This window comes from Mustela putorius, unplaced genomic scaffold (assembly GCF_011764305.1).
Source record: "Mustela putorius furo isolate JIRA1106 unplaced genomic scaffold, ASM1176430v1.1 tig00003942_pilon_pilon_pilon, whole genome shotgun sequence".
Lineage (NCBI taxonomy): Eukaryota > Metazoa > Chordata > Mammalia > Carnivora > Mustelidae > Mustela > Mustela putorius.
The window spans coordinates 3,259,255-3,547,612 of record NW_025422087.1 but is presented as its reverse complement, the minus strand read 5'-3'; the positions used below and the strand labels follow the sequence as shown (position 1 = coordinate 3,547,612).

The following is a 288,358-nucleotide window of genomic DNA, read 5'->3' as shown; positions in this document are numbered from 1 at the left end:
GACCAGAAGGTGCTTCTCCATGTGTGAACATCATTGCCTAAGTTGAAATTGCCCGTGATTGTCAGTTTGTCAGATATGGATAATGCTGTGCAGAGTAGGTTCAGGTCCCAGTCAGACCCTCTGTCTGCCTTAGTACTCCTCACTGTAAGTAGACAGGCCTTGCTGGCGGTGACATAGTGCTTCACTGAAGGGAGATGTGTGAGGTCATTTGAGGGTCAGTAGTGTTCCTTTTTCAGCAAGTGGGAGGTAAATGATAGATGGTGGGTTGACACCTGACGTGGGGTTGAATCCACATCTAGTCAGGCCATTGTCAGGATTCACTCTTCTCATCAGACAGTCAACTGAGCAAGAGATGAGGATGCTCCTCCTCTGTTGACTAGGTGGCTGGGCTAGGCCTGAAAGTTATAATAGTGAACAAGACACAGGCCCTGCTTTTGTTTTTTTTTTAAATTAACATATAATGTATTATTAGCCCCAGGGGTACAGGTCTGTGAATCATCAGGCTTACACAATTCATAGCACTCACCATAGCACACACCCTCCCCAATGTCCATAATGCAACCACCCTATCCCTACCCCCTACCCCCCAGCAACCTTCAGTTTGTTTCCTGAGATTAAGAGTCTCTTATGGTTTTTCTCCCTCCCCGGTCCCATCTTGTTTCATTTTATTGCCTCCCTACCCCCATCGACCCCTGACCCTGCATCTCAAATTCCGCATATCAGAGAGATCATATGATAATTGTCTTTCTCTGATTGACTTATTTCACTTAGCATAACACCATCCAGTTCCATCCATGTTGTTGCAAATGGCAACATTTCATGGGGTTTTTGATGGCTGCATAGCATTCCATAGTGTGTGTGTGTGTGTGTGTGTGTGTGTGTACACACACACACACACACACACATACATACATACATACATATATATACCACATCTTTATCCATTCATCTGTTGATGGACATCTAGGTTCTTTCCATAGTTTGGCTATTGTGCCATTGCTGCTATAAACATTTGGGTACACGTCACAGGCCCTGCTCTTAGATAGCTCTCTATCTAGTGAGATAATAAAATGACAACTTACATTATCAATCCGTCTACAGTATGTTGGGCACTGTGCTAAGCACATTACGTAAATTAACTCATTTAGTGTTGTTCACCATTATTGACAGGAAAAGACTCTTCCATAAATTATTTCCCTTCTGTTTGTCTTTTAATTCCTATTATAATAACTAGTAAGACATGGGAAAATGGGGTTACTTCTTCCGAGTTGGCAATGTTAAGAACACATTCATTTCCCAAAGAATTTGAGGCAGTTCACAAAGAGTACAATAAATAATTCAGCAAATCTGAATGAAAGGAGAAAATGTGGTAAGGCTAGTACAGAGGTATGGCCCATATGTTTTTACTTTCTAGTTGTCGAGAGAGACACATGAAATAGACATTTGCGAGCTGAAAGGGGCACATCAGATAAAAACAAATCAAGATTTCAGGGAACTAAAATCCAAGAAAAATTATATCTCCTGTCATAATCCTTGGGATATAGCATATCCTATACACAAATTCCTGAACCACATTTCCACTATAGCAAGTGTCACAGGACAGGAAATCATCACATCCCTTAGAGTTGATCAGTGGCCTAACACCAAAGCCGAATTTACTAAAAGTGAAATGATCCAGGGTGCTTGGGTGGCTCAGTGAGTTAAGCGTCCAATTCTTGATTTTGGCTCAGGTCGTGATCTCAGGGTTGTGAGGTGGAGCCTGGCAGTGGGCTCCACACTTAGCACAGAGTCAACCTGAGAGCCCGTCCCTCCGTTCCTCCCCCGCTTGTGTGCACATACGTGCTCCCTCTCTCAAATAAATAAATCTTTAACCAAAGCTCTATTTCAGAACTACTCAAAGGATTGAAAAGACTGTAAGTCCTCTGAGCAATTTTCTGTGACTATGACTCTCACAGCTGGGCTTTTGCTTGTCCAGGCTTATAGAACTGTGAAGTTGTAAAACTATTATTTGAACACAGGTTAGGCTAGGTCTGTGTTCTTAATGCCAAACTGTGATCACCCACCCACTCCCCCTGAAGGCTCGCTGCACATTTCAGCCTTGACAGGAATATGTTCTCTTCCTTTCCATGACAACAAAATGTAGCCATAGCTTGAGATATCTAGAGTTAACACCCCAAGACTCCTTGAATGGGTTTAAGGATATTACTTGCAGCTCCTCTTGAGATTTCCCTGAAGAATTCTAGTTTATCAAATCACCCTTCCTCAGCTGATTAATCTTTCACTTAGAGGAAAAATGAATGAACAAAATAGGTGTTGGTGTGAAGACCCACATCTGGGTGTGGCCAAGTAAGTATCCATTCTCAGTCACCCCGGTGACAGGGTTGCAAGGATGCCTTGGCCCTTGGCTCAGATTCTGTACAGGGCACAGGGGCAGAGTCCTGGGTAGCTTGGGAGAGCGGAGGAAGGAAAGCAGAGGCTGGGAAGACAGGCCTTGTTCTGAGTGTGAATGGACCACGAGACCCTGGAGGGCAGGAAGCAGCACAGGCCAAGACACTCACGGAAAAGCTCTTATCGAAACAGAGGTGGCCAGGGCGCTGGATCACCTCCACCATTGTCCAAGGAGCTGACCCAGAGCCTTCAATCCCCGAAAAGCCTTCTCCACTCCCCGCTCTCCATTCAGACAAGAAGTAGTTTTCATTATGGGCTCTAAGGCGTCACAAGGTCTCTCCGTGCACAAGAGAGTCACTCATCCAGGATCCCCTCCTTGTGACCCTGTGACCAACCCGAAGGCCCAGGCCTTTTCCTGAGGCAGAAGGAGCAGGAACCATTCTGTCTAAACACTCCTTCCAACTCCACACCTTTTTCTGCCAGCGTCCCCTCCCCTATATGGTTTTATTTGTTTTGAGAGAACGTGAGAGGAGGGGAACAGAGAGTGTTTGCAGATTCTATTAATCTGATGGCTCAGGCCCACTGTCACTACTGTTTTGACACAACACCCGTGGTAGCAGGGGAAAGTTTCCATCAGGCCCTTCTACACGATGGCGCACCATCATGGGGAACCAGCCCCGCCGTGCCCTCTGGCAGGCTGCCAGGTGGCCCTTTTTTTTTTTTTTTTCCTTTCTAGTTTTTTAAAAGACATTTTACAGCCTTGATTTGCTTTTTATTATGGCTCTCCCTCTTTGTTTCCTAACTTGAAATGATTCAATATTCTGTACAAACAGATTCTAATCAGAGTTAGCACGTGCAGTCAAATCCCGTTAAACAGATAAGCAGAGTCCCCACCAGAAGTGCTCAGATTTCATCATCCAAAATAGAAAAAAAAAGGAGGGGGAGGTTAGTCTCTGTCGTGAGACTTTGTAGAGATTTCGAGAGCCTCTTTTCCAGGTAAATGTGCTTTCATTATAAATCGATATAGACCTTCATTCCCAGGCATGGCTCAGTCTCAAGTAGGTGGCTCTTGGGTATTGGGTGCTTGGCTCACTGCGGCCCACCACCAGCCACCCCCACCCCAGAGGTCCTCTTTGAAGTCTGCTGCCTGCTATCAGTGTATTGGGGTTCATAATAAAACAGGCGAGCTTCATCCCAGAACACATCCAGGGCTCGTGCAGATGCAAGGAAGTTACAGGGAAAGACAAAGATTGTGATAGAAGTTGGATTTGTTATTTCATTGCAAGATTTTTTAAAATGATAAAATTCCAAGGGTTCCTATAGTGTTAGCATCAAGACATCCTGATGATCCAAACAAACCAGAATTTATGTCAAAAATGTATTATAAAATATGCCCCTCCTTTTTCCCCTCCACCAAAGGACCAGGCGCCGCTTCTCCTCTTGAAAGCTAATTTTTCACTTTCTCTTGGTGTCTGACTTTGTACCAGTTTGATTCAGAAGACTCCCAGAGATTTCCTCTAACCTGTGACTCTGAACCAGACTCACTCTGTGAAGCATGACGATAAAGGTTTGGGACAGTTCCTTGGGAACAGAATTCATCCTGTGTGATGGGTTGAGTTCTGGTGTGGTAGAAAGAGTGGAGTGTATCTGGGTTCTGATCCCAGGTCTCCTGCTTTCTCTGTGAGTTTGAGCAAGGTATTTGTTTTTTTCTGAGTCTTGGTTTCCTTTACTGTAAAATAATTTTTGAAATGGGCATTATAATGCCTGCTTCACTGAAAGGGGACAGTGAGAATTAGTTGGACTGTGAGAATTAAATGTGTATGGCCCCTCCCCTCCCCACTCCAGCCCAGACCTGGCACATTACTAGTAGCTCAGAAACAGCCAGTTTCCTTTAAGCCAACCAAGAGTCAGGCTTTAGCAGAACAGAAATATTGAAAGAAAGATCAGTTTAATATAATTTATTTATTACAGGATGAAAGGCGAGCCAGAAAAAAGAAAAAAAAAAAAAAAAACTCTTTATCCTGAGATTCAGCCTATGGAGTAGACCATCTAGTATTTTCTAGAAATCATTTAAAAAAATGAGAAGTCTTACTGGATATCTCGAGGAAATGTGGGTATCCTAACAGGCACTAAACAGATAGATGGTCAGTTTCCAGAAAGGCTCAGTGAAGTGTTGAACCTTTCTAGAATGCAGCTTCAAAGAATACACAGACTAACCATCAACGGCTGAAGCTCACCCAGCTGGAAGCTTCCTTCTGATTCCACCAGAAGCAACCACCCACCCTCTAAAGAAAAGAAAGTGTGAGCTCTGCATTTGAGGTAGGGGGAGGGGAGAGGAAGGCAGGAGGACTGAACATAGTCTGAAAATCAGAATTGTTCAAAGCCAGCACTAAGTAAAAGCACAGGGAACACAAAAGATTACCTTTGGGTGCACTGTGCTCCTCATTTCCTGTAAAAGGGAGCCAAAGGATTTATGAAGGTGAGTGGGAACCAGGTTCAGAGATTAGGATGCAAAAGGGAGCTCTAATTTAAATGGTAATTGTGCAGCATGCACTTTGAGTGCTTAATACATTTTGGTGTGTGAGGAGAGTTGCTTGCCATATTTTGGAAGGAAGTTTTATTACAGAAAGGGCTAAAAACAAAACAAAACAAAACAAAGGCATTAACTCCCCAGTGCAATAATAGAATTGGTGTAGTGACTGTTTGAGAAACCTTTTTCTCCTATATGCAAAGAAGCACTGAATAGTAATAATCTCTCGTATGTGATGATAGTACATGGATATTATGTTGCATGTAGGGTAAGGGTTAATGCACAGATTCTGGAATGAGCCAGAACTGGTAACAAATTCTGCCTCTGCCATTTACTAGCTGTTTAACCTTGGGTAATTTACTCAACCTCTCTAATCTTTAATTTCCCTGTTCCTTAAAGGGAGGGGGGGTAATAGTACCTACTTTTTAGATGGTTATGTGGATTAGTGAGATAGAGAATTTAAATCACTTATTCTGGTGCTTAGCATGTAGGAAATACCATTATAGGAGAGTATAATATTGCATGGTGTAGATTACAATTATTCTAGCCCATGGCTGGTTAGCTTGTCTGTGAGGACCCCAGTCAAGATGGTAGCTTTGACCTCAGTGTTGGCTCTGCCTCTGTCTGTGGCCCCAGGCTGCCATTATCTGTCTTTCCTCACAGAGGAGACAAATATTTATGATTGTGAAGGAAATAGGGCAAATCCATCATGACTACAGGAAAAATCAACCCAAAGCGTTGTCCATCTATGGAGGGTGGCATTTTCCCATTACGTGTGGAAAGCAGCAGCCTGGCTGCTTAGACCAGAGTCCCACAGACAGCTCCCTACCTGGGGTTTAACTGACACATCACATGTAGGGTCTCAGTGTTGGATATACAATTGGCTGTTTTGTTTTAACGTGTTTATTATCAATTCTAGTCCAAAACTAATTTGTTTCAACTCCAGGGCAATTGACAAGATGACATGGAGTACACCCTAACCCCGGAAATTTTTTGCGTCTCAATGGTTATAAATACCGCCTTGCTATTGTATTTGTCGCGCTGTATGCAAATGGAGGTAGGAGTCTGAAAGCTCATTAGGCAAGGGACAGAGGCTTGGAGCATGGAGAGGACCGAGTGGAGCTAAAGCTGATAACGGTGGCCTTGTCCAGAATAGTGCCTGGGAGCTTTCTTATCTCCCTTTGGCAGGAGGTGCTGTGGGCTTCCTGTGCGAAATCAGGAGTGAACGCTGCTTTCCTCTTGTTGTTCGGCTTCCTCCCCCCTCAAGACGGTTCCCAGCACAGTGATTATCTTTGCATCTTCAAACATGGCACAATCTACTTCCTTAAGAGCTTGATGTATTCTTAAGGCTTAGGCAAATTCCCCTCCCCCTAAATCTCTTTTCAAGTGCTGTTATATAGTCAGGCTCCTAAATGACATTCTATTTTTATGGTTCCAATTACAAAGAGGGAAAAGAAAAAAAAACCACAAAAAACAAAAAACAGTCCCCAAATTAGAAAATGGCCACAGACTGTCCTTTGCACTGGGAGGACCTTGCCTTGAGGCTACCGTATAGCTTCCATACTAGGGCTTTTGCCACCAGCGGCCGCCCCTCGGGGCGGGGGGTGGGGATCAGAGGCAGACAGCCCCTCATGAACTTGGGCAGCGGACTGCACTTCCCTCAGAAAATGCCTAGACTCATTGTACTCCAACATATTTCTTTGCCTTTCCTGCAGACCAAGCATATGCAATTAAGATCTCTGAGGCATCCGTTTATCTTTTTCACTTCTGTGGGGGGGGAAAGAACACAATTAAAAGCATCTTTTCCAGATACGAGAGAACCTCGGCTGTTTGACAGCACAAGGCCAAGTACACACACATGTGTCCCATACAGGTGTGCACATGAGTAATAAATCCCATCTACATGTAAGGCATATGTGAGCTGATATATTCATATGTGTCCTGAGCGTGTGTGAAGGATGGGAGGTCAAACGGAGGTTCAAGGCATGGATGGAACAGTCCAGAGAGCAGACAACGAAAAACAGCAGAATGACTTAGGATTGCAATAACATTACAATGTTTCAAGTGAAGGAGACAATATAATTTCTCTCTGGTTCATTTTCCTCTACTAATCAATAACAGTTTAGACGTTCACTTATTTTACCTGATGACTGGAAAGAATATCTATAGAAATTGCATAAATTCCTTAAGGAATAGCCAGTCCTTATTATTTTTTCTTAGTTTAAATTTTATAATCTAACTGTAAAAGGGAGACATTTTGCCAACATTTGGGGAAATCTGATATATGGAGCGGGTACAATGAGGTGTCATAATGGCATTGTTGTCATCTTGGAAAATGTGCATTCTTTTAGAGATATGTGCTGACGTATGTAAGGGTGACATGACATCTGAGATTTGCTTCCTCGACTTACTTTATTTATTCTATTGCTATCATCTTATGCAAATCATGATAGCCATTGGCTGCCTAGGATCAACTGCTTGCTCTCTCTGGAAATTGGGCTGTGAAATCCCTCTTGGTTTGAAAATTCCCATAATCTTACCATGACAAATACTCATGAGAGCCCAGAAGGCTCTCTGCTCACCACAAATTCTACGGAGGAAATGGACTATGAATGGCCCTGAGTGTCAGACAAGCACGCCTGGGCTTTAAAAAAGTTCAGTACAGTTGCTGGAGCTTTGGGAGCAAAAAAGGATTCCACTAGAAACCAGAACATTCAGAGTTTGGTCTGGGAGCAACTTTGTAGGTGTTGAGATTAATAACTATTTCCACCAAAATTTGAGTCATAAACCATATGAAAACAGAAGCTTGCTGAAAAGAATGGGTATTTGAGAGAACATGCCAACTTCTCTCTTTAAAATGTATTCTACCAGCTGGTTTTATATAATAAGAGATCTAATGGACTTTTAGAAACAGAAAAGATCATTTTACAGTTAAACACTTAAGGTCTGAGCAGTTAAAGGGCTTCTCATGATATCCCAAAACTTGGAAAGAAACAGACAAAATGTAGTAACTGCTTCATGCTCTGTGTTTCCATATACACTTGATTAGCCCTGGAAAAAATTAGCTGTATAATGGAATATTCTGATTAAAAGCCAACTTTTTATAGATGTGAAATGCTATTATTGCCTCGAGATTTCCATTCATTAACATAACATCCCCCACCTCGTGTTTGCCTGTTTCCTCCACGAGGAACTAATTAAAATCTAGATATTAAATTTCCTAATTTTTACTTAGTATTTAACCTTTAGAACAGGAAGGATATATGGAGATACACTGGTGTGGGCTGCTTTCAGAGCAAGCAAAATATATTTTCTATTTCTAAGTTGTGGAGATGACTCTGCAGGGAAAAACCTAAGGAATACAAGAAAGCATGTCTTGCTATCTTTGTTATCTCAGGACTTACCAGTGACTTATTTCACCTGTCACCGTGGACCATCATGGTAAATTATTTTATCATAATAAATTATTTTTAAGCAACATCATGATAAATTATTTTTTTAAAAAGGTATGACTTTTGCTCCAATAATGATAACATCATGATAAATAATAACATCATGATAATTTTTTTTTTAAAGGTATGACTTTTGCTCCAATAATGAAGAGTCTCTAATCCTGGATCCTGACAGCAACCTAGGAAACAGGATCGAGAGCATCACTCAGCGGACGGCAGTAATAGAAGGAAAGAATAAGGTATTGTCTGCAAAAATAAAGTCCGGCATATTTATTCTATTTTTTCAAGATTTTATTTATTTGTGAGCGAGAGCATGAATAGGGGGAGAGGAAGGGAGAGAGAGAAGCAGACTCGATCCGAGAACCCCAAGATCATGACCTGAGCTTAGCCGACTAAGAGAGATGCTTCGCCGACTGAGCCACCCAGGTACCCCTGGGATATTTATTTTTAAAACACACACTTTGCTTCCAGTTCTGGGTTCACTAGAACCAGAAGTAATTGAAATGCTCAAACAAAAATTAGGGAGAAAAGACGAGATCTGAGAGGTTGTCTTTGTGGTCTTTTCCAATGGCCCACCAGTTCCCAAGGCTTGAGTACTAGGTCCTAATGGATTCAGCCCTGGCTGAATATCAGGATACTCCACCAATTATTATGATGCTTGAATCTCTGGAGTAGAGCTTGGGGTTCATGAAAGTTCCTGGGGAGGGAACTTTCTAGCATGAACCCAGGACTGAGAATCTCTGATATACTTAAAGTAGGGTGTCGATAAGCAAAAGCTAGTATAAGACTTAGGGTTAAACTGGAATGTTTTCCATCTCACAAAATAGCTTGTTTTCCCTCTGTCTTTGCAAGGGCAAAGCCTAAGTCAAGTAGGCAAAACCCATACAGTGTATCAGGTTTCTGTGACCTAAGGAATACAAATCAAAAGCACAATGAGATCTTGCCTGACACCTGTTGGAATGGCCATTGTCAAAAAGACAAGAAGTCATAAGTACGGGCGAGGGTGTGGAGGGAAACTTTGTGCACTGTTGGTGGGTTGTAAATTTATACAACTGTTATGAAAAACATGGAGGTTTTTAGAGGTTCCTCAAAAAACTAAAAGTAGAACTACCCTAGAACCCAGCAATTCTCCTTCTGAGTATATATCCAAAGAAAAGAAAAATACGAACTCAAAATTATCTGCACCTTTATGTTCATAGCAGCACTATTTATAATAGCCAAGTTATGGAAGCAACTTAAGTGCCCATTGAATGAATGAATGATGGATGAATGAATGAATGGAGAATGTATGCTATATAGACACACAATGTAATATGACTCAGTCACAAGAAAGAATGAAATCTTGCCATTTGTGACATGGATGGACTTTAAGGGCATTATGTTAAGTGAAAGAAAGACAAATACCATACGATCTCACTTATATGTGGTATCTAAAAGAAACAAACCCCCAAGCTTATAGGTTACAGAGCACAGATTTGTGGTTGCCAGAGGCAGGGGGTGTAAGGGTTGTGAAAAATAAGTGAAGGGGGTCGGAAAGTACAAAGTTTCAGTTATAAAATAACTAAGTCCTGGGGATTATTGTACAACATGATGAATATAGTTAATATTACTGAATGACATATATGAAAGTTTGCTAAGAAAATAGATCTTAATAGTTCTCATCATAGGAAAAAAATTTGCTTTACTATGTGTGATGACAGATGTTAAATGGACTTATTGTGGTAACTGTATTGTAATATGTACAAATACTGAATCATTTATGCTGTCTCTACATTTGAAACTAACACAATGTTATATGTCAATTACACCTCAATTCAAAAAGAAGAGACTTCTAATCAGAGGGAAAAAAAGGTTCTCTGACCTAATGGGGTCAAGCAAGCCTCTTTGCTAGTATTCCTTTCAGTGTTAAATAATTTTTATTGAGATATGATTGACATACAAAGAGCTGTACAAATTTAATGTGTACAGTTTAATAATGACTTTGGAAATAAATATACACTCATGAAACCATTGACACAGTCAATGCTACAGACTTATCTATCACCTCCAAAAATGTCCTCCCACTGAATGTAGGAATGTGAATGAATCCATGATAACACATAGCAAAGGTATACAATACAGCATTCTTCACTACAAGTACTATGCTGAACAGTGGATCTCTAGGACTTATTCATCTAGCATCACTGAATCTTTGTACCCTTTGACCAATTTTGGAAGATTCAACTTAGCTTCTAGAAAAAGGTGCCAAGAACTGCGAAGCTCTGAGATTATACCCTGCTTTCAGGCTAACAGCTAGCCCTGTCCCAATTGTAAGCTTGGTAGTTGAAGACCTGCTACTTACTGGTCAGATACAAGGACTTTATTACTCATAGCAAATCTCTCAGACTTCATGTTAGCCCTGGGCCCCTTGCCTCCGAGTGTCTGGGTAGAAACTGTGCAGGTATTGTATTTGCACAGCAGCTGGGGGACCCTGAACTTTGGGAACCCACTTTTTTTTTTACAATGGGTGGTCTTTGGTGCCCCTCTTGCCTGCCATGCGTTCTCTGTTTCCCTGACCTCCACTGAGCCTTAGCTAATAGCTGATGCCTTGTGAACTGGACATATCTCGTGGACCTCAGACTTTTCTTTGGTTGAATTTGGGGGAAATATACTTTAAAATCTCCTATTATCAGGCACAGGGGTAGTGCTGCTTTAAAAAGTAAAAGCCTTTCAACCCCTTGCCAAAATGTCTGTTTATATGTGCATATGTTGACTCTGAGTGGCTCGGCTCGTTAGTATGGGTGCTATCTACTGGAGTGTGGTTATACTCATATTATCTGTGTATTCAGCTGTATTTTTTGCATTTGGAGACAACAAAGTGGATGGCATCATTCCCCCACCCCCCATGTCGGATTGAACAATAATGACAGATAACATCTGAATTCCTCGTTCTGTAAAACTTTTTGACATATGCTCATATCAACATCATTCTGGCCAGCCAGAGTGGCTATCTACTTTTTAAAGATAAGAAAATCAGGGGTGATGAGAGGAATTCAAAGCCTCACAGCCTAAATGTGGCAGACGAAAAACTCAAAGCAAAGTCTTCCTAGTCTCAAAGCCACGGCTCTACCAACTAGGAGCAGAGATTAAAGTGGTAATGATTTGCCTGAAAATATAAACAATCGCTTGTCATGGATTTATGAAAAGTTTTTCTGACTACCGCAGTGGTTTATAGCTCTTGTTCTCTAATACAAATGAACAGTAGTTTGAAACGTCGCATGTTGGGTAACCACTGGCGAGAGCAGTTCAACGAAATCCTTAGGATAGAGGAAATTCTATGAACCTGAGAGTTTAATTTGAGTGACAGTACATGTTTTTCCAAGAAAGGAAATGCCTCGCAGTAGAAGGCAAGTTAGTTGTCACAGAACACTAGAAAACGTCAAGATGCCACTAAATGTCTCAGTTTGTTTTACCTTCTCCTGACCACATCAGGGAGATGTACTGTTTTTTGTTTGTTTGTTTGTTTGTTTGTTTGTTTAAAGATTTTATTTACTTATTTGACAGAGAGAGAGATCACAAGAAGGCAGAGAGGCAGGCAGAGAGAGAGGAGGAAGCAGGCTCCCTGCTGAGCAGAGAGTCTGATGCGGGGCTCGATCCCAGGACCCTGAGATCATGACCTGAGCTGAAGGCAGCGGCTTAACCCACTGAGCCACCCAGGTGCCCCCAGGGAGATGTACTGTTAATTGCTGTATATTAAAAAAGAATTTATGAACCTAATTCCAATGGTAAGTTTAGATTCCATTCTGGCTTCCTAGCCCCAGAAATTACAATAGAAAAGAAAGTGGAAAATGAAAAAGGCAGGGGAGTTTTCGGATTAGCCTGAAACAGAAAGTAGCAACCTGACTCCGTACAGAATTACCTGGAAAGCACAGAGGGAGTGAAGTCACACAGCCTGAGTGAGATAAGGAACTTCCTTGATTTTTTTTTTTCACACGGCTTGAAACAAGTTTATTGTCTTGTAATTTTGTAGTTATGCAAAGGTTTTAAACAGAGACCTCTAGACGTAGCGGGCACGTATGTCGGCCTGCAGCCAGGAGCCCTGGGGTCCAGCTCTGCCATTTCTGTCTTGTGAAACCACCTGCAGATGAGTCCCTCTCTCTGAACCTGTCCTTCCTCCAAATGATGGCGCTCATAATCCTTGTCCTCCCTCATTTGCCCATTCTTGTAAGCATGATTGTCATCTACGCCCTAATGCAGTTCCCAGACTGATTATGATCAAATGCAATGAAGACTATTTGTTTGGGGTGCCTGGGTGGCTCAGTGGTTTAAGGCCTCACATCAGGCTCTTTGCTCAGCGGGAGCCTGCTTCCTCCTCTCTCTCTGCCTATTTATGATCTCTCTGTCAAATAAATTAATTAATTAAATCTTAAAAAAAAAAGGACTTTGTTTGATAACTCTCTTCATTGAAAAGCTTTTAATACTGTTTCTCAACAAAGTTGATCTCTGTATATATCATGTATATGTGACATAGCCTCTTCGAAGCTAGAGCGGTAATAGATTCCCCTTATTCATTTCAAAGCCTAAATTTAGAAGCATTTACCACTTCTACAATTTGGACATCTATTAATTTATCTGTGTACATAGGGAAAAATCTATGAAGATGACAGATGGGAGTTTGGCTGTTGCAGAATTATTAACAGTGGTCATGCCTTTACAGTTACAATTTTTTTAAAAGAGTTTATTTATTTATTTGACAAGAGTGAGAGATCACAAGTAGGCAGAGAGGCAGACGGAGAGAGCCAGTGGGAAGCAGGCTTCCCACCGAGCAGAGAGCCTGATGCAGGGCTCGATCCCAGGACCCTGAGATCATGACCTGAGCAGAAGGCAGAGGCTTAACCCACTGAGCCACCCAGGTGCTCCATGCTTTTACAATTAAACTGCTTTTCTTTTCTGTCTAACTTTAGGAAGTATATTAAAGTCCCAGCTTAGACCCTAATGACTGTTTTAGCTACAGTCACATTGTTAGTCTGCACAGTGACGCCCCCACAGATCAGGGGAATAGAGATCCCACTAGAGCCCCCCATTAGATTCTAGGAATTTCCTTTTTTTTTTTTTTGGTTTTGTTGTTTTTGGTTTAACTCATAGAAGGGAGCAGAGGACAATAAAATTTAGTTTCCTCATTGGCAAGTTTTGGCCTCGATTTGTAAAAAATGAGTCATCAATTGGAGTTGCTAATAGCAAATGTGGAGTTTTAGTATTCTTTAATGGCGTTGCCAGACTATTGGGTTTGTAGCTATGGAGTAGGAAGTAGAAGGAACCCTGGGTTAGAAAAAACACTCAGGAAATACATATTACAGCATTCATTCTGTGAGGCGGGAGAATTGTGACAATTTTAATGCTTTAGCAGCGTTTCCATTGAAATCATTCTGATGTTCCCTTGAGGAGTGTTAACATACAAGACCAATCCATGACAGAGGCCTTAAATCTAATGACAGAATTACATCTTGTGTCTCATTTCCCGCACTCCTCAATTTTTTCAAATTCTCACGTTCTATTTTCCCATCACTTGGTTCAAAAATGTGCCACCCGAGGTTAATTTTAGTTTCTTCCATGACCTTTATAGATCTACTTTTATGTCTCCCTGACACACTTGAAAGGAAATGATATTAGAAACATCCCAAGATTAAAATCATGGGTCCATATTTAGACCTTTTAAGACTCGTTCTGGAAATTAGGCTGAATTACACATCATCCCCTCCATTCTGATCCGCGAGGTTGAAACCACATTGTGGTAGGAAGTTACTAATGCTTAGGGAAAGGGAAGGAAGGAAGGGGTATGAATAACTTCCCAACTTACAGTACCTGACAACAGATTTCATCAGCATCCCTGGATCATACTAAAGAACCCGGAGAATGACTTTCAGGGTCTATTTCTTTTTTTTTTTTTTTTAAAGATTTTATTTATTTATTTGTCAGAGAGAGAGAGAGAGAGCACAGGCAGAGTGGCAGGCAGAGTCAGAGGGAGAGACAGGCTCCCTGCAGGGCAAGGAGCCCGATGTGGGACTCGATCCCAGGACGCTGGGATCATGACCTGAGCCGAAGGCAGCTGCTTAACCAACTGAGCCACCCAGGCGTCCCTCAGGGTCTATTTCTAATATCTAAATCCCTGGGGTCCTGGCAGGGCAAGTCCAGGCACCCCCGAAGTGTAGGTTCAGAGCTAAAAAACAACTAGGGCAAATGAAAACTTCTAGAACGAAGACAAGCAGCCTGTACCAAAAGAAATCCTGGAGAATTTCTTTTGGTACACCTTCTAAATGATTATAATTTCAAACACACGTAACGACTCAAATTCTTGGCACTTCCTCTTTTAAAGTATGAAGTTAATATTTGGTGTTCCATCTGTAGGCTGTTTTCATTTTTTCACCCTTTGAAACGACAGTATTTGGTTACGAGCTCTGAGGAATGGATTTGTCCATTTTACTCAGCAGACTTCAGTGTTCAGCCTTGCTGTCCTACGAGAAGTTTTCTCCTGTCCTGAAAAACCACATTCACCTACAACTCACACTTGAGCTCCTTTCTCTGACCCTATAGTGTTTATACTTCAACTATCAAATAGATGTCTTTTGTTTTTCATGAAAATATGTTTTAGTTTCTAAGTTTAAAACATATGCTCTGGAAAAAGAAGAGCTCTAGAAATATTTAGCGAAGATCATAGATATTAATTTCCTCTTTTAAATTTCCTTCTTTAATTATGACTTTTTCATTCGTCCATCATATTCTCAAAACTTATAACAATGTATCAGTTGAAAAATAGCTTATGGCTTATGTGAAGTAAATTAGAAAGAAACTAGTATTTCTGTACATGCTAGCATTTTAGCTTATGTGACCCGTCTCTGCCAATTTCAGGATGATTCTTAAGAAAGAATTCAATGAGAAGAGTAGATGGAACTCTACCAATAGATGTGTGCTATCCAATCTGAAGAGTTTTAAAGCAAGAAGCAGTCTCATGTAGAGATCAAGGGTAATATACGTACCTCACAGGGCTATAGGAAGGAAGTAAAGTCCCAGCTTACACTATAATGACGCTTTTGCCTACAGTCACATAATTAACCTGCCCAGCAACAGGTTAGATAACGCCTCACACGCTGTCTGGTGCATAGCATAGCAAGGGCTACCTAAAGGCACCCAGAAACAAAGAAATAATGTAAACTCTGATCACTGTCATTTTCTCGTACAATTTTAGTAGAAACTTGGGAGAGGTGAGTTTTGGAGAAGGCTTGCCTCTGGGTAAGCTCTTGGTTTGGGAAGGGGCCATTCAAGCAAAATAAGAGAGATTTAAATGTATTCGTCTCTCCATGGCTCACCTGTGACCTGGACCCCTTTCAGGTCTAGGTATGTCAATTTCATTCTCCGATTATACAAAAGTTCTAAACTCTCCCAGCTGTTGGAATCATCCCAGGTCTCCTGCAGAATTCTTAGTTGTGGCAGTTGTTCATTTCTGAATTGACTTTCCCTTTCCATGGAGCCCAGCGCTGGTGCTTACTTGCTTTGAGTCCAGTGAAATCAAAGCAGTTTTAACAGAAATGCAGATGCCAGCCTTCATTCAGCACAGGTCATGATCTCAGGGTCCTGGGATCAAGTCCCACATCAGGCTCCCTAGGAGCCTGCTTCTCTCTCTTCCACTCTCCCTGTGTGTGCTCTCTCACTCTCTCCCTCTGTCAAATAAATAAATAAAATCTTTAAAAACAAAAAAGAAAGAAATGCAGATGCAACTTTCAGATTCAGGCAGTAGCTGTCCCTCATGTCAAAATCCTCCGGAGAAACAGAAATGCGTTTCTCCTTATTTACTGAGCAACAAAATGAAGAATGTAGATAAAACTCTGTTGAGACCCCTGAGGATAAACATGGGCGAGCTGATGTCATAAGAAAAGCAGTGCTTGAGCTGGGGGCCTTCATGGGTGTGCCTTGGGTCTGAGCTTGTTGCATACCACTTCCAAGCATGTGAACTCAAACTTGCAGAGACCAAATAAAGAAGTCAGAGTCTGACTTGATGGTCTGAATTGTCCCAGTGGTGACAAGCTAACACTTCCTTTCACATGGTTCCCTACAAGCTTCTCTTCTAACTACTACCACGGCTCTTAAGCGGTAGGTGCAATAATTGAAAGAAATATTCTGGCTAGCATTTCCTTGTATTTCCCACCTCTCATAAAAATGATTAATTAACATAGGGAAAGAGAGCCCCGAGGTCTTCTATGATCTCCTCTATTGGTCATTTGTCTCCACGTGTGTTTTTCTCTGCAAAAGAGAGAATAATACGTATTTGATCTTTAAGCGGGAAAGTCTCTGTCAGCTTAAAATAGTCCTCCAAGGACTATTCAAGGTTAAGAATAGGGATTGTGTCACACTCATCATCTCTGTTTCCCCTACAACCTCTGCTCAGTGCCTTGATATATGCTCAATAAATGTCTGCTAAGTTGAATGAAACTTGTCACATACTGCAGACATTTCATTTCCGGTAATTTCAATAACTCAGGACAAATGAGAAGATGCAATTAAACAGATCCAAGAAACACAAGAGGAAATAATCATGTAATGTGCATGATACCGTAGTGAAAATTACAGAGAATTTGAAGAAATAAGCTTGTTGGCTGAAAAAGTGAGGATTATATTTTTCAGTGTTCTTGATCTGCAGATTAAAGATAAATCATTTACTGGCTGGGATATGAGAACATAAGTAAAGAGCTTAATTAGCCCATTACTTTACAACTCAGAAAAATGCTGGGACCCTTTGTAGAATCCAGGTTCATCCCCTTGGGAAACCGACTGTCACATTTCCACCTATATATTTTGTTAGCCTGTAAGGCACTTGATCGAATTCGGCTTCAGTTAGGACTCCCTGTTGGTCTAGAAGCATCAGCAAGCCTCTCTAAGTTCAAAGCCAATGACCAGTTACTTGTGTTCTAGGAGATGAGCGGCAATAGTTTATAAGTAATGGGGTACACTTTACAAAATAAGAGAAACATAACTCCCCTTTTCATTCGTTTCATAGAAAGGATGCATTGCACTTTTGCAAGGCTGGACTAAGTTTTAAAACTCGCAGCAGCAACCTGTTTCATTTTACTGATTTTTATCTTTACAAGAAGACAGCAGAGCGAGTCTTCACACCATACAGATTTGTATGAGATATCCCAGTTTAGAAAGTGTTTTCCAGCTCACAAATGTGACCACTAGTGTTTCTTCAAGGGCTCATGTGTCAAATAGCAGCACGAAAATCCTGTGTCTCTGTTTTCTACATTGGGAATTGGCAGACTGAGAGATGAAGTCATTCACAAACACACAGGACAGCCTTAGAGAGCTTTCCAGAGCTTCAGCACCTTAGGAACTGCCGTGCCCTATTCTTTGAGTACATAAAAGAAATGGTCCGGCCAACCTTTCTCTTCTGTCCTTACTCGCTTAACACACCCATTACAGAAGCAAACAGCAAAGAAACCTGTTACCCAGTGGCATCCCTGATCTCAGGTCATCCAAACAAAAGGGAAGGCCTCAGCCTCACCTGTTCCTCTCATTGACGTGGAACCGACCACCTCACAGAGCAGGACGTGCAGTCCCGCATCTCAGCTTCAGGTCTGTAATTGTTACGCCAGCAGCACGAGATAAATAAGCCTGAAACCCTCATACGCGTCGGATGTCATAGCCCCCGGTCTCCTGAGGACCTGCTTTCCTGTTATTTTTCCATTCTTGCTGGGGCTCGGCAAAGGGAGCGCCTTCTGGTAACCTCCATGCGTGCAGCACTCCCCTTGTTAAATGAATGGAACAGCTGAATCACTCCGACCTTTAGAAGACTCTTCGGGGTGTTCCAGGAGCTCTTCGCTCCAGCTAAAGTTTCCTTTTCTTTTACAGACGGCTAGCACCTTGGTTGTGGCTGACTCTAGAATTTCTGGAATCTACAGTTGCATGGCTTCCAATAAAGTAGGGGCTGTGGAAAGAAACATAAGCTTTTATGTCACAGGTAAGCCGCATACCCTGTACTCCCCAAGAGAGCCTGGTGACCTCGCTGTCCTTTCAGTTCTGTTTGTCCTGAGTGCGCTTAGGGCCGGAGGGATTTTTTTTTTTTTTTTAATCCCACAAAATTGTTAAACTTTGAGCACCTTCATCCTTGCTCTCCAGAATAGTATTCTACAGTATTACCGGATCTCCGAACGAGTTCTTTCTCTGAGGTCCCCTTGAGAGCTAGGTGTGTACGTCCCCCTCCCAGGCTGGATCGTGAATTTAGGCTCTTATCATGTTCATTTTTGAGCTCCTTTCAGTACCTGGCACAGGGTCTGGGACGTAGCAGTTGTTCGGTAACAATTAAGGACACCAAACCTGTGGTGATATGTTTTTGGTCTTGAAGCTGAGAAGCTAATTGTCTCACAACTTAAGTCATTTCTACTTTTGAGGAATGAGGCTCTCCTATAGAAATCTGAAGCGGAGTTTGTTGACAGTAATTAATGTGCTGGGTTTTTGGGTATCATTTACCCATTTTTTTTTTTTAGCCTGAAATATGATGGTCTCTGCAAATCTTAAAACTTCCAAGGTACACAAATGGCACTCCCTAGGTCCCTCTGCGGGTACAGGAAGGAAGTAAGTAGCTCAAAGTATAAAAACAATTGCCTGGCTCCGCACTCCCCCAATTTTCTGAGGAAACCTGGGCAGTTTGCCAGCTTTCTGGAAACTTCGCACTGCATGGGGCAGGCTGCAGCAGTTGCCTAGAATTCTCCAGAAAGAAATAGGTAGGTCTGATTGTATGAGACATAGGGGTTGTCAGATCGCAGGGAGCCTTCCGGCAAGTTAGCCAATCCTCAGAGAAGCTGCGTCGTGGGAGATCTCCTGAAGTAGATTCTCACGGAATGTCAGAGCTGGAAGAGACTGGAGAGGCTATTCAACACGACAGCCCCCTCACTTTGCAAATGAGGAAAAGGGGTTTGGAGATGTGCAAAGGGACATGGCAGAGTCACCCGAGACCAAGTCAGCCCCTGTCCTCTTACATCCGAGGAGCGGAAGGGAGATCATCTCTGCATCCCTTCCAAGTAGGAAAAGTCCTTTATTTAGGGGAGGATTTCGAGAGCAATTTCACACATACTGGTTCTCTAACCCATCTCGGGTGATTTAGACTAATTAGGAACAAAGGCTTGGACAGTCCTTTTTATTTGGTTGCAAGCAAGTTCCTATCCAAATTCGTAGTCACTATATGTATGATTGCAAATATAAAAGACATGTTCAGAAGATTCCCGTTCTGAACATTCAGCAAGTTTCTACAAATTTAATGAGCACTAACTGTGAAGTTAGAACAGTTCATCTCTGCACTGAGCCCTTGAACGGATTACCATTGATGCCCTGTCTTTATAGGAAGACAGTTTTAACATGAAAAAGTAGTGTTATCTGTACCCTAATATCAAAAGGCATATGCAGAAGTAATGTGGCAGATGAATTTACCAACACTAAGCCAATGCTGTCCAATGGAAATAAAAGCCACAAATATGATATAAAAATTTTTAGCAAAAACTGTATTTAAAAAAATAAAAATTAATTTTATTTAACCCAGTATTTCCAAAATATCATTTCACCACGCAGTCAGGGTTTTTAAAGTATTACCCTGCATCTGTTTTTAAATTTTAAATTAATTGAAATAAAATTCATCAAATAAAATTCAGTTCTTTAGTCACACTAGCCACATCTTAAGTGCTCAGTAGCCATACGTGGCCAGTGGAGAGTATGTATAGAGCGGAGCTCCAAGTCTCTGAGAAGGAAGGGCTGAGGTGGTCCTGGGGGAGGAGTGCATAAAATTGGAAGAGGTCAAAAGAAGAGGACAGGCTTGCCTTGACATTTTCAGAGCCAAGGCAAGAGTATCGTTGGAGACCCACAAGCTCTACATCCAACCACCTCACAAATTCTAAATGAAGCAAACAAGCTGTGATGTTTTAGCTTCTCATGGGCAAAAACACCTCCATGATGACCTGAGGTGAGGTGCAAATTTAGAATTTGGGGACTACTCATAGCTCCACAACAGAAAGTAACAATGTCTGGAGGTACAGAAGGAACACCCCACCCCACCCCTGCCACCATCTTCTCCTTTGACTCCTAGCTCTGTCCCACTACTCCACCTGGGTGTATGGTCTCCACAGCCCACATATCCAAGTGCTGCCCACACCTCTGACTGATAGTCTTCCCCGAGATCTAGAAGTGTGCACATGGATGGGTGATCCGACCTCAGGAGGACAAACCTAGGGAAGAGGTCTTTTTTTTTTTTTTATAATTTATTTTCAGCATAACAGTATTCATTGGTTTTATACCACACCCAGTGCTCCATGCAATCCGTGCCCTCTCTAATACCCACCACCTGGTACCCTGACCTCCCACCCCCCGCCCTTTCAGAACCCTCAGATTGTTTTTTCAGAGTCCATAGTCTCTCATGGTTCACCTCCCCTTCCCATTTCCCCCAACTCCCTTCTCCTTTCTATCTCCCCTTGTCCTCCATGCTATTTGTTATGCTCCACAAATAAGTGAAACCATATGATAATTAACTCTCTGCTTGACTTATTTCACTCAGCATCATCTCTTCCAGTCCCGTCCATGTTGCTACAAAAGTTGGGTATTCGTCCTTTCTGATGGAGGCATAATACTCCATCGTGTATATGGACCATATGGGAAGAGGTCTTTGACAGTCTAGAAACAGACTGAGGATCACCTTTACAGGGAATTGTGGCATCCCAAGCATCTAAAGCAAGATATGGAAGTGGGGGTGGCATGCTTTCTTGACCCCACAGACTCTATGCTGTGAGGAGGGAGATAGCTAGAATAGAGCCTTTAGATGGGTCTGCTTGCTGCTCTGAAGGGAGTACTGGAAGTGGAGGTACCAAGAGTAGAGGGGGATGCTGTGCTCATTTCCTTATTATTCAGAGTCCTCAAGAAAGATGAATTGATGCCCAGCCTTAATTGCAACACCAATACCTAGCCTACTCCCACTGAGCTTTGCATTTGCTACGTGTCTGTCTGTGTGCGGCGGTATTACTGACAAAGCTGATCACCTGTTCAGACAGGGATGCCCTCCTACCACACTGTACAATGTATAACCATGGGATGGTTGAAACCGTTCCTAGATATCAAGACTTGTCCATAGAAAGGAGCTATGAGAATTCAATTCAAACATGCCTAATCGAGGCTTACAATGCTTTTCCTCTAGATATTCAAGAGCTTTAACCTTACACTGAAACAGAATGTAATTGCTCTGAATTCTTTTCTGCCACTCCTGAAAAGGTCAAGTTTTTGTTAATCATACATTAATTTGCTTACATGTATTACCTTTTTAATGAATGACTGCCTTTTTCTCACTTAAATTGTTGTCATGAGATTTATTCTCACTGGAGATAAAACTAGATAGTCTTAGGGATGTTGCTCCTTACGTGTGTGTTTTCTGCAAAGTGAATATTCACTCAGTGTTTATGCTTGACCTCGTGCAAGGACTGCTTTGAGAGATCTAAGATTCAACTGTTCTAAATCAAAAGATCTAGATTTGGATCCTTATTGATCTTCATGTCATGCATGTTGCCCCTTCCTTAAAATACAACAACAGCTCACATAGGTTGCCTTCCAAACTGATGTAACGGAGTTAGCGGTGGCCTTAAGAATTCTCCACTGCTTCTATTCTCAACTTTGGTATTCCCTTGTAAACAGTATCTACTTAAAACAAGCAAAACTTTCTAGTAATACTCACCTCTTTAGAGAATGTTATTTCTGTTCTTCCGTAGAAGGAAAGCCTTCTTTATTACCACCTGACAAATGAGCCCCCTCTCAGCCTGTTGATTTCTATGCTTGTCTGTTTCATGAACTTAATTCACATGGTTTGGTCTAACCAAGCCAATATGCCCCCACAGTATATGCACCTGTGTAAGTAGATTACTCCTCCCCCCAACCCTAAGTTGAATGTCTCTTCTAAGCAAAGAGGATTCTTCTCCACGATACCCCAGAAGATGCTGTGAATGTCTACGCGTTAAGAGGATGAGAGTTGGTAGGCGCCAGTGAGGATTGTGTTAAATCTGCCCAGACACTTAAGTGTGGGAAGATTTCTTACTTTCACTTTGTTAGAAGGCAATTCTTTGGGTCTGTTTTTGTACTCAGGCTGTTTAAAAAAAAAAAAAAAAAAAAATCCACATGAATTAGAAGGAAAACTCCCTCTGGATTCATTAACTAGTGTTAGGACATTTTATTTATCATCTTCTATGGCTCCAAAGAGAAGGCCAAAGGGATTATCCTGAGAAATGGACAAGCATCTCTAAGAGGCCGTCCAGGAACACGAACCAAGTCAACTTCACTGACAGTGTCCCCCATATGAGAAGCAGACCTCAAAATCCAGTTGGTTCTTTTCTTTTCCTGTGTGTGTGTGCGTGTGTGTGTGCGTGTGCGTGTGCGTGTGCGTGTGTGTGTGTGTGCTGTTCGCTAGCCCTCCACATGACCATGGGTGTGTTAGCAATTACCGACGGTGAAACAGGAACAGCACTGCCTTATCTCCCTGGTTTCCCAGTGTCACTAAATGCATTTTATTTTGAGATTCCTGGTGGTGCTTGGCAAAGATAAACAAAATCTTCCATCAGGAAACCTGTGAGCTATTTCCACAGGAAGTTTCAAATCACTAAAGTAAATAGAAACTCTACATGATCTCAATGGTGTTACTTGGGCTCGCTTGGGTTCTAATTACCAGGACGGGACCTCAAAACAAATGGAAAGCTTGTGGATGGTCTTTGAAGAAATGATTTGACCGCAGTCAGTGCACAATTCTTCGGGTATCTGTGTAAAAGTTGACGGCTGAGGTTTTACTCTGCAGGCTTGGAAAAGGTCCCAAATATAAAAAGATGCTGAATTAGAGGGGCTATTTCTGACACCTTATTGTTATGTTAAAAATGACTATCAGCGGCTTCTGCATCTTCTGGCACATTCTTAGATATTCATTTTAAAAGCAGGAAAACCTCTGCTGGTCCCCTCTCTCTCCAGCCACTCACAGCTTCATAAGCCGCTGCTACCCCCTGCTCCCAGGTTTCAAATGAATACTTTGGCATTTCTTCAGACGTGACACTTTATAATAAAGCCAAAGCCCAGAAAAATCAGAAAAACAAGCAAAGTCGGATTTAGGAAAGAGTTGATATGATATCTAATTTTGGACTATTGTCCCCTTAAGGTTTAAAGGTTTCTTTATAGCTTTGTGTGCAACGGATAATAATAATAATAGCAGAACATAGCGCTTTTCATCTTCAAAGTACTTTGTAAAATGTTGGCCCAAATTCTTTGCTCAAATACAGATACGCCACTAAGTAACAAGCAATGGGAGGGTTTTGGGAGCAGGTCAGTTCAGGGCCAGCAACCAATTTTTTTTTTTTTTTTTTTTAATCCTCTGGGGAAATGGTCCAAAATGAGACTAGGGAACTCTGAGTACAAAAGCTAAGTGACAAGTCCAGAGTAAGAAAGCTGAGGAGAAGAGCTCATGAGGTGTTGCTGGAGATGGTGATGAAGGTTAGCTGGGGATTGACAAGAGACAAATGGCTTTTTTTTTTTTTTTTTTTTTTTAAGACTTTGTTTATTTGTCAGAGAGAGAAAGAGCACAAGTAGAGAGAGTGGGAGGCAGAGGGAGAAGTAGGCTCCCCGCTGAGCAGGGAGCCCAATGTGGGACTCGATTCCAGGACCCTGAGATCATGACCTGAGCCGAAGGCAGATGCTTAACCGACAGAACCACCCGGGGGTCCCTACAAATGGCTTTTAATGGTATATTCACTTTCTGAAAACCTTTACTGTTTTTGAGAGGAAAAGTGATTTTTTAAAAAAATTGTTCCCTCCCTCCCCCATCACCTCCACTTCTGAAATCAGGCAACTCTTTCAGATTCGTTGGCTGCCTATTGTTCTTTGACATCTGAGTAGAATGATCTCCGTGAGGGGGACCTAAGCAAGTACTGTGGCTCGTTTCTACCCACTATGCCCACCAAGAGCAGGCAAGGTGATGGCACAGTAGCAGGCAGGGATACTGTCTGTCCAGTGGTTGGAAACTAGGGACATCAGGTTTTTTGTTTGTTTGTTTGTTTGTTTGTTTGTTTGTTTTCACTGGAGAAATTTAGGATTAAAGTGGTAGGGACTGACAGGACTGAAGTCTCCTGCCGTGTGCTTGGGACTTCCCCTTCTCTCCTGGTCACAGCGTATTTTGGATAAGTCTGACCATAACACCACCCTTGGTTTTTAGTACAGATCGCTCTCTTAGGACTTGCCTATTTCACCCGCTCACCCACCAGTAGAAGTTCTAGATGTATTACAGGAATGGGGAATGTTGCTGTCACCCCAAGATGTAAAACAAATTGTGCTCTGAAAAGGCACTGAGGGCAACCAGGGAAAAATGTGCCCTCCTAATAACCAGCCTGCTTAGTACCTGCTGCCTTGCTTCTGGCAGAATGGACTTCGTTGGTTCCTACCTGGGTTTGATCGGTTCCCCCAACATGAAAAGAGAAGTATTCACCCTTTTAATGCCGATACTGAGAGAATGTGTGTCAGAGCGGTTCTTAAGATCTGTGACAATCTCCAGAGGAGACACTGATTTTTCTATGAACTGAAGTTCTCTGTTCTTATTTTATAGACGTGCCAAACGGATTTCATGTTAACTTGGAAAAAATGCCTACAGAAGGAGAGGACCTGAAACTGTCTTGCACAGTTAACAAGTTCTTATATAGAGACATTACTTGGATCTTGCTGCGGACAGTTAAAAACCGAACAATGCACCACAGCATCAGCAAGCAGAAAATGGCCATCACGAAAGAGAACTCCATCACGCTCAATGTCACCATCAAGAACGTTTCCCTGGAAGATTCAGGCACCTATGCCTGCAGAGCCAGGAACATATACACAGGGGAAGAAATTCTTCAGAAGAAAGAAGTTACAATTAGAGGTGAGCACTGCAACAAAAAGGCTGTTTTCTCTCGGATCTCCAAATTTAAAAGCACAAGGAATGATTGTACCACACAAAATAATGTAAAACATTAAAGGACTCATTAAAAAGTAACAGTTGTCTCATATCATCTTGATTTATTGTCACTGTTGCTAACTTTCCGGCTCAGAGGAGATGCTCCTCCCAAAATGAATTTGGAGATGATAGGAGTGATAATGAGCTCCCGAGGTCCCAGCTCTGGGCTCCCCACCTCTGGGCTGAGGGCTCTGCTCTCTGGGGCCGACTTGGTGCGCCTTTGGATTTGGAGGATCCCTGCAGTGCATTCTCTGTTGTTCTGCTCTTTGCTGTCTTCTCCTGCCTGATAGACAACAACTTGGGACTGATCCTTTCCTCCCACTTTGATGCCAACCTCTCTGTGTTTTTAAGTTTCGAAGCTACGCAAACTGAATAATTTAAACCAATGCTGGTTTCTGCCAAAGATGGACATGAATAAGTTAATTTGCCAGCTCAGAACAAGTACAGTTGAATTTGAGACTCTTACCGGACCTCTGCCTGGTTTTATTTTGTACTATTTCATCCGCTCTCAATTTGTAAATAGCACCTGGAAGCAAGTGATAATGCTTATTTATTTGAAAATGCTTTTTTTTTGTTGTTTTTTTTACATTAAGCGCATTAATCTTAGACTGGAGCTTCTAAAATGGGCCCCAGGAGTGCAAGATGTCGGTGTAATCCAGTGGTAATTAAAGCTTTAGCACAGTATGAATTCAGAATGCCCACCTGGGTCAAGGTCACATCCTGGCTCTGTGCACTCTGGGTAGCCAGCCGACTAGCCAAGGCAGGCTCCCCCCTCACCGCCTCTGAGTGGACTATCTAGCTACTGACCGCATCCCCAAAAATGGACATCATGCCTTTATCTTACTTAGATATGTCCCCTGGTTGTTCTTTTAAAAAACCCTCTCCTATTTAATTGATGGCATTCAAAGACATACATACCACAATCAGGTCATCAAGGAAATCAAGGCTCTTGTGACCCGTGGTTGAATGCATTCTTCTAAATGTGAATCTAGGATTTGGCCATTTTAAAAAGAAATCCACTTTCTTAATGGGATTTTTATGGGAATTAAGAAATGGCAAAACCACAGAAGCAGAATTCAGAACCTTTGAAAAACCCACCTCATTTTCCAATCAGGAGAGATGGAAATCTCCTCTCCCGAGCTTGTGTTTGAGGGGAAAGTGACTTTTTCACCAATTTACTATGCATTGTTCTGTTGTTTTCATTTATGATTGATCATTATATGTACCTTGAGTGAACTATTGGAAAACAAGCCACAGTGACCGAAATAGCCACGGCTGAGAACACCGTGGCCGGGCAGCCCGATAGAAGGTGACAATATGACAACTTCTCAGGCTTGGGAACTCACCAGACTGTTTCCTCCTCTAGGTAACAGCCGCTGTCCCCAGCCGCTGTCCCACGGCTAAACTTGTCTTTCACGTGGGAATTGCTTTTGTCAAGTGTGAAAGAGTAAACAATAGCGTTTCCCCGGAATGCCAGTTTTATGGCGCCCCCAATGCTCTGAAAACAATTAGTAACCTGGAAGTTGTCAGCCCAGAGGAAAGAATAATCAATTGTATCTGGAAAAGTTACCTATGGCTCTTTTGCCTGGCGTCTTTGTTCATTCTAAGCCAGCGTGTTCCTTCAGGAAACAATGCCTTGGTGCTACAGATCGTGGGGACTCCATTTTCACTAAAGCCAAAATAGCAAATGGGATGGTTGAGGGGTTGCTTCTGCAAAGACGGTGACGCAGACACGCAGAAGCTATCGCTGCCTTCCCCCTTAAAACCGCGCCTGCAATTTTGCAGGGAGGGGAAGGGTGTTAGTATTCCCAGGGGAGGATTTTAAGGACTTCCAAGAGATGATTTTAAGAATTCCACAGAGTAATTGTTTGCTGTGTAATTCATCTCTCCAGAGAGTTTCAAAAAAGAAAAATCTTTTGGGTGGGTTCTGTTTTGTTTGGGTCATTCCTGGGGAGTTTGGAGGAAGGAGAGGATCGTGGGGAAAAAAAGAGAGGAAGAAGAGCCTAATATAGAGAATTACAGAATTGGAGTAGAGGGCATGAGGCTGGTTCCTCAGCTCCCAGTCCAAGTGAAGAAGAGAAACTCTGTATTTAGGAGACCTGGCAGATCCTTGGGGCCATAACACTAAAAGCTGAAAGAAGAACCCGGTAGGGAGCTATCTTTGGCTATTGATAACCCGCAGAAATATTCTGTTAATTTTTATTTTCTCCATTTGAAGGGATCAGCTCCACTTTGTTAAGTTTGGGAAAGTAGCTACCTTTTCCCATCAAATAACTTGGGGTTAATATTAATAATAAGGGTTCAATGTCCTTTTCTTACCTAAAATGTCAAAACAGGTTATAAAGTATAAAGGGGAATTGATACAATGATTTCTTGGTTGATCGGTCATTGAGAAACCAGTCAAAAATGAGAGAGTTCGCGTAGGAGAGCTTTTTTTTTTTTCTTCCAGAAATGGGTACAAGGAAAAATATAATACTGTGTGTTTCAGACATGTTTATATGAACTTTGTATTTAATTGAGAGTCCTATGTTTATTCTGCAGTCTTTTTGCTGCTTCTCTTGTCTGAAGTTTGTCTAAGACAGATAGGGCCTTTGGGAGTTCTCAGTATATTTCTGTTAAAATAAACCATTCTCCTTCATATAAGTGTTTGCTAGTACACCTGTCAGGGAGGTCAAATGCTGTCTTTGTTGATGATGCTGTAGTTTATAGCTATGAAAATAATTTTCAGTGTTGTAGGCCCTATATTCAGGCTTCCTTTTTATAATAAGGCCCGTGGGCAATGATTGATCATTTTATCATATTTAGTGCATGGGAAACAGTCACAGTGGTAGGGAAAGCTCTTAAAATATAACTCCATGAACTGTGTCTGAGTTTTAAACGAGATATGTCGAATTTGGCTCACCACTGTAATAGACATTACATTGGGAATATGACACTGTTCTTCATTATCTCGTCCTGTTGCACTGATTCTTTTGGAGTCTTTACTGTGTAAAAATGTCAAGATTGTAACAATCAAGCTTGTGAAAAGTTATCAGGATTCAAGATTTTGATACCTGGCTGCATTTATAATTAGGAAACACCATTTGACAGACTTAGCACAGACAGCAAACAGAAATGTTGAAATGGTTCTGCTTGGTCATGGGATGCGATGCAGGACAGACCAGAAAGATACACGGACAGAAGGCAAAAGAGCCGTCGTGATCACTCATTCCACGCTCTGAGAGTTTCTAAATCAGGGCCCTCCTTTCAACGCTCTTTTTAGCCTTCCGATTTCCTTTTGTATAAAACGAGGAAAGAGCTAGGGATGCGCTCTGGAAATCAAAATTTAATGAGAAAGCTGTTTCCCCTTGAAAGGTATAGGATACTATACTTTTTAACCTGAGATTTCGGAATTGCTCGAATGAATGCAAATCCTGAGAGTTTCCCCGCAGGAATAAAAAGAGAAAGGTTTGGAGCGTCGGGCAGCAACCCTGCGGGGACACAGGGTCAAGCCACTGCCCTTTGTCACCTCTCCTAGACTTGTAATCGCTCCTAAGCGGCTTTCACAGTGTTAGTACACTAAGATGAGGAAATCCGCAGTGGTCGGAGACCGCTCAGACTGTGTTATTGAAGCCAGGGGCACAGAATGTGTAAGTCATGCCAAACGCCTTTTGATTTCTGTTCCAGGATGCGCAACAGGAGGGGGTGAAGACGATGACACGGGAGGGTGTTAGGTGACGCGGGAGAGACGTTAGGAGTTGTCTTTATTCTTTTCCCTTGGAAGCTCCAGCTGCCAATCCAGCACTCGCCCAGCTAGAATGTATCCACATCAGCAGGACTGACTACTTCGTTAAATAGAGACACTGTACTCAACTGGGGCCTTTGGGGGTACTGCTGTTCCGATGTGGGATTTTCATGTTGTAATGTATTGCATCCTAATGTATGAAATTCATTTTGTTGTACTATATTGGTTGGCATTTTATTAAAATAAATTGTATTGTATCATATTTGTATGTTTTAAGAGAAAATAATATAAAATACAATATTTGTACTATTATATAGTGCAAAAACTACAAACCTATGCCTCTGCCTCTTGAATGAATCCTTTGGTTGCTCGCACTGGGGAAGGGAATGGAAGAAGGAAATAATCAATAAAGCTTGCAAAGTTCAAGAAATTCTCCTGTTTGGTCTCCTGCCTCATACCTCAGGTGACTACGGAGAGAGTCACACAGACACGGCCTCACAAACACATCAAGAAAAATACCTGCAAAATTACATGAAGCTCATCGCTCTAATAGGATATCTTTATGTAAAAATTCACTCTAAGCCTCCATCCAAAAATCGTGGTTGTCCTGTTTCGGTGCTCATAGAGGATGCAACATCCTTAGGTCTCAGAACAGCTGCTCTCACAGAAAGGAAGAGAACTCGTTGGCCAGGCGAAACCCGTGCTACCGAATCCTATAGCATTTTGTTCTCGATTTTACCGTGTGTTCTAACAAACGTCAGTACATTAGAACTTTCTAGAGATGACGCAGATTACACAGAGAAGAAACATTGAGGGGGCAAAATAGGAATGAAACCATACGGTGGAGTTTTGCTGTTTGTATCTGTGAAGCGTTTCCGTGCAGGGCTAAGAAGGGAACACAGGTGACGAGGATTAACCATCCCCTTTCTTTATTCACCAGATCAGGAAGCGCCACACCTTCTGCGAAACCTCAGTGACCACACGGTGGCCATCAGCAGCTCCACTACCCTAGACTGTCACGCTACCGGCGTCCCAGAGCCTCAGATAACCTGGTTTAAAAACAACCACAAAATCCAGCAAGAACCGGGTAAGAGAGCTTGTTTTCCTTCACTTCCTCTGTCTCATCATCCTCTCCCTCCCTCTCCCTTCCTCTCCCTGCCTCTCAGACCTCTAGAACCTCTGGGCAGTAGAGCACTGGTTCATGCTGAGAGCAACTTGAGCCTGTTCTTCTGCCCCTTGCGGGGGGGGGGGGGGGGGGGGGGGGGGGGGGGGGGGGGGGGGGGGTGGGGGGAGATCCTTGCGGAATGTGCTTTAAAGGGTGCCTTGGTAAAGAGATGCTAATAGCCCCTGAGACAATGTGTCTGTTCAACTTGACAACAGGCAAAGTGAGGAGTGCGCTCCTTGGTTTGAGGTGCGGCAGAACTTTGCACAGCTGGTATAGTCAGGAAGACCAGAGCTGTTTTAGAATCTTTTAAATGCACTTATTATCAATTTTCATGATTTGGTAAAAAGAAGAATATTTTAAATGAGAGAATACCGGCTTAAACACAAAACAAAACGAAACAAAACAACCAGTGAAACTAACGGTCGCGTGTTAATTTTCTTTCAAGAAAAAAATACATCTAAGAACAACTAGACTTAAATCAGTAAGGATCAACGCTGTCTGTTGCCTGCTTCATGATCTTGTCATGAAGATTAGAATGGACTTCTTTATAATCTTGCTGAATAGTCCCATGTACATGAAAAACTAAAGAGTACCACTTATTTGCAATATCCCAACAACCTAAATCAAGTGACGACCACTATGGCATGGTCCTTGCATGTGAATTCTCTACGCAAAACGAAATCCCCACTGGAGGGTGAGGCACAGGAAGGGCTGGTGGTAGACGAGCTCTGATTTTAAGACGTCTTAGAAACGCCTCACACTAAGCTGATGCCAGACTAACCACGTCAGGTCCCTTTTCTCCACCGAGCAGCGCCTTCTGTCGTACTGACGTCATTCACTCCATCACCCAAACCAGACGCTGCTGACCTCCCCTTCGTCCTTCTGTCATCTGTCACCAGGCTGAGCAGGTCGTGTCTACTGAATACGAAATACTTCTCAAGCCCTGCCTTTCCTCTACTACCTTGCTGTCCCTCTGTGGGTTCAGGAGCTCACGATCGGTCTCCGGAACGTCTCTGGACTCTCTACCTCTCTACCTCTTTTTTCCTCTCGGAATCTTCTCCGCACAGCTGGATAAGATCTTGGCAGCTGTGAGCACCTCACGTTCCTGTTTCAAGTCTTCCCCTGGTTCTCTATCCCAAGACCAAGTTCAAGCTCTCTCACAGACAAGGACCTCGATAACCGGCCTTCCCTCCTTCTCCAGCTCCATGCTTCCCCTCCCCTGCTTTGAACCTTATATTCTAGCACTTGCCAAACCCTTGTGGATCGCGGCACACATGCTTCTTCAACCTCTCTGCTGCTTTTGTTCCCGTGTCCCCTCTGCCTGGAGTACCTTCCCTTCATCTAATGCCTACCTGCCCTTTAACACCCAGACTGGGTGTTCTTCTTCTAGAAAGCCTTATTCAGCCCCAGCAAGGAAGGGGAAGAACCTCTAGTGGTCTTTATCATTTATAAATGTTCCTGTTCTGTCTTACTGAGTTATTTTACAATCATCAGTTCACCTGTGTATTATCGATGCGTACTTCTACTGCTCTCTTTCCGTACTGTATCCCTACATGTTTATCATCTTATCATGCCTCATCCTGAGGGCAGACTCTAGATCTTTTATCTTTTTTGTCTTATTTGTATCTAATTTCTCTTTTTATCCTCAGAACCTGGCATAGTGCTTGGCAATCAATCAATGTTTCATGAATGAATGAATGAGAGTTTTTCAGAAAATCTTACTCTAGTCTGAGCAAGTTCACCTGGGAGCATGAATGCCTACACTTAGGGATGGTTGGGGAAGCTGTATGGTAGAATTTTTAAAGCTGAAGGGATCTTTGGGATATCTTTGGTCCCATTTGTAGGATAGAAAGTTTAGGCCCAATGAGGCTAAGTGATTTGCCCAAGATGACACACTATTAAGATGGGCAGTTTCATAGAAAATGAATGCTTGAGGTATTATTCCTGAGGCATTCTATCTTGACGTATTCTACCAAAACCAAAAGATGAAGACAAGGATAAATAAATAGAACGGTTTGTGTAACAGTACCTGTAGCATCCTTCCTTTAGAGGTTCAGAGTTCACATTAGTATGTTAAAGATGCCAAGAAGCCCTATATTAAAGAAATCAGGTAAATTGCTTTAAAGTATTCCCACAAATAATTTGAACATAAAATACATTTTATGAGATATTAATGTAAGATGTTGGGTTCTTTGAAAGAAGTAAATTTGGCTTGTGTTCAGTTTTCATACTTTGGATGTGGGTTAAAGAATTAGGGTTGAGGGGCGTCTGGGTGGCTCAGTGGGTTAGGGCCTCTGCCTTCAGCTCAGGTCATGGTCCCAGGTCCTGGGATCAAGCCCCACATCAGGCTCTCTGCCTGCCAGGGAGCCTGCTTCCTCTTCTCTCTCTCTGCCTGCCTCTCTGCCTACTTGTGATCTCTGTCTGTTAAATAAATAAATAAAAGTTTTAATTTAAAAAAAAAAAAAAAAGAATCAGGGTTGAACCAGTTTCTAAAGCTCATGGCCATTCTGGGACTAGAGGGTAGACAAGGCAAGACGGAATGCTAAAGCAGTTACTACAAATGGAAAAAGATTATGAGGTGTGAGGGAAGGATTGAGTCCTACCATTGCCCTCATGGTTCAGGGAATTTGGGCAACTCACTTATCCCTCCTCTCTGAGCCTCAGTTTCCTTACATATACAATTGGGAGAATACTGACCACACAACCACGTGGTAAGGTTTAAATGAGTTAATATCACTAAACTTACCCCTAGTTACGGCTGAGTAAATGCTATCTTCTGACCCACCTCATTTACATAGAAACTGGCCATTGAGTTGTCCGAATTTGTTGGAAGGTATCAGATAAGTTAATTAATTCAGCTCAAAGTCAAACACTTCTAAATCCAATAAAGATCTCTTCCTTCTAGCTTTCTCTGATCTTCAGAAGGCCAAGAGAAGACTCTCTAAAACACGTCTTACATACATACTTGCATAAAATCTTTTATGAAAATCATATGATGCTACTGTTGGCATTTATGAAGTTCAACTGTACTAAGTCGTCCATTTTCTCTCCTTTTATTCACTCCTTAAAACTGCTATAGCCTTTTGGAAAAGAACTTTTTAATTCTCTGGAGATAATCTCTTACATGCATGTAGTATTTATAAAGTTTCATATATAAGATTTCCAATTTGAGGCATCAAATTCAGCAGCCAATGCAGTAGGCTCTATGACTATGACCTGCTGACTATGCATGTGGACATCTTCAAAATTCTTTTGCCAATTCATCTTTTACCAATTCTTTATTTCTTTTTTTTTACAAACCTACGGGCAAAGATTACAGGTAACCAGAGTGACAGTCCTTGACTCACTGGTTTTCCCAAAGCTGAACCGGGAAAACACCAAGATCGCAGCCTAGAAAAGACTGAAAACTAGTCCATTTTAAATTAAGCCTTTGGAAAGCCATATTGAGAATACATTTTAAATAAAGTTTAAATAATTAATAATTAAATATATATTTAATGCGATATCTTTACAATACCAAATATAGAATTAAATATATTTAATGAAGTATATCATTATAGATATATTTCATTTATGAATATAAAATATAGAATTATATATAAATAAATAATGGTTTAAAAGTAATTAAGCTAATTATTTAAAATTTAAAAATCCAGAGAAGACACTGCACGGCCTTGAGAGAGCTGTAACGCGTGGCAACTCAAATAAACTGATACCCTGAGAGGATTTCAGTGGCCTCGGGTCTGGGCTGGGATGGGGTTTGTTAAATGACAACTTAGCCTATTCCAAAGAAAATAGGAGAGAGGAAGCAGGGCACACGTGAGAGCTCATGCTCCGGACAAGTGGTTATAAAATGCCTCCCGAAAGACTATGGGAGAGCTTTTCTCCTCCCTCCTGATTTCCTTTCAGGAAGCTCTTCAGTGGGGCACAGCCATTCTAGAGAAGAAATGCAGTTTCAAGAAAACCTTATGAAAGCTGCTGAGTAGTGCTTTCTTGGGCCAAAGGGCATCCGCAGGAACCAAAGGGAGGCTACGCGCACAGGCCCAGGAAAGCATGTGCATGGGGGACACAAGGCAGTCCCCAGCAGGGCACCCTCTGTAAGCCATGCGGCCCCCGTGCCTGATGGGGGCCCTCCTGGCCCCCTCGAGCACCTGCCGGCTTTGGGGGCCTCCATGTAGCTGCGCTGTCCCACATGTTGCCATTTCCTCCTGTGACACTCCCCACCCCCCGCCCCCTGCAAACAAAAGAATCTTTGCTTCTCAGCCAGCGGACCCTAGAGGCTGCCTCCACTAGAAATCCTTCTTTCACAACCCAGTCCATAGAGACCCTTCCCTTCCCTTAATATCTGATTTATTTACCATTCATGCCATAGACTGTGTCACTTATTCCCTTGCTTTATGTGGGCTTGTTTGGAACACCTTTGAAGATAGAGATAGTATCTTAATAGGTCTTCTTTATTAAAAATAATAAAAATGTATTGAGCCCTCCCTAGGAACCAAGGCACTGTGTGAGATTTACAAATATCTCATTTACTTTTCACGACTATCATCAGGGTAGGTACTGGGCTTCGATGGAGTTTCGCAGAGCAAGTTTAATTCAACAAGCGCTGAACTAGGCACCTGGTCCTGTTCCAGGCATTTCACTTAACATGGCATGTCACATAACAATCCTAAGAGGTCTGATAAATTATGATGCCTGTTTTACAAAGGAAAGAATGAGGAAGTGTAGATGCAGGAGAACTAGCAGACTACGTCACGGAGCCTGTGCCAAGCTGTCCGAGGCCGGGACCAGAGGCTGGGATACCAAACTCTGCACACTGAGCATGGGGGCTGACCGCTGGTGCACATTGCTCCCAGGAATACACAAGCAGCACTTTTTTTTTTTTTTTTTTAAATGGGCTCCATGCTGAGCGTGGAGCCCAATGTGGGGCTTGAACTCAGGACCTGGAAATCAAGACCTGTGCTGAGATCGAGTCTGTGGCTTAACCCACTGAGCCACCCAGGTGCCCCTAAGCACATTTAAATGACCTCATGGGTGCTAATAAGCATATTTTTAAAACAATGGATATTTTCTCATTTCTAACCCTTAAAGCTTAAGCTTCCCAAAGTTATGGTTTATTTTTTAAAATGTTAAAAATTTACAGCATATTAAAAATATTTAAAGCACTTTTTTAAAGAAGGCTTGCCCATGGAACACCTGGCTGGGTGGGTGGAGAGGGGACTCTTAATCTTGGGTCTGTAGGGTTCAAGCCCCACCTTGGGCATAGAGATTACTCAGAAATAAAATCTTAAAATAAATAAAATACAATAAAAGCAGACATGCCCTGTATGAAGTTAAAAATTATTTTAAACCCAAATCCAGTTACTTTTAAGTTTTAAAAGGTTCAGAATTTATTCCATAGCAGCCCAACACTCTCTTAGTCACTCAACAAACATTTATAAGGCAGTACTTTGTGTCTGGTGCTATGTAGCCTCTGCCAATACAGTAGTGAATGAAAAAGCTAAAATCTGAATGATCAAATATCTAAAGTAATTAGTTTATGTAGGTGTTCAAATGAACATAACCTCTTCAAGCCACTACCGCGTGTGTCCTAACTTCTTTACAATCATCGAGTGAATAGTTGGGCACCAGAGTTAACGAGTCTAAACCTGGAAAAAGGTGAATAAATGGGACAAGTAGAAAATATGTCTCCATTACAGGTTTAAAATATCTTTGAATACATTAGCTAATTGAAAAAATACATCCCCTCTGCTTCAATTTTCCTACCTTCATGCGGCATATACAATACAACAACTATTCCTTGTTCACTAAATACGCAGAATGCAAATGAAATAAAGAGGAAATAAAGGCAGGAGAACTTCCAAATTAGACTGAGGGAAGAAGCCACTCGGAATTCTTAGGAGGGACTGATAGGGTGCAGTGCGTTGAAGAGAAAAGTAGTTTGAGGCGTGTTTACTTCGAAGAGACAGGTGAACCGAGAATTGATTAGCTAAAATGAGTGTAATTTCGAGGACCAGGTGGGGGAAAAAATGTCATATGGAAGGCCCAGTAGCAAGTTGGAGATGGATTCTATTGGCCAGTGGCTGCTTTGAGTATGATTTGATTCTTAGGGGTACAAAGCAAGCTCCTCTAAGAAACGTCCCTTTCTTTTGGGTTAGAAATGTAAAGGGTTTGTAGACTCCAGTCTTGGAGTCATGGTGCAAAGTCATCTTGGAGACCGCACGTATGACCTCCTGGGTGTCATCGTTACTTCTCCGGCCACCTGCCCAAGGGACCTGCAGTTCCTCCGAAATGATCAGAACGCTGCCTTTCGACCTCCCACACTTCCCAGATTCCCCACTGAGGTCCTAAAAGTGTCCAAAACTGCGACAGATCGGAGCAGGTGGGGCCGTCGGCAGCAGTGTGGGGACACTTTACGGACACGAGGGGTGTGCGGAGCAGATCTGCAAGGCCTACCTAGCCGCATGTTGTTTCCACAAAGGCCCAAACCGCCTCCCAAGTGATTGTGCAGAGTAAACGGGGTTTCTGAAAAAGTCATTAAAATGCCGGAAAAAGTAACAAACTTTCCTTTGAAAATATTTGAGAGGACAGAAAACAATGCCGCTCTGAGATGGTTTCTAGTAAAGATTGCCTAAACTGAGAACCCATCAGCAAACTTGCTTAAACTGAATTTCTATGCAAAGTCTTTCAGAATATTTTAAGATCCGAGCACGACGACGCTGAGGGGAACAGCAAAGACTTTAGAAGGAGTAAATTCCTTCTTAAATAGCCTGAAGCTGGAGCAGGGGAGAATTGCTCTGACCCCCTATTCATATTCCTTCCTAAATTGGATTTTGGTCACTAAGACCATTTATCTAATGCCCCGAAGGGGACAGCTTCCCTGTCACCACTAGATCACAGACACCAAATACATGTACCTATAGTGCATATTCAGACTGAGGGGACCAGCTGTCCTTGTACTGGGGGCTGGGGGTGGCAGAATGACATCGGAAGGGTAAAGTAGCTTTCAGAGATCTAGGAAAGACCTGACGGAGGGTAGAGGAGAGAACGAAAACGGATGTTAATGCCTAAGGATAATCAAGTGCCTCCCTGTCCCCTTCAGGCTGTTAGAATCGGCAGCTTCACTTGATCGCTACCTGGTACTAATAAACTTCAGAAATGTCAATTATCTTTTGTAAAACTTGAAGAGTAATTGCCTTCTCTTTCTTATGAAATCCACCCTTGTGGTGCATAATGAATGAAGACGTGTCCAAGATTCCTGATATACTTGGTGCATGGGAGGGCAAGCTGGCCGCTCTGTCCCCCCCACGGAGCCCCATCAGTCCCCTGATGAGACTGGCTAAGCAGCTGCTCTCACTGCTCCTTTCTCTCCAGCATGTCTTTAAGTAAGGGATGGGGGATCCACGTACCCAGACCAAGAACCCCCAAGATTCACGTGGCTATCCAGTATCTCCCCTCCCTGGCCAGAAGCTTCCAACAAATTCTCAAGGCTTAGTTGTGCCCCCAACAATATATGCATAGGGGACCTTCTGAACACGTTGCAGAACCAAGACTCTGTACCTTTCTAAGGATAAACATCCATTTAGAAGGTGAAGAGAAAGGAGCGGAGTTAAGAAAAGAGTGCAGTGAAGTAATAGCAGGGAAAACATTTCCTTGGTTGGCACTGCCAGAATTCAGAGCTACAAGCCCAACCCCAGATGAAAGAGGAGCCCTGACTTTGACCATGGCCTCGACACGGTGGAGAAATGGAGGCTGTCACTTTACGGACTTCTGCAATTACTTGTCCATGTCAGGCAGGTTCAGTGAGACTGACAAGCACAGCTATAGAGCTCTCTGGTTCACACCCAGAAAAGTGAAGTGACCCGTGGGTAGAGTCCCATTTTGTAATGAAAATCACTAGAAGTTATTTATGGAGAATCGGTCCTGACACCCCAATCTATCTCTGCACTGAGATAACATCCAGCTTATTTAGGTATTGTATGTTCTTAAGATGTAGCTAAGCCTATCCTAATGCTTTGCCCAAAGAAAATTTCTTGGATGTGCTTTCCACCAGCCCAGAAAAGCCTCCACAGCAAGACCCCACTGAGAGAATCAGACACACTAAGTTTGCATAAGCCCATGCATATAAATGGCAGGGCAGGTGGTTCAAGTTTGGTTTTGTGCCTTTTAAAAAATCCTCTTGAGGGGCACCTGGGTGGCTCAGTGGGTTAAGCCTCTGCCTTCGGCTCAGGTCATGATCCCAGGGTCCTGGGATCGAGCCCCACATCGGACGCTCTGCTCTGCAGGGAGCCTGCTTCCTCCTCTCTCTCTGCCCGCCTCTCTGCCTACTTGTGATCTCTGTCAGATAAATAAAGAAAAAATCTTTAAAAAAAAAAAATAAATAAAATAATAAAAAAAAAGTCCTCTTGATTTTCAAATGAAAAATTAGACCATAAGAGAGGGAAAAGAAATGGAGAATGTGAACATCATTTTCGAAAGCACCTCTCGCCCCCTTGTCTTTATTATGGAAAAATGCACATAACATAAATATTACCACTTAATCATCAACATGTACAGCTGGGTGACACTAAGTATCAACCAGCAGCACTCTCTAGTTTCCAAACTTTTTCATCACCTCAAAGAGAAACCTCGTACCCATTAAAGCTTTTGACTGTGAATGAAGCTCAACTTTTTATTCTTTTGTAACGTCTCATAACCCACGGAACTGTAGTTTGAGTATGGCCAAGGTCAGCAGCCTGCTTTGGCGGCTGAGCATCTAGGGCTTGAGGGACCAATAGCAGAGAAAAAGAAATGGGAAATGAAGAAGAACGAAGAGAAATAGAGGCATGTATGTCTATGGTGGGGGACGAGAGATGGGGTTCCTTCCCAGTGGTCACCCCCACAGATCTCAGGGCTGCACCTTGTCCAAAGTCACTAACCCCAAAAATAACAGCCACTGTCTGGGCGCTTAAAATGGGAGACGTCTCCATCCCCAGTCTCCAATTTTCTGCTTACACCAAAGACCGCCTGGCCAAAGAAGGAAAAATTACACTCTGCTTTAGATAATACTGTGCCTCCATCTCTTAGCAGAAGAATTAAATGAGGCTTTTCTACTCCATGTGTCCAGAACTTGCATTGCCTCCTCTTCCCCCCAAGTACAAACTTGAAACAGTTTAACCAGGACCTGAAGTGATAGACGTTAATGCAGCCGGCGACTCCCAATCCAATTAAGGACAACGCGCACACAAATAAATGTCTTCACGGATGACCTGGTCAGTGGACTTGGGCATGGCTTGCATGACTGCATCGATGCTGATAAAGTCAAACTGAGAAAGTCCATTCCTCCCCACCCCATGCTCAAGTGCTTCTCTTCTGCATTATCTCCGACTAGTAAGCAGCCTGAAGCAATTAGGTTACTTGTTTAGTTTAAGGAGTTATCTCATTCAACCCAGTCCTAAAATAAAGCAAACCAAACATATATTGTGTACCGCAACACACACACGTGTACACACACACGTGTACACACACACACACACACACTCTCTCTCTCTCTCTCTATAGGGGGCCAGTCTTCTGATGGAATGGATTTTGGTTTTGCCTTAATCCAAAATTATAAAATTTTAAATTATAAAATATTATAAATCAATAATTATAATTATTTAATTGTAAATATTAAATATAAATATATAATATATAAATAATATAAAATTTTAATTATAAATTGTTGTGAAGTACAACTTTCCTCCAAAAATATTTCATCATTGTATGGCCAAATATAATGAAATTTTGCAAATGTCTAAGTATTCGGAGATGTATATATCTTTTAAACTTTTATTCATTGGCTCTTTGCTGATAGTCTGGAGGTCCATCATTTTGTTTTTTAAACTACCCTTTTTTAAAATTAAATGGTACATGAATATATTTTCGTTGTAAAAGATCACACAGTTCAGAAATAGCAGAAGCTAAAAAAATTTCCTTGTGGACAATTAACATAGGCCAACTGTTTGATTTGTATTTTGTCAACAATTTAATCATTTTTTTTTACCTAGATATGTGCAGATATGCAAGTTGGGGCACACATAGATGTGGGGCAAATAATAAATGGGATTCAGTCATTCATTCATTCAACAGTTATTCACTGAAAGCTAGCTCTCCGTACCAGGAATATAGGAGGTGCTCTGAACCAGACAGGACCTTGAATTTACACTCTAATGGGAAAAGCCCAGGTGATAAATTTAACGAACAGAACTCTACACATATTGCCTACCATCAGATAGTAGTAACTCCTATGATGGACAAAACAAGGTCATAGTTCTTAGTGAGGGACCTGAAGAGGGGTCACATAGGACAGCCAGCCTCTCTGAGATAAATAGGAGTTGAGATCATGCTATGTGTTTTGTTTTAGGACTTGCTTTGATCACAGTGTACCTTGGAGCTCTTTCTCTGTCGGTGCATAACATTCTGCCTCGTTCTTTTTCGCCTCCATATACTATCATGTGGTACGCATGCTCATAATTTATTCTTCTGCTGAGGGAAAAACACATTCTTGACTTTAACCTCTATGCAATGCAGTACTAAAACTAGACCGGTTGTAAAAACACCTCTTCGCTAGACACAGAAAGGCCACTTCGGATGGATGGCTATGGTCTGCAGGATACGTGCACCCAGCCTCATGGAGCAAGTACTGCAAATCTGAATGGAGACAAGAATCTATGCAGCAGGAATGTGTGTGCCTGTGTGTGTGCACGCATGTGTGTGTGTTTACAATGTATAGATACGAACCATGAAACTTTAGCTATCGACTATGTGTAACTATAGACTTAACACCGCTGGACACGTTTTTTTAAGTGCCTGAATCATCTTGAAATACTTCATTAGAACAAAGGCAAAGTTCACAGTGAAAGGGCACAAGAATGCTTTTCATTCTTAAATGTTTAGAAATACATGTGTGTTTGGCACAGTTTCAAGGTGCTGACTTCAACTACAACCCCTTCAAGTCAGCCAGTTTACAATTTCTTGACAGCTTTTTGAAACCATTCTGTTCTCATAACCCAGTTTTGTAAGTCAGGCTTGTGAAGCAATAGATACTGTCCCAAATGAAAAGACCTTTGTTTATGGCTTTTCCCTTATTTTGTGGTTTCGTGAAGAGGAATATTATACAGCATTTTCCACCACTGGTCTCAATCTTATTATTACTTTTTTTTAGAAGGAAGGCGGAGGCAGGAAGGGCAGAGGGAGAGAGAGAGAGAGAGAATCCCAAGCAGGATCCACACCCAGTGCAGAGCCTGATACCAGCTCCATTGTACAACCCCGAGATCATGACCCGAGCCAAAATCAAGAGTCAGACGATCAACCAGCTGAGCCCCCCAGGCACCCATCCACCCTATTCTTTTCTGAGAGCTCCTCTTCTCTCTTTTTCATGGCTGAAGAGCCAACAGTCTCACAAGGGATCCCATTTCCCATCAGGTCTCCTTTAGGCCATGTGTTTTAAACATCTCATAATTCTCTTCCAACATAACACGTTATTATAAGGCTGCTTTTCACTATGTCTCAAATTATTCCACCGCTTGCCAACTTTTATTTTCTTTCATGTGCAAGTGCTCTGCCACGTGGCTTGACCTTAGGGTAAAATTCTCAGCAGAGAAAGCAGCAGCCCAGTGGCGATCCTTTGGAAACACTGGAATCATTTGCATTTTTAGGGCCATTGAATGAGTCCACCATTGCTTACTCCCCAAATTTGTCAGTCTTTGTAGCTTACCAAACTTGGATGTCTCTTCCCCATAGTTGTCCAAACCTCTGAAGTTTGACTGGATAAACACAGTCTCCTCTGTGTTCTTTGTGGAATGTTAATCCGACATCCTGCTTCCAGTTTTCTTGGGTAGCATTAGTCATCTTGAATCTATATTTGGCTCTTCTGGTCCCTTGTTCAGATACAGCTCTTAGCTTATCAATTCCTTTAAGAGGTATCAATCTGCAGGTACAATTTACCATGTACTTACAACTATAAACATCATCATCCTCATGGCTTCTGTTTATCAAAAATATATCATGTGCCAATTTTAAAGAATTTATCATTTCATTGTTATTCTCATAATAAAATGTACTTTTATTACCTAACAGCTACTAACTACCTAGTCTATGAGCCAGAGAGAAAATGAAAATGAGCAAAACTTAGCTCTTACCCTTGGAAAACTTAAACATAATAGATACAAGTCGGTTTTTAAATATGTAATGTGAATGCTATAAAATTCCATGAGCTACAAATTGGTGCCTCCACTTGGAGTGATCAGGGGACCTTCATGGAGGAGGTGTCATCTGAACTGGAATCTGATGGTTGAAGAAGAGGGTTTTTTTGTTTTGTTTTGTTTTTTAAGATTTTATTTATTTATTTGACAGAGAGAAATCACAAGTAGTCGGAGAGGCAGGCAGAGAGAGAGAGAGAGGAGGAAGCAGGCTCCCTGCTGAGCAGAGAGCCCGATGAGATCATGACCCTGGACCCTGAGATCATGACCTGAGCCGAAGGCAGCGGCTTAACCCACTGAGCCACCTAGGCGCCCCTGAAGAAGAGTTTTGATGCTGACAATTAATTTGGCCAAATTGCATGGATATGTTCTCTAAGTTAGGAGTACAGATGCTTGGCTGAGTCACGAAACAGGAATCCCTGGTCAGATTGACAGGCCAATTTAGGAAACAACAAGCAGATTTTTGTGGAAGGAACAGGAAGAAAACACATGGTGTGCATTAATTTAGTCAAACAGCTCAATTTAAAGATCGGCAGATTTATTTACTCAGTGGTAAATTGGATTAAAGTTCTGTTTCATGCCCTTCTCTGGACAATGTGGTATTTATGTATAAAATGCCAAGACTGTCTTTCAACTTATGGTATCATGAGAAGAAATAAAATTGTGAAAATCCCTTGAAAAGACTAAAAACTGAAGGAGGTGTTCATATGTGGAAAATGTAGACTGCACCCCATGGATAAATATGTAGACCAATGTTGTCACAAACTCTGATCTAAAACCTCCACCAGCAGCCAACACGATAGATGCTTCAAGTTCTTACGCTGGTACTGTCACCAGATTTCCTTGAAGTACTAGTTCCTACAAAAATAACTCCACATCAAATTTTACTTGAGCCTTTGAGGCTAATGGTTTAACATAGACGCATGAAACTACCTGAGTCTGCGTCTCTAAGCTCAAGGACCCAAACAAAGCTCTTGAAGCTTAAGATCATAAAATTAACTGACATAGAACTTGACAGACTGGGGAGAGCTGGGTATGTGGGGCATCCACGTGAGCTACCACCTTACTCAGCTTTGGATAGCAAATGCTACAGAGCTCCCTCCTTTCCTCACCCCCTAAATTCCATTTTCCATGGTCTTGGTTTCTTTGGCCATCTCCTCCGTTGCCAAGCATCTGCCCAATGCTAGACACTGGGGCTCAGTGATGAAAAGACAGTGGAAAACAAAAGTGAGAAAGTCAGCAAATTCACTACAAAACGTTAAGTGTTGGAGTAGAGGCAGGCATGAGGTGATGCAAGAATAACAAAGAAGGGGCAAAGAACATCAGATGCTTTCCAGAACATCTACATTTGCCTTGGCCTGAATATTAGGAAGTGAATGCGAGCTAAGTGACAGGTCAAGAGAGTCACAGGCAAAGTCATGGAGGCTTATGAACCGTCAATAGACAAGGATGTCTCCCACAAAAGATGCCCTTAGGGATGCAGCAGTGACAGAAACTGGGAAAAAAATAGGCAGGGGCCAGATCATAGAGGTCTTTTCTTCACGAATCATCCATGTACATCTTCTAAGTCAAAGTTATATTTACTCTACCCAGCATACATGCTTCTGTTGGCCCTCACAGCAAATTTACGTAGGTTGATTTGGTTGCCAACATTTGGAAATCATAAGCTTTAACATGAAAAATCCAGATTTCTGTTGATGGAACTAGAATATTATGCTAAGTGAAATACGTCAATCAGAGAAAGACAATTATGATTTCACTCACATGTGGAATTTAAGAAACAGAACAGAGGATCATAAGGGAAGAGAGGGAAAAAATGAAACAGGACAAAATCAGAGAGGGAGACAAACCGTAATGGACTCTTAATTGTAGGAAACAAACTGAGGGTTGCTGGAGGGGAAGAAGGTGAGGGGATGGGGTAACTGGGTGACAGGCATTAAGGAGGGCACATGATGGAATCAGCACTGGGTGTTCTAGGCAGCTGACGAATCACTGACCTCTACCTCTGAAAAGAATAATATGTTATATGTTAATTAATTGAATTTAAATTTTTTAAAACACTCAGAAGATGGGGCACCTGGGTGACTCAGTCAGTTAAGCGTCCAACTCTTGCTCTCAGCTCAGGTCTCAATCTCAGGGTAATGAGTTCAAGACATGTGTTGGGCTCCACGCTGGGCATGGAGCCTACATTAAAAACAAAACAAAACGAAACAAGAGAAAAAGCTACAACCCTCAGAAGACAGCAATGGACTCAAATTCCCCGACTCCAGTTGGTTGGAGCTAAGTTAATGCTTCCATGTTTAGATAGGAGACAGGCTTTCTGCACTCCACAGACACAGTCCCTCTCCCATGATCTCATCCCCAACTCATTTATGTTATGTGCCCGGCCCCTGAAGACATCGACACTTGCAAATCCTGCTCTGTGCCCTGTTGGTCCAATCTGATACAGCTTCTTTCAATAAAGGGAAATAAATCATGTTTTAACAGAAATTGTTATGTTTTTAGTGGTTGAAAATTACTTAGGGGATTCCTCTAGAAGCAAGCAGATCTACAATTAAATGGTTTCATCTCAACAACACAAAGTAGAGCATCATGTTTCTAAGTGAGTTCTACTTGTTAGTTTTAATGATTAACACCTACAGGGAAACAAAATTCATTTAGGGTGACTCTTCAAAGAACCCAATACCATTTTGCATAACAACAAAATTATAACCTATCTAGGAATAAATATAACTGAAAAGATATTTAAAGAGAAAATCATAAAGCTATCAAATGACATAAAATAATGCCAAAATAATTCAAAGATATTTGATATTCTTGGAAGGGAATATTTATTTTTAGAAGATTTTATTTATTTATGTGAGAAAGAGAGAGTGTGAATGAGTTTGGGGAGAGGCAGAGGGAGGAAAGAGAATCTCGAGCAGACTCTTCACTTAGTGTAGAACCCAACACGGGTCTCGATCTTACAACCCTGAGATTATGACCTGAGCCAAAATCAAGAATCAGCTGCTTAACTGCCCAGGTGCCCGGGGAATAATTATTAGTAGAACAATTTTTGAGCCATTTTTGCTCATTTTGCAAGTCAAAAATATTGGCAATTTTATTTGTTTCAACCTAAAAATAAATATGACAGTTTCCCCCAGATTAGTACATAAATTCAATAACATTCTCATCTATATCCCAACAGTGCTTCTCACAGAATTTGATAAGCTAAACCTGAAATCCTTATGGACATATAAAGGGCCAAGACAATTCTGAAGAAGAAGGGGTCATATCAGATCAAATACGATGAAGCATTGTTAAGCAATCATAACTTGTGGGGGGATAATAGGTTATTGGAAATAAATAGGAAACCTGAAAACAGAACCACAAGTATATGGGAACATAGTATCTGACAGAACTGACAGCATAACTCAGTGGGAGAAGAACAGATTATCAGTAAATGATGCTGGAATAACTGGCTATTTATAGGGTAAAAATTAGATTAAAAAAATTTTTTTAAGCTTTTATTTATTTATTTGACAGACAGAGATCACAAGTAGGCAGAGAGGCAGGCAGAGAGAGAGGAAGGGAAGCAGGCTCCCTGCTGAGCAGAGAGCCCAATGAAGGGCTCAATCCCAGGACCCTGGGATCATGACCCTCGCCAAAGGCAGAGGCTTTAACGCACTGAGCCACCCAGGTGCCCCTAAAAATTAGATTTTTAACTCACCCCTCACATACCTCTCCCTAAAGGAAAATCCAGGTGGATTAAAGACCTAAATGGAAAAAAACAGTCTCTAAATAAATCTTTTTAAGATATATATATTTTTAATTTTTAAAAGAAAGTATATAATTAGAGTAGGAAACCATCTTTTTAAAGCAAGCAACAGGTGCACCTGGGTGGCTCACTCATTTGAGAAGCTGATGTGATTTCAGCTCAGGTCATGATCTCAGGGTCCTAGGTTCGAGCCCCACATTGGGCTTCACACTCAGCTGAACTCTGCTGGTGGATTCTCTCTCTACCTCTGCCCCTTCCCCTGTTCATTCTCAATCTGTCTTTCAAATAAATAAATAAATCTTAAAAAAAAAAAAAAAATTAGCAAAAAGCACAAAGGATAATGGAAAACATGAATAAATTTGACTACATTTGAATTTTAAGAGCATTTGTATTGACAATTCACCATAAACATTTAAAAGACTAATTATAGAATAGGGGAGGAATTGCAGCATATTTAACTAACAAAGGATTGTTATCCAAAGCATTTAGAGAACCCAGGATCATCAAGGAAGACACAAATAGGTTAATAGAAAAATGGGCAAACAACATGAAGAAGTAATTCACAGGAAAAGCAGTCCAATGGCCAATAAAATTGGAAAAAGATGTTCCATCTAACTAGTAATCAGAGAAACATTTGTTAAACCCATAGAGAGATGCCATCTTACACCCACCATGTTGCCATCAATTACAATATTTGTAGTACCAGGTATTGGGAAGTATATGGAGGAAGGGGAGCTCTTCCTCAGTGCTGGTAAAAGTATAAATCAGTATATTTTTGGAAGACAATTTTGTAATCCTATGCCTAGAGCTGAAATCCGTGTACTGTATAACCCAGCACAGAGAGATCTTTGCAGAATCCTGTATACATAGCTGAGTCAGATGTGCATTGCAGCTTTCATGCATGAGAATGAAACACACCAACTTCAGGAAAGCTAGCTTATAGTAGAGAAGTAGACCTTTTTATACCATGAAGTGGTTTTTGGTGTTTTTTTTTTTTTTAAAGATTTTATTTATTTGAGGGTGCCTGGGTGGCTCAGTGGGTTAAAGCCTCTGCCTTCGGCTCAGGTCATGATCCCAGGGTCCTGGGATCGAGCCCCACATGGGGCTCTCTGCTCCGCAGTGAGCCTGCTTCCTCCTCTCTCTCTGCCTGCCTCTCTGCCTACTTGTGATCTCTGTCAAATAAAAAAATAAAATCTTTAAAAAAAAAAAAAGATTTTATTTATTTGACAGAGAGAGACACAGTGAGAGAGGGAACACCAGCAGGGGGAGTGGGAGAGGGAGAAGCAGGCTTCCTGCTGAGCAGGGAACCCAGGACCCTGAAACCATAACCTGAGCCAAAGACACGCTCAATGACTGAGCCACCCACGTGCCCCACCAAGAGTTCTTTTTAAAATGAGTTAAAAATGAACTCCATTGGGGCTCGTGGGTGGCTCAGTGGGTTAAAGCCTCTGCCTTCGGCTCAAGTCATGGTCCCTGGGTCCTGGGGTCAAGCCCTGCTTCGGGCTCTCTCTCTGCTCAGCAGGGAGCCTGCTTCCCTTCCTCTCTCTCTGCCAGCCTCTCTGCCTACTTGTGATCTCTGTCTGTCAAATAAATAAATAAAAATCTTTATAAAAAAATGAACTCCATCTACCTGTATCAACAAGGATACATATTAAAACATCATTGAATAGGAAAAGTTGAAAATAGGTATATACTGTATGGCACCATTTATTTAGAAATTTTAAAGCCACAAAGCAGTATTATACATTCTACAGAGGTACATATCTGTGTAGCAAAAGCACAAAAACATGCATGAGAATGAAACACACCAACTTCAGGATAGCAGTACCTCTGGGGAGAGAAGGAGAAAAAAGGGAGAAAGTATCTACACATTTTATTCATATAAAAGAGACAGGGGGTATTAGAGCAAATATGGCTAAATGTTGACATCTGATTATCTTCATGGTGGATACATGGGTTCTATTTTTCCTGCACTTTTAAATGTCTGAAATGAATCACAACGAAAAAGTTAAACTAAGAAGAGCGCCCTTTGTAGAAGATGAGCTCCTTAGAGAATAGCGCCTGTATCATACGTATAAAGTGAGTAGCAACAAGCTAAGGCATTAAAAAGAAACAAGAGCACACAACTTAGAATAAGTACGGCTGAGGGGAAGAAAAAGGGTAGTAACTGGTGAATGTCTGAGAGAAGGGAAATCGATAGCAAGAATAGACAATGAGCAAGTGCCCGATGAGGGCTCTGAGTGTCCTCCTGATGGGGATGCATTAACCTCTGTGCCACTGGTCAGAGTGTAGTGTGAGGGCAAGTTGGGAAGAAAGGTGTTGCTGGTGGCCCGGGACACCCTCTGACCCTGCCTCCTCCTCCACATGAAGGAGGAAGGACACTGATCCAGGTGACGTTAGCTCATGGCATCCTTGGCATGATCTGCTCACCTTCACAACTACAGCCCTGTCTCCTTAGGTGAAAGCCCAGGCCCTGGGCTTTATTTATTTGTTGTATCAACCTTAAACCAGGATTGGAGTGATAGAAAGTTGGCTGAGGGCCAGGTCTACTGCAACGAAGACGGTGGTGAGTAGCAGGATAGCTGCTGCTAGGAACGGTCACTGCCCTTGGCCACCTGCTCTCCAGCCAGCTTTTCCTTTTTGCAGTTGCCATGTTTGCCATATCTTGCACTTTCCAGAGCTTTCTTTGAAATTATCTCAATTGATCCTCATAGCAATCCCATAAAATAGACAAAGCAGGTACTATTCTCAGTTTACAGATGGGGAAACAGACCCAAAGACATTAAATGATTTAACCAAGTTACAGGGGAGAGTCTCCTGTTCCACCCCATTACCTGGACTTAGAATATCAGAATCGCCTTGCACCCATCTCTGTCCATTCTGCATTGAGTAGGGCAGCCCTTCCTGTAGATTGTTTCTACAAAGAGTCCATTTGCATTTTTTCCTCTCCACTTCCTTTCCCACCATCCAGATTTGGATCCTCAGCATTCCTTGCCTGAATTACAGCTAGTGAGCTGGACTTCCAGATGCCTCTTTTCCCTTATTCCAGTCTACCCTGCATTCTCATTCTAGACTAAACTTCCTTAGACATTGCTTTCATTATGTCATTTCCCTGCTCAAAAATTTTTGTGAGCCCCTCTTTTCCTCAGCTAGGATTTCAAACCTCTCCTTAAGCTGAACCCACCTTCTCCAGTCAACCACTCCAAATGCATGCTTTGAAAGTAAAAATGGCTAACAAGTCATCTATCAAATCAGCAAAAGTTTGTGTTTTCTATTTTTTTTAGATGATCCCATAAAATAGTGTCTCAGCCTTGCCGGTAGACATGTTCATGGGTATAATCCTTTTGGAAGCCATGTGGTTATAAGAATCAAGAGCTTTTGACCTAATAAATCTGCTTCTGGAAATCTCTTCTAAGGAAGTAATCTGAAATACAGAAAAACCTTTATGCTGAAAGATGTTAATTACACTGTGACTTAGAGTTAAGAGCAGTTAGGTACAACCCTCCTATGGCTTTCTTCTGTGCTTAGAATAAAACCGCAAATCCTTACCATGGCCTGTGGTCATACCTGATCGAGCCCAGCCAGTTCTCTCTCCTGCTTGCTAACCAAAGTCGACATGGTCTTTTTACTGTCCCTTAAACAATTCCATTCCTGCCCCAGGGACTTTATAGTCGCTACTCCCTGTGCCTTCAACGCCCTTTCAGATCTTCAAATAGTGCATTCTTCCTCATCTTTGAGGTCTCTACTCTGATGTCACCTTTTCAGAGAACCTTCCCTAAGCACCCTCCATGCCCTGTGGTCCCCTTACCCTGGTTTTGTTTCTTCACAGGTTTTGTTCCTTGAAATTACTTATTTATCATTCTCCCAAACTAGAATTTAAGCCCTTTGTAGGCAAGCATTCATTTGTCTTCCTTATTATCCTATCACCGGGTCTAGTATAGTGGCTAGTAAATGGTAAGAGCTCAAAAATATCATATGAATGAACAAAATGTGTTAAAAAGTCCACTTTAGAAAGAATAAAGGGAAAATAGCTGGGAGGAAAAACTGTAGGTTTGTTTTAAATGTTCTTTATGCTTTCCAGAACAAGAATTCAATGCCCATTCATGTCAGCGGCAGGCTCTCTTGCCTGCCCTTCTCCCTGCTCCTCTGATAATCCTTGGAACCTCAGCCCAAGGCCCACCTCCTCCACAATGCCTTCCTGAGTTTTCCTATTCCTTACCGATCTTCTTCCCCTCCCAGTTTTTGCATGTAATTGGGTATGCCATGCTACATTTATTAACTCTCATTCACAAAATACTTTCTGTTTGCTGGTGTGTGTGTGTGTGTGTGTGGTGTGTGCGTGAAACACACACACACAGAGAATATGTATGTATGTGTGTTTGGTAGGAATTCATTGTCCCTCCTTAGCAGATATTGGGGTCTTAGCCTTCCCCCTCCCCTAAGGTCTAACATAGACTACTATCAGAGTCAATACTTGATAAATATTTGGTGATAGTCCTTGGTGTTGAGGCCACTGGGTCTTCAAGCTGGGCTCTGAAAATTTTTGGTGCTCATTCTATTACATGATGCTTGGTAGTAACCCTTTAGCTCAAATTTACGGAGCACTTAACCCCTGTGTCCTGCACTAGCCATTCGTGTACCTGGCAGGACTTGTTTGCATTTTCATCTTAAGGTTGGAGAAACTGAAACAGAAAGGTGAAGTAGCTTGCCTAGAGAGACAAAGCTGGAAGGGCTAAGACCTGGACTAAAACACCGCCTGAGCTCTTCCCCTCTCCAGCCAGTGAAGCAGGACTTCCTTTGGCCCCGAGGCCACAGATGTGTGTCCGTGCAGCTGTGGGCTCTCGATCAAGTCACTTAACCTCCCCAGATGTTTCCACGTTTGTAAAACGGAGACCCTAAGACCTTAAGGGGTGGTTGTCAATGTCAAGATTCGAAGTGTCTGTAGCAGCCTCACACGCAGCAGGCGGCGAGTCGATGGTGTCATCATTAGGCACGCTGCCTCCTTGACATCTGCTCCCAAAAGCGGAGTCTGGCAGCCCCATCTCGTTGCCCTCCACACAGTGAAGGGCCTGGGTCTTGTCTGCATCTCCAGGGCTGGGGTCCGAGCTCGGCGGCGCGGACAGAGAGAAAACAAATAAGCAGCCCAGCCCAAGGTTACCTAGAGCTCGGATTTCCTCGTCTGAACGCATAATTATAGGAAGAGGGTTGGATTACAGAAGTAGCTGTTTTTGTGTGTCACCCAGGCCCACTAATGTAAACATCTCTCACCCCGCAGGAATTATTTTAGGACCAGGAAGCAGCACGCTGTTTATTGAAAGAGTCACAGAAGAGGATGAAGGGGTCTATCACTGCAAAGCCACCAACCAGAAGGGGTCCGTGGAAAGTTCCGCGTACCTCACTGTTCAAGGTAAACAGCTGCTGCAGAAAGCAACAAGAAACAGATCAGACGTCTATTTCCCTGTTTAACTTTCCACCTCCCGGTCTCCCGCTGCTTCCAGCCTGTTCCTTTCTCTGACCTCCTCGCCCCTTCCCCTGTGGCTGTGGGAAGTGACCCTCTGGGGGGAGAGGGGCTGGCAAGGCCTAAGGGGAAGACACTGGCGGTGCCACCCACCGCCCCCCCAGGGCCATCATCTGAACCCCATCCCTGCAGGGAAGTAGTTCCCGGAACAGACCCTGCCACTGACCCACAGAGAACGACCGCAGTGGCCACGCTTGTGACAAAGAAATCCAGGAAGGCAGAGGGGTGTAGAGAGAGGGGAACACCCACACGTTGGAAACTTGTTCGTTCTTTTTCCTTTTCCAGTTCCCAAGAGTTAGACATATGCTGCTCTCCTGAATGTTTTCACAAACTGTTTTCTGTGTGTGTGTGTGTGTGTTTTTAAAAACACGGAGCAGGCTGCAAAATATCATCAGGGAGAAGCCACACATAAAAAACAGACCACATTTGAGAAAACGATTCCAAGTGCTTCCTCTTTATAGACCTCAGACAGTTTGTTGAGCAGCAACATCCAAAGCAAATCCGAGCCAGCGCTGTGGCCCTGGGGCTCCCATTTGGAAAGTAGTTCAGACCTCAACTTCGGTCCTCGGGTGCCAGGAATCATCCAAACCTCCCATGTACAGTATCATAAAATATCAAATTGGCACCTCTTGAGATGTAAAGAGCTATGGCACATTGAGGTTTTACATAAAAAGACACAATTTGTTCGGTAGCCTGTTTCCAAGGGCTCCCCGGGAGACAACAGAATGAGCAAGTATGTGTTCCTGGCGGAGAAACAACATAGAAATCAGTTCTTCCGCCCTGGAAACTTGCACTGCTCGAAGGGTCTGACTCTGAGACTCCAGACTCCTTCAACACAGAGCATCAACCCCATTCTTTGCCAGGGAGATGATTTTAGAGAGCCTGCTGAAAAATCTAAAAAACTGTACCTCCACAAATGTATCCTTTCAGAGAAGGTCGAGGGTAGCATTCCCCCAGTATTTAGGGTGATGGTCCTGTTTCTCTCCCAAAAGGTCCTGTCTTTAAGAATTCTTTCAACTGGTCTGCTTACACACGGACAAAACAGATAGTCATGGAAAAAACAATTATGAACACCTCTCTTTAACACCTCCTTCTTCAAAGGATGGTTGGTTTACCTTCTAACAAGGATTCCAGATGTGGCCCTCAGGGAGTCACTGAATCAGGTCAGGGAGGCTGCAGATCTGAGAGAAGAGCAGGGAGGTTCCGGATCCTCAGTTCAGAAGGCATTTTCCCCCGTATACCCGAAAGGACGCACAGAATGGTTAGGAACCTCCGGACAGGAATGAGATGACTGATCTAAACCCGACAGCCAGGAAATGGCAGACATGCCTGAGAACTGGGTTCTTTAGACCCACTCCAGCCCCCATACCTGCCTTCCTTGTGGTCCATCCCCATGACCCTCATTCTTCTCTACCAGGGCATATAGGGCTGTGTCTGACCCAGTGACTAGGCAGCTTGGGACAGCTTGAGAGAAGCCCTTGCTTGAAGCAGGGATATTTCTGCAAGTTTGCAACTCTCCACAAAGACTTTACTTCCTTTCCCTTCACCTTTTCTGCCAGACTAGTCTGGGGTTCTCAGAAGCCAACTTGCTTCATGGCTTCTGCCCACAGTCATGACCACCACCATCCTTCTATTTGCCATAAGTCTAGCCTCCGGGAGTAGTCTCTCCTGCTGGGCTGTGTTTGTTGTCCAGGAGCAGAGCAGCAGCCCTGGGGAGACCCCCAGGCTGGACCAGACCCAGTGTGCTGGCCATCAGACCACCTGAGTCACCACTAACCCTCCTCCCACCATGGCCAGTTTAGCAGTGGTCCTCCAGTACGAACAGTGGACTCAGATACTCATTCTCCTGCCTGCCCTCCCACAGCATGACTTTTGGATCATCAGTCAGTACTTATTTTATCCTGCTTTTTATTATTATTTGGGAATTGACATGCCTCTCTTCCCTACTGAATTGTAGATGTTTTGAGACAGAACTGTGTCTGAACTGTCTGACTCCCTTAACCGTGCTGCATACTTAGCAAGAGGCTATTTATTTAGTACCTTTCCGTGCAGACACTGGTAGACAACTGGTATACCTAATCCCGTGAACTTGACAAGAACTCAAAGAAGTAACTAGTATTTATCTTCAGTCTACAGATGGGAAAATGGACGCTCCAGAAGGGTTAAATGATTTGCCCAAAGTCATACAATGAAGTCAGTGGGAAGGCTGGCCACAGTCCATGTCCTGTAACCTGGGGAGGGTCCCCTCTTCCTCCATCCGTCCCACTCCCTGAGGTGCCGTAGGAACTTGTCCTTGAGGCCTTAGTGTAAATTTGAGCCTACAGACTTTTTCAGTTATCCTGTCATTTGGTTTTCTCTCTACCTGCTTCTTATTTCGACAGTGATTCCTTTTCCCACTAAATGCTTTTCTGAAGTCAGACAGCATGAAGAATTTGGCTGCCACTGACCATTTCTACACGCTTCCATCAGCCTGTGTCATTTGTTTCTGAGGAAAGGGGAGACCATTCTCACCTCAGTTGCCCATGTCGGCTGCCACTGTGGACATCCTGACCCTGTCATCTCCTGACATCATCTCTCATCCTCCCGAACAGCCCACCTACTTCTCTCTCCTTCCATCCTCTTTCAGTTCTAGAGTGATTTTTTAAATGACTAATCTTATGACTCGTTACTTCCCTGCTTCAAATTGGCAGTGGTTCTGGATCGTGTCTCATCCTCATGCAGGCACACAACGTCCTCCCTGGGCTCCTCCTGCGGCCTGGTGGCTTATCCCTCCCATCACCCCTGAGCTCCCCAGCTGTGCAACTGCTCATGACCCCCTGAAGGCACGCTGCCTCTCCTCTCATCTTCTGCCTACACACAGCACCTTCCTTTGGTCTCCACGGCCTTCCTTCTTCCTACTTTGTTCTCCCCTTGGACAACCCTACTCATCCTGACCACTCGTCTTTGCTTGCTTCAGGTGTAGAGGAAAGGACCTCCTGCCTTCCCATCCCTGTCCCCTTGGTACTCCCAGAGTACTTGCCGTGAATGTTTAATGCAATGCTTACCACAGCTTACTCTTCACTCCTCTCTCCCTAAGCATTCGATAAATGTGTTTGCTGGATGGATCTACTTAGAAAACCACCGAATGTCTGAAAAAAGATGCATATTGATAGATTGTACAGGGCAATAGAGATAAGCTAAATTCATTTTTTTCTTAACTCGACAACTTAGTTAGGCACCCAGGACTGTGCAGCATGTGGAACCTCGGTGTGCTTTCAAAACGTGGTTGGAGCAGGTTAAGGTGCACATGAAACAATTAGAACCAGATCAATAAGAATTTTAAGCTCCTCAAGGCACCTGGTTGGCTTAGTCGGTTAAGCACCTGCCTTAGTTTCGGCTCAGGTCCTAATCTCATGGGTCATAGGATTGAGCCCCATGTCAGGCTCTGTGCTCAGCAGGAGTCTGCTTGGATATTCTCTCCCTCTGCCCCTTCCCATGCACCCCCCCCCCTTTTACTAAATCAATAAATCTTCAAAAACACAATTTAAGCTCCTCCTAAGGGTAAAGTAGAAACACGAGTTTGTATCAAGCAGACTACACAGTGCTGCTGACAAGAGCTCAAGGAGTTCAGAGAGATGAGAAAGGCCATGGGGGTGAGCTGAGGTATAAAGGAAGCCTCACAGGCTGCTGGGTTGGCAAGGCAGAGAGGCAGTGAACCACGAGACAACTGTGCGCCTTCTGTGTTGATATCTCCCTTGGCAACAATAACGTCAAGGTAATTTTAAATATTTCCTCTTGTCTAGCCACTGGCTCTTCTGAGAAACTGGTACTTTTGATTTATGACCTCTTTCCGCTCGTGTGGCACGAATCCGATAGCACTTGGAGAAATGCTATAGCTTGCAACGTGGTTCTTTCTTTTCGACTCATTATTGTCCCCAAGTGCCATGCTTTTTGAGTCCTTCTGTCTGCTTTTTCTAGATTTTCTGCCTTCTTCTTGGCTCACTTTTGTAAGTTCTCCTCCCCTTGCTCTGGCCATAACAGCTATATCCAACCTCTCCGCTTCAAAATTGTGGATAGCTGAGAAAACAGAGTCCCTGATCCGTTTTCGTCAAACTGCCCGAACTACTGTACCCATTCACACGTCCATGCAGCCGTATCCCAATACGGTCACGATGAAGTAGTGCAAGGAAATGAGGATGTTTAGTCTAAAAACCAAGGAGTGATATTATTGTTTTCCACAAATATTTGAGAAGCTTCAGACGGAGGGGAAGTTTTACTCCTCTGACACTCCAGAAGAGATACCCAGAACCAAGAAGGGAGATGGTGGTGACATTTCAAGGAGGCAGGTGTCAGCTCCATTTTTGTGTGGGATAAGGAGAATTTTAAAAGTGGATCTTATTAGTTGGACGCGCTATCTTGAATAGATGTATTTGAAGCTCACGGAAGAAAAACTGGGTCCTTAGATGCTCTTCCAAAGTGTTCAGTGCAGGATATGGCTAGTAATCTTATTACTAAAACTGGATCCTTGCTCTCTCTGGGGGCTCTCACTCTGGTGGCCATGGAACATTCCCTAGCTTTTGACTTGATTTCCCAATATATGCATATAGACCCTTCATGCCAACCTATCTTGTCAGGTTGAGTTTAGGAAACAAAACCAAGCAAATGAGCTGTGTCTGCGGCTATGTTTAACAGATTTAAAGAGGTTCGTGAATTAGCCAGGAAGGAAACTGTCTGCTCTTTTTATTTCCCTTGAAAAAGGATTCTTATACTCATAGATAAAACAATGTGTTATTTTTGTATCTGAAAAGGATGAGTGGACTGTGGAGTCAGAGTGGCTTCTTTAAATAGTCACAGGTCTTGTTTGGTTTGGACTGCACAGGAGCACACGTGGAACTCTCAAAGGGGAAGCTCTAACGTTAAAAACAACAACACAAAACTGTTCGTAACCAAAATAATTTCTGAAATTGACATGGCGCTCAATAGTCCCTGCGACTCAATGGAATGGTGTCCATGAAAGCTTGGCACATTCTCGACCAAGGACTTGAGATAAAGACCAAGGACCTTTAAGATGGCAAGTCAGAACCACAATTACATATAAACACATTCTTCTAACAGATTTAGGCCTTGCTATTGAAATACTATTTCAGTAGCCTTTATAATTACACAAGAGAAAATATGACATTAAACCTTCTTTTGGGGATGACTGATGGGTATGGGAATCCTGGAAAACACAGGACTGCCTTAGGGTCCCATAGTCTAAATGCTTAGAGTGGTAGTAGAGGTGACATTTGTAAAATTATGCCATTAATGCATTTCAGGAAAGGACCCATAGAGCAGGAAACTTACACTGTGTTCCTTCATCAATTTGGAGCGTAAAAAATAGGAAAAGCCCCAAATTGTCTTGGGTATGCAGCCACTCCCTTGTATCCCCCTTGGCCAGGCCAGCTTTTGAGTTCATTTCTCTCTGATGCTCCTTCAAGCCCAGAGGACCCTCCACATTAGCTCCTGTCTTCCTCGATTTTGCCCCAAATTCACTCCCCTGGCTCTCCTGGCACTGGGAAGGATGTGATAAACTAATTCACGTATAGATGTTGGTGACTGATGTCACTCTTCTCCTGGGTGTTGGCAACTCAGAAAAGTTCCCAAGGAGAGACCAGCGCTGCCAATAGTGAGGTGAACTTGTTACTCACTAATTTCATGCAAGAGGGCTGGGGAACGGGATATGCATGCCTTTGTACTTCAAGTCTAAACAATGACATAAAGCTGGACTTCATCAAGAATTCAAAAAATGGTGATGGAATTCAGTTCTAATAGCTTATGCTCACTAACATGCACTAGTCTACTCAACTTCTGTGACAACCCAATGGGGTTTTTTTCCTACATGCGAGTCAGAATCTAAAGCACAGAAAGATCTAGGACTTTGTTCAGGGTTACAAAGCTAGGAGTGGCAGAGTGGAGAACTGGATCCATGTTGAACCATTCTGCCCTGCTGCCTCTCTGCTCTAAGAGAGCAGAGGACCCCCCTCTGAAGCCAGGTGCATCACCGCCCCTGAGCTGTGGCCCCTGGGCCAATTATTTACCTTCTTGGTGCTTATCTGCCAAATAGACTAATGATGGTATGCCCACCTTACGGGGTCGTAAGGATTATTAACACATTAAAATCGTATCTGGTCTATAATAGAAACTTTTTAAGTATTAGCTAACATTTTTGTTTGTTAATATGATAAACCATATGAACTTCAACAAAACTTTCTGTATTTTAGTTTTCCTACACTTAATCAGGGAGTTGCCCAAATGGGGTTCCAAACCACGAAGTTCCTCTTTGTCCTAAGGACCTAGGTCAAAGGATTTAGCTTTACCAGCTTTAACCAAAAAGTGTCCTAGACCTGATGGTGCATAATTGCAATTTTAAGTATCTTCCCCTAAAATTATTCTTAAAAACTTACTTCCAACTTAAATGAATACAGTATTTCTCTGTCCTTAAGAGAGGTTCCAAACCTGTATACAAAGATTCCCAAAAGGCTTCAAAAATAGTAGAAGAGGTAATTTGAATATTCCTGTGAGTCTTAGAGAAACTATGTGATAAGGTTAGCTGGATTATTGGTTATTGGATTTTGGATAAAAGGAGATAGCTCTGATTGACTGGTTCATGTGGAAGATGAGGTCTAGGTGTATCTGACTCATTTGCTTTTCATCTATATATAAATATTTGTTGAGACTTCCACTGGACCAATGCTGGAGATGCCAAATGAACACGAAACACACCCATCTCCTGATGTCTTCAGAATTCACTGGACAAGTAGCCCACATAAACTGTTACCTCAAATTAAAATAATGATCGCACCAGAGAACACCACCTAAGCCACCCTGGCAGGTATGAGGCAAATTTCTCAGGGAAAGCAGTTCTGTAGAAAACAATCGGTACTTGGCCGAAGTCTGAATAGTTTTAGAAAGAAGAGACAAACTGTGATATTTGCAGTAGGTTTGGATGAGAACCAACTTATCTTGTACTTGAAGTCCAAAAACTAATAAGGATTTAAAAAAAAAAAAGGAAAGGGAGTGCTAGGGTTGGGAGGAAACTTCAAAAGAATCACTCCCCCTGGGGTCACACATTTCTCCTGTGAGCTGAGGTGCTGTTGTTACATCCACATGTGGAGGAAGATGGGGCACAGGGACCTTGGTCCAAGACATGGCTGCTTGCTTCCTGCCCTCTCCTGGTAAAACTTGGGCTCATCTCAAGTCAAGGCAAGTCCCAGAGCCAGAGGCCTTGGTCTTTTGCATGGGGGGTTGTTCCTAACCCCTGGGAAGAACCCCCAGTTCCATTGTGAGAGCTGAGTTTCTGGCTCCCCTGCTTGTTGATTCGGGCAGTCCGGGGCCACACAGTGCCACGTGTCAGGGTTGGCAGGATGCTGCCGCAACCCAGAGTCCAGCTCGGTGCCTACTGACCCATCACAAAACCTCAGAGCAGGGTAGCCGGTGCCTGCAGTTGCAAGGGCTCTAGAGTAGGCACGTCACCCCTCAGGACTCAGTGCCTCCCCTGGGGGACATCCGCCTTCCTGTCCCAGGAGGCGGGATCTGAAGCCTGAAAGGGTAGCTGACCTGGAAAGCTCTGTGCAACAGGGTTAGCAGTCAGTAACTAAAAAGTAGAGTCACCCTAACTCTTCAGAGGGGCCACCTTCTTGTCACTCGCCCATATAAAAATAACCTTGCCGCGTACCCCGAAGCAGGCTTGCACACACTGCCTAGGAGAGCAATGTCCTGGAGCCCCGGCGCTGGCGCCTAGTTAGTGTCAAGCCCCACCCACGCTTCCTCTGGCCTCCATTCCCCCTGCCACGGGCAGCTGGGCCATTTCACGGACTGAGCTCGTCAGCAGTCACCAGCCAGTTGAAGCTGGGTCTAGTCAGACCCGTGTGGGGAGGTTTGACCTCTGAGAAAATGTCCAAGAGCTGTGCAGGAGATGCTGCTGACCTGAGTCAGTCTCCTCAACTTAAGACTATCCTAATGGTTACTTTCCAAACAAAGCAAACAGGACAGAGAGTGAGCGAGTGAGCGAGTGAGCACAGAGACTACATGATATCCTGATAAATTCCTAGTCTAGTTTTCAGTAAGCAGGGATAGAACGCGCAGGAGATCTTTCCCCTGTCATAAATGTTCGTCTTGAAGATGTTTTTGCATAAGTTGATTCTTTTTTTTTTTTTTTTAAGTTGATTCTTTAAATGTATAAGTGCACACAAACCCATTTGGTCCCACCGAAAGGAATCTTGCCTGAGTAAGGGCTGTGGAATTACTTTGGGGGTCAACTTCCTGCCCCGTGGAATGCAGTGGGAACATTCCCACGATGGGAGGGGGCCTCTCCCAGGGCATTCCAGCCAGGAGGCCTCTGCAGAGGTTTAATGCAGACAGTATCGTGTCCCAAGATGCTATCAGCCTCTCCAACAGCCAAAGGCCAGGAAGGCCTGAGCAGGTCACAATAAGATTCCACAGAACTTATTTGCAGCATAAGCAGAGAAGACTGTGAGTGTGTGTGTGTGTGTGTGTGTGTGTGTGTGTGTGAATACAACAGGGAAGCCTCAGACCTTTCACCTGGGAGAGGAAAGCCAACCTCCTATTAACTCGAGCTTACCTTATTCCCATTAAGGGGAGGCATACTGAGAGAAAAACTTATCATCCTTTGAAACTTCAAGAAAGCTGTTCTCAGTCCCGTGAGGGGCAGGGAAACACCCACAAGCTAATAAAGCAGCAAATGAAGCCAAACTCATCCATTTCGTCACCCACTAAACTCAGGATGCCGACTCAGGGTCAGTCAGGCACGCTTCCAAACACCAGAGACAGAGCAGTGAACAGAACCACAATCCTGCCGTCCGCTGCTCCGCTCGGGACTTTGAACCTGTTCCCCTGGTCAGAGGTCAATGTCAGCCTGTGAACTCTAGACCATACCTTTCATCTGCCACCCTATGCCAGCATCGAGAACAGAGCCCGCAACACAGGTGGTGTTCCATGTGTTTATTGGATTAATGCCCATGCACAGAAATTTGACCCTGAACCCTTTAAAAGCTTTATGAGACTCTCCAGTGACCAAGCTCGTCCTACGTTACCTGCTCGCTCACCCAGACCGAGGAGCAGGGACATAAAGATGAGGGGGATGCAGCCGCAGCCCCTGGCAGCCTACGTTCTGGTAGAGAAACAGCAAGGGCCGAAGCGCGGACATGCAGAAGGGCTGGCCGATCTAAGAAACTCCAAGGATTTTGAGGTGATTGGAGCCCATGGGAGGAAGGCAGGAGACGAAGATGAAGAGACAGGCAGGGCTGGGCACAAAGGAACCAAAGATTTGGATTTTTCTTTTGCCAGCCACAGGGACAGAGGCGGGGAGGGATGACATCTAGACAGAGGCAAGGTCACGCTAGCTCAGCGAGGGGGAGAGCCCTGGGGGGAGTCAAGGCCAGTCAGGAAGGTAGTGCCCTGGTCCAGGTGACAGCTGGTGGGGACTCCAGGTAGGCGGTGAGAGCCCGGCAGGACAGGGCCATGGGAGGAGAAGGGGCGGGCCTTTGTGTTGCACTGGATGGAGAGAAAATGAGCTTTTCCCCTCTAGACGAAAAGGCCCACGGCGGCAGGGACCGCGGCCCGCAGGAAGCATGTGGGTGAGAGGGCAGGACGCCGCCGCTCCGCTTTCTAGCTTGTGCACTTGCTGCTCTTCAGAGAAACTTCCCTGGCTCCCGCTGCCAGCATGCAACTCGTGGTTTAAACCCTTCACACAGATGCTTGACCTCTCTGTGGTCAGGTCCCGGCCTGGCCTTAGACTGCCATGGGCACCCTGTCATTTCCCATCTCTGGGTCCCCACTCCTGCTGTCCCCTCTGCCTCCGTGCCCTCCCCTGCCTCATCTCTGTAGGCCACCATCCATTTCAAAGGTCGCCTCTTTCAAAAAGCACTAGGCTCCAGCAACCCTCCTTTCTTTGTATTTGCCTATGTCTCGGTTAGGCTGGGAGCGAGTCCCGGGAGTGTGACTACTTTCTCTCGCTCATCTTCCCATGGCCTCCGGACTGACAGTCACCTGCAGTAGGATTCAGCCACTCTTGCTGAGTTGAAACAAAGAACCCACAAGATGTAGCGCTTTGTGTAGGAGATGGGAATGTTCTTGCTACCTGCTTCGTAAGGGGGTTCTGAGGGCTGGCCGCATATTGAGGGCGCAAGGATGCCATTCATACCGTTTTTTAAAAAGATTTCATTTTTGAGAACGACAGAGACAGAGCATGAGCAGAGGGAGGCAGAGGGAGAAGGAGAAGCAAGACTCCCCGCTGAGCAAGGAACGCAACACAGGGCTCAATCCCAGAACTCCAGGATCATGACCTGAGCCGAAGGCAAAGGCTTAACCGACCAAGCCCCTCAGGTGCCCCCACATCATTATTTCTAAAAGAGAGTAAGTTCCATTTGTTCTTCCCTCGCTTAATACGAGGGCTCTGTCTCCTTATAATGAGGTTAAAGGATAAAACATTACTTTAGAATTCTCCAGAAATTGTCCCCTGGAGTCTGTAAGGAGGGAACCACTGTTCTGGCCCCCCTGGGGGTATACTCTCCCAAATCCCAAAGATCTTCCTCTCTGGAGGCTTCCTCCTGAATGCTTTGGGTGGTTTCTTCTTGGCGATGGAGGAACTGATCAGCTTTGGACTCTGGGAAATGAGGCGATTGGAAAGGACCCCCTTGGCATCCCAGCCCCTACTGGCCAACTGCCGCTGCGAAGGTCAGAAATGGAGCCAGAAGTGGGGAGCAGGAGGTGGGCAGTCTGGCCCGCCTGTTCAAAAAGAAGCGAGCAGGCAATTGTGACAGTCCTTGAGTTTTATTTTTATTTTTAAAATCAAAGTAGAAGAACTTTGGGAGTCCCAAAGGAGCGCTTTTATGTCATTTTTATTATTTTTTTTTTCCTTTTCTTTAGAATTTCCTCTAAAACCCACTAGGGAGATTTCACGTATTCCAGATTTAGCCCTTGAATGGGCTTTTTGTTCCTGCCTTGATTTTTTTCCTTTTTAAAAATTTCTCCTCTGATTCTTAATTAGCTATTTCTGGGATTATAGAGTCTGCAAACTCAACCGCAGAATTTCTGGAAAGCCTTTTCATTTCTGCATGAGTTTATGATGCTAAGATCATGTACCCTTCTTGATTCAGAAGGTAAGAGAAGACCTGTCCCAGACTAACTCTTACGCCAGCAGGCTGGGTTCACCATGACGAACCATTTAGGGGCACTAGTTCTGTTTTCTAACATCACAAAGACTCAAAGTTGGACGATGCCTTTTGAGGGCCATCCTGATGGTTTTCTCTCTCCAGGGACCTCAGACAAATCTAACCTGGAGCTCATCACTCTGACGTGTACCTGTGTGGCTGCAACCCTCTTCTGGCTCCTGTTAACGCTCTTCATCCGAAAACTGAAAAGGGTAAGAACATTTCAGATGAAGTCCTAGGCTTCTTTTTACATAATGTTCTTAAAATGCTAGCCTCACGTCTAGAGCTCGCACTAAGCCGGTGTCAGACTCCAGTCCCCTTCTCTCTGGCTTCTGATTCTGGTCTGGGGAACACCAAACATGAGTCATTAAAATGCCTCTCAACCATCAAGGGAGTGTATTCAAACCAAAACCTAGAGCAATGAACAGAGGACTATTTCCCAGAAACAGAAGCGATGTTTTTGATATAAACATAGGTCATAAAATCTTTAAAGTCAGCCTAAGACCTGCAAAGTGTTCTTATTCTCTGCCAAGAAATGAAAAAGCAAAAGCAAAATAGAGACCCACCTCTGACTTACATCTCATAACATTATGGGAAGGCAGACAGCCATGGCGGTTCCGGCGGTTCCCTGCGGAACCCTCCTCGGAGCCCCACCACACAGCTGCATTCTTTGCTGCAAGGTTCAGCCTGAACACAAGACATCAGCTTCCATCATTAGGCCTGCAGCCCCCGCTCGCTTCTCTGCGGTTCCAGGGAGGAGAGCCAGCACGCGCTCATCCATTCACTCATGCCTCCAACATGTACGCGCCTGCTCCATACGCAACGTCAGGGGGTCGCGCGACAGTGGAGAGGACATGCAGAGGGTACAGTCGGAGAGGAGCCTGGCTTTCACCAGTTACACACACAAACATGAACCTGCCACTGGAGGCAAGCTGGCTGAACGTTGTCCTGGAAGGGGGCAGTCGGGCGAGAAGGGAGGGAAAAGTGCTTCAGGCCCAGGGAGAGCCGGGGTGAGGCTGGGGCAGGACAGGGGCACTTCAGGAACCAGAGCCTGACGGAGGCCAGTGTGACTGCCGTGGAGAGAACAAGGTAGGAGGTGAGGTGGGCGAGGAGAGGCGGCAGAGGCTGGGCACACAGGGCATGGCAGGCTGAGGTAAGAAATTCAGTCTCTATTCCGGGAGTCAAAGAAAGCCTGGAGGTTTGGGGGCAGGGACCAGTATTGTTAAGCAAAGGGAGGCAATCATCAGTGAAAGAGAGCTGGGTCTGGAAGGAGAATTTTGGATTCAGCAAGAATGGATCAGAGGCAAGGGTAAGGTAGAAGAACCCACCAGAAGACTTTCTAGTAGCCCAAGTGAGAAATGGTGGTAGCTCTTAGTCTCAGTGATTAAAACAAGACATGTTTAGCAGGTAAAATCAACAGGACTTGAAAAGTGTCAAGAAGGCCTCCTCCATTTCTAGAGATTTCTTAGCCCTCATTATCATGTCAGGTCTTATGATGAGCTCTTCGTGTACTATGTCAATTAATCCTTCCAAAAATGCAAGGAAGTAGATGTGTTAGCATTCCTACTATAGGGAGAGGTTCAGAGAGGTAAAATAACCTGTCCAGCCATAAAGCTAGCTAGAGTTGGAGTGGAGCGTTGAACCCAGGTTGTGTGACTTTAGGCTTAGTAACCAAACCAATGAGGTGCCCTTTATGGGGTTGGTATGAGAGGCGAGGCTCTGCGGGCATCCCCTGTGAAAATACGTAACATCAGGCACGGGCTGTGTGGAACGACTGGTCTGCAGATGTGACAGTGAAGGCCACCGCTCTAGAATGGCACAGAGGCCACACCACCGGCATTTTCAAAGGGGAGACAGAGCATGGAGGGAAGTAGGTCTAACACAAGCGAAGCTTGCCAAATCTAGAAGGGAGGTCTAAAGCTTACAGAAGAGGGAGGGGGAGAAAAAACATTAGAGAAAATGAAGTTGAGAGAAAGAGTTTGAAGGCTGTGGCAGAAAGGAAAGGAACCGAAAAATGCAGCCCACCCTCCTCCCCATGGCCCAGAGGAGGGAAGGAACACCCAGGAGCAGAGCGGAAATAAGGCTGGAACAGTGAACCAGGACATTGAAGGTGGCCCTAGAACCTCTAAAAATTTGAAATCTTGATGTCAATAAGAAAGGAGGAGAACAAGCGATTATTCTCTCCAAAAGAGAATCCTTAGATAATTTGATGAATTGTGGGAGGCAAAGAGATACAGGTCCTCAAAAACTATTTCCATGTGGTTTCTGTAACCGCAAGTGAATTCCTCATTGATAGGGACTGGATGCTATCCTTTTACCCCACACTGCACAGGCCAGCGTGAGGTTGAGAGCTAACATTGATGGATGCTTCCTGTGTCCCAGGCCCCGTTCTAACAGCTTGACATGGATGGTTTCATGCAATATTCACCATAGCCCTAGGAGATAAGCACTGTCATTATCATTATTCCGCAGATAAGGACACCAGGTTTAGAAAGGTTAAGCCACTTGCCGAGGTTGGGTGCTGGTCCAGAGCTGATCTGTGACTCGAGCCCGAGCCCGGCAGCCAGCAGCCTCTGTGCCTGTGCCCTGAAGCACTTCGCTGTGTAGCTTCCAAGCCAAACACCTAGTAGCTGCTCAGTGTTAATGTCAATCGGAAGAATAAATATTTGTCAACTAAGATTCTACTCTCCGACTCTCCTCAAGCCCTTACTTGAGGCTTGTCTGGTGTTTCCTCTCATCTGCCTTATTGAGATAAACCATAAAATTCCATAGGGGGACTGTCTTTCATTGCCTGATTCCCCCGTCTCTCTCAACACCTCCACCAGCTTCCCCACGTGTGCTCCTGAAACTGACACGTTCCTTGCTAGGCTTCCCCTAGCCTGTGCACTTTGAAGATTAGAGGTTGTTTCTTATGGCCTTGCCTATAATGGACATTGGAAAAGTATAGTCATAAAACCTACCCCAGTGTCTCCTTCAGTGCACACCCAGGACCCTTCTAGACTCCCTCGAGCGTCCAATGAGCTGGCCCCTCCCAGATTAGCACCAGTGGCAAATGTAGCTCTGGACCAATGTGCTCTGTGTCTTTCTCTGGTTTCCACTTCCCGTGGAGGCCAGGCTGAGCTTTCTGCTTCGAGCTATTTGTCACACATTTCAGTGATAATTTCTGGGAGAAGGAGACAGATTGCAAGTGATGGATGAGGTGAACTGTGACAGCCCAGAACAGGGTGAGTAAGAGCTGAAGAATGCAGGCAAGCGTGAAATGGTGTGTATGGAGAGGGTGACTTCTCTCCTGAACTCGGGTCCTGCCTAGGGAAGGGCAACGCAGGCTTCCAAAACTCATTTCACTGAAATGAAGCTGATAGAACTTCCAGGCAAGATTTTCCAAAACCCACTTTATATGGGTAAGCAGCCTTCTTTTCTCGAACTGAAAAAAATGTCAACGTCACTTCTACATCCAAATTAACCAGCAACACAACCATAGATATGAATCTAAGACACTAAATGTAAATCCAGTTATCTATGCTCTGAAATAAAAGATCTTATCTGGCCTTGTTGTCCATTACCAAGATAACATAAGCACCTGAAGGCAGATGCTCGACTTCCTTCCTTACTTGACAATCCCGCTAATGGCCAAAGAGCTCAGGACACAGCTGTGTTTTCTTTTTCTTTTCTTTTCTTTTTTTAAAAAGATGCATTTATTTATCTATTTGATAGATCACAAGTAGGCAGAGAGACAGACGGAGAGAGATAGGAAGGGAAGCAGGCTCCCCACTGAGCAGAGAGCCAGACGTGGGGCTCGATCCCAGGACCCTGTGACCATGACCCGAGCTGAAGGCAGAGGCTCCAACCCACACAGCCATCCAGGCGCCCCCACAGCTGTGTTTTAAGTCCCACGCCCTATAGACTCCTGGGGCATTGAAATAATCTATTTCTTATTGAAGGTTAATCTTACTCTGTTCTCACCGAGGGACCCTACAGTGTTTCCAGGTAGCTGCAGGAACCAAGGAGCCAGGCCTTCTGCATATATTTAAATGCTCCACATGAAATATGCATCTCAGCCGTCCTGAGCTCCAGGGCTCACTTCCCCACCTCTGACCTTTCTTGCAAATGGGAAAAGCCACAGTGACGCTTCTCACTGTTGGCCTGGCTTGTGACGTGTATCCTTGCTTGTACAGAATGGCCATGGAAACTTATTTTTGGTCAGTCATTTGGAATGATATTATAAAAATGCTTTGCACGTTTTGGAGAAGGAGTATCATGGGATCATTGTCTGAGAACAAGCAACAAGGTCACCAGAGAATCTGGGTGCATACTATTGGAGACAGTATGGCCGAACCAGCCTACAGAAATGCGGCATGAGAAGAGCGAGGGGCTGTTTAATGGGAAGTGTGTCCTTCTGACGTGTATGCAGAGGAGTACTTTCTGTACCCACCACATGGTTTTGACCAAATGGGCCGAAATAGCAGCAGATGCTGCCAGATATTGTTTTTTAAGGGTTTTTAAGGCTGTTTCCTTGTTGGTGACTTTGAGATCTCTTTCCTTCCCAGTCTTCTTCTGAAATAAAAACAGACTACCTATCGATCATAATGGACCCAGATGAAGTGCCCCTGGACGAGCAGTGTGAGCGGCTCCCTTATGATGCCAGCAAATGGGAGTTTGCCCGGGAGAGACTGAAACTGGGTAACGTATCAGCAGATGCCTAAACCCACACCAAGCACCTACTGCATACAACACACTGTGCTCCAAGGGCTCCAAAAGTCAACTAGACTCGAGATTCTCCCCTCCAGCTGCTCACAGACCAGCAAGGGAGATGGGCACAGAGGGAAATAATTCTGACAGTATGCTGGGATGCCAGTACAGGGGACCAGGGAGGGGAACGCCAGGGTGGCTCAGTGGGTTAAGCATCTGCCTTGGGCTCAGGTCATGATCCTGGGGTCCTGGGATTGAGCCCCGCATCAGGAAGCCTGCTTCTCCCTCTCCTACTCCCCCTGCTTGTGCTCTCTGACAAATTATAAATCAATCAAAATTTTAATTTTAAATCAAAATTTATTTTTATAAAGGGGGGGAAGACAGGGGCCCTCACTTATTCTCGCCACAGTTTCTAAGCACCTTCTCTGAGCAGCAGACACCCGTCTAAGCCATGAGGCTACGCAGGTGTCTGAGTGCCTTCCCTCCAAAGGTGAAGGAGATTGCCACAGAAGGAGGTAAGTGAAGGGCGCAGATAGTTTCACCATGGGGCTTTCAAGTACAGGCACTCCTAAACAGGGACATTTTTGAGGACGTAGAAATTTGTGACCTAGAACACAATTCAAGATGGCAAGGAACAAACAGCACAACCAAACATGTGGTCAGAGCGTCAGCGCCTCTTCAAAGCTGTGGACCACATAGACCTGTCGGCACAAATCCACAGATTCTATACGCTTCATTTCTGTGGGTGTTTGAAACGTCCAGACAGAGAAGAAAGCCCCAGGGGTCATTTAAGTTTCATTTCTGAAGAGCAAGGATGGTTGTTCCCCTGTAAACATCAGGCAGCCATGCTTTCCTCCAGCTCAGACATCACGATGCAAATTAATCTCCAGCCTGGGGTAGCACAAAACAAAAGGAGCCTCGGTGACTCTTGCCCAAAATATTTGGACTGTGGCTTCTGAAAAATTTCTACTCACTCTTGTGTATGCCAGAATCATTAATAGTTGGAACCGACAAGGGATCATGGATCCAGTGTCCTGGATCTTGTCAAGAAAGAGCCCGTCGTTCCAAATTCGACGGCATTGCCTTGCCTCCCCCAACGGGCAGACTCTATTGGAGTGGGGGGTCTGAGGGGACCATGAGGGAGAAATGGTTCTTGTTATTGTTCTCTTGGGCCTTGAAATGACTCTGCTTACGTTTCTTCTTACACGAGAAAGAATACTTGGCCCCAAGAGTACGTTCTGTTTGGCTTGGGGAAGAAAATTGGAAATCAGTAAAAAGCTGGAGAGACAGGCAAAAGCCAGCAATCGCTGCTGACAGGGGGGGAAAAAATCAACTAAATTTAGAGTAGTTAAGGGCAGGTGGTACACTAGATGAGTTCCTTCTGCAAGTCTAAATTTGATGGCGGCTAGCCCAGCCCCTCCATGACCTTGGCAGGGAACTGGGATAATTTTCCCATAACCATAAGCCATTCTCAGGCCACATTGCTTTCCAGCACTATTAGTCACAATCAAACATGCCTCTTCCCGTATAGGACATATGAGCTCTTTGTCTCATCTCTTCACTCCTTCACCTAGTGTCCCTGTGCTCCCTATCACACTGAGGGACACTGCTAATCCTTCCACCAGATTTCCTGTGGGGCCTCCGTGGGTGTAGATAGTCCCATTTCAGGAGGTTCTCCTTGTGGAAGATCGGTCTTATGGTTCTTTCCCTTCCCGGACTTGCCAGATGTTGTGATTTGGCTCATGTGCTTGTGAGTGTCTTTGATGGGTGAGAAAATGCGTGTTAAGTCAGCTCACTCTGTCTTTCAGGGCAGAGCCCGGCTGCAAGGGCTAGAGGAATGCAACTCCTACTAGCATGGGAGCCCAAGATTTGGGGGGGGGGGGTTGCGCCAAATAAATGACAGAAAGTAATCTGAAATAATGTCTGGCAAGTGAAAGTATCCAAGATTATGTCTGGATGGATGGAGAGAAAAAGCTGGTTTGATGGGCCGAGTTACAATGGGGCTATAAATACCCAGAAAAGCACACTGTGTAGGGAAATACACAGACAAGTGGCATCCGATTTCAGTTTTTTGTAATCTGTTGGTTCCTATTAGCAGCCCTGTTGAGAGAAGTTGGAATTTATAGTACCTGATAGATGGATACAGTAGGAGTTCAGGTCAAAAGTGTTGCTCCCATTGAAATTCCTGCAATCCAGGAAGAAAAGGAATCTGTTTTGTTAGTGCTTCCTCACTAAACCTATGGGAGATGTCAGCTCTTGTAAATGTATCACAGAAGCTGGGATAATGTCGGACAACACAGCTTTCTATTGCAAAATAAGATCAGAATTACCTAATCTAGGAAACAACATGGGGAATGTGGAATTTGCAAGTGGACGGCGGCTGGGCTGGCGTTGCCTCTTAGAAGGCCAGCTCTGCATGTCAGTGCTGCCGGGCACTGTCCCTGGAGTGTCCCAGGGACCCTGGCCAGTCAAGGACATTCTTGAAGGAGATTCCAGTAGCCTTTCATTGTATGGCCATGACCTAGCACTTTAACAAACCAGTCAGTGGCATTTAGGTAACACCAAGGAGGATTTTAAGGGAAAAGAAGGATCAGGCAAGGTCAAGCCCAGCGTCACCGGGCTCCCCTGAAACTGGAACAGTGGGTCTGGTCTGCCAAAGGATTCCAATGCATCAGATGATTAAAGAGCCCATAATAGCTTCATGCTGTTTTACGAGGCAGCAGTCTGCTTCCAAGAGAATAGATGAAAAGGTCGAGGGAAGCCAAGTGAGAACAAGCTTATTCTCATTGACAGAAGCAAAATCCCCAAGCACTAGTTAAAATCAAGTGTGTTGTGCTGACAAAGAAGGGAATGTGTAGGGGCTGAGGGAAGAGGATACTGCCTGCCCCCAAACAAAGCAAGAGTCTTCGTGGTATGTGGAGAGGTGTCCTAAGATGGAGATTATTACTGGGTTATTTGTCAGGCTCGGGACACTTTCCCTACCAGGCACTGCAGAAGGAAAATGTTCTTTCGCCCCCAAAAAGCAAGGGGGTGAACCTCCAACCAAAGTGCCCTGATCTTCACAAGTCTGCTTGTGTTCTTTCCACACGTGATTTCCACACTCACTACCTGCTGGGTCTGCCCAAGGAACTTTTATTTAAACCTGGAGTCCCCATGCTGGTCTGTTTCATGGACAGTTTTACCCGAAGGGGGAAACAGAGCCCGTATCCCTGTCCATGGTGCCCACTCTGGGAGGAATGACCTTTATCAGTCACTACCCGTCCTTTTGAGAATAAGTATGTGATGTCACCGGTGTTCCCTCCTAATGAAGAGGGAGTCCCCAGGAAGCAGATAAGAAGAGACAGCTACAAAGGGACTCTCATGATCACATTAATAATTGAATTTTTTCTGTGTCCTGACTGGATGCCTGGGATGGTTGGTAGTGAGGGGACAATACTAAGCCGAGCCAGGGTGACATCATCTTTGTTACTGAGTCATTGTGCAGACACGGTATAAAGTTGTAATATGATAAGGAAGCAGGAAAGCTTCATTATCAGCTTTGCAAGAGTCTTGAAAACAAACAGAAACCTATGTCTTTGCGGGGAAGGGGCAGGAATATAAGGGAGGGAGAAAGGGAAGAAGGAAGGAAGGTAGGTTGGTTGGTTAACTCATTGAAGATCCCTTATCAGTCTGAGAAAGAGGACTAGGCTGAGAGAGGAGGGGTCGTGTGGAATTAACACTCTTAACTACCAGGATTTACTTTTGACCAGAGGCACTGTGTTGGCCAATTTTCCCGTCAGAAGAACCCAGCCAGAGTGACTTCTGTGGCTCACTCTCCCTTTTGCCACATCATGCTTGATGTGCATTATTTCTCCGGTTCTATTTAGCTACCCGTGTCCTGATATAAAAAGGACCTGAGGTTTTCCCGGGTTGGGGGAATGCCCTGAGGTTTTCCCGGGTTGGGGGAATGCCCTCTTCACAGAGCGTCACCTTCATGGTCTCCAACCCAAGGGTTCCTCAAGGTACCCATAATTGTATGAGACTTGCTGTGAGCGTCTCACAAGTTCCCAAATTACTACTCTTCCTTCTTCACGAAGGCCCGGAAGGCTTCTGGCTTCAGGCTTCTGGGAAGAGTCAGACGTGGTTATCTCTCCCTCCGAGTCACATGGTCTCATGCGAGGACAAGGAAAGAAACATGGTGACAGTGGTCACAGAACATGAGAGGGGCCATGAAAGACACCTGACTTTGTTATGACATTTGGCAACCATGTCTCTGTGGCTGAAACAAATTGCTCTGAGGAGTTGCTAGGTTCAAGTGCTGTGCCCTGGAGATGTGGGCATCATGTAAGGGCACATTAGAAGAGCTGGGAGTATGCTGCCTCAAAGGAAGGCTGAGAAATGATTTAGCGACTTTTGTGTAGCTATGGGGTGTTACTAGAACCGACAGTGGTGAGTATCATTCTGTTTCTTCCTTTCTGTTGAAAACAGGTCAGAAAGAGGGGCATGCTCATGGCTCAGTTGGTTAAGCATCTGTCTTCTGCTCAGGTCATGATCCCAGAGTCCTGGGATCGAGCCCCAAGTGTGGCTCCCTGCTCAGTGGAGAGCCTGCTTCTCCTCTCTCTGCCACTCGCCTCTCTACTGCATTCTCTTTCTCCCCCTCTCTCAAATTAATCAATAAAATCTTAAAAGAAAACAAATCAGGAGAAATCACCTTAAGAGGCAAGAAAAGTGGCTTAGGTTAAACAAAGGGAAGTCTTGGTCGTCATGTTGTTAAACCATGGAAGAGACTCCCCAGGAGGATTTGCTGAAGAGGAAACTGGTCACCCACCCACAGGAAATGCCTTCCAGGTGCCCAGCCTAGCTACAAGGGACAAAGGCCCCTCAGAATCCCAGTGAAGAGGTGGAAGGAAGATACCCAGAAACATGTCCCTTACTTTGGCTCTTTGGGCTGAGCTTATTGGGGATTCCATTCAAAGTCTACATGGCTCACACACGCACATAGGACACCAGGCGCTCTCTTCCTGAACAAGACTTAACCTCACCCTGCTGACTTGGCAAACAAATGAATGCCTTCTTTTCATTGCAGGCAAGTCCCTTGGAAGAGGGGCTTTTGGAAAAGTGGTTCAAGCTTCTGCATTTGGCATTAAGAAGTCACCCACGTGCCGGACTGTGGCTGTGAAAATGCTGAAAGGTATGGGGGCCATAGCTTGGCTTTCAGCAGACTGGTCGCCTTCCTAAAACCCTAGTGCAAGCTCGATAGGGCCTAGGAACAGACGTGGCTATTTCTGGCCATGTAAATGGTCTTCCGCTACTGGAAGCAGGCTTGGCTTCAGGAGTTTTAGATCGGGCCAGTGAGAGCTCAGCATAAACGTTATAAATGAAACCACCGAGCACTGCCCACGGGAAAGCAATTTCTGTCACCTCAAAGATCTTTCTCGTCTCCCATTGTGGCCTCTAAACTACCAGGGATTCAAGCTCACTGCAACCACAGGTTCAGAGTTTTGGAATGATCCATTATGATCTTGTAATGGGAAATTAGCGACCTTGTAATGGGAAATTAGCTGTGTGTCGTAAATCCCGGGGGCTTGGATGGGGCTTGACCTGACTATAAAGTATAATTATGAAGCTGCAATAATTGAGATCATCAGAACTCTTAACTGTTTTATACTGTCAAGTCCACCCACAAAACATTTCCTCTTTAGAAATTAAAAAATATATCTATCTTTCTAGTGTTGACGAATACTACCACTCTCCGAAGCCCTTGGGAGGTGGAGTCACGTGACAAAGTGATTTATGACCCCCACAGGACAGATGAAAATGAAAATAGGTGGAAAGTGCATAACCTAGCCTCCCCAAAGAGGCAGGTGTCTTTTAAAATATGGAAAATACTTCATTTCTTCATTCATGGTGGAATTTTCATGTCTTTTTTACTCCTTTGAAGATTCCAAAGCTAAAAAGTACTGGAAACCCCGAAGGGCATTTTTCTAGCTTTCCCAGCTCTCTGAGATAGGACCAGGGGATGCCGGGGCATGGGGGGCTGTGAGCCCAGCCAGGCAGATCCCTACGAAAGGCTCCAGGAGAAACGACCAGTCGCATACAAAGAATGAACATGTCCTTTCTTCCAGCATGGAAGCCAGCATTACAAGAGCCCCATGAAATGGTATTTTCTACCCCCAAAAGGCTGTCCTTGTCAGGCAAAGGCTCTGATAAAGCTCTACAAGGAACCTGACCGTTCTACCAGAAAGTAGCCGGGGAAGGAATCTTAGACCCACGAATCAGGACTAATGCTTGAAAGGGACTGCCCCGACTTCCTGTGAGAACCCTCACCCTCCAGCACCCTGCCCCCACCCCAGCCCCAGATGCTGAAGGGAAGAGCCATCACCATGTCCTCTGTGTGAGAAAGCACCAGACTAAGTGCTTTCATGTGTTAGGCTAAACCACATGAAGTTGCCATTTTTCTGATTTTGGGGTCTCCAGCCTTGTGAGGTAGGTATCATTCTCCCAGTTGGTAGATGAGGAAACAGGGGCCCTAAAGGTTAAATCATCTCTGCAAGGCCCCAAAGCTCCCAATGCAAAAGTCAGGGTTTGAGAGCAGCCCTCCCCCTCCCCCCTCACCACAGCGCTGCTACACAAGAGGGGCTGCCGAGACCGGTCTCTGGGAAATGGCCCAGTGCTCCAAAATCCTTACATGATCCTAGCTCAAGCTATAGAGACAACCTATTATCCAACCTTGAACGAAGTTGAAACTCCGTCTGGAAGCATCTGCTTCCTCAGCTGGTCCGTTTCCCGGCTGACTACCACACATCGTCTCCCCGAGAGGCGGGTCTGAAGCTCATGCCTGTCTGTCCTGGATCCAAGAGAACACCTGCCTGGAAATGGAACAATCCAGGCAAGGGAGCCTGGTTTCCCCACTCTGTGCCAAAGGGACATGGAAACATAGAAGCGTGCCGGGGCTGTTGAGTTTGAGGGGGACGATGCTGACTTGACAATTTTTAAAGGCCCAAAGAATGTATTCTTCGCAATACAGAAATAGCAGGGTACGATATCCTTATAAATCCTCGTCTTTTTAAAGCCACGAGTCTTGATTTTTAAAAGATGGCCAAATCACCCACTCCATGAAATTCGTAAAAACCATTTTCATTCAGCTTTTTTGCTCGAATTGGTTGGCCATCTGTTTCTAGGAGAAATTGAAAAGACAGAATGTCAGAGATAGGCCGTGAGTCAGAAGCTCCTTCAAAGTGCCCTTGAGGCAGACCTTTAACCTTTTTTGGGCCTCGTGCCCATGTCTGAAATAAGAAGAGTGTTCATGGTGTTTATCTTTCTAGCACATATTTGTGAAGCATCTACTATAAGCCACTCGTGATCCCATTGAAGAGATCTAGAGTTTATCTGGTTATTACTTAAAAAATAATTTTTAAAAATGATTTGTGCTTGTGAAATGCCACGCACATGTTCTGGCCATTTCCCAGACTGTTCTACAGAACTACTTGCATCTGTGTACAAAGATTACATGTTGGCTATCTACTACAGTGTTATTTGTAATGGCAAAACACACACACACCCCAACTGGAGACAGTTCAAATGTCAAGAATGCTACAAGAATGGGAAAAGTCTCTGACATATTTAAAAAAAAAAAAAAGGCAAAAAAAAAATACAGAGAGAGGATTCCTTTTATGCAAACAAAACAAGAAGACCTTTAAGTAGGTATATGTGTTTATAAATATATAGAAGAAAGTCTAGGGAGGTTAAGTGGTTGGAGTGATTCTCACTTTTTACTCTGTATACATCATATTGTTAGAATATTTTACAAGATTATATGACTTTATCTTTTTTAATTTTGTAAATGCCTTATAAGTTAATCAGTAAGAAAGACACCTCCCCACCCATTCCCCACCACCACCAAAAAAAAAAAAAAAAAAAAAAAAGAGCGAAAACAAACAGAACAAACTTAATTTAGGCTTTAGACTCTGCTAAAACTTAGAGTGATGTTGTTTATCTCTGCGAATGAAGTTGAAGTCAGATGCTTACGGATCCTTACAACTCGAGATAACCCTGCAGACTCCAGGGAGGAAAAGGTTATAGGGAGAAAATAACACATTGCAAAGATGTTTACAGAAGCGGCCCTCGCACTCCTGCAGACCCCCGGTGCTCCTTCTTTGTAACTCTTCAAAGAGGGGAAAGTGAGAAAAAGAGGGGAGGTGTGGGCTCATCCCCTGTCTGGAAGGCTCTTGCCGTGCCTGGTTCTGTGGGGCGGAAGCCTTTGGAAGGCGCCTCCACAAGGTGCCCAGCTCTGAGTCAGCGCATTGCTGAGCAGACCAGGTCCACCAAGAGGAAATGCCCAGTGACTAACCCCACCACTGCTTCTGGGCCTTACTGTAATCAAAAGGATGTTGGCTCAGGAGGGAGGGAGTAATGAAAACAGTCTGGAGACCCAGTCTTTCTGCAGAATGTGGGGAAGTTAACGAAGCAACCGGCCGAACATTGGCAAACACGGAGGGCAGGAATGCCGCCTCCAGCGGAAAGAGCCCCATTGTCCTGTCGCCCTGACTCTTCCTTGTGTCTCACACAGAGGGGGCCACAGCCAGCGAGTACAAAGCTCTGATGACTGAGCTCAAGATCTTGACCCACATCGGCCACCATCTGAATGTAGTCAACCTGCTGGGAGCCTGTACCAAGCAAGGAGGTAAATGAGGAGGGCCTGCCCCCTCTTCCCCGCTGGCCATACAGCTCCTTCTCCCGGTCCCTCCTCGCGTCCCGAAAAACGGCCTCTCCGTAGGACCCGAGGAAACAATTTGTCCCTTTATGGAAAGGCACTCCCATCCTAGAAATGCCTTCCCTGTACAATTAGTTGAAAGGTTCTAAAGAGAAGGGTTCCCTCTGAGACTTCCTTCCATGGGCTCCCGGTCAAGTGGAGAGCATTTTTGTCTGAGAACGGCTTTGAAGGGAGTGTGGCCGGAGCTAAGGTAATGGATGGAAGGGGGAGCTCTCCTTGAAGCTTCTCATAAAGGAAGGAGTCGCTACTGGTGGGATCTCAGGAGGAGAGGATGTAAGGGACACCCAGAAGGGCCCTTCTCCTCGGACAGGTTTTCCTCTCTGGGGCAAGTGGCCGAGACAGGGCTGTGGTTATGACTCAGGCCTCCAGCATGTTCCTGAAGACCTGTCTGCCTTCCCCTGTGGCACCGTTAGCACTTGGCTATAGGTGTGTGATTACTGCTTTAGGCAGAAAGAAAGGTGCAGAACACCTGTGCAGTCAGTGTTCTCCAAGGTCAACAAACGTAGTAGCAATGAAGGGTCGTCGGGAAGACGCTACCTGTTCAGAGTAGCAGTGGGTACAGAAAGCAGGTGAGGACTGAGAGGCTCCCACTAGAGTCCTAGAGACCCAGCCCTGGCTGCCTGCTTCTCCCTTACCCTTGGGAATGGACAAGTGACAAGCCATCTGTTTTCCTGCAGGGCCTCTGATGGTGATTGTCGAATATTGCAAATATGGAAATCTGTCCAACTACCTCAAGAGCAAACGAGACTTATTCTTTCTCAACAAGGTAAGGAATTTAAGGGGCCGATGTTTAGGCTATGGTGGCATAAAGCAAGAGAAACCTGCATTTTTCCATTAACCACTAAGCCCCAAACCCTATCTCTGCTCTTTCTTTCCATGCTAATATATCACACTTTTTGTGGGCAGAGCAGAGAGTACATAATCCCAGCATAGGCAGCAACAATTAGAGGTTAAAATTTCGAGTCATCTACCTGACTACCCATCCAAGCACCTTGAGCACTTTCTCGCCTTCTCTCTCTCCATATATACAGACACCGACCCAAAGCACTTAGTTACTTGTTTCTTTAAAGAAGATGAGAAGTGGAGTTGTCTCCATTTACTAGAGAAAATAAGGACTCAACTGGCTGACTTTGCCGTGACCCTGAAGCCAGTGACAGGGCCCAGGAAATTATTTTCTCCTCTTGCTGTGCCCTTTCCTTCGCCTTTCCCAGACCCTCACCACCCATGTCAGCCCTGTGCAAACACAGAACTGGCCTTACCCACTAAAATAAAGCCATGTAACAAAAGGAACATGTAGGTTTAAGTCCTGAAGGCAGAGATTACCGAATGGAGGAATAAAACTTGGCCACTGTGACCCATCCTACCAGGGCTGTGTCTTTCTCTGCCCTGGAGCCGCCTGAGGAGCAAGGACTCAACATTATTATTACCTGATAATCAACAGTGTTGGTAATGAGTCCGTGCATTGTGGTGATTCAACACGCAGACTCAGAATCAGACGTCCTGGTTTAAATCCTGTCTCTGTCACTCAAAATCTGGGACCTTGGGCAAGTTACTCAATCTCTCGGTCTCAGTTCCCTCCTTTATTAAATGGAGGTACTGACAGCACCGAAGTCATGCCATTGTTGACAGAATCACATTTTTCACCGAGTTAAGCACTCCAGACATGTTAATGGTCATTGTGCCAATTGACCCACTGAGCGAGAAAAGACTGGGAGAGTCCATCTTAATGCCACTGATCTATATGACCTAGACAATGGATAAAGTGCCACACATCCACACATCTATCACATGGTAGTCATAGAACATACAAATAAGAACCACCGGCCAGCTGGCCAGTTTTCTCATGCCTCCAACTTTGGCCCAACTGAAGACACAGGTGGTCTACCCGACTTGGAAACATTTATCAAGAACTTCCTGTCTCTCATTTTAAACCATGCCCTCCAGTAGTTAGAATCTTGAAGTTGAAGGGGCACCTGGCTGGCTCAGTCAGTAGAGCATGTGACTCTATCTCAGGGTCCTGAGTTCAAGTCCCATACTGGGGGTAGAAATTATTAAAAAAAAAAAAAATCTTGAATCTGAAAAGGACCTTGTGTTCAGCTAGTTCATGCTCTCACATTATAGATGTGCCCAGAAAAGTCAAGTGAAAGATTGCCTTAAGGACACTCACTTATGCAGATGTGAAGTTTGGAAGAAAAGAGCCCCCGCTCTCTTGACAACAGTTGCAAAGCTTTTCTGGGCCTTAGGCTGGATAAGGAAAGTGGAGTGGGGCGGGAGGAGGGGGGAAACACCATTAAGTAAAAGGGGAAAGTGGTGGCCCAGGTTGGGAGCAGTGCAAAGTCCCCTCAGTCCTGAAATTCTGGACTGGCTTCAAGAAGAACTAAGGCGGCAGCATACCCCAGGGACCTGGGCAGGATGGAACGTTTGGGTTCGTGCGTCTTTTGTTTAGAAGGCTCTGCTTCCTCCTCTGGCTATATTTAATGATTCACCCCCCTGTTGGTGGAGCTCAGTGCTTTCATGGAAAACACATGGCTGTATTTCATATTTGGAACCTAAAGGAATATAAAGAGAAAGTGAAGGAAAAACTGAAAGCCTAAATAGAAATGGGATATTTCGTTTTCCAAATAAATGCAGCAGGATCTCTCAATACTACTTGTAATAAATCTACCACATTCTGCCAGAGTCTCGAAAGTTCCATACATACACCTTTATTTCACGGCAGTGGTTACCAGTAAGCCAAGCTGAATGCAGCACTGATGGGGAGTCAAGAAGGGGGGGGTGAGGGAGCTTGAGTTATGACCCCTGCAGATGTGTCCAGGGCTGGGACCCCTGGGAGGACGAGGATGAAGGCGGCCTGGAGAGCAGAGAGCATGGATTGTCGCCTGCTGAGCCGTGGGCAGACCTGTTGAACACTTTCCTTCTCACACCCTTGCCAGTGCCTTTTCCCTGCTGCCTTGTGTTCTGACCCTGGGTCTCGTGAAAAATCCAATTCCAGTCCCCAGCTGAGCAGAACCAACTCTAACTGCCTCTGGGAGACACAGTAACAAAGAATTACAGTTTACCTCTTCTCAGGTAGGTCATGTGGGGTGGCAGTGCGGGTCTATGCTGCGGCCTGCCTGTCCCCCCTGTGCAGGGTTCCTGGGGGGCTATGGTAAGGCAAGAGCCTGGTTACCTCCCACTCTTGAGTTTGTCAGGCTGTCCCTGCGGTGGCTCCCTCCTGTCCTCTGCTTACTCCCACTGCGCCCTCTAGTGGAACGATCTCTCCTAACGGGTGACATGTATGGGGAAAGCCAAGCAAGGCCGTGCTGTGTGGCTGGCGAGTCCCAGCTCTGCCACTCAAGGCAGGTGCATCAAGGGCCCCAGTCCCTCTCAGCCCCTTCCTCAGTACTGACAGCTCGTGTGACTGAGCCGAGGTCTGTGCTCCACCAGCACATGGCCACGAGGCCACCGGGCACGCCAAGTTTGTAGTGTCACAGTTACCAGGTGAATTACCAGAGATGATAAAAATCTTTTCCAGTTCCACGCCAACACTCAGAACCAACACATCCTTTCCTAGGAGACCAAATATCGTAAGATAGAGCTTTTCCAGGGAGGAAAATGGAACCCCAAAATGGAGGTGATTTACCCCATATCACATAATTAATGAAAGAGCCAGATTACACACCAGGGCTTGGATCGCCAGTCCGGGATGAAAGGCCTTCTCTACTCGTACCAGGATTCAGCTGGATCTTTGTTCTAAATGGGGGAGGGGGAACGACCCAAAGAAATGGTCATGTTCCCGACTTCTCCAAAGATACTAGAGAAATCGTTAAGTACGGCCGTCTCTCATTACTCACAGGCGTTATGCCAAGGGAAACCCCAAGTCCACGAGGGGTTTGTTCCTATTATTCAGATCATCTTTCACAAGGTGGCATGCGGTACGGGAAAAGTGGTTACAGGCATGGACTGGAGTTGGCCAAAGCTGGGGCCAAGTGTTGCCATTTCCTACTCGCACGTGACTTACTATTGGCCTCCTCCGAACCTGTTTCTTCCTGTCTCAGCAATAACTACTTCATAAAATTGTCACAAAGACTAAATGAGAAAATGTCCCTAAGAGTCTTAATATACTGGTGGCCCTGAGCAAGCCTTCGGTGAATACCAGTGACTGTTAATATTTCTTTATCGTACCTAAGATGCTATCTTGAAATCCACTCGAAAGCCCAACAGACTCCAGAACCCCGTGAAGAGCCAGACATCTGAGCCCTAGGGCCGTTGCCACCAATTTATCACCCATCTTGTGCAAGGACATTCTCCCAACTCAGGCGCCCGGCCCCTGGAGGGATCAGTTTCCCCCATCGCTGTTCTGAAACTCTCTTTCCTCTGTGTCCCTTCTCTTTCGGTCCAAAGGATGCCGCATTACACGTGGAGCCTAAGACAGAAAAAATGGAGCCAGACCTTGAACAAGACAAGAAACCAAGACTAGATAGTGTCACCAGCAGCGAGAGCTTCGCAAGCTCTGGGTTTCAGGAAGATAAAAGTCTGAGCGATGTTGAGGAAGAGGAGGGTAGGTATTAATTCCTTCCTGTCCTACAGTCTGAGATATTTTTACAACATACTGTGCATCTCTGACATTTTTTTCTTATTTATCACCCTAATAAACATCCGTGGGAGACTTGAAGGGTAATGTCCTGAGGAGATAAGATTTGAATTAAGATTATTTACAGAGTTACTAATTTTGACAGGGAACTGTGCAATTGTCTCCCCTCAGGGCTTTTTGTCCAAACGGATCATCCCCCCCCCCCCTCCACCCCATGCTTGGGGAGAATGGGCTGGAGGCCTGGAAAAATCTCTGATATTCATGTTGAAACTCCAATGCTCTTAAAAATGAACTCTGATCTACTTGTTGGTTTTATGTTTTGCTAACATTGTTCCAATAAACTGGGATTTGGTGGAATAACAAGAACCATTACAAACAGTTACGGTTTTAATGCTTTCCAGACTCTGATGATTTCTACAAGCAGCCCATCACTATGGAAGATCTGATTTCTTACAGTTTCCAAGTGGCCAGAGGCATGGAGTTTTTGTCTTCCAGAAAGGTCAGCCTTGCCTTTTACTGCTTTTCTTCTTTGCCAGGCCCAGACATGTGGACATTCTATGGACTCATGCTCACCGTGGCTCTCAATCTGCCCTTCCTAGTATTTGCTTAGACTTATGTAGAGGAAACATCACAACAAGTGCTTCGATTTGTCCTGATAGGGACAGAGGAACCCTGGATACCCATGAGTAGACCTGGATTCCAGGGGAAAACCTCCCCAGGCTTCCGACCAGACAAACCTGGCCACCACTGTCCACATTGCCCTCTGGGGTGTTTTCAAAACTGGCCAAAATTTCAGAATACACAACTTCCTGGGAGAGCTCCTGTTAATTCATCCATGTGGAGTGCGCCGCGAAGTTGCAGCCAGATCATGATCTGACCTTGGTGGCTCAGGTCTAAAGGCGGGGGCGGGGGTGATGGGATTTTGCTCACGGGGAGCCATCGATGGCCAGCTTGGTTTACCAGGAACGCTGTCCTGCCAACCAGTGGCAAAGCGGACTTGGGGCATTTTGTGGCTTTGGGGCCTAGGGAGGGGTAGGGGGGTGCCTATATGTAAAGAAACGCCTTCATGTTTATGGTCACCCCATGGGCTCTGGAAGTCGCTCCCTTCATGTGAAGGAAGCATGTGAAATGGATCCTCCAATTAAGAGGAATTAGGACACTGAAAAGGCACAGGGCAACGGTGGGTCAGATTAAGGAAACGCAGTGATGACGTAACTGTTTCGTTCTAGTGCATTCATCGGGACCTGGCAGCAAGAAATATTCTTTTATCTGAGAACAATGTGGTGAAGATTTGCGATTTTGGCCTTGCCCGGGATATTTATAAGAACCCCGATTATGTGAGAAAAGGAGATGTAAGTCCGTGTGGTGTTTCTTTGACTCATTTATACCGTCATCTTTAAACCACAGACCAAAGCCCTGGGTAAATATTTACACACTCCCTGCAAATCTGCTTTCTGTGCAGACGTGCAGCCCAGATGGGCTGTGTACCAGAGAGCCCTCGCGGGGGGCTCAGAAAGACCCCCGTCTCCTGGTTCTGTTCTCTCCCCCATTGCTGGCTTGGTACCTTTCGGGCAGCACTGCCAGAGCCCGGTACCCCGAGAGGTGTTCAGTCCAGTGGGGGGCCTGGGAAGACCCCCCTCGCTGCCCCCCTTCGACTCCTGTGGGAGTTCCCTGTACTCTGTACAGCTGAAAGGAACAGCTTGGACTCTTTCCCTCAAATAAACCCGGGTGATTGATTCAGCAGGTGTGGATAGCTCAGGAAAGGGTGGGGGAGGGTATCCGTCTTATCTGGAGGAGGAGGAAATGGTTTACCCTCCCATGCCTGCCTTCCCACCTAGCATCTCCCTGCTGGCTCCCACTGGCTTCTCTTCTGCGCTTGTTTTTGAACAGTGTTATTTTTCACCTTTGTGGGTGACCTCCTGTGTCCTCTCTTCTCCAGCCCGGGGGCTGAAGCCAGTGTCTGGGCTCTGAGGAGGACTGAGGGAGCAGCTCTCCAACTTCATGTGGCCTGGAGGGCTTATGAAACCATAACTGATTGAGCTCCGCCCCCCCGGGGATTCTGACGGAGTCGTGGGTGGGGCCTGAGGGTCTGCCTTTCTAACCAGTTTCCAGGGGCTGCAGGCACAGCTGCTCCCGGGGCTAGACTTTGAGAACCACTGCTCTGCACTCTCTTCTTATAAAAGGAGAACACCAAATCTGCCTCGGGAGCGCTCATTTTGGAAGTCTGTCCCTATTTTCTGTCATCTCTGTCGCTTCCAGCCTCTCCCACTTCTGTTTCTCCCCCCGCCCCCCACCCCGCCGTGATCCCATAGTTCCTGTCAAATCCCGTCCATCTGCAGTGAAGGCCTAACCCTCCGGGACTCCTGCTGTCTGAAGAGATGGAAGATTTGTCCCCACACTTGAAAACCAGCCAAACGGTCTCCTCAGTGATCTCTCACCTTCCTTCCTTCCAGCGCCTTTGCCCGCTCCCCGATTCAGTGACCTCTAGAATCCTGCCTTTCTCATACAGCAACGCCTTTCAACATCCTCCTTCTTAAACACCGAAAACCAAAGCCCTGAAAACCGTCGATTTTTCCGGATGTGTCCTAATTCAGATCAGCCTTTGCCAGAACCCCGTAGAGCACATGCCTTTTAGGGGAGAAAGGGCTTCCAGAGTTCTGGAGGGAGGACAGGCTGGATACATGGGAGGGGCTCAGCCGACATTGTCCACTTTAGTAGGGTGACAACGCGTGTTATGAGAGTTTCCTCCATTTTAGGAAACCATAGCTGTTCTAGGAAATGATTTGTGGGCCACGTGTTCTCTGGGAGGTGACCCTATGGGCGCTTGGGTTGAACGTGCTTTGTTTCCAGTCCTGCTCAAGGCCCCCCGCCCTTTTCTAGACTCGACTTCCTCTGAAGTGGATGGCTCCCGAATCTATCTTTGACAAAATCTACAGCACCAAGAGCGACGTGTGGTCTTACGGAGTTCTGCTGTGGGAAATCTTCTCCCTAGGTAAATCTGGGGGGACGGAAGGGAGCAAAGAAATGGCCCAGAACCAAAGGTCTACATCCTCTGTCGAGGGTCCTCCTGATAGACCTACCCTGAGACCAGCTTCTAAAAGATGCCTGGGTCCCTGTAGGAGCTCCCATGAGGACAGTGCACGCGTGAGTGCCCTGTACTGCGAGGACACTGTGTAGGACACACATGGGGTCGGGGGGCGCCAGCATCACCTCTGCCGGTCTGACTACTTTCCCTCTCCTTCGCTTCTTCTAATTCCTCAAACCCCCCAATTCCTAACGCCTTGTTTCTTCCCCGCCCCGCACCACCCTCCCCTCTTTAAAAAGATCCCAGTAAGCTCAGCTCACCCGGCATCACTGTTAGAAACGGGCCGCTGCTGGTTTCTAGGGCGCAGCTGGCCCTAGACGCTGGTTTACCAAGGATGAGCCATGGGAACATGGTTGCATTTATTCTGCTTCTGATAACATCCATGCTGGCTGGTGAGAAGCCCTGTTGGAGATCCCAGGCACACAGATGTGCACAGGGCCCACATCTGCTCCCAGACACACACTGATGCTCCGAGGCCTCCCAAGTGTGGGGTCTAGCCAACAGTCTTTTAGACTTTGCCAAAAATTTGCCTTTCAGAGCAAATAAAAGTCACCCAGTAACATCCCTGGTTTCCTGTAATGTGTGAAAATCATTCCCCTGCTTTCGATGACAGACACCTGTTGCTTCCAGTCCTTGAAAGCAGCTTGGCGTCCGCAGTGGCCCCACAGTGATACAGGGCCAGAGCCGCACGCCTCCCAGCTGCTTCCTACACACTAGAAAGTGCAGACAAACACATGTCGAGAGAGACTAGATGCTAGGTCTGGAGCAGAGCCGGCCGGGAGGCGGAGTTGCCCCTAGTTCCAGCCAAGCATCCCCCTAAAAGGAAGGGTTATGTGGGTCTCCTGGACGGGAGAACTGGCGGAAGGCAGAATCTGGGCCCCGCCTTGGGCACACTCGAGCCCACAGACACCCTACCCCGTTCAGTCTCACCCTGGAGCTCAAGGTCCCCCTTCCCTCGGGTTGCTCCCAGCAGCATTCACAAGACAGTGCTGAAGGAAAGCATTCTCACTGAGGTGTGAATGACCCATGACTATCCAAGCCCAGGTCCACTGGGGTTTTAAAAAGATTCTCAGTCACCCAAGGTAGGAGTCTCGGATGACGGGCTTTCTTGAGAGTTCCTTGTTGGGGGAGGGGCATGCCCTGCCGAGGACACCCCTTCTCCTGACATGGGAACGGCCTGTGGGCCTCTGACAGCCAGCACCACAGGACCCACCAAGCAAGCCTGTGGTACTGGCTGACCAGGGTTTGCAGAGCCTCTCTGCGGGTGGTACTGGCTGTGGCGATCCATTCCATGGGGGATATGGTCCTAAGCCATCAGTTTAAAGGGAGGCGGCAGACATGAACTCGCGTCCCCCCAACCCCGCCTCCCGCCCCGTGGTCTTCTGCACCCTCAGCCATGACAAGCCCTGTGCTTCCCTCGCTGTCTCCCGCAGGTGGGTCTCCATACCCGGGTGTGCAGATGGACGAGGACTTCTGCAGCCGCCTGAAGGAAGGCATGAGGATGAGGGCCCCCCAGTACGCAACTCCTGAAATGTGAGCCCCCCGTGTGCTCCCTTCCCCGCCCGACCGTGCTCTCCCACCAGCACACCTTCGAAAGGGGAAGTCCTGCTGACGTTCAGCCCCTCTTGGGCCCAGCTGTGCTGGGAGTACTTGCTGGAAGCGGGACACATTATCCCTGACCTGTGCCTCCCTACTTCTCTTGAGCACGGACATGACTTTTCAAGGCCATTAGCTGGAACTGAACTCAGAAGTTGAGCTTCTAGGCATGAACGCAGGAGCAGTGAACAGACCACCCAGGCACAGAACACAAGACCTTGTCCTCATTCCCAAAGCAGAAGCCAGATGAGCTAAGCAGCCCCAGGGGACGGAGGGCGTCCTCCACTCACGCTAGAGACCCATGAGGGGTTTTCACGTGGCGTTCAGGGGAAAAGATGCAGGAGAGGGAAAGGGGACTCTCCCGAATGAAGTGGTAATCATCCTCCCCAGAAGGCTCTGTGGGCATTACGACTTGTCAAGACTCATTCTAGGAATTGGCAGCTCTGAGGAACTTCTTGAGGGGGTCCCCGCTTACGGTCCTAGAGTCTAGGCTCCGTGTGAAGGCATTCTCCACTGCGCAAACACTTGCTGACCTCCCTCAGACACCCTGCTGCCCCTGAAGCTTTGTGGAGGTTTTGCACTTTGAGGCCTAAGCAGGAACGGGATGACACCGGGCAGTTCCGTCCAGCTGCTGACAAGGACTCGGGCCTTCCTGCGGCGGCACCACCTTTCCTGAACCGGCAGGCGGCCCTCCCTGTCCTACCTGCACAATGGGGTCTTGCCAGAAGCCCTGGGATGGCCTTTGGGGAGGAGTCAGAGGGAATAAAGGAAGCGTGGGCTTGGCCAAAGCTCAAGGTTGCAGTCTCTTTCCTTAAGCATCTGGAGACAAGACTAAGTCAGGCCCCGGATGGGGGGATGGGGGGAGACTCAGGGCCCGTGAAGGCAGCTCCGGGGAGGAGCGGGAGTGCAGAAAGGAGCTGGGGCGCCTGTCTTGTCAGGCTACTGTGGGGTCTGGTCAGGAAAGTCCGGAGACCTTGATGCAGGGCTCCTGAGACCTGGGAACGGAACTAGATTAGCCCCCAGGATGACATTTGAGCTGCGGAGCCTGGAAGGTACAGAGAGCTTTTAATCGCCTGCTTCCTTTTGCTTGGTGGAGAGGGGCAACCGCGGGGAGATCTGGAGTGAAATGAGATTACTTTGCACTTTATGGTTTTCTAAGTGCTTCCCCGACACAGTTCCATCGAAAGCTCCCAGCAATCCTTGAGGGGCAAATAGGCAGATGTTATAATTTGAATTTGATGAATAATGAAACTAATCATCTCAAAAGTGAAGTGATGTGTCCTCCATCGACTAAGTAGCAGAGGAGATGGTTAGAAGCCTTTTAGATGGATTTCCCTATATCCCAGGACTGTTAAATTAGAAATATATTCCACATTCCTTAGGAAAAAAAGGTTTCTCTAATGTGTCCACTCATGCTTTGAATATTCCTTCCACTTTTCGTATAACCTGACAATCACGGAGTGCCTGGGTGGCTTAGTTGTTAAGTGGCTGCCTTCAGCTCAGGTCATGATCCCAGCATCCTGGGATCGAGCCCTGCATCGGCCTCCCTGCTCAGCAGGAAGTTGGCTTCTCCCTCTCTCTGCCCTTCAGCTCCTGCTCTCTCTAATAAATAAATAATTCTTTTTAAAAATCTGACAATCACAAGACTAGTTCTCAACTACGAACTGTAATAATAACTGAGTAACATTTAATATTTTTTAAGTGCTTAAGATATTAAGTGCTTAAGTGCCAGGCACCGTCTTAAGGGTCCTTGAACACATACTAACTTACCTAATGCTCATTACCACCCTACAAAGTAGGTACAATTATTCACGCCATTTCACAGGTGAGAAAACCAAGGCACAGAATACCTAAGTGGTCTGCCACATGGCTAGTAAGTGTGTCTGAGCCCAGAGTCCACAACACCAGGCTACATGCTTGCAGGGTCTAATACCTGTCCAGATTCCAGTCCAAAAGGACAGTAGAGGTACAAAGCTTTATCAAAGCTTTAAGTCTCCACATGAACCACTCCAGGAAACCCCTGAAAAACCATGCAGCCTATAGACAAAAGGATGGTTCCTCAACGCTGGGGAGTTATAGAAACGGTGAAAAGCAGTGGCTTTGTGAAATGTGTGCGCAGAAGGCTAGAATCCAAACCTTCAGCCATTCTCAAGCATTCGAGAGCTGGTGGCGTAACGCGCCTTCTTGTTTGCTCCACAGCGGGAAGGCCTGGGTGGAGGACAGAGTACAGATCTCAGCACTAGCCCCTGTGACCTGAACTTGGCCTAAAGTGGCGCGCATTTGGGGGCTTGGGTGATAGCTTGAACAGGAAGCCCTTCCCCCAGCTGGTTTCAGGGAGGGCTGTTGGGGTGGGTGCAGCTCATGTCTCTTTACTGGGCTCAACCTGTTTACTTAGTGATGTAAACGGTTCGACCCTGAGTGGCTGGTTCCTTGCCCAGGGCCTGTTTAATCAGATGTCTTTCAATAAGGAAATAAGCAATGAATGTTTTGATTTTTTTTTTTCCTTTTCCTTTGGTGTTTGCGGAGATGATTTGCATTGGATTTTAAGCAAGAGGAAAGGAAAGTAGAAATCCGAAACCGAGAATCAAAATAAAAACAGCAAGTAGTTGTAGGTGGTCCCCTCTGCTAGTTTGGGCTGAGAGAAGCCAGGGAGAATCCTGTTCACGGCGGCGTTTGGCTCAGCAGGGAAAGGGTACTGACTGGGAGAAGCCAAGGCCCCCAACAAGACTATCCCTCTTTTTGGCCTGGTTCAAGCCTTTCTTGCTTTGGTTACCTTTTATACATTATCCGCATATACACTGAATGTCCTTCCAACAGCCTCCAGGACTGCTCGTTGTTAGAATGGCCTCGGCCTCAGGCTGGTAAGATGGAAGCAGGCCGGCCTTCATCACATCACAGCCAGTGCAGCCAGGGGATGTGGGACCACGGGCTTGGTCCAGTGACCTCCTGTCTCCTTGGTAAACGTTTTTGCACCCAGCTCAAAAAATTAGTCAACCGTGTAAACTTAGTAAACCATGAGTTCCACATAGGATCGGGCAGATGGTCTTAGGCCCCTTCAGACCTCTGGCCACTAGCAGGCTGGCCTGGGTTGCCTGAACAGAGCAAGTGTCCTGAGCCCTGGCTCGGAGGCTAGTGGTCACGGATAGCCAGGGGCCTTGGGCACTGCAGCCCCTGTCCTAGGTCTCCTAGACAGCGGGGACAATAGGTCCCAAGTTGGAGAGCCTGTGTTCCCCCTCCTCACTCTCAGTATCCTGCGTGTCTGCAAACTGAGCCTCGTAGAGTGGTCCTTGACATTGGCCTTCCCAGCTCTTGGGACCCATTGAGCCCCACCACACCTCCTGGGAGTTAAGTAAAATGGGTACAGTAGATGAAATACGCAGACCAGAGGGAACCAGAGCCACCTTCGGAGAAGAGCCTTGACCTATCAGTTTGGACAAAGTCAGGAGAATCTGTGATTCAGACAAGTGATCCTTAAGAGCCCCAGTCCCTTAATCAAAGTGCTCGCTGGGCACTTGAAAGTAGGCGCTCAACTCCACCATCTAGTAGAGGAGCTTGCCTTTGAAGACCGGTACCCACGGAGGTTGTCCAAAGACCACACGGGGCCACCCCTGCCCTGGGGACCTGAGGAGACACAGCCTGGACCACAGTGTCTTGCCTCTCAGAGTCGTTTCTCCGGAGTGATACTTCTGCTGTTCAGGCTTTGGCCAACACTGAAGGACAAGGTACAAGACAGTCCCATGAAGTTGTTATTTCCTAGATGGAAATGACAGTGTTGAGAGGCATGTAGGACAGCTTTCTTTCGGATTTCAGTTCTAGGAACAGCCAGGCTTCTTCCAAGTATCTGGTCTGTTTTTAACTTTTGCCTTATGTGCATCACATAGTTACTCTTCTTTTTCTCCAGCTGCCAGGAAGCTCGGAGCACTGCCTCTATCCCCCTCCTCAGTCAGGATATATATTTTGCAGATTAGCCTTGCTAGGTCTTCCCAGAGACCAGTCTGACTTCACATCAGATACTGGAGTACCTTTGTGGAAGGGCCTGAGCTAGGTCAGGGGTGTGGAGACGTGGTCCCTCCCCCATAGCGCCAACAGCCAGGTTCTGATCCGGTTCCAAATTCTGAGGCCATTCGGACTTTGCTCCAACTTGGTCAGAGACCTCTCTAGCCCAGATGATCTTCTAAGAGAAGAGATTACAAATAGTAAACAGCTCTTGAGGAGAGCCAAGAGCCCAAGGAGGGTAAATCTCCAAGCCTCAGGCCTCTGTTCTACAGAGGGGGTGGGGCAGGCTGAAACCTGCATTCCCTCCAGCAAGACCAAGAGAAGAACCCAATACCTTTCCAATTTCCAAGGTCAGAGGAGAAGACTTGTAGGGGAAGCCTGTTGACCTTTAAATCCCAGGACACCACCCAGCTTCTGGGAGATTAAGACAAACATGTCCATACCTCACTCAGTCTGTACCTAGCTCCTTGAGAGGTGAGGGAGGCCCATTGGTGATGGCGAATTTGAAATGCTGGAGCTGGGCGGGGGCGGGGCGGAGCCGTATGCAAGAACCTGCAGGCGGCCCAAGGAATGACCCACACTCTACACAAATGTTCACCTTCTGGAAGGGACAGGGGTCCTGTAAACAATGCCTTCTCCACCCGTCTCCACTGCTGAGCTCTATCATGGAGCCACGAGGCCATGGACACACCACATGCTTCTTTAAAAAAAAAAAAAAAAATTGGCTCAGGCTTCTTAACAGCCTGAGATTAGAAGTACTACGAACAATATGCCCATGGATATTGGTGTGTATGTGAGCTTTTACCTTTAAGGGACATTGCCCTGCTTTTGAGAGTGGGGGGAGGAGCGCTCCACGGCACAGTCAAGTGCAAGTCCATGGTGGGGCTTCCTTTCTCAGGAGCCCAGCTTTATTCAAGAGCAGCTCACGCCTTCCCTCCTGCAGACCGACCAGCATGCCAAAGAACCTGGGTGGCGATGGGCTCCAGAGGGTTGGTTTGTTAGTCTGCCTTTGTAGACGTGTTTCCCACTACTACAGGACCTGGTCCCAGCAGCCTTGCATGGGAGGGTGTGGCCTATCCCCGTCCAAACACGAAGGCGAACACGAAATGCTACAGGAAGCCTAGTCTGGGTCTACGGGACAACACGCATCACTTTGCTGATGGGTTTGGGGCAATTTACACGATTACCACTGGTCTTCAGCTACTTCTGTTGTGCTTTCCCCCCGACAGCTATCAGATCATGTTGGACTGCTGGCACAAAGACCCAAAAGAAAGGCCAAGATTTGCAGAACTTGTGGAAAAGCTAGGCGATTTGCTTCAAGCAAACGTACAACAGGTAAAGCTGAGATTATCTTGCATAGGAGAAGCCCCAAATGCCTTTGAATAGAAGTCAAGGGGGTGTTTTGTTTGTTGTGTAAGAGCTATTAATAGCAGAGATTAGCAGTTAAGTGTGGTGCATGTATGCGTGTGTGTATGCACAATTATCTTCCCAAAACACAACAGAGATGGCAGAAATGGGACAGCTGAAGCTGGCCTATTTCCCAGACATGGGTTGAAATAGAAATTTGTATAATTAGAGTTCCATCTTTGGTATTTTAGGATGGCAAGGACTATATCCCATTAAATGCCATACTGACAGGAAATAGTGGGTTCACATATTCACCTCCTGCCTTCTCTGATGACTTCTTCAAGGAAGATATTTCACATCCAAAGTTTAATTCAGGAAGTTCTGATAATGTCAGGTAAGATTTCTTTCTTTCCTCAGTCTTATAACATTTTCAAACATTAGACAACGGGTCTACCTCCTAAATTCAGCTGTAGTTAACCTTTTGCTCTATTTTGTCTCTATGTATAGACTTTATAGGTGTATTTTTTTGTTTTTGCTGAACTAACTGAAGGAGAACTTAAGGCATTATAACATTCTACCCCAAAATCTTGTAAGAAGGTCGTTCTCCTGTGTTGCCACGTCAAAATGATCACACCAAAGAAACGGATAGTTCCCTTATTAAATATTCCTATTTCCTTAAGTTCCCCAAATGTCTTTTATACCTTAAGAAAAAACAAAAGACAAACACAGGATCCAATCAAGAACAGCACATTACATTTTCTTCAGTTTTATTCTAGAATGCTCCTACCTCTTTCTTTCCCTCCCCATAATTTTTTTTTTAATACGGCCTTAGATTAAACTTTTTTTTTTTTCTTACTTGACACACTAGCCTATCTCTCATTACTGCAGAGAAATTTGAAGAGATACAGGGGAAAAATACTGATTTAGTGTCTCTACTGGGATGGGGCAGGACTTGGCTCTTGGGTACTAATGATTACATGTGTATCACACGTTTGGCACAAGTGGTTACATGTGTATCAGCACGTCCTTAGTAGTGATTACACACGCATCACACACCAGTCCTAACAGTACACGAGGATGTTCACTGCTGCTAACGGTTCCACGCGTATCGTATGCATTCGGTACTACTGGGCACACAGACACACGCTGTGTGTGGCCTGGCCCTGTGCCCAGCTCTTTGTGGACATCAATTCCTTTAATGCTCTAAACAGTACTCTACAGCAGGTATTATTAGTCCTGTCACACAAACGGGGACATTAAGGCTCCATGGCAGGAGGCTTGCCAAAATGGTAAGCGCCAGATTGGAGTTTGTAACCTAGGTGGTTGGATACTTGCTCCCTGTTCCCATGCCATCAAAGCAGTTTTTAGGACATTTAGACTATCCTGTGGGCCTTGTGGCATCTTTATCTGCGTGGGCACAACCCTAGAGCTTTGGCCCCAGTTCAGCCAAGGGAGGCACGGCGAAGGGTTGGGGCAGTCTGAAAGGACCAGTAGCCATCTCTGACAGGCCTAGAAGACCAGCCCGGATCTGTGGTCGTGGGTTATAGGTCAGTGGTACCTGCTCACACTTCCCAACCAGCCCAAGAGGCTGACACAGATGAATCACCCTTTTTTAAGATTAAAAAACTAGCTGGGATGAGCGATATCTGATTGTATCAGTGGTGGGGGAAGGAAGTTGTCAGTTATTTTTGCCTTTTTAGGATGCTGCTAAGCCTTCGGCCAATAACTAGCTTAGCTAAGAAATTTGGCCTTACAGGTGATGATGGGGTTTCAGATGGAGAAACTCAGTCTGTAGGTGAACTTGCCTTAGGAGGAAGCACATAGTGCAGCTCTCTGCAGCCTTCCTACTGGGTCTTCAGCAACAGACCAGTAGTTATAGGAGAAAACACAAAAATGCTCCCCATTTCTCCCAATCTGGAACCCCAGAAGAGAATATACAGGACTAGCTGTTACATCAGCTGTGTGGCCTTGCAAGGTCATTTCCCTGGTCTCCTCACACCCTTTGAGAAGTAGGCAACTCTACGTGATCAAGTCCTATCCCTTCTCTGGGCATCATTTCTCTCCTTTATAGGATAGGGTGTTTAGACCGTGTGAGGATTCAGGTTTCTTCTAGGCCTCACATTTTTCCCGTTCCACAAGGGACTGGAAGCCCAGCCACTGAGGAGTCTCTCAAGGGTCCTCTGGGGTTTTGCTCAAAACTATGCAGTGTGGATTGCCTGCCATGGGAAGATCCCGAGGGGGCACGCGGAGCAGGAGACCTGCGGCCTCAAGGAGCCAGGGGATTCTGTGGGACTGTGGTTCACCTCAGCTAAGATACAGTGCCCACAGTCTCCCAGCTAATAAAAGCTGGATGCATTTTCCTGTCTTGACTAGTCTTTCTGCTTCTTCATCAGATACGTAAATGCTTTCAATTTCATGAGTCTGGAGAGAATCAAAACCTTTGAAGAACTTTCACCAAACACCACCTCTATCTTTGATGTGAGTAATGGGATTCACATACTCAAGGCCTTTTTGTGGTCTCTATCCAAACTCCGGTAGTCTGGTGGCTCTCAGTCCGTGGGGGTCAGTCATGAGTAGTGGCGGAAATGACAATTTCAGGGGAGTGACAAGACTTAACTATACAGACTTAACAAGACTTAGCTATAGAGAGCTAACTTGAAAGCGGGTAATTCTATAGTTTGACGATGACCCTGGATTCACTCCAGGGCCACGTCTTCACCTGGGCATAGTTGAGTCCCTTAGGAAACCTCATAGTGTTTCTAAGCTTCTTGGCGATCAAAGATGGAATCCTGCTTTCAGATTAATGGAGGAACTTAAAGCTGTGAGTGGCTGGGTCTTCAGGATCTAACAAAAAGCTCTCCCTTAAGAATAGCCTTGCGGTCCTGAGAGAAGTCGACCCAGGCCTCATGCTCCTTCCCACTGAGGTTCTAGAAGCTGAACAGCCACAGTCCTACCCAGCCACACTGAGAGAAAACAGTGTAGCCCGGCAAACACAAGGCTTTATCCAGCTGGTCCCACTGAAACTCTGGGATGTGAGGTTGAGAGAGTACCCCTCTGCTACCAAGCCTCTGACACTTGGAAGTGTGATCTCCAGATAAGCACCGTGGTCACTAAGCGGGCTAGAAATGCCAGGTCTCAAAACCCATCCACACTCATGGAGTCAGACTTTTCCCTGTCACAAGGTCCCCAGGGGACAGATGTGCATGGCAAAGTTTGAGGGGCACTGGTAAGGCCCAGGTCCCATGAAAGGGCTGGGAAGCCCACCCCCGTGGGAAGGTGATGTCTGCAAACACTGTGACCTTGAAACCCAGCACTGTCGTCATTTAGAAAGCACCAGGAGAGTTTCAAACACACTAGAGAGGAAAAGATGACTGGAACACTTAAAAGCATTACAACTAAGCCGCAGAACACAAAAGAAAAGTAGCTGGAAACTTTGTTTTTCTGCTTCTTAAGCCGGCTTTAAGTGCCAGGAAGCGATGCTGAGCCAAACAGGGAAGATTTCTGTCCACCTCACCCCTCCCCCAGCCCGATACAGTGGGGACCGCAGCAGCTCCTTTGCTCACTTAGGCTTGCCTGCTGGTGAGTACACACACTTGAACACAGCCCTGTCAGAGGCTCAGAGGGACAGAGTGTGGAGTCCACACGCTGGGAACGCAGAGTACGCAGGAGCCTGCCTGGGACTCCACGCTAAAGCTGAACCAAGGAGAAAAAGGAATTGTTGCAAACCGTGACCATGGAGGGCCCCAAAATTCCATAGGGTCCACAAAAAAAAAAAAAAAAAAAAAAAAAAAAAATACACCAGGCCTTTATAACGTGTCTCGCAGTGTTTGCATTTAGGTAGGTCCCGAATAGCGGCATACTCACAGACAACAATCTTCTGCCATAATTCGCTTTCATCGCTGTATACAATCATTTGCATCCAAGTTTACTTTGAAAAATGCCCTCCTGTTACCTGAAGCTTCCCCTTTTGTTGAAAGGTATTTTTGTCACCTTCAGGAAGAAGTACCTCAAAGTGGCAGGGTCTCCGCTGGTAGGTTTCACAAGAAATACAATAGGTGTTTATTGCCACTGACAACACTTTGATTCGCACATATGGAGAAGTGCTTGGTCTTAATAGGCAGGGGAGGACAGAGCTTGGCATGACTTCAGACGCGCATGCCAGTATCACGCCACCCCCCCCCCCATCGGACCTCTCTGGGGTCAGCCAAGGAGTGACCTCTGTTTCCTTCCTCCCTCCAGGATTACCAGGCGGACAGCAGCACCCTGCCGGCCTCCCCCTTGTTGAAGCGCTTCACCTGGGCTGAGAGCAAGCCCAAGGCCTCTGTGAAGATTGCGTAAGGAGGCTGGGGGTCTTTTCTGTGACCAGCCGATGGGGGGAAGGGTATGAAGGAAGACGCTGGGGAAAACTCAGTGGGGACCACTCACCCTCTTGAACTACAGTGTTCAGGCATTGCAGAAAAGCACTTTTTTGCCCTCAGATGGGCAAGGAGGAGGGTATAAAAATCAAAGAAATGAGCACCGAGTGCTGAGAAGGATTCGAGAAGTAGAAATGGGCGGACAATTCTAGCAGGACAGGCAGTCCAAACACACGAAACACAGTGTCTCGGCTGGAAGGAGCCCGATTCAAGGCCCAACTGAACAGGGCAAAAGTCAAATGGAGACATGCTTATGGGGGCGGGGAGGGCAGCTGGCCCGTGCTTATACCCGGGGCTGGCAGCATTGGTATGGGAAAGCACACGGTCCTAATACATGCCATCCTGAGAAGCCGACGCTTCCAAGAGAAGGCTGGTTTCTTGTTGGCTCCTGGCACCCCACCCTCCCTATGGTGGCCATTGGCAAGTGCTGTTGGAATTACCTGGGCCCCAGCTTTTTACATGACCGGCCCTCTCATCGCAGCTTCTCTGTGCTCTTCTCTACCTAGGGATTGTGCTGGACAGGCAAAGGCTGAGCTGACCTATAAGGCATTCCCACCTTTCCCGACTCAATGCCTGCCCGTCTCACTCAGAGGCAGAACGTGCTCCCCTCTCCTCTAAACCAGGGGTCAGCAGACTTTTTCTTCAGGAGTCACATAGAAAACAACTACTTGGGGTGCCTGGGTGGCTCAGTCAGTTAAGCCTCTGCTTTCGTCTCAGGTCATGATCGCAGGGTTCTGGGATCGAGCCCCACATCGGGTTCCCTGCTCAGCCGAAGAGGCTCCCTCTCCCGGTCCTCCTGTCCTGCTCCCCCTGCTCATTCTCAATCTCTCTCTCTCTCTCTAATAAATAGAATCTTAAAAACAATAGTTACTCAACTCTGCCACTGTAGGATAAAAGCAGCCATCACCCATCTATAAACAAGGAGGTGTGGCTATGTTCCAGTAAACTTTACAGAAACAGATGGCTACGGCCAATGAGCGCCTGAAAAGTTGCTTAAGGTCATGAGTCATCAGGGAAACGCAAATCAAAACCATGACGATACACCACTTCATACCCACTAGCAGAGCTAGAACCGAAAAGTTGGCGTTGATGAGGATGTGGAGAAATTATAAGCGTCGTGCGTTGCGGTGGGAATGGGAAATGGTACAGTCCCTTTGGCAAACAGGACAGCAGCAGTTCTTCCAAAGGTTCGAGTCACGCCATCCCCCTCCTTCGGTATATACCGAACAGAATGAAAACGTACGGCCGCACAAAAGCTTAGTCACAAAAGTTCATGGCAGCAGCATTCATAATAACCCAAAGTAAAAACAAGCCAACTGCCCTTCAGTTGATGAGTTGATAAAACGCAGTACACCCGTACAAATATTATTTGCCAATAAGAAGTATGAAGTACGGACCCATGCTACAGTGTAGACAAGCCCCGGAAACACTGTTCAGTGAACAAAGCCACAGACTACAACAGACTACATAGCGTAGGAGTCCTTTTACGTAAATGCCAGGAATAGGCCAATCTATAGAAACAAAGTCAGTCGGTGGCAGACTAGGGCCGGGGGTGGGAAGTGTGGGGAGGAAGGGTAACCGGCTATGCAACTGGGTATGTGTTTTGCGGGGTGAGGAGAATGTTCTAAACGCGATTGTGTTGATGGTCGCACCATCTGTGAATATACTAAAAACCTTGCAGCTGCACACCTTAAACAGGTGAGCTGTATCTCAATAAAGCTGTTAAAAAAAAAAAAAAAGGAAACCAAGCAGATGGCCAGCCCACAGGCTGTAGTTCGCTGACCTTGATCCACGTCAAAATGTGGCCCCAAATGCCCCTCAGTGACAGAGTTAGCACAATTTAACCACCACAAGGAAGTCTGAAAGGGAGGCACGCTGACAGGCAGGTCTTCGCACTTGTTTCCTTTTAACATGAGCACCGTGATGGTACCCGAGCAGAGTCCCCTCAGAGGGGAGCGGGTTAGGGGACCCTCACAAAGATGACGCAGATAAGGGAGAAAAGAAAGCAGACTACCAACCACCTTTTGTTCCCTATTTTGGGGATCTTACTCAAGATCCCTGTGAAGGAAAGCAATCATCTTGCCCTCGACTCTTGACATTAAAAATACGGCGAATGCTTGACGTTAGCCCAGGCCCCATCGGAATAATGTGGTAACATGCGAGGTTTTCTCGTTCTCACCCCAGCATGAAGAAACAAACAAACTTGAAAGGACAAGAGCAGCTTTTCTTCCCTGTGTGTCTGTCTCAGGCTGGATGTAACAAAGAACCAGAAGCCAGTTTCTTCTCCTTTGAGCCTTGCTAGCGACAGTCCCCTAATATCCATTTTCTAGAATACAAACATGGTAGGGAAACAGCCGTACTGATCCGTCTGTCTGAAGCGGTTTGTTTCTTGAGGCTGTTGTGACACATCCCCACGAAGTTAGAGGCTTAAGCCGAGAGAAAGTCATTCTGTTGTACTTCTGGAGGCCAGAAGTCCCAAACCAGGGTGTTGGCAGAGCCGAGATTCCTCTGAAGACCTTTAGCTTCATCACCTGTCTTGCCACATGAGGTAATACTCCTTTTGTCAAAGCACTATGCCCAGGTTCCAGGGATTTGAGATCAACGTGCTTTAGAGGCGGGGGCATTTTTCAGCCTACCCCGGTAGCCAGCTGGCCCGAGACTAGGGGAAGGCCATACCCGTCTTGGAATTATTTCCCACCCAGGATTATGGATTTGCAGTATCTATTCACTCAGTCCAGTCCCTGGCCAGAGGAAGGCATCTCTCTGCCTGGTGCCCCCAAGCTAGTAGTAGAGAAACAGCGCACGGCCCTAGAACAGAACCCCTGACCTGAGACGGAGAAGGGGTTCAATAATCATTAGCTCTAGAACAGTTATGAGCCAAGACCTAACAGGAAGGAGTGGACGTTAGCATTTGTTTTCAAGCAATCGGTTTCGCAATATTTATTTATTTATTTTTCTTTTCTCTCTTTAGCTTGAGAGTAACCAGTAAAAGCAAGGAGTCGGGGCTTTCTGACCTCACGCCGCCTGCCTTCTGCCCTTCCGGGTGTGGGCACATCAACAGAGGAAGACGCAGGTTCACGTATGACAACTCAGAGCTGGAAAAGAAGATTGCGTGCTGCTCTCCTCCTCCAGACTACAACTCGGTGGTCTTATACTCCACCCCGCCTGTCTAAAGGTTGACACATCACCTTCTTTCTAGAACCACACAAGTATTTATGCCCCCTGAAAACTAGCTTTTGCCAGTATGACACATATATAAATTTACACCTTTATCTTTCCACAGGAACAAGCTGCCTTTTGTGATTTTTAATAGTGCTTTTTTTTTTTTTTCTTTTTGACTAACAAGAATGTAACCCCAGATAGAGTAATAGCGATAAGTGAAAAACACCACTGGTAAATCCTCACATTATTCAGTGTGTTAGAGAAACCCTTTCTAAGCCCAATGACTTACCTGCTCCTACCCCCGAGACCACAGGGCATTTGATGATTCGGGAGATGCACTGATCCCGCAGTGCAGTATGGACTTGATAGGGCCCAGCCTCCTGGAACCGGGAGGCAACCAGCCCCAAGCCGGCCTGTGCAATGTCTCTGGGGTCCTCTAGCAGAAGCAACGTAGGAGGAGGAGAAGGAAAGAAGGGAGAAAGGAAGCAGAGAGCCAACAGGACGGAGCACTGTAGGGAATCTGTGCTGTCCCAGATGGGAAGGGAGTAGGAGAGGGCTATCAGCCATGACCATGCTGTGGCTTCCACAGCCTGACCGAACCCAGTCCACATGGAGAATTCAGCCAGGGAGCAGGCAGGACAGAAGGACAAGGGGACATTTTCCGGATTCTGGCAGGCAAGAAAAGGATGAACGTATTTTTTTGGAACTACAGAACAAATTTTAAAATCTTACCTATGGGACTGGATCTATGCCCGTTCCCATATATGGCACATTTGAAAATTTCTAGCACTGAACTTGTGCTTAAATCTGAGCCAAGACTGCAGGCCCCTCTAGCAAGATACGCTGAATACTCACCCTGAGCTAAGCCGGCTCTGCAGCGTGATGGCCTCACACTTAGCAGGTTCCTTGCTCTGAGTAAGCTAATTGGAACGAGTTTGGCCTGTTTAGGGTTACTGGTCGGGCTTTAAGCCACATGTTCCAAAATACTGTCAGATTCTTTTTTGAGTCTTAATATATAATCAAGATACTTCATTCAATTTTTCACATTAACCTGTTTTGTCCAGTTAGTTATAAAAGGAAGCTGAGGAGGATGAAAATGAGTCTTGCGGATGGTTTCCTCTATACCAAAACCAGGACAGATGGAGCCAAAACAGGATGAACAGAGTGAAAACCCCATCTCTATACCAACCAAACCAACTCCCTGTTGGTTTGGTTGGGACCCAAAGGCTAGGAAGTCAACCATGTTTCCTTTTTAATGGGGATTCTACTGTCTCATGCTAGTCTACTGGAAAGATGTGGAAGAACGTTAACCAATGTTTATTAAGCACTTTATGCTCCTTGAGAAAAAAGGTGATATGTAATTTATGCAAGATACTTTTAGAATTGGGACTCAGGATATTAGTTAATGAGCCATCAAGAGGAGAAAAGCCTCTTTTCATCTGCTTTGGACCTTGCCTTGGGTCTGAGGATGATGGAAGTAGGGAGACAGGGTACACAAAGGTGCCGACTTTTCAGGGTCTGAGGACCCTGGCTCTCTCAATTGGCTCAGTTTGATGCTATGTATTTAGGATGTATGCACCTTCTAAAACCAGTCAAGGCTGGACAGACAACAGTGACCTGCTGCTTCTGGTGGTAGAGAAGAATATGCTTCCCTTTATGCAAGGAACTTAACTCTAGAACCTGAAATATACTGGAAGAATCTTTGCTTCCTTCCCTGTGTGTCACACTCTGGTTTCAAGGTTCTTAGTATAAAGAGCTGGGACGGTCAGCACAACCCAAGCGAGGCGGCAGGTGCACCACTGGTGGCTCTGCTGGGGAAACCTCTGGCCGGCAGAGAGGTGAGGCAGGCCTCTCCACCAAGAGCCCAGGGCCAACAAAACCAGGCCAGGACCAGAAGAGGGGATAAGCTTTGTTCTTCCTCTTCTTTGCACGCACAAAAGCATCTGGGACAGCCGGCAACCGTATCAATCAGGGAACCAGAAGGAGGTTGAATAGGGAAAACAAAAGAAGACCTTAATTCTTTCATGCTTTCAAATCAAATAAGGAGCCAGCAGTGAGTGAAAACAAAAACCTTCACTACAGGTACTGCATCTTGATTTCAATGATCTAATTCTGGATTGGTCAGACTTTAGTAATGCCATCTTTCCAAAACAAAAACATATACTAGAACTGTGTTAATTCAGCTGCTCAAAGACTCAGGTTTATAGCCTCCACGAGTCCATCAGTCAACAATGGTTCCATCTAGAGCCTTAATGCAGAAAGAAAAGTGGAAGCTTACAGGAATGGGTCTATCTAGTGGCAAAGGGCTTGCCACGGAATGGTTCGTTTACCGGCCCTGAACATTTATTAAACAGCACTGAAAACTAAAACATTAATTAACCGATGATATTATTGGAACCACTTGCCATTTATGACAAAAATAGTTGGCACTGACAAGTAAAGCAGCATTTCCTTTCAGGATTTGTTGAGACCATGTATGTGTAACAGTGTGGGTGGAACGGACTGAAACCATATGCAAGTCTGTATCTAGTTAGTCTAAGAAGTGATGCTCAGACCTTCGTTTTAGCCCATGGAACAAATTCGTCCAAATCCTGAAAAATGTCATGTAGGTCTTCTAGCTGTGCCTTGTTTCCCAGCCCGTAAGAATGTCAGACATGAAACAGATACTTGCCAGCCCCTTCTCACTGGTGAAAGGAGGAGCGCATCTTTGACAGTGGTAGTAACTGTATGTGTATATACGTGTGTGTGTTTTGTGTGTAACTATTTAAGGAGACTGGAATTTTAAAGTTACTTTTATACATACCAAGAATATATGCTGCAGATATAAGTAAGACTTAATTTGGTCCTACATCTCTAGTCACTATGAATGTATTTTGTATGCTATCTTCATATAATAAAATTAACTTCTAAAAACATCTACATGTTTTCTCCAATTTGCTTATACATGAAAAAAGGGGTCACGGGTTTCCTTGGGGGTGGAGGACTGGTGTTCTGAGAGCTTTCTCTCTGTGCTGCAAGATGACGGTTCTAAAGCATCAGTAAATCAAAACCAAACTCATGCTAGGTACATGGTCCAGAAAACAAAACACTAAAAAGAACACAATCAGAGTAAAATGTACACACTGAGGGTAAGTGCTGGCTGCAAATGGAAATACCCTTAACTTAAAAAGAGGTGGGTTTTCCCAGACACTGATTTTCAGCTAAGAAATGATGACCACAATTACAGGGTGTGTGTGTGCATTTACGGTTGAGTATTAGAGGTGGTGTGCAGGAAACCATACAAAGTAATTAGACAAAAGCCCAAGACACAAGAGCTTCCCTAAGAAAAGTACACCTACCAAGTGTCCTTTGCTTGTCTTTTGGTGGATTACATCCTAAAAAGAGAAATAATTCAGATCATCACTAATAGACATAAGTGACCAACACATCATCTTGGAAAGTGGTCTTATATCACCTTCCTAAAAACATCATGAGGAAACTAGACTGGAGACATGTAAGGGAAATCAGGCTGATTCTCTTGGGTACAGACACAAGAAAGAAGCAAAATGACTCATCCCAGTATATGTGCAGTTAACTGAAGAGGGCACAAGGCATTTTATCTTCACAAATTGGAAATCCTTCAAAAATATTACTGATTTTCATAACATAAGAGTAAAGTCACTCATCAAAGCACATGACTTGAAGAATGCTCAAAGAATTGGTGTCACATCATCGTTTTGAAATTTTCTCATGACTGTAAACTTACAGGACCTTTGGGAATTGTGGTTTTTTTTTTTTTTCTTTCTTTGCTACTTTCTTTCTTCCAGCAAAAGGATGGCCCAGTAAGGTTTACTGGATTCCTCAGTGTTAAACATATTACCAGACTTTGGGGTTTCACAGGCCAGTAAATTTTACAAAAATATCCTGGATTCCAACATAGGGATGACTAGCATTCTATTTTTTGAACTAAGGGTATTTTAAGGGAGAAACAAAACAAAACAAAACAAAACAAAACCAACTAGATGCCACAAATGTTCTATTTCTCGGTCTGGGTACCTAGGTGTGTTCGCTTTGTGATAATTCAGAGTTCTATACTTATTTGCGAACCTGTGTGTTTGTGTGTGCTATTACTCAATAAGAGATTGTTAAAAGAAAAAAACCCATTTAATATGACAACTTATCACAGAAGACCCATTTTAAAAAGATTAAGGGCTTAATCTCAGACAAAAATAGATTAACTTCATGAGCCAGCAACTATGCTAAGTGCCTTAGAGGAATAAACTCATTCATTTTTCAAAGCAATCCAACGCGACCTGTAACATTCATTATACCCACATCAATGGGAAGATTGAGGTAATCAAGAGAGCTTCAAAATCTCACCCTCACATCTACCTGCCTGCCAGCACCTGAGCTCCACAGTCAGCCTTCTCTTCTGGACAGCCAGTTTGAAACACGTCCTCCTCAAGCAGCTGGGTTCCTTCTTAGGCTCAGGGACCCAGCTCCAGAAACACAGCACTCCCTCACAGCCATCAGCTGGTCCCTTTCCCACTAGATCAGACAAACATGCTATTTTCTCTCCCATGTTACAAAACAAAAAATCTTCCATCCTTCTTTCCCCTCTACCAATACATTTCTTTACTCCTCTTGACAGCAAAATTCCTTGAGGTGGTTAGTCTCTGTTTATGATCCCTCATCCACCAAGTATTCTTCATTCCTCTCAAGCCTAGCTTTCTGTCCCGCTCACGGATACTGCCCTTGATAAGGGTATCGGTTATCTGCAAAGTGCTAAATCCAACAGCCAATTTTCAGTCTCAGCCTTTCTGGACTCAACAACAACTTGCCCCTTATTCCTGAAAATGCCTGTTTTAACTTTGATTCCAGGACATTGCACACCTTTCTTCCTAATTCATGGGTCATTTCTGTCCCTCTTACACATTGTTCAGTCACCCCAGGGCTCTGCCCTTGGACTTTTTCCTCTCCACCGTCTATACTAACTCCCTTCATGATCTCAACCAATCTCAGGGCTTTAAATGACGTCTATATGATGACTTGCAAATTACATGTACAGACCAGATCTGTCTCCCAGGCTCCAAACTCAGACACCTGTGTGTTAAACTGACATCTCTTGATGCTGTGGCAGACTGTATTTTTCAAAAATAGTGGCAATAACATCTCTCATCCCACATGACCTTTGGCAATGTGCCCTTGCCACTTCCCCACCAAATTCCTCTCCCCTAGAATCAGAGACACCTTTGTGACTCACTTGTAATCAACAGAATGTGGCAAAGTTGACACTGCATGACTCTGAGGCCAGGTCAGAAGAGATCATGCCCTTTCCACCCGAGTCTCCTGGTATACTCATGCTTCAGAAGCTCCCACTGGAGACCCAGTCACCAATAATTGAGAAGGTGGAGCCACAGGATGGGGCCACGTATAGGTGCTTCCACAGGCAGTCCCCAGCTGAGCCCAGCTTTTAGGTCATTCAGTCCCAATGCCACAGCAGATGATTTCAGCCCCCAGCCACTGGAATTTTCCCAGCAGAGGCCCCAGACCTAATGGAATAGGGATAAGCCATCCCAGCTGTGCCCTGTCCAAATTCCTAACCCACAGAATTCCTGAGAATAATAAAACGGTCGTTGTTTTATGCCGTACGTTTGGAGTCATTCATTACAAAATAAGTAACCAGAACAAATGTGTACTGAACATCTTAAACGTAACGGGCCCCAGACCAAACTCGTAACTGTCTTTCCTCGCTTCCCCATCCTTCTTGCCACCCTCCAAAAAAACCTTTGTTGCCAAGTATCTTTCAATTCAGTAGAATCCTCCTTCCTGTCAGCATCACCTCAAAATCTTACCAGTGATTTTGACTTCAATAATTGGATTTTGATCCAATAATCAGGACATCATTTTGGCTCTACTTTTAAAATATATTCGGAATCTAATCACTTCATGCCACCTCTACTGCTATCACTCCAGCCCCAAACCCCTATCATCTTTTGCTCAAAATACTGCAGGAGCTCCTTACTAAGTAACCAAAGAGATCCTTTTAAATTATATCAGGTTTTTCTCCCACTTAAAATCTTCCTGAAGCTTCTCCTTTCAATGGGAGTAAAAGCCAAAATGGCTCTAAAATGGTTTCCAAAACACGACCCTCCTTCCCCATTACCTGACTTCCCTTCCCTACTCTTCCATAACCACACTGGCCCCTTTGTCTGGCGTTCCATTCCATTCCAACCTGGAGTTCTTCCCCCTCAGATATCTGCATGGCTGGCTCCTACCTCAAGTCCTGCTTGACTAGCACCTTTTTGGTGAGGGCTACTACCCAGATCATCCCACTGGAAATTCTAGCAGCACCACCACATTCCCCACATCTCAAGTTGCAAGATGAAACACAGGGATATCCAAATTCAAATTTCACATAACCAAATTAATTTTTTAAGACAAGTATCCCCCATGCAATACCTGAGACATACTTATGCTAAAAAAGAAATTATCCATGGTTTATCTGAAATTCAAATTCAACTTTGTGTTCTCTATTTTTATTCACTAAATCTGGTAACCCCATCACCATCTTTCACCCTACTTTCCTATCTTTCCATAGCCATTAGTACCACTTACGCTACTATGTATTTTGTCTTCTCCCCACTAGAATGGAAACTCTGTAAGAGCAGAAATATTTGTCTGTAGTGGTCAGAGTTGTTCTGTTGGTTCCTCTTTCAATAAATATGAAATGAATGAGTGAATCCCAAATCATTCAACTGTGGGTAGGTGGTTTCCCAAGATCACAGAGCTCTAGGTAGTACAGCCTCTATATGAACTCAGGCAGGCTTGTTCTGGCAAGCTAGTTTCTTAACCATCATCCAGACTACTTTAAATAAACGTTAAAGACGTGTAGTTTAAAAGTCTTTCTTCATTGGGGTGCCCAGGTGGCGCACTCTGTTAAGCATCCAACTCCTGGTTTCAACTCAGGCTGTGTTCTCAGGGTGGTAAGATGGGGCCCCGTGTCGGGTTCTGCACTCAGTGTGGAGTCTGCTTGGGATTTTCTCTCCTTCTCTCTGCCCCTCCCATTTATGCTCTCTTTTTTTCTCTTTCTTTAAAAATAAAGAAGTCTTGGGACGCCTGGGTGGCTCAGTTGGTTAAGCAGCTGCCTTCGGCTCAGGTCATGATCCCAGTGTCCTGGGATTGAGTCCCACATCGGGCTCCTTGCTCCGCAGGGAGCCTGCTTCTCCCTCTGACTCTGCCTTCCACTCTGTCTGCTTGTGCTCGCTCTCACTCTCTCTCTCTCACAAATATATAAATAAAATCTTTTAAAAAAAAAAAGAAGTCTTTTTTTTTAAAATAAATAAGTAAATCTTTCATCACTATACCCTTTCCCCCACACTTATACGAAAGATATTTTACAGATGCATCCCTAAGAGCACAATTGCTCAAGGTGGAGGGAAACGCCTGTTTCGACTATTCAGAGCACAGGAGATGTAACTAATAAACCAGTGTGTATGTCCATTCACCAGAGTGTAGGAGATGTTAACATTGGCCTAGCTTTAAGAGAATATTTAATGTTTTCTCATAAAATTTAAATCTAAAAGACCCCCCCAAACATCCCCTATTCTAGGCAGACTAGTCTCTCTTCCCAATGAACCTCCAATGGTCATTTTAATTTGCCATCAAATTAAATTTAATTTGCCATCAAATTTATCCCCACAAGGACCTTCTACACTCTTCTCTCTCTCTCCAAATTTCTATAAGCAACTCAACAGTTCCTTCCGTGAAGGAACTTCAGTACCTCTTTACTCTAGCTTCCGTTCACCTAGGCCTCAAGTCCCTTATCACCCTCTATTCTGTATTTTTTAACTTTTCAAATGTATAGGAAATAAACAGTAGGTACTCAGATTCAACAAATGTTAACATCTTTGCCATTCTTGAAATCTACTCTTATATTCTGAATAATGTTTCTAGAAGACCTATACCTAAATAGTAAATTACTGAAGTACTGAATCAAAGGTTAGCCACCTACCATTCACTATCCTTTCACATAAGTAAGTCTTCTTTCCTCAAATACATTGTAAAAGCCAGGTATTATATAGAAATGTTTGAGTATACTCTCTCTCTGCCTACTTGTGATCTGTGTGTGTCAAATAAATAAATAAAATCTTAAAAAAAAGTTTTGAGTATAACTATGCACTTTATAAATAACAAACACTCACATTTGCATTTTTAGTACCTAGAACAGATCCAAGTAGGCATTTCACAGATAGTTGGTAAATTAATGAATAAACATGCCACCAACAATTCCTCCAAACACACAGGCAGTATTCAGCCTTTGAAATCTCGATCATCAGGCAAACATCATCTTCTTAAATAAACTGGTACCCAAAAACTACAAACTTCTCTGTAATTCTTTATTAAAAATACGGCTGTACACATAGAGACTGAAAACAGGATTAAAGATGAATAACCCACATGGGATCATGACATCAGAACTTAACATACTGGTGTTTTTTAGGGAAGTTGTTGACATCCAAACCACAGAACCAAGGTCAAAAGCAAAATACAAAGGTACCCTCAAAAATATTTACAATGAAGTAAATACACTAACAGAATTTAAAATAGGTACAAAAAAATGAAATGACCAACATTACATGATTTCAAGGGTTGTCCTTTCTGTGCTTTGATCTGCCATAACAGAAGGTATGGGAAGTTTCTATCCTTAATTTGACTATTCTCAGATATTTAAATCTTCCTATGAATTAAAAAGACTATCTTTTAGACAACCTCTCAAATGGAATTACACTATGGAAAAGAGGGCTCCCCCAAAAAACACCTAAGCAGAACTAAGAGTTCTACTGAAAACCATTCCCAATAAAAACTAAATGAAAAATAAATATAAAACAAAGCTTAAAAAAAATACGTATTACCTGACACCATCTGTTTTCTGGCCGACAATATTTACTCATGAAAACATATCAGCTGTCTACCTTTATATTCAAACCAAGTCCTGAGGTTACTAGGGGCTGAAGCAAACTAGCACTTAGGATGCAAACATTCTTGGGTTTGTGATTTGAACCTGCCTTGCAGAGGGAAGTTTGCTGGTCTATACAGGATGAGAAATTCAAGCCCTATTTTACCCCTGCCCTTCCTTAGCTTTCATAAAACATTGGTCCACAAATTAAATTTTCAAAAAGTTCCCAGACCCCAAAACTAAAATAGATGATCCCCTTTCATTTTCAAAGAAAACAATATTGGAAAAAATCTCCAGCCCGCTTATAAATTAAGCATTTCATATTTCTTCTAGAATACAAGTAGTTCTTTTTTGTACAAAAGAATTACAATATGATTTGTCAAAAAACATATAAAAAGACAGCTGCTCTTCCTCAAATACATGAGCTAATGATAAAAGACTTTTGCATGTCTCCAAGTTCTTGTTCCTTTTACATAAAAAAGAACATTATGGTGGCAAATGTTAATTATCCTTTGAATATTGAACATTATGTTCTTTTAAAATCCATCCAGATCAAATGCAATAATTGATTTTCTTTTTAACTCAACAACTGATGCTACCAAACGTGGACTCAAACACACCTGTTAAAATGTGTAAAGCGTGTCTTTAGTCTTCAAAGCTTTCAGGTGAGGAGAGGTGTTTTTTCTTGATGCAAATCTCAAGGCAGAGAAAATCATTTTAAAGCTTATAAAAAGTGGACAGAGAAATATTAAAAACTTCTCTGAAAACTACAAATATGTATAATTATTAAAATTGAAGACTGTAACATCAGTTGCAAGTGCTTGGAAGTCTTTCCTGACCTTTTGAGTTTCCACATTTTCTTCATAGTTGCATGGTGAGCACCCAGTGCTAGTAAAACATTCAGTGCTGGGAAAGGAGATAGAGTCTTCATTACTGGTTTTTTTTGTGAAAGAAAATTCCTATGTATTTGGCAGTCTTCAGTATCAAAGTATAGGTATTTCATTAACTAGAAATTCCATGAATACCCAAGTTTGGCGACAACTGCACGTCCAAATATTAAGAAAGTTAAGAAGAGGAAAATTCCAAACTTTTGAGATTGACTTATTCAGGAATATCCCACATAGTGAAGTTATTATCAAAAGTACTATTACTTTGGGCTAAGCAGTGACTGCAAAGGCACAGCAGATTGTTATCCCTCCAGATTCAGGCTGTAAAACTTCAGAAAGCTCTTGATGCCAGACCACTGCTGTGTTTAGTTCATCTTCTGAACAGTGTCTCTGTGTCTGTATCCAGTGTAAAGTACCATAATAAAGCTGTGGTTCAAAGAACAGAACTTTATACAAAAAAAAAGCGAACTGGAAAGAATCTAAAGCAATATACTCCTGACCTTCAGGCCTTTATCAGAATTTTTTTTTTCTATTAAAAAAACTGCATAAGTGTAAATATATCTGACAAGCAGGGAAACAGCTTTTTAAAAAAAAGACTGGTCAAATTTGGAGCAAAGAGCTTTATGTGCTCCTTAAGTTCCTGTTTATCCAATCCTCACTCAGAAAGGATTTACGTCTACTGATGGGGGAATTTGTATCCAACAATTCACTGATCTCTCTCTGTGTGTTCTTAAAAACAAAACAAAACAAGAAAAACCCAAAAATCTTCATTGGAACTAACAGTGTGGGTGGCATACAGAGCTTGCATACAATACTCTTACAAGAATTATACACTATACTGTACTTCTGTGAAATTATTTACCTGGTCCATTATGTTATTCAGGGCAACCCATCCCCAAAAGAGCAAATTCTGCAACACTCAGTGACAAAAACGCTGCCCAGCATTGTTTCCCAAAAATGTCCTTGCAAATAGTTTCCCTTAATAAGTAAGTATACAATGTGGCAAAAGTTCAAAGATCAGAAAAAAGTCTTTAAAAAATTAAAATTAGTGCATATACAAGTGGAAGAAAACAAAAGCAGGAACACCATTCACTCAATGGTGCCCCTTAATCTAAAATAAATTCTTCACAGATATGGCCCCAATGGCAGCCACAGCTCTAGGATAAGTGAAACATTCTTCCTTTCAAGTAACAGTGTACCTGACTGAAGTGCAAGCAGCTTTGCTCATCTCTTGTTTGTTTCCCAAATGTGAAATGAGAGGATGAGAACAGTTCAGCTGTAGTGCAATTTGCTCTGGGTTAAGGTCCTCAGCCATGTCCTGCGTGCTTTTTCAGCAAATACTACAACTGACCATTCGCAGCTGCAATCAGTTCTTGGAAAGTGTTTTCGAAGCAGCGCTTTAAGTCACTGTAAGTCACCACAAGTACGCTCTTCTCGTCTCTGGAAATGAGGCTTATTTTCTCTGGCACACCAGCATCTAACTGAAACAGACAGACACACAAAATGGGAAGTTCATACCAGGCAGAGGATAATCCACTGTATCTATTCTAGCACAACTTTTGCAGCACTGATGAATATTTTAAAAATTTCTGTCATATTCCCATCTAGATATACGTAAGCATTTTACATCACTAATCAGCATGCACACTTCTATCTTTCATGCTTAGTTCTTATCTGCATTATATTCCATCATGTCATTATTTCTTCCTTTTTTTTTTTTTTTTTTTTTTTTAGTAAGCTCTAAACCCAACATGGAGCTTGAACTCACGACCCTTAGATCAAGAGTCCCACAAGGAACCCTGGTATCTTCCAAGTTTTTTGTGTCAAATTATAGAGCAATGAACATATTCACCTACTTAATTTTTTTTCTTCTGAATAATTACTTCCTTTGAAGAGATAATGAAAAATATAAACTCTGAATCAAAAAGTACAGATAATTTTATAGCTTAATACATACAGCTAAATTGTTTTCCAAAGGGTATCAGAAACCACTGATTTATGAGTTGTACCAATTTATAAGCAATTCTGTATCAAGTGCATGCCTTGCTATTTTTTTTTTTTAATGAATGTTACCAAATGTTTTCCTACGTTTATTTGTGTTATTTCCACTGTAGGAGTGCCAGTTTATGATCTTTACCCACTTCGTGGTCAAGATTTGGTAGTAATATTTTAATGAGGTCTTTAAAAGCATACATACTAATCCTTAGTCCATCAAATAACTTATCTGTCATGGTTTTCACCTTTTCTGGTTAGTTTTGGTGTACATTTTTCCTTCCTTTTTCATTAACTCATTCGTTAAAATGTTTTAAATTTACTAACTCTGAAGGCTCAAACTTTCAAACCATTTTAACAGTTAATCTGTCATAATTTCTACCAAAATATGCTATGTAAGATTTTAATTTTTTATATCATCAATATATATCATCAATATCAATATCATCCATCCCTTTTAATTTATTATACTCTTTCCAGACTTAGAAAATTATCATACTTTCAGGTTTGGGATAAATTTTATTTACTACTAGCTATTTTATGAAATGAAATAGAATTTTCAAGTTATCAATTATCCTATTAATCATTAAATACTCTTCACTTAAGGTATCTGTCTATGGCTCTATTTCATAGGATCTACCAGCCAGTGTTTACACCAGTGCCACATATTTTTAGTCACTGGCACTTTGCTACTATGTATACTATTTTCTAAAATCCAGGACAATTGTTCTTCACTCATTACTTTCAGGAAAAATGTCTTCCCCTTAAGAGAAAGAGCAAATAAATGTATAAATCGTACTGGATTAGTTTAATTACTGTCTTAATGTAGATTACAGACTATACTCTTTTCAAAGAGTTGTAAGGAAGTTCCAGCAAGGCAAAGTCATGCCTAAAAAAACAAACAAACAAACAAACATACAAAACCACGTTTTCCCTGAAGATTCCCTGAAGAGTTAGCACGCTGTACATTACCAGCTCTACATTCTGTGCCATAATAGGTATTTCCTTTAGTACTTGTAATTTAGGGGCAGTTTTGAACAGGGGTCAGCAAATAGTATCCCTAAAAATGACCATATAGTAAATGCCTTAAATTTTAGGGCCGTGGAGTCTCTGTCACATATTCTTCTTAGTTTTGCTTTTGGTTTTTGTCTGTTTTACAATCTTCTAAAAATATCAATACCATTCTCAGGTTATGCACTCTACAAATATAGGCTTTCAGACCCCAGTCTACTGACCCCTGAGATTTAGATATACACCTGTACAAAGACTAGGATTTATTTACTTCTGGAGACCTGTTCTACACTCTGTGATTCCAAGCAATTCGTAAGGAAAATGCATTCCTTCCTTCCTTTGTAAACTATCTCCTAGCCCTTTCAAAAACACAAAGCTCACCTCTCAAATGAACTGACAGATCTCCATCTACCTAAGTTCATCTACTCACCTCATTCTCCACTTAGAGCGCTGGGCCTACTGTGCTTTTACTATTGTAACACTGGATTACTACGCCCACAGTTAACAGTAAATGAACAGATAACATGTAGGACATTCAACAACACTCACAATGACTTAAAAGAAAAGAATTCAACTTTTAAAAAATTTTTCAATGTAAAACTATTTTTGTTTTTCCCACCTATTGCTTTTGCGACATTTTATCACAATGAAAAGGTCCACAATGAAAAATTCTATAATTATTCATGTTGATGTTAAAAAACCTGCCTAGTCTAGAAATTGTTATTAAGTAGATACACCTGGTAATTATTAATAAAATATCTTCTAGGCTGGAGTAGAACACATCTACACTTAAGTCTCTTAGTATTTACAACTCTGAAAATTATAGATGGCATTGTGATCTTAAAAATCCAGATACAAATTACCTTGTTAAGACAAGAAATGATATGACTGAGGTCAATCCAAGGAGCACCCGCTTCTGTCACCTGATGGAAAAGATGATCCCTAAAGAGTTTCAAAAGGTAACGGTCTCCAGTCTCCGACCAGGTAGGATCCTTCTGAAACCTGGGGAAAGGTAATATTTTACCTCAATAACCCATGCTGTCTACCACATGGCCATGTTGATTCTTCCAACTCTGTACTAGTTTATTTTTATTGTTTTCTCGGATTAGGAAGTAGGGTGTGTGTGTGTGTGTGTGTGTGAAAGATTTATTTTTTTAATTCTCCTAAAGTTAAAGGGAAATTTAACTTTATAAAAAATAAAACAAAAAACTGTTTTTTTTTGTTAAAAAAATAAACAAAAATAAAAAAATAAAAAAATTTTGTTTTCAAATTTTATGTGCAGACTGCTAAATTTTTAAAAAATAATTTCACACAACATGAAAGTATACGAATATCAGTTTCTAAGTCTCAAAGGCAATCATCCCTTTCACACTCCTATTTTATAATCACTTTCTTATTTAAGCTCCTACCATTAGATAAAATGGAGGAAAAAGAAAATGTCTTAAAAGATCTTTAGAAATAGGTTTAAAGAGATTCTTTTCCTCCTTTCACCTTTAGCATATGGAGTAGAGAGATATGATCAGATATGTTCAACTTTACTGGTAAGCATAAAATAGAGAAATGTTTAAGGAAACAAAAACTTCAAAAACAAGAACTAGAGAACAATTACAGTGATCATCTGGTCAAAATGACCACAGTTACTTTCCAGTGACCTCTGGAACTTATGGTCTAGTGAGGAAAACAGATGCTCAAATAAGCAAAGAAAGTTGCATACTGAGATAACACCATCAAGAGAAAGGGAAATGGTATGCAACAGAAATGTGAATTCATCTGGGAAGGCAAGGGAAGCTTTCCACAAGAAGCAGTGGATGCTCTTCCCAGAGGAAGTAGGTCCTGGTCAGAGACAGCAGTATTTGCAAGGTACAGAGCATGCAGCACTTCAGAAACTCAGCAAAGATGTGGATGCAGTTGTGGGTGGGAAAAGAAGGAGGCCAAGGGAGAGACAGAGAATAAGAGCAAGAAGAGGGAAGAGAAAAGAAAAGAACAAAGGGGAGAGAAGGCAAGAGCTAGGAGGAGAAACTTAAAAGAAAAAAAAAAATGAGACCGATTTGAAGCAAAGATAGGAAGGGAGGTCAGATTATGCAGTCTTGGTTAAAAAACTAGGTCTGGGGGAAGAAACAAACAAACTGCCTGTCTTCTAAGAACAAAATGGAAAGCCGACCACATGGCTGAAACACAATCATATGAGTTTTGCAAAGATCACTCACTCCAGGGACTTTCAATTAAAATGCTAATTAAACACACCCATTTATCTCCATTCCATTTCAAAACCCCACCAAATTGTCAGTAAATGTCTAAAGAGGGATATAATAAACACACAATGACAAAGTGAGCAGGAGCAACAACAGAAGAGAAAATTGGAAGGTGAAAAATAGGTAAGTGGTATGATCAGCTGACTTGAAATAACAGAACTCGGATGCTACAGAAGGCACACACAAAAAGGGGAAGCCAGAAAAGCAGGCCAGACCAGTTAGGCCCAGGAAGGGAAGTCATTGGTACCACTGAAGGCACAGGTATAAACTAAAGCTGGAAATGGCAGAACTGATGAAAAGTTCTATAAATAACAAATAGATAACCTCTTTTTCATCCCTGTCTCCACTTCTGCTTTGTAGAAATTTGCCAGAAAGCGTACCAGCAATCTTTCTAGACAGGGTGAACAAAGAAACTCCAGCCTCCAGGATGCCACGAAGAGAAAGAGATGGTAGCTGAGACTATTTAATCAACACTTTCCTTTTACTTTTGGCTACCCAAAGCTAGACTCTGGGTTTACAACTACAGACAAAGGCTAAAGATTTTTTTTCTGGATATGAACTTGCCCAAGAGAAATTATGACATTTAAGAATCTACCAAAAACAGGCAAAAATTATACATTACAACATCACACTACTTTGCCACACATTCTACAATCCCTGACCCTGCAAGGACCTTCCCATTCACTTTTTAGATGAAAAAGGTCATTTTTTAAAAAGTTTATTCATTTATTTTTTTAGTAATCTCCACACCCATGGTAGGAATCAAACTTAAAACCCCAAGATCAACAGTTAGTTACATGCTCTTCTGACTGAGCCACACGGGTACCCTGAAAAAGGTCATTTTTAATATGAACGCAGAGCCAAGGATCAGAAATCCTTTGGAAAATGAACAGAACAAAACAAAACAAAATCTTGATTCCTATGAGATATTGCAGGGAACAGAACTTAGAACAAAGCAAAACCTAACCAAAAATCTTTAACTGAGAGTCTCAGAGAAACAAGAATTAGATGCTGTAAGACAAACATTTAGAGAACAGAAAGTTCTTGAAAATTAAAAATATGACAGCAGAAACTTAAAAATTCACAGATTAGAAAAAAAAACTTTTATTTTTAGACAAAATAAATTTAGATAATTAACTAGAAAGTAGAACAAAAAGATACAATAAAGAAAACAGTAGAGAATATTAGAAAATCAATTGTCATGGTCTAACATCTGAGCAACGGAAATTCCAAAGGGTGAAATTATCAAAGAAACAACGAAGAACTGAAGGACATCAGTTTCAATTATTAAAAGGGTCTGGATAACTGTTAATTCATCAAAATGAATCAATAAGGCATACCAAAGCAAATCACTATGAATTTCTCAACATCATTGATAAAGATTCTAAAAGCACAGGGGAAGGGCAAGGGTTTGAAAAGAAAATGCTTTTAAGGGCGCCTGGGTGGCTCAGTGGGTTAAGCTGCTGCCTTCGGCTCAGGTCATGATCTCAGGGTCCTGGGATCGAGTCCCGCATCGGGCTCTCTGCTCAGCAGGGAGCCTGCTTCCCTCTCTCTCTCTCTGCCTGCATCTCCGTCTACTTGTGATTTCTCTCTGTCAAATAAATAAATAAAATCTTTTAGAAAATGCTTTTAATCTAGAAGTTAAAAGACAATGGTGTAATGCTTCAAATTTTGACAGAAATTATCATTAGTATTACTTAACTATGCACTAGAGGTACTAGCTAACACCATCACTCCAGGGAAAGTAAAAGTATAGAAATTAGGAAGGAGGAAATGTAACTATATTTGGAGATAGGACTATGTATCTAAGAAAGCCAAGAAATTCTAGTGAAAAACTATCCAAACACTAAGATACTGGGGTACAAAATGTACAGAAACCAGTAATTTTTATGTGCCCCGATAATAAGCAATCTAAGAATTTATTAGATTAAGAAGATTAGACTAGATTAAAAAGAAAGAATGGGCGGGAGGCTCGCATTTACAATAGCAACAAGAAAAAATACCTAGTAAACTTAGTGTGCTACAAACAACATAAGGCACAACTTTAGCATTTAAGAATAGTAAAGTAGGTGTTAACAAGTATGATGACAGACCATTACTTTAGTTAAGATACTCAACATACATAAACACAAATGCTCCTTAAGTTTATTAATGAACATGTTAACTTCTCAAAAAAATCCATCAGGTTAACTGATTTTTTTTAAGCAAAAAAGCTGATTCTAGAATTTATATAGAAAATTAAGCCATTTTAGGAAAACAAATAACAGGCAATGAAATGGAGAAAAGAAAGAACTAGCACCTACCAGATTTTAGAACATTAGTCATTAAAATACTAATGTGAAAGAAGTGCTGCCTTAAAACAGCGCAGAACAGCTAGACTATGCTTTTGGGCTACTGGGTAGTCTTCTGAGGGGAAAGGGTAGAGGAGCTGAATACATACCTCATACCCTATATAAATTCCACATATATAAAAATTTAACATGAAAAAAAGTAAAACCATAAGTACTCTAGAAGAAACCATGAGGTAATTCCTTTAAAATAGTGGGAGTAGAAAAGGCCTTTCTCCATTCTTTGATTCAAAATCCAAAAGCTTAAGAGAAGTCTGATTAAGACTACATATGCATGAAAAAAAACTGAGCAGAGTCAAAAGAAAAATGACAAACTAAAAAGAAAATGATCACAAAGGATAACTCTCTATAGCTTGTATACATCAAAAAGACAGACAATTCAACTGAAAATAAAAATGAACCAAGGATATGGACAGAAAAAGGTAGAGAAATGGATCAAAAACATAAAAATGACAGGCAACATGCTCATAAAAGTTAATACAAAATAAAATTGCACTGAGATTCAATCTCTCATCTAACAGGTTGAAAAAAATCCACAAGCTGAAAAAGTATTGCTGGCAAAAGGCTCTCATGCCTCATACACTGGGAAACCCTTCTGTAACAGTCTACAGTCACACAACCACGGACCTAACAATCACAACTGGGCCTGTATCCACACACATATAAAACTAAGTATGTGTAAGTCAGTCCCTGCAGACTGTTTATACTAGCAAAACACTGAAAACAACTCAAATGTCTATTGATAAGGACTGGAGAAATAAATTATGGTGTATCCACAGAATGGACTATTACATAGCTATATAGATTACAGAAGCAGAGCATTAGGATAAGAGCATGGACTCTGGAACCATACTGTCTGGATTCAAATTCTGGCTCATATACTCACTAATGATTGACCCTGTTAAAAGTATTTAACTTTTTTTTTTTTTTTAAAGATTTTATTTATTTGAGAGAGAATGAGAGTGAGCGAGAGCAGGAACAGGAGAGAGGAACAGAGGGAAAGGGAGAAGGAGACTCCACAGTGAGCAGGGAGTCCAACACGGTACCTGAACCCAGGACTCCAGGATCAAGACCTGAGCTGAAGGCAGATGCTTAACTGACTGAGCCACCCAGGCGCCCAGTTTTTAACCTCTTTATGCCCAAACATCTCTGTTAAGTGGGAATACTAATGGTACCTGCACCACAAGGTGGTTACGAGGAGTAAGGTTAGGTCGTATTTGTAAACTACTGAGAATAGTGCTTGGTATACGCAAAACATACCCAAACAAAAAGATTTCCAAAATACAGTTAGGAGGAAAAAGCAACATACAGAACACTGTGCATGGTCTACAATTTGTATATATTAAAAAGAGGGAGGAGGGAGATTAGAATATATCATTGTAACTCAGAAATCTTTATATAAAATAAAGATTAGTGGGAGAAAGTGGAAAGACTGGGGACATTAAAAGTAGGAGATTTTTTTTTTCACTGCAAACTCTTTTCTGCTTTTCAAAAAAATGGTTCATGGGGCACCTGGGTGGCTCAGTGGGTTAAGCCTCTGCCTTCGGCTCAGGTCATGATCCCAGGGTCCTGGGATCGAGCCCCACATCGGGCTCTCTGCTCTGCAGGGAGCCTGCTTCCTCCTCTCTCTCTGCTTGCCTCTCTGCCTACTTGTGATCTCTGTCAGATAAATAAAGAAAAAATCTTTAAAAAAAAAAAACTGGTTCATATTAATCTATTCAAAAGACTTAATTAATAAAAAGAATTTTCTGAGGACTATCTAGAATTCTATACTCACTCATACTATCAATAAAGTGTAAAAACAGAAAAAGATATTTTCAGACTTAAAAAGACTCAAAAACTCACCTTTCTCAGGAAGTTACAGGAGGATGTACCCTAATAAATCAAAAGAATAAACCAAGGGAAAAGGCAAGAGACAAGGTATCCAACACAAAGGGAGAGACAATGAGAACTCCCAGGATAATAGTGAAGGGAAGCTCTAAAATTTAAGTGTGAGGGACGCCTGGGTGGCTCAGTGGGTTAAGCCGCTGCCTTCGGCTCAGGTCATGATCTCAGGGTCCTGGGATCGAGTCCCGCATCGGGCTCTCTGCTCAGCAGGGAGCCTACTTCCCCGAACTCTGTCTCTGCCTGCCTCTCTGCCTACTTGTGATCTCTTTCTCTGTCAAATAAAATTAAAAAAAAAAAAAAAAAAGATTTAAAATTTAAGTGTGAGCAGCCCAGATAGTAACAGAAGGACAGAGGCTCCAGGGGCAATTTCTCTAAGGGGGAGAAAAAAAAAAGGAGCTGATAGGTTACCTATTTTTGACCATATGGAAAGGTGTTTCATAACTCTGCCAGTGAGTCTGGAATAAACTGGTGGTCAACATTTTTTCATTTGCTTAGTTTTCTATATAAGACAATTAAGAACCCCAGGAAAACAAAAATTTAAAAAAATACAAAAGAAAGAAAATATAGTAATGGTTTACTATATGGTGCAACTATGAACAAATTTACCCTGTTACACTGATGTCAACACTGAATGAAGATTTAACTCAAAATTATGGACTAAGTGGTAGAATGTGCATACTTGTATGTGTTTGGATGTGGGTGTGTTTGGTTAAGGGAAGGGGTATGAAAGACAAACCCTCATCTTCCATAGGGCAAAGTCATTAGCTGAGTTAAATACTGGCGGGGGGGGAAATCAAGAAATAGTACTATAAGCCTATAATTTTTAAATAAATAAATGCCAGAAGAAACAGCCAGAAGTTTTTTTCCCTAATGTCATCTTCTCTTCATTTAGAAAAATTATCATGAAAAATACTAATTGAGTTTTTCTTTTTAACTTCGAAGGAAGGGAAGTGAACATGAATTCTGTGGCCAAAAAACTCCCTCAAGAAATATTTATGTATCATCGGGCGCCTGGGTGGCTCAGTGGGTTAAGAAATATTTATGTATCATCTATCCCTATTAACAGAGGTAGTGTTCCTGTAACATCACTTACACTACATGACAACAGCTATAATACTGTTCCACCTATCCTTGACAGTTACAACTTAGTACAGACATCAACTCTACCTCTTTCTTGAACATATGGTAACTCTAACCTGCAAATGAGGCAGAACTAAATGACAAATAATGTAAGGTGGTGGTGTCATTGATAGGATGGCTATAAATAATGCCCTATAATAGAAGATAGGGGGCATGCAACAATTAGACCTGTCTGAAGTCTCTAATCTGCCTACGGTAAACTGAACTGACCACACTTCAAAAAGGAGACAGGATAGAGGCAGTACTGATTGTCATAAAATGTTCCCTCCTGTATAAACCACAACAGAGAGTTCTAACAGTATCTTTTCTGTATGTGTGTGTGTGGAATACCTAAGAACAACCACATCTAGGCTATAGTTTAAAAAGCAGCATCCTAATTGCTACCACAGCAGGCTTAATGTCACTTCACATGAGAATTTTTCTCTTTTTCCAAATAAAACCAGTAAGATTAAGGAAAACACATTCCTATTAGCACCCCTGATTGAAAATATATTGTTAAATACTGAAAATCCTTACTCCGGCCTCTCATTGATTGTTCCCAATTTTGCTAGAAGCCTAAACAGTCTTCCATTTTGAACCTCCTATAAAACATTTTGAAAAGAAAGAGAGTATTAATATCCCAGCTAACTGAAAATAAAAGCAAAATTTTACAAAACTGGTATCCTATACCAATATTACCTTTAAACAATAAATACTGAATCATAAAATCCCCACCTTTTGGTTATAGTTTGGAATATAATATTTCCATTTCATTCAACAGTAATATTCAAGAAGATCATGCAGCTGGGCATTTTTAAGAACGGTTAAGGTAATGTTTGTACATGAAAAAAAACATCAAGACTATGTCAAGTGACTGTAGCAAAATCATGAAGAGAAAAAAAAATGCCCAGAGAACATAAGAAATCAAAATACTGAACCTTAAGTTTGGACAAATATATCTGCAAATAGTCTTAGCCAATTATGCCCTATACTTAGCACAGAAATTACTATGTTTTCTTTCTCTCTACACATATAGGTGCCAAGTGTGTATATCTCTTTGTAACTAGATCGTTACCTTTGCAAGGTCTTCCTCTATGACATCATTTCTCATTTGAGCAGCATCCAATTGAGTATAAAATCGAGCACCAATCATGGGCATGATGTCATTTACACTTCGCATCCTGTTTTGGTCAGTCAACAAATATCTGGTGAAGATAAAGAAGAATCACTTGAATGCCAAACACGTACTTTAAAAAACAACACAACCCACAAGCACAAAGCTGTCGCTGCTACCATCATATTAGCTTACATAAATTCGAAAACATTTTTTCATGCAAGTCAAGTTCACTTGTAAGACTTAATGATTTCTCGGGTGCCTGGGTGGCTCAGTTGGTTAAGCATCTGCCTTCAGCTCAGGTCATGATCCCGGAGTCCTAGGATCGGGGCCCGAATTGGGCTCTCTGCTCAGTGGGGAGCCTGCTTCCTCCTCTCTGCCTGCCTCTCTGCCTACTTGTGATCTCTGTCTGTCAAATAAATAAATAAAATCTTTTAAAAATAAATAAATAGATAAATAAATAAATAAGACTTAATAATTTCTCTGGAAAATTTTAAGATCCAACAGAAGAAATAAGTCTCTTTTACATCTTTGCTATTATGAAAATGAGAAAGGAAAGTTGAGTAGAGTTACACTTAATCATTTCCATTCTCAAATCCTTTCTTACAATAGTGGGACATGAAAAGACTGTTACAAACTTTCTGGGAGGGGTGAAATAGGGGGTGATTATAGGGAAGAGATTTTTCCATTGCTCTTCAAAATATTTTTTGAAACTGAAACTGGGTCTTCAATTTTGATAAATTAAACAAGGCCCAACTTTTTAGGAAGCTGCCTTCTGCTCTGTAACTTCATCTACCAGTTGTCATGTTATGCACTAACATACATCAGAAGAGACCAATTCAGTTTCACCATTATAACTGAGGCAGAAAAATACATTTTAAAAAGCTACCTGCTAGAATACAAAGTGACCTGTTATTGCCTATCCTGACCAGTGAGCCATTTCCTAACCATTCTCACTAAAGTAGCCTCCCCTTCTCACACTCTCTGCTTATAATTCTATCTTACTTTCTTCATTGGACTTTAGCACTACCTGCAAACACCTTATTTGTTTACATGTTTGTGATCTCCTCCCCATTAAGTGGAAGCTCCAGAAGTTAGGGGATTTTGTTCATCTTGTTCACAGTATCTTCAGTCTGGCACAGAAAAGGCATTCTTTTGTTGAATAAAATACTCATGTGGATAATCTCTATCTTAGCTATTTTTCTGTAATTACTGACATATTTATATCTAACTACTTAAAAAGTTATTACAAGCTTTGTAACTCTGGCAAGTTACTGTACCTCTCCGTGCCGCAGTTTTGTCATCTCTAAAATGGAGCTAATTTATAAGGTTATTGGGAAAATTAATTCATTCACATCAGTTCAAAAGTACCTGATACACAGTCTGTTGCTCTATACAGCTGTTATTAGTATGAAAGTACTGCTTTTTTACTTAATTTTTATTAAGGAAAATTTATAGACAGAATAGTATAATGAATGTCCATGTACCCATCACCCAGTTTCAACAATTATTAACATATGGCTAGTTTGTTTCAATTATATCCTTTACTCCCAATTTTTTAAAAAGGAAATTTGGAGATTACTACTTGAGATTATTTGAAACATCCTAGATGTTGCAAATTAAGGCTAGAAATCACTGCTGTGAAAACATATGAAACAAATATTTTCATTTGAAAGAGCAATCATCTGATTATTAACAGGAACACGGGGCAACTACTGGCTTCTAGGACTCTGTCATGAGCAAAGACATTTACACTAGTGTAACAAAGCACAAGTGGGCATCCCCATCCTCTAACCCTCAATTCTATATCCAGGACTAGTCCAAAAAAGAAACTGAGCCATCCAAGACTACAAAAAAAAAAAAAAAAAAAAATCAGAACGAACAGCTTAAAACTAAGACACTGAAAAGGATCATTGTGCTCCAACCGCTTCTAGAACAGAATGGGGAAAATGTCAAGAGATAGCCTAGCGTCTATTCTCTAGAATAACTTAGAATAAGAATTATGGTTGTCCACCCTCTAGAATTCCCCAATGTTAGATATATCTCAGACAGGTGTGTGTCTGAGTCTTTCTGTGATGACTGTACTCCACAGTGGGTTCCTCCCAAGTCAAATACATTTCAAGCCTATACTCAGGGACTTCTTGACAGTCTGAAGATACTGGAGTAGAAGCAAAGGGACTCTGATGAACATACTTTCTGGAGTGGATGTTTTGGCTACACAGTCTGTAACTGGATCACATCAGAGGTTTATTTATGACAGCATTCAGAGAGATACCGATCACTCTAGAGCAGCACTGTCGAACTGCACTTTCTGAGATTATGGGATGTATTAGCCAGAAGCCACATGTGGCTTTTGAGCTCTTAAAATGTGGCTAGTGCAACTGAAGAATTTATTTTATTTTAAACTTAAAATGTGTATGTAGCTAGTTGAATACCAATGCAACTTTAGAGACCAAATGTTTAAAACATCAATAACTAAATAAATACACTGGTATATGAATTTATTCAAAGAAATATATACTTTGAATAAATAAAGAACAATAAAGAATTTAAAGGTTGTTTAACTGTGTTCTGCCTGATTTTGAATAGTAAGAACTAAAATTACAATCTATTAAAGGTCTTTATGAAAAAGCTGTCTCATCTCATGATCATTACATACACTTAATTGTATTGCAAAACTTACAAAATCAGATTCTTCAGGTCAGAGGAGTAGTTGATTGTCACCAGTTCCATGGCTTTCTGTAAATTCTCTCGCTGAATTCCTGCCAAAGAGTTGCAAGCCAAAGCCAACACAACTTTTCCTAATGATATCAGATCTGCTTGCTGACATGGAAGAATAAATATAACTTTTAATTTTTATTTTATAAGGCACAAATATAGCACACTGCCACTACTGCCGCACCTTTACAAAAAAGCTGCAGAACTCCCAGCACAGGTTTCTCAAATACTGGCGCTCAGAATCACCTGGGAGCTGGTAAGATGAGCCTCTCCACCAGAGATTCTCATTCGGTAGGTCTGGGAGAGCAGGGCCAACATTTTAAAAGCACCCAGACAATTCTGATGAATGTAGCTCCAAGAAACATTACTCTGAGCAATTTACAAGCCAACTATGGAATTGCTGCTTTAAAATTTAAAAAAAATTTTTTTTTTTTAAATTTAGACAGAGCTGACATTCTTATTACAAGAAATTTAAGGCTGGTTACTATATACTCGCTTTACTATGATCATTACAACTTATAGTATGCCCCCTTTTTACTTTCCATTATACCCAAAATACAGTGGGAGTTTGAAGAATTATTTGAAGAAAAGTTATTCCTTTATTCCGAACACAACATAACCATTACCTGATTTCAGAGCAAGTTTTCTAGAACATCGAAAACACTGCAAACCCCAATGACATCCTGTCTGTCTTTGTTTCCAAAATTTTTTCCTTATAACAGTTTTTTGAGAGCTCTGTAGCCACTTGGTATCTATTTAAATATCTCTCTATCTGCCTGCCTGCTTACTTCCCTACCTGTTTATTTTTTAAGATTTACCACTCTGAGGCTTTCCTTCTAAAAGAATTTTCAAAAGACAGCTAGCTGAATTGAGGTAAACTCTCTATTACCTATTACAACTCCAGGAAACAGAATGGTTATCCAAAGTGGCCCTTCTTGGCAGGTAACTATAATAATTATATGCCTAGGAGAATGGAATAGCTCAGCGTTAAATACAATCATTCGAAGTAATTTTGACAGAAAACTGTAGATCTTCAAGATCTGAGACCTGATCTGAATTACTGGATACATTTACTAAATACTGATTTACTATAAAAAGTTTTCAAATCTAACTATACATTAAAATCAACTGAGGAGCTTTAAAAAAAAAAAATCACCCTGTGACCATCCCCTTGACCCAAATTCTGGTGTTACCAGTCTGGAGTAAACTCTAGGTATTAGAATTTTTCAAAGTTTCCACAAGAATTCTGGTATGCAGCCAGGGTTAAGAACCACTGGCTTTGTGAAACATGGAACGTTTATAAATGGTATAGTTGCAAAATAGGTGAATATTTGAAGGAAGTCACTAATGAAACTTAAGCACTATACAGCTACCCTTAACATTTTATGCAACATTTTATAATAAAGTATAAAGAAGAAGTCAAACTCCCATTACTAAAATAACATCAAAAAATCCAAATTCAAAAATTCATCCAAAACCAGCATTGATGAATCTGACACTTTGAACATGAGATCCTATAACCAGTGGAAACATGGATTAAAAAAACTACTCTGATTCTATCAGAAAAAGAGATGCCAAGGATTTACGTCAAAGAAACTTCTCACAACTTCATTCATGGTATAGAGTTAGGAGCCCAGAAAGGCAGGAGGGGAGGTGGCATGGGAAGGAACACTATTACGGTTGCCAACATTTCTGTTCTCCGGAGGGCACTGCTATGAACGAACTCAAAAAGGATTCCCCTCAATCATCCTCAAGGTCAAGTAAAATATTCCAAGTTATATAATGAAACCATAAAAATGTGGGTCAAGAGAAATCAGTACATGAAAATGCTAAATGTAAATTTCTTTGTTTCAATCCCATATCCTCAGCAAACTGAAGGTTGATATTAGTTACCAAGTATCTGAGCAGCATGTACCAATACACAGCCTCCCAACCCTTAAAACAATAGAATTTTCAGTTTGGCTCCACCCTGAATTGATGCTGTAACTAAACCTCCCACCTAGAACACTCCAGTATTTCCTATTAATGAGACAGGATAACAAAGTCCAAGATAGCTGAAAGACTGGATGGGATTTTAAAATAAGAACATCTGATTTTGAATACATCCCACCACCTTTCTAAAGCTGACTCAAGGTGGGAATGCCCACTTTTAGAAATAAGGTATACACATCACATAATCCAGATTAAATTAGAAATGATTTTAACTAAGAGGTTCATGAAGTCCTGTTTAATTAAGAGAGTTCAACATCATAAAAGCTTAGTAACTCTCCTTTCCTTATTTGCCAGCTAAATAGTTTTCCATTTGTTATTTTGCTTCTTACCTCCATCTGGTTTTTCCCCCCATTTGTTGAATTCTGGAGGTTTTCCCCCCACTCATTTTCAGTTTCTTCCTGATTCTTGATTTCTTGATTTTTCTCTGATTCTATCTATGGCTCTACTTATGTCCACTTTACTGAAAGTCAGTCTCTATTCACGTGTCTGAAACAGACTATGAAAAATAGACTACAAGAAACAATGCACTCCTTTCTCATGTACCCTCTTCTCTACAATCACAATCCCCCACTGGGACTATCTTTAATTCTCTCCTTTACCTTACCATAAGCTATATGAAAAATCTTCCACACAAACATCACCCACCCCCAAAAAATAAAGGGGGGAAAAAAAAGAAAAACCGAGATATCCTTTACTGCTGGAAAATAAAGGGAAGGTGATGACTGGTTGAAAGCAGCCTGAGTTTATGAATCATGACCAATCAATTGTCCCAAATGCTTACTTAAGAGTTGTTTGTTTGAAATTCTAGAGTTACTTTTTCTTAAAAAGAGTTGTTTTTCAAGGTAACTACACAACCACTAACATAACTGAAATAATGTATATTTACAAAGAAAAAAGGGAAGATAATACTGCTATGATACTCACAGAAAACCAAAATCAAAGTAGTCTTATACCAGTAATTTTTTTTTTTTTTTAAAGAACTCTATTCAAGAATAAAGAAGAATGAGAGCCTTAAGGCTATACTTGTAAAAAAACAAAACTATAAGGGGTTTCATTTTTTAGTGAGGACCTGGGGTTTCCAGATACTTGCAATAAAGTTAGGTGGCAATGGTTCTAAATAATGTCTAATTTCTCCTCAAAAATTCAATATTATTTTCCTGGATACATGAAAAATCACTAGTATTTCAATCAATAATCAGTCACTTCTAGAAGCAAAGGGATTAGGAAGAAAAATCTCCAGAGCTTGTTAGTTAAGCACCAGGTATAAGAAGCTAAGAAGGAAAGTCACTAAGAACCACCACCCTTGATAAGAAAGAGTGAGCAAATCCCCTTTGGCAGAAGAAAGCTGCTGGGGGGAAAGAGTAGTCAAATTCTTCTGTGTGGTGCCCACTAGATGGTGCTACCAACCAGGACAGCTTGGCTGCTGCTGAGTTTGGCTGGGCAGGAGCAGAGGGGAAGGAAGATGTGAAAAGTCTGCATACAACTCAAAGTGATGAGTGGCTCTAAATCTTGGGGACTGTACTGTCCCTGGTTCTACAGTAAAAGAAGAGGTTTACACATGAACTGGATTACTAGGCACTACTTAGACTCTACTAGTTCTCATCTTTTTTCTTTTTGTTCAAAAATTTTGGCTTATAATATAAAGCAAACTAAAATCTTTTTTTTAAGGATTTAAACAAAACAAGTCAAAATGAGAAGGCAGAGAAAAGGTAAAGTGTTTTTTTCCTTCCTTGTTTCTCCATGTAATTAAGAGATTCTGCCTTATATCAAACTTCTATCAGTTAATAAATGTTCAGAAACACCAAAAATTTCCCACACAAAAATTAACATGGTCTTAAAACAGCACCTGCATATCCTCTAAAAAATGTGAAGTACTGCAATGATGAATGATATGAAATAATTACTTTACAGAGCCGTGTTACTTGCACAGAGTAATCAAGGCAAAAGCAACACACTTAATGCTCCCTGCAGAGACAGGGTCTTATTCTCCTAGGCCTCGTATGAATCAAGTATGAAATAAACAGCAAAAAACATCAAAGGGGCCTAGATTTACACTATTATTATGACTAGCCTAGAATCAAATTCTGATTATATACAAGGAGTATGCAAAAGAAAATATTTTAAAAATGGCAATACAATAATATTCCTTCAAAAATATTTCTAAAATTTTTGGATTGGTAGGGGGACAGTATCTAAAAGTAAAAATAGCAGCTATAATTTTAACACGTTAAAGAATTGAAAAAATGAAAATGTCAATTAATATTATTTATTCAACTAATTAATCTGTTTTAATCTATGCTGAGGAAAAATTTCCTCATCACATAAATACATTTTCATTTGAACAGTTAGTCTTTGACACTGTCATTAACTTTCTATATTCCCACTTGTAAGGGCTCTACACTACATTCTTAACAGTGATTAAGAAATAAATGTTCACAGTTGGCACAGAGACACCCCCAGAATAAATTGAAATATAGATTTAACACCCCAGAAACACTTTAAAAATAAATAAAATCTGTCTTAAAAGAAAATCAAGCCTTAAGTTATTAAGGAAGTACCCATGTTCATTCTTACTCACCTGGTATTGAGCCATTAATGCCAATGGATTATTATTCTGACTGTTATCAAATGTTAAAACATCAAAAACTCCAACACAATTTACTCGCAACCTTTAAAGACCAGAGAATTTTTAAAAAATTATTAAAATGAAAAATTTTTTTAACACTTCCTATATTATTAGGAAGGATCTCAGAATATTATCTAGTCTAGCCTCCCCATGTAACCTCTATCAAACACCACTTTAGAGATGAGTTGGAAATTAAGGCTCAAAAATACTAATGACAGGCCTATAATGTTATAGAAGCCAGAAATGAATAAAGTCAGGACTACAACTCTCTGACTACCAGGCCAGTGGTTGTTTCACCACACCAAGCTGCTTCTTTATTAGTTATTCACGAAAGAGAACTAATTAGATTTCTCACATTTATATATTAGGTACTAATAGACTAATTAGATTTCTCACATTTATATATTAGGTACCACTCAATGTATTAGTCATTCAATTTTACATGTATTAATCATTCAATCCTTTCAATAATCTTCTGAGAGAGGTACCTTATAAATGTGGAACAGATAATAGTAGTACCTGTCTTACAAAGTTGTTGCATACACAGAAGTTACAGAACTTGCTCAGGATCATATATATAGCAACTAACAGACTTAGAATATGATGAACCCAAATAACCAGGTACCAAATCTTGAGCTCTTTATGCTATGCTGTTTGAGATAACTCTCAAAATTAGAGTAATTCAAATAAAAGTGGTGAAGTCAAGGGCTGTTACTTGATTTTGTGTCAGTGATTCTCAAAGCAGGGGACCCAGTGAACAGCAATAGCATCACCTAAGAACTTGCTGAAAATGTAAATTGTCAGGCCTACTGAAGGAGAACTCTGGGGTAGAACCCAATAGAGTGTGCTTATTAATGAGCTCTCCAGGTAATTCTGTTTCATGCTACAATCTGAGAACCACAGTTATACACAGAAAAGGTATATTGATATTATGTCTATATCCCCCCAACCCTAACTATATATACTTTCCAAACCCTTACAAGATTCTTGGTTAATAACCAGGCATTTTATTAAGAATTCAACATTTCTTTTTTAAACTCAAAGTCACAGCAGCTGTTCTGGATGGAATACATGAAAAGGTAAAATTAAATCAGTTTACTAAGCTGTCATAGGTTAGACATGCAATAAAGAAACCAAAACTCAAAATGCTAGTACCTTGTTTTGCCAGTTATTAGAATCTTTGTTGGGTCCATAACTCGACATGCCAAACCTGCTGTGTGAATGGTACGCAATGCAGAACTCAGTTGGACGATATATGCCCAAATAAGAGACTCTGGCAATAATCCTGCATGCTGTCTGGGCAATGGTCCATCATGCTGACCTACAAAACAAAAATGACACCTTTTAAATTACCAACTGAAATACTAAAACATCAAACCAAAATTAATTAAAAAAATTCATGTATCATGGCACAATTTGTCTATTTATTTCAAAAATTTTATTTATTTATTTGAGAGAGAGAGTGCGCATACAGAAGGAGAGTAAAGGGAGAAGAAGGCTTCCCACTGAGCAGAGAGCTCTATGTGGGACTAGATCCCAGGTTCCCGGGATCACAACCTGAGCCGAAGGCAGACACTTAACCAACTGAGCCTCTCAGGCGTCCCATAACTTGTCAGTTTATACATACCTACATACACACATGTATGTATGTATATATTAATATATACATATAAACTTATATGTTTATTAATATATATTAATACGTATCATATATTAAAATATATCAGAATATAAATATAAGTTTATATTTTGTTTATATATAAATTTTAGTTTATTAGTAAAAAATTAAGAGACAAACTCCAATTTCCTATTTACAAGATCATACCTTTATACTGTTAGCAGCAGAGCTCTCACTGAAGTTCTCTTTTCTGTGATTGTTGTAATTGCCGAATAAACAAAATTATTTAAAGAATTTATATTTATTTAGTTGTGAACCAAATAAATGTAAATTCTGAATAAAAACAGGATGGTGAAGATTATTATTTTACTTAAAATAATCTTAGCCTCTATTACTGTTCAGGTAGGTGAACAATTTCATTCTGTGGCTTGAAAGAAAAATGAGTCTCTACCATCATTTATGCTGAATATTTTCTTATTCCCCATAAAATTCCCAGTCTCGTTTCTTACAGCCATGTCAGTTAGGCAGGATGGTATCCAACTCATAAAAATAAAAATGTAAAACACTGAGTATTACCATCTAATATCATATCTAATAATTAAACAAAAATAATCCAATCTATCATGAGAGGAAAATTCTGAGTCTATCTTTTTTTTTGAGAGAGATAGAGAACAGATACACGAACAGGGGTGGGAGGGAGCTGGGAGCGGGGAGGGGAAAAGGGAGAGGAGGAGAGAGTGTAGCTTAAGCAGGTTCCATGCCCAGCACAGAGCCCGATGTAGGGCTTGATCTCACGACTCTGAGATCATAACTTGAGCCCAAATCGAGAATTGGGTGCTTAACTGACTGAGTGGCCCAGATGCCCCTCATCTCTTGTTTAAGTGCTTCTTGAGGGTGCCTGGCTGGCTTAGTCCATTAAGCGACTGCCTTCAGCTCACATCATGATCCTAGAGTTCCAGGATCGAGTCCCTATCGGGCTCCCCTGCTTCTCCCTCTGCCCTACCCCCGCCTTTCACATTCTCCCTCTCTCAAATAAATAAAATCTTAAAAAAGAAAAAAAATGCTTCTTAATACTATTTCCTGGGTCACTGTTAACCCTTAAATCAGTGGAAAAGGAGTCACAGAAATTTAATAAAGATTTTTTAATTATTTCAGGGAATACGACCTTATAAATTCAAGTGTTCTTATGACTGTGAACAAATTTTTTGTGAATTAGGTATAAGAGCAACACAGTTAAATGTTAATTGCAGAGGTAATAAAGAGCAAATCTGTGGACTGGGATAACATTTCCAAGAAAAATACGAAATTAAAAAACTGCTTTCCCTCAATTTCAACAGGTTGAAGATAACACATTCTGGAAAACAGTGTTAAATAACTCAAAAAGTGGCTCTAGTAACAAGTGCCAAGACATCATCAAAGACGACTATGAAGACTTTAGATCAAACTATTTAATAAACATGGTAATAAGAAAAAAGTATTTATAGCAAACACAGTGCTTGCTTACTCTGTGGCAGACTCTGTCTTAACCTTTATTATTGTCAAAAGCAGCAGAGCCTCCTGGTGCCATTTTAAACCTCTCATCACAACTCCTATAGTCCAGTATGACATGATTATTATTCCCATTTTCTAAACTAGTATATTTCTTATATGTAATCTTTTAATTTGTACCAAGTTAAATAATATAAGAAAACGTTAAGGACTTCCATCTATGTCTCTCCAAAAGTTTATACACACACTTTTTTCTTCCTTTAATATTCACAACAGGAAAACTGACAATTGTCTCGTATGAGAAGTTCCTACAAATCAAAGTATATATAGTATGTCCAAGGAAATCTACTACTCAAACATTATTTTCAAATATCAGAAAAAGGAATGACTCCTTTGAAAATGTAAACATAATACATCAAATAATCAATCAACACCAAAAATAAAGATTAAAACACTAACTAGAAAGGAGTGCTATCATCAGTGGTTCTCAACAGGGGTCAATTCAGCTCCTTAGGTCACACTTGGCAATGTATGGAGATATTTTTGGTGTCGCTACTGGAGAAGGGGCTTGCTATTGGCATCTAGAGGGTAGAGGCCAGGGCTGCTGCTTAACATCCTGGAATGGACAGACAGCCCCCACAAAATCATTATCTAGCCCTAAATGTCAACAGTGCTGAGGTTGAGAAACCCAGCTATAAATTAAAGCCAACAGTCATCTCACAGGTGTTACTACAAAAATAAACTTGAACAACTACAGCTATATTCATCTATAGGAAAAGTTATACCACATCTCCTTCAACAAAATTATGTATGTGTCTACAGATGACAAGGCAAAAGGAAAAAAAAATGACCACACCATATGACCAGATTTTTAACGTGAAAACAGCCATGTAACCACAGCTTTCTTCTTCCAACTGTCAGAAAGCAAAGTTACAAGTAAACAGAAGTAATATATTTTTATCCATAATTCAGAGTCTTTAAGGAGTCACAATTCAAAAGATAGTATAACGTGGATTCACATCTTTCTTTCTCCTTAGTTTTTCTCAGTATGTACTCAAGAAAATTTTAAAGAGATTAAAAGCCACAGTAAAAAATGCAATGGTTTGTCAACTTCAATAATAAACATTTTTTTAAAAGAATTCAATGCTTCTTTTCCTGTCACTAAACAAGAGAATGATACATACATTTTCCTCTCCAAATAGAAGTTAATTAACAGACATCTCAAAATGGACCTACTTTTACTCTGAAGTTATTTTACCCTTTAATAAACATCTATTGGAACATAGCTACAATATTTTGGTTCTTTGAACTACGAATACTGGAAAGGGGCAAAAAAAAAGAATATATTCCTGCTTAAGTAAATGCTACCTGAGAATTTATTTCAAAGACTAATTCCTTAAGTAACATGAAGTCCTACCTTTAAAAAAAGGCATCTTTTTAGGAAAATCATTTCATAAATGCTATATAGTCACACTGGACTATGAGTCATTAAATTATATTCAGAGAATATAAAACTTAGGGGAAAATGGGGATTTTGGGGGTGGGGTGGGTTAAGCCTGGTAGTGGGTATTATGGAGGGCACGTATTGCTTGGAGCACTGGGTATGGTGCATAAACAATGAATTTTGGAACACAAGAAAAATTAAATTTTAAAAAAAGAAAATATAAACGATTAAAAAAATAAAATACTTAAAATAAATGAAAGATGCAATGACACAAAATGATAAAAGGAAAAGGAAATGATATGAAAGGAGACCAAAAAAACTAACCAAAGCAAAAAACCAAGACTGGAAAGAAATATACAAAGAGATGATAATGGCTGTGCTTTGGGCAGTGAAGCTACAGGCATCATTTTTCAAACAGTCTTTCTTCAGAAAGCACTGTATTTAAAAAAAAAAAATGTTTAAAAGGAAAAAACTTCTATCATATTCTTGGTTATTCAGTCTTCAAATACCTCCATGAATCTTTCACACCCTGTCTTCATCTCAGTCTATACACACACTACCCTATTTTCCAGCTGGTTACAGATTGACTTCAATTCTTTAAGACATTTCTTTTTAAAATGCATTGATTACAGGGACAAATTTACATGCATTTAAAAATACAAAACTACTCTTTCACAGAGCAAAAGCATTTGTCAAAACATAGTGCGCTTGCATCTTTTTCTTACCCCACTTTCTCTTTGTGAAATAGGCATCAGCATTAGGGTCATTAAAGTGTCTGCTCATCATAGTCTCTCCTCCAGCATGGAAATCATATGCAAACACAAGAGCTTAAAATAAAACACAAACACTCATTACTGCAATCTGACTTCAAATAATGAAGCCCATAAGCAGAAAGACAAGTACAAATTACTCACAAGGCTCTGCAAATGCTTTAGTGGTAAATACTTCACGCAAGGTTACAATATTTGAATGCTGAATTTTTTTCCACATATCGACCAACACCATGCACTTTGTGTTGACAAGACGAAAACCTGGAAAAGAAAATCTTTTCGACTCAACTGTAAGTGACATCTCCCCTTTATTCCATCAGAAATGTGAAGAATAAGCCATGTTATGTATCATTTGTGAGCTATTAATTTCCAAATGAAATACATTTATTTATTATCCTTTAAACCTGCATATTAAGTAAATAAATATATGCAGGAATATTTCAATAATCTTAGCCTCAATAACATGCTTCAAAAAGAGGATAATTTATCTTCCTTACCATGTATCCTCCGAAGGCAATATGGCAGATCATCTTTGCTATTAACAGCTTTGTAGCAAGATGTAATGTATCCAAAATTACTTGATTTCTGTATCCGGTTGGGTGGTGGCAGTGGTTCTAGAGGGAAGAGGCTATGGTAGCTGTCAACTTCTGTAGGGACTGCTAGAGTAATTCACAGGAAGACAACTTTAATTTCCTGATATTCATCAATCTTTCAGAGAAATAAAGAAACCCAATCTACCATAAACCACTGGTATCAAAACATACTTTTGAATTCTGGAAGTGTCAACATTTGTAACAATTCTATAAACCAAACTGGTCTCACTATCAATAAAAATAGGCATTATAAAACAACAAAAGAACAACCAGATTTCATACATCGAAAACATTTCTTATCTCTAATAGCACAAAACTACTCTTTGTTTCTCAGCTATTAGAAACAATTTATTTTCTCACTTAGAGATGTTAAACATTTATTGATTCTGATGTTGAATAAAAATCAAGACAGATTTTGCGTCTATAAAGTTTACACAAAATATACTTAGTGGTGTTAAGCATATGCATTCTTGTTTTTTAAGGCATAAAGAAATTCAGAACAAGTAACATTAAGTTAGAGCATATGTGTGACATGTCTGTGTATGTATGTGTAAATATGGCAATCTATCAAAACGTTCAACCATAGGGTAGAATAGCACAATTTTAATTCCTAGCAAAATGTAAAAGAAAAAAATTGAAAACAACTTTACCTTATGCTTTCAGTGTTCCTCAAAGTAAGAAAAATTATGTTTAAGAATAACCAGGATATATGAGATAGAGCATCATTAATTCTCTTTTACCTTAGTTTTATAGGTAATTTTCCATCAGATAGAACTTTATGGTTCTAGTACAAATAATCCCCACGCAGCCTTTTATGTGCTGAATTTTTGCTCAGGCAAAGAAAAATTGCTCATATTCTTCATATCCTTTTGAATACTAGCAGAGGCTGAGGAAAAACAGCCTGGCTGTGTCCATATAATCTCAACACTGTCCATATAACCTCAACACAGAGGGTGAAGAAAATTAGTGTTGTGACCATCTCAATTCTTGACTTGTCCCCTCAGGCAGTTTCCAACTTTAAATCTCCCAAAGAGCAAATTTCTAGGGACCATTGGATTGCAAAAAAGTGGGGGGCAACATTCACTCAAAGATCTTATATCATTGCCATCCATACTCAACAGTGAGCGGTTATATCCATTTTGAGAAATCTCCATAATTATCAATTTACAAACTTTGTAAAACATTTCTGCATTTTTACATGTGTGTGACTTGAGTAGTGTTATCAATGTTTTTGTAAATATTTACTATGTTTTTCTATTTCACTTAATTCTAAAAATTTTTTACTTTAATAAAATGTTCTAAACATAAAAAAAAAAAAAAAAGAATAACCAGGATAATGTATTGGAATTTGCTCATGATACTTTAGTTAGGCATTAAAAAAAACTATTTATTTTGAATCCCAATTTGTTGTTTCTTTTTTTTTTTTTTAAAGATTTTATTTATTTATCAGAGGGGGGGGGAGCGAGCACAGGCAGACAGAATGGCAGGCAGAGGCAGAGGGAAAAGCAGGCTCCCTGCTGAGCAAGGAGCCCGATGCGGGACTTGATCCCAAGACGCTGGGATCATGACCTGAGCCGAAGGCAGCTGCTCAACCAACTGAGCCACCCAGGCGTCCCCAATTTGTTGTTTCTTATAAAGACTAAATGTATTCAGTGACTGGTTTCTCTACAGAGTATAGGCAATTTGTTTTCTGTTACTGGTTTTACAATCCAAAACGACAAGAGTTTTTTAATGCTTCACATACAATCAAATTACATTTTCCAACCAGACAGCTTCCATTCTGTTAAATATCTTGAATGGCTCAGGAATGTTCAAGATATTTCAAATGAAAAGCAAGCTAGTGAACATGCAGAATATGCACAGAAAATCATCTAAGGAATACTGCAAAAACGTTAACAATTGTAACCTCTGAGTGGGAGGATTTTTATTCTCTTTTTTTTTTTTTTTAAAGATTTTATTTATTTATTCGACAGACAGAGATCACAAGTAGGCAGAGAGGCAGGCAGAGAGAGAGAGGAGGAAGCAGGCTCCCTTGCTGAGCGGAGAGCCCAATGCGATGCGGGGCTCCATCCCAGGACCCTGAGATCATGACCTGAGCCGAAGGCAGTGGCTTTAACCCACTGAGCCACCCAGGCGCCCCTTCTCTTCTTTACACTAGTTCACACTTGCCAAATTTGTTACAATAAATATGTTTAACACTATTTATATTTTTTATTTTTATATTTCACTAGAGAAAGAGAACAGGTACAAGCAAGCGGGAAGGGGGGGCGGGCAGAGGGAGAGGGACAGAATCTTAAGAGCACTCCACAATGAATGCAGAACCCAACGTGGGTCTTCATCTCACAACCCTGAAATCATGACCTGAGACAAAGCAAAAGTCAGACACTTAGCCAGCTAAGCCACCCAGGCAACCCTGTTTAACACTATTTTTAAAACACAGCAGTAAATCTTTTTAAAAACAAAACCAAAAAAACCAAACTAGATGAAAACCACCAATAATTTTTTACTTATGACTTAAGAAATACATATAAAACCCTATGAAAAAAACTGTCATTCCAGAAGACAGGTTCAAAATGACCTCTCTTGCCTTTACTAAATTCTTACATTCACTAACTCTTAGTTTTTGAAACCAAAGGGGACAGAACTCTCTATTTCGTAAGTAAGGAAAATAAGGATCACATGTCTAGACAGGGAGTTGAGATGCAAACTCTGGACTCTGATTTTTTATAGTCCTGTGCTCTTAACCCCCAGCCAGTATTTTGGCCATAGTGCAAAACAAACACTGATTCAATCTAACTTTCAAAACAAGGTCAAGTAGCATGTTCTTCTGAAATAAAGCAGTACAAGGAAGGTATATACAAACAAGGGAATGTAGCTGTAATTTCTGCCCATTTATTATTTTAATAATCAGTGTAATTTCCACATACAGATGATGAATAAAATTTTGTTTTCTGGATATTTCATGAGGAGCACCTAATAAGAGGAAGTCATTAATTTCAAAATAGTAAAAATGTAATAAGTGCCTACTATGTATTGGTGAACCCGTATTAATGAAATACAGGTTATCGAGACACTTAGAAAAGAACGACAGAGATTTACAGAAAACATAATACAGTAAAAGGAAAATAGATATGAAACTAGTACAACTCACTATGGCACTGGTCCTTACATTTTAGCACCCCTCAGAATCATAGAGAGAATTAATTCAGTTTGTTGGGCCTCATGCCCAGTGTTTATTTAGTAGATCTTAAGTAGGGCCTAAGAATTTGCCATTCTAACAGGTTTCCGTGATACAGAAAAGATGCTGCTGGGTCAAAGACCAGAGTTTGAGAACCACTACACATGGAAACAGAAGGGAGAAGGGAGCCATTCCCAAGGATACTGAAAGATATAACAGAAGATTTGGTACATATACTACATATACTACAAACTGAAGGATGAGACTGCTTTCAGTGAGCTAAAATGACCTAAGAAGAGTGCTTTGCTTTATGGCGAAGGAGTGAAGAGAACCACCACCACCAAGGCTTGAATGTGTACACTGTGTTCAGGAACTGCAAAATCTCATGTGGTGGGAGAATACGGTACACCACGGAGGAGGAGCCAAGTAGAGAAAAAACTGACAAGAGTTATGTTGGGACTGGATCAGAGGGAACTGTAAGTGCTATACTAAGGACCTGAAACTCACTATGCCAAGCAGTGGCACTCATAGCATCAGCGGGACAAAGAGTGAGTGAGGGACACAATCAACTAAAAATCTTACACTCTTAACTCCTTTATTCCTATTTGTACTTTCAAACAAGGCATGTTGAATTCTCTACACTGCAGGAAAAACAAACAAACAAACAAAACTATGGATCAGTAGAATACTAGGCCCTATGCAAAGGATATCCTTCCAGTGTCTAATTCTGATGCTATGGAGATATTTTATACCCAATCTGCATGTAGCTAATTGCTAGCAATGCAAAAATAACTCCTATCCTCCTCTATGAAAAAGCCAGTGTGCACATTCATTTTAATATTCCTGCTCTATAATAGGTCTTATAAAAGGCTCATGACTTAAATATAATCTTCAAAATGCTTTTCATGTTTGTATATTATGATTTTACCTTGTTTCAGAGAGTAACCTTTTAACACTGTTTTTCTCACTCTACCCTGAAATAATCAAATGTGGCCTAATATTAACCTTAAAAACCAAATGTTTCCACTGATAGGACTATTCATTGTTGCTCTGTTCTTTCTTTGTTCCTAGCTCAACTGAACAAATGCACGAAATTAAGTACGAATAAGGGGGAGGTGCCTTTATGAATAAAAGGGGATGCCTAAATCATTAAATATCAAAAATCAAAATAAAGAAAAATCAACTTGGAAGGCTATGGACAGAGCTGCACTCTTTAGTTCAGCCCCAAGTGTTAGCTGGGGTCCAAGTCCACCAAATAATACTAACAATAATGATAAAAAAAGAAAACGTCAGTGTCTTTGCTCTACTCAAACCTACCTCCCCTCAAAGAACATACAGAATGACAGGCTAGATCTAAGGTATCGACTGTCTGAGACTCACTACTGTTTCTTAACCTCAGCACTATGGACATATTGGACTGGATCACTCATTGTCGTCGTGGACTCTTCTGTGTATTGTAGGGTATGAAGCAACCTGCTAGTAGCCAGTAGCACTCCACTGCCAGGTATGACAACCCAAACTGTTCCAGACATTGCCAAATGACCCGTGAGGGGGAAAATCATTCCTGTTGGGGAACCCCTGATCTACAGGAAATAAATTATTATTTCAAAGTTGAGAAGTACTAATCTGGTGGGAGTATGAAGCAGAGAATGGAAGAGAAAAAAAAAAAACACCAGCAAGATCAAACACTAATAAACAAGTCAACATGAGATGAAGATTAACAGTAAACATAAGACACGAAAAAGAGCAGTTAGAACAGTGACAGAAAAAAAAAGCATTTATTAAAATTTGTTGAACACAGGGGCACAGAACTGGATTAACCATAACCTTTAGCTTGTGACACTCAAATCACCGGTTCATGTCTATGCAGGGACTGCTTTTATTTAATTATGCTTAATAACATAATAAGCATCTGCAAACTCAGCACTCAAAAGCTCAATTACTTTAACCTACATCTAAATATATGGCTCTCTACCAACCTCTGCCTTCCTTCTCACTTCCTTCTCTTTTTATAGTTTTATTACATAAAAATACACACATACGCATATACATACATTTACTTAAATGTAAATACATAATTTTAGTTAACTTTACAAAAAGCTATCATGCTATATGTAGTCTCCTGCAACTAACTTTACTATTTTATTACTGAGAGTCTTCTGTATTGTTGCATGTCAGTAAACTTTCTTCATTTAAGCCACTGTACAATGTTCCACTATCATTTGAATTGATCAAAGTTTCTGCTATTTTAAGCAACATCAATATGGATACTTTACACATTTTGCATTTGAAAATGTATGGGAGGGGCACCTGGGTGGCTCAGTTGATTAAGCCACTGCCTTCAGCTCTGGTCATGAAATCGAGTCCTGTATCAGACTTCCCCTGCTCTGCGGGGAGCCTGCTTCTTCTCGATCTCCCTCTGCCTGCTTGTGCCCTCTGTGTGTGTGTGTCAAATAAATAAATATAATCTTTAAAAAAAGGAAAGAAAGAAAAGAAAATGTATAGGAGTTTATGTAGTTCCAGAAGAGAATTGCTGGATCATATTGCATACCAGATACTCAACTTTAGGAGTTTTCCAAAGTGGTAACAAGTTCACCAATTTATAGTACCAACAACAGTGTACTGGAGAATCTGCAGATCCGTATCCTAATACTTTATACGACGAGACTTTAAAATCAAGCTCCTGAGTGGCTCAGTCAGCTAAGTGTCTGCCTTTGGTTTGAGTTATGAACTCCGAGTCCTAGAACAGAGCCCCGCATTGGGCTTCCTGCTCAGCAGGGAGTCTGCTTCTCTCTTGCCCTGCCTTTGCTCCTCCCCACTGCTCATTCTCTCTCCCTTGCAAATAAATAAATATAATCCATAAATGAATGAATGAATGAATAAAATGATATCTTATTTGTATTTTCCCCTAATTATCAATGATGTTCAACATCTTGTCATATATCTATTGGTCAGGTGAATTTCTTCTTTCTTCACATGTCTACTCCTCTCTTTTGGCCCTTTTCAATGGAGTCATTTATGCTTTTACCTGATCATGTTTTTTATATTCTTCATCAGCTGTGTGAATACCTTCTTCCAGGTTTTTTCTTTACTCTGAGTATCTTTGGATTGTTTTTAATTCTAATTTAGTAAAATTTATCAGTATTTTCTTTAAGAGACAATGATCTTTGTCTTCTGTAGAGGAAATCTTTCCCCACTGAAATATTAAAACTATTCACCGATTTTATAGTAAGAGTTTCTATAGTTTTGTTTTATACAGTTGAGATCTTTTTTTTTTTAGACATTTTTTATTTATTTGACAGAGAGAGAGAGAGGGAGGTATCACAAGTAGGCAGAGAGAGAGGGGGAAGCAGGCTCCCCGCTGAGCAGAGAGCCCGATGTGGGCCTCGATCCCAAGACCCTAGGATCATGACCTGAGCCAAAGGCAGAGGCTTTAACCCACTGAGCCACCCAGGTGCCCCTATACAGTTGAGTTCTTAATGAACTTGGAATTGATTTTCAGATGTGGTTAAAGATAATGATCCAATTTTATCTTTTCCCATAAAGAAAACCATTTTTCAATGCCTCCTTTCCCCACTGACAATGCCACGTATACCACAGAATGTGTCCGGGCTCTCCTTAGCCCTGTCCATTAACCGATCTGTCTAATCCATTGCCCTGTCCACAGTTATTACAGACTCAAATCATGCCTTCCGTTCCTCAATACAACCAGATTCTTCTTCATCATCTTCAAAGTACCTCAGGTAGTCTCGGTCCTTTGCTCTTTGATAATTTCATCATATAGTATGAAAAGCTCTATTATGCTATAATATAATTTTAAAAAATAAAGATCAAACTTTGATTGACAGTTTAGGACTTTCACCCCTCTCTCCTAACTCCCACGTTAGACAAAGAAGTTAAAGATTCAGTTCACCACTAAAAGCTAAAGATTTCATCAACCCTGCTCACACAATGAAACTTCCAATCAGAATGAAAACAAACACAAAATCTTAATAGTAGAATTCAGAGAGTTTACAAGTTGATGAAAACACTGAGGTACTACGAGAGTGGCACACCTGGAAAGGTTATGCATATCCCCGTCCCCCCTCCCCCGCCTTACTTTGCCCTAAACATCTCTTCCATTTGCCTCTTCTGAGTTGTATCCCCTATACTAAACAGGCAGTAGTACCTAAAGTGAGTCATTGTAGCAAATTACTGAAACAATGGTGTGGGGGGATGGGGAAGTGGTGGTAGTGGTTGTGGAAACCCCCAAATATGTAGTTGGCCACACACAGTGTGGGTAGCCTGGGTAACCCATTTCAGCTGGCATCTGAAACAGGAGTATTTCTGTGGGGCTGAGCCCTTAATAAATAGTTAGGACACAAAATGGGTGTCAGAAGAATTATGAGTAAAAACAGCTCGCATGCTTTGACTACAATTAAACCGAACCTACACATCAGTTTAGAAAACCCGACATTTTAATCATTATGTCTTCTTATTTCTAATATAGCATTTTACTCTATTTATTCATCTTACTTGATATCTCTTAGTAAGTCTCCCCCATTGAGATTATTTCACATATCTTTTGCTGTATTTATTCCTAGCTGCTGATAACCTGAAACGACTGCAAGTAACATCTTTTCATCATATTTTAAGTTAATTGGCTACTGGTCTATAGACATTTAACTGACATGTATTATTCTTATATCCAGCTATTTCCTAAATTCTATCATAATTTCCAATTATGTCTAATCTCCAATTATATTATTTATACATGACATCATAAAGACTAGAAAGGCAAAAATAAACCTATTTTCTCCTTTTACCCTGGCTAGGGCTTCACAGACAATGTTAAATAATGAGGGAAAATTCCAACCTGAAAATCTCAAGGCTATGGTAAGTTCTAAACTGAAAAGATTGGTCTTGAGGCATAATAGGTAGACATATTTCTTTTAATTCTTTAGCAATCAACAAGATACACAGTGGACTATGCTGAATTCTTGATTACAACTGCATGTTTTGAGATTATCTCTATGGCAAATGTATTCCTACTACCTTATTTGTAAAGTTCTGCTCAATTATACCATATTTAATCTTGCTATATACAGAATAAGCTAAGGAAAGAGATTTTAATTGCATTCTAAGAAACACTGTGGTACAATCAGAATAACCTAGGTTTAAATTCTGACCCAACTAGCTGATTACTAGCCAAATTACTTAGCCTTCCTGTCAACTTCAGTTGTCCTCATACATAAAATTTTTGTGAGAAAGTAAGACATAAAGAATTTAATTAGCACACTGGTACCATAGTTTCAAAAATAGTAATTACCTTCCCCCTCTGTTTATCCATATTTCATCAAATTTCAGAAGACACTAATATTTCCGTGCAAGGTGATGTAAATCACCATGAATTCTAAAAGCACTTTTTTTTTTTTAACGAACTAGAATATTGTCACAAAAGTGAAGTAACTACATGATCAGTGGCATCTTGGAACTCTTCAAAAGTAGATTTCAAATAAAAATATTCATAACTAGCAACTGCTGCTCAAGACATAAAAACATGTACATAAAGATTATAATATCCTTTAAAAGGATAAATTCATATTCATATTTTACCTGGCATATCTGCTTGATCAATTTGAGCCATTGTTATTAAATGCCTGTTAATCAGCTCCTAAGAAAAGAAAACAAGTATATTTACATATAAACATAGCTTCTGAAATCAGATTTTCTATTATAACTAACGTTAAGTATTAATATTTTGGGGTATGTGTAGTTTTTAATGTTAATAACATGAAGTGATATTTCTAATAATGATAAAATGTCTAACTAGATAGGACAGACCTAGCCACAATTAGGGTTGGGGTGAAGTAGCTGTCTATAACCCAAAGCACATAACTAACCCTGTGGTGGCAAACTCAAGGCCAACTCTAAGCTTGTCAGTAATTCACTTGTCAACACTGGTACAATACTGGTATAACCTACTTCTGTAAAATAAAAATTTTTCTGAGAATATAAGTATAAAATGAAATTCTACATATCAAATAGCACCTAGGTTAGTTTACCTTAAAAAAAAACTATTTGATAAAACTTACTTTATAGAAAATTTTAATCTCTTTTAAAATAAGGTTTATTTCTAGGCCAAAACTACTTATTCTCATCCTATAGATATTAGCAAAAAGTTGCCTGAAGGTTAGAAACCACTTAAATAATTTATTTAATTACATTAGAGAGACTTTTCAATGTACAGGATAGGAAGTATAAAAAGGTATCCCATTTAAACAGCTTGTCTGTTTTATGTCCCAATACATACTTGCAATTTTCTTGAATAACAGGTTTCCTTAAATAAACAAATCAATGAGAACTCATAAATTCTAAATTCTATCTACTTTAGTACAGCATATTTGATTAAGTTGTATGATTTGAAAAGAGCTTTGTTCTTTCCCCAGTTGTTTGCTAAAGCACAACAGACATGAAGTATTTCCACCAGGGACTCTGAAAGCATACCTGTCGGAGTTCATCAGCCATGAAGAAGGAAGGTGCATTTGCTTTTGGTTGCATATAAGCAACATGAGGTGCAGTTGGAGGATAAATATGATAGTTTGGAAATACCTAAAAAGGTAGGGAGGCGGGAAATGTAATGACCAATTGTTCTCAACTGATAAGCTTTATCATTGTTTTGATAAAGTTTTAATCTTTAAATGACAGTGATAGATAAATGAATACATTTTAATGATAATGAATTAAACACCTCAGAAGAGCTGTTATTACTATACTTTTTGAATGAACTCACTTTAAAAATAATCTCATAATGTAATAATGAATATAAAAATCTAACGAGAAAGAAAACATTTCTTCGATTACAGTAAAATTTAACTTCCAATGAGAAGCCAAAGCTGCTCTTTGGAAGAAAAGTTATAGTTTGTAAATATTTTTTAAGCAGTTGAAAGAGAGGATGAAAGCAGATATTCAAAGTGTTTGGATTCAGTCAGATAATGAGGTAACATTGCCCTGGCTCACCAAAGAACCACCCCCTTGACGGGCTTTTTGTGGCCAACCTAAACAAACCGTTGTGTACATACTGGCTAAATGCTTCTCCCATCTAAGTACTAACCAGGCCCGACCCTGCTTAGCTTCTGGGATCAGACAAGATCAGGCGTGTTCAGGGTGGTATGGCCATAGACCAGGCTAAACACCTCAAACTGCAACCGTAAAGAGGACTAGCTGACTTACTCTGGGTCTGGGTTTGCAGCTTAGGTGAACAGAAGGGAGCAACAATCTACTTAAATACTTTCTGGGCAAACTACAGCCAAGTTACTAAATCTTCCAGCTTCTCGGAACTGAACTCTTCCCACCCCTTGCTTCTTCTCTTTTCCTATGCCTCTCCTTCCTCTTCACTGGTCCCTGACACAAAATCGAGGTACATTCTAAACTATCTTCTCTTTCTTCATTTTACAAGCTGAAACACTCCCCCACCCCACCCCGCCCTTTGAAAAATGAATTCAGCTGATTTCTGCTGCCCTCAGATGATTACTCTTGCTCTGAATCTCAATCAGGAAGTGGTTTCGCAATACCTGTAAGGTTTCCTTTGACCTTTATCTGTAGGGAGAATAATACCTCCTTTTTCTTGCCTTGGTTTTCTTACACCAGATAGCACAGTTTGGCTTAACCACCTCAGGTTTACCATGAGCATATTTTTAAGAGTGGTCTGAAGGGTAAAAACATCATAAAAATGTGCCATATATAATCTCTACAAAAACAGTTGAGACAGTTTTGTGACAAAAGAACCTCTTTATAGATTAAATTTTCTCTTTCTACAAATATGATAAAATATAATAAAAATGTAAATAATTACAAAATATAATAAACCCCCAAAAAAGGTAAAACATTGATGGAATTCTTACTTGAAAGAACCAAGGAAAGTCTCTACTCTACCTCAATTATTTGACCTTCTGTTCGGCAAGCTGTTCTGTGATAATTTTTGAAAGATCTCTGACCAAAAACAAAACAAAACAGAACAAAACTATTAGCTATTTATTAGTTTTTAAAAAGCATTTTACATAATTTACAAGTACTTCTATAAAAGTTTTAACATTTATTTCTCATAAGGAGGTCAGGTATTATTATCCCCACTTACAACTGGGGAAATGGGCTCAGAGGTTCTAAGATTCATGAGTCATGAAACAATGGCAGGACTGAGACTCTTAAAAAATATAAAAGAACTTTGTCATCTTTCCATTCAAATTGCCTTTTAGTAAAATATTAATCAAAATAAACCATTAACTTAACTTGTGAGATCAAAATCTTACTAAAATCCAAATACACTTTTCATTTAAAATTGATGAAACTATCATCTGAAATTATGTCAAATGTCTACAATTTAGATCAGCTCTTATGTTTTCATGGAATTTGCCTTTCTAACTCACAAGATTTTCAACTACTACTACTTCTTTTACTGTATTAATTAAAAAACAATTTTTGAACACAGACATAGTAATTAAGCTAAAAGGTACGATTTGTGGAACATGACGACATTTCCCGCTCTGCCCTTTCCCTCCTCCCTCGTTAGTTCTTTCCTCACCCATGATCAGGGGCCTCCCCTGGGTTTCCCCCCTCCTTACCAAAAACCCATTTTAGAGACCTCTTATCACTACGGGTCCTCCACTATCCAGAATCACTGCCTCATCTGAAGCAAGAGTTGATCATGAGTTTGTTTTCAGTAACTAGGATAAGAAACCATCTACTTTCTCTGACTTCTTACTAGAAGTAAAACCACCTATAACTATAAACAAGTGTAGCAAACCTCAGCTCTAGATAGCACAAGTATAAGGTAACCCCATGAACAAAACATGCCATGAAGTACTGAACGAGAGCTTGAATATAATTTCATTTGTGATTAAAACCAGATTTGTCCAAAACTGGAATTATTATTACTGCAGAAACAGTTTACTTTGAAGAGATAAGGAGAGATTAGAATTATCGTCTAAGTTAGAAAATCAAATACTCACTTTTTCACATCACAATAAAAAGATACAAGAGGGGGTAAACCTCCTCATTAATCTCATTAATAAGAAGAAACTGTTGTAAGAGTACTATCACTTCTCCTTTAATGCAGACATACCATTCCACTCAAAGGTGCTGGGGTTGTGTCTGTATAGAAGTAAGTCGTCCCACCAACAGTTTCCTTTTGGATCACCTGACCAGAAGATGGAGTCTGAGAAACAGGATTATTAACAGGTGTAGAGGCACTAGAAGGCACCATGTAATTTGCTGGATTTGGAGTGTGACTTCTTCTTCTAGGAGCAGGAGAAGTATGTGGAGTGATCTTGGGAGAATGAAGAGGGGAAGATCCAGCAGACAGGGACATTCCTGAAGAAGATATAAAAATGTTTCTTAGGGAGCAAAAATTGGTTTTAAAGAAACACATCTGGAAAATTAAAATGCAAACATTCATTTGGAAGAAACATCATCTTTAGCAAATTCAAGGGCAAAAATAAAAGCCATAATTTTATCTTGGTTTGTTTTAGAGAAAGCTTTGATGAAAGCAAATGTAAAGATGTTTCTTTTTTCAAAGATAGACATTTTCAAATAAACTAGGAAATTTATTGCAAGAATAGTCTCCTCCATATCAAGGTTTACATGAGAAACTTCAACAGTAAGAATCATTAGTAATTTGACAAATTAATTTAATGGAAAAATGAGAAATAACAAACTGGGACTCTTGAAAGCCTTTTTAAAAGCCTTTCTTTCATAAAGGACCCAATTCCCTTTTTGTGAAGAATTATTTAAAGCTATGGCTATTAACAATACAAACAACATGTTACCCTAAAGTACTATAGTATTAAAAACCAAACTATTTAAGGAGTTTTACTAGACTTCTTTTGGCCAAATACAATTAACAGAATGGTTTGAAAAAGCAGAACGACTAAGTCTAGTCTTAGCTGAAATACATGACAGCTTATACATTACATTTTTTAATCAAGCAATATACTGTTCTGATGCCTTTTATCTTTAACTCTAAGTAGGCATATACTAAAACAAACGAAAATTTCTGCAGATGCATACTTTCTAAAATTAGGCCAACTGATGCCACTAGATTCTAACAAAAGTTTTATTCAAACGCAACTAGTAAGAAACCATTCTTGGAAAAAAAAAAAAAAAGAAACCATTCTTGGTAGGGCATCCACTATTAATGATTCTAAGGTGAAGAAAGGGAAAGGATAATTGTCAGTAACCCTTCAGGAGATTCCAAGCTAGCTGAGAAAACAAGACCAGGTCACATGTAAAGACAAAAAATGACTTACAAAAACACTCAAATATAAATTAATATACTGCAAACTACATGCATAAATGCAGATGAAATGCAAATTAATTAAAACCAGGTAGGTTAATCAAAGGCTTAATGGAGGTGATCAGTTCTGAGCAGAGATTGAAAGGGGTTTCTAGAGCTACAGTTACACTTTCTGAAAAACTCGGCTTATCCACAAACTGTTTTCTGGCCATTTGGGGAATGACTAAAACCCACACTTTTAGAGTAACGTGCCATCTCACAATGCAAGGAAAAAGTTGATCAAAATGCCTCTGGTCAGAGAAATATAATTAACAGGGACATGAATTTCAATGTTGAGGCATTCATTAAACACCAACATTGTTTTTTGGAAAGATGTAGCTGGACAAAACTAAAGTGAGAACTGAGATTAACACTAACTTTACTCTAAACAGCTCTTTGCACTTTTTAAGAGCCTTAACTTAATTATTTTGTCTGGTTTTCTGAGCAACTAAATGAGTTGGGCAGGTGATGCCGGTCAAGTTACAAGCACCATAGTAGAGATTAGAATTCAGACATCAAGAGGTTTTGATTTGACCGGTGACATTTGTGCAAATTCAACAGCAAAGCCAGGACTCAAACCCAAGTCTCCAAACTCCAAACATAACACTCCTACTGCTATAACACAATGTCTACTGCACTGACATTAAAATAGGCCAGGCATTCTCAAGTACGTCTTAAATGTGTCTGACAGACTTTAAAAATCTAAACCACTTTTCAAAAAATCATTATTTATAAGGAAGCCAGGCTACTAAATTAAGATATAAGCTTATTTAAAAAAAAAAAAGGCAAAACTGTCCAGAGTTCTATTCTTCTAACTCTATATTATACATTTAATTGAAGAATAATCCAAAAAGCAAAAATTGAATTATTTAACTATTTTCAAAAGATAAATACTCCCCACTTACCTAATGTGAAATGCATTTAAGATAGTTTTCCTAAAGCTAGTGTCCAAGTCTTTCCAAGACAAAACTGGCCAAGTCACCAAAGATGAATAAATTTGTTTACCACCTTTAAACTTAAAGTAACAGCAATAAATAATAGCTACCAATTATTGAGCACTTTCCACGTGGCGGACCCTAATAAAAGTACTTCATATACAACAGTCTATGTAATCCTCACAACAACCCTGTGAGGTAGGTATATAGTATTCACCTCACTGTGAAGAAAAAAGGTTTTAAATGTATTGTAAGGACGAATCTAGGTTATTAAACCAAAGAACCAAGACTCAACTCAGGTCTGTTTGACTCCAAAGCCTGTGCTCTTAGCCAATATGCTATCCAGTCGCCCAGTTCCTAAGTCTTGTACTAGGAAAGCCGAAAGGGGATCCATTGCCCACGGTAGTAGCCAGTACTCAGTTTGTGACTACGTGAGCCACACAGGGTGGAGGAGGTGCAGCATGGGGTGCAGGGAAAGACTCTGACATCAAAGTAGGTGTTCAAGTGAGACAAAAGGTAGACTCTCTCTTTAAGGCTGAATACGTGGCAAAAGATTTACCAAAAACAATCTGGTCAGTTAAGAAGGAAATTCAAGTATAGTAGAATTTTTAAGTAGTAAAGTAAAAGCTTTCTCTTAAGACTTTGTAATTTTGTAGCTATTCTAATAGAATGTTACAGCACTGAAATCTGAGTTCATATATCTGAGCTGAGGCGGATTACAGTTATTTAAATACATTCAAAATGAAACATGTACAATATTAAGCATCACCACTCATAGGGGCAACAGACTATTTAAATGTATAGGAAGCTAAAAATGAAATTAACCCCTAACTTAGCAAAACATCAAACCCAGTCACAGAAGGCACAGCTTTGTGTCACCAGAATATTTTACAAACATGTTAAAGAACTGAGTAAAAAATGCACACATCTGCTCAAAGAGAGGTATTCTGTACCTAACTACTGTGAAGACAATGGGCACAACATAGTTAATGTCAACTGCCTAGATACAATACTAACTTACCCACAGCACAAAGAAGTAGAACAATATTATAGAAATGAGTAGTCAAAAATAAATAAGAATTAAAATGAACAGATTTGGTTTTATCTCTCTCACATGTAAATACTCCTTTATAAGTTCTATCTTTCCTTATACTAGGGATAAGTACTACTTGTGATTATTACAACACTAACACCCTGATCTTCACTGGTATTCAACCACCAGAACACTAAAGCAAATACAGTAACCACTGAGGATACTGTACCATAAGAGACAATCTGGAAGAATGAAAATCTGTATTTAAAAAATGATTCAGAAATATTTCATTTTTGTATTCATTTTTTGTGTTTTTGTAGTTTACTCTTAGAATGACATTTTGGTGACATCAGATACCAAAACTACACTATAATTTATTAGGTGAATATGCAAATTCACCTAATAAATTATAGTGTAGTTTTGGTATCTGATGAGACCTAAATCATATATGTTAAGTTAACTGCTTTAGAACATTTAAAACAATCTTCTCTTAAATGTATCCTAATTCAAATAAAAGTGAGGAAACAGTAAAGAGATGCTCCCTGGAGGAGTTAACCAGAGGAATTAACAAAATGTAAGAAATTATATTTAAAAAAACCTCAAGGCTAATATATAGAGACAAAGTTATCAGTGTTTTTGGATGACATGATTCTATACATGAAGAACCCAAGAAAACTAACAAAAAGACTCTTGTAATAATGACAGAATTCATTAAAGCAAATGGTTACAATATTAATATATGCTAAATGAACAGCATTCCCAAATATAAGCAACCAGTTAGGGCAATACTGTTTCTAGGGAATGTGAGAGACTAAGGTAACATGATACCCTCCGCTCAACCCCCATCAATGCTGTGAACAGATGGAACTACAAGATATAATATGACCCAAATTTAAAATATAGCTCAGGTAAAAAAGAACAACAACAAAAAAATTCCAAGAGTAAGAAATGTTTAAAAAATTTGGAATTATGAGGTTATACTGTGGGCAGTTTGAGAAAAAACCTAGGCTTTGAGACTTTAATGCCCACATGAGAATATGAAACATGGCCTTCAGCCCATAACACATGGGGAATGGAATTCTAATTCAGTGTGAAGCCAAGAAGTCTGGAATAGCTGCCACATCAGTGAATGTAGAATGAGAAAACGTCTTTCTACCTACTGGTGCATAGGGGCAAAAAGTAAGCTTGCTTGTGGAAGAGAGATGGAGGAAAGGCGGCGGCTGGGGTTGTATCGAGAGAGAAGAACCCGGTGCCTGTATCATGTACAGGTATAGGGGGAAAAATTACCAGAAGACATGGTATAGGCATCCCAGTGAGAAATTAATATAAAGCTTAAACTGCATTGGACACTTGCACGAAGCAAACACTAACTGTTCTGATGAATGCTTCTACAACTCAGAACACACAAAAACTCGATCTCTCCCCAGAAAAACAATCCCACTTTTTAAAAGAACTCCCAAAATAAGAGTCAGCATACACAATATACTTGAGAATTAATACTCCGAGAAAAAGGAATCTCAGAAAACAGAACGCTGTAAAAGACATAAAACTTAAATGATTAAAGACATGAGAGAAATGACAAACATCATGAAAAACAGAATATTTGTTCTTCTGAAACAGAACTAGACTCTTTAAGAGTGAAAAACAATCACTGAAATTAAAGGGAAAATTCAATAATGGGCTAGTATGCAGAATATATAAAGAACTCTTATCATTCAACAATAAAAACAAATTTTAAAACAGGCAAAGGATGTGAATAAACATTTTCCAAAGAAGATATACAAATGGGAAATAAGCATATAAAACAAGCTCAACATCGTTAGTCATTAGAAACATAGAAATCACAACCACAAAACCACCTCATACCACTAGAATACAATCAGAAACAAGGACAGTAACAAATATTAGCAAGCAAATGGAAAAACTGAAATCCTCGTGCATCGCTGATGGGAATGTAAAATGATGCAGTCACTTTGGAAAACAGTTTGACAGTTCTTCAAATTGTTCAGCATAGTTATCCTATAATCCAAAAACTCTACTCCTAAGTATGTTACCCAAGAGAACTGAAAGCATATGTTTAAATGCACACTTGTACCTACATGCTCATAGCAGCACTATGGATAATAGTAAAAAAATACAAACAACTCAAATGTCTATCAACTGATAAATGTGTAACTAAAATCTGATCCATCCATACAATGGAATGTTATTCACCCATGATAAGATGGGGGAAATCTGGCTATGTGCTATAACATAGATGAAGCCTGAAAACATTAAGTGAAAGCAGCCAGACATGAAAGGCCATTTATTATATGATTCTATTTATATGAAATGTCCAGAACAGGCAAATCTTTTATAAAGACATAAGTCAATTAGTGCTTTCCAAGGACTGGAGATAGAGAAAATGGGGAGTCACTACTACTGGGTATGAAGTTTCCTTTTAGGGTGAAGAAATGTGGAATTAGACGGTGATGATGGCTACACAGTTGTGAATATGTTAGCATACTCACCAGTTAGTATACTAACTGGTGAATTTCATGATTTGGGGGTTTTAACTCAACCAACAAATAATAAAAATATTGGGCTTAACTAGAAATATTGAGCTTATATTAAGAAGAGATTAAAACTCTACTAACAGAAACAAAAGGTGACTCAAACAAAAGGAAATAAATACTCGTACTTACTTGTTTTAAACATTTCAATTCTACCCTTAACTAATGCTAGTTCAATATAATACCAATAGAATTTTTTATAATTAGGCAAACCAATTATAATTAACTGAAAAAATAAACATTAATAGTCAGGAAAATTACTAAAGAAAATTAAGCAGAGTAGAACAAAAGTAAAAGAAGAAAAAGTATGATATAAGACCAGAAGATAGTAAAAAGTGATAAAAGCTACATTAATTAAAAAAAAAAAGCTACAGTGATAAAAATGTTTGATAAAGAGTTACATAAATAGTGGGTCCATACAGAATGGGCACAGAACTTGACCTCAAATACGTATGAAGAAGTAAGATAAAGGCGGCATTTCAAACTTTAGTGGAATAGAGGACAGTAGTCAGATATGATCATTTACTGCTGGCACTAAATGATACAATAAATACAGATATAAGCAAAGCTAATTATTTAGAAAAAAAAAGATATAAGCAAACTGACCCTTTCATTCATTTTACCTACATAAATTTCAAATAAATATTCAGATTGAATAGTTAAGAGTTCAAGAAGAAAAGTACCTCAAAGAATATTTTAAAACACACCATGTTATGAAGACACAAAATGAAAAAAACCAAAAGAAAATGTTAATTTAACTTCTTCAAAAATAAATTTCCAACACGGCAAAAAATAAGATACTTCCAACACTTAAAAAATGGCTAATCTGCTTAGTATAGTTCTTAAAATCATTAAGACAACAGAAAGCAATTAAAAGCAAAAGGAAAAATTACGCTACTAGTCATTTTGTGGACAAGAAAATTAAATGCCTCAAATATAAAAAAGGATGCAGTTATTCACTGACAAAGAGATGCAATTTAAGACCAGCATTACCACTGGCCTCCTTCACAGACTGGCACAGATTAAAAAAAAGTTTATTTCAACAATTATTAAAAAGGTGGGTAGCATATAAACTGTCACACACTTGTAGTATCAGTTATTACAATCTCTTGGAAATCAATTTGGCAATACCCATCAACTAAGACTTTTTAATTGACAGGATAATGGTAAACAATTAAAAGCCATAAAATGAAAAATAAAAGCTGGGAACTCCATAAAAGTGGGTATTTTTGTTTTGCTCATCTTTTAGACCCACAGGAGTCACTGAATAAATGCTTCACAAAAAAAGAGCTCAGGTTACTTTTAAATCCCTACTAGGAAAAAACAAAAAGTAATTATTTTTTTCTTTCAGAAAGGTTATAAAAAAGATGTCCTCTCAAATACAGATGCAGCTGAGATGCCAAGAGTAAAGATCTCCCTAAATGTGAAACATCAGAAACATTCCTTTTAAAATCAAGACCATGACAAAAAAATGCCAATTATGACTATTTCTAAATAATACCACACAAATGCCTTAGGCAATACAACAAAATGATAGAAGAAAGGTTGCAAAGGAAAAAAATAAAACTATCATAATTTGCACACATACAAGAATCTATAAAATATTAGAAATATAAAAGTAATCAACATACAAAGGTCAATCCCATTATCTACACACTAGATACTTAGAAAAACTTTATTTTTTAAAGACACCAATTATAATGCCAACAAATACTATGAAGTGTTTCAGAAGCTCCAACAAAATATATTTAAGACCCGAAACACAGAAAATTACATAACTCTGTAGAAAGACCTGGAAAAAAGGAAAAGAATAGATAGTCCATGTTCACAGATACAAAGATGTAATGATGATGATTCTCTTCATCTAAAGATTCAATGCAATGAAGACACCATGCTGCCTCATGTATCCACAAGTCTCCCAAGCTCCTTCCTCCTCTGGGAGGTTAATCAACAACCTTCCTGGCCAACACCAAATTCTCTAAACCCCGTCCTTACGGTCAATTCCAAATCATCCTTCTAAAAAGTCTTCTCACTCTATAAAACATTTTCTCAATACCCATATATTAAAATTATTCCCATCATTTTGGATTTTATATTTTGCAGCAGGTACCACACATTTTAAATTGTCTCTTTGTAGGAAAGAACCATATACTTTAATCCTCTCTGTATTCCTAACTATACTTTGTTATAGTTGTCAGCACACAAGCAATCTGTTAAAAATAAATAAATATAGAGGTGAAAGTTTCCTCTTTTTAACATCAACAACCAAGATGCTAAATAGAGCAACAGCCATGACCAGGTAATGGAGAATGCCATCACCAGAATTACCTGAGTATAACAAGAAGGTGTGAAGAAAAAAATCAATGTGTATGCTATCAAGATGTTGACCATTGCTATTTAAAAGCAAACGTGAAACAAGCCAAACACTGTTATGAAAGAAAGAGAGGAATTTGCAAGAATTTGGAGTGAAGGACACTGTTCTTAAAAGAACAGTTTGATTATTCCAGCATTACTCTTTCCAGGTTAATGTAGCTTGCATAAACTTGGCTTACACTAATAATTTTAACGAAGTTCCAATAACCAAATTAAATCCCCAATAATAAATTGTCATGTATGACTATACTTAAGAGAACAGTTTAAATAAGAAATTATCAAAATGCATCTCATACTGAACAGATGGAACTTAAATTGAAGAAAAATAGAAGCAGCACTATCTTCCCAGCAACAGAGTCAATATTTGGTGCCTCATCCAAGAGAAAATCATACTAAGGAATTCATGTGATAAAACCCAGTTGGTACAAAAGTTACTACTAAAATTACATATCTTAATTTACTCATTTTTTAAATGAAATTCCCCAATAACACCACCCTCCTAAAATAAACTGATACACAGTTACAATCCAAAACACAGGCACTAAGTTTTTACTCCTAAACTCTAACAGGGTCTTAAACATAGCAACAATGCGTTCTTTTCTTCGACTTTGCTGATGATTTAAAGGACGGGTATAAAAGGTCAACTCCACAGTAAAGTTCAGAAAACTTCCCCTGACTTGCTCTTTCAGTGCTTAAGACACAAACTTTAATCTTAGTTCATTTCTATCACTAACTGTTCTTAGCAGAAAGAGAAAGTGAGTTTCAGTATTTTATTGTAATCATTTTAACAATTAAAAGTTTGGATATCACAGAGTTATTTACAATTCGATTATCTGCAATTTGCAATCTGCCAAACAAATTATTTGAAATTTGCAACTGACAAATAAATCCCCAAGATACTCTAGGTAACTCTACTGTATGCAGGACAGACTTCTACTGAATAGAACCTCTTGAAATAAAATGTTAAGATTTACAGAATAACATGAGAAATGGACTAAACTCTCCATGTAATAATTACTGTATAAATAAAACTGCTTTAAAATATAATCAATCCTTAGAGTTTCTCCATAAATTTAGTAACAAAGATCCTTGGCTGGGGGGTCCTCAGGACCACCACCCCCCCATGTTTAGAAATTCACCAGAACGCAAGGGATTCAGCTTATAGTTGCACTCATGAAGATTTGTCACAGCAATGTAACAAGCATACACGTCCATTTTCTCAAGGGAAAAACACACAGGTAGAGCCCAGAGGAATTCATGTGTAGGTTTCCTTAGGCTCTCCTCCTCTCATGAGGGTTCACACAGCTCACTATTCCTCCAGTAACACATGTACAATACATGTGGTGTGCAGCATAAACCTAGCTGTTTACATAAAGAATCAAGGAACAGTAAACCACCCTCACAGGTTACGGAACAACAGGAACACTCCTTAACTCCAAGTTCCCGGACATCAGCCAAAGGCCAACCTTGCAAGCAGGCTTTTTCAAAGACAAGAATCTTTAGCCTGCTATGTTAGCTCACTTCTGCACAGACACCTTGAATTGCATCTAGTATAGTCACCACTGTTTCATAATTTTGCTCTACAGTAAAGTGAATATTGTTACAGAAAAATCTAAGGGCAAATGTTTTGTTTTTCCCATCTAAACACATGCCTCAGGGAAGGAACAGAAGAAAAAAAGTAAACCTTAAGATAGGGCAGTGAATTTCACTACTTTTTATCTAGACACCTTTAGGAAAGATTACATATATTAGTGACATATACTCCATGGCTAGGAAATACAGCAAAGAAAAATTAAATGCAGTTCATATAAAAAGGAGCTGAGCCTATGTGCTTCCTCAGCTCCTATCTCTAAGTATTTGACCTATTTAAATATACACACTAAATGTTATGGCTTATACTAAGATTTAGCTACTAACACTAAATAGAAAAGACTTTTTTACTATCAATAGTTAGGTTGTATTTCTTAGCTTCTAGCATACAAAAACTGTAGAAGCTATTCAAAAAGTTTACTTACTTAAACATTAGAAAATTATGAAAGAAAACTTTATACTTAGTAAATAACTGCTGGATTCTGAGGAATCCTACAGAGGATCATCTAGGCTATGATTTGGTATATGCATCATAAAAGTAGCTGCTTTCAGTTTCAGTAGCTTAAAAACTATTCACAACCTTTAACTCAGAAATTCTAGTTCTAGAAAGTATCCTAAGAAATCACCCTAAATCCTGAACGATATTTATAGTTAAGATAAATGTATATATAGATATTCATAGTTAAGATAAATGTATATATATATATGAGAACATACACATATGCTTTTTTTTTTTTAGATTTTATTTACTTATTTGGCAGAGAGAGACACAGTGAGAGAGGAAACACAAGCAGGAGGAGAGAGAGGGAGAAGCAGGCTTCCCGCCAACCAAGTAGCGAGCCCAATGCAGCGCTTGATCCTAGGACCCTGGGATCATGACCTGAGCTGAAGCCAGACCCTTAACGACTGAGCTACCCAGGCACCCGATATGCTGCTTTTAAAAAAGATAACACTATGATTCAATTTTTTAATAGATAAAATAACTTTTTAAAAACCAAAGGCAATTTGAAGGTTAGAGAAAATATTCTCAATCAACTAAAGTCTATTAAGATGCTAAGAATGATTTTAGGGGAAAACAGCTCATTGTAAGTGATGCATTATAATATGAAGTAAAAATTTTTCTCATGACATAGTTATTTGATCCAGTTAGGAAATATAGAAAAGCTATTTAAATAATTAATAACATTACCTAAAATAAAATCAATTTCTTGTAAGTTTACACTCTGAATAACCTTGAGCATAAGCTTGTTTGATAAAATATTAAAGTCATCATCATCTATATTGCCTTATAATAAAACAGAGAAATCTAAAAATCCTAAATTTAGAAAAATCCTTAGTCAATATTTTTGTTTCATGATAATCACCCCACTTAGTGACCCTTAAAGTCCTAATTATCTTTTTAAAAATAATCAAGAATCTATTTAATTATCTACTAAAGAGAATTAAGAATCTACTTCATGAACTTACCAATAATCTGAAGAAAATATTTTATAATTTGCATATATTTTATAATTTCCAATTTTTAAGCCAGAAGTAAATTAAGTTTTTTTTCTCTTTTTACAAATCAGACAGTTGGGGCCCAGTGATTTGTTCACTCATAGAAATTTAGTGATCATACGAAACTAGAATCTAGGCCACTTGAGTGTTAATACAGCTCGAGTGCTGTTGAATTTGACCTAAATTTAAATCCTTAATGACTATATAAAAGTAACATACCTAGAAGGAAAAGTTATAGTATAAAGAGAAAACCTGGTTAAGGGCAGAAATGGCAAGTTTTTTCAAGTCAAATATAAAATATTAAAGGAGGGGAGAATGGTGCAACCAATTAAAAACAATGATCTGTTAATAAGTTTCTGGAATTCTACATAAGTCTCAAAATGATACCATCAGTCCTAAAGGTTTAGGTACTATGAAAAGAAATATGTGACTATGAAGCCATGTATACCTGCCAAGACAAGAGTGATTCAGAAGGCCCTTGAATTTAAAAATTATGGAAGAATCAGAGATTCTAAAGAATCCTAGCAATATGGATGTCTAGGTTATTTTATTTATTAAAGATTTTTAAAATTTATATATCTAGTGACATTAGTTTTTCTCCCCCTCAAAAGTTATTATTAAATTGATAGGATGCATTTTATAATAGATGGCACCTGAGAATCCAGGAAAATATGGTAAATCTAGATTATGGTTTTGCATAATTTTCTGCCAAACAAGGGGACTGAGAGCAAGATTCTTCAAGATCTTGCCATCAAGTAAGAAAGTCTATTTTAATTTGGAAACATTTTACTATACTGTTAAGCCACAAACTGAGGTAAGAAAACTTTCAAATAAACATACAACTGAGATAACAATCATACAGGCATGTGTGTATTTTAAATATGGATCTAATCCTCAAACAGATTGTACAAAATAAAACAAACCAGCACCCAAAAAGCAAAAGAATTAGGAAGTAATAGCTAAGATAATAGGCTTTACTTCTTTCCCCATAATAATTTCATCATCCCATCATATTATCAAAACTGGCTAAAAATGTTTGTAAAAGTACCAGGTTTAAGGTCAAAATAACCACGCAACCAATGAATCTATGTATAAAAGCTCATTATCTACAGCCCAATTTTCCAAACTCTGACATGACAGATTATCATTTGCACTTCTGGCCTGAACAATAAAAAATACTTAGTAGTGAAATAAAATACTGACTAGGTAAAATTCCCATTATTTTATATATTCTAAATCATGCTAACTTTCAAATGACTAAAATAAATATATTTGCAATCCTAAACCACAGGATTATGTGTGTTACCCACAGATGTACTTTTGGCCAAAATATTCCCTATGACAAGCCATACCCTATTTTTAAAGGTCCCCAAAAAGACAGTCCACAGTATTCCTGAATAATTTACGATGGCCTAGAATATTAGGATAAATACTTGCTTTCTACAGTTTAAATCCCTCACTGTTTCAGATTTTAAAATCCATTTATTTAAACATAATTATTCTCATTTCCTCAAAGATTGATACTAAAAAATACTGTACTTTTCAAGGCAAAAATTGGTAATTATCAAAAGCATATCACAGTATTAACCACAAGCCAAAATGTAAATTATTCACAGATCTAGTAAATACACACTAATCAAATTAAGTTCAATTTAGTCCTAGAAGTTTCACACCAAAAATGCAAACTACCTTTGCAAAGATGAAACAACCCAAATGCCAAAAGGTTTACTTGAAAGAAATGTTTACAACCCCATGTGAAAAAAGGGTACTTGGATTCAGCAAAATCCTATGCTGACCTTGTGAGGGTGTACTAATTCTTGCTGGCAACAAATAGCAGTAAAATTTCTATACTTTAAAGAATTGTTCCATGAAGTGTGACAAAATGAAAACGGAGTCAATAAGGATATTCATGTTAATTGCCAGAACTGATTCCTTCACAAACCCTGTTTTCACAACAGCAACCCCTTTTGATTAGGGGAATTAAAAGTTGCTGAACTCAACAATCCCTTCAGTTAAACCAACAGACCCCTCATAGAGCTGTCCAACGCTGCCCAAACTATCCATCCTTTAGTCGGATCAGTCAGTTTCATGAATTGTAGGATTTATCTTCAAGTCCAGTGCTGACTCAGAGGGTAGCTTGTTCCCTAGAGAAAACAACCAACAAAAATCAGAACAGCTACTGCTCATAAGCTCTTTCAACACCCAAGTGGAAAGGACAACTTACTGGGTCCAAAAAATAGTTCAACTTCCTTTCAACTAGAGAAATAGCCAATAAACAGAAGGCAGCTATGTGCCATAGGTCTTGGTTAAAGCTTTCACTCAGTTACAGCAAAGAAATGTTAAATAAATTAAAAAGCTTATATGAAAAGCTATCACACAAACTATATGGTTTCTCACTCAAGAAGAAATTTACAGGGAATATAAATGAAAAGTATTCCAAGGGCCAAAGCTGTTGTTTTGTTTTTATCTTTGAGAGCTGAGTTTTATGTGCATGCACACTCATTCGTGCAAGAAACAGAGAGTGAAGTGGGTGAAAATTAAATGTCGCCACCCAGAAGTAGTCTCCATGTCATAGGGTAGCTACACTTAACACCATACATAAAAAAACTAGTGAAGTGTTACATAATCCCTTAAATCCAAGATCTTCATTCATTAGTTAGAAAAAATACTCTGAATCAAAAGATAAAAAGAGTAACGTGTTCTGTTAGGACTTGGCAATAGTAGGTTGCCTTCCCTATTATTTCTAAAACTAAAAAATCAACATGCACAGCCTTTGAGCTTTGAGATATACCACAACAGAAGTAGGGGGCCTTTCCACTTCAGGAGTTAGGGATTTTGTCTACTATATCATGCTATTAGGGAAAAGGGAAGCAAAATACTCAGTAAGAAAGGCAACTAGGGATCTCAAGCTAATTTCAGAACACAGAAATGTCATTTTGTCCTTTCACATGAATTAGATTAAAAGATTTTCATAAAACAAATACATTACTCAAGACTGTCTCCAAAAAGAATCATGAAGGTGACCAATACAACTAGAATCATGAAGGTGACCAATATAACTTTTCATTTTTAAAAAATTTATTAATTCTATTATTTATTCATTCAAGTGTGGGAAAATTCTAATCAAAATCTTTCCCTTGTCATTTTCAAGTTGTAATTAGAAAATTCTTGATTCTCAACTAAGAATCTCTGTGCCTGACCTCAGATTTATGGAAGATAAAACTAGCAGAACCAGTACCCTGCCTTGAAAACTGTACTCAGTTGCATCAAAGCATCTGACTGACACTTTGGTCAGGGGTTTCTGCTTCGGTGTGGCCTTAAAGTCTTACTGACTCCTCACATTCCCAGCCTTTGTCAGAGAAAGAGTTGAGCCCTAATGTGCTAAGACACATACTGCACATTACTAGAGAGTAACTCAAATCACTGTCTGTATTCTGTGGTTCAGAGGAAGAATGCAGTTCAGAGAAGCTCCAACGCTCCCAGTTTCCTTCATATGTACCGGTAAGTTCCTTCTTACTGAAAAATAGGCCTTGTGGGCCAGTGGTTTTCAAACTTTATCAGGTAAAACCCTAGGCTTCCAGAGTAACTTCAGGGTTGTGTAAATTTCTTGATCTGAAATTCTTTTATCTATTTTTTCAATATTTATTAAATCAGTAATAAAAATCACATATGCAGGTCCAAACAGTATGCATTCATTTTTAGCATACTAGAGATTATCACCAACATACTCAGTTTGTATCAGATTACAATATTTTCATGGACATCCCAGAATAAAGCCTCTCTCTTCCTGTCACCGCGCACGCTCTCTCTTTCTCTCTCTATATATATGGATTTTTTGTTAGGAAGGTAGACTCTGGAGAAATCCTTATTTAAATGCACAGGTACTTATACAAAATTGAACAAATAAGTGTACAACGTACACATGTGAATTGTGATTCTCATATTATATGATAGAAAATATAGAAAAGGAGACTGAGTAACAAAGAGTAGTTATTATCCTTTAGCCACCAATTTCAATCTATTGTGTCCAACAAACCACACAGACTTGTTATTGTCACTGAATAACTTTATGAATAAGTTTTTAAAATCTAACCCTGTAATACCAGTTTTAGCGACTTTATATAAATTTAGATTTGGAGATTATATATCATCTCCACAAGCGTTCTGCTGCTTTGAAAACCAGTGTTCTAAACTCTAATTAAGGCTTGGGATTCCTGGTTCACAGGTCCTCTAGGGGCTGAAATGGTAATTAAGTCTAGTTTCTAATGCCTGCTGAGTGGGAAGTGCCTGCTACCTGTACTCTAAATCACCTTACCAGTCTTCCCTCCTACTAGCCTCCTCTCCCCACATTCTCACGGCTCTCAAAACACAGTATGCCAAACTCTGGAGTGTTAATGGCAATCAAAACTGGTAAAGATTTTAAGAGGGGGTACTAGATACTTTAAATATAGGAAGGAAATAAATATAGGAGGAAAAGGTATCTCAGTGCCATTTTTCATTAATTTTTCCAAGTTTCTATCCAATCTAACCTTTTCCACTTGCCTAGCAATTTTATTTTTTTAAGATTTTATTTTTAAGTACTCTCTACTCCCAATATGGGCTCCAACTCATGGCCCTGAGATCAAGGGCCACATGTTCTACTGACTGAGCCAGTCAGGCACACTTGCCTAGCAATTTTAATCTTAAAATGAAATCCCACTCTTCTGATATAACAGAGATGAAATATCATACCACATGCATCACACAAATGGTAGACTTCAGATATTTCTTTGAAAAGATAAGTGAAAAAGAAATTCTATATAACAAAAGCAGTGACTAAAAGCCTAAGGTGGAGAAACAGAATTATCCATAGGAGCTAATGATAGTCCTTTAAATTGTCACATGGAATCACTGCACGCTAGTACCCACCCACAGCTTGTTTTAAAAAAACAAAACAGAGGCATCTGGGTGGCTCAGTCAGTTAAGCATCTGGATTTGACTCAAGTCATGATCCCAGGGTTGTGGGATCCATCTCCTTTTCAGGCTCCTTGCTCAGTGAAGAGCCTGCTTCTCTCTCTCCCTCTGCCTCTCTCCCTGCTTGTGGACTCTCACTTCCTCTCACTCCCACTCTCTCTCTAATAAATAAAATCTTTTAAAAAACAACAACGACAAAGTGCAACTGGTTAAAACAAAAGCAAAACAACACCCTGCCCTAACCTAGCTTCTCTAAGGAAACTCCATGGACTTCCTCACCATCAGCACTTAGGGGAGTAACAGTGCCTGTTCTAACAGAAGCCTGCTTCAAGCCTACGCTTCGGAACCACATCTGAGATTTTCTTCACATCTGTTCAATCTTTTTACCTAACTATTAGGTTGAATTACTTTTTGAAAGTTCACTAACTGAGTAAGAGCATTCTAGATTATGGTACTCAACGGGTTGAAACAAACTAACAAACAAACAAAACCCAACCAACTTCACAGATTCTCAACGGTGTTTAAAATTTAAAGAAATCCTTTCTACCCTTTAAAACCCATCTCCAGTATTTCCTTTTCCATGAACCTTTCTGGCCTGGACATCCTCATTCAAATCAGTTAAAACCTCACTTTTCTCAAAATTTTCTGGCATTCTGAACTTTTTTTCTCTTTATAAGTAAAGGGCAGATATCAGAATCTCCTGGGGTGCCCAAGTGGCCCAGTTGGTTGAGTGTCTGCCTTCAGACCAGGTCATGATCTCAGAGTCCCAGGATCGAGCCCTATGTCGGGCTTCTTGCTCTGTGGAAAGCCTGCTTCTCCCCTGTTTCTTGTTTCTTGTTGCTTGTTCTTGTTTCTTGTTGCTCCCCCCACTTGTGTTCTCTATCTCAAATAAATAAAATCTTAAAAAAAAAAAAAAGAATCTCCTACGAAATCTTTAAAAATACAAAGGACATTGCTCCAATTGTCTAGTTAGATCAGTAGATCTTAGATGGGTCAGGGAAGGCTGTATTTTAGAAGCACCAAAGATTGATCTGTAACTATATGGAAGCTTACGGGAACCACTGCATTAGATCAGGCACTGAACAAGGTTCCAGGAATTCAAGAAATAAGACCCAGTCCCCATCTCATGAAGTTCACACTCTATCATAAATAAAGCCCACTAAAGTGCTCAAAAAAGTTTTTTAAAGATTTTATTTGTTTATTTGACAGACAGAGATCACAAGTAGACAGAGAGGCAGGCAGACAGAGAGAGAGGGAAGCAGGCTCCCTGCTGAGCAGAGAGCTCAATGCAGGACTCGATCCCAGGATCCTGGGATCATGACCTGAGCCGTGGGCAGCAGCTTAACCCACTGAGCCACCCAGGTGCCCCAAAGTGCTCAGAATTTTCTAATTTAAAAATTTACTCTAGGGCTCCATGTGAGATCACAATAATGGATAAAATGTTAAAAATGCCTTCAGAAGAAGCTTTTTTTTTTTTAAGATTTTGTTTATTTATTTGACAGACAGAGATCACAAGCAGCCAGAGAGGCAGGAAGAGAGAGAAGAGGAAGCAGGCTCCCCACCGAGCAGAGAGCCCGATGTGGGGCTCGATCCCAGGACCCCGAGATTATGACCTGAGCCAAAGGCAGAGGCCCACCCAGGCACCCCCAGAAGAAGCATTTGGCTTTAGTGGAGAAAACATATATAAATAGGCAAAAATATATATATATTTTTTAAAGATTTATTTATTTTAGAGAGAGCGAGAGAAAACGTGTGCAAATGAGCAGGGAGAGGGGCAGCAAGAGAGTGAGAGAAAGAATCTCAAGCCAACTCCCGGCTGAGCATGGAGCCCAACGCAAGGCTCAATCTCATTACTCTGAGATCCTGACCTGAGCTAAAATTAAGGGGACACTTAACTGGCTCAGCCACCCAGGTACCCCAAAACATAGACAAATTTAAAAAAATAAATTATGATATACTTAAGCACTACAGCAGCACAGAGAAGAATGACCAGAGAGGTAGAAATGGCTTTGAGGAAAGAAAATGAGGCATTTGACCTTAATCAATGAAAAACAGGCAAGATCTCAAGAAACCGAAGAGCCTTCCAGGAAAAGTAAGGTCAAAGCAAAGGCACAGAGATTGAGGTGGGGGGGCGGGAGCTGACCAAGTTCAAATACATATTCTCAAATAGAATGTATACTTTTTAACAGAGTAGGTCCTCCATGAGGTAAAGTAAAAGGGATGAGGCTTACTCAATCAGAAAAGAAAGCAGCAATCTTTAAACAATTAGCTTCAATTGTTTTAATTCATTTTTTGTAATTGTTTTAATTCTAAAAATATTTCACTTAGCATCTAACCACAGTTTCCACTACAAGGGACTTCATATTCCAATGGGCATAAAGAAGACCAATCATTCTAAATTAAACAAAAATAAAACTTCAAATTGTAGTAAGTTCTGACAAGGAAATAAAAAGAACCACCTGAGGAAAATAATGGTGGGAAATGTCCTTTAAATTAGTCAAGGACTTTTCCTTTGTGGCATTTTAGCTGACACCTAAGAGAGGGAAAGACCTAGTCACAAAAAGAACAGGTGGAGCAACATATGCCAAGAGCATGAGCCAAAAACGGGCTGGACCTATCTGAGGAAGGCCAGCACGGCTGTAACTGAATATACAATGCGGAGGGAAGAGGAGAAGGGTAAGATTTAGACAAGTATACAATACATGAATTATGTAAGCCATAGTAAGGAGCTTGGATTTTATTCTACTAACAATTAGAAGGCCATGACCTCATTTATATTTAAGATTACTTTTGCCTTTAAATGGGAAATGAACTTCAGGGGTAAACCAATTAGTCTATCATGGCTAGGACCAGGGGCAGTGTATGTTAATGTATGTTAGAGATATCATATGCAAACTGAATTGACTAGATTACTCATTAACTCACTGTGGATAGTGAGGGAAGAGAGCAAAGATGAATCTTAAGTATCTCATTCAAGCATCTTTCAGAGGGTGATGATGGGTTTACCCAACTTCATAAAAGCCCTGATAAGAAAAAGCCTTAAATCCACAATTGGAATGCAGAATAATTAATAAATCCTGAAATGAAGTAAGGACTATTCTTCTGGAGTAATTAAGAGATTTTTAAACAGCTTAGCTAGCTTAAGTGGGAAATAAAGCTGGGGAAATGAATTAAACAGTTTAGGATACTTGCTACCTATAATTTTTTTTATAATGTATATAATTCACGTGCATACCCACAACAGCTCCATCATACTCATATCAAAATTCCAAAAATGAAAAATTTAGGACAACACAGTAATATTTTCTTTTAATTATAAATATATGTAACTGAAAGTATCTGAGGGAGGGAAAAGTCCTGCTCTGCCCCACTGTAAGAAGAGGAGTGCTTCTCCACTGTCTCTAACCCCTTAAAGTACTGGTTCTAGGAATGGACATTGGAATTGCCAGATCAGCTGTCTAAAAACAGACATGTGCAGAACTGGGGGGAAAGGGAGGATCTGGGTGAGAAATTGGAATGGTGGGTTTAGGGTGGGTCTTGGTCATAAATTTTTTTAAAAACAGCCTGGAAAATGTTGACATACATCCTCAGTTAATCTTTAAAAGATTAACACTAATCCAAGCTAATTTTCACATAGTTTTAATTAGTAGTTTTTCTATTATCAATGGCTGAGGCCATGAAGTAAATCCATTACAGTCAGAAATATTTTTATGAACATAAGCAACAGCTCTTTGTTTTACTGTGTATTAGTCATAAAAGTCAAAATTATTGAAATAACAAAACAAAAGGATTAATTTACACAATTATGTTTAAAATAGACCTTTCCCCTTTTGGGGGGTGGAAAGCAGGTGTCATATTTCCTACTGACTGTAGTTTGAATATAGTAAAAACTTTAAAATAAAACCAAGTCCCAACATCTCCTTAAGTTTCTCCAAGCAATTCCCCCATGTGGTTACTAGTTATGTCCTGTGAATACAGGTACATACAAAAATATCTCCAAAAGTTAAGTAGGAGAACCAAAACCCCTAAACGTCAATTTATCAAAATTTTAAAAATTGGAAATGTGTTATTTATTTTACCAAGTTTTTTTTTTTAAGGTTTATTTATTTATTTGACAGAGACAGGGGGGCGGGGGGGGGGGAGGTGGGGAACAGAGAGCCCGATGTGGGGCTCAATCCCAGGCCCCTGGGATCATGACCCAAGTTGAAGGCAGAGGCTTAACCCACTGAGCCCCCCAGGCACCCCTATTTTATCAAGTTTTAATGCAACAGAATTATAAATTACTTTTCATTAGATGAAAGTTTTAAGTTACAAATATATTCCTTTATTAAATACAGATGGAAAATTTGAGAGCTCTCTCATCAGGGAGATTAGTAAATAAGAAAAACTATAAAACTGATTTTTGCCAGTGAAATGATGAGAATGAGATGAGAAGCTTCTTCACTTCTACCCCTGAGACAGCTCTCAAACTTCCACAAGGAATAGATAAAATGTGCAATACACGAAATTAATTTGCAACATAAAAAACTGCACACAAGCCACACAATATATCTTTCCTCCAAGAGAAAGAAGTCACAACTCCAAGAATAAAACAGTCATAATTTCCAAAATATTAGGAAACCATGCAATTGAGCAAATCACAAAAATCCCTACTTCTCTATAGAAGAGATTAAAATGCATAACCAAATTTAAATAATAATACTGTGCTAAGTAATAAATGAATAAAATGGAATATAAGCATTTAACACAAAATGAACACATAGAACTGTAAATAAGACAAGCAAAGAAAACTCTATCCTGTTTACAATGTCTTTTATTCAAACTGTTTTAAGATTTCATCATTAATAATTTAGGTAGGTAAGATTACTAAGAGAACTTCTCCCATTGTTTTTGTTTCAGAATTACTAAAAGCAACCACCCAAAATTACTGTCTATAATTCTTCCAATTACACCAATATATCTGTTTTTGTTTGAAATTACTGTTTTTAAATTCTCATTTTCTAGTTTAAAAACATGCATTCTGGGTATCTGTTAACCTTTTCAAATGGGAAAAAAATAATAAGAAGAAAAAAATAGTACTCTAATCTGAAAATACAGGTAAACGTTTTGTACTGGACCTAACCTAAAAACTCATTCCATTAAAAAGGATAGGGAATATGTACACTCACAGACCATATTTAATAGAGACATGATTTTACCTTAGAACTTACATATAAATTGCTTTCCTGAAAGATTACAGCTTTCATCCAAAGGGAGCATTTTGAACAGTTTTGTGGCTAAAGGTTATTCATGACAAAAGTTGAATTAAATTATAAAAAATAAACACCTTACCTGAAAACTTAATCTGATTCTTAATACATATATGATCTAAATTTGTGGATATGTTTTTTTATGGAAATTAAATTCTCAATGAAGTATGTATTTCATTGATTTTTTTTTTTAATTGAAGGTAGTAGAGCTTCACGTCCTACATGCAAATGCATCCCACATAGAGGGGAAGAGAATCAAATCATCAGCTACCACTGAAATGCTTTTTTAAAGATGTGATAGAACAATTTTCTAATCTTGAAGTCTTCAAAATCCAGATTCAAGGTAAACTGAACCTTGGATTCAAAGAATCTCCAGTCCTTGTGGTATTCCTGATTCGACTCTTATTTTGCGTTCCTTCAGTATCTACCTTAAGCCTTTTAATATAGTAGTGAGTAGTAGAAACCTAAATCTTTTTAAAGACTCCATCAAAAAAAAAAAAAAATTGAACTAAAAATTATTTGAATAGGACTGAGAAGATATCACAAGTATTGTTTTTCATTCTTTTAAAAAGTATATAAAGAACCAGCAATATTTTTACTTTTAGGAAAATATAAAGAAAAAGCACAAAATGTTTTAAAATACTGAATCACAGTTAACATTTCAGTTATAAAAATTATATTTGATGAAAAGTACAAATATTTTTCTCTTCACTATATTACACAATAAAAATGAAAAGTTTTAACACTCTCAAAAAGTTTTCTTTCTTTTTTAATGTAAGTAACCTTTAATAGAAGCCATGTGGATTTGGCCAAAATAAATACAACTCAGTTTCCATCTCTGGTTTTCTCCTCAACCTCTAGAAAATTTTAGTATATGTGCTGCCGAAGCGAAAATTTTAACAATGGATTTATATAATCATTACTTCATTTTGGCTGATTAGTTACATGTGATAAAAAGTATCTGGACTACCTGGCTATTAGAAACACTAAAAGCATTTGAAAAATCTATTAGGTGTCCTACAGCTTCCTGAAAAAATTTATCTAATCTCATTTACCAAAGTTAGGCAAACGCTGTAAATTCGTATTAGGAGTTTAACTTGAGTTTTATCAAACACATACTCTGACATACTATTTGATAGAAACCACAGCCTAAACATCTGTTTTGCTTCCCATGTCTACAAACAGTATTCTTCCCTTTGGCCTAACTTCAACCTTACCTCTGTTAACAGCCTTATTTCCTTGAGTTTTCATTAATTAATTTGACAAGTATTAGAGTATTAACTACGTGTAATCTATAGTGGCTAAACCCTAAAAGTGTTAATAACTTATCCACATTTTTAAAAATGACTGTATAGATTTGAATTACAATTTTAAGAACTATATCCTCTGGCCTGTTTGGTAGGTACTTAATTTGATCACCGTAATATTTGAAGAAACATAACAGTGACCTGCCTGTCCCCAAACTTGGACTAATGACCTAAAATGGTAGGATCTGTCCTAGCCTCTACAATGGTGGCAATCGTTTAAATCATAACATTGGTGCTATTTAAACGAAGGGTTAAAACCAAATGGGAGGAGGACAGGTATCTCATAACAAAACCAACTCTTCTAGATCAAAAGAAACATTTTTTTGCTTCTCAAGTGATAATATTTGAGTAAATGGATTCTTCATTCATACATTCATAGTGACAAATTATGTTTGTACTGTTTACAAACAAGAAACTTAACTCTAAGACAGGTGTGTCTGATTATAAGAATTATAGATACTGGGGTGCCTGGGTGGCTCAGTGGGTTAAAGCCTCTGCCTTCAGCTCAGGTCGGGCTCTCTGCTCAGCAGGGAGCCTGCTTCCCTCCCCCCACTCTCCGCTTCCCTCTCTGCCTACTTGTAATCTCTGTCAAATAAATAAATAAAATCTTAAAAAAATTATAGATATTTACAAAAATAGTGTAAGGCTAATATTAATGTTATTTTAACTTTGGATTTCTTTCCAATGAATAAAAGCTAATACCAATTTTAAAACAAAAATTGAAGTCTGACTTCAAAAAAATGTGATAGAATCAATAAATACCTCTGTTACTTCCCTAACATAACAATTTAGTTGACCTCCACATAAAAACTTTAAAGCATACATAATAAAATGTAACATGTAAACAAAAGATATTCGATTACTGGTTCAAGAACCATGGAGTTTAAAATTTTAAAGAGCCATAGTCCTTATCAGGAGCCAGAATAGACATCAATGTATTATAGTAATTAACTTAAAAACTATTTTGTCCTTTTACTATTATTAAGGTGGAAGAAATCTCCATTGCCCAGGTGTCTTTTTTTTTTTTTTAATTCCGTTTATGTTCTTGAATGAGCTTCAGTAACCCCTGTAATAATTCAATGGAAAACTTATCTGATCAATTCAGTTATCCAGAACATAGCCAAGAACTAGAAAAAAACTAGTCTCGAAGGATAATTTAAAGTCCATGTACCTTATTTAAAGGAAACAATTCAAGTCCTTAACGCAAAGTCTTTTTCTTATTTGGAAAAAAAAAAAAGTACTAAAAATGTGTTTGTGTTCTTAGCCCTCAGCAGATCAGGAGGAAAAGAAAGAGGTTATAAGAAAAAAGGGGAAAGAAGACAGCATAGAGCACTAAGAACAGTGAGGTCTCAAAGAGCTTCCCAAGAAAAGCAATCTTATCAGCAATACCTGGAAACAAATTAGAACAGTAAATTTTCTGGCTCACCCAAACCTATGAAATCAGGAACTCTGGGGATGAGACCAAGAAGGCTGGTGATTGTGATGGACTCTCAAATTTGAGAACAACTGTCCTAAAGGTAGGAATACTAACAGCACAACACAGTCATCAATGAAATGCCAGTAAGAACTCAGTAGAAGGGTTCAAATAAACTTGGCTGAGTATATCCATGCAGGAGCATTTCAACAGTTCAGAGAGCAAGAGAAAAAGGCCTTACCTTCAAGGTATTATAATCTAACATACTGGGGTGAGAGGACAATGAGAAAGTGAAGAATCTAAGTAATTACATAACTTGAAACACACTGCTCTACAAACTCTGATACCTAAAGGGTATCAATTCCATTCTGGCCCAATATGATCACTGAGGCAAACAAAGTTGAGCATGAGTCATCAAAAAATAAAAAAAAGGATTATATTCTATCTGAAACAAAAGAGTACTACAAATTTTAGAAATCTATGAAAAGTTGCTGAAAATCTCAAGTTTTGACAAGTTAAAGTCATAAAGCTTCTGATATATTAAAAAAAAAAATCAAGCGGGGCACCTAGGTGGATCAGTAGGTTGGGCATCCATCTCAAAACTCTTGATTTCGGTTCAGATTGTTATCTCAGGGTCATGAGATCGAAACCTGAATCCAGCTCCACGCTGAGTGTGGAAGCCTGCTTAAGATTCTTTCTCCCTCTCCCTCCAAACCCACATCTGCTTGTGTGCATACTTTCTCTCAAAAAAAAAAGTAAATAAATAAAAAATCAAGTATGCTGGAAACCTCCATTTCCTGTGATCCTAAATAAATCAATTATTGCAGCTTCTTTATCAATATATTTAGATACCAAAGATGCAAATAAGATAGTGTCCCAAAATGTACAGATACGAGATAACGAGGATCAAACTGTTAAAATTTTGCAGGAAAAGGACTGGCAAATGAAACCTAACTGCTTAAAAAAAACAAAGTTCAAATTTTGGTAGATAGTTATTACTGGACACCAGACAATTTCCAGGCTTATCCATACCAACATCCCACTGATGTTCTCCTCTTCCAGTTGCCTGGAGAGATGCCCAGAAACCACCTGATCTGGGTCTCTAACTGATTTCATGGAAAAGAGCATCTCAGACAACCTGAATATCTGCCCTAGACTAGTGCAAAAGCAAGAAATAAGTTTTGTCATGTGAAGAAGCCCTTACAGTTTGGATTTGTTTGTTTCAGCAGGTTAGCCTACCACCACATCACAAACAATGGACAATAAGAGTACAAGCCATAGTAACTATAGTATAGGGAGCAGTTTGGAGACAATAATTATACTAACATACTATTGATCTGTACTGTTTTCTTCAAGGTACAAAATCCCCCAAAGGGACTATCAGTTAATAGTTACTACTTCTAGGAATACCAATCTAAAATCTGGAAACCACATCTACAATATAGGAAGATATTTATGAAATCACAAGAAAATATCTCATTTCAGACAAATCAATGTATAAGAGAGTCATGACTAAAAAATCCAGAACTAAACATTATCACCATAAACATGCAGTCCACATTTGATTGTTTGCTAGTATTTATGTTTAGGCTTTACTAGCCTATGTGTACTAGGGCTTTTAAAATAGATACATCTTTAATTCCTCTCCTTTTCTAAGACCTTTCCCATGTGCTCCACATGGACTGCACAAACTGAAAAGCAAAAAAGAGTAAGAAAACAGGTGGCTTTCATATATGAATTTGACTAGGCAAGTTGAGAAGAATCAGGGAAAATTCAAGACACAGAAGAGGCTGCTGCAGGGGAGCAGGGTGAGAGGATGGGGGGTCATTGATGATGGACACTGGGGACGGTATGTGTTGTAATGAGCACCTGGTATAAGACTGATAAATCACAGACCTGTACCCCTGAAACAAATAATACATTATATGTTAATTAACTGAATTTAAATTAAAAAATAAAAATTAAAAAGAAAGAAGAGGCTGCCACCTTTCATGTCATTCCTATAGAATTAGAGGACCACCCTAACTAAAGACATGACACACAGCACTGTTAATTTTATTCACACACTCTCTCCCTGAGTATATACAATGCACCAGGCCCCACTGAGCCAAAAGGTTAAAGAAGAAATGATCCTGAGCTCTCAACCCATTTGACTTAAGGGGGAAGCGGGGGGTGGGCAGGGACCTGACTTCAATTCTCTACATCCAGCTAGAAATCCAGAATGTTCTTGGGCATTTAACTAATACATGCTCTCTCTGCCTCATTTCATCCAGAACCACTACAACACTCTGATTTACTTACCCCAGATTCCAATCCTACATTGCTGAAACAAAACTCCCCTCATCTCCAGATAGCCTTGGTGGGATTTTCTGTCAATGACAACTTGTCATTGAGAAACAATGTCAAGGAAAGTCAAGTACCTTTTAAAGTCCCTTTTAAGTCTAGTACAAACACCCAACTCTCCTTTTGCTACCTCTCTCATCGCTGTGTTCATTTCTGCCTCTTTTTAGTGTGCCTATCACCTACAGATCAACATGTCACAAAACAAGAGAATTTTACATTAGAAAGACTTTTTTAGAATCATCAAATATTAGCTTCTTATAGAAATGAAGATGCTAAAACACAGGGATCAAAGGCTGTGCCAAAAACCACACAGCTATTTTATTGTAACTAGCACCATGTTCTAAAGGCAATCGAGTCATGATCCATGAAAGCAGCCAAAGAGAAGCTGATGAACTTCAGTGGAAGGGAAACCCCTACCCGCTCCCATCCGGTCCCTATCCCATAGGTAAGGGACAAGTTAGCCAATACATGAGATTTAAACAGAAGTCCACAACAGGACCTCTAAAACCTAACAAGATGTATTAACCAGGGATTCCCCAACCAGTAGAACAGTATCTACTGGTAGCTATTAAGCCTTACCTGACAGGTCTCCAAGACAGCTGCAGCAGCCACATCCCCCTCTGCGCCATTAACGTCTCGCCTCAGTTTCCTGAAATTCCCAACCGGGAAGGGAATACAGGCCCACAGGCATTCCCAACCCGGTTATGGCTCTACAGTTCTACTGTTAGTAAATCTTCCCTGGGACAGCACCATCTGTATCCATATACATGCATACAAAAAGCAGTCTCCATCTAGGATGAGCTTAACATTACAGGGCAATGAAAAGGTTCTCTTCAAAAAAACCTCAGAGACCCCTGATCTTAACTATAAATTTTTATTTCATTTTTGAATGTAGAAAGTACTCTCCAATTAGAAAACTTGGAAAGGATTGAGTGATTCTGCAGAATATACCTGAAAAACAAAGTAGTTACAAAAATGGGAACATGCAATTTAAAAATAATACTTACAAATATCTTCACTGGTTTTAAGAATGTTTCAGCACCTCAAGACACAAAGTGACTCTAGTTCTGGTATAGTCAAATTTTCAAATGGCACATTTCTGTTCTTATAGGACTATTAATATCTATATTCTTTTGAACATTTGTAATTTAGAAGTTTTCAAAGATGTTCATGAAATCATTAAAATTCACTATATTTAAAGATACCGACCAATTAAAACATTTTCTCCCAAGACAAAAATGAAGCTTAAGTGAATAAGCACTTAACAGGCACTATATGCCTGTTTGAGCTAGATTAGAAATGACATGGTTGTCTTAGGGAACAGGGAACTGGTAATATGCTTAGGAAATCTAGATTGATATTTTTAAACAAAGAAGAGTATTTTAATGCTAGATTACCTCTACTACTAATAAGAGTAAAATCAATTCAGACAAATCAATTCAGACTGAAATATCAAAAAAAAAAAAAATCATGGCAGAGTTTCCTGACTGGGTTGACCCACAGAATTCATTTAATGGTAGACTTTTAGAAAATAATTATAGGAAAATCTAACTAGTGTAACATACTATAAAACATGGTGATGTTTAAGAAGTACATAAATATTTTTATAACTTTGTTTTCAGTGATTTTACCACTGAGCAAAACATAAAATAATCTAAAATGATAGATTATGAATTTTTATGCCTTCAGTGATTATAATGTAGAACCTAAGATGCACAGTACAATTTTAAATATGAACTTGGATATTCACTATCAGCAAGACCACAGCTTCAACCTATTAGTAGAGCTTCCTATTTTCCCACAGGTACATAGGCTCCTTAGCTGGATATCAGAGCAGTAACACAGCTTGCAGGATAGACATATCAATGCATTTGATTTTATCCACAGCAGTGTTCCAACCACAATGACTTAGAGGAGTTCGTGATTTCTGACCTATATGAGTTGTTAATTTTGACAACATATCCCAATTTGCCCTCTCTCTTGTTTTTCAGTCATACAAATTGATCAGTTATATGGACACACATACGTAAAACTTGTCCAAAAAAGAAAGTATTTGAAAGGGCTATCACGTGGAAAAGATTCTAATTTTTACCTCATTCAACACAAAGAGAAAGAACTAGGTCCAGTGAATAAAAGACAAGACAGAGTTTAGTTTAGTAAGAGATACAAATTTCTTTTTTATTCAAACTTAAAATGTACACTGAGTTAGCTCGCTTAGCTAATGAATTCCTTATTACTAAGAAGTAGTTAGAGGATAATCTGTTAGGAAAGTCACGTCTACACTGGTATAAGGCTCAATTAATGTTGACTCCAAAAAGTTCCACCTAGATCAATGACCAGTATCAAATTATTCCATAAACTAACAACTATTCAAATGAAATAAATTATACCTCCATTTCTTTGCCAATGATATGAAATGCCACAGAGCTAATGAATCACAGAACTTTATTATTTTTTAGCAAAGAACTTTAAAACTAAAAAGAAAATATCCTTTTTAGGATCTATCTCAACATTATAAAAATAAAATTATTTTTAAGTAGCACCATTTGATACATAAACCATACATATATATGGTTTAATATTTTAATATTTTAGAACAAAAATGATGAAAAATATTAACTTCCCCTTTTCCTTTCCTGTCCCCTTTTTCCCCACACCTTGCCCAAGCCAAAAGATAAATATTAGTTAATTTTACCCACCAATTCAATATCCTCAAGAATATAAAAAGAAGATTATTTTAAAAAACTGGATCTAAAACTATATTTTCATTAGGTTATTCTAGACTATTACAGTAAGATTTATAATAAATGAATAAAATTATTTAATAATGTTACATGTAGTATAATTAAATGCTTCTCCCCAAATCAATTATCTGAGATTCGTCACAATAACATATTAAAATCCGGCTAATGGTCCAAAAATCTGCACCATCTTCATCTTAAAGAATGAATTTTTGAAAATACTGAAAGTCACTTACGGCTGTCTTTCTTCTTTATAAATTAATGATGGCATTTTCAAATTCAAAAACTCTCTTTGCCCCTCCCAAGTATCCACACACAATCAAGCAGAAGAAGAGATGCTCAAATCCTGAGTCACAATTGCGCATTAAACCACCAAATATATTGGTGAACTCCCTTGAAATGTATGGTCCCACTGCAACCTCTCTTAAAATCACTCTCAAACAGACTATGGTTAATACTGAGGTAATTCAAGCACAGCAAAACTTAGTATACTAAGTCTATTATCAAGTCAAAAGACTCTTGGAAAAATTCTGACTAAAAAAACCATTCAACAGTTCTCATGATAAAATTAGTTTTCATGGCACAAAAAATTAAGGCATAAACTATCATTTCATATACTTACTGTAGTCATATTTTCATTTCTAAAGATCTATTCAAAAACATCACTTAAAGCAAAAACTACTAGAAAAAGAGATCTTTATCTATTACTTTTTAAACATTCTTACTAAAGCACATTTAGGAAATAGATTTTACTAAGTGTGTGTTAAGCCAGTGGTTCTTAAATTTCCCAAGTCTATATCTCTAAGAAGATAGTTCATGCTGTGATCAGAGAAAAATGTACATTTACAAATAAAGAATATGCATATAACTATCTCAAAGACTATGAAGTCCAAGTTGAGTGCCATATCACGAATACTCCTGTAACTATACATAGCAAATACTCAGAAAGTAGCAAGCCACTGTTCTTAGGTTAATTGTGCATAAAACAACTAAACTTATAAATCCTTGATTTCCTAAAGGAGCAAAAAATGGCTGTGTGTACAGTTCAATGGCAACTTAACATATGCTGCATATTTTTAATAATTTAAATACCTTTGAAACCTAAATTCAAACAATTTTTATATAAAGTTTTTTGTAGTAAAGCTTTTTAAAAATGCAAATTAGGTTTAAAAGTGATGAGAACATATTCACTCAGGATTCACTCAGAATCTACTGTGTTCCAGGAAGGCTTTTAATTCCTTATAATTTGAGGAAATTCAAACTCTAATAATCTACTTAATTTTGCTCAAATATGTTCACATTTTTGGTCAAAATGAAAATGACATTACTCTAGTTGACATCTGCATGCCAAAGTATTTAAGGTTTCCTGTTTTTTAGAAAAACGGTATTTGACATATTTCCAAGGGCAATAATTTCTAAAACACAAATTAAAAAAGAGAAAATGAAACTTCATAAACTGAAAATGATCAATAGGTTGTATCTACAGTAGACAAGAAGCAGCAAAGATAAATTAAATCGCCACTAAGGTAGGTAAATAAACTCTACCACCTTTTTGATTCTACAACTTAAAAGCAGAAATACCAAAAACCTTTCCCAGACCTTGGGAAAAAAAATTTTTTGTGGGTAAGAAGTGATGAAAGACACTGAAGGGAGACTTAATTTTTTTCTTTGTTCCTCTCCAGAAAATGTTAAGCCATTAACTAAAAGGAGAAAATATGAAGAAATAATAAATGCAAAACCGTTCATCATTCCAGTATTTGTAGAAAATACTTGATCTTATAAGTTGATTTTCATTTGAATGAAGAACAATTTTTAAATAACAGGTATTCAGGAATACATTTAATATGTATACTGACCTATTACCAAAGGTCCCAGACAGTAATTACTTTCATTAATAGGAAATAAAATGACCATTTTAATGTTAAAATATATAGAATAATAATATAGAGCTATATAGAAGAGTAAATAGTTTCTCAGTTAATTTAGTGTTTTATATTAATTAATTTCAATCTAAATTTAAGTTGTTGATACCCAACTGAGACCAATGAAACTTCTACCTACACACAATGAAACATCTACCTACCCACCTACCAAAGAGCTTAAAGAAGTAACGAATCATTAATAAATTTTCTAATTGTTTTCAAGATTTAAAATTTCCTTTGGCATTTTTAACTCCTTTAATATTTAAAAAGCTTATTATTTTTTTTTAATGGCAAGTTTGAACTAATCTGATCAAAGATGTGAACAAAGTAATTAAAATAATTACAAAATAATTACTTTTGCAACAGGCAAAGACGTGTTGTCAGGCCAAAATAAACTGGTACTTCACTAAGAGAGCCAAAGTTTTCTGATTGGCATATGGATACCGTGCTTGTGGGTTCTTTATAAACACTGCTCAGAAGTCTGGACAATCTCTAAGAAATTTTAGATGTATAGCTGACATGTAGATTATGTTCATGTAAACAATGTGAACACACCTCAATGGGACAAATAGCATAGTAGCATATTACTTACAAGTAAAACTTTTAGGCTACCAGGGATATTCAATTCTGACACTGCTCTCTAGGGAAGAAGGGAAAATATTTACAAATTTAACTGAACCTGAAAAGAGCCAAAGTAGAAGAAAAGGTAAGCAGACAGGAGAGGGGGAATGGGTTGAAAGGGAAGGGAAGATGAGTGGGAAGGAAGAGAGCAAGAAGGAAAAAGGTAGCAGAAAGAAGCATTGATAAAATCCTTAGCAACATAAGGTTATTCTGCCTCTAAGTACGCTTGATACTTTATATACTAAACCTGATGCTCTGTTCCATAAAGTTATCAGTACTATTCTCATTCTTTATTTCATAAAGATCTTTGATTTCAATATCAGTATCAAAACCGATGAATCTTATTAACTGGATTAAGCCCTGGAGGCAATATTAGTTTCAGACTGATCTAGGTAGACCCTTTGGCTTCAATGGCATCCAATTTCTATTTTTTGAAACACTGAAGACTAAGTGATGATTATCCAGCACAGGTTCTAGAAACATAATCATGTGATAATTTCAAACAGTTTATAGAGACAAGATAATCTACTCAGCACTTATTATAAATTCAACATAATTCTCCACACCTTGGATTTCTAATTAAGGTACACAGCAGCAGGGATGGATGATGTTAACAAATATTTCATATTTCTATATTAAAATAAATGTCTATTATATGTAGAATGAAAAATTTGTACGAATTTTTAAGGTAAAAGAGAGGACTTCAAGAAAATAGAATTCTGGAAGGGTCACATTGGACCTCTGAGGTATCAGTACATTTATCCAAATTCTTCAGCCATTATGGGTAAACATGGATAAAAAAAATGATTAAAAAGTACTATTTTCTCAACCTTGACAACCCCTAAATAGATTTCTTTCCTACTGTTGTTTATAATACGTTAGCCAATTTAAAATTACTACCATAAATTTATAATCAAACACCTGAAAGACAATACACCTAAACGTGTATTTAGAATGATACAGAATTATATTTTTAGAAACTTACTGTAAAAAGAAGATTCTGAAGCATATATACATATCAATATTCTATTTCTGAGGCTTTTACAGAAGTTTTTGAGTGAAATAGCATTATTATTGACTTGAAAAAATAGGGAAATACTAAGGTCCAAGTAGATTATTTTTTCTAATAAACCATTTTCTACTTTAATATTTTTTTGTGCCTTTAAACATGCTTATATAGAATTTTTGTTTATAATTAAATTTTGTTTAAAATTTTCAACTATACATTTGATCTATGGTACCAAAACTAAGAACATAAAACTCATAATGTGTCTAAACGTGAATCATTCAAGTATACAATTTCAGTTCTGATAAACTAATAGCAAATAGTGCTTACAGATTTGATATCTGGAACTCACTGGAAACAGTTACTCAACTTACCTGGTGCTAATCCAGCAGCAGCAGGACTTCCCATGGATGGGTGAGAGAACACTTGAGAGAAGGCAGACATATTTGACTGGGACACGTTACTCAGCCTGGAGGTTGATCCTCCTTTAGGAATAAACTCGCTTGCAGTAGGATTTGGTGTCTATTTAAAAATCAAATATAGTAAGTTAACACACTTTAAGCCCAAAAAAGACATTGAATCTACTAGGAATTATTGCACAATGATTTACTGAGTAAAATATTTTATTGAAAGGATTTACAGTGTTTTTAGTTTCTGTATTTTGGAGTGGTATAATTAAATTTCTTGAAGGAAATTTTAAAATCAAATTTGAGGATTTTAATCATTTCATTTGCAGAATTTAACCCCAGAAACATGTAAAATTTGCCTTGGCTGTCAAATATGCATCATTACCAAATATCCTAACACATTTTAGAGAACTGGGAGGTGAGACTACCTCAAAACTGAGCAACAAGTTTCAAGTTTAAGATCTTCAAACCACTTCTAGCAGGATAAAGGTCAAAAGTGCCTTTCTTCCCAAAATTAATCATTTCCTTTTTTTAAGACACTTAAGACATTTCCCCAATAATATGGTGCCATGTATTTAAGTAACAGAGTAAACACAAGAAAAACATTTAAAAACAGGAAAAGGTAGGAGGAATCAAGCTATAAGAAAAACCTAACAGAGGCCCCAATGCTTTCAATGCCCTACAAGTATCATATGTAACTTTTGTTGATATTTCAAGTATTTTACTATGTGATAACATAGAAAAAAATTTTCTTCACAGTTGTACTATGCCACAACATTTTATATATTCAAGTGGCATAGTACTTTAGGCTTTAAAAACTACTAAAACATTATGAGACTGCATAACAAATTCATAAATGGCCTGTATTTTGTCAACATGGAACAAATAAATATCCTCAATTTTTCTGAAATGGTGACCATTTTAAATTCTAGATGCCTAAGCAAAAATAAAGATTCAATCACTCTTAACATTAATCTTTTGAATTCAACTTTCAAATGGTCAGCCAAGGAGATAATTTAGTATGGCTCACACTTCAGCCCACATTCTATGCATACATATAAACTAAGTTTAAAATGCACTGAATCGGGGGCGCCTGGGTGGCTCAGTGGATTAAGCCACTGCCTTCGGCTGGGTCGTGATCTCAGTGTCCTGGGATCGAGCCCCGCGTTGGGCTCTCTGCTCGGCTGGGGGCCTGCTTCCCCCTCTGTCTCTGCCTGCCTCTCTGCCTACTTGTGGTCTCTCTCTCTGTCAAATAAAATAAATAAAATCTTTAAAAAAATAAATAAATAAAATGCACTGAATCATGATGTAAAGCAGTCATTCACTTAGAAGTCTTTTAGAACCGATCATTAGAATGTAAAAATGCATTTCCACAAAGGAAGAAAATAAGATAGACTAATTCCTATACAACCCGAGAACACCTTCCCTAATTCAGTAAGAATACCACTCTACATTACCAAATTAGAGTTTAAGTTATTAGATTCAGAAGACTGTAAGTCAACAGGCTGACCTAAATTTAAACTCTACAACAAATGAGAGTTTACCAATTACATGCCTGCTAATGTTAAATGCAAAGTTCATAAAATGTAGAAGAAATGTTAAACTGTGCTTAATTAAAATATATTAAAGAATGAATCTCTTTAACTGTCACATCTAAGATATGAAATTCTGAAAAACAAACAAACAAACAAACAAACAAAAAACCCAGGCCTGATCCAAAATATATTTTTCAAAGAGAAAAAAAAATCCTCTTCTATCACTTTTCTGTGTGCATGTGTGTGTCTGTTTCAAACACTTCCAAATTCTAAAGTTTTCAAAAATAGTGGTATGTTCTACAAAAGTATAGTCAACTCCTTAATTTCTGGGAAAATTTCTAGAAAGGTAAGTCCATGCATTTTATTATTATACTACTCCCTAGTTCTAAGGGAATGATTGGCTACTAACAAGATCACTTCAGAGCTAAACCAATGTGTTTCAATTAATCTTAAATCTATTTTAGAAGATGAGAGTCAAGATAAAAGTAATCAGTATCTTGGTAAGAGTCCAGAGTGCCTAGAAGAGATGGAGACTTCAGGATTATAAGATTACTAAGAGCAAATTTGGACAAAGAAAATTATATGTGTAAACAAAAAAATCTTAGTAGCATATTCCTGAGAATTAGGTATTACTCATTTTCTATGTCAGTTATATCTTATATTTACTGTGAAAGTAAATATCTTATATTTAGTTTTTAAAGGATCCTACACAGGAAAGAAAGAGGGAAAAGTCTATTCCACCATTCCCAAAAAAATCATATATAACCCCAGGAGCCCCTAATGAGGTCTTCAAGATGAAGATACTTCTGCTGGCTACCTGGCTTTGTTCTATCCTGTCCACCCTCACTGCCCTAACTCCCATTGTTTTGTGAAGATAAAAGCTGGAATCTTTATTTTTTTTTTTTATAGTATCATGAGACATGGAGCACCTCCACAAATTTAAGTTCATGTCCAATTGGAAATTTGTTTCTATATGTACAGTTTGTCAGAGAAAAAACATTAAGTTGTTTTTGTATGAATACAGAATGTGATTTATGCAAGAATTAACAACAAATATATATAAAATGTCATTTTAATAAATTATAGAGCTTCCAAATTTATTAGAAGTTATTAAAATTAATATAACCATGAAACTTTACACACTAAACTGCAACCTTTACAGATTCAACAATCAAAGATGCAACCTACCCAACAATGAATTTTAAATAAGAAGTGAAAAGAAAAGCCTAAAATCCTCTCTTCTTACTCTTTTCTGATTTAAGATGGCAAAGCATTTCCCTTGAGTGGATGGTTTAGGAGTTTATTTTATTCAACTCTGAGTACTTGAGATTAGAGAAAAGGTTAATGGATTTAACTGACAGAAAAAACAATTACAGAGGATTTAGGTACAACACAAACCAAAATCTAGGAATAACAGAGTAGGGCTATTATTTTTTTTTTTTTAAAGATTTTATTTATTTACTTGAGAGAGAGACAGTGAGAAAGAGCATGAGCAAGGAGGTCAGAGGGAGAAGCAGACTCCCCATGGAGCTGGGAGCCCGATGCGGGACTCGATCCCGGGACTCCAGGATCATGACCTGAGCCGAAGGCAGTTGTCCAACCAACTGAGCCACCCAGGCGTCCCAGAGTAGGGCTATTATTAACAGGTAATACAAATTCTTATACTAACTAGCCAGATTAGAGAACTATCAGAAATATTTAAAGTAATAATTAATTATTATAATAATGAGAATACATTTTATGATACAATTAGTTAAAATAATAACTACAATTAAAGGATGTATTCTTAAAATGACATTAATTTTTTGGTTTAAATTATAAATACGGTATTTAAAATAACAAAATAGCATAGGCACACACCTTTAACATGTTAAAAAGAAAAATTCTTTTGAAAAATAAGCCAAAACTAGTTAACTAAAACCAGTATATCATATTAAAATCAAATATCTGCTCATTGGAAAGGAATTAATTTATTTTAGCTTTAGGAAGTGAAGATTACGTTTATAAAGAAGACTCAAGGACTTGGGTTGTATAAATTTTCTGTCTAACTTAAACACCTCTAAAGAGAATGGAATAAAAAGTTTTATTACTCCTGCCCTATGATTTTCATAATCCTTACATAACTATCTAGTATATGTTCCTATACTATTATATTTGTTATTTCATATACATGTAACTATATTTATATTTATAATTTCTATTTCTATTCTAGTACTTACATTTTAAATCCTAATTTTCAGCATTTCTTAAACAGCTCTAAATGCATGTTTTAAAAAAAAAATCAATGTTTATTCAAGTTAAGTAAAAGACATCATTTTGGGAGAATTTATCAATAAAAATAGTTTGTGGTTCCCATACACTTAAATTTCCACTACTAACTTACATGCCAAAAACAGCCAAGTGCTTTTTATAAACTGACACCATCCCACAACATTTAGCTATGATCCCTACCTGTACTCTCTAAACAGAAATAGACTAAATCAAGAGTCCTACTCACATTTAGTTTAAAAAGCACTACTGCCATTGTTATTATACTTAAAAATAATAATTAACATTTCAATGTAGACATCTCACTCCACCAAAATGATAAAGTATTTCCTATCCGATAGGGTTGTTTTTTTTTTTTTTGTTTTTTTTTTTTTTTTTTTTTTTTTTAACAAATGAAGTAATTTTCTGATGAAGTTTTCTAACATAGGTTTAACACAATTTTATGTTTTTCTATTACATGATTCCATTTTAACTGTTACTTTTAAAGTAAAATTTAGTATTTAATACTCTGCTGGACTCCACTACAAAGAAAACACTTATTTAAGACCACAATAAATGAGTCCCAGAAATTAAGGGACTAATTTAATAAATAGTGCAACAAAATAAAAAGTAACAGCCATTAGTATGTTTTTAAAATTAAGTAGAAAAACAGGAAGTTTATATTAAATGAACACAGAACACAAAGTCTTATGTAGTATTTCACTGCAAGCATGTCAAAAAGGTCTGTAAGAAGTTGTCTGAAGGTGACATATGGCTTAGAAACCACTAATGCTTTTGAGTATTGTTCAGGTTTTTAAAAAATCACATAATAAACCCATAAAACCCATTAAATACCTTCCATGGTAAAGATCCTTATAAAGAGCTCAACTTACTTTACTTGTCTTAATGGCTTAAGTTGCTATCAGTAACCTTTTTACTCTCTGAATGAAACCTGACCTGCTAATTTTTTTCTTAACAGCTTTATTTAGATACAATTGACATATGAATAAGCCACACATATTTAAAATGTAAACTTTAATAACTCTGGTCACAGGTAGACAACCAAGAAACCATTACCCAAATCAAGATAACGTATATATCCATCATGCCAAAAAGTTGCCACAAGCTTCTTTTAAATCCCTCCTTCCTATTCCTCTCTACTCCCCTACTTTGGTCTTGAGGCAACCACAGATCAGCTTTCTGCCACCACAGATTAATCTGCATTTTCTAGAATAAAATGAATGGATCTGACAGACATATTTATGTGCTGGATTCTTCCTTAGCTTCTTTCATTTGGCAACATTAAGATTCATCCATATCACTGCCTTCCAATACTGCATTCCTTTTTTACTGATTAACAGTCAATAACATCACTATACCACAACTTGTTTATCTTTTCATCCAATGGACAAAGGTTGTTTCCAGTTTTTGGCTATTAAAAACAAAGCTGCCAAGAACACTCGTCGTACAAGTCTTTGTATGGATATATATTTAACACTGCTAAAAAATTGGTAAGCTGTTTTACAAAGTGGTTGTATTATATTTTAATATGTTCACCAGCACACTGTGAAGAGATCAAGATGCTCTAGGTATTCAGGAACGTGTGCTTTGGTCAGAGTTTTATATTTGAGACTTTTTAATTGGTGTGTAGTTTCTCAATGTGGCTTCATTTTGCATTTCCTAAATGACTTATTTGCCACTCTGTGTCTACTATCATGAAATGTCTGTTCACACTTTTTGGCCATTGTTTTTGGATTTGTTTTTTATTGGAATTTGGACAGTTTGGGAAAGAAGTCCTTTGTCAGATATATGATATAAAAATACTTTCTCCACGTCTATAACCTGTCTTTTCACTGTTTTAACAGTATCTTTCAAAGAACTGGTTTATAAAATGTTTAAGAGTCATATATTTGGTATTACACCTAAGAAACAACTGCCTAAACAAAGGTCACAGATACTATCTATTTTCTTCTGTAAGTTTTGTGGTTTCATGTTTTACATGCAGGTCTAAGTTCCACTCTGATTTAACTTTATAATCTATGAACTATGGGTCTAATATTTTTTATTTATTCTAGCACTGTTTGCTGAACAGATTGTTTTTCCTCCATGGAATGCCCTTTGCTACTTTGTTGAAAATCAGCTACCTATTTGGGATTACACAAATCTATAAATACATTTGGTAAGAATTAACATCTTAACAATAATGAGTCTCCAGATCCATGAATATGATAAATGCCTCCATTTACTTAGGTCTTCTTTAATCCTCTTAGGAATGTTTCAAAGTTTTCAATTATAGGTCCAGTAGGTCAGATTGATCCCAATTTTATATTTCTGATATTACTATAAATTATATAATTTTAAAAATTTCAATGTATTATTATTTGTTGCTAGTACATATGTACCAGTTTCCTGGTAACAAAATGTCACAAACTTGATGGCTTAAAACAACAGAAATGTATGCTCTCCCACTTTTTGGATGCCAGAAGTCCAAAATCCAGTTGTTGGTGCTTCCCTCCAGATGCCCTGAAGCAGAATCCATCCCATGCTTCTCTCCCAGCTTCTGGTAACTACCAACATTCTCTGAGATTCCTTGGCTTGTACCACATCACTTGTTTCTGTCTCTGTCCTCATAGCACCTTCTCCTGTGTATAATCTCCTTCTGCCCTTGTCTTACCAGGACACTTGCCATTGTTCTGGTCCCACTTAAATAATTCAGGAAGACATCTCCAAACCCTTAACTTAATTACATCTCTTTTCCCAAATAAGGTAGAATTTACAAGTTCCAGAGATTAGGACATGAACTTATCTTCTGAGGAGCCAAATTTGGGCTGCATTTGTTCTTCTTTCTCCAGTTTAAGGTAGCACCTAAGGTCACTGACCTAAGAGCATTTCTTCTCTTCCACTATAAGCATTTAGTGCTATAAATCTCCCTCATTACTGTTTTAGCAGCATCCCACTTTTGACATGTCTTCATTTTCACTCAGTTCAAAATACTTTCTACTTTTCCTATTTCCTCTTTGACCCATGTATATAATTTAGAAGTATGTTATTTGGTTTCCAAATACTTGAAGATTCTCAAAAAATACTGATTCCTACTTTAATTACACTGTGGTCAGAGAACATATTTGTCTGACCTGAATCCTTCTATAAATTTACTGATACTTGTTCCATGATCCAGAATTAGTCTAAGTCAATGTTTTATGTGCACTTAAAAAGAATATGTATTCAGTTGTTCAGGGACAGAGTGTTCCATAAATGTCAAATTGATAAAGCTGTTCAAATCTCCCATACCCTACTGTTTTGTCTCCTTCTTCCAATATTAAGGAGTACTCAAATCCCTATCACTGTTTGTCTACTTCTCCTTGCATCTCTTATTAGTCTCTGTCTCATATATTCATATTTTAACCCTGCTATTAAGTACATACACATTTAAGAATGGTACATCCATGCTCTTAAAGAACTGTTCCTTTATTTTTATTGAATAACTGTCTTTGTTCTCTAATATTCTCTGCTCTGAAACCTACTTTGTCTGATGTGAATATAGCTACCCCAGGTATAATAATATATATACATCAATGTACTATATATACAGTTGACTCTTGAATAACATGAGTTTGAACTGTGCAGTCCACTTACACAGATTTTTTTCCATACAGTACAGTACCTGTAAATGTATTTTCTCTTTTGATTTTACTATTTTCTTTTCTCTAGCTTACTTTACTGTAAGAATATAGTGTATAATACATATAACATGCAAAATGTATGTTAATCAAATGTTTATGTTATCAGTATGGCTTCCAGTCAACAGAAGCTGCCAGTCATTAAGTTTTGGGGTAGCCAAAAGCTATACAAAGTTTTCTGTTTTTTTATTTTAGTTTATTTGATGGAGAGAGTGAGTACAAGCAGGGGAAATGACAGGCAGGGAGAGAAGCAGACTCCCACTAAGCAGACAGCCCTATAGGGCTCGATCCCAGAATCCTGAGATTATGACCTGAGCCAAAGGCAGACACTTAACCAACTGAGCCACCCAGGCACCCCGTTATACAAAGATTTTCAAATGCGTGGGGGGTTATCACCCTAACTTCTACATTGTTCAAGGCCAACGGTATTACTATACCATATCTATCTATCTATATATATATAGATAGATATATACACACACACAATGTACAGGCTGATAATAGTGTATTAGTATAAATGTACTGTCATAGTATACATATGTGGTATATGATGCTAGTAATACACACACAAATCTTTTCTGACTAGTTCATGATATAACTTTAAACTTATTTTTGTCTTTATGTTTAAAGTGGTGTTTCTGTCAGTTTCATATAGTTGGATCTTGCTTTTTTAAATCCAATCTGAAAATCTCTGCCTTCTTATTGGGGCATTAAGGCTATTTACATTTAATGTGATTATTAATATGGTTAGATTCAAAACTACTATCTTGCTACTTTTTTTCCTACTTGTTCTCTTTGTTCTTTGTTTCCCTTTTCCTTTTACTGCCTTTTTCTGGAATTAACTAGTTTTTAAAATTTCTTCTCTCAGCTTATCAGCTAGAACTCTCTTGTTGTGTTATTATAGTGGCTGCCTTAGATTTTATAATATATATATTTAACTTATCACCAACTATCTTAGTCTGTTAGGGTCATGACAAAATACCATATACCGAGCGGCTTAAACAACAGAAATTTATTTTCTCACAGTTCTAGAAGGTGAGAGTCTAGGATCAAGGTGCCAGGAGAGTTGGTTTCCCCCTGAGGCCTCTCTCCTTGGCTTGCAGACAACGAAATTCTTGCTGTTCCCTCAAGGAAATGTGGACCTCTGGTATTTCTTTGTCTTCTAAGGACATCAGTCATATTGGATTAGGGCCCCGTCCTTATGACATTTAACTTTAATTATTTCCTTAAAGACCCTATTTCCAAATATGGTCATATTAAGGATTAGGGCTTAAACATATGTATTTAGGGGAGACACAATTCAGTCCCTAACACCAATTATCATCCAGTCTTAAACTACTTCACATATAGTATAGCAAGCTTACAATATCATACTTCCATTTCTCCTCCCCTAGACTTTGTACTAGTTTCATCACATATTTAAAATCTATTACATCATAAACCTAATAAGACGCTGTTATTATTTTTGCTCTAACAAGTATTTTTAAAAGAGACTTAAATAAGGGGGAAAGTTTTTTATATTTATTCATGTAGTATCTGTTTCCAGTGTTCTTCACCTCTTTGTATACATTCTGATTTCCACAGGTTTGTGTTTTCCTTCCACCTAAAATACTTCCTTTAATACCTACTGAAGTACACATCTGCTGGTGGTGAATCCTTCAATTCTTGTATGTTTTTAAAGTGTTTATTTTGTTTTAAAAGAAATATTTCAAAATAATTTAAGACTCACAACAAGTAGTCTTTGTATGACTACTAATTTTTGATTGGTTGCCAAATATTGCTACTTTTATCTTTTTGGGTATTGGGTATTATTTTTTATATTCCTATAAAAATTTTTGAGCTTTTTTCTCCATCATAAACTGCTTAAAAAGTAGTCTGATCCTTCAGGTCTTGCTTTTAAACTTCATTAGGAAGGCCCAGGGCAGCATTTATTTTAAGACAATAATTTGGTCCCACTACTAGGCAAAAGACCTCCCATGGTACTTCATAAATCATGATGTTTTCCATGTTGGCTGGTGAGAATAGGAACTATAGCTGTCTTCTATGAACTCTGAGAATTATTTTTTATGATCTTTTTATGAATTTCTTCTTCCAGCTCAAACAGCCTCTTCACTCATACCCTCTGATCAGTACTCAGCTGACAATTCAACAGGATCTTTCCAAGTGTCTAAAGTTCCTTCTGCTTATGAACTCCCTTCTCATTAGTATTTTTTCTTGTAAACTATAACCTTCTGTTAACCTCCAATTTGGTCTCCTCAATTAAATAAATCACTAGACTCCACCTGAGTTCCGGCTCCATGCACCAGGCCTGGAAACTCCCTCCAAGCAGTAAGTTAGATTCACCTTTGTTTCCCATCTATCAGGGATGATTTCCTCCACTGTCTGATATCTAATGTCTTAAAAACTGTTATTTCATATACTGGCTCAGTTTTTTAGCTGTTTCTAGAGGGTAAGTCCAACACGCGTTCTTCCACCTTGGCCAGAAAACAGATCTAGTAGTAAATGTTTTCAAAACATAAGATATCCCTAGTTTGATCAATAAATAAAATTTGGGGGCACCTGGATGGCTCAGTGGGTTAAATAAAGCCTAGGCCTTCGGCTCCGGTCATGATCCCAGGGTCCTGGGATTGAGCCCCACATGGGCTCTCTGCTCAGCAGGGAGACTGCTTCCTCCTCTCTCTCTGACTGCCTCTCTGCCTACTCTGCCTCTCTGCCTTTCTGTCAAATAAATAAATAAACAAATAAATAAAATTTAGCCAACTCCTCATTTTGATCAGGCTCTTACCAGTAAAGAGGTGCTTTGCAACTATCATTTTATACAATTTCTGAGCAAATCTACCACCTTCCTATTAAGTTGTTTTTTCAAGTTTTGTTGTGCTTTTTATAGCATCTCTATCCCAAACAGATAAATTATATCACAACTAACTATTCTTCTGATAATGAAGATATATTTGAAGCATCAAATCAAGATATCTATTCTACATCCTACATATTTCTCAAATTCAACTATTTCTACGTATGTCACCATCAGTGCCCTAGTCTACACCACCATCATCTGCTCTCAGGTTTACTGCAACATCATCCCAATGGACCAACTAGACTCCAATCTTACTCAACTCCAATCCTTCTTATATTTTTCAACCAGGGTTAAAGAGAGTAAGAGATAAAAACAGAAATAAAGAAAAGGAAGAAGAGGAGGAAAAAGAGGAAGGGGGAGGGGAAGAAAGGAAGAGAAGGGGAAGTTTTGTTTAATGACTTACTGATGAAATCCAGTTAGAATGAACAGATCAAGTTTCCACTGTTCTTGATTGAATCAAGTAAATTTTTTTTAAAAAGGGTATGAAATGTTGATATAAATCTTAGTCTTATCTACTTTTTTTTCTAAAACCTACTCCAATCTATCAATTTTATGACTATTCTTCCTTCTTTGGAGTTAACAAGAACCCAGTTGGGACTAATTCAAAAGATTTGTGTCCAAGGGGTGTATGTGTGTGTCTGTCTGTCTGTCTCCTGGCAAGGGCAAAGAGCAGTGAATTATTTGGGTAGGTAAAAGAGGGGATACTGATAATGAGGGGAAAAGGCAGGAATTGGCAAGCACTGTGCCTTGATAAAATGATCTATAAAGGCATAAAAAGATGAGACACAAGGACAAACAACCCCAGCCCTATTCAGAGCTATTTTTACCAGTGTTCAGTGTTCATAAGTAATACAGAATAAAGAGGAACAGGATGAAATGGAAAGGAGAAGTCAAATGGCTAACGAGACCCTCCAAGTTCACATTTTTACAAGATTTTTTGGAATTTAATGGGCTCTTATTTCCCCTTATTTCAAGTATACCCAAATATGGTCCATTTTAAATTTACTATCAAAACATACTTAACTTCTGGGCTATTCAGAAACTAACCTTTTTAAGACCAGCAAAATTTCACCTTATAAGCTAAAAGTTAACATCTAAAATACCACTACTGTGAAATTAGTCTGTTTTCTGAAGCAATCTGGGCTCTGTGATAAACATACTGATACAGTAAATATGATTTCTAAATAAATCAGAATCAAATTGGTGAAGACTGTGGAAGAAAGTTGATTCTTAATGCTTTTAAGAGATACACTTCAATGTTGTCTTAAACAGAAGTTCTCCTATTTATAATTTGGCTATCTTTAGAGTGAAATAGTATCAGTACATCAGAACCGACAAGTGAAAATCTATTCAAAATAAGTTTCATTTTATGATAGAGTTAAACAGAAAAACTTTCAGAAGCTCAGCTAAAAAATTATATATAACAGCTTAAAACTATGGAAACATCAATTTCCCCCCAAAAAAGTACTCATTAGTCCATCCTTTATGAAGTTTGTCATAACTAGGTAATACCCTAAACACTGTTCATGAGAGTAGTTTGATAATATGTATCAAAATAAAAAATAAGCAGCCCTAGTACTCCTAACATCTAGGAACTAGAGCTAAGGAGAAAATAATGTTATGTAGAAAAAATTAAGTTTTGCACATATTTTTTAAATTTATGATTTTTTTTTAAAAAAGGAAGTGACTAAAATATCTCTTGGTAGGGATTCAGTCATGTGTCATGTCGATTTTGGTACCTATAATAGTGTGTAGCCATTAAAAATCATGTGAACTGATTTATTTTTATTTACCACAGAAAGAAGCCCTGTGAGTAAAAATAAAACAGAAATTAGGCTACAATACAGCAATTATACTAAACAGCTATTTCTGTAAAAGGGTGTACTAATGCCTAAGAGAAAGGGAAGAAGGGTAAAGAGGGAAAATATATGTGCACACAAGCATATGATATAAAAGGATGTAACTGAAGATGCTCACTAAAATGTTAACAGAGATGTCATCTCTGGGTGGTAGAGAAACTGGAGTCATTTTTGCTTCCTTCTTTGTACTTCCCTATAGTATCTGAATTTTTTTCCATTAAGTACATATACTTTTTACAAAAAAGTTGTAAGAAAGTTTAAGATATGTTCATCACAAAGCCACTTACACAGTTCCCTTTTCTTTGCCTATTATCATCACTGAATAGCATGGTGTTACACAGGAATGCATGTAAATTATGCAATATTTAAACTGACACCAACAGAATAAAAAAGCAAAATCTGTGTACAATGGATAGAACACATTTTCAAATAAAAAACAGGTGAACTGCTTCTCCTCTTCCACTTGAAAGTTATTTATGTTACCAATTATCCAATAGCGGTAATCAATAACAGTCACAGTCACAGAAGCATTATCACCTAGCCATTCTCCATATTCCTCTACCTATTTGCATGTCAATTATCTCAAGAAAGCTTAAAAAAAAATTACTCTCCCTAAAAAAAGCAGAACTATCCATTCAGGTCAGTTAATGAGTAATCCAGGACAATGAGATCACCACAGCATTCCAAAGAGGCAAGAATTACTACACAACTATAACTATTTTCTGTATCTATGCAGTTTCTAACAATAGCTATATAATAGTAAAACCTATTTGCCACATTGCACAGTAAGAGAGATTTACTTAGAGGCATTCTCTCCAACCAAGAACTCTGCCATATTCCGTTATAAGATTCAAGATATATTTAAGATTTTTCAAAGATTTTTCCATAATGATATTTTTTGACATGAAACTATACCAAAGAAAGTTTTAAGAAACTGCACAAAGCATTAAATTTCAGGACTACCACCAAGCCAAATATTTTTATCGCCAAATAATCACTAATCCAGGTTTATTCTTTCAATTATTTGAATAGCTAATACATAGAAGATACTGTGCTAGGCACTGTGCTAGGCGCTACGGAAAAGCAGCAGCTATAAAACACAGGCACTGTGTTCTAGAAGCTCACAGATGGGCATTTCACAGATATGATGTACACTGAACCTCATTTCACAATCCCAAGGGCTCAGAACACCTAGATATCAAAAAATATTAAGTATCCACAGTGTGCTGTATACTGTTAACCTTTAAGACAAGTTAGATATGCATTAATTAGAGCAATTAAAGTGCTAGGGAAAAGTAAACAACTGCTTAACGCTGACTGATTAGGTCATAAAACTATATGCTCAAATTGAATCCTAAGAGACAAGTTTGTTGAATCAAGACAGAGAAAAGGTCAAAGCAAGCAAAGCAATGTTCAAACAAAGGAAGAGGCAGAAAGAGCATGGTACTCTTCATGGTACTACAAATAGTTCAGTAGGTCTACAGCAGTTATCAGGAAAGAGATCAAGAGGTACATCCTGAATACCTTCCTGAAGGATCTGAATTTTATACTAATGACAAAGGTAAAAAACATGATCAAATATCAGTCAGATAGTGGTTTGAAAGTTAAGAACAGAAGCAGGATACTAGATAATAACAGTCTTACAATAATAACAATCCAGATAAGAAATGAAAGTAGACCTATAACTCGGTAATATTAAAAGTGAAGACAATTTCAAAGTAGCCCAATCAACAGCACCTGGTGGCCAAAAGATGTGACAAATAAGGAAGATGGAGGAGTCCAGAAAAACTCACAACTGGGTGATACCATAATCACGACAGAGAGCAGGCATATACAGACATGTGTGAATAAAACACGTTTAAAGAAAAAGATGTGATGTTTGTTTTAGATAGAATGAATTTTCAAAGTCTTACACCACATAAATAAAGATGTTCTGAAGAAGTTAGTATTCAGAGACAATGCGAAGGACTGAGGGGATGGTTTTAAAAAAACAAAAACAAAAACAAAAAACCCTGAAAGTCAGCTATGGATGGGAGTAGCTGAAGTAATAAATATCTGCTGAGACCCCCGAGGAGCACCATGTGAAATAAATGAGAAGGGAGTGAAGGACAGAGTTCGGGAGAGTTCCTGAGGTCAAGGCAACAAACAAGAGGTCCTCAAAACAGACTAATAAGGAACAGGCTAAGAGCTGAGTTCTCAGGAAGAGGAATGGTCAGCAATGTCAAATGCATTAGAGATTGAATAAGAACTGGTACTTTTGGTACTTAGGTGACCATATCAAAAAGTTTCAACATAGTGGGGAAAGCGAATGGCAAAACAATGGGAATTGAGGGATGAATTAAAGGTAAAAAAGTGGCAACAATAAGTAGCAAGCATTTCTCAAATTTTACTGCTTTCCCAAACATATTGACGCTAGAACATTTTTTTCAGATAGCATTCCTTACTCCCAGGGTCCCAGAGCAAAAGAAATTTAAACACTGCATGTTAACAAGCTAGGAGGAAGAAATCACTGTTGAGCGAGACATTATATAAAACTGAAAAGGGATAAATAATAAATTGTTAGAGGGAATAAAGACAGGTTCTGAAGCACATAATAAAGGAACAACTGTTTGTCTGAAACAGGAGGAAAAACACTAAGAAAAGTTATGAATGAAAAAGCTGTCCACAGGCTGAAAGTTACCACATGAAGCAATTCATTCTCACGCCCTTTCTCCCTCCAGTGAAGTACACAAGTCATTTACTCAAAAGTGACATGGAAGGGGTGAGTAGGTTTGAGGAGTGTTAAAGGCTTAGAATATCAGCTATAAAGGGAGAAAAGAAGTGGGCATGCCGTTTTCGCTGTACCACAGTTCTAGAACTCTTCAAAGTCCTGCGGAACACTGAGTAGATAGAGGGTTTAAGTTTCAACCTTAAAAAATTCTAAACCACTCCAGTCTAAAGCCCAAACCATCCTATCTCCTAGGGCCTACTGTTTAGAAATCACCTGAATTAACACTAAAAATCAAAAAGTCTAAAGATTGAAATATATCTGGTGAGTTTCAAAAACCTCCCTGGGATCTTAAAAGCACCAGTAACAAGCAACTAGAATTCACAGGAGAATTTGTGAGTCAAAAATCTTAATGTGAGCATTCTTCTAATTAAATACTCCTTACAAGAAATGCCATTTAATCAAACCAGAAGGCGGGCAAATGTCATCAAACGAGATGCTGACAGGTATGAAACTCCTAATAAAGCCAACAGTCCAACCATTCTCATTCATTTACATCACTCCGGGGGTAAGCTAAAACAACAGTAACACTATTGATTCATAATCTATAACCCATTATTTCCAAAAGTCTGAGACAAAATGAACAGAAATTTATTTAACATGTCATTATCTCTAGGCAAATCTTAACCTGCAATACCCTGAGAAGTTCACACAGCCATATACCTCCCATCCTTTTATTCCAGCTGACACCTAATTTTTGGGGGGTGAGGGACATTGGGGAGGGTATGGGTTATGGTGAGTACTGTGAAATGTATAAGCCTGACAATTCACAGACTTGTATCCCTGGGGCAAATAATACATTATATGTTAATAAAAATAATTTTTTAAAAAAGACTTATTTATTGAGAGAAGGAAAGAAAGAGCACATGCGTGCAGGGGTAGGAGCAGAGGGAGAAAAAAAGATCCACAAGCAGACTCTGCTGAGAGCAGGGGCCAACACAGCGCTTGATGGAGATCACAACTCCAGCCAAAATCAAGAGTCGGATGCTTAACTGACTGAACCATTCTGGCACCCCTTAACACTAAGTCTTATGGGAAAGGTGAGAGCACACTGTTATGCCTTCTTTTTTTTTTTTATTTATTTGACAGAGATCACAAGTACGCAGAGAGGCAGGCAGAGAGAGAGGAGGAAGCAAGCTCCCCACTGAGCAGAGAGCCCGATGCAGGACTCAATCCCAGGACCCTGAGATCATGACCTGTGCCAAAAGCAGAGGCTTAACCAACTGAGCCACCTAGGCGCCCCTGTTAAGCCTTTCTTTAAAAAAAAAAAAAAAAAAAAAGGCATTTTTAAACAAATTTTAAAAAATATTCAAGAGAGTTGGCATTAAAATGTGAGCCCCTAAAAGACAATTAATGTTACTGCCTCTTTATATATACATATAATACACACACCATGCCACATACATCTGAATATAACTGATGGCATCCTATGTAAATATAAACGGAGACCGAGTTTAGGAGTGAAACTGACGGAATAATGTGAAACTGACGGAATGGAAATTTATTTCGTATCTACTATGTGCCTGGAAATTTGAATCCTCACAATTCTGTAAGGTAAGTGCTAAAATATTTCAATCCTAAACAATGGTATCTGAACTATATAATCACAGAACAAATCAAAAATTTGGAAACTGACATATAGGTTGGTCAGGCAGAGAAATGGATAAATAAACAACCTAGGCAAAGACCAAAGAATGATAAAGAGAACTTACACTTAAGTAAAATAAAGTACTACTGATATGGAGTCTCGGGTGACCTTCCACCTACCATCTGCTTGGTGTTTGGGCTAAGATGATGAGAAAAACATAAACTGGAGAAGCCCTGTGACTTAACAACAATGTCAATAAGTAATTAAGACTACTACCAGGATAAGAAGATTAGAAAATATCAAGAACACTTAAACAATGATAAACTTTCATGAGTTTAAAAAAAAAAAAAGAAAAAGATTCTCTAACATTTAAAAAGAAATCACTATCCTCTGTTCTAAATCAACTGTGATAATAAAACTAAGCAATAGTAATATGGTGGCTATAAATCCCAGAACAATTTTTAAACATAGAAAAGTACTGGAATAAATTACCACAAATTATATACACTGCCTAATAAAAGGAAATTAAACAGTAACATTTAGAGACAGAATACATTAAGGGTACAAAAACAGTAATAAATACATGCTCAGTCTCAAATATTTATAGTCCAATGGGAAAAAGCAGCAAACAGGTAAAGAAATAATATAAAACAATGAAATAACAAACAACACCAGGTATTACAGAAATGGTTAAAAAAAAATTCTTTCAGGCAAGTATTTACAATGAAGGTAGTATGTGAATTAACTCTTAAAGGAAAAGGAGGAAAGTTTTTTTTTTTTTTTAGGCTTGGTTAACAACCATACAAAGATGCAAAGATACAGAGATCTGACAATGTATTTCATATTATATGAGGTATGAAAGATTCCATTTGATTAGAATTTAGTATGTATGGACAGTAAGAGAGCCCTAGATAAGTAAAACACACCCAAAGGGATTTGACAGAAATTATACAGAAAATACCCTTAGGATGGAAATTATGTCAGTAGTGTTAACAAAGGAAAGAAGAGGAAGATACTGCAGAATTTTAAGGAATAGGGATTAGAGGCAGACAACATAGCAGAAAAATCTCAGGTTTAGAATTAAACAGGGCTAGGCTAGAATCCTAGCTCTATCGCTTATTAACAATAAGGTCTGGGCCACCTGGCTGTCTCAGTCAGTAGAGCATGTGACTCTTGACCTCAGAGTGATGAGTCTGAGCCGCACACTCGGTGTAGACATTACTTTAAAAATAAAATCTTAAAAAAAAAAAATAAAGCTTTTCTAAATTGCAACTTATGTTATTTGTCAAAAGAGGATAATATCTCATTACTGTGGCAAAGCCTTAATATGATGGCAAATAAACTGTCCAATGTACTATCTTTCAATTAGTCAAAACTTCAATAGTTTCCTTCTTATAATAAATGGTAGAATGTGAGATGACAGGGGAGAAATTAAGATACATAAGCCTCAGTGACTGGACTGGGAAGATGACGAAGTCATTAAAGAAGAACTACAAAAGAAACTGTAGATTTTGAAAATAGAAAAATGCCTGTTTTAGACAAGCCAAATTTGCAGTGACAGCGGGATACATATCAACATGCAAAGATACCAAAAAGCACAAAAAAATAAGAGTCTTGAACTCAGAAGACAACCCTAATAGAAATAAAATTTTAGGTCTTAGGCATACAAGGGAAAGCAAAGAATGAGTGCACCAAGAACAGGAGCTCACAAGGAGCTGGGGTAAAACCAAAAGTCATGACTGAAAAAAGGAAAGTTTCAAAAACAGGTGGCCAGCAGTTTTAAGCACTAGATAAAACACTCTATTTGGTAATTAAGGAGCTCTCTGACAAATTTTGAGAGCAATTTCAGCAAAAAAATATTTTTTAACATTTTTATGTATTTACTTGAGAAAGAGAAAAGAGAGAATGAGCAGGGTGGGGAGAGGGCAGAGAGAGGGGGAGGAGAAGCAGGCCCCCTGCCAAGCAAGGAGCCCTATATGGGGTTTGATCCCAGGACCCCAAGATCATGACCATAGCCAAAGGTAGACCCTTAACTGACCGAACCACCCAGGAGTCCCAATGTTAGCAAAATTTTGATGACGACAAACTGTAGACACTGAAGGCATAAATAAATGGGTGGTAAAGAAATCAGAGAAAAGAAAGATCTATTCCAAGGGTTCTCAAGTGGGAACTCCACAAAGAGAATGGAAACCGGATGAACATTATCAATATTTCAAAGAGCCATATGAAAAAAAATTTAGCCTTCACCACAATATGAAAAACTAAGGAAAATAATAAATATCTTTGATTCTTTAATTAGCACATTTTATATATATACACATGTATTTTTATATGTATGTTTTAAATGAAAGCATGAATCACTGTCTTACAAATGTGTAAACAGGCTCTCTCATATGAGATCCTTAATGGAAAAGAAAAAAGTATATATATATATATACTAAAAGGGGATCATGGGGCTCTTGAAAGAAATCCAATAATAATTGCAGAATAAATGCAATTATGAATGATTCATGTGGAAACCTTCAGAGAAAAGTTTCTGTAGCTCATTTTGGTATAAGGGTTTTGATGGTTATCTTTTGTTTTCAAAACTGGAAAAACTTCTAAAGATGGTAGCTTAACACTAAGAAATCAATGTAAAGAAATGTTTCCAGTTCCAGAAAGAAAGGTAATTAAAGGTCACTGAGAATCAGATGGAATCACGAGGAAAAAGGACTGACCTTAACCAATCCTGCTGTTATGCATAAGTTACAATCCATGGATAGAAAATATGTATGCACTCTCATCCAAAAACAAGTTGTCCTATAGAAGTTCAGTTAACCAGTTAGATAATTAAGCTAACCACAGCTGTAGTTCAATAGAGGGTATATCACATAAAGATTAAGAGAATTTAAAGTCTGACAAACACGGGTTAAAATGTCTGCTCCTCTATTTACTACTACTATTTAACCTTAATGTTACTTAGCTTCTCTGAAGAAGTTTCTTCATTTAATAGTAATATTCCTCTCATGAGCTATTTGAAAGACCAAAAGAGACAATATATGTAAAAAGCTTAGCACAGTGCCTGGCATAAGGTAATCATTTAAGAAACACAGCTATAATTACTAAAACAAAGTACAAATAAACATTTCTCTGACCTTAGGATTGAGAAGGCCTAAGATTTAAAAGAAAGGAAACAAATGAAGCAGGAAAGATTAATAGACCGAGCTACTCATATTTTTTAAACTCTATAAAATTTTTGTGGACAGATATGTTAAAAGGCATCATACAAAACTAAAAAAAAATAAAATAAAAAGGTAAAGACTTGATTCACACGAATTAGTTTCCTTACACATCAAAAAGATAAAAACCCCAGTTTAAAAAAATTAAAAAAGGTACTGACATACTCCTTGCACTGCATAAACAACACAAGGTATCCACAGTTTAGGAATCCACAAACACAATAATGGACAACAGATAAGCATTTTTCAATATTTCAACATGTGACTGATACTGCAAGGTGATACTGTCCTTCTAATATCAGACCAAGCTACTGAAGTATTCCTTATGTCCTTAAAGGAAAAGAACTAGCTGAAGTATAAAATAATAGTAGTAGTTGAAATAGGAGATTCAGATAACACAAGTTCAATCTTTTGTACATTGAAAAGTTTATCTATTATAACCTGTTTTAATTAAAAATAAAACCATTTCTAGCATGCATTCTTACAGTAACCTAATGATTTTTCAAGCTGTGCTACACAGAGGTACCTCAAAAGCTGACAATAAGATAAGACGGGCAGCTGTGGAAAAGCCAAGTGGATACACCAGTGCATTTATCACCGTTTTACCCCACAGTGTACAAGCATTTCCAGTTCCACTTTTAACAGTTCGTATACAGTTAGGGCCCCATTTATTCTGATTAAAACTGAAAAATAATTCTAACAATCCACATCAAATCTCTCTCCTACCAATCTAAAAAGACAAAAATTCAGTGAACTACACTGCTATTCATAATTGACAGAGTCAAAACTTTCCAATGAAATTTTAAGTGTATCATGATGTGGACCCCTTTCCCTGTCCCCAGGCTTCCCTTACTTTATAAAATACTATGAAAATTTATTTTGGGACAGAAACTATGTTTTGCAATATTTTTGGACTAACTCCTTTATTTTTATGCCCAAGGCAATAAAGATATTGCTATGGTATTAATACTGAACAGACCAAAATATTGTGGAACCCCTTCGTAACACAAGGCTGGTGACAGAAATATAACCAAGTTGTTAACTTTGTTATAGCTTTTCTGTGTGTGGTACATGTGTGTGGGATTACAGATGCTTGGTTAGCAATATACATTAAAAAGACCCATATATTCAGAACATTTGGGAAGAAAAATATTCTGCTTACATCTAAACTGAAATTTGGGTTAAGAGCTATATTATTACCGTTACCAATTTTTTAAAATGAGAATTATACTCCAAATTAAAACTGAATCTAATTCAAATTATTTCATAGGTACTTCAGAATCCTACTCAAAAGATAGTTTTTGAGTTACAAAGTCCATTTTCATTATTCAGTATTGATAAGGGAGAGTCAAAGACTAAAATGCACGTGCCTATGACAACATAATATTGAGGCTCGTTTTAGAGCCAATACTTAACAAGTTTGTTTACATGTAATTTTTTTTAGTAAAAATGTACAAAAAGTAAACATATGAAGCTTCCTGTTATTCAGAGTATAAATGAGGTTTCCCATAATAAATTTTATAATGATTTTTTAATACAGTACCCTGAATAACTTTGTGTATTAAAATAACTGACCTCATATCTGTTAACAAAATCCAAAAGGGAAAAACTAAACTTAGTATACTTTTAGGAAAGTAAACTATAAGCAGAGAAAGTTCAAAAAGTCACCAAAGTCATTTAGTTGGTTAACAAGTCACTAACCTTCCTTTGATTAAAAAAAAAAAAAATCACCTAAAGATATCATCTAAACCATTCAATCTCACACCCACCATCCCACCCAGACACAGAAAGCAACCAAGATATTCACTTTCAAAAAATGTCTAATAAAATTATTTTTACCTGTAAATTGTTTTCTGTGACTCTGTTCCACCAAACCATATTGATGGGTACTCCTGATTTACACCTGTCAGCAAGGCAGCCAATAGGGTTCTTTGCTTTTCGTGCCTTTGATCCCATCGGAACTAGCCTCTCCTCCAGCATCCCCAGGCGATACTTCCTTGGCTAGGAAAAAGAAGGAAAGAAACCAGGCCACTCCTAACATCCCCCACACTAATCTAAACTAACATAACTAACATATAGATGATACCAGGGATGGTGGAATAGGGAACAAGTAAAATTTCTAAGACACTCCCTCTAATGTCCTTATCACCACCCACCATTTCCCAACCCCCCCCATACATACCTCCAAAATAACCCACAGTCCTAACAGGCTAAACAACATATAGGTAAAAAGCAACAGATGTTTTAGAAGTATACATTATAATTTGATTTTATAAAACCTTAATGAATAGAAATTAACTTATCAGCAAAGTTAAATGCCTTGCAAAATTTTTTCCACTGGCACTTACCTATTCTCACTGCAATATGAAGAAATGCTTCAAAGGGCACCAAATACAGGTAAAAAAAAAAATTCTCCAAACTATGTCTTTTTCTGTTCCCACTTTGCTATCTTATTTCCTGCTGAGGAACTACCTCCATTTAAAAGAAGCAGTTAATTCCTAAGGAATGGATTTTTTAAATTTTTTAAAATTCTATGCACATTAGGCAAAAGTACAAGTCCCTATGTCTTAAGTGGGCTTTCAACTTAAGGTATTAGTTGAAATAAGCTCAAATTTTGTAAAAAAAAAAACAAAACAAAAAAAAAAAAAAACACAACTTTCATGGGTCTTATGAGTATACCAGTAATGTACACAGACTGATATTAAATAGCTTGTCCAATAAAAGCATGAACTCATTGGCAAACATTATAATAAAGTTAGTAAACAATCTTAGTTGTGGTTGGCAGGGCTTTTTAATATGTGAAAATTAATGATAGTTTCCACCACCTTACCTCCCTAATTTATAGCAAATTTGCATTAAATTATATCTTTATAGGAATTTGTATATATATTTTTCCCTTTAAGGAATGCTAATCATTCTTGGGAAGATAGTTTAAGACCTGAAATAACTTATGTTTACTCACTATTCTGTCATAAGTCTGATAAAGCAAATAGTTAAAATTAACTTTCTTCAAAAAAAGTGCCCTAGCCAGACAAACATATAAAATATATAAAATTTTGACCAGTAGAGACAACTAATTTGAAGAAAACACTTGATTTCTAAAATTTCAAAATGACCGTGCGAATAATGCCTATGAAATCATTCTATGCAAAGTAGACACTAACAGAAATGGACCTCTGCTAGTAGTCTTTGACTTAAGATGAAAAAAAAAAATTAAACTTGCATAAGAAAGGTAACTAAACTACCTACCATCCCAATAATTACAGCAGTGGATAAAGTTCCATGAGGCTAAAATATTTCCATCTCCATGCACTCTTGTACCAATTCAATTACTCTTTAAGCCTATATCACAAGCAACTTTTATGGATGAAAATAAATATGTACCCATCAGAACAATATTATAAATGAAAGAATTTTAAAGCAAGTTATTTCTAGTAATATAGCTCACAACTACAAGGCTTTGATACACAGCAAAATTACTACACTACAAAATTTAAATTTTGTATTTTAGAAAATGTCTGGGCTAAAGAATATCTTAACTATTAGGAAAGTTCCAACACATCAAAGGGTATTTATTTAAACAAAATAACCTATCAAATAGGATTTCTACAAGGGCACCTAAATTTCAGTCATATATTTGAAAGCAAGTAGATTATTGCGTTAAATGGTCTTCTGTTATTCAGATCCTTCACAAATGCAGACCTGCTTTGAGCTGGTTATTACAATAGCACAATTTATCTTCTTACAGTAGTATACTAAGCAATGTAGAAAAAAGTATTTAAATAAATCCACTGTAGCATTCTCCCTCCCCAACAGCTCATTTTTCCAAAGAAGAATTCACTACTTTCTCTCCACCCCAACCCTCAAAAACCTATAATTAGCCTAATGCCTTCCCTCTTAGGTGGAAGAGATCCCCAAACATATGCCACTATAGATTTAACTTTCTTCGATAACTAGTCAGAGATTAAAATCTAATCCAAAAGTACAACCTTCTATGTGATACTGAATGAAAAGACCTAAGATATCAATACCATTTAAATTACCATCATAAGCAATGGAAGGCAAAATGACATCTGAAAAGGGATAGCAGAAATAGAAAGCATGAAGGTGAGGCAAAAAGAGTACATATTACTGCACAAGACAAAAATTAGAGTAAAATCTCAACTATAAACTAATTTCCAAACTACCCTATTATTTATCCCTTGAAGGAAAAAAAATGTATGTTCAACTAAAAATCTAAGAGACTACTGTGTATCAGGAATTGTTCTAAATATGTTAAATAAAACACACACCTTTCCCTCAAAGAGAATATAATGTAGTAGGAAACAAAGTCATGCAAACAGAACATACTGTGATATAAAGAATGCATATATAATTAAGGTACCATAGGGCAGAGACAAAGAGTTCACAGAGAAGGTGAATGCAACTCTGAAGAAGAAGTAAGTGCACCTAGATGGAGGAAGTAGGTGGGAGAGGTACTGTAGGCTTGGAAAAACGTGTATGTAGAGGCACTATGGTGTTAAGCGAAAACCCCAAGTATTCAATCGGCCCTTTAGAGAGGGCTACCCTTGGAGAGCAAAAAGATGAGTCTTCAAAGCAATGAAAAAACTGTTCTATAGCCTACACCAAGGACTTCAGACTTCATTCCATGGGCAATTACATTTCATTCCATGGGCAATGGGAACTCTTAAAAGCTTCTGAATGAAAATTAAAGTGGAAACAGGCATAAAAATTTGTGGACTCTGACAGTAATCAAGGTTAGAGTTTCTCAACTCTATAAGCACTACAGACTTTCGATAATTCTTTGTCATGGAGGCAGTTTTGTGCACTGTAGCATGTTTAGCAGCATCCCTGACCTTTAACCTCTAGATGCTAGTAGCACCACAGTCCCAGATGTGACAACCAAATACATCTTCAACGTCATGGGGAAACAAAACTGCCCCCATTTCAGAATCACTGGTGTAGGTGAAGGATGTGAACTCAAGGGAACTGAAATGGGAATAGACCTAATAAAGACTGGTTGCGGAGAGAACTGCTAGGTTAATAACAACTATAGGTGATTGAAAGTGGGGGCTAAGGAAATCAGAGAAGTCAAATAGAAGAGGAAGAAATAAAAGGAACAAACAAAATTTTATGGAAAATGTTCACCCCTAAAGTTATTACCCTAAAATTCTTGAGATCTTTAAAATAAACCCTCTACTCCCGAGCAAACAAAAGCAACATCCCTCTTCCCTTTTCCTTAGCTTCTAGTAATTCTTTCCTAGACCAATCTTGAAAATGTGAGAGTTAAAAAAACAGGTATGTCCTCTTGTTGATCCTCTATTCTTGATAGCCTTGCCCCTCTATGGAATTCCACTTATGGAATGCAAGCATTTGTAAATGTCCTGTCCTATTGGTAAATAACCAGCTTTATACCCCACCTCCTAGTAAGTCAATATTGTACATCAAAATTCCCATCTCTTTTTGTTCCTGTAGAAAATATACAGCAGGGCCTGAAAGTGTTCCTCCTTATCTCCCCCTTCCTCCCCTCTAGTTACAAAATTTTTACTTTAAGTCTCAAGATTTACTCTAAGAGTGAATTTTTATCATTCTTCACAAAATCTAAATAAACAGTACAATAAGACAGAAGATGAAAATAGTTTTACCCTTTATACTGAGCATTTAAAAAATAAAACAACAGGTTAGATCTGAACAAAAGTATTCAAGGATCCTTCCATATTTAAACTATAATGAACCCATGAATCTTCTCAAGATGTTACTAAAATAAAGATTCTGATTTAGTGGGTCTAGAGTGAAGCCTGACTCTACATTTCTAAAAGGCTCCCAAGACTGCTAGTACTGCTTATCTGGTGACCACACTTTGAGGAGTGAAGTTTCAGAGAATGTCACAGAAATAACCTAGATAAGAAACTACTGGTCCAGACAGAAACTGAAGCCACTCCCTGAAATAAAAAGAGAGAAATTCAATAGTTCAACATCCCAAATCCATAAAGCTTGACCCAGATACTTAGAGCCTTCAAGAACTTCAAGACCATTACACATGCAGCCCCCAGAGCCCTGGCTCTTCAAAATTTCTTGCCCTGGTTCGTAAAAGCCATTTCCAATGGTTTAGGTCTAAAAGAAGTCCACCTTCATTCCTTACAACTGAGGTAAGTCTCTATGTCGAAAAAAGAACAAACAGTAAAAGCTAATTTTTAGGACTGTTTGAGTTCAAAACTCTAAATGTATGCACATTTTTTCACATATTCATTCAGTCAACATTTCAGCATAAGGTTCTATGCCCTTCTTCCTAGAAATACAAAGCTAAGATATATTCTCTTCTGAAATTTCAGTCAAGCCAAAGAAAAATCTATAAATACCATGCTTGTAATAGAAAATGTAGTTAAAGCTACCAAGTAACAGACCAATTTTTCAGTGCACAATTCTTTTGGTACAACTGCAAAACAACATTTCATATTACCAGCCATATGTAGTTATACGTCATCTAACTAGTAATAAACTAGAAATCAAATTGTTATCCTAGTACAAAAAGTTTCCAATACCCTGAAATTTAAAAACTGTTTCTGAACGTCAAAAACACCATTGTGCTTTCACCCTTTATACTCTGAAACAATGAATGATGATTTAAAGTTACTGTGAATGACATTTTTGGATGATTTTCATTTTATTAGTCAAAACTGCTCCATATACTTAAAAACAGTGGTACATATATATGAATTATCTTCTTTCAGTGCTTGCTTCAGCAGCACATATACTAAAATATGAATTATCTTCTTTCAGATAATGCTTAACAGTTACATAAAATCATTAACTTTTGCTATAGTAACTCAGCAACCTACCTCCTGCCACTCTTGATGGTCTTAGGTCCACTAATAGAAACCTCTGGTCTAGAATCTACTACATACTCATTTGAAAATAAACCTGCATTTCTTTCATCACCTCTTCTAACTCACAATGGTCTTCCCTCAATTAATTAAATGCCTTGGCATTTTAGCATATTTATAATTATGAGAACTAAATATGAGACTGTAATTCCATTAATTCAGTGGTTAATCTAAAGTCACTGGGAAAAAACAGACCCCAAACAATAAAACACTTCAATTTCTAAATCAAATAAATTTTCATATAGTCATCAGGATAGGGAACTATATACCTCTACCTAATTTGTTACCTGGATCTTAAAGGCTCCTACACCTAATTAATTTAAAACAGTAAACCCAGACCTACAAGTCACTGTAGCGTGGGCTCCAATCATTTTCTCCATAGGTAAAAGACTTAGAGTCAGAAACACAGCAAGCCAGCTGCAAAGATTATATTGTATTTTGTCTTGTCAATTAATTATTAATTATGGGCTTTTTGTGAAAACAGATTGGACTCCTTAAGTTTTCATTGTTCAAATAAAAACAAGAGTAGGATGCAACAGACAAGTCAGTCTATCGAGAAACAGGCTCACTGTTAAGACTCAGGGGCAGGTAAACATCTGTAAATGAAAAAGAACTTTTAATTTGTGGAATCAATGCACAGGATGACAGGATGAAAACAGAAGATGCTGCTAAGTAAAAATTGATCTACATGATATCAAATAAAACAAAAAAGGATTTACATACATATGCAAACACATTTTTAAGCTCTACTATGAATCAGTCCCCCAATATTATCTGCATAAATTTAAGAAAGCCTACAAAGCAGTCACTACTTTTGTCCTTAAAACCTCAATATTACAATGGAGTTCTACTCCAACAAAATCAAGATCAGTTGGAATACTCTTACTAAGTTTCGAAAGAACTAGAACACCAAACTGCAACTTCTTTCATTCTATTGCTTTAGAATGGAACTAGAATATAAAATGTAGATAAATAAAATACCATGACAAAAAATCATTTTAAGTGAACATGAGTAAAGTTGTTTTTTTTAAGTCATGAACCTTATTTCCACAACAATCAACTGTAACAATTTTAAGTTTTTATAATGTGTTTCAGTACCTTATCAAAACCAAAGATCATGCTAAAATGCCTATTTGCTTGTTAGCAAAAGGTTCCCTTTTTATGTATTTATATGTGTACCCTTGGTTAAATTCAATCTTAAAATGTAACAGAGGATCTTCAGATCTGCTAAATAATATATATACTTGGTATTACTAATATACTCTAATATACCCTGCTATAATTGAACTTAAAGTAAGGTAGTGGTTAATCAAAAGTAAATCTCACACACATTCAGAAACAGATAAACACATTTTAAAACTACAGAATCATAAGCAGTCAAGACTGGAACTACCATTTAATAAGCACAGGGCACTATGCCAAGCACTTTTTACCCATTATGGTATTAATCATCATAATTCTGTGAGACTGGCACAATTGTAGAACCAACTTTACTGATGAGAAAAGTGAGGCTTAGAAGAAGTTAAAATAACTTGCCTATAATCTCACAACTAATACAACATCCGGCCCTGGAGTTTGTACTCTTACATGATACTCTGCCTCCAGTCTGAAGAAAGCTGTTCCATATTCTATAACATTCCTAAACATATTTCACTCTTACATTATACTAGCAATCCTAAAATGACCAAATACCAATTTCTAAATGAATCAATCTCTCTTTGAATCTAACTGGCATAGATGGTTATCAGTAAGAAACAAGAGCTACAGAGGCTCCATTCAAAGAAATAAAATTAAGCAGCTCCCTGTACCCATTTTCAAAATGCAAGGAAAAAAATACTGGGAATTAAACAGAGTTGGAGAAATTACACAGTTTGGGTTAAATTTAGCCAAAACTTCGGCTAGCATGTTTGTGCTAAGAATTCTAAACTCACCTTTATGAATTCATTACAGACCCCTACTTCGTAGGAAAACAGATAGCCACCAGTAATGCCAAGCTATTAAAATCAGCTACTCCACTTTGTAAATACAATGATCAGAGAAAAGTAAAAAGCCAACCACACAATCTCAGAGTGAGCTACTAGTTCCTAAATCCAAGTAGTATATGCACCATCATTTTATCAAGCTGGATTAGGCAAGCCAAAATGCCCAAAGCTAAAACAAAATAAGGACTATACAATTATATATTGTACAGAAAAGGCATGCTGCTTCATTCAGTTCACACATTTAAATATGGTTAAGTATCAAACACCAAACCACCACACATCTCTTAAAAAAAAAAAAAAACCTCTAAAACAAAGATCTGCCATGAGATCTTTTATAATCAGTCAATAGAACAAATTCCAGTCAATAGAACAAGATTCTTTCTTGACTCAAGAAAAGCGAAGTGGTCACTGCACACAAAGTACCAATTAAACTAAAATACACAAAGTAGTACAAGGTTGAACTCCTGATTTGTTACAACAAAATTTATTCTTTCCAAAGCATATCTCTATCTCAACACAATCTTGGAAATCCAGCCTGGAGTACTTTTTATTCAGTAGGAAAACAAAATTAACTCTTTCAAAGTTGAGCCCTTTTCTCTAGGAGCTATCATATTTCTAAACAAGTTTGAACCTAATGTTACTTGTGCAGCATTTCAAAGAAAAGATTAAGACTGAGGTAAAAGCAATAGAAAGTGAAATTTAAATTTGACAATTAAAATGCAGAGAAGATTGAGAACATATTCATTTGCTAAGGGAAGTTAATTACTATCGATCATTTAGCAATAAAAATGACAGTAGATTCAAATTACATGAGAACATTGACAGTCCCTTCAATTTAAAATCACTAACTCAGCAAATAGAGAATTATGTTATTTTAACGAAATGAGCTTAATATTTTATTCTTTTTAAATGTACTTAATAAGAGATCATCAGAGTAAGTGTGGCATTTCAAAAGTGACAGCATAAATCCGTTATGAAATTCAAGACCAAAAACAAAATGGGGAGAATTGAAACATCTGATAGAAGAGGTTTAAATCTCTAACACACACAGAGCTTACAATGAATTTAAAAATAGCCAAACAGAAAAATGAGCAAAAGACATTAAAGAAACAAAGAAACACCAATAGCCAATTAATAAATGAGAAGTTCAACAGCACCAGAAATTAAATTTAAACAATGAGGGGTTTTTTTGCCTTATACAATGACAGAGATGTGAAAGGATTTCACATCTCTGTGTTTTCAAGGCTCTAGGAAAATCGCCATCTATGAATAGGAATATAAACATGTGCAACATTTCTAAAAAGTTAAGTCAAATATCAAAAGTTTAATTGTATACTCTTTCCCTAGAAACTGTGCTTATGGAAATTTTTACTGAGATAATCACATAAACGGAAAAAGAAACAAGCTTAAGGTCAATGTTTTATTCCTCTCTTGCATATTACCAGTAGCCTGTTTCCACTACCTGTTTCTCACTGTATCTAAGACTCATTTTATCTCTCATATTGCCCTAAAGACTTTTTGTTTTCTCTGAAATGTAAATAATTATCTATATCATTCTTCATAAATTACTTGATCTCCCAAAATTTCCATTTCTCAAATAATCTCTCTCAAAGACCTGCTGGGGAGATTAAGTAATATAAAACATTAATTTATTAAAGAATTACTTAAGTTCACCATATTACCTGGAACAGATACAGAAAATCATTATCGATATGAATAAAATCAAATTTCTATCCGTCTGCCAGTACATCATGAGAACTCTCCAGATAGCTTTTCACCAAATTTAAAGCACATGTTTGAGAAGTTAACAGCTATGTGAGGAGGAAGCAAAAAAGAAATGCTGGAGGAGGAGAGGACAGAGCACCTCAAAGAAAAGACAGACATCCTCAGAGCAGCTATAAGAGAACGACTTCTCCAGGGGGCAGTTGTAACACGCCTGATCCAGAGTGGGCAGCAACGGTATTTATTTATTTAACAACAGTCAACAATTTCCAAATAAGGCTAGAAAGGTCTGGCTAATACCATGTATTACTATAATGAGAACCACCATTTACTGGGCATTTCTACCCAGGAAATGCATTTCATTTAGTCCTTGTAACAACTCCACATAGTAGGCACAAGGTATTGTTATTATTCTCATCTTGTGAACGAAGAAAGAAAGGTTTAACTAAGCTTAAAGACACAATGATAATCAGTGAAGAAATGGAGATTCAGACTCCTGGCATCCAACTCCAAACCCTAAAACTTTAACCATTTTTCAATACTGCTAGATTATTATTATTCCTTGTGTTTGAGAGAAATAAAAATTCTCGAAGGGGCTCTGAGCAAGCTATAAACAATAACCATGGGTGCTTCCCTGACTATAGGAATCTGGACTCCAACGACTCAAACAATCCCCATATGGACCCATATGTTAGCTCTAAATCTACAACCCACTACATCTGGTTTAAGTTGGGATAGTACACCTTCCCACAGCACGGCAAATGGAGATGAATGGAGGCTCAGCCTACTCCAGTGAAAGAAGAACAGCTCTGTTTAATTTGTAATTCTAAACACAATTTTACATAGAAACATGACTTGCACAATACTCATAGGTAAATGATACTGATATGGCTGACCTGCAAATCTAAACACTAAGTAAAACAGTATTTGAGAACATATACAAAAAAGTTCAAACACTGTGGTTTTATAAGTTTAGTTTTATACTGCAATTTCCATTAAGATTTCAGTTATTGTTCACTATCTTCTCCATTTTCTCCTCACTTTTTATTTTTCCTGAGATCAATACTTGACTTGATGTTCCAAAATAAACCTAACCCATCAGAAGAATTAAGAAAGGATTTACATTCCAAATTATGCCTGTCATAATTCTACTAATTTCTCCAAATCTAGTTTAGCTTTCTCCAGAAAAGAGCCCTACCATAAATACTCTCCACGTTCCTTGTTACTCCATATTTTGTTCTCAAGAGTAGAAACAGTGTGAAAGTCATCTTTTGAAGACATGACAACCGAATTGTTATAAGAAAAAACTTAAATGTCAAATTAATCAGAAAATACAATATATATCACCAGTAAATTTTGTAATAAAGATGGCTGAAAGAGGAACATATAATCTTGAGGTAGAACACAGTGGGAAGGAGGTTCCAAACTGAGATAAAACATGGAAGGAAGCAGAGAAAGTTTAACTAAATTAAACTTTAGTTAGTGAACTTTGACCTCAAGCAGAATAATCTAGAACTGAACCTCTAAAACCTACATCTCCTCACAAATAAACCAACAGCAAATAAGCCAAATCCCTTGGTCCCACCTGGTTCCACTTCCCTCATCCTAACAGTTTTAAAATCAAGAACAGAAGAAATAAACAGGATACATCACAAATCTTTGTCCCCTAAGTCTAAAGACTTTAACTTGTTATTAAAATGTTAAAAATTTACTAAAGTGAAAATCTGTTATCCCAATACTAGAAATGGAGCGCAAATATCCAGGCAAAGCTGTATATTGATTGTAACATCACAGTAAAGTACAACTAAAACAAGTATAAATGACAGGCACCAGAGCCCTTTTGCTTTAATGGGGGTAGTGGGTAAGGGATGGTGGGGAGGGGTGGTGCTGAATAGGAAAAGAACTCTCGATGGCTTACAAAAGAAGGCAAAGAGAGGCTAAGAAAGGTATACAAGAGAAAGCCAATAATGCCAAATACAAATTTTGAGGGCTTCTCACTCTGCTTAGGACATGTCTCAATCATTTGTGGTCACCCTGCATAAAAATTCACAGCATAGCAAGAATATCTACTGAGATGTCATAGTACTGATTCACTTCATTTATACATATCTGTATTTCAATACCTAACTTTGTTATAAAGATACTTTCTTCCCAAAGGAGTCTTACCCAAAACTGTACTGTTCTCTAGATCACAGTTATGATTCAGGATGACTCTCACCTCTTTTTCCACCAGGCCAGATCACAGCATCATCTATTCGGCTGTTTAGGTTTCCTCATGTATTACTCTCAAATATATTAGCTCTCATTTTCATCAAAACTCTGTCTCCAGCATTTTGGGGGACTTAACCCTCCCACAGAGTACACAGCTATGATTTAATTTCTTCTACTGCCACTCTTGGCCAACAATAATTTTACACATTTTCAAACACTAGTTACTTTCCCTATCTATAATATTAAATATGTCTAATGTAGAAAAAAAAAATCAGTGCTTCTCAAACATCAGTTGTGAAATACCATGAAGATTCAATAATAATTTCCTAAATATTGTGGTTGTATATTTTATAAAGTAAAAGTGAGTTATTAGAAAAATAAGCACATATTTGGATGCTACAGTATCAAATTATCAGATTATTATAGAAGTTTCTAAAAATCTACTTTCAGTATTTTAACTTACCTCCCTACATACAGGTCACAAATACTTGAGGGACTAGCCCCGATCCCTGCACATGAGCAGTACTGCCCTAATGCATATCTTCTCAGTACACAACTCTTCAGGAAGTTTGTCACACATCTAGCAACAATAAAGCAACCCAGACAAATGGCTATGAACCTGTTTAATACTGTTTTTCACATCCCATATTTTACTTCAACTAGTTCCTATAGATGCAAGGTCCTCAGTCATCATCTCTTAGCTCATCTATGATACAGAGAATTTTAAAAGTTGCTGATGATCCTAACTCTCAATAATCAAGCAATACCTTCTCAGTATTTGCCACAACATATTCCTCAACTTCAAAAAACCCCAACTCAAAACAACTTTTCACCATAAATGCTTCTACATCTAGAAAATTCTCTGGTATTTAGCAATCATCATATTTAAATTAATACTAATTAATATGCTATTAAGTAGGTTCATGTATTGCCTTTTCAACTAGACCTTAGAGGGCAGTAAAAACATCAATACTCTTTCAATTTTCTACATAGCACATAGTAAGTCTGCTTACAGTAAAAACAGTAGATTGATCGGATCCCAATAACTCATATACTCTCCAGGCAAAATGTAGTAATATCATCAAATGAGATTTCCAGAAAATAATTTAGGTATGAAATAGGAGTAGGTATGGCCTATCTGTTCTCCAATATCATTATGAAAGAAAATGTCTCTAAGTAATCATGACAGCCTGCTTAGATTAACCCAGAATTATATTTACCTAAATTTGAGTTACTTCCACTAAAACTGCATCATGAAACAGACATTAAGCATTACTACAATAAAAGAAAGTCTACAGATGCCTTCAATTCACAACATGGAGCATGCAACACTTATGGTAAGAGTTGTTCTAACATAAAGAAATTCAAAACATTAATTCAACCATTAATTTTAAAAACATATGCAACCTGTACCAAACATAGTAACTATATAGTCCACTACTGGGAAAAAAAAAACCTTATGTCCCTTCATATTATTTTAAATGTAAATGGCAAGAAAATATGGCCCTTCAAAGATATACTATGTGAACCCTGAATTTCTAAGTAGAGATTAATACATAGGTCCTTTCAGTTTAGAGAGACACTGAGTTTTAAGATTAAAGACACTGAGATTTAAGATTAAAGATACCATAGCCATTATCCATGCCATGTTCATCATTTCATTAAAGCCCAGGAAGCTAGACCAAGGTCACAAAGCCAGAGGACCTCAGAAGTTTCAAAATAGTGCTCATTTTACCATATTAATCTGCTTCCATTCCAAATACTGAGGTCACATTGGTAATAACATTTCCATTTACCACTTTCTTTTACTAAAATGAATTTTAAAAGAACAGGCACTATATATCCTCCTTTTTCCAGTCTCCAGAGATTGCTACCATTTCCTCAAAAACAAATGTGAGTAGCTCTAACTCATATATTTCAACTTAAAGGTATAGTCCACTAAACCCTCATATTAGGAACACTTTTTAAGTGTTTATCTGCCATTCTAGTTTTACTTTCTACTCATAGATCGGAAAAGCAATTTATCACAATTAACTGATTATTTTAAAAGGGGACCCCCTAAGACTACTTAAGGGCTTTATATTTTTCCTTACACCAAATAGCTCCAGATAATTTGCTTTCTAGCTTGTATCTGGCTTTTCAGCATTTCAGTTTCCTTCCATATTGACTGGCTTTGCCTACTGTCACTTCCCACTACTGCCAATGAGTCAATTCTATTCCCCTTCTACTATAAGGATTCAGAAACTACATATTCCAATTTATGAGAATAGCATGCAAATCAAGAGTAAATGTGTTCTTGATGATAGCCCATTAGTAAGTCTCTAAAATCAAGCCCACACATTTTCATTTATCATTAAAAGCATTCAATAATCTTGATCTTTTGTTTCAAAATGAAAATAATAGTAGGTACATAAAGTACTGATGTCATTTATACCTGATCCCATGATTCTTGAGACTATCTAGGCTTCTTCAATTTCATTTTATACTACCCTCCAATCAGATAACTTCCTAAAAGAATCTTAAACTTGCATCAATTTCCTAAATTTAATATTCTTTATGAGGGGGGAGGGTCTTTCTTCCATTACTTAGGAGACTGAAATTAGTTATAACATGGCAGTAATTTCCACCAAGATTTACAACCTCCCGAACCTCTTCAGGGGCTACTGATCCCAACTAAAACTACCACCTTCTCTAGATCATTATTACTATTGACATAATGATTCTCATGAAGACTCAGAGGCTTCAAACTGTAATAGAACTTCATTTCTCCTTGTCACAGAACTAGTCCCTATAAAATACTTCAAAATCTATCCATGGCCTATCAACCTCAATTCCAAAAAAATTAAATTTCTAACTTAAACAGATTTTAAACTGTTTTCAAACAGGTGAACCAATTATGAAAAGTTGAAGATTTTTAAGGTTGCCTTGTCATGAGGCGTTTAAATTAGGGGAGAAATATTGAAATTTTAGACAGTCAAAAAATAAAATTAAGACATGATTAATGTGCCTGTAAAGGGTCACATTAACAGCAACCACAACATTAAATTAGGTATTTTCTTGAAAACAGATTAAGATAAAGAAAACGAGCAAAAGGATTTCATCCCTTCGCATAAAAAAATCTCTATTTCATGCACAGACACAAATCAAATTCTATATATATGAAATATATACCAAGGAAAAGGGCAAACAAAAGCAAGAAAAATATCACAGTCCATAAAAACGCCTCCCAACTTAAGAGAATATTGACCATTACATAGGTGATGACCCCAATATCACCTCTGTATTCCATTTTGTCTCACATAAATTTCAACTTCACCTACCTTTCTTCTCTGAGAGATGTTGAGGGCACCAAAATCATTAAACAAGGATGAAGCAGGTGAAGTTAGAGGATCTGGAAGGTAAGTTACATAAGTTTCCATATAGACAACTCAAGTAACTCACAAATCTAATAAATTTTTAACTTGACAATGCTTATAACAGTAATATAAATCATATACCACAGTTACTGTTAAACTCAATGCCTCACATACAACAAACATTCAAATATTTTCTAAGTGACTAAAACACAAACTGGAGAATACTTCGTTCAGCAAACACTCAGTACACATTTAATCAGAACCTATATGGAGTAGGATGCATTTGCTTATAACCAAAAGAAAAATCAAACAGAAAAAAAGAAAAGAGGACTCTTAACCATGCTATCAGTAATGTGTTTAGGAAGGAAGGAAGGTTACCTGTAGTAAATGTTTGTATGCTTGAGACCAAATCATGAGGAAAATTAAAGGGGCAGTGAGGTGGACAAGATCGTAAACCACGTTACTGGACTTGGATTTTAACACTTAAGCAATACCTTAAAACCATCTATTCTAGAGAACATTCCATATTTATAAGTTTATCACCAGATATTTTAATTCTTACTAAAAACAGAGGTAAACATGAAATTCAAAGATTTTATAGTTTCAAAGTTCTATTACTCTGTGGCCAGAAATTACAAACAAAAGTATATCTCTAAGCTGGTTTTTCACTTAATAAATCAGAAGAGCTTCTGAAAAGGTATGCATGATATACATAGAATATCATTATCTTCAATTCTGAGCTCTAGTTAATCTTATGTTTCTCATTAAATTGTCTATAAAATTCTAAAAACCATAGTAAGTGTTCTCATTTAAAGAAATCTTAAATCTCTTCATAATGCAGAATAGATTGCTGCTTAATTTCTCTAGGTTCGTCTCCCTGAATTTTCATAGACTGGTCCTTCATTAGAATTAACAAGATTTAATAATGCAAAGAAAGAGAAGCTAATAAAATAACAAGACGTAAAATATTTTTATGTAATTTATACATTCAAGGCACTTAGAAAAAGAAGTAATATTATTCATCCTTTAGTCTACTTTTAATAGCATTTAAAAGTCAACATATAAACTCCATGGGAAAGCTAAAAATATTACTACACTACAAATTTTAGTTTCTAATAATTTTATTCTACATTAAAATGTTTTTTCCTACAGCAAGAAAAAAGTTGAAATATCCAAATAGTGATAGAAATTTGAAACACACACATAAAATGTCTATCTCAGAAAATAATAAACACGCAAATTCCTATTCTCACCATTAATAATAGTTGTTTGCATTTTATTGATGCAGAGTATTAACACTCAATTGTTACATATTTTAAGACACCATTCTTGAACATGTTTTTATTTTTTGTTTAACATTTGTCTTTTAAAATAGGATACAGAAAGATACTTGAAAATTCCCTATCAAAAGCCTTAAAAATGATCATAATCTTTGAAACAGTAATTCCATGTCTAAGAATGTTTCCAAAAGTGTAACTCAAAATATGAATACAGACTCATACACACAGTCCAATATTAGAGTACATACTTATTTAAAAAAAGTTTTAAAAAAAGTTTAGTAAATTATGAAAATAACCAATAGAATTCAATTTATAACGATCAAGAAACACTCATGATATAATTTAAAAGTATACTTAATGCAATCTTAAGTATTATCATGTATATACTTGACTAAGTATTATTACATATTATGTATGTATACATTTATATCTATTTTCACACTCAGACATAACGATTATTTGAAATTATATGGAATCCAAATAATGGTTATTTGGAGTGAAAATAACATCATTCTTATTCTCTTCCTCATACCCATTTATAATTTTTAAGATTTCTACAATGAACATATTATTTTTAGAATCAGAAACAGAAAAGATAAAAAGGGATCAAGTCTTACCATGGCCTGCATATGGCTTGGCACTGTCATTTAGAAGGCTTGGGGAGCTGCTACTATTAGTCATTCTCTGAAAAACAAAATAGATACATATAATATCACTGAGAAACACAGAATTGAGAATATTCAACTAATTCAGACTCTCTCCGTTTCTTCCCCTCTAATCCACTTCTCATATTACTGACACTCTAATCTTCCTACAAATGTTGCTACATGGATTACAATAATTCATGCAAAAATTTCCAAATACTCTCTATGACACATCAAACAAAAATTGTACTCACTAGCCAGATATTTAAAACCAATGTTGCACACCAATTTTGAATTGCATTTCCATAACTTGTTAGATTGGGCAACATACATAACTATTAAGTCTCCTTGTCTATAAAATAAATATAAAGTCCAATATCCATCTCAGAAGATATGAAGTGACTATGTATAAAGTCAACAAATGCTTTCTAACATCCTCTCCCAATGGGTATTTCATATACCTTATAGATTTGGTAAAATCAGGCTATTCCCTGTACTCTAAACATGTTCCATTCTTTCTTATACTCTATAGCCTCTAGTGTCTTCATCCTGAAAGACCTTCACTCCATACCCACAAAACACAGAGTAGTGAAATTAGTCTCTTTCCCTCTATCATCTACGTACTCCACTGTCATCCCACCTTAGTCTCCACCCTTGAAAGCTCACCCTGAATCCAACCTTATCCCACCTAACCTTATCACTTCCTAAAACCTTACCTCCTACTCAACAAATTTAGGAATAAATGAAGACTGTAGATATCCCCCACCACTGGAATAAACTTCACTGTTTAGTACCACATAAGGATACCTGCATCAAAGGATACTTTGTTTCCACTGGGCTTCCAAATCCATTGACTCCAATAAAGCTGGTGCTGAAATAGGAATCTGTGAGACTCGAATCCGTTAAAGCACCTCCATCTATTCCAGGAACTGAAAGATAAGGAAAATTCAAATATTTTAATTCTTTAAAAGCACAAAATATTGATGTAGTTTCCATGTCTCTAAATAAACCTTGAAGTCTTAAATCTCTGTCACATTTATTATTTATCTGTTCATAACAAAAGGCAGGACCAAATAAAACTGGCTCAGCTCTAAAAATCTGTTCATCAATGCTCAAGTTGATGGATTTCTTTCCCACAGATAAAGTAATTTATTTTATATTAGCCACATAAGCACCACCAGGCATAACATGAAGAAATAAACCAAACTTGCATTTCATTTTCTCATCAGAATATAAAACAGAATATAAAACACTGCAATTTCTCCTGTGAATCTTTATATGAGAAACAGATGGAAGTTTCTCAGGGCTGTTTCTCTTAACCTAGCTTATGAAAAACACCAGCAGTCTCATATTAACTCATAATTCAGTAAAAACAATTCTGCAGATGTAGCAATGAGATAGAGTTCAGGAATATAGATAAGCTGTTGATTTTGGGATAGATGAATACAGAATGATTGTAACTAGTAGGACAATCCATGATATATCAACAAAGTAATGGACAATCTGTTGTAGATGCTACCTTCCAGTAACTACATGGAATGATGCTATTTTCCAAGCTGCCAGTTAAGTACAAAGCTGTATGCTTTACAAATAAGCTAAGCTTCAAGTAGGTCGTCCACTTCTAGGCATAGCCTCTGATGACCATTGAAACCACTCCAACCCCCAAATAAGAAAAAAACTAAACAAAAAGCTGATGGCTGAATATAGGGTGCTATGATCTGAATTTCTGTATAACCACAGAATTCCTATGTTGAAATCCTAACCCCCAAAGGTAATGGTAAAGTAGGGCCTCTGGGAGGTACTTAGCTCATGGGAGTAGAGTCCTCAGGAATAAGATTAATATGCCTATAAAAGATACCTACAGAGATCCCAAGCCCCTTCAACCATGTGAGAGCATGAGGTACCCATTTATGACCAGGAAGTAGGTTCTCACCAACCCCCACACAAAATCTACCAGTGCTATGATCCTTGACTTCAGAGCCTCCAGAAGAGTGAGAAATACACTTCTGTTGTTTATAAAACATCGACTCTGTGAAATTTTATTACAGTGGACCAAACAGACTAATATTTAGGGATTACTTGCAATCCTGAGGTAATTTTTAGTCTCTATTTTTAAGATTTATTACACAAAATGTCCACAATTAGAATGTACTCCTTTTATAATTATAAAAAGATTTTTAATGGTTCATATCTTAAATTAGTGTTTATAATTTCAGATGTAGCAGAAGAATATGATCAGAAACACTGAAGATTTACATGTAGAGTTGTTAATCACTTTGTCCATTTACATACAAGTATTAAAAGTATTATTTTAATAATAAGATACAATGTGAAATGCCCAACAACAACAAAAAAATTAAGTAAATTCCAACACACCTTTGAAAGAGTACTATGAAATTACTTAGAAATTATAATAATTAATGTCTGGGATTTATTAATACTCTAGCAAATCAAAAACTGGGAGGAGAGACAAAATAAAACTGGCAAAATGCAGGTCCTTATTGAAGCTGAGTGAGAAGGAATTATTCTATTCTCCTCTCTACTTTTATCAAAGTTTAAAATTTTCCATAATAAAGGTTTAGAAAATGAGGTTAATAAATAATGGTATGTATCAAAACTGTTTACAATGTGAAGTAAAAGGGAATGTATTTTTATTTACAGTATGATAATCTGTATGATAATTATTTACAGTATGATAATTAGTGTGCTTACACATATACAAACACAGATTATAAGACTGAACACACATACATATATATACACACACAGACACGCACCAAAATTTTAATCTTGTGTTATTGGGTTGAGATTGGGAGAGATTAGTCTTTTCTCAGATTATTTTCTATAATATAGTTATTTTTATAACAAAGACGATGATGACAGAGAAATCCAAAAGGGGCTGAGTTCCTATATTCAACCAAAACCCTTACAGCATCTATTATTTACCTTTTCCTAATAAAATAAAATAGTTTTCAAAAATAGAGTACAATTTCAGAGTCAAATTATTTAAATACAGTATTTTTATTTCAATGTTTCCAAATTCTAAATCTAATTTTCTCTTTTCTTCCTATGTTATAAAGGTACTACAATAAAACTATTATTGAACATGCCAGAATTTAAGTATCTATGTTCAACATCTCACCTTAGTAAATTTTAAGAAAGATCCACTGGACTAAAAATAAGCACCTAAGGGGTGCCTGGGTGGCTCAGTGGGTTAAAGCCTCTGCCTTCAGCTGAGGTCATGATCCCAGAGTCCTGGGATAGAGCCCCCCATCAGGCTCTCTGCTCCGCAGGGAGGCTGCTTCCTCTCTCTCTCTGCCTACTTATGATCTCTGTCAAATAAATAAATAAAATCTTTAAAAAAATAAAAATAAGCACCTAAGCATAACAATATTTGCAAAACAAAGGAATATTAAACTGTCAGAGGACAATAAAGCAATCTTATAAACATCCCATCCTTTATAATACTGTATCATTTAGAAACAGAGTTTACCCTAATTTATTACCAAATTTCTGGTAGTGACTGATTCTTGCTATATTAAAATTGGTTTACATTCCTTTGGAATACACAACTTTGACACAACTTTGATGCTCCCTAGCAAAGAAACAACTGACAAAGCTAAACAAAAAAAGAGAGAAAGGAGGGGAGAGGGTTAAACATGGCCAGTAATGAGGGTTAAAAAATTAATTAAACATTCCATATAAACACCCAAAACTGTAAACAACTGGAAAAAAAACATAGGGAAGAGCTACTTGACCTTGGTCTTGGCAAGAATTTTCTGAATGAGACACCAAAAGCACAAGCAACAAAAGTAAAAATAAACCTGTAGGACTGTATCAAATGAAAAGTATCTACAGAGCAAAAGAAACAATCAGCACAATAAAAAGGCAATCCATAAAACAACAGAAAATATTTGCAAACCATCCCTCTGATAAGGGACTAATATCCAAAATATATAAGGAACTCCTATAACTCAACAGCCCTTCAAAAACAGCCAATTGAAAAATAAGCAAAGGACTTGAATACATACTTTTCCAAAGAAGACACACAGATGACCACCAGGCATATGAAAAGATGCCTGATATCACAAATCATCAAGAAAATACAAATTAAAACCATAATGAAATACCCCCTTACACCTGTTAGAATGGCCATTATCAAAAGATAGAGATAAGTTTGGGCAAGGCCATGGAGAAAAGAGAATCCTTGACCACTGTCAGTGGGTCTGTAAATTGGTGGAGCCACTACTGAAAATAATAAGGAGGTCCCTCAAAAATTAAAAACAGAACACAAGATTTAGCAATCTTACCTCTGGTTAAACTAGTCCCCCCATCCCACCCCCTGGCCTTCTCCAAGGTTTCACTTACCATAGTTACCTATGGTCAACCTCAGTCAACCATATGTAAGCCAACGATCCTCTGACATAGCATCTTAAGGCCAGTGGTAAGCTAATACTATGTCACAATGTCTACATCTTTCACCCTACTTCACTTGATCATGTAGGCATTTTATCAACAAACATCATCACAAGAAGGGTGAGTAACAGTACAATAAGATATTTTGAAAGAGAGAGAAAAACCACATTCATGTAACTTTTATTACAATATATTGATATATTGTTGTATTTTATTATTGTTCTCAATGTCTTACTGTGCCTAATTCATAAATTAAACTTTAGCATAGGTATATATGTATACATAGGAAAAAAACATGTATATATAGGATTCATACTGTCTGCAATTTCAAACATCCACTGGGGGTACTGGCCTGTATTCCCTACAGATCAGAGGACCACTGTATCCCCTGCAGATAAGACAGGAGTACTACTTTCTATTAATAAAAAGAAATGGAATCACAATCTTGAAGAAATTTCTGCACCCCCATGTTCACTGCAACATTACTCCTAATAGCCAAGACATGGAAACAACCTAGATGAGCACTGAGAGATGAATAGCTAATGAAAATGTGATATACATATAAAATGTGGTATATACATATATGTTTATGTGTATGTATTCTGTGTATACACACATACACACACAAAATGAAATATTACTCAGCCATAAGAAAGAAGGAAATCCTGACATTTTTGACATCACAGATGGACCCTGAGGGCATTATGCTAAGTGAAATAAGTCAGAGAAAGACAAACAGTATATGTTCTCATTTATATGTGGAATACAAAAGAGCCAAACTCAAAGAAATAGAGGAGTGGTTGCCAAGGACTGAGAAGCAGAAGAAATAGGGAGATGCTGATCCAACTTCCAGCTCCAAGATGAGTAAGTTCTGGGGATCTAATGTACATCATGGTGACTATAATTTAAAAACTATATTATATACTTAAAACTTGTTACTAGAGTAGAGTTTTAAAGTTATCACCACACACAAGAAAATGTAATTACATGAAGGGACAGAGGTGCTGACCTACCTATGTGGTAATCATTCTGCAGTTATGTATTTGTATGACACCATCATGCCATATACCTTGTTAAATGTTAGTATCCGAATAAAGCTGAGAGGAAAAATTCCACACATATACTTTCACTTAACTTTCCGTATTTTGGAAGGAAGAGAATGGGATTTGATACTTCCAAGAGTAGTTAGGAAAATCAGATCCGGAAGATACTGGGTTTTTCTAAGTTACTAAGAATAGACACATGTCCTACCTAACTTATGAGATGCACAAAGAGAAAAGGCATGTAGAGCACTTTTGAAGTTTAAATTACATAAGCATAAGACACATTAGAGGCTTTTATTACCAAGACTAAACAAGAACTTTTCACTAGTTTAACCTCTTATTTTTGCAATCCACTTTACGTAAACTTTACACCATCTCTATGGAATAATAGTATGCAATCCACTATAAGTAAAGCTTACTATTTCTAGGAAAGCTCTATGATCACCTCTATTATTATAACTTGTATCTGTACAGAATAATAATCAATTCAACAACCACTGTGTAGATAAGAACCTCAGTCCAACTGTCCACTGTGGCAAGGTTGATACTACTTTTACTTTACAATTAAGCAAACTAATTGATTTAGAGAGATGAGAAAGCTTGCCCTATGCCACAAAACTAGTAAGTGACAAAACTGGGATGTAATGGCAATCTCTCAATTGCATGAAACTGCCTTCCAGTTTTTAAGAGAGGGATTAGAAACCAAAAGATGAAATTTCAAGCCTGCACTTTTTTTTTAAATTTTTTATTTTTTATAAACATATATTTTTATCCCCAGGGGTACAGGTCTGTGAATCACCAGGTTTACACACTTCACAGCACTCACCAAAGCGCATACCCTCCCCAATGTCCATAATCCCACCCCCTTCTCCCAACCCCTGTTCCCCCAGCAACCCTCAGTTTGTTTTGTGAGATTAAGAGTCACTTATGGTTTGTCTCCCTCCCAATTCCATCTTGTTTCATTGATTCTTCTTCTACCCACTTAAGCCCCCATGTTGCATCACCACTTCCTCATATCAGGGAGATCATATGATAGTTGTCTTTCTCTGCTTGACTTATTTCGCTAAGCATGATACGCTCTAGTTCCATCCATGTTGTCGCAAATGGCAAGATTTCATTTCTTTTGATGGCGGCATAGTATTCCATTGTGTATATATACCACATCTTCTTGATCCATTCATCTGTTGATGGACATCTAGGTTCTTTCCATAGTTTGGCTATTGTGGACATTGCTGCTATAAACATTCGGGTGCACGCATGTGCCCCTTTGGATCACTACGTTTGTATCTTTAGGGTAAATACCCAATAGTGCAATTGCAGGGTCATAGGGCAGTTCTATTTTCAACATTTTGAGGAACCTCCAAGCTGTTTTCCAGAGTGGCTGCACCAGCTTGCATTCCCACCAACAGTGTAGGAGGGTTCCCCTTTCTCCACATCCTCACCAGCATCTGTCATTTCCTGACTTGTTGATTTTAGCCATTCTGACTGGTGTGAGCTGATATCTCATTGTGGTTTTGATTTGTATTTCCCTGATGCCGAGTGATATGGAGCACTTTTTCATGTGTCTGTTGGCCATCTGGATGTCTTCTTTGCAGAAATGTCTGTTCATGTCCTCTGCCCATTTCTTGATTGGATTATTTGTTCTTTGGGTGTTGAATTTGCTAAGTTCTTTATAGATTCTGGACACTAGTCCTTTATCTGATATGTCGTTTGCAAATATCTTCTCCCATTCTGTCAGTTGTCTTTTGATTTTGTTAACTGTTTCCTTTGCTGTGCAAAAGCTTTTGATCTTGATGAAATCCCAATAGTTCATTCTTGCCCTTGCTTCCCTTGCCTTTGGCGTTGTTCCTAGGAAGAAGTTGCTGTGGCTGAGGTCGAAGAGGTTGCTGCCTGTGTTCTCCTCAAGGATTTTGATGGGATTCATTTCGCACATTGAGGTCCTTCATCCATTTTGAGTCTATTTTTGTGTGTGGTGTAAGGAAATGGTCCAATTTCATTTTTCTGCAAGTGGCTGTTTTCCCAGCACCATTTATTGAAGAGGCTATCTTTTTTCCATTGGACATTCTTTCCTGCTTTGTCGAAGATTAGTTGACTGTAGAGTTGAGGGTCTATTTCTGGGCTCTCTATTCTGTTCCATTGATCTATGTGTCTGTTTTTGTGCCAGTACCATGCTGTCTTGATGATGACAGCTTTGTAATAGAGCTTGAAGTCCGGAATTGTGATGCCACCAACATTGGCTTTCTTTTTCAATATCCCTTTGGCTATTCGAGGTCTTTTCTGGTTCCATATAAATTTTAGAATTATTTGTTCCATTTCTTTGAAAAAGATGGATGGTACTTTGATAGGAATTGCATTAAATGTGTAGATTGCTTTAGGTAGCATAGACATTTTCACAATATTTATTCTTCCAATCCAGGAGCATGGAACATTTTTCCATTTCTTTGTGTCTTCCTCAATTTCTTTCATGAGTACTTTATAGTTTTCTGAGTGTAGATTCTGTGCCTCTTTGGTTAGGTTTATTCCTAGGTATCTTATGGTTTTGGGTGCAATTGTAAATGGGATTGACTCCTTAATTTCTCTTTCTTCTGTCTTGTTGTTGGTGTAGAGAAATGCAACTGATTTCTGTGCATTGATTTTATATCCTGACACTTTACTGAATTCCTGTACAAGTTCTAGCAGTTTTGGAGTGGAGTCTTTTGGGTTTTCCACATATAATATCATATCATCTGCGAAGAGTGATAATTTGACTTGCCGATTTGGATGCCTTTAATTTCCTTTTGTTGTCTGATTGCTGAGACTAGGACCTCTAGTACTATGTTGAATAGCAGTGGTGATAATGGACATCCCTGCCGTGTTCCTGAACTTAGCAGGAAAGTTTTCAGTTTTTCCCCATTGAGAATGATATTTGCGGTGGGTTGTTCATAGATGACTTTGATAATATTGAGGTAGGTGCCCTCTATCCCTACACTTTGAAGAGTTTTGAGCAGAAAGGGATGCTGTACTTTGTCAAATGCTTTTTCAGCATCTATTGAGAGTATCATATGGTTCTTGTTCTTTCTTTTATTGATGTGTTGTATCACATTGACTGATTTGTGGATGTTGAACCAACCTTGCAGCCCTGGAATAAATCCCACTTGGTCGTGGTGAATAATCCTTTTAATGTACTGTTGAATCCTATTGGCTAGTATTTTGTTGAGAATTTTCATATCTGTGTTCATCAAGGATATTGGTCTATAGCTCTCTTTTTTGATGGGATCCTTGTCTGGTTTTGGGATCAAGGTGATGCTGGCCTCATAAAATGAGTTTGGAAGTTTTCCTTCCATTTCTATTTTTTGGAACAGTTTCAGAAGAATAGGAATTAGTTCTTCTTTAAATGTTTGGTAGAATTCCCCTGGGAAGCCATCTGGCCCTGGGCTTTTGTTTGGAGATTTTTAATGACTGTTTCAATCTCCTTACTGGTTATGGGTCTGTTCAGGATTTCTATTTCTTCCTGGTTCAGTTGTGGTAGTTTATATGTTTCTAGGAATGCATCCATTTCTTCCAGATTGTCAAATTTGTTGGCGTAGAGTTGCTCATAGTTTGTTCTTATAATAGTTTGTATTTCTTTGGTGTTAGTTGTGATCTCTCCTCTTTCATTCATGATTTTATTTATTTGGGTCCTTTCTCTTTTCTTTTTGATAAGTCGGTTAGGGGGTTCTCAATTTTATTAATTCTTTCAAAGAACCAGCTCCTAGTTTCGTTGATTTGTTCTATTGTTTTTTGGGTTTCTATTTCATTGATTTCTGCTCTGATCTTTATGATTTCTCTTCTCCTGCTGGGCTTAGGGTTTCTTTCTTGTTCTTTCTCCAGCTCCTTTAGGTGTAGGGTTAGGTTGTGTACCTGAGACCTTTCTTGTTTCTTGAGGAAGGCTTGTACCGCTATATATTTTCCTCTCAGGACTGCCTTTGTTGTGTCCCACAGATTTTGAACTGTTGTATTTTCATTATCATTTGTTTCCATGATTTTTTTCAATTCTTCTTTCACTTCCCGGTTGACCCATTCATTCTTTAGAAGGATACTGTTTAGTCTCCATGTATTTGGGTTCTTTCCAAACTTCCTTTTGTGGTTGAGTTCTAGCTTTAGAGCATTGTGGTCTGAAAATATGCAGGGAATGATCCCAATCTTTTGATACCGGTTGAGTCCTGATTTAGGACCCAGGATGTGATGTATTCTGGAGAATGTTTCATGTGCACTAGAGAAGAATGTGTATTCTGTTGCTTTGGGATGAAATGTTCTGAATATATCTGTGATGTCCATCTGGTCCAGTGTGTCGTTTAAGGCCTTTATTTCCTTGCTGATCTTTTGCTTGGATGATCTGTCCATTTCAGTGAGGGGAGTGTTAAAGTCCCCTACTATTATTGTATTATTGTTGATGTGTTTCTTTGATTTTGTTATTAATTGGTTTATATAGTTGACTGCTCCCACGTTGGGGGCATAGATATTTAAAATTGTTAGATCTTCTTGTTGGACAGACCCTTTGAGTATGATATAGTGTCCCTCCTCATCTCTTATTATAGTCTTTGGCTTAAAATCTAATTTATCTGATATAAGGATTGCCACTCCTGCTTTCTTCTGGTGTCCATTAGCATGGTAAATTCTTTTCCACCCCCTCACTTTAAATCTGGAGGTGTCTTCGGGTTTAAAATGAGTTTCTTGGAGGCAACATATAGATGGGTTTTGTTTTTTTATCCATTCTGATACCCTGTTTCTTTTGACAGGGGCATTTAGCCCATTAACATTCAGGGTAATTATTGATAGATATGAATTTAGTGCCATTGTATTGCCTGTAAGGTGACTGTTACTGTATATGGTCTCTGTTCCTTTCTGATCTACCACTTGTAGGCTCTCTCTTTGCTTAGAGGACCCCTTTCAAGATTTCCTGTAGAGCTGGTTTAGTGTTTCCAAATTCTTTCAGTTTTTGTTTGTCCTGGAAGCTTTTCATCTCTCCTTCTATTTTCAATGATAGCCTAGCTGGATATAGTATTCTTGGCTGCATGTTTTTCTCGTTTAGTGCTCTGAAAATATCATGCCAGCTCTTCCTGGCCTGCCAGGTCTCTGTGGATAAGTCAGCTGCCAATCTAATATTTTTACCATTGTATGTTACAGACTTCTTTTCCCGGGCTGCTTTCAGGATTTTCTCTTTGTCACTGAGACTTGTAAATTTTACTATTAGGTGACGGGGTGTGGGCCTATTCTTATTGATTTTGAGAGGCGTTCTCTGAACCTCCTGAATTTTGATGCTTGTTGCCTTTGCCATATTGGGGAAATTCTCCCCAATAATTCTCTCCAGTATACCTTCTGCTCCCCTCTCTCTTTCTTCTTCTTCTGGAATCCCAATTATTCTAATGTTGTTTCGTCTTACGGTGTCACTTATCTCTTGAATTCTCCCCTCGTGGTTCAGTAGCTGTTTGTCCCTCTTTTGCTCAGCTTCTTTATTCTCTGTCATTTGGTCTTCTATATCGCTAATTCTTTCTTCTGCCTCATTTATCCTAGCAGTGAGAGCCTCCATTTTTTATTGCACCTCATTAATAGCTTTTTTGATTTCAACTTGGTTAGATTTTAGTTCTTTTATTTCTCCAGAAAGGGCTTTTATATCTCCCGAGAGGGTTTCTCTAATATCTTCCATGCCTTTTTCGAGCCCGGCTAGAACCTTGAGAATTGTCATTCTGAACTCTAGATCTGACATATTACCAATGTCTGTATTGATTAGGTCCCTAGCCTTCGGTACTGCCTCTTGTTCTTTTTTATGTGGTGAATTTTTCCATCTTGTCATTTTGTCCAGATAAGAGTATATGAAGGAGCAAGTAAAATACTAAAAGGGTGGCAACAACCCCAGGAAAATATGCTTTAACCAAATCAGAAGAGATCCCAAATCGTGAGGTGGGAGAAAGGGGATAAAAAGAGGTTCAAAAAGGAAGAAAGAAAAAAAAAGAAGAAAAAGAAAAGTAAAAAATTTAAAAAAAAGGAAAACCAATGAACAAAAATAGAAAAAATATATATATTAGATAAACTAGTTAAAAAACGTTAAAAAAGAAAAGGGTAAAAGTTAAAAAGAAATTTTTACCAGAAGGCGAGAAACAAAACAAAAAATGAAAAAGAAAAAAAATTAAATTAACTGCAAGACTAAAAAAAATCACAGGGAGAAAGCCATGAATTTGTGCTTTGCTTTCTCCTCCTCTGGAATTCTGCTGCTCTCCTTGGTATTGAAACCGCACTCCTTGGTAGGTGAACTTGGTCTCGGCTGGATTTCTTGTTGATCTTCTGGGGGAGGGGCCTGGTGTAGTGATTCTCAAGTGTCTTTGCCCCAGGCGGAATTGCACCGCCCTTACCAGGGGCCGGGCTGAGTAATCAGCTCAGGTTTGCTTTCAGGAGCTTTTGTTCCCTGAGCGCTTTCCGTAGAGTTCCGGAGGATGGGAATACAAATGGCGGCCTCCTGGTCTTCAGCCCAGCCCGGAGGAACCGAGAGCCCAGGGCCCCACTCCTCAGTGCGCCCTCAGAGAACAGCGCCCAGTTACTCCCGTCTGCCTGACCTCCGGCTGCGATCCGAGCTCACCGAGCCTGCGACCAGTTCAAGGTAACACCGAGCTGTGAGCTTACTGTCGGCTCTGTCTCTGTAGCCGGCTTTCCTGTTCCAATACCCGCAAGCTCTGCGACACTCAGACATCCCCGATCCTTCTGTGACCCTGCGGGAACTGAGGCCACGCTGACCCCGCCTGAGCTTCGCCCTGGTTTAGCCTCTGGAGCGATGTCCCTCAGTGGAACAGACTTTTATTTTGTACTACGTTGCTCCGCCTCTTGCAGGGAGCCGGCCGCCCCCCCCCCCCGCTCCGGGGTCTATCTTCCCATTGCTTTGGATTCACGTCTCCGCCGGTCCTACCTTTCAGAAAGTGGTTGTTTTTCTGTTTCCAGAATTGCTGTTCTTCTTGTCTTCAATCTGCCGATGGATTTGCAGGTGTTTGCAATCTTTAGATAAGCTATCTAGCTGCTCTCCGGCTAGCTGAAGTAGTCTCAGCCTGCTACTTCTCCGCCATCTTGACTCCTCCCTCCAAGTATCTCAAGCCTGCACTTTTAAAATGATGAGACGTTCAAACTTTGAACCAAAGGATCTCTCAGTACCTAGAGAATCAGAACTTCTATATCTGTCAGCAGTTACCCTGCCATTGTTAACATATGAATGTATATGATGATAACCCACTTTAAAAAAAAGAAAAAACAAAACCAATCTCACGGCTTCACTAAATAAATGTTCATCATCTTCAGTCTTGTCTCCTCTTGATGAAATGGGTTTAACTTTCCAAAAACATTAGAATATACTAATGTTACCCAAAAGGAATTCTGAAGTCAAGGGGAAAAAGCTCAAAAAACTAAAAGTAAATCCATTTCTTCACTACACAACTTCTCAGAGCCTATGTCTACAATGTGAACTGTGATAATTCAAAAAGGAGACAGAGTACTTCCCAAATTTATCTGACTAAGGAACCCTTTCTACATGAAGGAGCTTCAGGGTCTACAGTTCCACAGAATACAAAAAGTGACCCCTGAAAAAACTGAGTGGTTTTTGTCTGCTGAAGAGGACATCATAGCCAAGATGCTGGCAATGCTTACCCTATGTGATGAAACCCAAACTTCTCAGTCTGACATTAAAAAGCCCCCAACAATCTGTTCTCAATCTCTATCATTTCCCAAGGTACTAGGTTTGAGTTTCAGTTTTGCCACTTACTAGCCATAAAGTCTCGGGCAAAACACTTATAAAATGTAGACTGTACCATCACTTGTAAAATGAAATTCATACCATCTACTCTGCAAACCTCAATGAAAAATTATGAAAAACAATGAAACAGAGTAAGAATCATGACAGTTGCACGACTCTATAATACAATCTACTAAAAACTGAGCTGCACACTTACAAAGGGTGAACAGAGCATGTAAATTGTATTTCTAAAAGGCTATTTTATAATATAAGTGGAGAAAAAAGGAATTATTCAATAAACATGCTTGAAACAAGTGGGTATCCATCAGTGAAAAAAATGAATACAAAGATATTTCCAAAAGACCAAAGATTATAGTGTAATCAAAGTAAAAAATAATATATATACACATCTATTATAAAAATATCTTTACAATAATCATAACATTACTGAACTCCCTCCTCCAGTCAAAATGATACACTCACTAACTTTTCAAAGTCTACACTTTACAAATAGAGTACCATCAATTCCTACACACACACACACACACACACACACACACACACAAACACACCCCTAGCTCTATGTTCTTCAGATCCAGATATATGATGGAAAAGAAAAAAATACTTGGAATTACACAATGAGTTCCAATCCTACTTTTGCCACTCACTAGCTGTATGACCTTGAGCAAACAATCCTCTAAGGTTCATTTCATCTGAAAAAGGAGGCAACAGCATCTCACCCAGAGTTGTGGTAGGGACTCAAGTGAAGCAACCTATGCAAACTGCCTCATAGGTCATCATAAATATTTTTTTTCCTCTTCTCCTGTCTCTAGAATGCACTGCCCAATTATTCCAAGCTGTTAAAACCTTTACCCCTTACCATATCATTTATACCACTCATCTGACTAAAAATATATACACATTTCCTTTGACTTTTATTGCTGCCTTCAACTATTTAAATCTTCAAATTCTTGTATGTTTCTGTAACATCTTCCCATCTAACTTATCTATTAACTGAGATTTGGAACTATTTCTATTTTTTTTTTTTGGTATTATCTAATCTAGTAGCACATTTGTATAAATACAGTTAAGCTCTTTTTAAAAATAGGTATCTTTAAAAGTTGATAAAAGATGCACTATATTATGACTTTCACATCCAAGCTTCATAAAATACCAATGTAAATGGTATCATTGCTTCCAATTTTCCCAATTACAAAATTAAGAAGCAGAAGTGCTAGATGATGGTAAGGTGGATGAAGGCCCAAGAAACAGGGGCTCCTCCACCCACTCAGCAGTCAGGGGCACCAACCTTTTGGTACAGACTGAGCAAATACAACTTGCCCATATGATCTGCTTCAGCCAGTTGCCAACCACTGACCTCCAACTGTTTGTTTACTTTTAAGCAGGCTCCATGCCCAACGTGGGGCTTGAACTCAAGACCCAGAGATTAAGAGTCACATGCTCTACTGAGCCAGCCATGCACCTCACTTTGACAACATATTTAATCCAAGTCTCAGTTTCCTCCTCTGTAATAGAAATTATCACAACTGCTTTCCAGGGCTGTTGTGAGAATAATTCAGTACAATGACATGCCTAGATGATACTATGTGCCTAATGATTCTTTTTTGTGGTTATCATTTGGATCCATTTACAAATTTATTTGTAAAAGTTATCTTGCTTTTTCTGATGAAAAGCTAACATGTTCTTTGTATAGAATGCATTAGAGGAAGTTTTTCACATAGTTTTTTAAATGATGAAAAGGTAGCTTGGAATATTTCAGACATCCCATAGGAACTGTCTGAAAGAAAAGACTCGAATCCAAAGCAGGTGGCTGGACAAGACGTACAGGTCTGTGTGAAAGACTGGACTTCCCTCAAAAGCTCCTGAAACTAAGAAAAAAGTCCAAGGGAACTATGAGAAAACTAATTAATGGCTACAAATATTATATTTGTGATAAAGTTTCTGTGCAGAACCATAAAGAGACCATTCCACATTCCAGATTCTCTACCTAACTCTAAGGCATCATTAACCAACACTGATGATAACTAAAGAGAAGAAAGGCCTTAGTAGCACACAGCATCAATCATAAGTCAAATGTAATTTTATGTGCATTATCTCATTTTTTACCCACTCAACAAGTTGAATGTATCCTCCCCAAAACTCATGTTGATGTCCTAATCTCAGTATCTCAGAATGTTCTTATTTCAGTACAGAATCATTGAAAATGTAATTAGTTAAGATGAGGTTATTCAGGTGAATCCTACAGTACAATTTTTTTTTCCTGGTTTCATTATCAGTTTCCTTTTTCTTTTTTCCTTTTCAAATTTTTTATTTAAATTGTAGTAAGTTGACACCAGTATAACTTATGACTTTATAAAAGGGGAAATGTGGACACAGACACACACACAGGAAGAAGGTCTTGTGAAGATGAAAGCAGAGATCAAGGTGATGCTTCTACAAGCCAAAGAATGCTAGAGACGGCAGGCAAACCACCAGAAGCTTGGTAAGAGGCATGGAACAGATTATTTCTCACAACCCTTAGAAGAAGGCAACCCAGCCAACACCCTCATCTCAGACTTCTAGGCTCCAGAACTGTGAGACAATAAATTTGTTGTTTAATCACCCTCCCCCAATACACACATATAATAAAAATAAAAGATTAAATGGGGGATTATTAAACCAATAAACATAAGTTTTAAAAAAGTATCTCAATTGAACATTAAGTTCCTAAGCAGCCAAGATAAAAAGGAAAAATGTAAGTTAAAAATACTCACCTAGTAAAATAACCAATACCAATTCCTTGAGCAAAAATACTTCCTAGTACTAAATTTTTCAGAAAAATTTTTATAAGGATTTTTATATCTGGAGTACTGATCATCATGCATCTTCAATACAGATAAAAGAAAAATCTCTAGAAACATTTTTTATATTAATTCTCAATAGAAGTAGATAACATAGTATTAAACCACAACTCAACTGAGATAATAAAGGGCTAAGAATTTTAAGAACTTCCCTTTTTAGCCATTTACCTTGACCAATCTTCCCCTCTTAAATGCTCATTTTCTTGCTTTGAAACATTCATTTCTGGTTCTGATAGATAAATTACATATAGACAGATAGACAATAATACCAGCTGCCATGTATTGCTTATATATACAATCTCATCAGTCCTTTAAAATATATATCATTATTGCCTATTTTGGTGGCAGTGCCAGAGACGAAATTTGAAACCAGAACAAACTTACTTCAAAGGCTACAAAAATCACTATACTACATTCCTCTCAGCCCTTCCTACAGACTCACCTTTACAACGACCTATTATTAAATCTTCAAGTACAACGTGTTACAAGTACTTTTAAGCTAAAAACTCATTTATTCTTAACTCCTTTCTCTCTCCCATTTACCCTCTGAAGTAGGTGCTTCACCAAATCTCTCTCAAATGTGTCCGAATGCCTAAATCAAGTCCTTGGCATTTCTCTCTCCCACTGCCACAAGGCTACTGTTTCCCTATCTCCACCCTTGGAAGCCAAAAACTCCTATGGTTATCTCTTTAAGACATAGATCTTACCACTGCACTGAGAACAGCCTACAAGGACCTTCACAATGTGGCCACAAAATCTATCATCTGATCCCACTCTCCATAATAAAGCCTCTTCTCCACCACAGGAGACTACAGAACACAAGCATGCACACGGCTGTCTCTCAAAATCTGTGTCCTTGTCATCTGCCTAGGATGCCCTTCTCTTTTACCAGGTATGCTTCATAAATCTTTCAAAAAATAGTTCAAATATTCCCTCTTCATGAGACCTTCCAAAATATCCCTGAATAGAGTCTGTTTGTATACAACTTTATACCTATACTGTATCATACTTGTGCCCAAATTTATACATTTCAAAATCCTTTACTAGACTGCCCATTCATAAATGGCCAGAACCACACATCTTTACATTCCCTGATACAGTACGGTATCTGGCACAAAAGTGCTCAATAAAAACTTGATAATTAAGCCTCTAATCAGTGCCCAGAGTATACATATACCAAATCATACTTACTGAGTAGTTATCTGCATAAAATATACCTCCAGAGGCAAGTTAACATTGTTTTAAAAACTGTAAATTCTATCTGGCAAACTGGCCCTTATGAAAGTTACCATACCTTTGCACCAAGATAGACACACCAAGGCCTCTGAGAAGATGGGGGGAAAAAATCCTGAAACAGCAATTTTACATAGATCACAGTGGCTTAATAAGAGCTCAGCTGAGATTCTAGTGTTTCACAGTGGAATATACATAGTTCACTGTTTTGAACTGAAAATTTAAGATATACATTACTTAGTTTCCAGAATCAGAGACAAACTGTATGTAGAACAGCAAGACTCTGGTAAACAGTGCATTCTGAGGAGCACTACAATACCACAGGCCTTCCAATGTACACTGGCTACAAACTTGACAATAAACAACTAAATAAATTGGGTTGTCACGTGAAGCTATTTAATATTTAGTACTGCCCCTTTGATTACTTACTGAAACATGTCTTACAACAAGACAGTTCTCGTTTAGGATCTGTGCCAAGATGATTGCTTTCTCTATGCAATCTCAATCTGCCAATAAATAAATGTTTTTGAGTATTCCATTCTTCTTGCTTTCTCAGTAGAGTAAATCAGAATTTATTAATGTATTTCTAAAACCAGCTTACTCCGTGCCAAAATATTAGTGTAAGATCATCCAAACCCATAGTTTAATGAGAAGTTAGGAGCAGAGTTGGTTTTTTTTAATAGCAATTAAAATCTTTTAACAAATTCTGTAATATATAAATTTATAATATATAAAATTTGGGGGATTCTGTTTACAAATACTGCCTACCCTACCCACTAAAATGGAAGGCTCACAAAGGAAGGAATCTATCATTTATCGGTTACTAACGTATCCCAAGAATCTAAAACTGTGGCTGACACAGAGCAAGTACTCAGTAAATGTGTGTTAATCAAATAATTAAATAAAATGAATGAATCACTACTTTCAGACCTAATTATGCTAAGCTGAAAGTCTGCCAAAAATCTGTTTTTCAAATACATTATTTTGTTTACATTAAATCTTTTTAAAATATATATCAGAAAACTCTTCTGAAATTTTTACTTTAAAAACTGCCTTTATCACTTTTCCAAGCCTTGGGAGTAGAAAGAAAATTCCCTGTCCCATCATCGTCAAGGCTCTTTTACAGAGACAGCTACCATTTCTATAAAGTCTATGAGCCATAAAAGGTCACTTACGAAATTTAAGAGGCCCAATTCTATGTTGTTTTTCTTCACATCTGTTCTCATCCTTTCAATCAAGTATACAGTCAGATTCAGGAAAAGCAATATTAAACAACAGAATAAGTTTAGGAAAAGATAAGTAAAATAATAAAGTTATATTTAATAATATATAAAGTTGTTTCCCGTTTTTCCAGCTCTTTCATGCTCTACCTAATTTATTAAAGAACCCTAAGGTAACCATATCAAACCTGCAGGAGCGCCTGGGTAGCTCGGGTCATGATCCCAGGGTTCTGGGATCGAGCCCCACACCGTGCTCTCTGCTCAGTGGGGAGCCTGCTTCCCCACTTCCCCCGTCTGTCTCTCTACCTGTGATCTCTATGTGTCAAATAAATAAATAAAATCTTAGGGCGTCTGGGTGGCTCAGTGGGTTAAGCCGCTGCCTTCGGCTCAGGTCATGATCTCAGGGTCCTGGGATCTAGTCCTGCATCGGGCTCTCTGCTCAGCAGGGAGCCTGCTTCCCTCTCTCTCTCTCTGCCTGCGTCTCCATCTACTTGTGATTTCTCTCTGTCAAATAAATAAATAAAATCTTTAAATAAATAAATAAATAAATAAAATCTTAAAAAAACAAAAATGCAGATAAACAATGAAAGATTATTAAATAATAACATGTCTTTTATTAAATATACAAATGAAATTTCCCTGAAATTATTAACAAATACTAATCTATTAAGTTACAAAAGATCTGATTTATAAAACTATCTCTAGATATCTGAGCCACTGGGAAAAAAATCTTGCTGGCGTAGATTTGATATTGATGACTATTTCAAATATCTTATTTCAGCTAATAATGTGTAAAATACAGATTTTTTTTATCAAGCTATAATTGGCATGGAATATAGTGTTAGTTTTAGGTGTACAACATGATTGGATTTATGCATATACCACAAAATGATTACCACATTAAATTTATTTAACATCAGTCACTACACAGTTACCATTTTTTTCTTATGTAAAGAACTTTCAAGATCTGCTCTCTTAGCAACTTCCATATACACAATACACCACTTGCTATATATTACATACTCAGGATTTACCTATAACTGGAAGTTTGTGCCTTTTGACCATCTTCATCCATTTCTCATATCCCTCCACTCCCCACCTCCAGAAACTACCAATCAGTTCCCTGAATCTATGAGCTCAGGGATTTTTTTAGATTCCACATATAAGTGAGATCATATGGTAGCTGCCCACATAATTTTTTCTTAATGTACCAAGTCTGAATGATTTACCAAATTACTGAAGATTCTATATGCTTAATATATGTACATATATTTTGCATGAGTTTATGTATAAATGTACATAATGCATTAAGATACAACAGCTTAGTGCCATTATTTGTAATAAAACTATAAATAATCTAGCTATCCATTAAAAAGAATAATACAGCATACAGTAGAATATTATGCAGCCTTTAAAAAGAGCGAGGTAGATTTCTATGTATGAATGTGGAACAAACCACAAAATATGAAATTCAGTGAGAAAATTCAAAGTGCTTCCGTGTGTGTACGCGTATGTGTGTCAGTAGATGGTAGAGACAGGGAAATATAAAACACATAAATGACTGTATAGGCACAGAGTATTTCTGAATGTACACATTATAAATTAGAAAGAGTGGCTATCTTTTGGAAAGGAATCAGGCAACTAAAGAAAGAGGGAGACTATTTTTCATTGAGTACCCTTTTGTGCTATTTAAGTTTTTAACCTGCGTATGTGTTACATCTTTAGTTCCAAAAACAAGACATTGTTTCCCATTTTTTTTTTAAAGCTGGAATTTTTATAATAAAAATGTAATTAAAAACTCGCTTTAGAAAAATAGCAACAGGACACCTGGGTGGCTCAGCCAGTGCAGCACGAAACTCTTGATCTGGGGTGGTTGAGTTCAAGCCCCATGATGGGTGTGGAGTTTACTTTAAAAAGAAAAAAAAACTTTATTTTTTAAAGAAAAAATAAATAACAAAACAGACATCAAAAAAGGGGAAAGCTTTTTTATGGAAGAGGATTGTTATCTACATACCAATTAGCCCAGCCAAGATTAGTGAGATCAACATGCCCTTCCCTGTACTGGATGTTAAACTGCTGAGAAGTCTGTATTTTAAGAGCTGTTGGGAGGGGAAGAGGATCTAAAGATCAAACATGAAGTAATTTGTTTTCTAGAACATGAACATTTAGAAAACAGAGCATTTTAGAGCTAAAAGCATCTTGGACAACATGTACTCTATCCCCATTCTCCCACTTTACAGATAAACATTATTTCCATGTGGACTAAATGACTAGCTTAAGATCACAAAGTGATTTTGTAAGAGCACTAAAAATCAAAATCTCTGAACTGCCAGTCCAGGAGTAATTCCTATACAACTGTAGAAGACATAAATACTTGTATATATTGGCTTTCTAAAAGCTAACAAGTATTTTATCATATTCCATTTATAAAATCTCAAACTAAACTATTTTATAAATGGGATATAAAGTTAATACAGAAAAAAGGTGAGAAATACTGCTACAAAACTTCAGTGTGTGCATACACACACTTCTCTCAAAATTCATATACTGAAGCCCTAACCCTCACGTAATTGTATTTGGAGGCAGAGCTTTTAGGAGCACAAAAGCATTATATTAATAACGATCAACCCCAGGTAATAAGGTAAGATTGATCTACTTTGACTTTATACACTGCTGCGCCAATGGAAATTTTTACAAATAAAGTTTCATAACTAAAAAAAAAGATAAAAGTGAAAATCAACCCTAAAATATATAAATAAATATTCAAGTCTGTAAATAAATGCTCCTAGCACAAATCTTTAAGAGGAAAAATTCAGCAATATATACAAAAGAACTCTTGATACACACAACTTGGCTGAATCTTGAAAGAATTATGCTCTGTGTGGGCGGAGGGGGACTAATCCCAAAAGATTTCATGCTATATGAGTCCATTTAAACATTCTTGAAATGAGAAAGTTATAGAAATGGAGAGCAAATTAGTAGTTGTCAAGCTTGGGGAGGGAGTAAGGTGGGGGATTACGAAAGGGCAACTAGAGGGTGATAAACTGTTCTATGTCTTGACTGTGTTGGCATTTACACCAACATACTTGTGAGAAATCCCACAGAACTAAATGCACACGTATGGGCACAGAGGAGTACAAATCAGATTACAAAAAGATGAATATGATAAGTGGGCTATATCAATCAATGCTGGTTTTAATACTGCAGTACAGTTATGAAACATGTTACTGTCAAAGGAAAATGAGTGATGGAACAACAAGTTCTCTGTATATCATTTCTTAAAACTGCATGTGCCTCAACAATTATCTCAAAATAGAAGGTTCATTTCAAAATGGAAAAATCCAGGACACCTGGGTGGCTCAGCTAGTTAAGTGTCTGCCTTCTGCTCAGGTCATGATCCTAGGGTCCTGGGATGAAATACCACATTGGGCTCCCTGCTCAGCTGGCAGCCAGCTTCTCCCTCTCCTACTCCCCCACCCCCGATTTTGCTCTCTCTCTCTCTCTCTCTCTCTCTCGCTCTCTCTCTCTGACAAAATCTTTTAAAAAGTGAAAAATCTTATAGAAGGGCAAAAATATAAAGATATTTTGCTTTGTTTTGACAACCATTTATCTTCCTTTCTGGCTATTTCAAATGCACTCTATGGAAAGAAGGTACACTTTTATGCACTTTTACTCATTAACTGAATCTTACCTCAACTTATGAAAACACATCCATTTTTGAATAGTCCTCATAAAACTTATCAAGGCTTAATATTATCTTACACCTGTGTCTGTATTCTCCTCTAGAATAGAAACTCCATTAGGGCAGAATTTCGTTTTATTCTATGTTATATTCCTTATACCGAGTTTGGCCAAAGTTTGCCACCTTGCAAGCGCAATATAAAATGAGTGAAATGAATGGTATTATAAAGTCTTTGTTATCCACTGTCCAATAAAAATGTTTAAACCTATGCCAGCTATCCTAATGACAAACTCCCACTCCTCACTTTCCTGTTAGCTAATAGTGTAATTCTGTAATTCTAGGTAAGTAAAATCCTGACTTAAACGCAATTTAATCCAAAGTAAATGAACTTAAATTTATCCATTATTCTCTTCCATTTGGATAGACAACTACACAAAATTCCATAATCTAAGTATTTCACTGGTCTTAAACGTATATTCTCAAAAATTGGAGAAAAAAAATGCACAACTTACAGATTTATTATTAATAATACTGATTAACAGCAGCAACTACAACTAAAACCTCATTATGGGCTGAGCAATGCACTGGTACTATCCCATTAACCTTACCTCAACTGAAGTAAGTGCTACTATTACCCCCATTTTTAAAATAAGAAAAACTGAGGCTTAAAGTTTCAAACTTTACACAAGATCCCAAACTAATAAGAAAGCCAGGATTCCACCACAGATGTGTCTTACATCAAAGCCTTCACTGGTAACTAAACTAACTGAACTGAGAAATACATCTGTTTTTGATAAAATAAATAAATCCACTAGATTTCAAATAATGTACATAAAATATAAACATTGGAATATAGTTTAACTGCTGAAAATTGAGCACCTTAAAGATTAGAAGTCTAGCTAGCTGAAAATTAGAATTACATTATTAAAATGTCAAGAATCAGTAATTCAACTGAACCCAAATCAAACAATATTTAAGCCTCAGAAAATCCCAAGTCCAACAGAAATATGAAATGTCAAAACCTTAAATACATCTTCAGGGGTGCCTGAGTGGCTCAGCTGGTTAAGTACCTGACTCGTGATTTTTTGCTTAGGTCATGATCTCAGGGTTGTGAGAGAGAGGCCCCCTTCAGGTTCCAAGTTGGGTGTGGAGCCTGCTTACAATTCTCTCTACTTCTCCCCTTGCCTCTTCTCCCACTGGCATACCCAAACCTCCCACCACCGGTTCCACCAGCTCTCTCTCTTAAAAAACTTAAATACTTCCTTAAAGTATTTTTTTAAAATTCTTCTTTAAAAAAAAAACAAAAACTGTTATTTCCCAAACAACAATCCTGAATCCCAGAACGTTTACTACTATACTGCCAGGTGAGCAGAAGGGCTGGAGAACTGGACTAAGAAAATATAATACTCTGTATACATAAACGGTAAGCAACAAATTAAAGTATGGTTCCTTCACAAGACCAAAACATCACTGCAACTAAGTATATTAAGAAAAAAAGGCTTTTGTGTTTCAGTTTTCCAATGCAAAATAGGATAAAATTTTCTTTTGCATTTACCTCTTAAGTTTTAACATGATCTGAAACACTAAGGAAGAAATTCTGCAAACATAAAGCAGAAAGGAAGGGTCAAAAACTCAAATGCCAAAAGTAGCCAGACACACAAGTCACCTAAGTCAGAGATTAAGGCAAAACTGAGAGTCTTGCTGCAATGGTCCTAATTCCAATATGAGTAAGAGCTGCCTTTCAAAGGAAGTCTGAAATCTACTTCTATCGTACATCTTTTGATTTTTTAATGTTGTTAACTAACTACAATCCACCCATAAAATTTGAGCCAGCGAAATGGCTAAAACTGTAAGAGAGCTAATGCCAAGTACTGGTGAGAAGGTAGAGCAACTAGAACTCTCACACATTGCCACAGGGAATGTAAATATGGTAAAACCGCTTCAGAAATTATCTACTAAATCTGAACATATGCATACCCTATTATGACCCTGCAATTCAACTCCTAGATGATCCAACAGAGAAATGCATAGACTTGTTCATCAAAAACCATGTTCGAAATGTTTTTAATAACAAAAATTGGAAACATTCCACTGCTCACCTGTAAAATGGGAAAATAAAATGTGGTATATCCATACAATGTTAACACTATACAGAAATTAAACTACAGAAGCTGTTTCTACATCACAGGAATGGATCTCACAGAAAGATTTAAAGGAAGAAGTCCATTCCTATAAAGTTCAAAAAAAAAAGTGAAAAATGAATCTACTGCGTCAGAATGTGGTGTTAGAAATCAAAAGTCCCATCTGGGAAAGGGTACTGACTGGAAGGGGACAAGAGCAGGACTTTTGGGGGGTACTGATTAGGTCCTACTTCTTGATCATAGTACTGATGATAAACTATGTGTTTATCTTGTGAAAATTCCAAAAACTTATGATTTGTATGCTTTACCGAGGTATGTATACCTCAATAAAAACTTTTAACACACACATGCACACACAGAAGATTCCATGAAGCCGAAACAAAATATTTCTGCAGGCAAATCTAGCTTATCAGAGCAGATCAGTTTGTGACCTCTCTGCTAAGGAAGCACTATACAACCTCACCTTTAAAGAAGAGCAAAGAAAAAATAAAAACAAAATAAAACCGTGATGCTAAGATGATCAAGGCAACAACTAAAAAATTTAAATTTCTCCTGATAGCAGCTCTTAGGATGTGTTGCCTCATTAAATTACCTCATGCACTTAACAAATCAAGCCTCTTTCCAAAGATACAGCAAAGAATCCAGTAAAAGGTAGAAAGTAAACTAAAAATTAAACATTTAAGTGTAAAAATTCTAAGCAGTCATTAAATTACCAACACAGTCCTCTTTTCCTGATTCCTGAGCAAGTTTATTTGCCACTCACTGATATGAAACAAAATGCTCTCATCTAAAAGGAGTCAGAATCTATATACTATTCAGTTACCAAGTCTACAACAGTAAAGACAAGCCTCAGGCTTCACCCAGGCAAGTTAAAGCAAGCCCTACAGAACCTAAATACATTACTCAACTATTTAATCAAATATCTGTTAAATGGCTAACTATTAAATTTTTAAATGCTTTCTTTTGCAGTAGTTACCTATTCTCTCAAGATCCTATATCCCAGACAATTACTTTCTTTTTCTGAGGTATGGAATGATCCTACCTTTGAGCTATTGCCACTATCTTTTTTTGACCTCCCATCTTCACCTGTTTACAATATCCTATCTTATCTTTCACGTCCCAAATCTACTACTTCCATATATTAGAAAATCATAGAAAAATAACATATTAAATCGGATGCCAGCATTTTTGAAAATGCCTTTTTGTATGTAACAAAGCCACCAACCAGGTTCCCAGTACTATTCAAACACTGATCAAATTACTTTGAGCCACAATTCACACAGCCAGCAAAAGTTTACCTTGAAAATGCAAAGTTGCTACTCCAAAGTGATAAATTTCCACCAATAAAGTAACCATTTTTTACAAAACACTTTTAGTTACAAATTAATCTTCTGAGCACATCAATCTAGCCAAATACATGGGCATTAAAGTCAAGTCCATCACAGCAATCTTTTTTTTTAAAAAGCAAGTCTCTAGGAAAAGACTAAATAATCCTCAAAAAGCAAGTAACTGCTTAAAAAAAACAACAAAAAAAAAGAAAAAATGTATTAATGTCCAAGTTAAGTTGCCTATCAAATTATTTTAAGATCTAAAAACTGTTTAGAATGCCCAAGAAAGTAAGCTTTTCCCCCTTTTGGTTAAGAAATAGTCAATACGCTTAAAAAAAAAAAAAAAAAGAAAGAAAGAAAGTAGTCAATATACTGAGAAACAAAAAAGAAAAATCTGCCACCTGCTCTGCTTCTGTAAAATAGACTGCATTTACACTAATGATTGTAAACTCCACTCACTGAAAACTAAAAAGTTGAAAGGTAAGAGATAATGACAAGAGAAAAAGTAAAAAATACCAACAGCCTTAAGATATTCGAACTCTAGTGCTCAGTGGCACACAAATGAACGCTGCCCAGGACGTTTTCAAAGCTCCATGCTAAGAGTCCGCTTGATACCAAGTTGTATTACTCAGGATTCCTACTGATACCGGCAAACTGATGTTGGCTTCAGGAAGACTACGCTGAAATGCAAGTCTTCATAAATTCCCACGCTAAACTCTCGACTAAACCTAAACATAATATAAAAGCTGCTGTCCCTTCACTCCTAATCCTTAGAAAGCATTTCCTGCCTGGAAAATCTTTCTCCCACAGGCTTACACAAACTTTTTCCGTTCTTTCAACTTACTCCGGGAAGCCTTAAGCCCGCCCATCACCTCCCGCCCCCTACCCACACACACCCACTAGGGAACCTCAACACTCCTCAGACACCACTCCACACGGGCACGCAAAACACATGTGCCTGCAAACCCAGCCCCTTTCCACACCCCCCGGAAACGACACCCCCTTTCTCACACACCGCACGCCACAGCCCATCCCCCTTCCTCCCCGCCCCCACTCACAGCACCCCAGTCCACCCACCCACGTACCGGGGAACCCAGCCTCCCCTCGCTCCCCGGCTCGCCTAGGGCTGTGAGGAGGGGAAGCAGGAAGAAGGAAGGAGGGCTCAGGCCCGGCCTAGGCCTCTCAGACCGCCTAGGGAGGTGAAGGGGGGGCACCCGCCGGCAAAGCTCGTTGCAGGGCCTCATCCGGGCCCCCTCCGGCCCCAGGCCCTCGCTCCGCCGGCCCCAGGCCTTCGCTCCGCCGCCGAGCCCAGGCCGGGGCGGCCCTCCCTGCCCAGACCACACTCACTTGCCAGCCGCGGTCCATCGAGCACCCCGCTGCTGCCACCTCCGCCGGCTGCGGCTCCTGCACCCGGACCCCCTAGGTCCGGCTTCTTGGGCCCCGGAGGCGGCCCGGCTCCCCCGCCCGGGACCGCTCCGGGCGGAAAGGCGGCCACGGGCGCGCCCGCCAGAGCCAGAGGGACGCTGTTGCTATGGAGGCCGAGGCCCGGGGCAGCTCCGGCGGCCGGGTCCTCATGCAGGAACTGACACTCCTCCCCGTAGAAGCAAGTCTTATCCTTAGCGTAGTAGCGGCAGTACTTCAGCTTCACTCCCGCCGCCGCCCCGCCGGGGACACCCCCGACCCCCGGCGGGGCCACCACCGCCACTGCCGCCGCCAGCGAGGAGGAGGAAGGGGAGGCGGCGGCCGAGGGGGGCGGGAGGCCGCCGCCACTGTTCATGGCAACGCCGCAGCCTCGTCTTCCGCTGCCGCCCGAGGAGCCGCCACGGCCGCCGCCACCATAGACCGGGGAGGGAAGGAAGACGCTACCAGTGCCGGATAAAAGCCTGGGCGGGTGGGTCTGTCCCGCTGCGGGAGCCGGAGCCGCCCGGGGAGAGGGGGGGAGGGGAGAGGGGAGGGAGGAGGGGGTAGGAGGGAGGGGAGGGGAGGGGGAGAGTTGGGATTCTCTCTCACTCACTCTCTCGTTCTCTTTTCTTAAAGGGGCCGCGCGGGACGACGGGGTGGGCGCGCGGGCCCAGACGGGGCCTTCGAGGGCGCGGACTAGGGAAGGGGGAGCGGCAGCGGCGAACGGGCTGGGAGGGTGGAGAGCCGGTTTATTTTTAAATTCTGCCTCCACTCGCTCTCTCGCGCTCTGGTTCCTCCGAGTTGTTTATTCCATTTTCCTCTTCCTGAGAGGGCCGTCGCCGCTGCGCAGGCGCGCCGAGGCGCGGTGGCTTGTGGGTAGCGGGAGCGCGAGGGGATGCCTCGCTAGGCGTCCGGCCCCCGGGGCATCCGCGAGCGGGCCGGCCAATGGATGGGGTGTCCGCGGTGGCTTTCCCGGACGCAGATTAGGGTGGTGAAGTTCTCACGGGATGAATACCTTCCTTTTTTGTATATCCTCGTACTTATAAAGCCAGGCGTCCTTTTTGAATTGAAAAGACAAAATTAACAGAATGTAAACGGTCAGTTTGAGGGGCCGCACCTTAGCAAGGAGCTTAAGCCTTTGCTCTATTTGGAGAATAGTTCATCTGTTTGCCACACTTCCCCTACCTCTTTTCTCACTACCTTCCTCTTTTTCCTTCTCCTTGAAGGTGATGAGAGCTGCAGGACTGATTACCTTAAGTTCTGGGCCTCCTATCAAAAAACTGAGCCAAAAAAAGGCTGATTTGGACAAACCCCCTGCTCAGTGCAGCACCTGTTTTCTCTATTTATAATTACCGAAAGGCCTCAGTAAAATATGAAAAATAAGATGCCACCTGGGGACAACTATGCCTAGGCAGCCTCAGAACTTTTCATTTATAAATGTGCTAGATTGCTTTTCTCCAATCAGCCTAGTCTTGATTTGAAACTCATTTTTAAAAAGATAGCTTTTCCCTCAGCAAAATTAAATATTTTAATATTTAAATATTGCTGCGCTATATTTAAAAAAAAAAGTTTTTCCTTGCTATGAAGGGAAAAGTAATTTTAACATTTTCGTTTCTCTCCTCTGTAAAAGATTTTCTCAGAAGGCAGCATCACAGCTGTGAAGGGGGAATATTTGTCGACAGTATTTAAGGAATTGTGGCAAACAGAAGAGATCACAGAAGAGTGGATATAAGCAAGTGTACTACACTGAAAAAGGGGGAAAAGTGGATCCCATACATCACAAACTGGTAAGCCTGGTGATGCTCCTTAACTAAATTCAAAAATAACATTGTCTTCTGTCTTTTGTTTAAAAACACTTTAGTGTATTTATTTAGTCAGTAAATATTTATTAATGCCCATTATGTGTAGCAGGAACTGCTAGGACCTGGAGAAACAAAAGTAAACTAAATGCAGTCTTGTTTGAGTTCAAATGGATTGTTTATCCCTCTGGTTGCAGAGCCCCCCATAAAGTACACAGTGATAATAAGGCAGTGCTTTAAGTGCTAATCTTAACACATTGGCTATTAGAGAATATTAGAGATGTTAGACTTTCCGGAGAAAGTTGATAACATAATAGCAGAAGTTGAGAACATCTGCTTTGAATTCAGACCGTGAGCTAAGGCTTACTAGTTGTGTTTCTCTGGGTAAGTTGCTTTACTTCTCTGTGCCTTATTTGTAAAACAGATAATAGTATCTATTTGATAAAGTACAAACTACTGTATGTAAAGTGTCCCGTGCTTAGTAGGAATTCAGATTTTAGCTATTGCTATTAGTAGAATTGCTTCTAGTAGTAATCAGCATAGAAGGGTACAGAAAATAGCTTTACAGACGAAGCACACAGCTTGTGCAAAAGGCCTTGCAGTGAAAGAGAGCTTTCATTGTTAGAACAGTGATCACAAAAGTCTCTGTATGGCCTGTTAAAGGATTTAACTCTCCTTTTTTTTTTTTTTAAGATTTATTTATTTATTTATTTGACAGAGTGAGAGAGATTACAAGCAGGCAGAGGAGCAGGCAGGGGTGGGGGGGGCGCTGGGTAAGAGGGAGGGAAGCAGGCACCCCGCTGAGCAGAGAATCCCCTGTGGGGCTTGATCCCAGGACCCTAAACTCAAACCCCAGCCGGGAAGGCAGAGGCTTAACCCACCGAGCCACCCAGGCACCCCAGGATTTAACTCTTTCTTGAGGGCAATAGAAAGTTACTACAGGGGGTGCCTGAGTGGCTCAGTTGTTAAGCATCTGCCTTCAGCTCAGGTCATGTTCCCAGGATCCTGGGATTGAGTCCCACAGCGGGCTCCCTGCTCAGTGGGGAGCCTGCTTCTCCCTCTCACACTACTCCTGCTTGTGTTTCCTCTCTTGCTGTCTCTCCCTCTGTCAAATAAATAAATAAAATTTTCAAAAAAGAAAAGAAAGTTATTACAAGGTTTTAAAAAGTCCAAGTAAGAACATAATCAGATTTCCTTTTGGAGAAAAACATTTTAATTCTTATAAGAAACCTATGAGGAAAGTAATAAAGATGGGTTATCACCATTTTGTAGATGAACAAACTGAGTAAGGTCTGGATTTACACAGTTACCAACTTATAAGTTGCAAAGCCAATTTACAGAGAATTCTGATTATAAAATGTGCTCTTGGTTGAGGCGGGCACCCTGGGTGGCTCAGTCAGTTAAGCAACCAACTTGATTTTGACTCAGGTCATGACCTCAGGGACCTCAGCACCAAGTCTGCTTGTCCCACTCCCTCTGCTCCTCCTTTTGTGCTCTCTCTCTCAAATGAATAAATAAAATCTTTTTTTTCCTAAGTGCCCTTTCCATTATACATTTGCCATTCCTAAGTGAACATGTATGTTAATGGATTAGAAAGGAAAGTGGTATCTATAGTGGACAACGGAGGTTCATTAAATTCATGCCAAATTAAGCATATGATTCAAATAAACTGTTATTGAGAATCTGTGTGCCATGTATCAAGCAAGTTCTGTGCTAGGCTCTGATACATAAAAATGTGTAAAATACAGCCTGGGAATCATGAGGGGAAATGCCAAAGAGAAATCACCCCTCAGTACCCCGTTTGACAGAGTTTTCTATTAAATCACTGTGAACAAAATGGAGAAAAATAAACTAATATGCTATAGTTAGGTGACTTAAGTATCTTTAATCGGTCATGATCAAAATGTTGATAAAGCTGCCATTGGAACTAATCCCTTAAATCCATAGAGTATTGCTAAATTGATACATCTCAAATGGTCTTTACTATCTTCCTTTGGACTCTGTTCTCAACATTTTATGAAAAAATGTTATTCGCTGCCTAGATGGAGAAATATATAACATGTTTAGCAGATCTGTAACGTGTTATAAAACCAATGGGGATAGATAATGCAATTAATGACATTAGAATTTGTGCATGTCCATCAGCTGGAACAAAATGGACCAGTGCTAACAAAATGAAACCTGAATTAAATTGCAGGGAAACAGAGCAAACAGGCACTTTTTTTTTTTTTTTAAGATTTTATATATTTATTTGTTAGAGCACAAGCAGGGGGAGCTGCAGGCAGAAGGAGAAGCACGCTACCCACTGAGCAAGGAGCCCAATGCCGGACTGGATCCCAGGACCCCAGGATCGTGACCCAAGCCGAAGGCAGACACTTAACCAACTGAGCCAAGCCAACCAGGCACCCCACAAATAGGCACTTTAATATATTACTGATGATACCGCTTTTCCCCGTGCCCCCCCCAAAGCAAATGGGCAATATTTTTTCGAAACCCTTTAAAATGTATGTTACCTTTAAACTATTCTACTTGCAAATATGTCCTAAGAAAATAACTGTAAATAAGGAGTTTTATGCTCCCCTGTAATCATTGCAATATTTCATGTGAAAGCCAAAAAAAAGAAAGAGTTGCTAACGGTGTAAATTCTAAAACCAAGGAGAATGGTTAAATAGTCAACTATCCACTTGGAATATTATGCAGCCATTAAAAAGGCATCCATGCGGCACCTGGGTGGCTCAGTGGGTTAAGCCGTGCCTTTGGCTCAGGTCATGATCTCAGAGTCCTGGGATCGAGTCCCACATCGGGCTCTCTGCTCGGCAGGGAGCCTGCTTCCCTTCCTCTCTCCTGCCTCTCTGCCTACTTGTAATCTCTCTCTGTCAAATAAATAAAATCTTTAAAAAAAAAAAAGGCAGCCATGACAATATACAGTACTGCTTACAATACAATGTAAATATTTAACATGATACAAAATTGTATATGCTGTGTTATTATAATGATGTAAATAATAAAAAACCTAATAAAAATAACAATAAAGTAACTGCCTCAAAACATCAACAGTAGTTTTACTAAGGTGGTAAAATGACAGTAGTTTTTTCCTCTTTCCTCTTCTTCCCAAATTTGTATCATGAACATACATTATTTCTATAATAGAAAAATAAGCATTAAAATTTTATTATAATTTAATCTTAACCTTTTAATTCTAAGAAGTTAGTACCTGGATGTTTGTTAAATTGTTCTGTGTATTTTTGGTTTCATTTTATTTTCAAATAAATTAATTTTTTGAAGACAAGCTGGACACTCATTTGTTGCCCATTTCCTCAAATTTCCCAAAGTCACTGAACTAGTGCTCTTTACATTATTCATTTGCCAAAGTATATTTCTAGTTCAGTGTTTCCCAAAGTATATTTCACAGATGACTATTTCAACAGTGTATTAACTGCTTTTACACAAAGGAAAAGGTTCTAGTGTTGAGAAAGTTTGGGAAATGCCAAGTTAAACACTTTGTCTTTTTCAGATCCTTGAATATGTTGATAAGTTGTAATTCTGCAAAAGCAGGGTTTAATAAGCAGAATTTACCATAATTTTTTAACTTTTTTTTTAACTTATGGAGTCAGTGTTCCTCAAATACACTTTGAGGAACACTGGCCCAGTCACCTACCTGCTCTTTTTATTTTTTTTTTAAGATTTTATTTATTTATTTGTGAGAGAGAGCAAAAGAGTGAGCACAGGCAGGCAGAGGCAGAGGGAGAAGCAGGCTTCCCCGCCAAGCAAGGAGCCCGATGTGGGACTCGATCCCAAGACGCTGGGATCATGACCTGAGCCGAAGGCAGCCACTTAACCAACTGAGCCACCCAGGCGTCCCAGTCAACTGCTTTCTCACTGTCCTTGTATAACCTATTTTAAAATGTGTCTGCATTCTTCAGTCCCCCAAACCCTGCCCTTCCAACCCTTCTACCTTGCTTTCTACTTCATGGGGCCATAAAAAGAAAACACGGCCTATGTCCTTAGAACAGGAGTCCGTTCCTCCCATCTAGTTCCTCCCATCTAGGACTAATCCGTTCACTCGTGCACCAGACTTCTTAACATTTCCTCAGGGATCTAGTGTTCTCCATCCAGTATCTTTTCTGACTCTTCTAGAATGTGAATATGTAAAGTCTCACACTGCAATAATGTGTAAGGCATCCATTCCTTTCTATTGTGAGCCTTTTGAAATCTGAAACAAAAATGTTTCTGTTTCTGTTTTTAAAAATACCAGAAAGAAACAGTGCTGGTAGGAGGGCTAACTACTACAGCTATTTTGGAGGGCAATTTGGCAAGATTTGTAAAATTTTCAAATATCCATTCCCAAGACCCAACAATGCCACTGTTGATATCTCCCTTAGAAAAAACCTTTTGTGCTTAAGGAGGCATGCTTCACAATGTTCATTTGAAGCATTGTTGATAAAAGTGAAATCAGAAATAACCTAAATGTTCATAAATATAGAGCTAGACCTATGTGTGCCATTACACACCAAGAGGTGTTATTGAATGAAAAAAAAAAAAAAACCACAAAACAGGTAGATATGGAATGTAGTACCTTTTATCTAAAATAAAATTTATTTCCTACAATGATACATATAACTGTGCACAGAAAGGACGAACCATAAACATTACATTGCTATCAGGATGGACATCAGGAGCAGTGGTGAAAGGGGATTTAGCTTTATCTTTGATATTTCAGATTTTACAAGTATATATGCCTGCTTCAGTAATTAAAATTTGATTTTAAAGGAAGAAAATCCTCTCTCCATTGGTTTCCTTCTTTTGTCCTAACTTCTCTTCACAGGCAATTTATTTGAATCATCCTTTCATAACCAGTCTCTGCATCTCCATTCATCCTTTAATCGAGAATAATCAGACATTGCCCTTGCTTTGTTTTGTTGTTTTGCTTTGCTTTGTTTTTTGGCTTTTTTAAAAATTGCCCTTGCTTTGTTAAAGTATTTTTTTAACTAGGGCCACTGCTGATATTCATTAGTAAATTTATTAGTTACTTTTCAGCCATTTTATGCTTCCTCTGTAATATTCAACAGTAATAACCATTTTTGTAGCACTCCCCACACAGCTTGCAGTCACCCCTTTCTGGTTTTTCTTCCTCATCTTTTTGCCTCTGCCTCTGCCATTCAGTGCTGCCCGCATGGTACGTCTTGTAGAAATACTTAAAAATGCATTTCAAGGCATTAATGTATTAAAACTTAATACAATGCATAGGACATCCTCTGAAGCTTAAGCTTGTGTGGTGAACACAAAATGTTTATGTTTATGAGACACAAAAGTGCACTGGATTTGAAATTAAAATAAGTGATTTGAAATCTTGTTTTTACTACTTTAGACTCATGTGGCTTTTAGCAAGTCTCTTAACCTCTCTTAGCTTCAGTTTCTTAATTTTGAAAATGGAGATGATACCTACTTTATGGGGCTGTCTTGAGGATTGAATCTCTTTGCCACTAAGTAAACAAAGTTTCTATTTCTAAAATAATTGTAACCACCTTCCTGTGTAGAAGGCATTTTACTTCTCCCAACTTTGTATCTTATTGCCTTTAATATTACTTCTTCAGGCACTCTCCTTCATACATTTTTCTTCTTAGATGATGAGGAAGTTGACAATTACTGTAATGATGCCTCGAATTCCACAGCTTTTCACGGCTTAAAGAGCAGTCAGGCATAGTTTTCATCTCTCCTCCCAACTATCCTGTGAAACAGTTAAAATGCAAATGTTATTTTAATATTGGGAGCCTGAGACTTTAAAAAGATCTCTAAGGTTCTATGCCTTGCCCCAAAATAGTCCGCTTAGACTGTAAAATCTTGTATTTTATCATCTTTCTCCTAATCTATAAACATTTCAGTAGGGTTTGTGTCCTCTCATTCTGGATTTTCTTACTGTTGCCTTTAGTTCACCTTGAGATTAATATAGTTCCTCCTTACCCTTCATTAAAATGCACCAAATTCATACTTCATTCCATTGGATACTCAATTAAGATAGCCCTCAAGCAAGTCTGGGGTTTTGAAGCCCATAATTACATACTAATACAGAGGGAGGTAACTTCCAAAATTATTTACGTGTGCTTTAATGGTAGTATTTAAAAATGCAGCAATATTCCCATTTCTGGATGGAAGAACTGTGAGGTACGATGAAATAATGAGATTTTTTTTCTCCTTCACCTGATAATCTAAGTGACCATTACTTCGCAACTTGTCACCTTGGTAAAAACAAGGCTTGTTCTAAGTGATACCATGTTTTTGAGATGTATTTATGCACCCTAATCACATTTCTAAAATATCATCATGGTAGCAAATTTTTGTTCTTTAAGGGAAGACCAGATTTTTGGAGATGACCCAAGTTTATCAGAGCCAGGTGTAATAAATGATAAAAATAACTGAACAGGGCCATGTCATTTTTTATTTAAAATAATGATGTCAATATAAATAAAACCAATATTCTTGTGTGGCTTAAAAGCTGACGCTGAAAATAATTTCCTAAAACAATGGCAAATTTATAAGTATGTAAGTGTATAATGTTCCCATGTAATTATAAAAAGTATTCTACAGGAAATGTGTTCATTTGATTTTATAGTCTAATGTGATTGCTTTTTGAAAAGTATCCTAGGACCTTATTTTTCACACATTTTGTATCTCCTCCAAAGTATTTTGTAGGCAACTGCCTCCTTCATAAGAGGGCTGTCTCTTTAAGAAATATTCATTCTTAAGTATCTTTTACTAAAAACAAATCTTCAGACAACTCCAAGTCATTTTCATGCTATGAAGACTATATCCAAAACTGCAAATAATCCATAAATCATATTTGCTTTGGAATATAGTGTGAGAATTATATTTTGTCTGGGTGGCCGGCCTCTAGCAACATTCCCCCAGTAGCAGATTGCTAAAAGCTAAAGCTGATGTTAATTTGTATTGAATACAAGTAATAGGGAAAACTTCACATTTTCTGAGTAGTTAGTGATAGTAGCCTGAGTTTAAAACATTCTCCATCAAGACAAATAACATGGAAACTACATGTAGATAAGGTTTTTTACTATTTTTGAGTCTCAGAAATGAACTGACTGCATTTATATCTATTTCTTCTATAGTTGCAAAATTGTGTGACCTCTTATGCTCTAAGTTCTAAGTTCTGCTCTATAATTCTATATAAGATTATTAGCAATTTCCTAGTGTTAATCTTGTTTTGACAAATTTCTGGTGCACTTAAAACAAAAGTCTGTTTGTGGCAGTTAGAAATAACTGATATGTTGGGGCACCTGCCCTGATGGCTCAGTTGGTCAAGCCTCCAACTCTGATCTCAGCTAAGGTCTTGATTTCATGGTAATGAGTTCAAGCCCCGAGTTGGGCTCCATGCTGGATGTAGAGCCTACTTAAAAACAAAAAACAGTTGATGTGTTGAAAAAAGATTGTAGTGTATCTGTGACCCTCCTTAGAAGAGGTAGTCTTTCATCAGCGTCATCGTACTTACATACTTGTATGCAGTATACAGATTTTAAGTCTTTGTGGTAATAAAAGCAATTTGCTACCTTCCTTTACAAGTTTTCAAAGAACTCCAAGACTCTCGTTCTATTCCTGTGTGAAGGCAAACATGAGTTTAACATTAGTTGTACCTCGGAAATAACCCTGATTATTAAAGGAAATCACTGTTAGCATCCATACAGCTACCACCAGCCCTACAGAAGTCGCTTCAATTTAGCAAAGCTCACTGCTACCATTTCTGTTGCTTAGACACCCCCTACTCCAGAAAGTCACTTCAACATTCCCATGTGTAATATGCCCATTATTATAATTTTCATTATATTTTTAGTTATATTAAATTTTTCTAAATAATTACTCTAAATTTTTAATTATATTTTATATGTATTTATTTTTATTTTTATTTTAGAAAGTATGTTATTTTAAATCTAATAGTGCTATATTAATCATTTATTTTACTATTGCAAAGATTAAATATTTGTTGTGCAAATTTTTTAGTTGATACTCTGATGAAAAGCTTTATATCAGGAGACTTGCTGAAAAAAATGTATATGTTAAAACAAGAATCTTAATAGGATATGCCATTAGTAAAATTAAAATGAAGCTCCTTGAAGCTAGGAACTTTGTCTTTAGCACAAGTCTACTCAAACCCCCTAGAGCAAGGATCTAGGTACTACAGTGTTTTTAGGATTTTTGATTGGCCTAAGTGAAAACAAAAACGAGTGAAAATATTAGCATGAGGTAAAGAAAAGTTAAGGCCAAAACATTAAGTGTGAAAAAGAGGAACATTCTGAAAAAATGAAAGGTGAACTCCACAAAATAATAATTATCGTAATAAACTTTCATATGCCAAATAATATTACTGAATGCCAAACTGCAAGAACACCTAGCAATACAGAACATGGTTTGAATCACACAAAAATCAACATGCACACACCTAATTATGATGTTAGAGTTTAATAAACCTCTTTCAGAACTTAACAGACAAAAAACCCAGGGGTATTTATATTTATAAATATTTTTATTTATTTTTATATATTTATATAATTATTTTATATTTATATTTATATTTATTTTATATTTATATTTATATATAACATATATTATATTAAATATATGTTAATATTTATATTATATTTATAGTCTATATATTCTATTATTGTATATTTTACATATAAAATATGAATATATAATAATATATAAGTAATAATAAATAAATAGTATTTATATAATATGTAAATTATAAATATATATTATATAAATATATGACATACAATAATATAATATAATTATATGATAATATAATATTTATAAATATTTATATTTATCTATTATATTTATAAATATAATATGTTACATATATAATAGTATTATGTAATTATATAATAATACTATATTTATATTATATTTATATATAAATATTATGTATATTTTTATATATTATATTAATAATATAATCAACTGGCTTATACTTAAGCCAAATAGAGAACTTTGTACCCAATTGCCAAAATATGTATTCTATTCATATAACTATGGAAGATTCACAAAAATTAAACATACCCTTGACCATAATATAAATCACAATACATTTCAAAAGATAGGGATTTTATAGGCTACATTTTCTGATTATAATCCAATATAACTACAAATCAATGCTAAAAAGAGGATAAGAAAGCCTACCTATTTGGAAATTAAAAAATGTTTTTCTGAATATTTCCAGGACCAACGAGAAAATAAAACTGAAATTACAAACATGCAAACACCAATGAAAAAAGTACATACTGCATCTTAAAGTCTAGAAAACACTGCTATACTAGGAAGAAATATATACATAGTCTTTTCTCTTTTTTTTAAGATTTTATTTATTTGACAGAGACACAGTGAGAGAGGGAATACAAGCAGGGGGAGTCAGAGAGTAGAAGCAGGCTCACAGCTGAGCAGGGAGCGTTATGCAGGGCTGGATCTCATGACCTGAGCAAAAGGTAGATGCTTAACGACTGAGCCACCCACATGCCCTGAGTGTATACATAGTCTTAAGTACTTTAATTATGAAAAAAGAATGAGGGGCACCTGGGTGGTTCACTTGGTTAAGTGTGGGACTCAAATTCGGCTCAGGTCATGATCTCTGCTTCATAGGATCCAACCCACCTCCCCACACCCACGGTTGGGCTCCATGCTCAATGAGGAGTTTGCCTCTCTGTTTTTCTCTCTCTTTCTCAAATAAATAAATAAATATTTTTAAAGATTTTTATTTATTTTTTGAAAGAGAGAGAGCTTATACAGTGGGGCAAAGGACAGAAAGAGAGGGAGAGGGACAAGCAGACTCTCCACTCAGTGGGGAATCTGATGCGGGGTTTGATCCCAGGACGCTGAGATCAAGACCTGAGCCAGAGTCAGACACTTAACTGAATGAGCCACTCAGGTGCCCCCAAAGACAATTCTTTTTTTTTTTTCTTTTAAGCATAGAATGTATTATTAGCCCCAGGGGTACAGATCTGTGAATCATCAGACTTATACACTTCAGAGCCTCATACATACCCTCCCCAATGTCCATAACCCAACCGCACTCTTCCTCCCCACCACCTACCACCCCCTCCCCTGCAACCCTCAGTTTGTTTTGTGATTAAATAGATTTTTTTTTTTTTTGACAGATCACAAGTAGGCAGAGAGACAGGCAGAGAGAGAGAGAGGAGGAAGCAGGCTCCCCACCGAACAGAGAGCTGGATGCAGGGCTCCATCCCAGGACCCTGGGATCATGACCTGAGCCGAAGGCAGAGGCTTTAACCCACTGAGCCACCCAGGTGCCCCTTGTGAGTAAATAAATAAATATTAAAAAAAAAAAAAGGGAATGAATAGTAACAAACTCATTCAAGGACAAAATGAACTGGGAGACAGGAGGAAAAGGAAATGTGTAATAAAGGAAAGATCGAAACTAAGGAAATAGAAAACATCGAAAGGTTTTAAACAGATGCACTCCTGGCAAGTCCAATGATAGCAAGAAAAAAGAAAAATAAGCATCATTATTATCTTCAAAACACATACAGGAAGGGGCGCCTGGGTGGCTCAGTGGGTTGGGCCGCTGCCTTCGGCTCGGGTCATGATCTCACCGTCCTGGGATCGAGTCCCGCATCCGGCTCTCTGCTCGGCAGGGAGCCTGCTTCCTCCTCTCTCTCTCTGCCTGCCTCTCTGCCTACTTGTAATCTCTCTCTGTCAAATAAATAAATAATCTTTAAAAAAAAAAAAACACACATACAGGAAATAACTACCAATCTATAATACAATGTCCAGTGAAAATAATCTTTAAAAATGAAGATGAGGGGCGCCTGGGTGGCTCAGTGGGTTAAAGCCTCTGCCTTCAGCTCAGGTCATGATCTCAGGGTCCTGGGATCGAGCCCTGCATCAGGCTCTCTGCTCAGCAGGGAACCTGCCCCCCCCAACCTGTCTCTCTACTTACTTGTGATCTCTCTCTGTCAAATAAATAAAATCTTTAAAAAAAATTTTTTTTAAATGAAGATGAAGGGGCACCTAGGTGGCTCATTTGTTGACAAAAATCAGACAATCAGTCTTGACAAAATGAGAAAATTAATCACTAGCAGACCCACACTAAAGGACTTTAGATGGATGGAATAAAAAGCAATAGGGTGAAATATATCGGTAAAAAATGAATATGGACAGTATAAAACAATAGCAATGACTTTGTGGGGTTTTAAATAGATGTGTAATTAAAAGATACAAAAATAACACATAACTCATAAGGGATCTTGGGGCACCTGGGTGGCTCAGTCAGTTAAGCTCAGGTCATGATCCCAGGGTCATGAGGTCAAGCGTCGAGTCCATGGAGCCAGCTTAAATTCTCTCACTCTCCCTCTCCCTCTGCCCCTTTACCTCCACTCATGCTCTCTCTTTCTCTCAAAAAAAAAATTGGAAAGTAGAAGTGGAATAAAATATTTCTAACACATAAAATAGGTAAAGGATTTGTAACCATTACGTATAAAGAATTCCCTCAAATCAGTAAGAAAATGATAGCCCAATAGAAAAATTAGTAAGAAATTGAACAGGCAACTCTCAAGAGGTGATATATAGTCACTAAGTATGAAAAGATTTTCAACAAATTAATAATCAGAATGAAAATTAAAACAAATGAATACTATAGCGTAGCTGACAAACTGGCTAAAAAGTGAAATACCAAATAAAAAGTGATAATACCAAATGCTGACAAGAATATGTAGTAGCCAGAATCTTTATATACTGCCATTGGGAGTTGAAATTGGTACAAGTATATTGGGAAATGGTTGCTGCTATGAACATGGGCCTTATTTATTAAAAATAAACACAAACACAGGTATTTAACTCTTATGTGAATTCCCAACAGAAATGCATTTATTTCTTTGCACCCACATGTGCCAAAAGCCATATAAATTATTCCTAAAAATATCATTTATTACAGGTTAATACTGAAAAAATACTAATGCCTATAAATCATAAAATGGATAATTATGGAATATGTTCATCCAGTAGAATACTATAGACTAAGAAAAATACATTAAGTATCAGGGCACTTGGGTGGCTCAGTTGGTTAAGTAGCCAACTCTTAATTTTGGCTCAGGTCATGATCTCAGGGTTGTGAGATCAAGCCCCATGTTAGGCCCCACACTCAGGGTGGAGCCTGCTTAAGATTCTGTCTCTCCCTCTCCCACTACCCACCCTCACATGCTATCTCTCTTAAAAAAAAAAATGCATTAACTATTGCTACATGCAACAATATGGATGGAGCTCATAAACATAATATCAAGAGAAAGATGCCAGGGAGTACATTCAAAAGAGTACCTTCTGTTTATATAAAAGTCTGGAAACAGGCACAACTGATCTGTAGTGTTTAAAGTTAGTATGGTGTCTATATTTAGGAAGGAGAGAGAAAGTTATTAGGCAGGAGACATGTACAGGACTTGTGAGATAATAGTGATGTTTTATTTTTTGACTTGGGTAGTGGTTATATGTGTTCACTATATGATAATTCATTGATCAGTAACACTTCTGAATTATTCACTTTTCTCTTTTTCTACATTGTTAAAGTATTTTTAGTAAATGATATAGTAGACAACATTAGGAATTTTAAAAGTGCTATGACAGTAGATATGGAAGAGATTGAAAGATTTTTATGTGCAGTAGAAACACATAGCGTAAAATTTTCCATTTTACCCTCTTGTAGCCATACAGTTGGGTAGTGTTAACTATATTCACCTTGTTACAAAACAGATCTCCAGACTTTTCATCTTGCAGAACTGTCTAACTTCTAAACAATTTCCCCTTTCCCCTGCCCCCAGCCCCTGGTAACCACCATTCCACTTTCCGTTTCTATGAATTTGACTATTTTAGATACCTCATATAAGTGGAATCATACAGCATCTCTTTCTTTGTGTCTGGCCTCCTTCATTTAGCATAATGTCCTCAAGGTTCATCCAAAATTTCTTTTCTTTTTAGCCTATATAATATCCATTCATCCGATGATGAATATCTGGATTGCTTCCACCTCCCAGCTATTGTGAATAGTGCTGCTGTGAACATAGGTGAGCAAATATCTCTTTGAAACACATGCTGCTTTTCTTTTGGATATTGGAACCAAAAGAGTTCCAGTTTCTCTGCATCCTCACTGACACTTTTTTTTAAAAAATAGTAATCATCCTAATACATGTGAAATGATATCTCATTGTGGTTTTGAGATTAAAAGTATATTCTCCGGGGCAGCTGGGTGGCTCGGTCGTTAAACATCTGCCTTTGGCTCAGGTCATGATCCCAGGATCCTGGGTTTGAGCCCCATATCAGGCTCCCTGCTTGGCGGGAAGCCTGCTTCTCCCTCTCCCATTCCCCCTGCTTATATTCCCTCTCTTGCTGTCTCTCTCTGTCAAATAAATAAAATATTTTTTTTTTTTTTTTAAAGATCTTATTTATTTGACAGAGAGAAGGAGGAGAAGCAGGGAGAACTGCAGGCAGAGGGAGAAACAGGCTCCCCACTGAGCAAGGAGCCCCATGCAGGACTTGATCCTAGGACCCTGGGATCTTGACCTGAGCCAAAGGCAGATTTTCAACTGACTGAGCCATGCATGCATCCCAATAAACAAAATCTTAAAAAAAAAAAAAAAAAAAAGGAAAGAAAGAAAGAAAAGAAAAAGAAAAAGTGAATTCTTTAAAATATATATATATAATCTTTTTTTCTATTTTCCTAACTTTTCTGAGCTTTAAACATCTTTATTGAGTTACAATTCACTTATTATACAATTCATCCATTTCCAGTATACAGTTCAGTGATTTTTAGTATAGTCACAGATTTGTGCATTATCACCACAATTTTAGAGATTTCCATCACCTCTAAGTAAAATCTTATACCCTTTAGTTTTCATTCCCCTGTGTCTGCCCCAGCCTTTAACAAATATTTTTGTACTCTCTGCCTCTATAGATTTTCTATAGACTTCCCTTTTCCAGAAATTTCAAAAGTATTTTTAAAGGAATGTAGTCTGAATGCTATGGCAGTGAAATTGAAAACCTAGAGGAAATGGGCTTTCAAAGCAAAATTTAAATTTTCAAAATTGACTCAGAAAGAGGTTGAAAACTCAGAAGATCAATAGCAATGGAATTAAAACATGACTTTGAAATATAACTTTTTAAAATATAAGCCAAATCCAAACGGTTTTGCCTCTGAATTTTATATAAGTTTCTAAGAACAGAAAATTCTCAAGGACTGTGCAATGCTAGAAAAAGAGAATATCCTGGTTCACTTTATGAAACTAAGATAACCTCACTACCCAAATATCCTTGTAAAGATATTGCTGAAATAAAGAAATTTATTGGCTAATTTCACTGTAGAATATGAACATAAATAACCTAGATAAAATATTTGCAAACTGAATCTATAAACATCTAAAATAATTTAGAATATGAGCAAGTTGAATGTAAAAGAATAATAAATCATGGCCAAGAATTGTTGCTGTAGAAATGAAAGGGTTGTTCTAGATTAGGAAATCTTTTAACAAATTAATTCTATCCACACATTAGATGACATTATATCAAAGGGTGAAAATAAATAATTAAAATTCCTCAGTTCTTTCATATGAGCTTTAAGTAAATTGGAAACAAAAGGAAACTATTTAAGGAGAATGTTATTTAAAAAATTAAGCATTTCATTAAAGTCATGTTTATTAAAATACGTAAAAAGACAAGGATGCTTGCTATCACCATTACTTGTTAATGTTTTTAGAGAGATTTTCCTGATAGTCAGAAAATAAAATCAACACTATTTATAAATGATGTGATTGCATGGATTGTATATATAGAAAATCTGAAAGTCATACTATCCAGTATGGTAGCCACTAATCACAGGTATCTACTGAGCACTTGAAATGTGGCTGGTCCAAGCTGTGCTACTGGGATAGGACAGATACTGGATTTTAAAGATGTCGTGTAAACAAACAAAAAAATATAAAACATCTAATTAGTAATTTTGCATATTCTGTTTTGAAATTATAGTTTTGAATATATTGAACTAAATAAAATATACTATTAAAACTGTTTTTACCTTTTTCCTTTTTATTTTTATAACTGGGCTACTAGGAAACTTCAAATTCTGTATGTGGCTTGCGTGACAGTTCTATTGGACAGCACTGCCTTTCTGTGTCTAATACCAATATAAATTAAGAAAAAATGTTAAAGTGGCTGAATATTAGAAAAATAGCTAAAAATAAATAACTTTTTCTCTTTAAGAACCAATTACAAATGGAACTAAAGATATTTCTACTTATGGGGCGCCTGGGTGGCTCAGTGGGTTAAGCCACTGCCTTCGGCTCAGGTCATGATCTCGGGGTCCTGGGATCGAGTCCCGCATCGGGCTCTCTGCTCAGCGGGGAGCCTGCTTCTCTCTATCTCTCTCTCTCTGCCTGCCTCTCCATCTGCTTGTGATTTCTCTCTGTCAAATAAATAAATAAAATCTTAAAAAAAATTTTTTTTAAAGATATTTCTACTTATATTAGTGGTAAAATTATAAACCATGTAAAAATAAATCTAACTAGAACACTGCAGGACTTCTATGAAGAGAGTTATTAGTAATTTATTGACAAGAAAAAGTATCTGAATAAACAAACTAACAGAAATGCCTGTGTGGGAATATGTCATATCATTAAACTCTAAATCCTTGAAAATTACATACATAAATCAAAATCCTCACAAGACGATGGGCTGTTAGGGGATTTGTTTGCTTGGTTGTCTGTGATATTTTACTCTTGTTTGGTATCTGAAGCCAAGAATTTAATCATCATAAGAACAAATTAATAGGAAAATGAGAGAAGACCTGCTTTAGCAGACATTAAAACTTTATTATAAAGTTCCTATAATTACAAGAGTACAGTACTGGCACTGGAACAGATAACTAAATAGTAAGAAATAATAATAATAAGAGAAAAATACATCCAAGTTTTGTAAAACTTAATCTATGACAAAGTTGTTGTTTTAGTTCTATGAGAAAAGGAATTTTTAAAAATAACTGTTGCTGCTATGATTTGCTGTTTTAGAAAACAAAACAGCATGTGAAAATTCTAGAAGGATCCAGCATATAAAAATAAAATCCAGGGGCGCCTGGGTGGCTCAGTGGGTTAAGCCGCTGCCTTCAGCTCGGGTCATGATCTCAGGGTCTTGGGATCGAGTCCCGCATCAGGCTCTCTGCTCAGCAGGGAGCCTGCTTCCCTCTCTCTCTCTCTCTCTGCCTGCCTCTCCATCTACTTGTGAGTTCTCTCTGTCAAATAAATAAATAAAATCTTTAGAAAATAAATAAATAAATAAATAAATAAAAATAAAATCCAAATGGGATATAAAAAGTAAATAAGAAAGTTTAGGAGAGTGTGTATATAGTATTGCGTCCAACACCTTCAGCAGTATTGGAAACCCAGTAAGCAAGAGAGAGAAATGAGATTCAGAAAATGACACTCATTTGAAATAAAGAGAGAAAGAAATCCTAACATTGAATAGTGCGGGGAAGACAGCATGAAAATATTATGGACATACCTTCCAAATTTTGAACTGTTTTTTATTAAAAGCTTTAAATAATGTACCTGGATAAACTTGATAAAAAAACAAACAAACACATACTAAGGGGTGCCTGGATAGCTCAGTCAGGTAAGTGTCTGACTCTTGATCTCAGCTCTGGTCTTGATCCTGGGGTCAGGAGTTCAAGTCCCCACTTGTGGAGGACTTGTTCAAGTTCCCACACTAGTGGAGCCTACTTTACAAAAATGAACACTAAGATTTAAAAAATAAGTAAAAAGCTCTGTCTGTGTATGTGATGATGATAAAATCTTAAAGTATTAATGATTATTTCCTACTGTTACCTCATCAAATTTATCAAGAATTCTCTCAAATATTATTGCCCCCATTTTCAAAAGAAATTGAAGCTGAGAAAGGTCAACTAAATTACCTAAGATCATATAGCTAAGTAAAAGAAAGCCATGTTTCAACCTAGACCATCTTAATTTAAGAGCTATGTTTTTTAAATACCTCTATTAGAATCAATATTGTTATTCCTTCCCCAAACACCTCTCCCACCAAGCTCTGCTTTCCCTTATCTGTTCTCTCCCTCCCAGGTAGGGTTAACTGTTCTCTGGACAGGTGTATAATTAGGTAGTATAATTAGGTAATTTTTGTTTAGGCCAACTATTCATAGTGTGTTAAGGAAGGTATAATATACTATATAAGTTATTTCCATGCTAGACACACTAAATATATTTGCTAATATATATGCTAAGTATAACATACTACTTGAGTTATTTACATGCTAAAAAAAAATTAGAATTAAATCATAGTTTTCAAAGGAAGAGAATCACCGAATTAGAGACATAGTTGTGATAACTACTATTGGACGAATAGTTAGTAATAGTTAGTTGTAGGTTTTTATTACCCCCTGGATTTGAATTAATCAGATGTATATGGTAAGTTTTTTCAAGGCTGTGAATTTTTTTATTTTTTATTTTTTAAAAAGATTTTTTTTTTATTTATTTGACAGAGATCACAAGTAGGCAGAGAGGCAGGCAGAGAGAGAGGAAGGGAAGCAGGCTCCCCGCGGAGCAAAGAGCCCGATGCGGGGCTTGATCCCAGCACCCTGGGATCATGACCTGAACCAAAGGCAGAGGCTTTAATGCACTGAGCCACCCAGGCACCCCAAGGCTGTCAATTTTTTTTTAAAGATTTCATTTATTTTTAGAGAGAGAGAGCACGCACACGTGAGTGTGAGCAGGGGGAAGGGCAAGGGGAGAGGAAGAGAGAAAGAAGCAGACTCCCCACTGAGTGCAGAGCTAGATCTGGGGCTCGATTTCACAATCCTGAGATCACAACAGGAGCTGAAATCAAGACTCTGGGCCTCTGGGGCACCTGGGTGGCTCAGTGGTTTAAGGCTCTGCCTTCAGATCAGGTCATGATCTCAAGGGTTCTGGGATCTAGCCCCGTATCAGTCTCTCTGCTCGGCAGGGAGCCTACTTCCACCTCTCTCTCTGCCTGCTCTGCCTGCTTGTGATTCTCTCTGTCAAATAAATAAATAAAATCTTAAAAAAAAAAAAAAAAGAAGAAGAAGCTGGAGCTCAACAACAGCAACAAAAACAACAAAGGGAAGAAGAAAGAGGAGGAGGAGAAAAAAAGAAAAAAGCAATTTATACTAGACAGTGGTGTCCCCAGAGCAGCAGCTCAAACCATCACCTTGAGATTTCCTCCCAAGACTGACAAACAGGAACGTGTGAGAAGGAATAACTGTTCTGCCTGCAAGGAGAGGATAAAATAATATCCATTTGAAGACTGTTGATAACTCTGTGTTTGAAAATTTAATGACTAGAGGTGAACTTACTATGAAACTAATGAAGTTGGGCTTACATATGGCCTTGCAAAAGGCCTTGGGAGGGGCCCTAGAAATGTGTCCTCATAGTCATATTTGTTTGTAAAATTTTCAAAAGTAATACATTTTAACCACAGCTAATTCAAACAATTATTTCTTTCCACTCGCCTTTCCCTTGTGTTGGGTTATGTTTGGGTGTATTTACCTAGTTTGGGTTTAATGGAATATAGTTAAGGGATTCATAGTCAGTTCTATGCATAGATAAGTCACCGAGAGTCATCCAGGTTATAAGAATGGCTTCTAAGAGCACTCCTACCTCCAATGTCACCTTGCCATGAAGCATAACACAAACATCTAGGACTAAAACCAAGTCTGTAGCCTAGTCTGTAGAAAAGTCTTCCAGTCAATTCTTCCAATTGGATAACATGTGAAATTGTAAGCTGGAGTCTTTGGTTCTCATCAACACCTAGTTAAAATGGAAATCCTAGCCTGTCGGGAATATGTTCAGTAATGCAATGTATACACATACAAATGAACCATTCATTTTTTAAAAAATAGGAATGGCACAAAATAGAATTTGCCAGAATTCCTGTGTGTGTGGAGCAAAGCCTGTAGCAGTATTACAGCCAGCCAGTATGTCTTTGGGAGAAGTTAAATTTTATGCTTCTATGATTGGATTGAGTTTTAACATATCTAACGCCTCTTGTTCTGACAAATTCTGGTTGTTCTAGACAAGATGGCATGCAAAGCTGGCACTAAGGCAATGAAATGACCCTGAAATCTTACCATTCATATGTGAAAGAAATTTAATTGAGGTTTTACCAGATTTGAAAACAATACTAAAAACTGACATGTCATAACCAGTCATGAATTGTAATGCAGAAATTTTAAACTATTAATAACAATAAAAATGTTGATTGACCATACTTTATGAAAGACTTAATTATCTTTCTATTCTTTTTAGAAAATATTATTTTCTAAAAACAATGACATGAGAAGAGGCAATGAAACTTTGTGGAGCCAGAAAGGGTAGGAAAAAAGTGATATAAAGATACACCAGACAGTTAATTATTAGTTAATTAATATATAAATGTAGAAATAAAATTATTTGTTTTAATTTTGTTATATCTCTGGTATTTGTCAACTTTTAAAAATCTATAACTCCCCCCCTGAAAACAAATAATCCAATTGGAAATGGGCAAAAGACATGAACAGATATTTCTCCAGAAAAAAACATACAGATGGCCAACAGATACATGAAAAGACGCTCAACATCACTCATCATCAGGGAAATGCAAATCAAAGCCACAATGAATGGGGTTATGGACATTGGGGAGGGTATGTGCTTTGGTAAATGCTGTGAAGTGTGTAAACCTGGCAATTCACAGACCTGTACCCCTGGGGATAAAAATATATGTCTATAAAAAATTAAAAATTAAAAAAAATTAAAATTAAAATTAAAAAATTAAAAAAATAAATTTTAAGTATTTAAAAAAAAAGCCACATTTGTAGTACCATGGATGGGACTGGGAAAGATTATGCTGAGTGAAATAAGTCAAGCAGAGAGAGTCAATTATCATATGGTTTCACTTATTTGTGGAGCATAACAAATAGCATGGAGGACATGGGGAGTTGGAGAGGAGAAGGGAGTTGGGGGAAATTGGAAGGGGAGGTGAATCATGAGAGACTATGGACTCTGAAAAACAATCCGAGGGGTTTGAAGTGGCGGGGGGGTGGGAGGTTGGGGTACCAGGTGGTGGGTATTATAGAGGGCACAGATTGCATGGAGCACTGGGTGTGGTGCAAAAATAATGAATACTGTTATGCTGAAAATAAATTAATTTAATTTAAAGAAAAATAATAAAATGTTGGAACCCAAAAAAAAAAAAAAAGCCACAATGAAATATCACCTCACACCCATCAGAATGGCTCAAATCAGAAATAAAAGGAACAGCAAGTGTTGATGAGGATGTAGAGAAAAAGGAACCCTGTGCACTATTGGTGGGAATGCAAACTGGTGCACCCATTGTGGAAAGCAGTATGGAGGTTCCTGAAAAAAATTAAAAATAGAATTACCATGTGCCCCATTAATTCCATTACTGGATAATTACCCAAAGAAAATAAAAACACTAATTTGAAAAGATGTATGCATCTTATGTTTATTGAGGCATTATTTATAATAGCCAACATATGGAAGCACCTCATGTCCAACAATATGTGGATAAGGAATATGTGAGAGAGAGATATATATAATGGAATAATACATAGCCATTAAAAGGAATGAAATCTTATCATTTGTGACAATATAGATGGTTCTAGATATAGATATATAGATATATATAGTTATATAATGGAATATTTATATAGATATATAATGGAATATTACACAGCCATGAAACGGAATGAAAGCTTATCATTTGTGACAATATAGATGGTTCTAGAAAGTGTAATCGTAAGTGAAATAAGTCAGAGAAAGACAAATACCAAATGATTTCACTCATATGTGAAATTTAAGAAACAAAACAAAGGAAAAAAGAGACAAAAAAACCCCAGACTCTTAAATCTAGAGAATAAACTGGTGATTACCAGAGAGCAGGTGGGTGGGTGAGATGGGTAAAGTGGGTATAAGGGATTGAGAGAACACTTATCATGTTGAGCATTGAGTGATATAGAATTGTTTAAACTCTATATATTGTACATCTGCAACAATATAACACTGTACATCAATTCCGTTGGAATTTTAAAAAATAAAAATCTGTAATTTGTTATATCTTTTCCAGTTCTTAATAAATATTTATTTCTGTGCCTAATTTTATGTTTATAAAGTTGCATTCCTTTTTTAAAAAGAAGGGTCCCCAAATTATATATGATTCAAGTCCCTCCACCCCCAAACCTGGATCCTCCCTTTGGCTCTGACAACGAGGGAAAAATGCCCCAGGACCTTCAGTTTAGAACTTACTTAAAATAAGGTAGATACAGGTATATATAGCAGAATAACTGAATGAGTAAACTAATGAACCAATGGAAAAGTAAGCCTGTTCACTGCTGTAGCCCCAAATTCACAGGCTTAGTTTCTTTTAGAGTACACAAATACACTTAGTTCTGGGCCCTTTCGTTCTTCCTTCTGTATTCTATTCCTCCGAGATCCCACCCAGCTGACTCATGGCTTAAATACCATCTGTAGGAGACTCTCAAATTTATATCTCCAACCCGGACTTCTCTTCTGACTCCAGACTTATTTATAAATGCTTACCTGACATTCTCACTTGAATTTTCACAGATATTTCAACCGTACCATCTTGAAACTACAATCTCACTATTTCAACAAACCTCTGCCAGCCTTTCCCGACTCGGTAAAGGGCACCTCCAAAGGCCCAGTTTCTTAAGGCAGAAACCTGATGTCATCCTGAATACCCAATCTCCCAAACTCCCTTTACCTCACCTTCAAAATGGATCAACTCGTTCCCTTCCTCTCCACCGCCATGATACTTGTTCATATGATGGTCACTTCTCTCCTAGATGACTGTTAGCCCCCTACTTTATCTTATGCAATCCATTTTCCAAAATATCATCCAATCAACATTTTAAAAATACATATTGTCAAAGAGGATACACTTCCAGTTGTAAGGTGAGTGAGTTCTGGGAATCTAATGCTCAATGCGGTAACTAGAGTTAACAATACGATATGACAGGGGCGCCTGGGTGGCTCAGTGGGTTAAGCCGCTGCCTTCGGCTTGGGTCATGATCTCAGGGTCCTGGGATCGAGTCCCGGATCGGGCTCTCTGCTCAGCAGGGAGCCTGCTTCCTTCACTCTCTCTCTGCCTGCCTCTCAGTGTACTTGTAATTTCTCTCTGTCAAATAAATAAATAAAATCTTAAAAAAAAAAAAAACAATACGATATGACATATTTGAAAGTGGCTGAAAAAGTAGATTTTTTTTTTTTACTGTAATACATGTTTTTATTTGAAAGGTAAAACATGCCTGTGGCTTTAATAATATGAACTATTAAAAGAAAGATTTAAAAAATTGTCTGAGGTTATACATATAGATAGAAAATAGACTCTGATTCCAAGTGAGAGAAAAGGCGCAGAATCTCAATGTCAGCAAACATCTATGTGAAATGTTTATATTTATCAGAGGAGATTAAGTTTTTTTTTATAAACATATATTTTTATCCCCAGGGGTACAGGTCTGTGAATCGCCAGGTTTACACACTTCACAGCACTCACCAAAGCACATACCTTCCCCAATGTCCATAATCCCACCCCCCCTTCTCCCAACCCCCCTCCCCCCAGCAACCCTCAGTTTGTTTTGTGAGGTTAAGAGTCACTTATGGTTTGTCTCCCTCCCAATCCCATCTTGTTTCATTGATTCTTCTCCTACCCACTTAAGCCCCCATGTTGCATCACCACTTCCTCATATCAGGGAGATCATATGATAGTTGTCTTTCTCTGCTTGACTTATTTCGCTAAGCATGATACGCTCTAGTTCCATCCATGTTGTCGCAAATGGCAAGATGAAAAAGTAGATCTTAAATGTCCTCACCACACACACACACAAAAACTGTCATTATGGGAGGTGACTGATTAACTAGCATTGTTGTGGTAATGACAACATATACATGTTTTAAATCATGTCGTATGCCTTAAGCTTATATAATGTTATATCAATTATATCTCAGTAAGGCTGAGGAAATAAACAAATAAAATTAACCAGCTGATCAAATCACACCTCCCCACATCCCCCCATTAAGATCTTTATTCATTTCCCACTGAATCAATATAAATCCAAACTCCTTGGCATGTTCTTCAAAGACCTGCATGATACGATATGCCTGTGTACCTCACCTCTTGTCAGAGCAGCCCCCCACTGGCTTTATTTGAGTTTCTTGACACACCAGATCTTTTCCACTTCAAAGTCTTTATAGACACCATTTCCTCTACATGGAATACAGGCCCGTACCTCTATTCCAACATGCACACTTGATACAAATCCTGCTATTAGTCTCAGTTTAAATCTCTTCAGGGAGACCCTTCCTCCCCACCCCCCAATTTAAACTGGGTCTCCATTGTTTAGTCTCTCATTAGCAATTGACACTTTCCCCCTTTTAGGATAGATCATAATTTGGAATGATAATTTGTTATGATAGATTATTTCCTTAATGTTTGTCCATCCTACTGGCTATCAGCTCCGCAAGGACAGTTTCCATTTACCTCAGAACTGGGTGCACAAAAGCTTTCAACAAACACTTGTTGATGAATGAGTGGTATGATGCCTACTTAAAGTTAGATCAAGACTATCAAAATTATGATACAGGATTAGAAGAAAATAATCTCTGCTCCTATTATTTTGTGGTATGGTTTTCACGTCAATATCATCTGTGAGGCATATCAATGCCAAATATTTGCATTTCCTCAGACTAATTATATTGACTAGTGGTTGAATTGTAGACTTTTTAAAGTTAAAAACATTTTTAAAGTGGGAAGTAGCCTTGTGGATGAAGAAACAGAGAAGCTGTGGTCTACCAAGGTTAAGTTATACAGTGTGAATGGAACAGCTAGGATTGGACACCAGATCTTCGAAGAACTGCCATGTAGTGATTTTTTAATTTTCACTAGAAGGTAGCAGTGAACTGCAAGAGAGAGCAGGGAGCATGAAATTATAAATGTTAAGTAAACAAACTAAGAAATTTCAGGATATTCGTAATTTTGACCCCTACCATATTTCACACTATATTCAGGTTTGTTCAGTAACATTGGCTTTTCAAAAAAAGAACTTTTCAGATATTATTCTGTAATAATTAAATATTTTATTATTTTAAAACTACCTGTAGGACTATATAACAACTTAACATATTTTAGAACATTTCTATATTCAGAAATGTCTATGTGGATTGGATTATTATAGTCCCTGAAATATACAGTAAGATACACTGTTATCTTACATAATACCAGGGGGAAAAATATCTTCTTACCAATTGGAATTTTTATTTTATATCTATTGAAGGAGCTGTTTTGGACTTACTTAGACAGGTTTTTTAAAAATTATGTACAGTTTTGGCATCCGTAAAAAAGAAAATATAAGCAAAATTAATTGGCTAGTTTCTCTTAAAACTTCTTCACTTTAAGAGCCCAGCTCTTCTGAATCACTTTCTAAGAGCTCTCGATGTCTGTGGTTTTTCCACATAGTGCTTTTAAAAAACAAAAACAAAAACAAAAACTCTAGGAATTGAGATTTTTGGTTTTTTATTTTTTACTTTTGTGAAGATTTTGTTTATATATTTGATAGAGAGACAGTGAGAGAGGGAACACAAGCAGGGGGAGTGGGAGAGGGAGAAGCAGGCTTCCCACCAAGCAGCTTAGCCGGATGTGGGACTCGATCCCAGGACTCTGGGATCATGACCTGATCCAAAGGCGACGCTTAACAACTGAGCCACCCAGGCACCTGGAATTGAGTTTCTGTGGTTTTTTGTTTGTTTTTTTTTTAGTTTGTTTGTTTTTAAAGACTCCATTTATCTATTTGACAGAGAGAGAGATCACAAGTAGGCAGAGAAGCAAGCAGGGAGAGAGGAGGAAGCAGGCTCCCCACTGAATGAAGAGTCCATGTGGGCTTGATCCCATGAGACCATGACCTGAGCCAAAGGCAGAGACTTAAGCCAGCGAGCCACCCAGGTGCCCCTGGAGGAAGGTTTTAATCTGTGAAAAAGAAGATTGGAAGGAATGGAGGAAGGGAGGGAGGGAGGGAGGAAAGAAAGGGGAAAAGAAGAAAGGGAGAATGAAGGAAGAAAAGCAAGAGAGAGCAAAGACACACTACATTTCTTTTTTTTTTTTTTAAGATTTTATTTATTTATTTATTTATTTATTTATTTACTTGTTATTTATTTGTCAGAGAGAAAGAGAAAGCGCGCGCTAGAAAGCGAGCGCGTGAGGGCACGCGCACAAGCAGGCAGAGTGGCAGGCAGAGGTGGAGAGAGACGCAGGCTCCCTGCGGGGCAAGGAGCCCCATGCGGGACTCAGTCCCCGGACCCTGGGATCTTGACCTCAGCGGAAGGCAGCGGCCCAACGGACTGAGCCACCCACGGGTCCCCACACTACATTTCTAAGCATTTATTCCTGTGCTTTGATTTAGAAACTCAGCCTAAGCTTAAGATCCTAGCAATACTTGTGTAGTCCGTTTCCCCTTTTAGGAAAGGACAGAAATAGCTTTAACTTAAGGAAAGCAAATTAACTGATAAGGTGAACATTCTCTACTTTCTTACTGTATGTCTCTGTTAAATATCTAGAAATAGCACATGTTTACTATCAGCCTTCTGAAGTCTTTCATAGTATACAACTGTACCCCAATCTAAAATGTAAACTTCTAATTTATATAACTGGATTCATGGAAGATTGAATGTACGGGTATATGTGTGGGCGGGGACGGAAATCTGGGTTGTTTTGGAAATATGCTAATCAACCTAGGGATGTTGTGATATGAAGGTAATATTGGTTGGCATGTCCTTGAAAAGTTACTCACCTTTTCAACTCTTCTTTTTTTTTTTTTTTTTTTTTCATTTCAATTCTTAAAATGAGTTTATTCCATTCATGATTCATTAGCCATTTTGATTTTCATCCCCATATTTATTAATGGAGAATTTTAAATCCCTAAATTGTCACATGGGTAAAAAACACAAATAAATGAGTGTTTTCAAAAAATTTACACATTTTGGAGTGATTCCCTGATGACTCAGTGTTCAAGCTGCACTGTGTAGAGAAAGCATGCTGTCTTCAGGGTATGGGTACAAGTAAAACCACCTAATACTGAAGATATTCTAGAGGCTACTAACATAAGTATTAATAACATTTTTTTTCTGGCAGCCTTTTGGTTTAATTCATGGCTAATGTTTTCTTTTTTTAAAATTAATATATAATGTGTTATTTGTTTCAGGAGTACAGGTCTATAATTCATCAGTCTTACACAATTCACAGCATCAGCCACAGCATATACCCTCCCCAACGTCCATCACCAGCCACCCCATGCCTCGAACACCCCTCCCCTCCAGCAACCCTCAGTTGGTTTCCTGAGATTAAGAGTCTCTTATGGTTTGTCCCCCTCTCTGGTTTTGTCTTGTTCCCATTTCCCCTCCCTTCCCATATGAACCTCTGTCTTGTTTATCAAATTTCTCATATCAGTGAGAGCATATGATAATTATCTTTTTCTGATTGACTTATTTTGCTAAGCATTTTACCCTCTAGTTCCATCCACGTCATTGCAAATGGCAAGATTTCATTTCTTTTGATGGCTGCATAGTATTCCATTATATATATATATATATATCTCACATCTTTCTTCTCCATTCATCTGTTGAAGGACATCTAGGCTTTTTCCATAGTTTGGCTATTGTGGACATTGCTGCTATAAACATTCAAGTGCATGTGCCCCTTCGGAGCACTACATTTGTATCTTTGGGGTAAATCCCTAGCACTGCAATTGCTGGTCATAAGGTAGCTCTATTTTCAACTTTTTGAGGAACCTCCATACTGTTTTCCAGAGTAGCTGCACCAGCTTGCATTCTCACCAACAGTGTAAAAGGGTTCTCTTTCTCCATATCCTCGCCAACACCTGTTGTTTCCTGACTGGTTAACATTAGCCTTTCTGACTGTTGTGAGGTGGTATCTTACTGCGGTTTTGATTTGTATTTCCCTGATTCATGGCTAATTTTTTTAAGTGATCTCTACACCCAGGATGGGGTTTGGACTCATGACCCCAGGATCAAGAGTCACATGCTCTACAGACTGAGTCAGCCAGGCATCCCAACTCATGGATGATTTAATTGATGAAATAGTGTGATGAAATTAATTCTTCCAGCAATCATGTATTGAGTATGACTCTGTACTAGAGTTGCCCTGTGTGGTATAGTAGCCACCAGCCATATGTCCCTATTGAGCACCTGAGAGAGAGCTAGTGCTGCATTTTTACCTTATTTTTAATTAATTTAAATTTAAGCACTGACTCTCAAATCAGTTATTGGAAAACTTTAAGGTATGTCTGGAACAATTTGGGTATGCAAATCTACCTTTTCAATCCTAAATTTTCGGAAATGCAAAATAGTCTCAAGCATTTACTTGTAAATAAGTAAAAACTTAGCATTCATATTGAGATGTACTTTAAGTTCAAAAAAACACAGTGGATTTTGAAGACATGGGGCAAAAAACACTAAAATATTCTATAATATTTTAATAGTGATTACATACTGACATTTTTATATTTTTTCTATTTTGAGTTAAATAAAATATATTATTAAAATAACTTCCCCTGTTTTGTTTTATCTTTTAAAAATGTGACTACTAAAATCTTTCAAATTTCATACATGGCTTGCATTCTATTTCTAGTGGACAGCTCTGTCCAATGGACTGGAGTAGAGTCAAAAATGATTTCATCTATCCCTTGGTTTCAAGAAGCCTATGACTTCAATTTCAATTAGTCTGAGCCCCCTGCTCTCACCATCCTCTTCAGCATCAGTTACACTACACATCCCAACCAATACACAAATATGTGCCATTGGGCCTAAAGATCCAAGTGTGGATGAATCAACACAAACGTGTTCCTCCTACTAAAAAATGTCAACCCAGAGGAAATTTTATATGAATGATAGAGTAAAAAAATATACTTTTTACATATGATTACTAATCAAGTCTCATCTTCTTTATTTTCAACACCCTCGAACTTCTCCTCCTTTTATAGAATTTCATTGACCAAATTTCCATGCATTCCCCAATTCATTTATTAAGATTTAAATATAGGCTAAACAAAGGAGAGTATATTAGTGATCTGCTGTTGCTTAACAGATTACCCCAAAATTCAGCAGCTTAAAATGATGAGCAATTGTTGTCTCACAGTTTCTGTGAGTCAGGAATCTGGGCACAGCTTAGAAGTGTTGCCTCTGGCTCAGTTTCCCATGGGCTATGATCAAAGTCAGGGCTGCAGACATCTCAGGGCTTGACTGAGGACGATCACCTACTAAACTTATTATGTGGCTGATGTTGGGCCTCATATCCTCTCCGTGAGGAAACTCACAGTATGGAGGTGGCTTCCCTTAGAGCGAATGAGTGAGAGAAGATTGAGAACACGCAAGATGGAGGCCTCAATCTTTTTTTTTTTTTTTTAAAGATTTTATTTATTTATTGACAGACAGAGATCACAAGGAGGCAGAGAGACAGGCAGAGAGAGAGGAGGAAGCAGGCTCCCCACTGAGCAGAGAGCCCGATGTGGGGCTCGATCCCAGGACCCTGGGATCATGACCTGAGCCGAAGGCAGAGGCTTTAACCCACTGAGCCACCCAGGCGCCCCAAAGAGGCCTCAATCTTTTTATGACCTAATCTCGAAAATGGCATCCTATCATTTTTGCCATTTGGTTATTAGTCCTGACTAAAGATATTTGGTTACTGTTTGTTGGAATGCTAGGATTTTGGGGATTTTGTCATTGATTTATAAGGAAAACCCACCCCCCCAAATATGAAATATAGTCCATCCCCTAAAATCATAATAGCAACATTAAAATTCTCAGAAGCTTGTATTTTGAAAAATCTATAATCATAAGTGCTCGGGTCAAGTTTTGTTCATAGGCAAGTTATGGTTAATCCCTCTTAAAGACTTTTCCCTGGTACCATGGACGTTGAAGTAGTCCTGGTGTAAAAATAAAATTGATCCCAAATAACAATGTCAATATTTTTGTTCAAGTATTATGTTTTGTAAATCATTGTTACAGTTTCTATGTTTTACTCATAGGACTCATAGTAGTCCATGGAAAAGCACGAAAACGTGGGCTGCTCTGAGAGGGGCACTCAATTCCCATTTCAAATTAAAGCCCTCATATTAAATGGATCCCCCCCTTTCATTCACCTAAGTCATCCCTCACTATACCCCCACGTGAGTTTTCCACTGTGACATGATTCATCCGCTGATCTCTGCCCACAAGGCCATCACATAGCCCTCATCCTGATTGATGACAGATCCGTTCTATTTCTTTCCGTTAAACCACGTTCTCCCTGTCCTTTAAGAAAGGAAGGAAGGAAGGAAGGAAGAGAGAGAGAGAAAGAGGAAGAAAGAAAGAGAGAAATCTGCCAAAGCTCACTTTCTGGATGAACCTCAGCAGCTTTTCAATCACAATTAGACTTGAAAGAAGGTGCAGACCACGGAGGGGTAGGGAGTTGCTCTCCGACCCATGCACTGACATTTACGGTTTCAGAGGTAGAGGATTTTCAGGGTGGAACCATGGAAATGGGCAGATTGTGATCAGAGCTGTTGGGAGCAAGGGTGTCTATGTGATCGGGGGCAGAGAGCTGGACCGGTGTATGTCCTCATGAAAATGGTTGGGCGGAGGGGTGCAAATGAAGGAGGAAAGTAACTAGACTTGCGGAGGGGAGGCCAGTACAGCATTCCCTCACCTTGACTCAGGAAAGAGAGGTTGCAGTTAAAAAGGGGTGGCAGTGACTAAGAGAAGATACATAATGTATTGGATTTTCATTTTTAAAAACCAACGTGGCTTGAAGAAGTGATCAGCCAAATACAGGCTGGCCCGTGAATTATTCTGGAAGATGCATCCATGCTCTAACCTCCTAATGACAAATCTATAACCTGTGACCCTAAATGTACATCACAGCCAAACCAAGCTTCTCTTACAGAAGTAAACTTGCAATGCTAGAATGTATAAAGATAAGTTTTTAAATGGTAAAAATAAAATTGATCCCAAATAACAATGTTAATATTTTTGTTCAAGTATTATGTTTTGTAAATCATTGTTACAGTTTCTATGTTTTACTCATGATTTGAGATACTTGATGTGTTTAAGAGAACCTGACATGTTAGATTTATGCTTTTAAGTGAAATACTTAGAAATATTTGACTAATTAAATTTATAATCAATATTTAAGGGAATCCAATTATTAAATCTACAAGGATTCCCTTATTATTCATTCAAATATTCCTTGAATGTTTAGAAAGTTTGATTAGACTTTATTAGGTAAAGAAGAATAAAGTTATTAAAGTGTGATAGTTTAAAATATCCAAGAAAATTTGTAAATCCATTAAGTGTTTTGGAATATTTAATAATAAATGTATAGTTAATAATTTAAATTTATAAGATGATTGAGTGTTAACCCTGAAAAAGTAAAAATGGATATTTTGAATTTCAAGACAAACTACATTGGATTTATAAATAAAATAAGATTCCTAAGTTGAGCTCAAAAGTTTCAAAACACTTAGTTGAAAAATTTGTGACCATTACTGAATATTTTTTCTTTTCTTTTTTTCTTTTCTTACCTTTTTTCTTTTAAATAATGTCTATGTCCAATATGGGGTTCAAACTCAATCCTGAGATCAAGAGCTGCAGGCTCTACCAAATGAGCCACCCAGGTGCCCCTATTAATGAATATTAATTAAAATAAAAATAGCTATAAAATACCAACAGCATGGACTGGCTACATAAATTTTGACCCATCGGTATGATGAAATTTCTAATTATTACAAATAATTTTGTAGAAAAATGTACATATAGAGAGCATTTGATTTTTTTAAAAAGCAAGGTATAAAAATAATATAAGATTATCCTGGGGTGCCTGGGTGGCTCAGTGGGTTAAGCCTCTGCCTTCAGCTCAGGTCATGATCCCAGGGTCCTGGGATCGAGCCCCACATCAGGCTCCCTGCTCAGCAGTTAGTGTTTGTCCTTCTCCCTCTACCCCTCCGCCTCCTTGTGCCCTCTCTCTTTCTCTCTCTCAAATAAATAAATACAATAAAAAAAAGATTATCCTATTTTATAAAACGATTTTATTTTTAAATAATTTCTACACCCAGTGTGGAGCTCAAACTCACAACTCCTAGATCAAGAGTTGCATGCTCTACCAACTGAACCAGGAAGGTGCCCCAAGATGATACTATTTTTTAAAAACACTTAAAAAAATTTTTATACAGGGGCGTCTGGCTGGCTCATTCAGTAGAGCATGTGATTCTTGATCTCAGGGTCATGAGCTGTTTTTTGTTTGTTTGCTTTTTTAAGATTTTTTATTTATTTGATGATGATTATTAAAATTAATTGATTGATTAAATTAATTCATCATAGTAAATAAAATTACACTTGATTAATATTTATTAATTTTTAAAACTATGTATACATACATGCATAGAGAAAAATCTACTAACATCAGATTGTTAATACTAGTTAACACTTGTGTATGAATGTGTACTTTCCAATTTTTTTTGCCTTTAAAATGTATACTACTTCTAGAAATTCAGAATTTTTTTTTAAATAAGATAGAGGGGGGGGAAAAAGAGGCAATGGTATGGGAGAAGCAATAGAGAACTGGCAGAATGTCCACATTCCAGGCTCCAAGATACATGAAATTGGGGGAAATAAATAGCACTTGAGAGAGCTACCGAGGAAGCTAGCTTTCCAGATCCAGAGGGGGAGGGAATATTTTATAGAAAACTGACCACACCTTTCTCTGTAACTCTATTGTGCCTGGCACAAGTTTCTATCAAAACCCTAATCACACTTTGGTGAGAGTGTTTTTGGTTGTGTTTTTAAATACTATTTTTAAGTAATCTGTACACCCAAGGTGGGGCTCGAGCTTACAACACCCAGATCAAGAATTGCACACACTACCCACTGAGCTAGCCAGGCGCTCTGCCACAAGTATTTTTTTATGTGACTATCAATTCTTATTAGATTGCATGCCTCTTGGGGCACCTTGGTGGCTCGGTTGGTTAAACATCTATCTTAGGCTCAGGTCCTGATCTCCGGGTGTTGAGGTTGAACCCTGCATCCACATTAGGTTCCCTGCTTAGTAGGGAATCTGCTTCTCCTTCTACCTGTGCCCCTCCCCCACCCCATGCTTGCTCGCTCTCTCTTAAATAAATAAATAAATAAAATCTTTAAAAAAGAAAAGGATTGCATGCCTCTTTATTATTTTATTTTATTTTGTGTGTGTGCCTCTTTAAATGTAGGAATTGTCTTCCTCACCTAGGTAACCCCAGTGTCTAGCACCTAGAAGGCATTTAATAAGTGTTGCTTGAAAGAGGGAATGAAGAATACTTTTCATTTCTCTTCTTGCCTCTCCACTTGAAAATGCATACTGATCTGAAGACTTCCTATCCCAGAAACACCAATCTACTCTAAAATATCTCCTTGCCAGTTTGCCACAGTGACTGAAATTCTCCCTGTTGAAGTAAACTTTTTTTTAGTTAAAGCATTATGTCCAAATGCTTCACCTTTGAACTTTATCCATTCCCAGCACCAGCAAGATGATCATAGTTGCTGAAACTGAGTGATGGAAATGTGTATCATTTACATTGTTAACTTGACTTTTGTGTATGTTTGAACATTTCTGTATTAAAAGATAGCTTAGAAATCTGTCAAAAAATTCAACAAGTCATGCAACAAATATCTAATGACGTATGAGAGTATACTGTACGCTGGTGACTGTGCTAGAGTCTAGGGACACCCATGTGAATAAAAGGGGTTTAGGTGGGTTGTGGGTAAGTATGGGACAAGCATATAGTGCAATATACAGACATGAGAAAGGAAGAGGATATAACTAGCTCACAGCTGGGGTGCAGTCAGGGACTGACAGAGTGGTCCAGAACAAATCTAGAAGGCAGGCTGGAAGGGGCAGGGAAAATGGTGAGAAGGGGGAGGGGGTCACTCAAGACAGAAACAGTATCAAGTTTCAAGACATGGAAACCAGGGAGAAGGTGGTGAGTTTGGAATTCCTGTTCACTATGACTCTAACTTCGGGTACCTATGGAGGAGTAGTGGGAATAAAAATAGGCTGAGTACAGGCTAAGCTGTTATTACAAAGACACCCCAAGATACAGTAGATAAAACACAATCAAAGTTTATTTCTCTCAAATAGCTGTCTAGAGGTATGTAGGTAGCCCAGACTTTCAGGGTTGCTCATTTGAGCCCTAAATGCCTTCCATACTGTTGCTCTACCAGACCCTAGGATGTGGTCCCATCTGCATCATCAAAATGGGCTGACAGTCATGTCCACATTCCAGCTCAGAGGAAAGAAAAAGCTCAGGGGAAAGAAAAAGCAGACATGGAAGGCAAGAAACTGCCTTCAAAAAATAATTTACTTAGAAATAATTTCAAATTTATTGAAAAATTTTCTAACCAGTAAAAGGAATTTCTGTATTTCCTTCATCTAGATTCTCCAGTCAATATTTATTGCATTTATTCTCTTGTATTCAGGCTCTCTTTCTATATGCATATAGAAAGAGGCATGGCCCTAAAATCTCTGATTTCCATTTCCCTCATGCAAAGTCACTCTCCTCTCTAACTAGGAAACAAACCCTCCAAATCAGGAAATCAACATTAGTACACAGTTCAAGATGTCATTCAAATATTGTCTACAACAATGTCTCTTTCCCTTTCTGGTCCAGGATCCCATTCAGGAATATGGGCTACATTTTGTTGTTTATTTCTGCAGACTCTTCAGTTGTAGAACAATTCCTCAGTCTTTTGTGTCCTTGACAGTTAAGAGTACAGGCCTTTCATTACTTAGAATAACCCTCAATTTTAGTCTGTCTCATGTCTCCTCATCCAGACTCTGGTAAGGCATTCTTAGAAGGAATACCACAGAAATAACACTGTGTTCTTCTTCAAGCATCCCTACAAGAGACATTCCATGTTGACCCATCCTGTGGGTGATGTTAACCTTGATCACCTGGTTGGGCTGGCACATGCTAGGTTCCTGGAGTCATTTTTTCCACTTTGTAATTGATTAATATTTTATAAGGGAGTGTTCTAAGGCTGCACCAATATTCTAGTTTTTATAGAATGGCATGCGATGTCATCCAGGCTTTACTGAAACAAAGTGTTATGATCCTATTGTGTTTTAGAGACTCTCAATGAGATGGAGACAGTGATGGTTGTTGTGGGGTGACTGTGATCATCTAAGCAAGATCATTGTGGAGACTAATGGCAGTGGAGAATAGAAAGGACAGAAGGAACATTTAAAAAAAGATATCTAGGCTATATATCCCAATCTAGACCTGATGATGAGTTGAACGTGGAGATTTAAAAGAAGAGGTTAGTAAAAGGATGAATAGTGACTGGGATAGTGTCTTTCAGGAGGAGCCCATTTTGGTTTTTTTGAAAATGTGGTTGGTGAGAGGGGTATAAACTGAAGATACAGACCTTGGAATCTTCGGTGTTGAGGTGGTGCTGGGAGTAGAAAAATCACTAGGAAGCCTGGAGTGGAGGAGAGAAGAGAGGGGCCTCAGTTCAGGGGAACACCAGCATTTGGGGATGGGAAAGAGAAGGCAGACCTGCAAAGATTGAGAAGGTATTATCCGAGAGGTGGGAGGATGATGGTTGTAGTTAATAAGATATTAGCAGATTAGCTGCCTACAGCTTAACAGAAGTCTAGAGGGATAAAACACGAGACTTCACAGATGTGCATGGGAGTGGTAAGAAGTACACAAAGACAAACCCAAAAATTCCCCTAAGGTCAAGGAGCGTCACGCAGACTCTATAGGAACAGGTTTGTGTAGGAAGAATGTGAAACCTACAGCCTTTCTTCCATCAGCTTCTTGGTCGGAGCTGGGCTGCTCTATTTGGAATCCTCCACAGGCCCTAAGATGGTTTGCTGTCTTCCACCCCTACCTGCTCTCTCCACTCACCAGCCAGGCTTCCTGAGCAACAGAAAATGTTACCAATTCTACTTTTCTTATCTTGTCACAAGAAACAAATGCATTTTAGTATTTTTAAGTATTTTCATTTAAGAAGCTACAAGAGAAGTAAAGAAACAAAGGCCACAGCAACTCTGCAAAAATACTAGATCAGTTTGTTTGTCACTGTTTTCTTGGAAGTGTAAATGGCCCTAGGACAGCTCTCAGTCCCACCCCACCCCCACTTTCTGAGGATGCTGGAGATGCCTGGGGTAGTTTCCGTAGTTCGCTTGGGTCCTAAATAAAACGATTCCTTTCTTAAATACACGGTTATTTCTGCTGCTGACTCTTGGCAAGCTTATAATTCTCAGTTTCTTTCTTCCTTTTCTTTTTTTTTGTTTAAAAAAATATATTTATTGGGGCGCCTGGGTGGCTCAGTGGGTTAAGCCACTGCCTTCGGCTCAGTTCATGGTCTCAGGGTCCTGGGATCTAACCCTGCATCGGGCTCTCTGCTCAGCAGGGAGCCTGCTTCCTCCTCTCTCTCTGCCTGCCTCTCTGCCTGCTTGTCATCTCTCTCTGTCAAGTAAATAAATAAAATCTTTAAAATATATATATATATATATATATTGAGATATAAATCACAGACCACGAAAGTCACTCATTTAAAATGTATAATTCAGTGGTTATAGTGTATTCACAGAGTTGGGCAACCATCACCACAATCTACGTGAAGAAAATTTTATGACTCCAAGAAGAAACCTCAGACCCATTAGCAGTCACCCCTCCTTTGCAACCCTGCTTCTTCCAGCTCTGGGAAACCACTACTCTACTTTCTGTCTGTACTAATTTGTCTATTCTGGACATTTCTTATAAAGGGAATCATATGGTACATAGTCTTTTATGACTGGCTTCTTTCAGTTAGCATAATGTTTTTAAGGTACCATATTGTAGTATCTACCTCTTGTTTTCATGGCCAAGTAACCTTCGATTGTACAGATGCATCACATTTTGTTTTTCTATTTATCAGTTGGTGGGCATTTGGGTTGTTTCCACTTGTTGGCTATGAATGAAGTTGCTAAGAACATTCATGTACGAGTTTTTGTGTGGACACATGTTCTCATTTCTCTTGGGTACAGACCTATGTTGAAATTGCTGGGTCATAAAGTAACTGTAATGTTTAACCCTGTGAGAAACTGTTAGAATATTTCCCAGAGCAGCTGTACCATATTAAATGCCTACCGGGAGTGTGTGAAGGTTCTAATTTCTCTACATCTTCCCCACACTTGTTATTTGTCTTCTTGATTCTTTTTTTGGATCAGTATTTTCTGCGCTTTTCTGTAGGGGACTTACAGTCCCCAACAAAACGGCCCTTCTATGCTTTATCAGCCTTGTGGGCAAGAAAAGCCAATTATTTTTCAATCCCTAAAAATTGGCTTTGGACCAATCTGGCCTGACATACCTAGTTTCACCCTTCCTGAAGTCCCCTTCCTCTGGCTCCCTAGGAGAGGATGCTGTCCTACCCTCCCCACCAATTGAATGAATCGAATGTCCTTATATCCCTTGCTCCTGAGGGCTGTGGTTCTTCAAAGTCCTTTCTCCTTTCCTGCACACCAAGATAGTAGAGTCCTTGGTGATTTTCTTTGAAATGTGATATACATTTCCTTGAAATGCAAATGGACCCAAGTTCCCCTTTCCCAGACCCACTCTTCTCTATTCCAACTATCTGAAGTATGTTAACTAGCTCGTTGCTGATCACTTTTTTGACTTGCTATAGCTCTACTCCTTCCCCTCCATTTTGTTTTTAGTTCCATTATTTTATATGATGCTGGTAATTGAATCATGCTGTTCTCCTTGAGCCCAATATTGCTTAACAGAGTGTTTATAAACTTCCAAGATTTTAGAATCAGAATTACGAATTTTTTTGGCTTCACTGTAGAGTGATAAGAGAATGTAATGTTTGCTTTTGAGATTGATTTATGTAACCTGGTATATGATCAAGATTTCTCCCGTGCCAAAGAAGTCCAAAAAAAGATACCTTCTCTGCTTGTAGGATGTAAATGATTTGTTGATTATATATTGTTTGAGTCTTAGCATGCTTAGTTGTCATTTGACCCTCTGAGATGGGCCAAGGAGTCATTACATTGGATGCAACCATCTTCAATTCTTGTTTTCTTTTCATGAACTCCTTCCTTTGGCCCCTGGAATCCTCCATCTCTCCCTGCTTCAGTTTACCCTCTTTTTTTTTTTTTTTTCAGTTTACCCTCTTAATAGACATCTTTAGAGTAGGAATAATAAACTATCAGATTGTTATTAGAATTAAATAAGATCACAGTTATAAAGTGCTTAGTACAGTGTTTGGCAGTTATACTGAGACATGATGGTTAAAAGCAGGATGAGGGTTGCGAGCCAGTCTGAATCCCAGCAGCCTCACACTAGGTGAAAGACCTTAGGTGTGCCACCTAACAGAGCTATGCCTTGGATTTCTTTTGTTTGTTTGTTTGTTTTAAATATTTTATTTTATTTCTTTATTTATTTTTAAAGATTTTATTTATTTGACAACACCGAGAGAGACAGAGAGCACAAGCAGGGGGAGCAGCAGGTAGAGGGAGAGAGAGAAGCAGACTCCCCACTGAGCAGAAACCTGACACAGGGCTCCATCTCAGGACCCTGGGATCATGACCTGAGCCAAAGGCAGATATCCAACTGACTGAGCCACCCAGGTGCCCCTAAAGATTTTATTTTTAAGTAATGTCACACCCAGTGTGGGGCCCAAACACACCACCCTGAGATCAAGAGTCGCATGCTCTCCCTGTTTGTGTGTATGTCTTTCTACCACGTGAGCCAGCCAGGCACCCCTGAGCCTCGGATTTCTAACTGGAGGAACCAGTTCCATAGCACTCCAAAAAGCCACAAGTCAGAGATCACTAGTTTGCATTTTGCCTTCCAGGCATTTGGGATATATATATAAAATCGCTAAAAATCTAATACATGTTTGCACTATTTTGTATACTTTTTCCCCCCAGATTTTATTATTTATTTATTTATTTATTCAGAGGGCGAGCATGAGGGGAAAAGGTGGGGAGAGACAGATGGAGAGAGAGAATCTCAAGCAGGCTCCCTGGTAAGCATGAAAGCCTGATGGCAGGGCTTGATCCTACAACCCTGAGATCATGACCCCAGCCAAAACCAAGAGCTGGATGCTCAACCAACTGAGCCACCCAGGTGCCCATTTTGTTTCCTTTCTAATGGAAGTTTTTTAGAGGCAAAATTTTTAATGGCTCTCATTTTTGTGTTAAAACAAGTTAAAAGGGGGTGTCTGGGTGGTTCAGTGGGTTAAGCCACTGCCTTCGGCTCAGGTCATGATATCAGAGTCTTGGGATCGAGCCCTGCATCAGTCTCTCTGCTCAGCAGGGAGCCTGCTTCCTCCTCTCTCTCTGCCTGCCTCTCTGCCTGCTTGTGATCTCTCTCTGTCAAATAAATAAATAAAATCTTTAAAAAAAAAAACAACAAGTTAAAAGTAACTCATGTTCTATTTCTTTGTAAAAGCAAAATATTAAATTACAATCTACCCGCAGTTAATAACTAAGCTATAGAAGAATCATGTGGATTAATTTCTAGGTACCAATCTTGAAACCTATGTGTTATGGGTGGAATTGCGCCTCCCCCTCGTCCCTAAAAGTGTTACTTTGGAGTCCTTAATCTCTGTACTTTAGATCATGACCTTATATGGAGATAGGGTCTTTCCATAGGTACTCAGGTTACAGTGTGCTCATTAAGTGGTCCTTACTCCAGTATGACTGGTATGCTCATAAGAGAGGGGAAATTTGAGACACATAGATAGAGAGATAGGCACATACACACAGGGAGAATGCCACATGAAGATGAAGACAGAGAACCGGGGCAATGTAGCAGATGCCGAAGCACGCCAAGGATGGCCAGCAAACCACCAGAAGCTTGGAGTGAGGCATGGGACAGATTCTCCCACACAGATCTCTGAAGAAACCAACCCTTACCTCACCTCCATCTTTCTAGCCTCCGGAACAGTGAAACAATAAATCTCTCTTATTTAAGTCACTCATTTTGTCGTATGTTACAGTAGACTTAACCAACCAATACATTATCTGCTGCCAAAAATTCTAAGGAAATGCTTGTTTTGAACTCCTCCTACACACAGAACTGCCAGTTACCACACAATCCTTCAGTGGGAGTTTTGTGGTTCACCTGTGTGCCACTGAGTTTGTGTCTTGAAGAGAGTTTCCAGGGTTGGGTGGAATCTTTCATTCTAATTCAGGTGGGTTATGACAATAAGGAGCAGCTGGTGATGTCCAAGGGAGGACAGTTGTCTTCCACACATTCGGGGTGACTTAACTACACCATTATTTCAAAATCTTTTCCCCTGCCAAATCTATTACAGAAAATTTCTAAGAAAAATATAATGGGCTTATTTAAGTATCGCTGGGATTCAATATTAGTCACACATGGTCAATTTTGATTTCCCCACTCAAACCTTCCCACATCAAATGATTTTGAAGAACATCTCAGACTTTATATCATTTTTCACAGCTGTATTGAGATCAAATTGATCTGCCCTATAGTTCACCTCTTTCACATGAAAGTAGTTTTTAGTATATTTACAGAATTGTGCAACCATCACCATAGTCTAATTTTAGAACATTTTCATCCTCCCCAAAAGAAACTCTGTATTCATTAGCTGTCATTCTCTATTCCTCTCTCAAGCTCTGCCTTTTATCTGTAAAGATTTCATATGAGCTTCTAGAAAGGTAGAACTATTTTTAAAATATGTAACAATTTTATGATATATAAGCTTTTTAAAACAATAATATCAAAGATAAAATCACGGTCACATTTTCTTGACTACTTCACATTTTCAGTTTGCTTGAAAGGAAAGCCTTACATTGTACATTGCCATTGCTTGATATAGCTGCTAGTTTTCTTTTCATCTATAGGTTCTCTCCGACTCTTTTTTTCCTTACCAATTTTTACTGAAGAAAATAAGTTACTTGCTCTATAAAGTTTGCTAGGGTCTGGGATTTTCTGATTGTATCCTTGTGTCATTATTTGTCATGTCCCACTATCTCTTGTATTTCCTACTCATTGGTAGCTGGACCTAGGATCTCAATCAGATTCAATGGTTTTTGCTTGTTTGGATAAGACTACTTCATAGGTAGAAGTGTCGTGTCAATCAATATTCCTTTTAAATTTCCTTTTATTGTGAAATACATAATACCTGCAGCAGTGTATAAAAATAGTTGCATAGCTAAAAAAATAATAAAACAGACACCCAGCATCCACTGCAGAGGTTAAAATAAGAGTATTGCTAGGTCCTCAGAAATAGCCAGCCTGCCTTCTCGAATGAAATCTTCAATTTAATCCTTCTCTTCCCACCCCATTCTACAGTTAAGCACTATCCTGATTTTTGTGATTATTCCTTCTCTTTCTTTAAGCCCTTTATGAATATATTCCTAAAAAGATTATTGTTTGGTTTTGCCTTTGGGTCTATCATTCCATGAATTGCTTAACCATCCCCCACCTCATGAGATTCATCCATGTTGTTTCAAGTATCGGTGGTTCATTCATTTTCACCATTATATAGTATTTCATTATGTGAATATATGAGTTTATTCTTTCATAGTGGATATTTAGATGGGTCCCAATTTTTTGACATCACCAACAATAATGCTATGAACATTTTTGTGTATGTGTCCTGGTGCATGTGTGTAGAATTTCTCCAAAGTATATGCATTTGTTTATATATACTGGGTTGAAACTTGGGTGTAGGGTATGCACACGTTCAACTTAGTAAGTTATGTCAAATTACTTTCCAAAGTGTTTATACTAGTTTAGACTCCCACTAGCAATAGATGAGAGCTACCCATTGCTCTGAATTCTTGTTGATGCTTGGTATTGTTAGTTTTGCCGAGATGTAGGTTCAAGTTTGCTGTTAATAGAAATGTATAAAATTAGGGCTCCTGGCTGGCTCAGTCAGAAGAGCTGTGACTCTTGATCGTGAGATCCTGGGGTCAAGCCCCATGCTGGGTGTAAAGATTACTAAAAAGTAAACACATAAGTAAAATTTTTAAAAATGTGTAAAATTATACTCTCTGGTTGATATTTCAACTGGATTCACAAGAATCCTACTCAAATATTTCTTCTGCTTGTCCCTTATTTTCAGGAAAGTGTAAAGCTTTGTATTTTAAAAATGATATGAAAGCACTTTACCTATAGGTTGTTATTGAAAATATACCATGATTTCTGAAGAGGGAGAGGAATATGTTTGTGTAATTTAATGGCCACTTCTAGCTATGTAGCACTAAGCATAACGGTGCTAAGCATCTACACGAACTATGTCCTTTGTAGAGCAAATGCAAGTCCCTCCGTTCAACCCAGAAATAAATGTACTCGTCTCTCTTTTGACTGATTCTTTAATCTCATTCCTCCTTTTAATTTCTTGCCCCTGTAGGAGCTTCTTTATATTGGGAGATCTGGAATGAAAATTTCACAGTTGGCATGCATAACTAGCTGTGTGGTCTAAGGTTCTAGATAATGTAGGGCTAACTTCTCAGAGTGATGTTATGAGAACTAAATTAGGTCCCATATGAGACATAACTCTTGGCACACTTCGAAGAATGATAGGTATTATCTCACTTCCCAAAGGTTAGCCTATATTTCATACCTCAAAATATTTCAGTCCATAAAATTTGCTCTTCCTGGAATTATTTTTCTCCACCAATTTCCAGGGAAAATCAAGTGTGTGTAGAAGCCATTCCTAATTTCTCTTCTCTTCTTTTTTCTGAAGGCATAGAAATTATTTTTTTTATTAAATTTCAACTCTTGAGCACATTTTTAAAAGTATAACGAACATACAGTGTTATATTAGTTTCAGGTGTACAATAGAGTAATTCAACAATTCTATACATTACTCAGTGCTTACTGGGAAAGAGTGCTTTTTATCCCCTTTATATATTTCATTCATTCTTCCCCCCACCTCCCCTCTGGGGACTACCAGTTTTCTCTCTATATTTAGGAGTCTGGTTTTGTTTGTCTCTTTGCTTGTTTTGTTTCTTAAATTCCACGGATGAGTGAAATCATATGGTATTTGTCTTTCCCTATTTCACTCATTTGTTATTTGACTAATATCCTTCCCTCTTACGACTTCTAGTAGAGATTTTTGCCTTGTGCCCAAGATTCTTTGACAAAACATCATATCTTCATGATTTTGTGTTCTTGAACCTTTTTCCTCCCAAGCTGATATTCTACAGACTTGCAACACTCAGTTTCTTTGAAAGCTTGTGGTAATCAAGCTATAAATAAAAGGTAATGTGTTTGATCTTGAAAGGAGGATCACAGCCCATTTTTTTCTCGTTACTAGCCTACTTCATTGCTTTTATCTCTTCATGCCTCACTTAACTCATGCCTCTTCCTCTAGCTCTTTGTTGGACCCAAAGTAGATGCTTACTATTTTTTGGAAACTATTAATTGTGATAAAATCCACCGAGATGATATTTGCTATTTTAGTCATTTTTAAATGTACAGTTCAGTAGCCTTACATACATGCAGATGGTTGTGCAACCAATCTCCAGAACGCTTTTCATCTTGCAAAACTGAAACTCTGTACCCATTAAACACCAACTCTCCATTCCCTTCCCTCCCATGGCAATCAGCATTCTACTTTCTGTCTCTATGAATTTGACGTCTCTAGGTACCTCATACAAGTAGAATCATGCAGCGTTTGTCTTTTTGTGACTGGCTTAGTTCACTTAGCATGTCCTCAAAGTTCAACCATGTTGCAGCACATATTAGAATTTCCTATTTTTTCTAAAGTCTGAATAATAGCTCA

General features: G+C 39.1%; 2 protein-coding genes and 1 long non-coding RNA gene across 11 annotated transcripts in view; 2 read left to right on the top strand and 1 right to left on the bottom strand.

Moving 5' to 3' along the window:
- Nucleotides 1–101,492, top strand: part of FLT1 (fms related receptor tyrosine kinase 1) — a 177,324-nt gene extending 75,832 nt beyond the window's left edge. The window contains exons 11-30 of one of the 2 annotated variants that reach the window (XM_045069645.1): nt 8,495–8,609; nt 18,250–18,358; nt 24,998–25,306; nt 30,046–30,192; nt 51,524–51,655; nt 63,064–63,170; nt 67,506–67,638; nt 72,713–72,817; nt 76,196–76,309; nt 77,077–77,165; nt 80,783–80,939; nt 81,374–81,471; nt 82,202–82,324; nt 83,853–83,964; nt 85,491–85,590; nt 90,879–90,984; nt 91,248–91,390; nt 93,390–93,474; nt 95,236–95,330; nt 98,383–101,492. In XM_045069645.1, coding sequence (XP_044925580.1) covers nt 8,495–8,609; nt 18,250–18,358; nt 24,998–25,306; nt 30,046–30,192; nt 51,524–51,655; nt 63,064–63,170; nt 67,506–67,638; nt 72,713–72,817; nt 76,196–76,309; nt 77,077–77,165; nt 80,783–80,939; nt 81,374–81,471; nt 82,202–82,324; nt 83,853–83,964; nt 85,491–85,590; nt 90,879–90,984; nt 91,248–91,390; nt 93,390–93,474; nt 95,236–95,330; nt 98,383–98,584 — 2,581 coding nt within the window. In that variant the 3' untranslated portion in view covers nt 98,585–101,492. Of the gene's footprint in view, nt 1–8,494; nt 8,610–18,249; nt 18,359–24,997; nt 25,307–29,047; nt 29,438–30,045; nt 30,193–51,523; nt 51,656–63,063; nt 63,171–67,505; nt 67,639–72,712; nt 72,818–76,195; nt 76,310–77,076; nt 77,166–80,782; nt 80,940–81,373; nt 81,472–82,201; nt 82,325–83,852; nt 83,965–85,490; nt 85,591–90,878; nt 90,985–91,247; nt 91,391–93,389; nt 93,475–95,235; nt 95,331–98,382 lie in introns of those variants that run through there. The other variant, XM_045069646.1, reaches the window with a different exon arrangement.
- Nucleotides 101,493–106,937: 5,445 nt separating this feature from the next.
- PAN3 (poly(A) specific ribonuclease subunit PAN3) lies at nt 106,938–244,483 on the bottom strand. Of its 6 annotated transcripts, none has more exons than XM_013046997.2 (20): nt 244,298–244,483; nt 217,438–217,559; nt 216,604–216,670; nt 214,671–214,741; nt 200,391–200,552; nt 178,768–178,915; nt 145,649–145,896; nt 144,463–144,519; nt 143,035–143,139; nt 142,144–142,201; nt 133,275–133,436; nt 132,922–133,038; nt 132,733–132,834; nt 128,613–128,778; nt 127,410–127,500; nt 122,805–122,944; nt 120,083–120,212; nt 119,545–119,609; nt 112,265–112,403; nt 106,938–109,879 (listed from the first exon to the last, which is right to left on the bottom strand). In XM_013046997.2, exons 2-20 carry the CDS (start codon nt 217,441–217,443, stop codon nt 109,739–109,741), a joined length of 2,175 nt encoding a protein of 724 aa, XP_012902451.1. In that variant the 5' UTR covers nt 217,444–217,559; nt 244,298–244,483; the 3' UTR covers nt 106,938–109,738. The 6 variants fall into 6 exon arrangements, with proteins under 6 accessions (XP_012902451.1, XP_044925560.1, XP_044925561.1 ...); XM_045069625.1 differs by lacking the exon at nt 244,298–244,483 and adding an exon at nt 243,631–244,060; XM_045069626.1 differs by lacking the exon at nt 244,298–244,483 and adding an exon at nt 243,631–244,060 and having other exon boundaries at nt 133,275–133,433.
- LOC123389030 lies at nt 244,049–260,851 on the top strand. Of its 3 annotated transcripts, XR_006603562.1 has the most exons (4): nt 244,545–244,781; nt 245,315–245,471; nt 258,474–258,559; nt 260,598–260,851. It is a non-coding gene; the product is annotated as an uncharacterized LOC123389030 (long non-coding RNA). The 3 variants fall into 3 exon arrangements; XR_006603561.1 differs by lacking the exons at nt 244,545–244,781; nt 260,598–260,851 and adding an exon at nt 244,049–244,174 and having other exon boundaries at nt 258,474–258,641; XR_006603560.1 differs by lacking the exon at nt 260,598–260,851 and having other exon boundaries at nt 244,553–244,781; nt 258,474–258,641.
- Nucleotides 260,852–288,358: the final 27,507 nt, after the last annotated feature.

What these genes read in the sequence shown, in the direction of transcription:
- PAN3 (XM_045069625.1), bottom strand. Translation starts at nt 244,060, where the DNA reads ATGAACAGTGGCGGCGGCCTCCCGCCCCCCTCGGCCGCCGCCTCCCCT. An exon ending in TGCTGCTGGATTAGCACCAG is followed by an intron (nt 145,897 to 178,767) that starts GTAAGTTGAGTA and finishes TATCTTCTTCAG; the next exon opens with GAATGTCCCTGTCTGCTGGA. An exon ending in CAGCACCTTTGAGTGGAATG is followed by an intron (nt 144,520 to 145,648) that starts GTATGTCTGCAT and finishes GTTTTTGGTCAG; the next exon opens with AGATCTTTCAAAAATTATCA.